Source organism: Amia ocellicauda, chromosome 4 (assembly GCF_036373705.1).
Source record: "Amia ocellicauda isolate fAmiCal2 chromosome 4, fAmiCal2.hap1, whole genome shotgun sequence".
Lineage (NCBI taxonomy): Eukaryota > Metazoa > Chordata > Actinopteri > Amiiformes > Amiidae > Amia > Amia ocellicauda.
In genome coordinates this window covers 5654700-5895160 of record NC_089853.1, presented here as the reverse complement: position 1 = coordinate 5895160, position 240461 = coordinate 5654700, and the positions used below count along the sequence as shown (strand labels likewise).

Genomic DNA, 240461 nt, shown 5'->3' with positions numbered 1-240461 from the left:
TTTGCAGTTTTCCAGGCTGGTATTCAGTGCACGCACCGGAGCACGTCCTCACTTGATGTCGGGTGCTTTTCTTCAGTGGCAGCACTGTTATGTTGGCCACCCCCCTGCCATGAGTTAGAAATGCACTGGGTGACCCGTGGGGGTGTCCACACTCATCCAGGTGTTCAGATTGCCTTTCTATTGATTGCCGGGAAGCCGCTGGGTTATCGTCACAGTTCGTTTGAGTGGAGCAGTCGAGAGGTTTGCGAACGTGAATCACTTCCTCTGGCAGCAGTCGTGTGCCTGCAAACAAACAGCCGCCGCATGACCGCCTGCAGACGCGTCAAGGTGAGTTGGGTGGGTGTTATCTTTTCTTCTCTCACTTCACTATTTAAAGGAGCAACGATAAAGCATCAACACATTAAAATAGCCTCGGTGGCAAACAAACAGTCCTTCAGTGTGTTTGCAGTGCACTTGTTATTGAGAAGTATTGCCTCGGCTCCACAGAGGTATGCTCTGCCACAGTGCTGATGAGAGATGGGCGCCAAAGGCTGGGGATCTCTCGGGAGACTTTGCCAGCTCTGGGCTCCTGATTAGCCTGTGATGCATCAACGTGCTTGAGGGCTGCCGTCTGAATGCAGTGAATGATAAAATGTGAAGCCAATCTCTACCTCACTCTCCAGACAGAGGCTCACTTTATCGCCGCTAATTGGCATTAATGTGTCTCCGGTGGAAAGAGCTGCTGGCTAAATGGCCTCTTTTGCTGGTGCAGATGCAGGGGTCAGAGGTCACAGACTGGGAGGTAGGATTAGACCTGCCTCCCTCTGGTGTCAAGTTGTAGTTCAAGGCAGCTGCGTTCAATCAAAAGCCTTTTTAGATGTCAAATTATTTTTTTGTTCTATCTTTTCAAATATCTATTATTTTTTAAAGCCTCCATAATTATTACAGCAGTCTTTAAATATCAATGGTCTGTATCTTCCTGCATGTGTTTACATACTTACATTAAAAATGAAGTACTATTCTACGCCTTAAAAGTATTTGACCAGTGAGATTTCCCCTGTGATCACATGGCTGCCACCAATCAGTGAACAGGACTGCACTGTCGCTCAAATCGGTGATGTACTGATGTCAGTGTTGGGAACAATGAGATCAACACTTGATCTAAAAAATATACACTCACCTAAATTAGGAACACCTGTTCAATTTCTCATTAATGCAATTATCTAACCAACCAATCACATGGCAGTTGCTTCAATGCATTTAGGGGTGTGGTCCTGGTCAAGACAATCTCCTGAACTCCAAACTGAATGTCTGAATGGGAAAGAAAGGTGATTTAAGCAATTTTGAGCGTGGCATGGTTGTTGGTGCCAGACGGGCCGGTCTGAGTATTTCACAATCTGCTCAGTTACTGGGATTTTCACGCACAACCATTTCTAGGGTTTACAAAGAATGGTGTGAAAAGGGAAAAACATCCAGTATGCGGCAGTCCTGTGGGCGAAAATGCCTTGTTGATGCTAGAGGTCAGAGGAGAATGGGCCGACTGATTCAAGCTGATAGAAGAGCAACTTTGACTGAAATAACCACTCGTTACAACCGAGGTATGCAGCAAAGCATTTGTGAAGCCACAACACGTACAACCTTGAGGCGGATGGGCTACAACAGCAGAAGACCCCACCGGGTACCACTCATCTCCACTACAAATAGGAAAAAGAGGCTACAATTTGCACAAGCTCACCAAAATTGGACAGTTGAAGACTGGAAAAATGTTGCCCTGTCTGATGTGTCTCGATTTCTGTTGAGACATTCAGATGGTAGAGTCAGAATTTGGCATAAACAGAATGAGAACATGGATCCATCATGCCTTGTTACCACTGTGCAGGCTGGTGGTGGTGGTGTAATGGTGTGGGGGATGTTTTCTTGGCACACTTTAGGCCCCTTAGTGCCAATTGGGCATCGTTTAAATGCCACGGCCTACCTGAGCATTGTTTCTGACCATGTCCATCCCTTTATGACCACCATGTACTCATCCTCTGATGGCTACTTCCAGCAGGATAATGCACCATGTCACAAAGGTCGAATCATTTCAAATTGGTTTCTTGAACATGACAATGAGTTCACTGTACTAAACTGGCCCCCACAGTCACCAGATCTCAACCCAATAGAGCATCTTTGGGATGTGGTGGAACGGGAGCTTCGTGCCCTGGATGTGCATCCCACAAATCTCCATCAACTGCAAGATGCTATCCTATCAATATGGGCCAACATTTCTAAAGAATGCTTTCAGCACCTTGTTGAATCAATGCCACGTAGAATTAAGGCAGTTCTGAAGGCGAAAGGGGGTCAAACACAGTATTAGTATGGTGTTCCTAATAATCCTTTAGGTGAGTGTATATATATATGTTTATGTAAGCCACATGTACTTTATGATTTAAAAGTACTTTCTAGCTTTCAACCACCATGCAACACACTACATTCCTCTGTGGTGTTAAAGGGCTGAGCAAACAACAGAGATTGCAATGAGAAGTGTTCAGCACTGTCCAGGAAAATAATAAAACGATCAAAGCGATGAATGAAAACTGGATCTTTAATCTGTTGCACCTTCGGTCACAAAGTACAGTGTTTCTGAGAAGCCATTGAGAGTCCTGCCAATAATACCTCCTACGCATGTGAAGAATTTCAGTAGAGTGAGGAGTGCAGGCCGGCTCCAGAAACCCGAGCAGGCAGCGAGTGAGGGGCCCGAAGTTGCTGACTTTGCCTTAAAGGGGCACACGCGGGGGCTCCTGTTATCTTGCAGCACTGTTTCCTGCATTATTCATGATAAGGGTGAAGTTCTAGCATTCTGAAGTGTGTTCACCCTGGAACAGAGACTAAGTGGGGACTTGATTCAAGTCTTCAAAATCATGAGGGTCATCGACCACATCAAACCAGAGGAGCTTTTCCAGATCAGCAGGGACACACGCACCCGGGGACACAAATGGAAATTGGGCTTCAAGGCATTCAAGACAGAAAACAGGAGACACTTCTTCACACAGAGAGGCGTCACAATCTGAACAAACTCCCCAGCGATGTGGCTGAAGAAACAATTTGGGAACATTCAAAAACAGACTGGATAGGATCCTTGGATCATTTAGTTATTAATGGACACCAAACGAGCAGGATGGGGCAAATGGCCTCCTCTCAATTGTAAGCTCATATGTTCTTCTTATGTTCTTTCTTTTCCATTGATATGTGGAGCGATTGTCTCATTGCTCTCTGGAACTGATGGTGGCATTGGTGGATGGTGGAGCAGGTGAAGAGTCTCCCCCTTTCACGTCCTCGAGGCGTCTTCACACACGTGTGCTGCCAAGCAGAGCGCAGCACAGACAGACCATGTGCTGTTTGGTGTCACAGGGCACTGGTGGCCACAAGGACAACCGGCTCGCTGTGATGATACGACTTGCAGCAGCTGTGGGGCAGATCCAACGAGAGCCCACTTGTTCAGTGATTCTTCAAAACCTGTCGCTCTGCACAGCATGAGAGTTCACTTCCCCTCCCCAATAGTCGGCAAACATTCAGCTTTAAAGCGTTGTCCCTTCACAAGAGAGAGAAATGTGGAAATGAAGGAGAATAAGTAAAAGATGGTTTTGAATCACTGATCCCTGGTGGGTTTGCTGTGGGAGGTGGTGTCTGAGTGGAGCAACTTTTGTACTTATTTTTCTTTCTCTGTAACGCTCTGGAAATCAGCCCTCTTGTTGTTGTTCTCCTTAGGAGGGGTCACTGTGGAAAGATCATCTCAAATATAGATATACATCATCACAAGCCCTGACCTCCTGCTTGCCTTGATACCTTTGAGAGCATTGAACCAAAATGGCCCGTGTTACGTTACAGTGGAAGGATAGTGGGGATGAAGGGAGTGACTGAACCCAGAGTGTGCATTACCAGGCTTTTGTTCGGCCCGTCCATTATCCGCAGAGGTCTCTGTGGTTTCCAGATTAAAGCTGCTTAAAGATGACCCCTGAGAAACACACCTGACGCAACCTAGGGACCGCCAAGAGAAAGCCCACTAATCCAGTCTGCTTGAGGTTTAGGATTCGAAAGATTGAATTCGGAGAGGTTGCAGATTGGAACGTTTCTACAAGAAATATGTTCTTATAAAATGGGTTTTACTCAGTTTGCTTTGTAACTGCGGTATAGATACTGTTTTTATATGCCATAAAGACCCACCAATTGTCTGTCATGGAGAGCTGTTACATTTGATGTGTGCTTCAGTGTAATGTGTGGTTAAATGTAAGGTGGTTTGTGTTAGCTTGAAAATGGTTGGCAGTGTCTAATGCAATCCAAGTAACCAATTATCATCATTATAATTCACAAGAGTAGCAGCCCCCTTGTGGACACTGAGTAAGATTCAACAGTCTTCAATTCACAAAAGTTGAGCTACAGACCTCAAACTCCTTGGGTATTGGGTAGAAAACCCCTAAGATTGACATTGATGGGATCTGCAGATTTTCTAACGCATGGTTCCCTTGTGCATTAAGTTCTGCAGGACAGGTGTATAAACACACAGCGTGGTTTTAATGGCCGCACGTGTCGTCCCGGGAAATACAACCCTTTGTGAATCGAGTTAAAGTGTTTGAATTACACGGCAGCGGTGGTGAGGGCCAGCGTGTCGGAAGTGCTGTTCTCCCAACGTGTGGACCAGCACTGATAAAGCAGATCTAATGCTGAGCTTCCCTCATTAAGAGCCTAATCTTGTACCTCCGCATCGGGGCAGGGAGCGATGACAGACAAGCCAGGAGAACAGCCCCCCGCCCTCAAGATTTATGCTCTAAAAAGTAACCCATCTTGTGAATGACAAGGTGATAAAACAATCTATTTGTGTCTGTGCAACAGGGAGCTGGGGGGGTGGGTCTGTGCTGAAGAGTGAAGGGTCTGATCCCGCAGAGTTGTTTAAGCCACTCTGAACTGTAACTCAAGCTTCACAACATGTAAGCCTTTGTGAACTATTATAAGAAGTTGTTGCTGACGCTGAGGCACATTTGGACGACTTAGACAGCCGCCCACTCGCATGCTGTAAATCTGCACTCCTACACGCCTGGTACCATGTGGTGGGCTGGTGTGAAATCATCCTGACTATCGATTTACAGCTTTCTTTCTTTTTTTTTTTTTCGTCGTTCAAGATTCCACCGGACCGTGCTAGTCCAACACGGGGAATGTAAGTTTCAAAGTAGTCGTGCCAATAGGTTGGGGGGAAGGAGTTGTGGTTTGTGTGTGTGTGTCTGTTCTCAGAGGGGGGGTTATGGGTGTTTCTTATGGGCGTCTCGTTGCGACCTTGGGACTCGCAGAGGGCAGGGCCGCATTCCTGCGCAGACACATGGCCTGGACAGACAGGCACAGCTGCGGGCCGGCACAGGAGGAGTGATCGCGCTGGCCAGGGGGACTGGAGACCGAGCCGCTCTCCGACTGCCATGCCAGACCTTGCGTTCGCTCTCATGTCCGGCTCCCTCGGCTCCTCTGGTCTCTGCCCCGCTCTGGAGGAAGAGGTCTCTCCGTGTCTCGGCCACCAGCAATTGAACCCCGTGGCCTCTTGGGTCTGCCAGCTGGCATTGCCTTTGATTGTTGAGACCCTCAACGCTCACGAATCCCCCTTGGCTTTCTCAACTTGCTCTGCTTTTCTCCGATGCCCCTGATACTCAATTTTTCAGGGCTGAGGATTAAAGAGTGAGAGTTTTTTTATTTTTTATTTCCTCTTCTCCTCTTCTCCTCTCCTGGGTTCCTGGTGAATTTTCCTGAAGCCACATCCAGTCTGAGCCCCTCATCTGTTGTCTTTTCTCCACCCTATGTTGTGGAGTGGATGAGCATTTTTATGAGGCAGTTTGCAGCAGAAATGGGCCAGGACCAAACCAAACAGCAGATCGAGAAGGGCCTGCACCTGTACCAGACCAATCAGACGGACAAAGCCCTGCACGTGTGGCTGAAGGTTCTGGAGAAGACCTCTGACCCGGGAGGGAAGTTCAGGGTGCTGGGTTGTCTCATCACTGCCCATTCGGAGATGGGAAAGTACAAGGAGATGCTCAAGGTAAGAGAGCTGGTTAAAGCACTTGAGATTGTCTTTTGAATCCAGATACTCACCCAAATGCATGCACCATTAAAGCCAGACACCGTGATCTTTGACACACTTAAGCTGACACCGCGCCCGGCATCTGTTCTACACAGCACATTTTATAGTTGTTATTATTGTTGTTTTCCTTCACTGCCAACTGTGAATCCAAGGCCCAGCAGCACTGAACACGTTTTGGAAATCAAACCCACTGAAATAAATTAGCACCCGTATCAACTCTTTGTTTGCTTAACTCGCCCGATGCTGCTGTGTAGATCTTGTGAAACAGAAGCAAGATCCTCCACTGGATCGCTGACCAGGCGCTCTGTGGAGTCCTTGTAATTCATTCACAAGCAGGCCAGGAGTTATCGATCAATCAACACCTCACAATCAAACGGTCAGCTTTGCAACTGACTCACTGTAAAACACGAAAACCCAAAGTATGACCAAAGGTAACCCGCTGTAAGTGGCCCTGCCAGCTATAGATGCTAGATAGACCACCTTCCCTCAGTTGGTGACTTTAGGTAAGAGCTTAGAGTGTCTCCCGGTTCATTCCCATCCTCAAAGGCTTTGGCTCAGCTCGGCTCCCCTCCTTCTGTTCTGCAGACTGGAAGTAAGGGGTGACGCTAACCACAGAGCTACGCCCGAACTCCTTCATCACTTCATTAAAACTGAAACGCAAAGGGACACCGCAAGGATGACGAGAGAGGATGTGTGTGATTCTGCCACTGTAGGTTGGGATGATCTTAGTAAATATGAGGGGGATGGGGGGGATTTTTCAAATGCGAAGAAGGCATCTATTATTTACCCGGTATCGCCACACTGCTGTTGTTTGTCAGCCGCTCAGGGTCTGAGCTCGGCCTCCGGGAAGGGTTGCCTGGCGTTCAGCGCCCAGTGACGCTGGGTGTTTCTGAGTGATTTCATTAGAGATTTTTTTTCAAAAGCTTTTTTTTTTTCTTGCTGGCTGTTCCTTCTGTCAGACCCTCAGAAGGGGGAGATTCTTCCAGTCTCCATGAGAACTGTTCAAGCACTGGGCTGGCACCCTCTCAAAGAACAGACCAGCGAGCCAAGATCTCGCCTGTTCTCTTGTGCTTCTCGTTCATCTTCACAGAAGTCTCCTACACCATGGCAGAGCACGGCAGAGCATTCGACATTTTCAGGAGATGAAATCAGTCTGTTGTCATCTATTCAAATGAAAACACACACGTTGTATGGATAGAGGGTACAGAAGCAGAGAAACATCGCTAAAATGTCATTTTATATGTTTTTAAATAAGATCACCATCACATTAATCCCACATTAATTTGATCTTTGATTTGCAATTTCCAAGAATAACATGAAAACATGATATATTACTTATAATACACACACACACTGAAATATATTATATACATGTCTGAAGGATGAGTTCCTTGACCAGCCCAGAAATCGTTCACACTCAGAGGCATCCGTTGGTCAGTTTGCAGTCCCAGTTCATGTGCATGCAAACCACCTTTGGACTGACGTGGCGATGGACAGAAAGCATCCCTGTCATTCGGGGAAGGGAATGGCTGAATATCTCAATGCGTTGGAAAGCCTGTTGGTACCTGTGAAGGAGTTGTGAGTGCAGACTCAGGCACCGGCCCCTCAACTCCACTGGGACCTCATTTCATTGCCATTCAAAGTGCGGTGAAAGCCTGGCTATGCGATGGGTGATTCTCTCAGGGGCAGTGAGGGGATCGGTGGATTTATGTAGAAAGATTGTTAATTTCCTTTTCCTGCTCTGAAACCCGCCATCTAAACGACTCAGAGGAGATTAATTCTACGGGCAACTGCAGGGGTTAAGAGAGCTATTGTTTCAGCAAGGTTATTGTTATATTTTTATTTTCTATGTCCTGTTTTAATTTAATTATTTGACACATGCCCGCCACCCATGAAAGCGCCACTTCTCCGCCAATGAATTGCCACACTCGGTGCTGCCGCCGGATGAAGGGCCCTCAGCCCCAGCCTCTCGGATCATTTTAAATTGGATTTCTCCGAAACCTCGCTGGAGCAGTCAGCTGTCTTGGCCTCCGTGTCACAGAGAGAAACAATCCCCCCTCCTCTTCTTGTGCTGTCACACACAATCAGCCATGTGACCCCCCCTTCCTCAGCCTCTCTCACTCTGTGTGGAGAAAATGAAACCGTTGTGGGGTAATCTAATAAAGCCCCTCACTTGCTCGTGGTCTTCTGTTTAGACAGGCTGGAGGACAGCCGATTTTTAGCACAAGGCTGCGCTCGATACCCCCACCTGGATTCCACAGCTAATTCAGCTAATCTACCATACGGTGGGGAGCAGAGCTAGTGCCCAGGGGCCTGCTGTTGGATATAAGTTCATAGGTTGTGTGAAGGATGTCTTGTATTGGATAAGAGACGTCATCTCGAGGCGAGAGGAATGCAAAGCAAAGCTGAGCATGAAATAGGATCTCTTATACAATGAGAGACGCCGTTCGCATGACCTATTAATGAATTATAACTCACACATGTAAGGATTAGACACCCTTTCTCTCCATCTGAAAATGTTTTGGCCCAAAATTGGCTGTACCTGACCTACAGTAGCCGATCTGTGTTGTGTTTTTATGCAAGCAAAGGTAACAAAACTAGTGAAAACAAATCATGTGACACTCGCAGTGAGTGACATGTTGTGGGTAAGTGATTAAATACCGATAATACACGTAACCCCCTACCAACCATCTCTTTTCTTCCAGTACGCTCTGGCTCAGATCGACACTGCCAGAGAGATGGAGGACCCGGATTACCTGACGGAGGGCTACCTCAACCTGGCGCGGAGCAACGAGAAGCTCTGCGACTTCCAGAAGGCCATCTCCTACTGCAAGACCTGCCTCAACATGCAGGGCACCACCATCAGCCTGCAGCTTAATGGCCAGGTGTGCCTCAGCATGGGCAATGCCTTCCTGGGGCTGGGTGTCTTCCAGAATGCCCTGGAGAACTACGAGAAGGCCCTCCGCTACGCGCACAACAACGACGACAAGATGCTCGAGTGCCGGGTCTGCTGCAGCCTCGGCAGCTTCTACATCCAGCTCAAGGTATTGTCCTGTGTCTGAACACCCGGCGTCTCTGTTTTCCTCGTTCTTTATTTGAGTTGAGCTCACCACACACGGTCAGCAGTGTCCACATCTGTCCACCACTTCACGGAAATGCTGTTGTTCAGTGCGTGTGTTGGAAAGCTTTTCCTCGGTGTCCGCATTTTTGTATTTACTTCTATTTTTTTATGCTTCCCCACAACAAAGTGGAAGAGCACAGAATGAGTTGTAATGTCTGGCGTGTCCATAAGGACCCAAAAGTTACTGGTTAATACCTGAGGGAAGCTGGGAGAGTTACGCTAAAGAAAAAGGAAAAGAAATGCACTACATTCCCAGTTTCTCACATATGAATCACTGAAGGAACCAGCTATAATGATAATAAGGTATAAGTCAAAGCATGTTTTGAAAAGAAGATGTTTTTTTTAATGCCACACAAAGCTGAAGTTGTATGCGCTTCAGCAAGACTGCTGGGTCAATGCTGAACAAAGCAGAACCACTGCTGACACAGTAACCCGGCGAATCTTGGGTCTCCTGAGACACCATGTCAAATAAAAGGTTCAGTATCGGGGTATCACACATTCACCGTGACGCAGATAGTGAGAAACATCGACCTGCGCTCTCAGCAGACGTCACATGTAGCATGGAAGGTGTTAGCGCTCCCTGGAATACATCCAAAGCACCTAGTTCGTTCATTATTAATTAGCACCTCCTGACAAGTGTTACATCTATAAATAAGTAGAGCAGCAGGAGAGCAGGATTAACAAATAAATAAGTAAACTGAAGCCGTCATCTCTTTCACTAATTGTCCGACGTTATCCTCCCTTTGTACTCGCTGTCCCCGTGCGAGGGATGTCGTTTCAGTGTCTCGAGTGTTCGTTTCTTCCCCCCAAGAAGGGCTCAACTGCCACTTAATCACAGATGAATCCCTTCTCGATTCAGCGAGGCCCTCCATCTCAGAGTACGATCTATCAGCGTCTACAACGATGCTAATCTGGGATTCGCGGCTAATTGATTGGGAGATGGAGTTAAAGGCCCGTTAGGGAGTTTATTCCCAGGTGCTGTTGCTATAGTAACACATATACCTGCTCTTCATTTACCGCAGAGAGCGGCTCTCGAAGGTTTATGTCATTCACTGTAGTAGATTTACAGTTGGACTTCTTACTAGTACTACTACTAATTATTATTATAGCACAGTACTCTTTCTACTGCTGCTATTAATAATAATAGCACAGTATTCTTTACTCAACAGTCAATAATACTCATAATTAATATTGTTAATCTCCCTAATGAAGGATAGTCTCACACATTGTTCCACAAAACTGACAGCAGCTTCTGCCCCCTATAACCACCGGCGCTGACAGCTTCGAATGATGCAACTGCGCCAGAGCGCGATTCAGGCCTGGTCCGTCAGCAGATGGGGCAAAACCAGTCCTTGGCCTTGTTTCTGCATCTCCTCCCAAGGGTCTCTCTCTCTCTCTGTCTCTCTGTCCATGCCAAGGCCCCAATGCTGGGCAATCCTGGCTATCGTATAAAGAGTGTGCAGGGAGGAGAACTGACCCCAGGAAGAGCCTCTGCCAGAGAGAGGAGAAAAAGAAACGCAGAGGAGACCCGAAAAGTTCGTCTAAAGGACAGAGAAAACCTCCATGGGTTTCCGGGAGAAGAAATGGATGGATGGCTCATATATAAAATGATGAATACATGACAGAGGAGCTGTCTTTAAAAGACTGGCAGACTCACACAAGATTCGAAACAGGCGTAAGAAACCAGATATGAGTCATTCCCCTGGTATTTCTTTTTTCTCCTTCAGCGAGAGCACATTCTGTACTAAAACCCATACAATGCCGGGGAAACAAAGAACGGGAGACATGTGGCTCAGTAATGCTGTTTAATTCCACTGCTCTTTGTTTAATTCAAGATTGGCTGTGAAGTCTTTGGCTCTCTCAAGTTATGAGAGACTTATTCCTCATGTTCTCGCGCAGAACCCGGCCTCGGAGCTATGTAGCATCGGCCTGCCTACTCCCTCGCTTCCCATCCCCCTACAAACAGCTACGTTCAGAGAGAGCGAGAGAGAGAGAGAGAGTGTGTGTTGCAGGTCAGCTCTCTCTCTCTCTCTCACACACACACACATGCACACATTTCAATGGCTGCAGGGGAGTGAAAGGAAGTCTATTAACCATTTGGGGTTTTCTAGTTTGGAGACATTTTATAGGGAATTGCTGGAAGATGCAATCCAGGATCACAGTGAAGGAGCCCAGGGCGCCTGCGTAGGCGTGGATATGAAACTCATACGTCTCCATGTGCAGTAAACGGATCAGTAGAATTAAATAAAGAAACCGATCTGTTTCTTGTCCAGTTCAGCCAGAAAGGGAGGTGGTAGGGAGGCGGGGGGCACTTAAGCGACACTATAAATATATCGGTATATTTATCTGTCGAGTCAGTCAGCTGTAAGAGAGAGTGCCAGGCGTCGTGTACATTTATTCTGTGAATGTGAGGATGAGGCGTTAATGAGGCATCTGTCCCCGCTGTCTTTCGCCCCCTCAGGACTACGAGAAGGCCCTGTTCTTCCCGTGTAAAGCGGCCGAACTGGTCAACGACTACGGCAAGGGCTGGAGCCTGAAGTACCGTGCCATGAGCCAGTACCACATGTCCGTGGCCTACAGGAAGATGGGCCGCTTGCCGGACGCTATGGAGTGTTGTGAGGTACGTAGGTGTGTCCGAGCTTTCTGTGAACCCCCCGGCCAGTCACATGACCTTGAAATGATGCGAGGCTGTGTTGGTGGACCCTACTGGTACCGAGGTGTCTAGTTTATTGGGAAAATGTCCCAAACTGCTCCATTCTTGTTCAGGTTGTTTGCATAGATGTAGGCACAACACAATAACACAGATAAGTCCGCTACTGTTGATATAAAGTAAGGTTTTGCCTCAATAAAACGAAATTGATAAATAAATAAATAATGTCGCTTTTCAAATGAAAAACTCTTGTATTTTCTCCAAGCCCATGCATTAAAAAGTCCCCAGACAATCAGTCAGGAAGGCTTTTCGATGTAAACACACGGAGGCGTGATGGGAGAGGAATCTGAAAGCGTTATTTTTTCTGAAACTGATTGTTTTTTTAAAGAAAAGGATTTCTCAATCACATGCCGTGTGCTGTTTCAAGTCGGCCCGGCCTAAGAATAGTATAAAAGTTCTTCTCTTCACAATAAGCTGTGTGTGAAGAATCTTGGGAGAATCCATCATCCTTAATCCCTCTTCACTCCATTTTAATCATATTTATCCACCACCTCCACGCGGCCCTGCGCTGCACCGCCGCCGACTGCACAACAGACTGACGTTGACAGATGCAGCTGGCAGTGTGCTCTGTGGCTGCTCCAGTTATTGGGACTTTGTCCCTGTCTCCTCCATCCCTCTCCCCTTAGACTGAAATTCCTCCGTGTTTTCTTCGAGGGATGTTCTTGTCCGTCTCCTCTTGTCGTGGGTGTTGATTCGGAGGGCATACGCAGTGGTGTCCTGAGCAGAATGCTAAACTCGGCCTTGCCGGGGGGGAGGGAAAGAAAAAAGCAAAGATGATGCAACATTTTCATTGACTTGACAGCGATCACCCCGGCGTCTGCGGAGTGTTTCGTTCCGCACACTTTCTCCCAGCAGGCGTCAGGGGAGCCCAGAGCCCGAAACCTGCTAAAGCTGCTCTGCCACCGAAGCCCGTGTCTCAGCGGCCTGACCCCGCTGCGCTGTAGTAAAAGCGATGGCATCCCGGCTTCTGTTTACGCACTTGTGCACTGATCCAGACCGGGGGTTTAAATAGACTGAGGCACACGCGCTGGGGAGCAGAACAGCTCTGGTTACAAATGGGTTTCAGATCTATCCTGCCAGTTGCCAAAACACATCCTCCTTCAACCCCCCACCCCGGTGCTCTCCAGCGAGGGAAGTGCGTTTGCCTCGGTATTCCTCTGGAGATGTGCGGGGGTCTCCACAATGCAACCCTGACACTTGCACGCAAATGCACGTATTGTGTGTAGCCACGGCTGTTGCTGTTGTTCATATTCATATTATTATTAACATTATTTTGTTGATATTATTAGTTTAATTAAAGAGAAACCAAAGATTTAAAAATTGTCGCTTGCAAAAACGAAATCAAAAATGTTATTGACCCTGTAAAATCCATCCTTTAATCCAACACCTGACACCCAGGACACCTCACCCTGCGTTTGGATGACAGGCATGTGTTTACATAAGACATTCTGTGTTTGTGTGCTTTTAAGATGCAAACAGCATTTGAATCGTGTTGTGATGTGAATGCGCCATGCAAATCAGTTTAGGGAACCTTCAGTGGTGAAATGGCCTGTAATTTCAGCACCATTTAACCGCAATCGTTAACCATTGTAAGCAATGTTGGGTGGTTGGGCGCTGGCCAAAACCAATGATGTATGTATGTTCTCGACCTCCAGCAGAGCTATTGCAGGCTCCCAGAAACAGCTTTTTCAGATTCTGTGTGTTACTGTCTTGCGTCAACATGAGACGACCTTACACTTCCAAATGCGCTGCATTGTTGTTCAGAGCTGTATCGCTTTCAAAGCCCCTGTGCCGATCCCAGAGGGCTCCTGGGAAAGGCATACGTATCCAACTTAATTAAAGTGTGGCGCTGGCCGTGGGTTAGAGTTACAATGAACGCGTCTATTGTCAGATATTGGAACCGAGGCAATCCTTGTCTTACTGGCATTATGCCGCCCTCTGGTGGTGATGGGATATCCCACAATGGAGCAGCTTATTTATCAAGACATTTTTTCAAGTGTGCCAGCACTGCTTAACCGAAACGTTTGGACAGGTGATAAATGACTGAAAGACAGATTCGAGATCATTGATTTCTGTGTCTGTTTCACAGTGTAAATCCTACTCTTCCCAATCTGTGTGGGCATGTTTCACATTATATACACGCTCTTACAGTAGGTTACCCTGAAGTCATGTTACTATTAACTCAGACACTTTTCATTAACGAGGCCGCGGCCACACTGCTGAGGCCTGCTGTGTCAATCCCTGGCTCAAGCAGCTGCTGTTCGTTCTGGAAGATAAACCCTGTGGCTACGGTCCCTCGCCCGTCCTGTCGTCTCCTGTAGCGGCGCAGTCAGATCCTGTTACATTCAGATTGCTTGTCCCCGCTGTGGAAACCAAACGGCAGCCATCAGAGCACCACTTTCAGAATCACGCCGGGTCCTTCATTCGAGGCGTTTGGACTCGGATCCCAATGTTCCCAGCCCTGTTAGAGACGTGATGTCGGAGTGAGCACACCGGGTCGTGTCACGTCAGGTCCTGTTCACACATCACAGCGGAGGAGCGCTTGCCTGGAGCCTGTGTCACGCCACACCATCTCAGCACACGAACACGGGGTCAAAGTCGGTACAGCTCTGCACGTGACTGTTGAGTGCTGAGGAGCTGATGTGTGTCGGGTCCTATAACGTCAAGACAGCGGAGAGAGACGGGGGCCAGTGTCGGCTCGAATCCACGCTGATTGTGATTGACTCCTAACCCAGGGTCTCGGGGTCCTGCATTTATCAAAAAGATTACGGAGCAGAAAACAGAGAAAAATGATTTTGACTTGCTGGGCTCCTGCGTGCTGCGGGAGTCAGATACTAGGTAAACAAAGTGTATTGCACGCTGTTATTGATGCCCCTTTTTCTTCAGTTATTAAGAAATGCTCTTTCACCAGTGAGCAGCATTGTGGGAGGGAAAAAATAAAAGTACAATTTCACATCAGGGCACAGCAAACGGTCAGCCAGGAGAAGCAAGAAGGTGCTTTCAAGTTGTCATGTTTGTTCGAGTTATCAGTTTTCCAGGAAACATCCCATGGAGATTGGAAAGGCAGAAATAGCGAGAGCTTCTGCTTGAGGCCTGCAGCGACAGCGAGGGTGACGCGCGTGTCCTTCTCTTCCAGGAGTCGATGAAGATCGCCCTGCAGCACGGAGACCGGCCCCTGCAGGCCCTGTGTCTGCTGAACTTCGCTGACATTCACCGGAACCGGAGCGACGTGGAGGTACGGCCTGTCCCCCGTGCCCTCGGGCCGCGGTGATGGGCAGCAGCGTCTGTGCTTGGGGACCAGGATCGGGCAGGAGAGTTGTGGGCTGCTGTGATGATGTGCGGGGGGGAAACGTGTGCACACAGAGGGAGACAACATGGGCTCCTCAGCAATGGGCCAGGATAAAAGATCATGAATCCAAAATAATGCACAGATGCTTCCTTGATTTCCCCTCGTGTCGTTTTGTTTGATCTTGGGTTTTCTCCTCCTCAGAAAGCATTCCCTCGATACGAGTCCTCGATGTGTATAATGACGGAGATCGGCAATCGCCTCGGACAGGCACACATCTACCTGGGGGTGGCCAAGAGCTGGCTTATACAGAAGGAGCTGGACAAGGTAACGGAAATCCCGCTGCCAGGTTCACAGAGTGGCACAGCCTTCTTGGCAGGTAAAGGGGGCCCAAGCTGGCAAGGCTGTTCAAAGCTGTACAATGTAAAACTGCACACGAGCCAATAGGAGTGGCTCGTACCGGCGTCTGCGGCTCTCAGTGGTGCCTGGGCTGCTTTGGAGAGCACTTACACACACATGCATTTGGGAGATAAGAGGTCTATTTAAAAGGCTGTATTCAAATTCTGCCCACATTTAACTGCTCTGCTCATTGTGTGTATCTGTTAATAGCCTTTAAAAGCACTGTTTTGTTTCCCTGCGGTCTATTCTGTAGTGAGGTCTTAAATGAAGCCCTTTGTGTGATTTGGATAATCCATAGCCTGAAATAAAGTAACTGGCGACATGAGGCATGAAAGGGTGCTCGTAAAAATGTTGTATGAAATCAACAGAACTCTTCAGATTTGCTGTAGGGGGTTGACATTAGGTGACATTGTTTAAGTTGTGTTTTAATGCACAGTCAGGGGCTGGTGTGTGTGCAGGTGCTGTTGTGCTGGGTTTTGGGTCTGTTAAAGACTCGGCTTTCTTCCCCCAGGCTCTCGAAGCTCTGCAAAGGGCACAGGAGCTGTCTGAGGCCGTGGGGAACAAGGTAAGGGGTCTTCAATATAGCATGAGCTTTCCCATGTCAAGCTAGAGTGAACCAGGTACAGCTAAATACTGTCCCCTTGGAGAAATGAGAATGCCAGTCTTTGCACAAAGTGCAAGAAAAGTGCGTTGCGCAGTGTGTAGGGTGTCTCTGTGTAGTCTGTCTGTGTGCAGGGCTTCTGTGAATCTTAGTCTGATGTGTCTGTGTGTCTCTATTTCTGTGTGTCTATATGCAAGTGTGTCTCTGTCTCAGTGTCAGCATGTCTCTTTCTCTTTTTGCTCTGTGTCAGTATGTCTCTGTTTTTGTCTCTGTGTCTCAGTGTCAGTGTGTCTCTGCGCCTCTTTCTCTTTGTGTCTTAGTGTCAGTGTGTCTCTTTCTCTGTGTGTCTGTGTATCAGTGTGTCAGTGTATCTCTGTGTCTGTGTGTCTGTGTGTCTCTGTGTGCCATGCACTACCGTGGCTCGACACGTCCCCTGCTGTCTCCCCAGCTATGCGTGCTGAAGGTGCACTGCCTGAGCGAGGCTGTGTACCGCAGCCGGGAGCAGCAGGATGACCTGAGGGAGCAGGTGGTGAAGTTCCTGGAGTGCGTGGAAGAGATGGAGCTGTACTGCGGCATGTGCGGCGAGTCAATCGGCGAGAGGAACCAGCAGCTGCAGGCCCTGCCCTGCTCCCACGTCTTCCACTTGAAGTAGGTGACTACGTTCCTGTGTTCCCTGCCGAGGAGTGGTGCACAGCTCAGGGGGAAGGAGAGCGTGAGGTTGGACTGGAGTTAAGACTGCTGTTGAGATGCATTTGTTTGTTAGTAATGATTGATCGCATGGATCGATAGGCTGAAGGCTCTCCAGTCCTGTTATTTCTTTAGGCTGTTTAGCCATTGCTTAACTCAACTCTTAAATACATTAATGATACGCTAATTAGGGCTCTTTCTTTCACTGTGTTCAGCTTGAATCTGTGGGAGGTTTCAGAGTAGCAAAGAAAAGTAATCATCTCTACATATTGTTATTAACAACCACTTCAAACACATTGTTATGCCTGATAGACCTGGTCTACACAATTGTACACTCAGTGACAGAAGGGCTTGTTGTTGTTGTTGTTGTTGTTGTTGTTGTTGTTGTTGTTGTTGTTATTATCATCTTTGTCATCATCATCTGTGTTGGTGCAGGTGTCTGCAATCCAATGGGACGAAGGGCTGTCCGAAGTGCCGTCGGGCGTCCGTGAAGCCAGGCTTCGTGTGAGCTTGCCCCATCCACCCCTGGATCGGGACTCGCCCACGACCCGCAGGATGCCACATGGGATGCCCACTTCCTGTCTGGCCTGAGGGGGTGGTGCTGCTCCCCCGGACTCGCTCTGGGACTTGGAGCGCAGCCGTCTACTTTCAAACGGGCATCAGAGAGACTCTCAGACAAGAAAGGACTGCGCTGCCAAACTAGCTCAGCAGCCTGAGGTCCAGAGTCTGTTTTTTGATGCGTCAAGAAGGGACATTTCTCTGAAAACTAATGACGGTGTGGAATGTAACCCCCAGGTCCCCGTTTGCCAAGTTACAGACATGCAGGTGACCATAGTCTCATCAAACACTGCCTTATTGTACCATGTACCTCCACGTCCAGTGTTTTTGTTTTTCTATCACTGACTGAAGAGCTGTTGGTTATTTGTTGACAATGTGTGATGCGGGGGACCCCACTGAACACTGTGTTTGTACTCGTGTGAAAAGCATGTGTTCAGTGCCACAGCCCCCTGGCAGTGATCTACCCACCACGCGTGTTTAGGTCACCTGTGTGAAACACCTCATGTGGGTTTAGGAAATGCTCATTTACCAGCAACAGTTCTGTTAGAACATTTCTGTTAGAAAAAACATCATACGTGCAGAGAGAGAGAGAAAGAATCCAAATCTGCAGGTTATATGATAGTTAGGTCCATAAATATGTGGACAGTGACACAATTGTCATCATTTTGGCTCTGTACGACACCACAATGGATTTGAAAGGAAACAATCAAGATGTCCTATATTATCTGCTCAGATTCAGCCAGATGCTTCTCAACTGCAGATGGACCCAAAGCATACTGCGACAGCAACCCAAGACCTTTTTAAGGTGAAGAAGTGGAATTTTCTGCAATGGCCAAGTCAGTCACCTGACCTGAATCCAATTGAGCAGCATTTCACTTGCTGAAGGCAAAACTGAAGGCAAAACCCCCAAGAACAAGCAGGACTAAAGGCAGCTGCAGTCCAGGCCTGGCAGAGCATCACTGGAGAAGAAACCCAGCATCTGCTGATGTCTATGAGTTCCAGACTTCAGGCAGTCATTGACTGCAAAGGATTTGCAACCAAGTATTGAAACTCACAATTTAATTAATGATTATGTTGGTTTGTCTAATTAATTCTGAGCCCCTAAAACTGGGGGGACCACATATAAAAATGGGTCTAATTCCTACACAGTTCACCCAATCTGGATGTAACTACCCTCAAGTTAAAGATGAAAGTCTACACTTAAAGCACATCTTGATAGTTTCTTTTCAGATCCATTGTGGTGTACAGAGCCAAAATGATGACAATTGTGTCACATTCCAAATATTTATGGACCTCACTGTATCAGGTACATTCGATTTCACTGGAAATCAAGAAATACATCTAAGATTTCAAATGCTGCTTTTTCAGCTGCTTTTTCATTAGGGCATTCAGATATATATATATATATATATATATATACACTTTTTTATTTGTATTATTTTATGTGGCTGGTGTGTTTATTCAAGGAAACAGTTTTTTTACTTTGCTTACAATTGTTGTTGGTTGTTTTCAGATATAACTCAAAAGCAGGATAATGCAATAAGATTGAATGGAAAATTACAGCACAAACTACAGCATCAACAGCAGCAAAAGAGATGTAGGGTTATAATGTCACAATGCAATGTATTTTAATGACATATTGTGATGTGAGAATCTAGGGTGGAAATAACGATCAGATTTTCTGGCAGCTGATCAATGGACAGCAATCAAGAGTAAACAGCCATCATTCTTTAATTCAATATTTATTCCTTGCTTGCTATTGTGTGTGTTTGTGTTCGGAGACTTCACACTGCTTATGTTTATACAGATTTGAACCTAAGAGAATTATATGCCGGGCTTAACGTAATGTCAAGTTGTATTTGATTTGAGTAGTAACTTGTGTGATGAATCCACTTTTTTCTTTGGACAAAGTTTGATCATTTTGTAAATGGAATATGGTGCTTGTGTATATATTTTTGGTTTGCCCTTAATTCCAAGAACTGCCATTAATGTCTTTGTTTTACATATTATGTAGTATTATTTCTGTCCTGTGTGTCTCTAAAGAGTATTTAATTGTGATTATATGAGTGTGATGAAGGATTTTCAAGTATTTGTATGCATTTATTTAAAAGTTTATACTTTTTATTTTCATTTAAGGGTTGTTTCCCAAAGTTGTAACAAGAATGTTTATCATTTCTCAGTTTCTTTTCAGTACTATTGTTGTCCTTGCCTTGTTCATTGTATACTATTTCTGTCTCATTGTCAGGCTACAATTGTTAAGGCACATATCAGAACAACTGTAACACACAGCCACACCTGAGTAGATCGATATTCACCAACTGCTTCATAGCGGATTATATTTTTAAACCTGGACAGAACATATCCCCTTGTGGTGGAGCGCTGACCGCAGATCTGTGGGCAGGGACAGCTGAGCTCGCCCAAGATTACGCAAACATAAAGCGTCAGGGATTATTGTTTTGTTACAGGAGACAGAAGCGTATGTGTGCTTTAGTGTTGCTGTCTTTTACAAAATACTATTTATCTCTGTGATTAAATATTGTTTAGATATAACATATTTGAGGGACAGATTCCCCCCAATATGGCTTGTCTTCATATAGGAAGATAAACTTTAGCAAAATATTAAACTTTCAGCAATGTTTGTTCTCCTTAATCTTTTAAGCACCCCTGTGAATATGTGGAGTAATAGTTTCATTCATCAGTCCAGTTCCCATTAGCAAAGAGGGTATCCTTAAAACCCACATTACATATTTATATATTTAAAGCGTTGTTATCCCAAGGCTCTGCTTGTTTGGTGTCTTTACGGTCTAGCTGGGGTTTAAGATTGTAAAACATTGTGTTTCCATTTGAAATTGAAGTAACCTTTTTAACAATTCCCTGGAGAATATAACGCACTCGTTCAGACATTGGAAAGTGTAAACATCACTCATTTGCAGTATTTTAGAATGTATCATTTTTTAAGAGGTTTGTGAAAAGATGTGTAGTAGTAGTAGGAGTTAGTAGTAATTATAATAATATTACAAAAGCGATTAATGTTTATACTGAATTGCTTAATAAAGACTTATAGATGAGGTATTTTTCCCTGTGTCTGTGATATCTTTGATAATAACATCACATGATGGTTTTTGTTTGTTTTTTGACGGGAACAAGAGAACATTTTGTGGCTGACCAAGCCACACCTCAGATTAAATTCAGTGCATTGTGACTGAATCAGTGTAATCCTCTGGCCCTCGTGTTTTAAAGGAAACACACCATAAGAACATAAGACAGTGTCCAATCGAGAGGAGCCCATTCGCCCCATCGTGCTCGTTTGGTGTCCATTAATAACTGAGTGATCAAGGATCCTATCCAGTCTGTTTTTGAATGTTCCCAAATTGTCTCTTCAGCCACATCGCTGGGGAGTTTGTTCAGATTGTGACGCCTCTCTGTGTGAAGAAGTGTCTCCTGTTTTCTGTCTTGAATGCCTTGAAGCCCAATTTCCATTTGTGTCCCGGGTGCGTGTGTCCCTGCTGATCTGGAAAAGCTCCTCTGGTTTGATGTGGTCAATGCCTTTCATGATTTTGAAGACTTGAATCAAGTCCCCACGTAGTCTCCTCTGTTCCAGGGTGAGAAGGTTCAGGTCCTCAGTCTCTCAGTAGGACTTTCCCTTCAGACCTGGAATAAGTCTGGTTGCTCTCCTCTGAACTGCCTCTAGAGCAGCGATATCTTTCTTGAAGTGTGGAGCCCAGAACTGTACACAGTATCCAGATGAACTCTAACTAGTGCATTGCCCACTACACACTTCACATGTTGTGAAATGTAAGTATTGCATATGACCTACACTACTCTTTGTACTCAGTAGTCCAGAAATAGAACAGTAGTCTAATAATTTACATTGATAGTGGGGTTTAAACAGATAACATTTGATCACTTGTCCTGGTAATTTGGGTTTATTGATCACATACTTAGAGGGGCCTGAATTAATTAGCATACAAATGTATTGGTATAAAATGCATTTCAATCTCTTAAATCACATACATTTCACTCCCTCTTGCACTTTCAGAGTGCTTTCTAATTGGACCCTTGATTTATAAAACATTCCGTGCGAGGATCTAAATACAACAATGAGGGAAAATTACATCATCGCAGGGCCTGTCTAACAATGACGCAAAACCTGCACAAGAGTCGGCTAATGCCCTTATAGCCTGGGACACAAGTGCCGAGCATGAAGAACAGCAAACTGAGAGGATGGGATGGAAACGGGGCTGCTGCCGACGTGGGTGTTTGTGACAGGTACACCCCCTGTGGTGGGACACACCTTAAATAAACTGCACATAAGTCAAAGTCGAGCTGATTTTACCTACAAAACAACAATGGACTTAATGGTGATGGGTCTGTGTCTCACATCCCTGCTGTGTGTCTCTCACTGCACACCTCTCAGGGTACGTGCGGCTTTGAGCCAGCATTGACCTATACTTCAATTACTGCTAATTTGGTGGTGGATATAATTCAGTTTTAAATCAATTTTATCCTTCTTCTAGGTACAATACAGTGATGAAGGTAAGAGTGTGATTTTTATTGGTTTGTGTGTTCATTTATTTATTTATTATCATTTTTTCTGCTTCATGTACATATTTTTTAGCATTTCTTTTAAACAAGTTATTATTGTTTCATAAAAAACAAACAGTGTATAAATGTGCAAGATTAAAAACCAGCTTTAAGATGGAAATGTGACCTAACAGGTTAATCTGTTTGGGTTTATTCCATATGCTACACTTTTCATGGGTCAATTGATTAATTCATGGATTTTCTGTTCTTAAATAATGATGTAAATAGTATATGCAGATTATTATTAACATTTATTTTTGCAGTGTTATCAAGAAATCCAGATAATCCTGACAATGACATCTTTGGCCATATTTTGTCTCAAAACAAAAGTAAGTATGTTTGCCTTGTTTAATCACGACGCTCTGAGACAAAAATCAAGACAGACTGTCACATCCATGTTGTGTGTGTCGTCAAGAGAGCAAGAAGGTAAGGATGCAGGGCGACATTGCCGTGATGCTGGGGAGGAACGCTATTAAATGTCCCGACAACTTGTGCTTCTGGCCTAAAGACAATGGGAGTGTCCGTGTCCCTTACCTCATCTCCAGTGACTACAGTAAGTAAAGTTGATGTTAAAATTAACCTGTGCATCTATTGTTACTTGGTGCTGTAAACATCTCTGATACACACCTATCCTTTGAACTTTAATTGGATGAATTATTTGTTTTATTATTAACCTTCTAAAGCCATTGTTTATAGTTAACATTGTGTTGAATGCAGGTTTTCTATTATTGTTATTTTTTTAACATATCTGGATGAGTGTTTTGCTGTTGACTGGTAGTCGTTAAAAGCGCAGGTTCAGTGTTCAGGAGTGCAGAAGTATCTTGTTCCCTGTGTTTCTCCCTGTGGCTGCAGCTCCCAGCGAGATGGATGTGATCCTTCAGGCCATGAAGGAGTTCAGCACCCTGACCTGCGTGAAGTTTGTAAACAGGACCCTTCAGACTGACTACCTGTACTTCACTCCAGTGGACGGGTGTGTATGTTTTTTTCACCTTAGGTGGATTCTGAGGTGAAAGCGTTGAAATCCCAAAGAAATTGAGTCTTTGCACTTCTTGTTTGCTGGTGGAAGGCGCTTCTCTCTCGGTCGAAATACATCTGCCACAGAGTGTCATTGAATCTCGATGCCATGAAACGAACGCCCTGCAGGTGCTGGTCGTACCTGGGGAGGACCGGAGGCCAGCAGATCGTTTCCTTGAACAAAGACGGCTGTCTGATAAGCGGCGTCATCCAGCATGAGGTCAATCACGCCCTGGGCTTCCAGCACGAGCAGTGCCGCAGCGACCGTGACCAGTACATCAAGATCCACTGGGAGAATCTGGACTCAGGTGGGGTGGAGCGCCCTGCAACAAGGGAACTGACATTCCCTATGAGGGAATCTTGCTTTATTTATCTTTATTACCCAAGTTTACTTACAGATGCCACAAAATATGCACACTTCACTAAACATTTTACTTATGGACAGTAGTGCTCAGGGCTCTGGACTCTAAGCGGAGGGTCGTGGGTTCAATCCCAGGTGGGGGGACACTGCTGTTGTACCCTTGAGCAAGACACTGTACCCAGAATGCTCCAGTACAGACACAGCTGTATAAATGGGTAATTGTATATCAAAAATAATGATATAATGTAATAAGTGTAAGTCGCCTTTGCTAGACAAGGGCATCTGCTAAGAAATATAATGAAAACATATTTCAATATAAAATTATCCAATATACCACATAGGCCCTAATTCAAGTAACCTAAATACGGTGCAAGATTGTGTAATGGCCGGTTCAAATGAGAAACTGAAGGAATACTTCATTGATGCCCTTGCATGTAACCTTCTATTTGCAGCCAATCAATACAACTTTATGAAAATGGATACTAATAATCTTGGCATTCCCTATGATTACTCCTCGGTTATGCACTACGGGAGGTAAGGCTTCGTGTACTTATGATGTAACGCCTATAGGAACCTGCAGTGCCATAGAAAAGTCACCTGTCTGTTATATTTAAGTTGGATTGGCCTTGTACAACTTTTTTTCCATTATTTATTTCAGGCAGTTCTCATAGGGAGCTATATAGCCTTCATATCCCTGATCCTGAATTAACACTTTTATTGGAGCAATTTGCACATTTTCTATTTGCTTTTGTTTCTATTAATTTCTTATTTAAGACCCACCTCGTTTTGCTTCCTGTGTCTCAAACAGATATGCTTTCACGAACGCTACTGGAAAGGCAACTATTGAGCTGCTAAAGGATACGAATGCATTAATTGGACAGAGATACGGAATCAGTCCAACTGACGTCCTCCGAATTAACAGACTGTACTCATGTGGTAAGTGAGCTTCTGTTAAGGCAGCGTATTCAAGACAGTTTGAAAACTATGGGGCGCCAAATGTAAAATAGCACACACTTTAGGAAATAATTTAAAATTTTCGTGCACACACACATGAAATTGAATTCTCACACACACACATATGAAATGCTCTCGCACACATATGCAACTTTTAAAGTTTTTTAAATTCTCATATAGATGAGAGGTTTTTCATATGTGTGTCTGAGAGACAATTTCACTATAGCCGGAAGTCGTTTCACTATAGCCGGAAGTCGTTTCATGGGTAAATGACAACTCGTCCCGTCAATTCGCCCTGCAAGAATTGGTTCCCGACAATTCACCCACATCTTACGCTCCCACGTGAGCATTTGTAGCAATGAATGCATTTCCTTATTGTACAGTCATAGAACACATCCGGCGTTCTGGGTTCTACTCGTGATGTAGGGATGTTATTTCTTATGTAGCTATAGATCTTTTTTTATTGTACTATTATTTCCCGACGTTAACGGTATTATTGCAGAACGAACAATTATAAGGTGATTAATAAGGCTTTGACACAGCTTCATACTGAGTGTGTCTGTGTGAGAGAGCATTTCATATTATTTGTATTTATTTATTAGCATCCATGGCGACTTACACAATATAAGAGCATTACAAAAGTTCAATAATACAGTACAAATTTACAGATCAAAACAATACAATTACAAGTTCAAGTGCATAGGAACATATACAGTTAATACAAAATACAACGTTGTGACAACATTGTGTGTTAGCAGGGACGTGTGCGAGCGTTTCATATGTATGTGTGAGCATTTCATACGTGTGTATTCGATTTCATATGTGTGTGAGTGTTTCACATGTGTGTGCACAAAAAGTTTGAATTATTTCTAAATAATCTAAATCTAAATTTGTTTTCCCACACATTTTTAAATATTGGACAAAAATGCTAAATCTCCGTTTTGAAAAATAAATAAATTTGTTCTTTGACAAAATATTTCACTCAATCCTAAATATGGGCTTTGCAAACTAAACACATAACTTTGAAATAAATATTTAACCTAAATCTTAAATCTCTGACTCCTAAAATGCAAACCGCACCCACCCGTCTAGTGACGTCACCCCTCCCGTGGTCGGGGGGCGTGGCATGGGAGGCTACAAAACACAATTATGACAGAAGGTGCGATTCAGGCGAAGATTCATTTGAATGCAGCTAATTGAGATATACATTTGTTAAGTTTCAACACGTTTTTACATTTTCCCAAAAGTTTACTTAATAACAGAAAAAAAATAAGTATTGGAAACGCTGTCACTAAACTTCCCACAGCTGTTTAAAAATGTCATACCACACCCCCACCGCACCGAGAAGGCTGACGTCACCAGACTCCAGATTTACATTTAGATTTAACATTTAATATAAGCTCTAGATCTAACATTTAGATAAATATTGATTGTGTGAGTCAGATTTAAGTTAAATATTTATTTCAAAGCCCATATCTAGGATTTATATAAGTATTTAGTCAAACAGAAAATATTTATTTTTCAAAACGGAGATTTAGCATTTTATTAACTATTTATTTTTAATTTTTGAAATATGTATAGATATAGAAAAAAGCCTTAATTGTTCATTAAACGTGAAAAAACACAAAATATTGAAATAAAATCGGTGATGAAGTGTGCGTTGTATTTGGCACCCTTTTGAAAATAGTACGTTTGGCATTCCTGAGCTGTAATGCTGTCATGTGACCAGCAGGTGGCAGAATGCCCACTTCAAACATTATTCCTGAAACGGCTCTGCCGAGCACTGCCTCAGCGCACAGGTTTAACTGTCTTTACAGCCTTTCTCCTGCAGCACCCGTGCTCTTCCCTCTTATAGTGCTCATTGTCTTTCTGTTAGCAGATGTGTGCAGCTCATTGTTCACAGAGGAAGAGGGCACCGTGACATCTGCAAACACATCACAATATAACCACCACTCGAACTGCGTGTTCTTGATCCGTGTTCCTGCTAGAAAGGTGCCTTTTTACAATCGGTGGAATGAATCCCTATTTGCTGCTTGAACACTGAGTGACTGATTGTTCTTTATTAGGTTATTGTAACACAGGTTTTGCAGACCCAGATTAGCACTAGTCCTGGAGAACTCAATGTCATTTTAGGTAGAGTAGTCCAACACTATTGCTCATCAAGGCCCATGAATCCAGTTGCTGCAGTACCAGGACGAAAACTGACTTATCTTACTATATATATATATATATATATATATATATATATATATATAATATTGCGGTTGAACCTTTTCAATGTATTGTGTTTGTTTCTCTTTAGGTTTTGCTCAATTTTGAAACCTTTGATATCCGGAGATCTGCAGGTTGTGGTTCTGACTACATAAAAATTTATGACGGGGACAGCAAAGACTCCCCGGTTTTAGTAAACAAGACCTGCGGGACAGACCACATCCCAGCTCTGTTCTCAAGCAGCAACAAGATGCTCATCGAGTTCGCCAGTGATGGAACAACCTCTACTTTTAGGGCTAAATACAAAACGGGTATGTTGAAAATTTCAAGCGACTTATACTGTGTTCAAATGGCATTCACTGCTTTTCTGTAAAACTACAGCTTGTTCTATGGTCTCAGATTTGTTCTGCAGCGCCAAAACAAAGACTAATGCTCACCATCGTGTGCCGTATTTTGCACGCAATCTCTTAAGAAAGTGTCCAATCGAGAGGAGGCCATTCGCCCCATCGTGCTCGTTTGATGTCCATTAATAACTAAGTGATCAAGGATCCTATCCAGTCTGTTTTTGAATGTTCCCAAATTGTCTCTTCAGCCACATCGCTGGGGAGTTTGTTCAGATTGTGACGCCTCTCTGTGTGAAGAAGTGTCTCCTGTTTTCTGTCTTGAATGCCTTGAAGCCCAATTTCCATTTGTGTCCCCGGGTGCGTGTGTCCCTGCTGATCTGGAAAAGCTCCTCTGGTTTGATGTGGTCGATGCCTTTCATGATTTTGAAGACTTGGATCAAGTCCCCACGTAGTCTCCTCTGTTCCAGGGTGAAAAGGTTCAGGTCCTCAGTCTCTCAGTAGGACGTTCCCTTCAGACCTGGAATAAGTCTGGTTGCTCTCCTCTGAACTGCCTCTAGAGCAGCGATATCTTTCTTGAAGTGTGGAGCCCAGAACTGTCCACAGTATCCAGATGAGCTCTAACTAGTGCATCGTACAGTCTGAACATCACTGCCCTCAATTCTACACTTTTGACAATAATTGCTTCATGTTTTTCTTGCAGTGGCGTGTGGAGTCACTATCACCGCCATGAAGGGAGAATTCACCTCTCTCAATTACCCCGGCATCTACCCCAACAACTATGACTGCACATGGGTCCTCAGCGCTCCAAAGGGATATAAGGTCAGGATGTTCATGTTGCAAACCCTTCAGTGTCAAACACCACTGCTTCCCTTTACAGGACAGTAGGAGTATCGGTGGTGAAATACTCGCTGCTTGTTTGTCCTTTACACAAAAACTGTCTCTGCCTTCAAGACTCCAATTTGTTAACTAGCAATTGATATTACTCTTTTTTTTTCAATATAGCAATCAATATGCCATGTGTTTCTTAAGTTATTCTGATTCTCAAATACCAATGTCCCCTTTAGTAACAATGTTCAAGAATATATTAAACTCACTGCAAGAAGAATATCGGATGTAGTCAATTCTGTCACCAAGTGGAAAAAAGCCTTACCTGATGATCTGAATCTGCTCCGTGTGCAGATCTGTGTTGTAGAGGGCTACAGCTTGCTCTGTTCTTCCCCTCCCTCTCATTTCTGGCTCAGTCTCACTGTCCTGGACCTCAAAGCCCAGGAGGTGTTGTCATTGAGTATCTATGAAGTCCATTTTACTTTGCCGTGGTTTGTCCGACTCACAAGGAGAAAGTGGGAATCGTTTTGGCAAAGCAGGAGTTAAGAATAGCTGCAATATGAACAGTGTAAATAGGAAGATCGTGGTACAAGGAACAGGGATTAGCTTGCTGTGGTCTGCAGCAGAAACACTGATTATTGAAAGACGGCCCAGCCTCGTTCTCAGAGGACACCTTACAGAAACCTTGATAAGAGCTGTACATGAATTAAGAATTGCTTCAGATGCTTCTCCTGGTACCATTGTCTTTGTATGAAATTGCCGAGCTAAGGCCTTTTATATTTTGTGTCCAACTGAGCATGTAGTCATTTCCTGCTGTTTTCACTTCCAGAGGGTTTGTTTTTCTCTACTATTACAAACCTCACCGAATTTATTTTCTTTTCAACCATCCCTTTGGTGCTGTTTGCATGTAATTCTTTGATTAAAGTGAAAGTGTGTGGGTCTGTTTACAGATTTCAGTGATGGTCCCTTCGTTCCACCTCGAAAACTCCCCGGCCTGTGTCTACGACTACATGACCATTCAGGAAGTAACGCAGTCTGATCCCATCGTGACCAGAAAACTCTGCGGCGACGCGCCGGTCCCAGCCTTCGTCTCCTCAGGGAACATGGTCGAGATCTACATTCACACCGATCGCAGCGTACAATCCTCGGGAGTCCGAGTACAATATGAATTTGGTAATGCTTCTACATCCACCTACATGTGTTGGATGTGCAACACCTTGTTGTGCGACTCATGTTGTAGAACAGTTAAACACTAGCAGGGGAAAAGGAGGAGGCTGCTTTTGAGGATTTATTATAGGTCTCTGCTTCTTCCTCTTGCTAAATTAATTGAATCTCCTGTTTTAACTCCACAGTGCCCCTGCAGGCGTGACCAGGACCTACAGCAGTGAATGAAGAGAAAACTCACCGCTGAGTGAAGTAACGGGTCTAGGACAGTTGCAGTCTCATCTCCTGAACCCCCACTTATACAGCAACACCCTTACCCACCCCTTCAAACTTATCATCCTGTTTTTATTTTCTTCTGAATGTTTCTTAAAAAAACCTGGTACTTGATTTGTGTGTGTATTTACTATGCTGTAAGACATAAACTTCCACACATGTAAATGTTTGCAAAGTATAAGAGTTACGTCAGTGAACAATCAGCATATCAATTTCAAATGTGTATCCTATTGTATTTATTCCAATATAAACAGCACACAGGGATAGAGTAAATGTATGATTTTTATTTGGATTAGCGATAATTAACAGTTTAAATTGAGGTCTGCCAATAACCATGTTCCTTAGGGATTTTCCTCCCCATCAAAACAACAGATTCTCAAGCCTTCCAGTTCAACACTGACCTTTGCTCGCGGACCCCCAGCTTCCCAGTTAATAAATAGATTAAAATGCTGTGATGGGAAAATTGCAAATGCCTGGTGTTTTTTTTCACTGGCAGCTTTTGCAATATCTGAGTCTTGTTGTTTTGAGCAGACTGAATGTTATCATAATGGTGAGCTTCATTGAAGGTGTTGACTCAGACTGTAAGAAAGGGAAGAATAAAAGTATCATATACAGTATAAGATGGCATAGGCTACACACAACACTTTGCCTTGGTAACATTGGCATCAATCCCCTCTTGCTCTGACTAGCAAATCTCGAATAAATACTTTCGGTTTTAATGTAAATACTGTAAACAACCTTTATTTGAGAATCGTCACGTCCAGAGTCATGCCTTCCTCTTTACTCTCGGTCCGCTATAGAAATGTGCTTTTTGTTTGGTTACCATTTATATTAGTCTTACAAGAAGTCTAACCATTGTTACCTCTACAAACAAAGAACCACACCTTGTCAGTCAACACACCAACTGCTTCCGGAAAAAAAAACAGATGCTGTTTTCAATCCATTTCAAAGAAGGTTTTTAAAAGCAAAAGTCCATATTTTCTGTCAGGCCATCTCAGCAAGGGTAGGAGACATGCTCAATCCACCCCACGTTTCTGCACAGGGTTAAAATGTACTATATACACACAAACAACAGCCTCCATACTGGAAGCATGAAAGCACATCTTAAAATTAGTATGTAATATTGTTTATGTAATATGTTTATTGTTTATTGTCTAAACTCTACATTAATTTACACCTGAGTTAGACTTCAGATGGACATTTCCCCCCCTCATGATTATTGATAACAGTTAACAGTTACGTATTATTATTTTTGAATTAAAATCCCCTATACTTGGTAAATCTGCCCAAGTAAATTAATATGCAGCTGAATATTCTGGTATAAATATATATATCCAAATGACGCACACTGAGGGCACACATTTCCTGCAGTGAAATATTAGATCTGTCCCATTCTTTAAGGAAGTGCTGTCAAAAGTAAGTACCCGCCTACTACTACAATTCCCTATTGGTTTTGTTGATAGGCAACGTAGTGCAAACTACAGAATACAAAATAATACAAAAAGAATAATACAAAACAGGCAGACTATTAATATCAAGTGCCAAGAAAATGACTCTCGCAATGATAAAGACCCACCCCCCCACCCCATTACTGATCCCTGGGTTTAGTACAAGCTGACAAGTTAGTTCTTGTGTAAGATGCCGTCTGTCAGGCCAAGCAGGGTTTTGCTCATGGCTGTGGACTTCTGTTGCACAGGTTGCTGAAGCAGCACTTGAACGTGAAGCCAGATATTGCTGGAAACATCTGATGGAGTTTGGTATTTACACAGTCGGAAAACCTGATACACTGACGTATGGTTCTTCCATCTAAAAACAAAAAAGAAAAGTAAAGTTTGGGATGAAAAAGCATGTGGTCTGCGGTTGTTCTCAAAATTTTCTAAAACGATGTTGGAGGCGGCTTATGGTAGAGACATGGACATTCAATTCTCTGGCAACAGCTCTGGTGGACATTCCTGCAGTCAGCATGCCAATGCAGCTCCCTCAAAACCTGATACATCTGTGGCATTGTGTTGTGGACATAACTGCACATTTTAGAGTGGCTTCTTATTGACAGGTTAGAATTATTTTAATAAGAAAAACGGGGGAGAAGTAATACTGGGGTTTGGAAACGTTGTGGAATCAGTTATCAGCTGTAAGAGCTTCATCATGAAATTGAAGAAAAATATACCATTTTATATATTTAGATTTTGCATAGAATAAATACAGGCATTAACGACAGTACTTATTGCATTTCAATTGTGTTTTTCAACATTCATTTTGAACTGTGATCATCAATATGTAGAGTACTAGAAGCTAACACATGCATTACATAAAATATGTTGAGGCATCTTTATTGGTAGAACTATAGAAAAAAGTATTTAAAGTTTCTCCGATCTGGCAAAAATTCAGTTAAGGCTTAATAAACAATTCAGGTAGAGATATGGAAGTAATAATAATATATATCAGAGTAAAACAAGACAAAGGCATGATCACAGAAGAAATCACTGAAAAATTGTAAGTAATAATAAAATCACAATAAAATACAGATTTCAAAATAATTTCAAAAAAATTTAGTGCATATATATATATATATAAACCGATTAAGTACAATGTGAATGCTGTGTATGGTATTCCATAAGCTACTCGTTCATAATCTTAAATGTTCCCAAGTTTTCAGCTTCAACCACATCGCTGGGGAGTTTGTGCCAGATTGTAACAACTCTCTGTGTGAAGAAGTGTCTCCTGTTTTCTGTCTTGAATGCCTTGAAGTCCAATTTCCATTTGTGTCCCCGGGTGCGTGTGTCCCTGCTGATCTGGAAAAGCTCCTCTGGTTTGATGTGGTCGATGCCTTTCATGATTTTGAAGACTTGGATCAAGTCCCCACGTAGTCTCCTCTGTTCCAGGGTGAAAAGGTTCAGGTCCTCAGTCTCTCAGTAGGACATTCCCTTCAGACCTGGAATAAGTCTGGTTGCTCTCCTCTGAACTGCCTCTAGAGCAGCGATATCTTTCTTGAAGTGTGGAGCCCAGAACTGTCCACAGTATCCAGATGAGCTCTAACTAGTGCATCGTACAGTCTGAACATCACTGCCCTCAATTCTACACTTTTGACAATAATTGCTTCATGTTTTTCTTGCAGTGGCGTGTGGAGTCACTATCACCGCCATGAAGGGAGAATTCACCTCTCTCAATTACCCCGGCATCTACCCCAACAACTATGACTGCACATGGGTCCTCAGCGCTCCAAAGGGATATAAGGTCAGGATGTTCGTGTTGCAAACCCTTCAGTGTCAAACACCACTGCTTCCCTTTACAGGACAGTAGGAGTATCGGTGGTGAAATACTCGCTGCTTGTTTGTCCTTTACACAAAAACTGTCTCTGCCTTCAAGACTCCAATTTGTTAACTAGCAATTGATATTACTCTTTTTTTTTCAATATAGCAATCAATATGCCATGTGTTTCTTAAGTTATTCTGATTCTCAAATACCAATGTCCCCTTTAGTAACAATGTTCAAGAATATATTAAACTCACTGCAAGAAGAATATCGGATGTAGTCAATTCTGTCACCAAGTGGAAAAAAGCCTTACCTGATGATCTGAATCTGCTCCGTGTGCAGATCTGTGTTGTAGAGGGCTACAGCTTGCTCTGTTCTTCCCCTCCCTCTCATTTCTGGCTCAGTCTCACTGTCCTGGACCTCAAAGCCCAGGAGGTGTTGTCATTGAGTATCTATGAAGTCCATTTTACTTTGCCGTGGTTTGTCCGACTCACAAGGAGAAAGTGGGAATCGTTTTGGCAAAGCAGGAGTTAAGAATAGCTGCAATATGAACAGTGTAAATAGGAAGATCGTGGTACAAGGAACAGGGATTAGCTTGCTGTGGTCTGCAGCAGAAACACTGATTATTGAAAGACGGCCCAGCCTCGTTCTCAGAGGACACCTTACAGAAACCTTGATAAGAGCTGTACATGAATTAAGAATTGCTTCAGATGCTTCTCCTGGTACCATTGTCTTTGTATGAAATTGCCGAGCTAAGGCCTTTTATATTTTGTGTCCAACTGAGCATGTAGTCATTTCCTGCTGTTTTCACTTCCAGAGGGTTTGTTTTTCTCTACTATTACAAACCTCACCGAATTTATTTTCTTTTCAACCATCCCTTTGGTGCTGTTTGCATGTAATTCTTTGATTAAAGTGAAAGTGTGTGGGTCTGTTTACAGATTTCAGTGATGGTCCCTTCGTTCCACCTCGAAAACTCCCCGGCCTGTGTCTACGACTACATGACCATTCAGGAAGTAACGCAGTCTGATCCCATCGTGACCAGAAAACTCTGCGGCGACGCGCCGGTCCCAGCCTTCGTCTCCTCAGGGAACATGGTCGAGATCTACATTCACACCGATCGCAGCGTACAATCCTCGGGAGTCCGAGTACAATATGAATTTGGTAATGCTTCTACATCCACCTACATGTGTTGGATGTGCAACACCTTGTTGTGCGACTCATGTTGTAGAACAGTTAAACACTAGCAGGGGAAAAGGAGGAGGCTGCTTTTGAGGATTTATTATAGGTCTCTGCTTCTTCCTCTTGCTAAATTAATTGAATCTCCTGTTTTAACTCCACAGTGCCCCTGCAGGCGTGACCAGGACCTACAGCAGTGAATGAAGAGAAAACTCACCGCTGAGTGAAGTAACGGGTCTAGGACAGTTGCAGTCTCATCTCCTGAACCCCCACTTATACAGCAACACCCTTACCCACCCCTTCAAACTTATCATCCTGTTTTTATTTTCTTCTGAATGTTTCTTAAAAAAACCTGGTACTTGATTTGTGTGTGTATTTACTATGCTGTAAGACATAAACTTCCACACATGTAAATGTTTGCAAAGTATAAGAGTTACGTCAGTGAACAATCAGCATATCAATTTCAAATGCGTATCCTATTGTATTTATTCCAATATAAACAGCACACAGGGATAGAGTAAATGTATGATTTTTATTTGGATTAGCGATAATTAACAGTTTAAATTGAGGTCTGCCAATAACCATGTTCCTTAGGGATTTTCCTCCCCATCAAAACAACAGATTCTCAAGCCTTCCAGTTCAACACTGACCTTTGCTCGCGGACCCCCAGCTTCCCAGTTAATAAATAGATTAAAATGCTGTGATGGGAAAATTGCAAATGCCTGGTGTTTTTTTTCACTGGCAGCTTTTGCAATATCTGAGTCTTGTTGTTTTGAGCAGACTGAATGTTATCATAATGGTGAGCTTCATTGAAGGTGTTGACTCAGACTGTAAGAAAGGGAAGAATAAAAGTATCATATACAGTATAAGATGGCATAGGCTACACACAACACTTTGCCTTGGTAACATTGGCATCAATCCCCTCTTGCTCTGACTAGCAAATCTCGAATAAATACTTTCGGTTTTAATGTAAATACTGTAAACAACCTTTATTTGAGAATCGTCACGTCCAGAGTCATGCCTTCCTCTTTACTCTTGGTCCGCTATAGAAATGTGCTTTTTGTTTGGTTACCATTTATATTAGTCTTACAAGAAGTCTAACCATTGTTACCTCTACAAACAAAGAACCACACCTTGTCAGTCAACACACCAACTGCTTCCGGAAAAAAAAACAGATGCTGTTTTCAATCCATTTCAAAGAAGGTTTTTAAAAGCAAAAGTCCATATTTTCTGTCAGGCCATCTCAGCAAGGGTAGGAGACATGCTCAATCCACCCCACGTTTCTGCACAGGGTTAAAATGTACTATATACACACAAACAACAGCCTCCATACTGGAAGCATGAAAGCACATCTTAAAATTAGTATGTAATATTGTTTATGTAATATGTTTATTGTTTATTGTCTAAACTCTACATTAATTTACACCTGAGTTAGACTTCAGATGGACATTTCCCCCCCTCATGATTATTGATAACAGTTAACAGTTACGTATTATTATTTTTGAATTAAAATCCCCTATACTTGGTAAATCTGCCCAAGTAAATTAATATGCAGCTGAATATTCTGGTATAAATATATATATCCAAATGACGCACACTGAGGGCACACATTTCCTGCAGTGAAATATTAGATCTGTCCCATTCTTTAAGGAAGTGCTGTCAAAAGTAAGTACCCGCCTACTACTACAATTCCCTATTGGTTTTGTTGATAGGCAACGTAGTGCAAACTACAGAATACAAAATAATACAAAAAGAATAATACAAAACAGGCAGACTATTAATATCAAGTGCCAAGAAAATGACTCTCGCAATGATAAAGACCCACCCCCCCACCCCATTACTGATCCCTGGGTTTAGTACAAGCTGACAAGTTAGTTCTTGTGTAAGATGCCGTCTGTCAGGCCAAGCAGGGTTTTGCTCATGGCTGTGGACTTCTGTTGCACAGGTTGCTGAAGCAGCACTTGAATGTGAAGCCAGATATTGCTGGAAACATCTGATGGAGTTTGGTATTTACACAGTCGGAAAACCTGATACACTGACGTATGGTTCTTCCATCTAAAAACAAAAAAGAAAAGTAAAGTTTGGGATGAAAAAGCATGTGGTCTGCGGTTGTTCTCAAAATTTTCTAAAACGATGTTGGAGGCGGCTTATGGTAGAGACATGGAAATTCAATTCTCTGGCAACAGCTCTGGTGGACATTCCTGCAGTCAGCATGCCAATGCAGCTCCCTCAAAACCTGATACATCTGTGGCATTGTGTTGTGGACATAACTGCACATTTTAGAGTGGCTTCTTATTGACAGGTTAGAATTATTTTAATAAGAAAAACGGGGGAGAAGTAATACTGGGGTTTGGAAACGTTGTGGAATCAGTTATCAGATGTAAGAGCTTCATCATGAAATTGAAGAAAAATATACCATTTTATATATTTAGATTTTGCATAGAATAAATACAGGCATTAACGACAGTACTTATTGCATTTCAATTGTGTTTTTCAACATTCATTTTGAACTGTGATCATCAATATGTAGAGTACTAGAAGCTAACACATGCATTACATAAAATATGTTGAGGCATCTTTATTGGTAGAACTATAGAAAAAAGTATTTAAAGTTTCTCCGATCTGGCAAACATTCAGTTAAGGCTTAATAAACAATTCAGGTAGAGATATGGAAGTAATAATAATATATATCAGAGTAAAACAAGACAAAGGCATGATCACAGAAGAAATCACTGAAAAATTGTAAGTAATAATAAAATCACAATAAAATACAGATTTCAAAATAATTTCAAAAAAATTTAGTGCATATATATATATAAACCGATTAAGTACAATGCGAATGCTGTGTACGGTATTCCATAAGCTACTCGTTCATAATCTTAAATGTTCCCAAGTTTTCAGCTTCAACCACATTGCTTGGGAGTTTGTGCCAGATTGTAACAACTCTCTGTGTGAAGAAGTGTCTCCTGTTTTCTGTCTTGAATGCCTTGAAGTCCATTTTCCATTTGTGTCCCCGGGTGCGTGTGTCCCTGCTGATCTGGAAAAGCTCCTCTGGTTTGATGTGGTCGATGCCTTTCATGATTTTGAAGACTTGAATCAAGTCCCCATGTAGTCTCCTCTGTTCCAGGGTGAAAAGGTTCAGGTCATCAGTCTCTCAGTAGGACATTCCCTTCAGACCTGGAATAAGTCTGGTTGCTCTCCTCTGAACTGCCTCTAGAGCAGCGATATCTTTCTTGAAGTGTGGAGCCCAGAACTGTACACAGTATCCAGATGAGCTCTAACTAGCGCATTGTACAGTCTGAACATCACTGCCCTTGTTCTCAATTCTACACTTTTGACAATATACCCTAACATCCTGTTTGCCTTTTTTATTGCTTCCCCACATTGTCTGGATGGAGAAAGTGAGGAGTCCACATAGACTCCTAGGTCTTTCTCATGCGTTACTTCATCTAGTTCTATTCCTCCCATAGTGTAATTATAGTGGACATTTTTGTTACCTGCATGTAATACCTTGCACTTGTCCACATTGAATTTCATCTGCCAGGTGTCGGCCCACAACTGAATATTATCTAAGTCCCTCTGAATAGCCTGTGCTGCCAAGATTGTATCTGCTGAGCCACCTATTTTAGTATCATCTGCAAATTTGACAAGTTTGCTAACTATCCCAGAGTCCAGATCATTAATATAGATTAGAAAAAGCACAGGCCCTAGTACTGATCCCTGTGGAACTCCACTAACAACCTCTCTCCAGTTAGAAGCAACTCCTCTAATCGACACCCTCTGTTTCCTAGACATCAACCAGTTCATAATCCATCTACTTACATTACCCTGAATGCCTACAGCTTCCAATTTGAGGATCAGTCTTTGGTGTGGAACCTTATCAAAAGCTTTTTGGAAATCTAAGTATATCATATCATATGTTTTCACATGATCTACAGCTGCAGTTGCATGTTCAAAAGACTCAAATAAATTAGTTAGCTTTCCTGATCCCTTTCTTAAGATCTCTATGCAGTTCTATATATTCTTTGTATATTGTTTCGTCTCCATCCATTTTGTTTGTGCTATACAATATTTTATTTCTCTTTATATTTTTTTGCATACTTCTATTAAACCATTTTGGTCAATGTTTTTGGTCCTCAAATTTGCTAAGTTTTGGTACAAATTTCTCCTGAGCCTCCAGTAGTATATTCTTAAAATATACCCATCCATTTTTTACTGAATCTGTATCCAGTCTGCTCCAGTCCACCTCTTCTAAGTGCCGCCTCATAGCTTCAAGGTTTGCTTTTCTAAAATTTTTAGACTTGGTCCTTGTTTTTTGAAAGTATGCCTCAAAGCTAACCATAGCTTTGACCAGTAGCCCGTCTACTAGTTTAGGGAGATCTGCAACCTGAGCACCAGGCAGGCAAGATACCATGCGGGTCTCCTTATCACTAGAACACAGGTGTGATCTACGCCTCTAAGGATCGAGTCTCGTACTATATACCTCCCTGTTCTGGGGTGAGTGGACACCATGGTGCTCTGGTGCTCAACTGCCCTCCCATCACCCTCTGAGCTGTCACTGTCCAACTCGGTGTCCAGCAGTTGGAACCTGTTGGGCAATTCTAGCTCTTGGGATGTCTGTAAGGCTTGTGAGCACCCTTTTCTGCAGTTATGACCTACTGTAACCCAGCAGTTCTGTCCACTTTCCTGCTCTGAGGTCTCAACTCTCCTAGGTTTTGGCTGCACACCATCTCTCTCATGGGCTGATTCTTCCAATTCTTCCATATCACTAATACAGCGCAGATCACCAAGCTGAGCCTCAAGATCACAGACCTTGATCTCTAGGATTTCAACATGTCGACAACGTTCACAAATGAAATCTTCTTGGATGAGTTCATCCAGGAAGGCAATCATTCTGCAAACCTGACACTGTAGTGGCCACATGCTTCTGAATGTTACAGTTTTTCAGTCTCTTGGTTTCTGTTTCCATGTCAACTCCTTAGCTTTCTTTGTCACAGAGAAACAGCGCAGCTCTTTCTCAACAGCTACTTTAAGTAGCTTTTGTGTACCTGCCCCCAATTCACACCTGGTTCCTCCTGGAACAGAATTCCTGCTAGTCCTAGACTAAATCACCTTTCTTCAACCTATTTACTTTCGCCAACTCAGCAGCTGAACTGAATTGACTTCAATTAAAGGCAAAGTGTACTGTCGTGTGTCTGTCTGTGGCAACTTGTAAATACATTGTATGGGGTGAGTGCAGTTTTTCAAAACTGAAGCTGAAAAATAACTCCCTTCACTCAATGATGACTTACAATATCTGTTGAACATGAATTGGCTCAATGTCTGGATTTAACACAGACTGGAGGTGCAATTGCAGGAGAAATGCCAGACGGGTCAATTTTCATTAGTGGTAAGAATATACTGTTGCTTTCTTGCTGCCTGGTGGGTGTTTCAGGGGGACTAAAGTCTGTGCAAATTAGAATGATGTCTATATTCTGTCTATGCAGACAGAATCCAGTTTAAGTTTCACAAAGTAAAATAAGTGATGGTGTAATGTGGTATCCACCTGGGTCGACAAATATTGCTGTCACACAGGGCGCAAAACTGTCCAGAGCTGGGGTTGCCTTTCCATCCCCCTCAAGTGCCCCCTCAGCCCCACCCCCCACAAATGGCATTGTATCGATTGCGCACAATGAATAATAATAATTAAAATAATAATAATAATAATTAAAATAAGGGGAACCTTTTTCACTGAGGGTCAGGCAGGCATCCTCGTACGTGCAGTACTCCGTATTGGCACAGCAGCCTGAGTCATCTGAGCACTTGTAGCACTTTAGAGCTGAACCTGTAAGAAATGGAAAAAAGACACACTGTAGGTTCAGTCAACTTGCAGGTGCAACTACGATTTCAGTTCCCCTAGAAATCAGGTGGATGTGTGCATGCACTGGCAGCAAACCCCACTCACAGGGGCACGGTTTTTTATAGTCGGTGTCGGAAAATTCTAGAAGGGTATAGCTTGGAATGTGGGAGGAGTAACATTTTTATGCAGCCAATCACTTTGCAGGAAATACTTGTCAGTCATTCTTTATACAACCAATCGCCTTCTTCATTTATAAAAGTACGGCAGGAGAAAAAACGAAGAGGGAGGAAACAAATGTGTCTCGGTGGTGTGTTACTGCCGAAGAGATTGGGTTAATGTTAATAAATTGATAGTCATTTTGAGGTTGTTAATCAGGAGATGCAACTGCTTATGAATGTTATTTTTACAATCAGCTGGGTTCGTGGAATTACAATGTTTCACTCCCTATCATTTTAAAAATCAATGGAAGTTAGCAGCTGTAGGCAAGGCTAGTTAGATAGGACAAACAAACCAATTTGACATTTAACATTCATTGTGAAAAAGTATACTGGGTCAAAATCGTACAAAAGTAGAATACTATTTTGATTTATTACAGTACTTTTCAACAATGGATATATTAAACATTCTATTTTGATTTAGCTTTGAAAAGCATATATGATCTAAAACAATTATCAAGCTGAATACATATGATGACACTATTCACTGTAAACATCAATGCGACTTTTGTACGTTACTCACTAGGGGTTGTATACCTTGTTTGGTTGCATTTGACTTCTACATTTTACGCTTCCAGTGTGTATCCTCCTTAATAAACGTTATGTTTTGTTTTTGAAATTTTACAAACAACTGACCCACTGACAGTGTTGTGCAGTAGTAGAAGAGTCTGAAAATGTACATAAATATGTAATAATTTAAAAAATGGTGCCCCCTTGTTTATTAAGAGTAAATGCACACCAGAGTGACAAAAGTGGTTGAGTGTGCAGGTGTGAGAGACGCACACTCGCAGTATAAATGTGGACATTTTTGGATAGCTCCAACTTGATATTCAGAGTTCAATAAATTTTTCGGTCAGTGTAAAAAATGGTGCAGCTTATTTTTCGTTTGCAAAAAACTGTTCTCCTGCAAATTTTTAGTTTCCAAATAGCTTTATACATTTTATACAATATGTTTGTAATGTGTAACCAATGCGAACTAAACATTTTGTAAATGTTCTGCAACAATTTCACATACTGCAGTAGATTAAGCGTGCTTTTGAATTTTTGAAAGATTTTTTATTTTTTAACATTCTTTGAATTTGCCAAGTTCAGTCGGTACGTTCCTGAGTCGCTTTTTCCACTTAGTTTCAGTGTAACCAGTGTGTATCCATATCCACTTTCACTGTAGTCGTTACACTGAAACTAAGCAGCACATCAGTGGGAAAAGCCCATCAGAAACCTACGAACTCGGCAATTTTAACAACCGTCAAAATATAGACTACGGAAAAAAAACTTGAACAAATTCAAAATCACGGGCTGCGTTTCCACAGCGTCTGACGTCAGACGGACGAAAAACACCTTCCACCAACCGCGCAGTAATCGATGGAAGTGATCGACATGATTTTAAAAGTTACATATAGCTATACTAATCGCGCTTTTCAGATTAGTTTATTATTATAATAATAATAATTTGGAATCGCCCATCATTTAGGTTACAGGTCTCTGTATCATAGCAACAGCAGCAGCAGCAGCTCAGTGACGTCACGCAGCAGCCCTGCGCGTCTCCGCAGTTTCGTGCAGAACTGCTCAACTGCGCGCATCTGCGCATCTCTGCGTTTCACTGAGACACCAACAGGTCACTGTTTCCCTGAGAAACTGTCAGATGTCTGCGTTTCACTGACACACGGCAGGTCCGCAGACCCACGGGCAGCACTCACCGAGCCCGAGCAGCGCAGCGCACAGGACCAGCATCAGCACCGGCTTCTTCATCCTCACGGGCTTCTGTCCTGCGTCACCGCGATTCCCCTGCATGCAAATCAATCCATCAATACACTTATTCGTGCTTTATTGAAAATGCAACAACAACGTCCTGTATTTTCTTTGTCGTGCGGTTATTCGCAAACATCACCTAAAGCCTTTATTGCGACAAAGCCGCTGTTCCCGCTCGTGGCCGACCTGCCGTCTCACCTGCGCGCGCTCGGTCTGTCCACTGCGCGCGCCGCGGCGCCCCCACACCGCAGCACAGGCCCCGCCCCCCGGCTCAGCCAATAGCGAGCGCCACGCTCATCACGTGTGCCACGTGTTGATGTTTTGGTTATTTTGGGACTGGTTTTTGGGTCGTATAAATAAAATCTACAATCTAATTATGGCTTTTAATGAAATCTATACACAATCTGTATTTTATAGAGCAGTAATGGGTTAGTCATATATGTATCTACTTGTGTGTGACACACATTTATTTTTCTTGTTGTTCTTAGAAGTGGTTAATTGAAAGGTAACAATGACGTTTAAAGAACACTGGAAAATATACCTGGTTATAGTATAGTGTTCATGCTTATTTCTCCCTGTGAGTTTAGCAGCCTTCAAGGCCATAGCTTAATCATTGATGATATAGTCCTATGTACAGAAGAACACATCCAAACAGACATGATCCACTGCATCCTTGTGCTCACCTTATGACCTTAGGCATGGGCACAGCAGAGGGGCCTATGGCAACATGGTCTCATCACGCATGGAGCTCATGGTATAGAGGTGTTCCAGTACGATTGGTTGAGATTAAATTTATGAAGTTACAACTGAACAAAGGAGTAGAAGAACAAAAAGAAGGAGAAGGACAGGAGGAAGAAGAGAGATGACACACACAGCTGGCGGCTGCAGACCGAGACATTGGGACATTGGGAATGACCTGCTTCTTTTCTGTAACTAAACAGAAGCTTAATATTACATGTTTTATGAATATAATCAAATTATATTAGTTTCACATTAAATCTGTCTCAAATTATTGATTATTGCACACCTGTGACTTGACAAATAATCTCATTGAGGTGATACGACTTTCAGTTAAACTGTTAAACAACTTGTCTGGAAATCAGACATAGAACAATTCCTCTGACAACACGATGGTATTTCAGCCATAATCAGTGCCCTGAAGAGTGTGCTGTCCTGGCATTACTCAGTACATTGTACATATATATTTTATTTATCATTACTAAATAGGGGTCTGGATTGTGATTCACTCAGAGAATAGACCAAAGAAGTAAGGTTGGGTTTCTCAATGTAGCACACACACACACACCTTAGAAATCAATGCAAAGCAGCAGGGAATCTTGTGATCAGGGACTAAGTCTTGAAAATACTCAATTATATTAAAATCTACTACAAATCAATAGTTATTAAATTGTGTAGGCACACGTTTGCATGGAGGGGGAGTAGCCGGGGAGCATGGTACAACAAGCTGATTATGAGGACATCAGTTTTGATTTTGCAGCTGGACGTCTGACAATGGCTCAGTGTGTGTCCGTGCCCACAACTGTCCCGCACTCTGCCGTCTCCTACACGGACAATGAAGAGGGACTGGACTCTGTGGTGCTGTTGTGATGTTATCTTTGTCACCCGTTATTTTGCTTTGTTGCCAGTTTGCTCTCTTACACTTATTGTGCATGAAGTGACATTTTAATTTGTAATGTTTTCTGCAAATGTGGTTTGTTGGTTCTATGGTGTTATTGATGCAGTGACACTGAGTGTCCAGACAGAAGCGCATTATAACCCATGTGCACGTCAGTAACAACATATTTATATTAAACTCACTGCGAGACGCATATCGCATGTGATCAAACTGAATCTGCTCCATGTGCAGATCTATGTTCTACAGCAGTGGTTCCCAACCCTCTCAATTACTTAATTGAACCCTTGATTGAACTAATAATTTCCTAAATCAGAGCCTTTAATTATTTTAAACAGTAGGGGTTTTAATTTAAGTATATAATTGTATAAAGAACTTATTAAAGAATCAACTCTTTTATTTCACAATTTAAAAAGTCAAATCTAAGTAGATTGCTAATTCAATTAGATTCAATTATGTAATTGAGAGCTCAGTTAGGGTAGGGCCTCCTCCAGGACCAGGACTGAGAAACAGTTCTAGAGGGCTACAGTTTGTGCTTGCTCTGTTCTTCCCCTCCCTCTCATTTCTCATTTCAGTCTCACTGTCCTGGACCTCAAAGCCCAGGAGGTGTTGTCATTGAGTATCTATGAAGTCCATTTTACTTTGCCGTGGTTTGTCCGACTCACAAGGAGAAAGTGGGAATCGTTTTGGCAAAGCAGGAGTTAAGAATAGCTGCAATATGAACAGCGTAAATAGGAAGATCGTGGTACAAGGAACAGGGATTAGCTTGCTGTGGTCTGCAGCAGAAACACTGATTATTGAAAGACGGCCCAGCCTCGTTCTCAGAGGACACCTTACAGAAACCTTGATAAGAGCTGTACATGAATTAAGAATTGCTTCAGATGCTTCTCCTGGTACCATTGTCTTTGTATGAAATTGCCGAGCTAAGGCCTTTTATATTTTGTGTCCAACTGAGCATGTAGTCATTTCCTGCTGTTTTCACTTCCAGAGGGTTTGTTTTTCTCTACTATTACAAACCTCACAGAACTCATTTTGCTTTCAAGTGAAAGTGTGTGGGTCTGTTTACAGATTTCAGTGACGGTACCTTCGTTCCGGCTTGAAACTCCCCGGCCTGTGTCTACGACTACATGACCATTCAGGACGGAACCCAATCATATCGGAGTCACACCCTGTTAGTAAAACAATCAGCATATACATTTAAAAAAAAAAGTGTAACCTATTGCATTTATTCCAATATAAACAGCACAGAGACAGAGTTCTTTAAATGTATGATTTTTTATTTACATTAGCGAAAATTAATTACCAGTTTAAACTGAGGTCTGCCAATAACCATGTTCCTTGGAGGTTTTCCTCGCCTTCAGAACAGCTGTTTCACAAGCCTTCCCGTTCAACACTGACCTTTGCTCATTTTAAGAAATATCTTCAAGATATACTTTTGGTTTTATTGCAATTACAGTTACCGACTTTCATTTGGGAATCGGCCCTTCAGTATGCTATAGAAATGTTGTTTTTGTTTGGTTTACCAAAACAAAAACCCAAACCATTTCTGCCACGGTGAACAAAGAACCACACCTTGTCAGTCAACACATTTCACATCACAAAACCATATCACACACCTATCTTTCTTCTGTTTTTCACTCGTATCCCAACTGCTTCTGAAAAAAAACAAGGATGCAGGGATTCAATCCTATTCAAAGAAGGTTTTTAAAAGCCAAAGTCCATCTTTTCTTTGTAATAGGATTGCTGCTGCTCCTCTAAATCTTTTTCCAGCAAGGGTAGAATACAAGCTCAATCCACCCCCAACATTAAAATGTACTATATACACAACCATCAACCTCCATACTGGAAACATGAAAGCGCATCTTAAAATGAGTTTGTAATACTGTTTTATGCCACCCCCTTCAGGACCATGGTATTCTAGACTCGCTCTACATTAATCTACGCCTGAGAGAGACTTCAGATTGACATATTTTCCTCAAGATTATGAATTGATAGTTAACAGTTATGTATTATTCAAATTAAAATCCCTCATACTTGGGGAATCTGCCCAAGTAAATGAATATGCAGCTGAATTTTCTGGTAGAAATATATATCCAAATGATGCACACCGAGGGCAGTGAAATATTAGATCTGTCCCATTCTTTAAGGAAGTGCTTTCAAAAGTAAGCTCACCCGCCTGCTTAGAACAGGGCGACACAATTCCCTCTTGTTCTGCTAAGACAACTTAGTGCAAACTACAGAATACAAAATAATACAAAAATAATAATACAAAATAGGCAGGCTATCAATATCAATTGCCAAGAAAGTGACTCTGGCAATGATAAAGATCCCCCGCCCCGTTACTGATCCCTGGGATTTAGTACAAGCTGACGGGTTAGTTCTTGTGTAAGATGACATCGGATCACTGGCTCACTGAACACACCACCAGAACACGACCAGTGAACCCAGCAGGCCGAGAAGCGGTTTGCTCATCGCCGTGGCTGGGCCGCTGTTGCACAGGTTTTTGGTGCAGCACTTGTATGTGAAGCCAGATACTGCCGGGAACATCTGATTGAGTTTGGTATTTTCGCAGTCGTTATATCTGATACACTGGCGGATGGTTTTTCCACCTAAAAATACAAAAAAAGAAAAAGAAAAGTAATGTTTGAGTTGAAAAAGCAAGAAGCACTGATATGGCCCTTTTTCTTCTTCTCTCTTTCTTCTTTTCTCCATCTTATGACTTTCCCCATGTCTTTCAATGACCACATTTCTGATTTCCAATTAACAAAATCATCAACATTTATGACAGGTAATTAGAGAAATGTGGACCTGTGCAAAAGCAATTGTTATTGATCACCATGAGAGGAGAGAGAATCCTATATTCATCTGTTTTGTCCACATGTCCCTGCCCCCTGGACTTGTTTAATTTGCAGATGAAATGGTATGTAGTTCTCTGCAATATAATTAACTCGAGGCTTCATATGTTTTGGTTTCCACTGTAACCAAGATGGCCATTTGCACTTGCCTACAATCAATGTTCAGCCATGTTCTCCTTCACAGTTTTACAAAAAATGACTGAGCATTGGAAATAATACCACCCTAGAATTATACATACAATCGCAATATAAGTATCAAAAAAGAGAAAATTATGGTTTTTCCTTCCCAATTTCAAAACGTCACAAATATTCATCGAATCACAGCCCCTCCCCTACCTTATTACCCAAGTTGTATTTCAGTCAAACCATCCCATGAAACAAGCTTTATCGATCAAATCCATCCATATTAATAATAACAACAAGGGGAACCTCTTTCGCTGAGGGTCAGGCAGGCATCCTCATACGTGCAGTCCTGTGTGTAGCTGCAGCGGCCCGAGTAATCAGAGCACTTGTAGCATTTTAGAGCGGAACCTGAAACAACAAGACACAACCATAAGATCAAATACAAAATATAAAGATATTACATTCAGAAATTCATCTCTGCTATCCAGGCCACATTTTATGAGCTGAAACTCTTTGGGCTCGCTAGTGGTGGTTGAACGCCTTCCCATCCTTCGTTGGAAAGAGTCCTTCAGCTCAGTGGGTCTCAGAGCTGGAGCAAAAGCACGGTGATTTGGAAATAATGTTTATAACCTTTTGTTTAGGACATGCATTTAAATTTTACTTGCAATAACTCATTTAAAAATGAAGTGAGGTACACCAACCTGACTAAATCACATGTTCAGTTTAATGATTTATGAATGCCATTTAATCTCTGCAGTAAGTGAGCCGATCCCACTCCATTCCTGCACATGTCCTGGTATCAATCATTTTATGTTACTGGGCTTACAAAGTGAAGGGGGTATTAATGAATTAATACAGAAATAAATAAATGACTAAATAAATGCTGACAAATAAACAGATAAATACATGGACATTGATTTCTGTATTTATTTTAACATGTATGTATTCATTTATTTCAACATTTATTTATTCATGTCTTTATTTATTTCCTGTTTGTCGCTTTGCTATTCGCATTTCTCAGTGCGCTTTTACCTGTTGAAGCCCGAAGTGTACTGGATTAGCCAATAAGCGCACTGGATCCCGCCCACTAGCTGTGATTGACAGAAGCGGCTTTGTCACATTGTAAAAGATAAAATGAGAAACTGCGCACCAAGAAATGTAAATAGCAAAGCGGCAATTAATCAATTAATAAATAAATGTTTAAATCTTTACATAAATAAATAAATGCATAAATACATGTTGTGATAAATACAGGAATAAATACATTTTGAAATAAATACACGACTAAATACATGTTGTGATAAATACAGGAATAAATACATTTTGAAATAAATAAACGACTAAATACATGTTGAATAAATTAATAAATGGACATTTATTTCAACATGTATTTATTTAGTCATTTATTAGTGTATTCTTGTGTCTGTGTATGTATTTTTAATGTTGGCCTGGATTGTCCTCCATACATCGTGCCTTAAACTATACAGGGACACAATGTATCAGTCCACCGAAACATCACGGTCTTAGAAGCACCGCAGTAACGGGCCCTGGTCACTCACCCAGCCCGAGCAGCGCCATGCACACCAGCAGACCGGTCAGCACAGGGGTCTTCATCTTCAGTCCTTCGTCACTTCAACCGCTTCTTCACACAAGATACACCGGTACGACACTGATCAATGCTTTATTTCAAATGCAACACAAACTTTGTACATGATGGTTATTGTACGGGACGCAAAAACGAATGAAGGTTGTTTTCATAGCTGTTATTACAATGAATGCGTCTTCCAGGTCACTATCCCATCATTCTTGTTATACACATATTTGCTCTTAAATGAGATTACAGGGCATTCCGTTACACAGCAGCCATGCCACCTGTGCCCATGCAACTGTAACTGCCCCACCGCAGCAGACTAGAGGAACAAGAAATGCACTGCACAGTTAGTTACCTCACACCTTCAACACATTTGACATTTGAACTCATTTATGAGACACCAACATGTCATTAGTATATTATATATAGGTTAGGTGTAAACAAATCCCTGTACCTATTATATTTCTCAGCAGTACCCCCCCACACACACACACTGGATTGGTTATTTGTGGTAAACAATTCGATCTGGCTATACGGTGAGATTTGTATTTTTAAATCCAAGACAGACACCTGTTCCCACACAAAAGCAACATGTCCTTTTCATTCCAGACACAAAGTAACAGAGCTGCCGTTTACAAACAGACCCGATCTTACCAGCCCGTCAATCGCTTAACGAGAGCCCAGTGCGCGTCGCGGCGGGTCCGCCAGGCACTGCCTCAGATAAGCAGCTCCGCCCCGCCGGCGCAGCCAATGGGGACAGCGGCTCTCCTCACGGGGTGTGCAGGGGCTGTTTCTGGCTTCATTTACAGTGCTTTATTAGTGCCGTTACATTATATTAATACAATACATTACCAATCTGATTCCTGCTTTTAATTAAATCTATACACAGCGACTGAAACGCTTGAATTTATACAGCAGTAATGGGTTAATTTTCCGCACAAATGTGTCTATTTGTATGTCATATATATCTACTTGTATGTGACACAAATGTTCCTTAAATTGTTCTCATACGTGTTTAACTGACATTTAAACACTGTCTAAAGCAGTGGTTCCCAAACCGGTCCTGGGGGACCCCCTACCCTGCTGGTTTTTGTTCCAACCGAGCTCTCATGAACTTAATTGAACCCTTAATTGAACTAATAATTTCCTAAATCAGAGACTTTTAATTATTTTAAACAGTAGGGGGTTTAAATTAAGTATAGAATTATATTTAAAAAAAATATTGAAGCGACAACTATTTTCTTACACAATTTAAAAAGTAAAATCTAAGCAGATTGTTAATTCAATTAAGGGTTCAATTAAGTAATTGAGAGCTCGGTTGGAATAAAAACCAGCAGGGTAGGGGGTCCCCCAGGACCGGTTTGGGAACCACTGGTCTAAAGCAGGGGTGTCAGACTCCAGTCCTGGGGGGGCCCCAGTGTCTACTGGTCATAATTTACTCAGGTAGGCTAATCTAAAACTTTCCTATTTTACGTAAACCTATTCATTACCTTACTCAAAACACTGAACCCACAGAACATGTCAGAGTCTGGAGAAAGGTGTTCGATGAATCCAATTAATTGTTTAATTAGACCAATTAAGGAGCCAAGAGCTGGTCTGGAACAAAAGCCAGAAGACACTGCGGCCCCCAGGACTGGAGTAATGCCCTGGCATTACTCAGAATATTGTAGATATGATTTATTAATCATAACCATATAGGGGTCAACATTGTGATTCAGTCAGAGACAAAGACAAGAAGTAAGGTTGTGTTTCTCAATTTAGCTAATCTGTTGTGAAGTTCACACAAACACACATGCACACACACCTTAGAAATCAATGCAAAGCAGCAGGGAATCTTGTGATCTGGAGCCAAGTCTTGAAAATACTCATTATTGTTAAAGTTACAGTGAAATAAATGAAATAGTTATTAAATTGTGTAGGCACACGTTTGCATGGAGGGGGAGTAGCCGGGGAGCATGGTACAACAAGCTGATTATGAGGACATCAGTTTTGATTTTGCAGCTGGACGTCTGACAATGGCTCAGTGTGTGTCCGTGCCCACAACTACACGGACAATGAAGAGGGACTGGACTCTGTGGTGCTGTTGTGATGTTATCTTTGTCACCCGTTATTTTGCTTGGTCGCCATTTTGGTCTCTTACACTTATTGTGCATGAAGTGACATTTTAATTTGTAATGTTTTCTGCAAATGTGGTTGGTTAGTTCTATGGTGTCATTGAGGCAGTGAGTGTCCAGACAGAAGCGCATTAAAGCCAGAAAACTGTCTAGGAATCAAGTGCACATATAAGATGCATACTTTAAGAACCACTTATTGACGAGAATTCAGACAGAATTATATAGGAAACCGTACAGACAACAGGCATCGTTGACAGGCTCTATGAGAGTTATGTGGTCAAGGATGAGGGTAGGAGGGGTGCTCAATAGTTTGGGCTGGTTTGATAAGGATAACAACTCGGTGAAAGCGTTGTTATTTTCGTTACATTAAGATTATTGCAGTGTCCCATTCTGACTTGTTCAGGATGTATTTGGACTACATTTAAGTTTAGGGATCAGACAATTGTTTAAACGCAATTTTTTTTAAATGTTCGTGCTGCAGATGTTATTCAAACAGCATTGAGTTTGTATTTTCACATGTTTCGGTTGCTTATAAAGCCAAAATACCATTCAAAGCGTGCACAGGACGGGCTATGGGAATGAGCCTGGCTCTTCTGGATCGAGTCCACATTGTCCACCCTCGGCCAAGTGGTCAGGGCGCTATGAAGCCTCTGTACAATGGGCCTGTGGAGAGTGGCAAGACAAAGGGCACTTGAATTCTGCAAGCAGATTATTCAACTTGCTCAAGTCTCGCAATTACATGCAAATGCTGAAAAAAAACTCCTGTTGTATTGCCATGGCTGCTTACAAAACAGCATTTGTTGAGAGAAGAAGCTACACATTTGTTCTCACTTTCTACATAGATTTTCTGTAAAAAATAGCTCTCATTGTTGACAGATTTAAGTTGGTGCCCCCGTCCACTTGTTGTAGGATTTGTGAAAATGGATTTACATAAACAACATTTGTACGCATGTGCTCACAGGTGCTTTCGAGGGATAGTTGGAAAAGTTAACTATCATTCAATGATTATTTATATTTATTTTTGTGGCACAAATGCTTTCTTCCTAACATCCTCTGTTTATGAAAATCAGAAAGTTGGACCGCATGGAATATTTGAACACACACTTCTAGGATGTTTATTAAGGAATCTATGCTATATCTTCCAGATCCATCTTGAATAAAAAGGAATACATTAAAGCAGTGGTTCCAAGCTCTCAATTACTTAATTGAACCATAATTTTATTAAATTTACTAAATCAGAGCCTTTAAATTTAATTTTGTTTTAAACAGTGGGGGTTTTACGTTAAGAATAGAATTGTATAAATAACTTATTAAAGAACCAACTAAGCAGAGTGTTACTTCAACTTCAACCAATTAAGAACAAACACCAGCAGGGTAGGGAAGGGAACCCCTGAATTACAGGAAAATAATGATAATAAAAAACTTTTCTTTAAAATGAAAATTTATTGTGTGCCTGAAAGAATGGAGATCAACTTGGTTTAAAGATTTAAACATAGAGCATATTTATTTTTTCCCCAACATAGAAAAACAAAACAGAATCATTTTAGAAAAAACAGTGATACTGAAGAAAATGTCAAATCAAACGAGAATCTTGAAAGGCAATTCCACGGAGTTCAGCCCAGTCCTCCATCGCACTCCTTTTACAAAATTCATTTCCAATCAAATGACTCAATGCGTCAAATTAAAATGTTACCTGCCCCCGTACCAGAGTTCTGATGAGAAGTAGCCAGCAGCAGATTATGTGCAAACAACTGAATCCATCACTGAAACTGTCATTTATGCTTTGAAATAATAAAAAAATACATTTATTTATTCCCACTTGGCTAAACTGCATGAAACGTTTCCCACAGGTTCCACAACAGAAGTGTCCCTCCTACACCTTCGATCTTTACACAGCAGAACTGCTGTCTGTAGGTACATCCATTTCTATTTACAAAGTGAGATGAGCAACGCTTTTTGGAAACTGAAAAAGCACAATATACAGCGATCAGTTCATGCCTGCCTCTTAAACCCCCCCCATGTGCTGAGAATTCACAGATTTAAACACACACATTTTGAAAGGCAAAAAAAAAAAAAAAAAAATAGCAACTTCCATGTTCTCTAATAATATGCATAGCCTTCAGAAAAAACTTAGAACTGAAAGGGCCATTTTAAATCCCAGAACTAAGCAATTAATTGATTAATTAATTAATTGGTTAATTACAAATGCTAATTTGTCAATGTTTTGCTGTATACTTGAGAGAGAAACAATTTTGGCAATGACTTTTTGCTTTAAGGTATCCGAGCTTCCTTTCGTAACGAGGGAACTAGGTGCCGAAGCACAGAAATGGATCATATCAAGTTAGAGGCTTCTGAACCGCTGTTCTGGCTGGAGGCCATGATCCACTGCATTAATACCAACTGGTCTGTTAAAATAAACTCTAAAGGACATTTGTCTTTTAAAGATTCTTATACTACACACACTCTTCTTTCACGGGTTTTGCAACTCTTGACGGCGCCCAACTTTGCGCTCTTACTGGCATCTGTAAAAAAAAAAAAAAAAAAAGACGATACTCCTGTAGGTTTAGCTGCACAACCTTTTCCATTTTGATGTCAAGTTGCTTTTTCTTTGAAAGACAGACCCCTCTGGTTAAAACAGGCAAACGTTTTCAATATCCTTTTCAAAAACACACACACACACACACACACACACACACACACACACACACACACACACACACACACACACACACACACACACACACACACACACACACACACACACACACACACACACACACACACAACCCAATCATGCTCAATGCCTAGCTTGAGCTCAAATAATCTTAAATACAGAAACGCACTTCGTTTTCCCTGAATTCCACAGATCCTCTTTTAGGGACCAACGGCACGGTTTCAATGATTCTTCAACCACTTCACCACCCAGCAGACAGGAAAAACAGAGCGAGATACGACATCGGTGACAAGGGCTTCTAACAGAGCAGAGTGACTTCACTGTAACGGCTCGTATGTGCTCCTCCTGGGTACGTCTCTACTGGGCTGGGTCAGGGCAGTCTCTGGGTCTGGTGTCACATGGTGCCAGGAGCCACAGCTGAGCTACCCCTACACACCGAGAGACTGTTCATTATAATGTTTTGTCTGTTGTGCTTTTTGCTCATTGCCCAGTGCTATGTAAAGAAAGAAATTCACTTCCTTCCTGTCAATCACAGCACCTGTTACCTGAAAAGCTGAACTACTCAAGATAACGTCGCTCTGGACTGTAGACTTTAAAACAAATGCAACAGGGCGAGGGGCTAAAACTGGTTATACAACACTGAGCTGAGATATGCTTAAGGGTTAAACTGGTTCTGCACTATTTGTAAGATGGAAAAAGGGACTCATCTCTTAAATGCACGGTTAAAGTTCTGTGCTGAATTGCTACAATAAACTCCTATATCTATGTATCCAAACAAATGCAGTGCAGGAAGAGTCATCTAACAGCTGTGCTTTAAAGCATAGTTCTTGGAGGCAAATGGTCAACAGCTATAGAGCAGAATCTGTCCCAACTGCATGTGAATATCAACCTCTGGAACAGACTCTGCCAGAGGAATCGCACTGGACTCTGTGAGGCTTTGTGTCCAGTTGGCTCTGTTGTCTATTTACAATGGAAGAGGCCAATTATTATTCCCACAGTGGAAAACATTTGGTTCCAGAGTTCTCTGTCACAGAAAATAAATATAAAAAACCTTCTACAACAGGCCCTGGCTTGTAACACAGAGGACTCTGAGAGAGAGAGGTGAGTCAGAGGCATCTAGAGAAATAAATCAATAAAAACCAAAGGACAGAACAGAGGCAGGCGGGACTCAATTCAAAGGAGGAGAAAAAACACACTTAAAAAAAACAAACAAAAAAAACAAAACAACAGCTGGAAGTTCGAAAGCCCTGTTCCCCGGTTCCCACGGTACAAAAGTGCATCAGATATGGCGAGGGCAGCGTCCGCTGGGCGCCGGGATGTTCAGGCCGCCGCGCTGGCCGTCGTCGTAGTCGTCCGTGTCCGAGGAGCGCTCCTCATCGTTGCATGGCGCGGTGGAGGCGTCGCTCGCCGAGCCCTGCTGGAAACACAAAGCACACGCGGATGGCAACACGGAGGAAAACACACAGCAATGCGTGTACGTAAACACACAAAGACACACCCCGGCACACGCACACAAAGATCCACACAGACAGACAAACCCACTCACGAGCACACGTGTACTCGACCTCACTGGCACAGATATGTTTATTCTAGGCAGTGCCTTTTAGGTTCCAGGAAGTCTGTTGTGTCTTTTACTTTCCTTCCTCAAACCTAGAAGATGTGACAGAACAGCCCGTGAAGTCTTACAACAGAGAACTGGAGGAAGGGAGAAACGGAGGCTGGTTTCCTGGCTTCCGGTTTGCAGAAATTGAATGAACACATCGTTTACAGCAGTGCTTATCTGCACACAGCCCAGCCCATTCACGTACTAAGGACCGGATCCTCCGCCCGAGCTTTACTCAGTCCGAGCCCCTGCCTCTGAACACGAGAGGTTTTGTTACCTCGGCTTCACTCTGCCCACTGCCCACTGACCCCAGGGAGCCTCACCGTTCGCACCACAGACTTGCGGAAGGGGGGGCAGACCATGTGGAAGCGCGGGATGCTGACGTTGAAGACCTCCTCCTTGTTCTTGAGCCGGTGGAAGGTGTAGTGGCCCTCCATGAACTCCGACGTGGTGGAGAAGGTGGTGCAGCTGGCGTACTCGTGCACCTTGCCTGGGGACATGACCGGAAACTCCCCTGCAGGGGACGCAGAGAGCACAGCGGTCTCAGGCGTTTTAGGACACTCTTAAACGACTGAGCCGAAGCAGGAGCGCGTGTGTGAGTGACAAAATAAAACCAAACACAACAGAAAAACATTTTACGACTGAGCGCATCAGTACAGTCAAGAAGTCAGTCGAACCGAGGGCTCTGCGGGTTTGAGGGAAACCTCCGCTCACTTACCCACGACTCCCGGGCCACGCACTTCCTCCACGTTCCCGTTAGCGTTGGTGATCTTCCAGTACCGGCTATCGAGCTGGCAGGCGTTCTCCGGCAGCGCGTCTTTCGCCATCTCGATCCTACAGGGAGCCGGGAGAGACGGAGCTTTCATACGTCCTTGTGCAACGGTGTCCCGAGTACGAGACACTTCATCTCATTAAAAATAATTAACAAAACGATCCTTTATGGATGAGCGAGTGTCCCGTCCCCTCGGTCGGCCGGACGGGGAGTATTCAAGACCTTCCGTACCTGATGCGGTAGGTGAAGAAGAAGTGTGGCGGGTGCACAGAGCTGAGCTCGGGCAGGAACGAGGTAGACACGGCCACTTTGATGTCCCCAGTGGTAGCGACACACTGCTTGTCGTGGACATACCTGAGAAGAGAGAGAGAGAGGGGGTGAAGAGAGCCGAGGTCAGTGCGGCACTATCAACCGTGTTTGACTGGGATCCTTTGTTGGGGGGGGCGGGGGGACAAATCAAAACTGATCTGGTCCTTGAATCATTCAGATGCTGTGAGAAGCACATGGCCACTGGAGACAGTACCGTCTCTGTGCTCTTAACATTTCTTTTGGCAGCACTTGTTATTTTGGAAAAGGTTGAATATTTTGCGAGTCTTTCTGACTGAACGGCCTTCAAAGAGAGGACAGCTGGACGAGACGTCTGGAACGGCTCTTCCACTGTCGCAAGGACATTGTCCAGAGGAGACACTTACAAAGCCCAAGCAGACTGCAAAGGTCATTGCCGAGCTGAACAGGCCCAGCTCTGTTGAGAGACTGAAACAGAGAACTGCAAACAGACAAACGTGTGAATAAGTTCTTCAGATGATGGATTTGTCCTCAATGAACCGTCAGTAAAGACAGATTGATGTAATATGCCTGAAAATACCAACTCCAACAGATCGGATTTAGAACCATTGCGTTCATCGTCAGTTACCCTCGGGTCACGAGCCCTAACCAGATCCACACACTGAAGGAAAACAACAACGAAACAAAAACGCTGTGACAAACGCCCAACGAGTACAAACAAGTTAAATGTGTTCATTACAGGTCAGAATAGGGGAGACGTAGAGGCAGAGCTTGTGCCAATGTTTTATTGCAAATATGATCACGTCATACCTGAAAATCTGGTCTCTGATGATTGGATACTCTCCAGCCACCACATTGTGCACATATGAGGTAAACCACTCAGTGAAGCTGGACCCTGAGGGCGGTGATTCAGAGACAAGGGGGAAGTTATTGAAACAAGTCACTTGAAGAAAACTACAAAAATATAAGCCGGCAGAAAAACAAAACAAAAAATCATGGACATCCTACCTGTAATGAACATGTCAATTGCCGAAGGATCTTGTGCCATTTGATCCTAGGAGGAAGAAAACAACACATTTCAGGGATTGCGAAACACACAACAGACCCTTTCAGATCCTCCCGGAGGAAAGGAGCAGCCTGCCCTCTGCTGACGGGATCTGAATCCAGGACCGAGTTAGAGACTCGCAGGGGAAGAGGAGCACCACTGAGCACCAGGGTGGAGGGGTTGAAATACAGCGGTCTATACTTAAAGAAAGATGTACATAAAATACCCAAGCAGGACTGACTTAATATTGTGCGTCATTTTTGGGGTAAATACATACACCAGTGGTCTCCAACCCCTGGTCCTGGAGAGCCCCTATCCATCTCATAGGTCACCGTAGACCACCAGGTTCTAAACACTGGGAACACCTGGGAGTCATTAATCAATTAAGCAAGAGATTTCTTGAGAGAGGCTTAAGGTATTCAGGTGATGCTCCAATGGTTTCTAAAGGACTTAATTGACCATCTGCTTAATTGTTCCCAATTAAATACTTCCAGGTGTTTATAAATCGGTGATAGAAGGGTGACCACAAAAAATTCTGCTGGATAGGGGTTCTCTGGACCAGGCTTGGAGACCACTGCTGTACACCATTTCTGTCTGTGCTTTCTGGCTATGGAGCTCCAGGTCAATTTCTGAACCTTCTAAACATGGATTGAAAACATGAAGTCTGTGCGATTCCACAGCTCTGTATGTTTGAACACTAGGGCTGACAGCGTTAACGTATGCGATTACTAAAACAAACAACATGTTAATGTTTTTAAACGCAATTAATCAGGACCCTTTTCAGTCAATTTATAATGAAGAAGCAGAAACGATGAGACGATGGCAACTTCTTGCGAGTCAGGGTTTTCTTGACAGTTTTGTCCTGGATTGCAGGGATCGTTATCAAAACAAGATTTTTTTTTAAGGATGTCCATGGGTTGATTTTAGATGTTTTATAGCATTTTAACGTGCAATTAAATATGCGATTAATAGTGGTGTGTCAATCATTTGACATACACACATACTTCATATCACGCTTTTTGGTTCCTACTACTCCTTAATTACTCTTCAATCAATTTTCAGCAGCAGGGTCAAATAAACCACTGATAAAGCAGACTAAGTGCTGACTGCATTTGAGCTCCTGCAACAGAAAGGAAATTAAATCAACTACAATGGACTGGACTGAACCAGAAGGCCAGGTCTCTAAAGGTGAATCAGCGCATGCGGTAGGCTCTGACCGGGCAGTGGTAGAAGATCTCGTTGCAGTTGCGCCCCTCCACGCTCTCCAGCGCCATGTACTGGCTGAGGCCGGTGTGGAAGCAGAAGGTGAGCGGGAGGCACTGTCTCATCCCCTTCCTCTGCTGGAAGCCCCCCGCCGCCGTCTCGATGTCCAGCAGGTCCTCCGAGCGGTAGTGGTTGGACAGGGCCATGCTGCCCATCAGCCTGCCGCGGGAAAACAGCATTGGGGGTACGGCGGGGTGCAGGACAAACAGCGATCATACCACTACTCTCTACTACACCAGTTAATAGGTGAAGATCAAACACTGAGCCCCAAACCCCAAACCCCCTCCAGTTTTTGTAGTTGCCCTACCCAGGCACCACCAGCTTCTGCCCATTGTGTATTCGGAAGGAACAGCGATAATCATTGGCCAGTTTGCAGCCGATCTGGGCCTCCACCGCATCGAGCTCCTCCTCTTTAACGCCTTCTGTGGAGGAATGGACCAAGAGCGCCGTCAACAATGCCGTCCGGCGGCGCAAAAAACCCCAAAAACATACACCCACAGACAATCAGTGGCATGAATGTCTTCTTTTTTTCACTCCAGCTGAGCTCAGTTACTGCAGTGAGTCTGTGACTGAACCATTTCAACAGTTTAAAGTTGACAGAAGTCTAGAAGCACCGATTAAAGTACTTCAGTTCAGTTCAGAGTTCATTCTAGTAAATTCAAGCTCAGCTGGAACTAAAACCAGAAAGAGACACAGCTCCTTTAGGACCAGGGGTGAGGGCTGCGGCCCACACCCACTGCCCGTTAATGTGGTAAGTGTCCAGCTACAAATGGACAAAACTGAGGCTTCGACACACTAACAACAACAAATGATCTGGCTGCCGACACCCAGATAACACTCAAACTTGGCAACGTCCGCCAGTCTCCAGATACCCACAATTACCTACTTGACCGCGGGTAGAATCGGGAAGCCTCTGGCAAACAGACATCTGCCATCAAGTGAAGACTCTAATCTGCTACTGGTGGCATTTTGTTCTTTTAGTTAACAAAATCACTCACAGCACGTAGTCTCATACTAAGACTGACAAAATCAATTGATAAATAAACTGGCTGATCGGGAAAACACATTCCTCAAATGATCAGCGTGAACAAATTAAATCAGATAAGAACCCTTTCACATTTGAGCTAAACATCCCAAACCATACAATACATATACACACAATACAACCATACAATGAGCTCTCTGTGTCAAGGGTCAGTTTAAAGAACAGCGATTTGTGACCCTACACCACGTCAGTTTTGTGTTCCCACCAGATATCAATTTAAAAATATATTAACATAGCTTCGGCCACTGTAGAAAGCTAGTCATTTTGCATTTGAACAGAAGCCACACTGTGAACCCATACCTCACCCCAGCCACGCTTTAAAGAAGGAGAAAAGCTCATCCTCTGGCATCACCTTTCTGCTATACTTGATTTGTATTCAAAAGGCAATCTTTATTTTAGAATCTGATGGTGGACCAGGCTACCTTTCAGAGACACAATCATCCTCGGGCATTTCTGATCAAGGTATTTCTTTAGGTTGTCCCAGGCTTGCTTCAGGGTGGCGTAGTGCTCGATATAGCGCCCTAGATCGGCGTAAACCTCTCGGAACAAGCTCTTCCAGCTCTGATTCCTTTGGGCTTTATCGGACCTGATCAATACAAGCACACAGAGCAGAAGTTCAGAAGAGTGCTCTGCATTGCTGCCTCTCTCTGAAAACGTAACCTACTGCAGGACCTGCTGGGAATTATATCGATTTTATGACTAATTACATAAATAGTTAGTTCAGTTAAGTTAATTGGATCTGATCTGGAACACGAAGGTCCTCAGTAATCTAATTAAATGAACTGTAAGGGACATAAACTAGGTTTGACTGATACAGTGTTGACTGGATTTGAGATATTGTTAAAAACCACGTGTCAACAGCAATGATTAAATATCGACAATGCTATTGCAATTATCTCTGAGAATTCAGGCCTGGAAACCCGGCATCCTGTTATCAAGACCACAAATTCTACCAAATAATCTCAAATGTAATTCACTATAATCTGAGAATCAGATTCTCTGAGAACTTGAGCAATAAAATGTATTCAACTTCAGGTTCAGAGATCCTGCAGTAAGTATGTGGGGATTTAAAAAACTGATCCGTATAACTATTTTTAGTTTTAAGGCATATAAATATCTTATTTTATATTGGAATATGTACATCTGAGAAGTTAAAAGAGAGACCTTAAAATAATTCAGTCATTTCAGAAGCTCATTGGTCATTACAGTCATTACAGTCCTGCCATGTTGCAATTGACAGTTAATGAGCACAAGCTGAGTACCAGTCCAGGGAGATGTGCTGTTGCTCTATACTTAATATAAATATATTGCAAATGTACTTTGTTATCAAAAGTGATATTTCCTATAAATATACACTAATGCAAATAAAAAGGGCAAAAATAACAAAGCAATAAGAACAGAAAAGACAACAATAATAATAATCACGACAAACAAATCTATACTTACTCAGTTAAAAGCCAGTATTTCTGACAGTGGGTTTTCCACAGTGGGTTGTGATTGGAAAGTTCATGAAGTCTACGACTGACATAGCTGCAGCTGAGAACATGTTAATTAGTGGAGATGTTAATGATAAGGCAGTAAGGACATTGAAAACTATAGCAATCTGCAAGCAAACAAGCACAGCGTCTGTTTGACAGTAGATCACGTTGATATACGCATAGCGCACAGTAATATAGATTGCGTCATTAGGACTTAGAATTCAAAACGTATTTCATAGTGAAGAAAAGGATATTCTAAAATGGGAGACCTGATATTCTCTGTGGGCAGTTGTACTAAGCCTAAAGTATCGTTTTAATTAACTTATTAAACCTGTTTTTGGGGGGAGGGTGGGGGTTGTTTTATAAAAACAACAATAAAAACATTGACATTTACAAATCATACAAACCAGCACTGCGCAAAATAATAATACCAAGAAGAAGAAGGAGGAGAAATAAAATGCAAACGTGTATAATAACAGGCATGCGTGTTTCTGTACTTGACACACGTATAAAGGCAAATCATAGTAGAGGTGTCAAAAGTTCAAATGTGTTTATACATTTTGTGCTAAACTAAAGACAGAAGCATTATGTGTGACTGTGAGTTTATTACCCAGTATGCAGGCATGACAAATGACAGAGCCATACAACAATCTGTATATGCACATACCTGGGGTATATTTCCATGACCCACAAATACAGCACAAATAATAATATATACATTAATGTATACAAAGCATGTCAACAAAAACTCGAAAGCCCTGTCGAAACAACGGAAAGGGGGCAGTTCATTTAGACGGTCGTGCCTGTTGTGATAAACCGGAGAGAGAGAGAGAAAAACACGCAAACAAACAAAACCCATCCAAACACAAGCTCTCTCTCCAGCTGAGAAAACAGACACAGCCACCTAACTGGCCGGACCCCGCAGTGGAAACAAAACTATCAGTATTGTTATTCGCTTAATTCCCGTAATTTTTTAATGCACCCGCTCCCGCACAGTCTACCGGTGCCGGACACCTACCTGATGAGATCCCTAAAATCGAGGAAAGATAAAATCAACAGTAAAGGGTCCGAGGGTAAAACCTCCAAGCTGAGCTCCATGGACGCCGCCATCTTGGAACGAGCACAAGCCCCGCCCCCTCCCGTGACGCGCAGGCGGCGCCGCACGCTGCTTTGTTATCAAATAGTCCGCACATGGGCAGCGCCGGGGTGTGCGGGGAGATTGGACGGGTTTTCGCGTTTGCTGCTCGGTAAGATAATATGCACACATTTCTGCATACCCCTGCTGCACACCATAGTCGGTAAATGCAGTGTATACATTTGAAGAAAGGGAAGGGTGCATCTTGAGGTCATGGTGCAAACTAGTGTACAGGTATGATACCCAGGTGTCACTTAGCATGCACTTTGCAAACACTTCACACACACCTGTGGTTAATAGAAAACAACACTACAGACTGAACTGTCCTCCCTGCGTGCACATCTCAGGGGTTATTCGTGATGCGTTTTTGCACTTTTGTTTTTTGAGCACAAGGTGGCAACAGAGATGCAGCTCATGCAGTCTCGCACAGCTGATTGCTGTTTAGTTTTGTTCTGCTGGTTAACACAGGCCACTTTAACGTCTTCTCTCCGTCCTATGCAATGTTATTCCTATTGACATTGTTTCCAGATGTGAAAATATAAAAAGCGTCAGAATGACATAGCAATTTAAATTGGGGTTTGTGAATTTGTGGAGGAAAAAAAGTTATTTTAGCAGAAAGAAGCTTAAAAAATAATCTTCTCAGTGGTTTAGGCATTATGACATGAATAGCCTACACGGATACTGTTAATAAGGTAGCGATTCACACACACTGTTATTCCAGTGTATTGCCAGGGGGGGTAGCTTTAGCAACATCAAACGTCAAATGGATCCATTGCCAAGGCCCTCGTGAAAAGCCTTGAAGATAACAATAGAGCGCGCATGTTATACTTCAGTCACCTTCAATTTGACACAGCATTGAACAGGCCAAGGTGTCTGGAATGTCTCCTTGAAGCCGGTCCAGTCAGCGTGCCAGCCGCAGCTCGCTGCACTCAGTGAAGGGTACTGACTATATTTTGTAAACAAGAAAGCCAGGCCCTGACAGGAAACAAGGAATGCACTTTTGTCAAAGAAATATGTGACTGGGAGGGGAAAAGCGATGCCACATTTTTCTGTTTAAACACGTTGCAATGAGGCGTTTTATCTTCTGACAGAACCAGTCTCATTAATAAGAAGAGCGCCTTCCGTTCCCTCTGTGCCCAGCTGTTAGTGAACGCTGCCAAACAGGACACTGCTGGTATCGATCAAGCGCTTCTGGTATGAATCCATCATCAAAGGCAATAAAGACACAGGGTGAACCGGGAGACCCACAGGGAAACTGAGTTTTACTCTGGTAGGTTATTAAGGTTCCACTTTTAAGGCCTTTATCTCTGACTTGAAACTGTTCAGACCCGAACAAGTCTGTCTAGTTTGTTAGACAATAATGAGGAGGGCGAAACCCCTGGCAAGCCACCCAAATTGCATTGATCTATTGATGAATTCTGCAGAAAGAATTTAATAATAATAATAAAATGTGAGAGAGCACATGCAGGAGTCTGCGATCACCAAGGTGGATATCTCCGAATTTCAGCACTCTGTGTTTCTATCTGTAAGGTAAGGTTAGTATTCATCACAGAATGCACTGATGTCAATCCCTTTGTTTAAAGTGAAAGCTACGTGTTATTTATTAAGTTGTGTTTCTTTGTGTTTTTGTCTGGTGCACACAAACGAAATCTACCCTGAAAGGAGCGCAGCGGAGGTGACAGATGAATTTGCTTTGTCCTTTACGTCACACCGTTCCGGGCTCCTCCGGTCTCTGGCACCTGTGCCGCAGTGGCAGCGAGGTTTTCTCTCTCTCTGTTTTCCTTCGCAGGTTTTGTCTGTGGGGAATTCACAGCTTCGAGTTCCTCTCAGTGAAGGACCTGCAAACAATGCTTCTGCTTGCTCCCCACTTCCACAGCTGAAACAGGTCATTATTATATGAGCATCTTCAATCCTGATGTTCTCTGAGGCACTGTTTTTAGATTTTGGCACGTTTCTATGGAAACTGTGCCAGAAAGCGTCTGTATTTACAGATCTGAAAGCTATTTTGTTATTCCTGTTATCCTCATCAGATGATCCTGCTGAATGCGTATATAAATAGTATATATTACTCTGAATGTGAGAAGGTCCTACAGTCTGCCAGGGAAAAGTACAATTCCAGTTGAGACCTTGTCTGGGTGCCCTGAAGAATTCAGATGATAAAATATTCATCCTTCAATCCAGTCTCTAGTTTGTTTCAGTGCTGCACAATTGTGAGGGTTTGTGTACATGTACTGCCAGCAGGCTGACCTGTACTAACCTCCCAACACCTCCACAAACTTAAATCTGTGACCACTGTAATTCACAAGCCATTTTCAAAATTACATTTACTGTAGTATCCAGGGCTCCATTAATGTGTTGGTGAGAAAGTACAGCCCATAAGAGCTGATGCATCGAGCCAACGACCTTTAGCTGACGCGAGGGACTGCGCTGATTTTTCTCGGAGGTAGTTTCTCCCCATCAGTAACACACGAGTAACGGATAGATTCGAATATAACGGGCCGGGAGTCAAACAGCTGAGATCTGAGGAGTGTCCTCGGTGTCTGAAACATTCATCATGCTGTCTCTGGAGTCGGGGGCCCAGCGTGTCCTGCTGTCAACAGAGGTCAACTGCAGGGGTGGGAAATGAACCAAACCAGAAGGGAGCTTTCTCCATTAACTAGATATCAGCCCTCCTTCAGCTGAGAGGAGGTTCGCCCGGCTTCTACGTTCTCTGCGTCTGTATTGTGTTGAGATAGTGTCATTGTTTTTTAATTGAGATCCTTTGATACTTGATTAAATATTTCAGATATTCAGTTCTCAGAATTCAAAGCAAATGAAGAAAAAACGTAACATTATCTACCTAGAAAGATCTAGACATGTATGTGAAATAAAATGTATGTATTTCATATTTATATATACATGTGTCTATATATACATATACAAACAATGCAGTATATTAATTAATAAAATGTATTGTTTAATTAAGTAGTAGAATCATTGGTTGTAACTGATGACAACAGGAACAGAAATAATATTGATATAAAGGGATTATTTATCTTCCCTACTTATCTGTGTGAGTTGACTGAAGAGTTAAAGATGGTAGGAAGATATGCCCTTATCTCATAACGTCACTGAGATCTTACACATCACTGTCTCTGGGAGGTTGGTGGGGGGAGCGAGAGAGGGAGAGAGAGGAGAGAAAGAGAGAGAGAGAGAGGAGAGAGAGAGAGGGAGAGGGAGGGAGAAAAGCATCAATGAACCAGCGTTCATTCTTCCTGAGCGCCAGGCAGCCTCCAGCTCCTCTCCATCCTCAGTGAATTGATGTCGGGAGAATAGAGGAGCTGTTTTCCGTCCACATCAGTTTGCGAGAGAGAAATCTGTTTGTTTCGGAGGAGCGGAGCACAGACCCACAGGAGTGCCGGAGTAGCTAAACTGATGATCTGCATTTCGTCTGTCTGGAAACTGGAGAGAGCATGAAGAATCTCGCTTTTTAACTCTTTATATTTGGGCAGAAGTTCCAGGACTTGAGATGATGTGGAAGAAGGAATAAGGCATTAGTATTGTTTTCTTTCTTTTCTTTTTTGTTGATCCAGAATGATTTTCTCTGCCCCTGTCATTGCTCTGGGTGCCACTCTGGGCACGGCGTCGGGCATCCTTGCCATCTGTGGACTGTCATTCCTCTGCAAGACTTACAGGAAAGGACTGTCTGATGAGGATGAAGAATCGGATCCCGAAAAGACCAAACCCAGCGTGTTTCATTCCGCCCAGCAGGTAGGACCTTCGGAAAGCACAACTTTTGAGTGCCTGGTTTGTTCTATTGTTGGGTTTGCATTATTCTTTTAATTGTAAGAAAAACAACAGCAACAAACTACCACACAAAAGTCTCTTTACACAAAGGCATGAAGTAAAAGATAACTAGCAATACCTGGTTGTTGGGGGCAAAGTGCAGTAGATATATATCACACACACACGCATATGATATCACATTAGGGAGATGTTGTGGTGCAGCTGGTCATCTCTGTGTATGGCACACAGCCATGCAGCAAAAATGTATACCAGTGTGGAACAGCTGCAGTGTCCCGTGAAATCAGAAGCCGGAGTTGGAGGCAGCTTCTCTGGCTGGCGATCCACTCGAGTCGAGGGCAGTATGTGGATTCCTGATGTCTTGGCATTGCCACTGCATTCACGGACAGACCTGTTTATTGGCTTCGGGAAACGAGCTCCAATAGACCAACATCTAAAAGAAAACGGAAAGAGAGAGAGGCGTGTGATCTAGTTATATAACGTGGTGTGGTATAGCTTAAGTTTGTTTCAACACAGTAGCATACCTTACAGTAACATAAAGGTGTATGGCTAAAAAAGATTGTGATTGTTGTTGTTGCTGTTATTATTATTATTATCGTGTCCTCCAATTAAACTGAACTTTCACCTTCTGATTCAGACGTCTGGTCAGATACTGAACCTGCTCGTTAAAAGATGCTTCTAAAAGGAATTCTCTGCTAGAAGAGTGGACACACTAGTTGAGATATATATATATATATATATATATATATATATATATATATATATATATTTTATATATGACCCCCCTATCTTGTAGTATCTCTTCTAATCGGTGAAAACCAGAATTTAAGAAGCCCGGTAAGACCGAGGGGCTGGTGTGCGGTCAGCCTGTGCCGCCTGGACATCAGGAGAAAATAAAACCCCTGGGAAGAGGAGCAAAGCTTTTTCTATACATTTTTCTGAAACACACAATCATCAGGAATTCAGCTGCACTTGTACCCCTCCCTCAATTTCTTTGAAGGATTCCTGCAATGTTCGGGTGCCATTTTTATAACTAGCTCAAGTTTCCCAGGTGGGCACCAGATTGAAGTCACACCTCACACTAAATGAAAGTGGAGAGCGAAATGTGTTTTCTTGAAAAAAAAAAAAATAGGGGCATATATTTATTTTGGGTGTATTTCATGTTGTTGCCATCACTTAATGGCCATTAAACTTCTCTGTAAATTTGTTTTAATTCCTAGCCTTCAATATGAAAACGCGCTACATTGCACTCAAATACCCAATACTGAAAAAGAAGGGAATGCTGTCATATTACCCTGATTGATAGTGGTCAGACACGGGAAATGGAGTGTGGTTCTCCTCTCAAGACTGCAGCTGCCCTGAAGCCTGCTCTCATTTTCGATATGCTCCCCCCGCATTATTCTCCATTTGCTGTATACCCTTTAGCTCTCAATGCAACTGCAGGACAACACAATGAGCTTCAATTGCAGTAAATTGGGTGCTCTTGACTACATTGTATTCTAATCTATCATCTCCTTTGATGCCAAGGACACGGGAGAGATGTTGCAATTTGGAGACGTTTATTGTTTTATTTTGTGTCTTGTTTGTTTTTGCAAGAACTGTCAATAAAACCCTTTTTCCGATGAATAGAAAATGACCAAAAACATGACCAAGAAGATCTGTATGCCAGTGAAGGGTTAATCAGATAAATGTATAGTGTTTCGTCGTCTTTTTTTTTTTTTTTTTAATCAATGGCTCATCTGTACTGTGATCTGAAAATCAGCACTCTTGTGAAATATGACTGGGGTATATAATGTCTAAATCAATTGGGATTTGTTTTCTCTTAAATATGTGCAGTGGGATTACATCTTTTTCTCTGATATAATTGTCTTGAGTTTTGGTGCTTTGTCCTTAGTTTAGTGTACTGTTAATTCCCCTGCAATTTGTTTACTATTTGACTTCTCCGTTGCCCTGAGTTTGGGGATCTCAGAGCTGGTTGTCCCTTTTTCTTCCACCGGCAAAAAGGTAATATTTGGTTAGTGTCATTTGCAAGCACTTTTGTACAGAAGCTTGTCTACTAAGAAGAAGAAGAAGAAAGCAACTCTTCATATGCTGCAAGCAGGATGTAGACTCTGCTTAATGGCCGTGTCTGACTGCCACATAAAAAATGCTCAATACAGCAGAACTAAAGAGGCAACTGCTCCTTCCTGCCGCTAAAGATCCCCGTATTAATGATGAGAGGACCTGCAAATCAAATGCAAACCTCAGAGGAGGACGCTTGGTATCATTAGCCGCTCTCCCTCTGATGGTGTCGTCTATGATAGAGTTGCAGAGCACGGCGAGGGGGAGAGTCCTATATTTAGCATTCGGGGGAAGGAGCCTTCCCTCTCCCTCCCTCTCCCTCCCTCTCTCTCGCTCTCTCTCTCCGCCCGGCTGTGGAGAGGCTTCATCAATCAGCTCTTCACCCCATTCTCGAGCCTCGAGAGACGGAGACTCCAGGCTCCCCGCTGGGCACGCCTGCTGCATCTCTATCAGAGTCGCACCCCCCCAAGAAGATTTAATTAATTAATTAAAAGGCAGTGTGGAAGACTATCATATCATCCACACTGTGTTAAACACGCATTGCATTTCCTTGAGCATGTAGGCCTCCTCAGTTTTCCGTGTTGCTGTCGTAGGACATGGGTGTCTCTCCTAAACAGGGCATCCTTGGATCACCTGGCTGCTTGTATCTTGTTTCAGCAGTGTTGAACAGTTCATGAGCAATTTAAAAATTAATGTTATCCGCTGTTTAGAACAGAACTTCACTGGAAACATGTAGTGCAATACCAGATCAGATTCGTTCTCCCCCTTGTACGCCTATGCACCTGTAAACAGCTTTTTATTTCTCTCTCTCTCTCTCTGCGTGATTTTGAAGGTGTCTTAACTCAACACGAGTAGCTGTGCACTGCAGACAGCCACGCTGGGGTTTCAGTGTGTATAGGCTATTGATCACATTCATCTGTGGTCATGCAAAAACTTTCACCTCAGAATCCATTCGAAAAAAAACAACTGAACCTTGAGGGAATTCAATGCAGAGGTGGCTACTTTATTTTTAACCCAATCCCAGTGCAGACATATTTACTAACAGATCCCGTTTAGTGTTATTTTAGGCTTTATTACTGTTTTTAATACGTTTTTTGATGGTGGGCGATGTTTTCCTGGTAGGGTGTGAGTGGCAGCTACAGGCACAGATGGTAGAGACTGCAGACTCCCACACTGCCTCACGAAGGCTTTGGTGAGGTAATAACCGACTTGGGCATAAAAGGAAGAAAAAATTAATCTAGAAAGATAGAAGATGTTGAAGTTGAAGAAAAAATAACGATTTTCTTGGCGTTCTGCATGAGCGAGTGCATGTGTGTGCATATGTGCGTGTGCGTGTGCGAGGCTAGGCTAGTTTTCCGGCCTTGTTTCTTAGCCTACCGTTCGAGCAGGATAAACACTTCCATTTTGAAACCCACTCCACCTCTCCGTCTCTCTGCTCTGTTGAGAGGGGGTGGGGGTGAAGCCATTTGGTGTTGTTTAGATTCTCCCGTCAGCTTCAGCCGTGCCCCGTCGAATCGCCGGCCTCAGAAGCGAATTCCTGCAGTGTTTGTACTTCCATCGGTTTTCTTTTAGAATTCAATATATTTTTAGAATGGATTTCACGGTTGACGGACTAAACGGTGTCGCATGTGTGTAGAAATCCATGTGAGTTTGCCTTCATGTGCTCTTTGTTCTTCCTCTGCTGGGGCTCAGTGCTCATCAGCAATGCAAACACTAACCCTGCTGAAGATCTGGAGTGAGAGGCACATGTCTCTCACTGAGGGAGGACGGTGCCTTTTGCTGTGAAGCCCGACTCCACTACCGAGAACTAGAACCCTCCTGCGTTCCAATCATATATCTCTACAGCACCGAATGTACAGATACAGAAGAAAACTAAACCGATGAGCACAGTCAGACAGACAGGTAGCTCACTAATTGCATTTATAGCTTGACCCAGTACACCAGTGTAGCTGTAACAATATGGAAGCACCGACCGGATGCATCACTGTATTATCTTAAAGAAAGGAACATTGCAGGGGGAATCTGCACTTATTTTCCCACTGGGAGATGAAAGGAAGGGAAGAAAATCAATGGCTGAGCTGGGATTCCATTTACAAAAGAGAGATCCCCCTCACTCTCCAGGGCCTCGACTTAGCCATTACAGGCACCGTGAGAGTCAGAGAGGTTTTCTCGAGCTACAGGAAAGTAAAAAGCCTCGCCGGGCCGAGGTGGAAAGGACGGCGACTGCTGCGCCACGCAGGAAAGCACTCCACCGTTGCCTCAGGAGAGCAGAGACGCCGCCTCACCTCCTGCCTGGTAATAGACAGAGACTGCACTGTAAACACATTTTCAGGGCAATCGTGAACCCGAGTCGTAGCGGCTCAGCAGCACGCCGTTTTATTGGGCGAGGGAGCCGTTAGGCATGGAAAGATTAGTGAAGGGCTGCGTTTTCCTGAGAAAATGATGGATGTGATTGCAGGCCGTCTCAGCAAGCAGGAGGTGTCCCTGTGTGATCACAGATCCAATGCCTCAGAGGTATTCTGCTCAATGGCTGTTTTATAGCAGCCATTATTGTAGGATCAGATGTGAATTTGTGAGTCGGGCCTCACAGCAGGAATGGCAGTAATTCCTGTTGCGTAACCGAGATTAGCGTTCATGAGCTGCATGAGGCGTCGGGTCCTTCATGCCTTCTGATCTAATTTGGAGTAGGTTTGCATATGGGCAGATATAGGGTATACATTATAATACTTGCCTCTGCTCTCTCAGCATCATGAGTGCAATTTCAATCTGCAGCCCATGAAATGGATCAGGGTTATTTCCGACACTGCCACACTGAGAGCTGAACACATGCACAACATCCATCACAGGTGTTCCCGTTTGGCTGATTTAGTGATTAGGTTATTATGATTTAGTCTTGCAGATTTATTTCTACACCACGCAGATTTACCACTCTGCAGATCCAAAAATCTGAGTAAAGCCATGTAGATGAACAATGAAAACCATAATAATAATAATAATAATAATAATAATAATAATAAATGTGCCAGACCGAATCAAAACTTTGACCTAAAAGTGAATCATAAGTTGTGCGTCTTTTGAGTTCTGAATAACAGAAAGTGGCTTCTAACAATAACTTAAACCACAACAGGTTTCAGATGTGTATGTCAAAGTTTTCATTTTGGTCTAGCCCTCAGGTCTTCTTTTGGTTGTGCCAGATGCAACCTTTATTCAGACTGATCCTAAAATTGGAAGCTGAAGGCATTCAGGGTAATGTAAGTAGATGGATTATGAATTGGTTGATGTCTAGGAAACAGAGGGTGTCGATTAGAGGAGTCGCTTCTAACTGGAGTGAGGTTGTTAGTGGAGTTCCACAGGGATCAGTACTAGGGCCTGTGCTTTTTCTAATCTATATTCATGATCTGGACTCTGGGATACTTAGCAACCTTGTCAAATTTGCAGATGATACTAAAATAGGTGGCTCAGCAGATACAATCTTGGCAGCACAGGCTATTCAGAGGGACTTAGATAATATTCAGTTGTGGGCGACACCTGGCAGATGAAATTCAATGTGGACGAGTGCAAGGTAATACACACAGGTAACAAAAATGTCCACTATAATTACACTATGGGAGGAATAGAACTAGATGAAGTAACGCATGAGAAAGACCTAGGAGTCTATGTGGACTCCTCACTTTCTCCATCCAAACAATGTGGGGAAGCAATTAAAAAGGAAAACAGGATGTTAGGGTATATTGTCAAAAGTGTAGAATTGAGAACAAGGGCAGTGATGTTCAGACTGTACAATGCACTAGTTAGAGCTCATCTGGATACTGTGGACAGTTCTGGGCTCCACACTTCAAGAAAGATATCGCTGCTCTAGAGGCAGTTCAGAGGAGAGCAACCAGACTTATTCCAGGTCTGAAGGGAATGTCCTACTGAGAGACTGAGGACCTGAACCTTTTCACCCTGGAACAGAGGAGACTACGTGGGGACTTGATCCAAGTCTTCAAAATCATGAAAGGCATGGACCACGTCAAACCAGAGGAGCTTTTCCAGATCAGCAGGGATACACGCACCCGGGGACACAAATGGAAATTGGACTTCAAGGCATTCAAGACAGAAAACAGGAGACACTTCTTCACACAGAGAGGCGTCACAATCTGAACAAACTCCCCTGCGATGTGGCTGAAGAGACAATTTGGGAACATTCAAAAACAGACTGGATAGGATCCTTGATCACTTAGTTATTAATGGACACCAAACGAGCACGATGGGGCAACTGGCCTCCTCTCGATTGGACACTTTCTTATGTTCTTATAATTCAGTCAGGTCAATCCTCAGCTTTCTGAAAGCGCTTGGTGTAAAGGTGTACATTGGGAAGCAGAAGGAGACTGCAGCCATTTCAGATAACCCAGCAGTGATTCCCCCGACTGCGGTGAGCAGATTGTACTCACTCAAGAGAAATTCACTTTGCTCAGTTCACAAGTGATAATGTCAATATACATTTCGAGTCGATGCTAATCCAGTTTCCAGAAAAAGGTATTGCGACGCTTTGACATCACATGAAGCGGCTCCAGTAAGTAATGCATTAGAGGTAATTGCTGCACGGTGTTATCTTTCAGGGATGCCACCCATTATAAGCTAGCATTCCAGTATACTTTCTCTTCCCTTTCCTGCGAATGCAATTGGAGCTGAGAAAATTACACGTTTGCAGGGGAAATCGAAGCTGGGCAATGAACACGGGTCCTGTAATGGGTCTCATTCATAAACACAACCAAGCCCACAGAGAGAGAGTCTTACAACACAAGCAATTGAAACGGGGAGTAGTCTGTAATTAAATCAATTATTCTAATTTGACACAAGCCCATCATTACATTGCCAAACCATGATGCTCCCGACCTTGAGAAGATTCCCAGTGACACTCCAGAAAACCACAATTTAGTAAATCTTCTCCATGTTTCTTCTCACTCTCAGGTTGATGCTTTTTCAACAAGTTGGTCTTTGTTTGGTTTCCCTTCTGTTCATGTTTGTATTTTATTTGTTTTACTCTCCTTAGCAATGCAATACTAACCCCTTACTAAGGAATATCACACTTCAGTTGATCCTGTTTTTTAAAAGCCATCTACATCCCAGCCTTCTTGATGACTGAAAAGCGTGTTTATTGACCAACTTTTCTAAATTGTAACAGTGGGAGAACTCAGACTTAATGTGTAATAAACTGTGTTTTAGAACTTGAATATGAATACAGGTTCAATAAGTGCACAGTTTATGTAAGATTACTAGTCACTCACATTCAGATTGTAACCTGGTTTTGATTAGCACAAGTCTTGGACTACTCCACCTAGAATAACATCGGAGAGAACAAGATTTGTGCTAACCTGGGTCTGTGAAACCAGCCCATAATTTTTACAGCACTAATTCACACTCTCCTGTACAGTAGATCAGACCACACGCTGCTTTTGTTCAATTTTGGTTTATATGACAAGATGTACTGTACTCCTGCAACCCATTTCTATTGTAGCTGTACCTGGTATATAACTTTCTTTAACAGTAGAGTACAGTCAGCTTGTTTCTCATTCTTCCTTGGGGAAGGTTAATCATTTTGGACCAGTGCGTCCTCTGTATAAATCATAATTATTGCTGGACTTTGTGCTTTTCTGTGCCTGCTGACTCGAGCTGTGGCTGCTTTTATCTCCTCAGTTCAGCATTAAAAAATCCACAGAGCCCATCCAGCCCAGGACTCTCCTGAAGTTTCCCAAAATTTACAAGCCCAAGCCGGCGGTCACCTGCCCAGAAGTGATTAATTACACCGATTACACCTTGGAGACGACCAACGAGCCTCCATCTGAGACAGCTGGCGAGCCAGACGATAGTAGCCTAGCAACGGAGGGATGTGAAGAGGTCTTTATCATCCCCAGGCAAGGTAAATCACATCGGTGCCGACGCAGCAGGGGCCCCGACGCTTTATTTATTTATTAGTTTATTTTAAAGTGTGCATCATTTCCACGCTCGCATTGTTTCTTCCAAGTTTTTTCCTTCTCTTTCTTTTTTCTCAGTCGCGCTGTCTCTGCCCCCTCAACGTTGGCAGGTACAATAGTAGCACGATGTGTCAACGCTTTTCCAAACCAAGGCCTCTTGTAATTATCAAAACACGTGCTGTTCAATACCACTCCACTGGCGAGGGAGAGAGGGGGAGAGAGCAAAATAGAGAGAGAGAGAGCGAGCAAGAAAGAGATATATATTACTCACGGCTTTATAATTAATATAGTAATGAAGCACTAATCAGATCATTACAGGGGTGTGACGGCACTGACAATGTCTCTTCTAATCTATTTTCTCATTAATGTCAGCACTGATTGCTCCAATTAGGGAACTCAGAAATAATTTAATTAATGACCAGAAACTGACATTAAATAATACAGGAGCAACAGCACAAAACCCACACCGTAATAAAGAGGTGTAAGTCACGACCATCAAATACTTTACCATAAGAATAACAATGTCTGACTGGTTTTAATTGGTGACGGAGGTATTTTCCGTCTCTTGCCGATATCGGTCCTCGTGTGGCAGCAGAGGGGCCCAGAGTAACCTCATTAATGCAGCACAGTCGTATACAGCGCTTTCCCACTGCAGTGTAGTTAAAACCACTGGTTAGAACCTGAGTTCGCTTCTCACACCCCCAGACTCTGTTGACGGAGGACCCGTGGAGCCGAAGAGCGAGATGAAGACGAGCAGCTCCATCCTCCACCCCAAACTGCACTTCTCCCTCACCTACCACACCCAGAAACTGGAGCTGCACGTCACGGTCATCGAAGGTAACTAATCATAAGAACATAAGAGCATAAGAAAGTGTCCAATCGAGAGGAGCCCATTTGCCCCATCGTGCTCGTTTGGTGTCCATTAATAACTAAGTGATCAAGGATCCTATCCAGTCTGTTTTTGAATGATCCCAAATTGTCACTTCAGCCACATCGCTGGGGAGTTTGTTCAGATTGTGACGCCTCTCTGTGTGAAGAAGTGTCTCCTGTTTTCTGTCTTGAACGCCTTGAAGCCCAGTTTCCTAAGAATCATCTTTTGAACTTCGTGAGGCAGGTTGGGTTCACACCCTTGGCACTCCCGAACAAAGACTTAAGGAAACAGACTCCTATGCCTCATGCTGGGAGACACAACTAAATACACAAACAAGTTTCTTTTTCAACACATTAAACTGCTCCGTGCAGGTGTTCAAATCTCTCACAGCCCCCCTATGGTGAGTGGTTGTATTGTGGCTTCAGTTTGACTTGGGGGCTTGACTGATAAGCTGCAAATAGCTGTGGATACATCCTCATTTCTTCCTGATCGCTTCCAGTCGAGAAGAATACAGCCTTTTAAACCCTGACTGTGATCATGTCTCTGTGCTGCAGGATTCGTTTCCCCATTGTCCTATTGTTTTTCCTTTTCCATTGTTCGCTCCATATCTGATATTAACGGAGACAGATTAGAGATATCTGACATCTCTGTCTCGCTGGATCACTGCACCACACAATCCCGCTGTTGAATAAAATGCGTCTGTGAGATCCGATGTGAGATATTTCTCAGTAGCTCAACCTCAGCCCGCGCAGAACGTGCTTATATGTTCAAATCACAAGGAAATGATCTTTCGCTCAAGCTCAGATTGGTTTTTCTAGTTAAGAGCTGTGTTGATTCGGAAGCCCTTAGTTTCTGGCGCGTTGGCCTTTCTGAATTAAACAGTCATTTGCAGGCCTGGGGTGTCTGTCAAGCCTCGCTATGAAAAGGTCACAGCTCTCCCCCCGGGGCTTCAGCGCTGAAATCTGTCGTCAGCCTACTTCACATCTACAGACCTAATTATGCAAATCCGCTCGATTAGGAACCTGACAGCAAAGGCGCGGTCGGCGGTCTTGTTACGTTGTGTTTGTTTGTTTGTTTTGTTTTGTTGTGTGTGTACGGTTGGTTGATCACCGCTGTTTACTCAGCTAAGCCTCATTAAATCTAAACACAGCAGTTTATAGATTGTTCTTTCGACGGACAATGAAGCATCTGATGAAGATGATCTCAACACCCATCTGTTGTGCATTCCCTGCAGGGAACCCAATTTGCAGTTGTTTAATATCATAAAGGATGCAAACCAAACAATAATACACTAATTGTCCTTGATTTTTCATCAGAGCTTAAAATATCATTATTATGTGTATCTGTACCTTATTATTTATTTAATTACAGATGTTTTTAACCAGAGCAGCTTACAGTTTACACAAAAAGCAATTTACAATGTACACAGCTAGCGTACGTCATTATCTTATTAATATCTGTTCATTATCAGATTGGTATCATATCTGTATTAATAAATCATCCAAAGCAGAGTATTGGAGTACGTGGAAGAGCACCAGAATACAATACAATCATTTTAAATGTTATAAATATCTACGTTTCCCTGGAAAAATGTCCATAAGACTTTTAACAACCCTGACACACACACACACACAAGGACAGACTGTTCCTCGTATTGAATAAACACCACTGCCGACAAATGAAGCTCATTAAGGTTCCACAAAAGCACAATTATCATCTGTGATTTATCATCAGGTATATAATAAGCATAACTTAATATTGTACAGCATTACGAGAACATCTATAGATAGTGCAGGAAGAGTGATTGTTTATAGTGTGTTATTCATACGATCATAAATATTCATGACTTCAGAACCATTCCTCACTTGCTTTTATTAATCCTTAATCTTAATAAGGGGCTTAGAGTGACTAAGAATAAAAAACCCTAAGCCACTCTAATTAGAAACCTCGACAGCGAAAGGAGGAAGGAGAAGTTGCTCGGTATGATCAGACGTCTCCCAGAAGTCTCTGCCTGACCTTCTGCCTCGACCTTTCTAATTTTAATGAAGAAACAAGCGAGCCAAGCGAAAAAACCAAAAAAATAAAGCGCAGATGATTTTAAGTGACCTTGACACAAATGTATGCACAGTGCTGGAGCACAGTCGGCCCCCCGGCCACACCGGGATCCCGTCGGAGGTTCGGGGGGGATTAATATGAGTGCTGAAACGCGCAGCTTCCCAGTGTCTTCCCCCGGTTGAGCTATAACATCTCGGTCTTTCGAGGTGCCTTGCCGTGTAAACCTCTTATCGAGACGGGCAGACGGTATTCTAGACTCCCGGTAGCTGTTGACATCTGCTGCAGTTTCACCAGCTGTACATTTCACAGCAGGTGTCACTTATTTTTCACTGCTGCGTGTCTAACCCGAGGTGTGAGTGTCGAACTCGCCAAGATGGCCGCAGTGGCAGTTGTAAAGATCCACACCTCTGTTGTTTGGCAGTTCATTTTGTGGTTCGTTAAACTGTACTTAATTAACATCGATGTCTGGTCAGATATGTGCCGAACACCAATTCAGCCTAGACAAGCTGCTGCGAATGTATGGAGCAGGTGTAAATGTTTAGTCTGGTTTAATCTGGGCCTTATAAACATTGCATGACCAAACACACAAAATAACCGTATTTCTCAGATGTGAGAGCCTCACCGACTTACTCTTCGGCGATTCTCACGATGTTTCTTTCCCGGGGCACAGCGGAGCACGTGAGCGTGGAAGCGGGCAGCGACGGCTACATCGTGGGCCTGATGACCACGGCGTCGGGCAGGAAGGAGGCCCAGACCACCATGCGTCGCCTGACGCCCCATGTGCTGTGGGAGGAGCCGCTGGTGTTCCCACTGCCCGAGGGCTACGAGGTGGAGGGGGAGATCGCCCTGTCGCTGTACAGCTGCGACCGCTTCTCCCGGCACGCCAACCTGGGCGTCATGCGCTTCAAGCTGGCCGACGTGGGCATGCTCTCGGACGCGGACTGCTGGGTCGACCTCCAGCCCCCCAAGCAGGTGCAATGAGTGTGTGTGTTTGTGTGTGTGTGTCTCCGTCTCCGTCTGTGTGTGTGTGTGTGTGTGTGTCTCTGCCTCTATCTGTGTGTGTGTGTGTGTGTGTGTCTCTGTCTCTATCTGTGTGTGTGTGTGTGTCTCTCTGTCTCTGTCTCTGTGTGTGTGTGTGTGTGTGTGCGTCTGTGTGTGTGTGTGTGTGTGTCTCTGCCTCTATCTGTGTGTGTGTGTGTGTGTGTGTGTGTGTGTCTCTCTGTCTCTGTCTCTGTGTGTGTGTGCGTCTCTGTGTGTGTGTGTGTGTGTGTCTCTGCCTCTATCTGTGTGTGTGTGCGTCTCTGTGTGTGTGTGTGTGTGTCTCTGCCTCTATCTGTGTGTGTGTGTGTGTGTGTGCGTGTCTCTGTGTGTGTGCGTGTCTCTGCCTCTGTATGTGTGCATCTCTGCCTCTGTGTGTTGTGTCTAAGGATGTGAGTGGGTTACTGAGACTCGGAAGAGTGTTTGAGATACATCTCAGGGGAGCCAAGGTATGGGGCTGGTTTGGGGGAGCGTTGTGGATCATTCGCCCGGAGGTCTGATCACACCCGCTATGTGTGTATTTATGTGTGTGGGTGGGTGGAAAAAAGAGTGTTAAGTCGTCTTGGATAACGAAGTGCAGGAGCATCAGACCGTGGCCCTATCGATGGAGCCCTTCTGTCAGCAGAGCAGGGTTATCTTGGCACGACAGTGTGCTTATTGCTTTGTCCTGCATGAAGAGAACAGATTGCACTGTATTTCTGAAGCCAACAAGCACCTGCAGCACCAGGGGAGGCCGGGTTATTCCCGCGGTGGAGGATCCCGTGGCTTAATCCTGATCAGAGGCGAGATCAGGTGTTGGGCTGCCGGGTGTCTGTGTACCGCGGTGTGAACGAGAACACGTCGAGGGTTAAACAGCCGCAGTCAAGGGACGACCGGAATTCCAACCGCTGGTCACGTGACACGTTAAACGGCACTGCGCTTACTGTCCCCAGCCTCCCCGGGTGATTATAAAACCCCAGACGCGGTTAGCGATCGGGGCTCCCGTATCTCCCCAGCGAGGCAATCTGTTTAAAAGAAGAAATCGATTTGAGCATGAATACAAACACGCAAATACATCAAGATTAATAAAAGTGTTTTGGCGCAGGTGGGGGACTCGATGTAGAGTCCCCGGGCGGCCAATAATAAATACATCTTCATTAAACGTGTGGCCAGTGATCTGAAAACACCTGAGCGTGGAGCGGGAGGTTAATGCGAAAAAAAACGAGGTTCGGTTTCAGAGCCTCATTGCTTTGCATGGCGTGGCGCTGCTGTGAGGAGAGCAGTCTGCGTCATCAGGTACCCAGGAGAGTTAAAGGCTGGAAGGGATGGGGAAAAAAAGCACAGAAACTGACAGAGATTGCAGCAGATTGGGGGGGTAGGTGGTGGAGGGAGTGAGATGAACCCAAAAGATGGAAATGATAAGAGAGAGAGCAGGGGTGTGCACTACAGTCAAGTTTTTTTTTTTTTTTTTTTTTTAAGATGTTTTTCATCTTGTTCAGATTGTCAGGCTCAGGGAGGCAAGGCATGAATTATTGAATAAATGAATAATAAGGCCGATAGGGGGAAAAGAATCTGCTTTCTTGTGTATGCAACGTGGCTGCCCACCGAAACACCACGATGTGAGACACGTATCGCGGCGGGCAGGGGAGCAGGGAGGCGGCGCGGACGAGGGCTTTTCTGCCACTCGGGGCTGCTGTGAATTTTACATTACCCTCTGACGATATTTCGGAAGAGGGCTCTGGTTTATTTATGAAAGTGCATCCTCGGAGGGAATCCACTTTACCTCACGACAGGGTTCCGCAAGATTTCCCCGCTCTCGTACGCGGCGGCGCAGAGAGAAAACCGCAGTGGGAGAGACATATGTTTGTCAAATGTCCATCTGTCTGTCTACTGAAGCTGTCAGCTCTGTTCTATATATTACCCTCTCTTTCACAATCTCTTTCTCTCTATCGTTCTGTATTAACTGTCTGGGTATGAGTAGAGTTGGGATTATTCAGTACAAGGTGCATCGATATAACCGTCTTGTCAGTTATAGTATATACCTCTATAACTGCAGAGTGAAGTTGCTAAATATTACCCAAACCCCGCAGAGTCTCATGAGGGGAAGAAAAAATGAAATAATGCCTTTCACAGGACATTTTGCACAATAATCTATTAATATCATCACTGCCGTAGTTGCATGCAGAACTATCTCGCTGCTCTTTGAAAAATGAAGCAATCTTCTTGTGTGTGTGAGTGATGGTTTGTGCTTGAACAAACAAAGGTGTGATGGGCTCTGTGTTCGCAACATCAAAAGAGGAAAAACTTCACGACGACAGATTGCGAGGCGTCGTGAGTTGGAAATGCTGACAATCACGAAAACTGGGTAAACATCTCATCCTCCAGGCAATAAAGAAAAAAAGATCAAAGATGTGCAGATTTCAGGGGATGTTTTTCTGCACCACCCCTCCCCCCACACTACCACCTCCACTATTTCTTTCTCAGTGGGATGTGCAGGAGTCCTCAATTCAATTAATTTCCCTACAGCAATACTGCTCTCTGTCTTGTTTCGTCCTAAGTGTTCCCCGCTCTGGTGTGGCTTCTCTGAGGCCTGAATACAATTTACTGAATACTTTTTACGCAAGACACCAACAGAGCTGCCTCCCCTGCAAGGTCCGCAGATCCAAAGATTTAAGAAAAACGGAAAGAAAGAAAGACAATTAAAACGTGAATCAATCTACTCCCCCCCGCCCCCACCCCCACCTCCCCACCTAAACCAATGTCAAGGAGGATATCGATGTAGTCCGTAATCCTGCTGTGATTCCCCCCCCATCGTTGTCTTACAGCATCGATCAGCTGCTCTTGTGTTGAAGTACCGATCGATCGCGATCAAAGCCCAGCAGGGTGAGACTCTGAGCTATTTATAGGCTGGCTCTCAGGAGCTGCAGTTAATAAAAGTTGGCCAAAGCCAGTTCCTCTTGTTGCACGTGCTAATTCGCCTATAAAATCAGAGAGGGAATTGATCGTGTCTGGGGACGTAATTAGCAGGGTTTATGTCTTTCCTGTTTAGTGCGTCATTAGGATGGGCTTTTCTGTCATCCGGGGCAGTGGCGAGTTCCCGCCCAGGGATTCAGGGCTGTGTGCGGGGTTTGCGAGACCTTGGAGAGTGGCAGGAGGCCGATGTTGTGTGATCACATATTAGGGGAGACAGTTGAGAATCATCTTGGATTCGAATTGTTGTTATCAGTTAGTAGGACCCCTGAGGTGATGTTTAGGGCAGTGGCTCTCAATCCTGGTCTTGGGGACACCCTGACCTGCTGTTTTTTCATTCCATCTGAGCTCTCAATTACTTCATTGCTAGTAGGGTACTTAACTGAACCCTAATTGAACTAATAATTTGCCAAATCTGAGATCTTAAATTATTTTAAACAGTCGTAGATTTCATGTTAAGTATGAAATTGTAGATGGAACTTGAAATCTCCCACTTTTTATTAGCTACAAATTTTAAAAAGTCACGTGAAGCAAACTAGTTCAATTAAGGTTTCAATTAAGTAATGAAGAGCTCGGCTGGAATAGGGTCGTGGGTATGAGTCCCAACGTGCAATATCCTGCTCAGTACTTTAGCAAGATACACAGATAATGATTATTTCTGTATTTAAATTGTAATTAAAAGTCATTAGGTTCCTTGGCTGCTTTGGGCAGAGGGAGAAATAGAGAGAGGAACAAAAGCCAGGCTGCCAATAGGAGAGAAATGGCATTTAGATATCCATCAAATTAAAGTAATTATCGGTGAGTCATCATTTAATGGTGGGTGTCGCAGTCAAGGTTACGAACAGGCATGTTAAAAACACTTCCGTGGGCCTTGAGACAATATCCGAAGGCTGAGGTGAGAGGTATACGTGTAATTTAATCACGATGTTCAAGGATCAAGGCACATTATGGGAAAGTACAGGCTGTATGAAGTCTCAATTGGATAAATATGAACTGTGAGTGAATAATACTGCAGCATCTGTCTGTGTGGAGAAGACAAAAGCCTCTAGCTTCATTTACCGTTGACAACGGAGCACTGCATGAGTTCAGAAAAAAAAAAAGTGATTCATACAAGAGTCTCGCTGGAAATCGGGCCAAAATGAGGAGGTTTTGCTGAATTAATAAGATCCATAGCGGGGTCCACACCTCCGTCGATCCCCTTTTAACAGTCGGTATCCTCTGCTTAAAAATAAATGCTATTTTAGAAGCTGTTGTTTACGCTGTGACGCCTGTGGAGGATTTGAAAACGCAGGACTAGTAAACACTCGTCTTTACATCAGCCAGAGACAGCGTGCGTTGAGCAGGGCGCTCTTCTTTTGGCAACAACCAGAATCGCCGAGCATCCCTGACCACTTTCACTTTTTGTCTCCGACTCCACTCAGAAACTCTGTGCACCGGTAATCATATTCCTTCCACAACCAAACTAATCCTACTGTAGAGATGTATTAAGCTGTGACTAATTAAGCCGTGTCAAAACCAGAACTTTCTGTAAAATGTAAATTCTGCCGAAATAAGGAAAAGACAACCCGGGTGTTGACAAATGGTCAAATGGCACACGGCCCGTATGAGATCGAGAAGAACATTTAAAACGTAGTTAACTGATGATGTATTTCATAATTACTGTTGCCACTGTCTCTGTTTTGCTCTGACCTTGAAATAAAAATAACTAAAAATTCAAATCAGACATTTCTGGCTTCAGTGGAGACTGCAGAGTGAAAACTTAGACGTGATTATGTCGAACAAAACATCCACTCCAATTATATTTATTTAATGACTATTTAGCAGCTCGTATGTGCTGTTTTGCATTCAGAGAACAGCATTCAGATGCCTTCATGTCACTTCGTTAAGCCAAGGTTTACTGCTCCTCTTCTGAATCACGACCTACAGAATAAAACACCCCTTCTGTCGAGGAGCTGAACTCACACACCATTGGGGTCACTTTGGGAACCCGGCATTCCTCTCCCAAGATAATCGAGCGCGTTATCGGGAAACGTACCAGTGGTGACCCTGTGCTCTTGTGTTTCAGGACGTGAGCGTGTCGGTGGGCGAGCTCCTCCTCTCTATCAGCTACCTGCCGGCTGCCAACCGCCTGGGGGTGGTGGTGATGAAGGCGCGGGGGCTGCAGTCAGACAAGCTTAAAGACGTGATCGGTACGTATCGCTAGGCCCGCCTTGGACACCGGGCCCATCCTTGGCACGAGAACTATGTCCTGTTAGACCCCAAACTGTTCGACACAGCGGACGGTTTGGGGTCTAACAGGACATGGTGCAAACAATCGATGCATAAAGGAAGCATAGACACAACGATTATTAAACCCTGACCGATTTGTTCTCCCAGACATCTCGGTGAAGCTGGCCCTGAAGCACCAGGCCACCAAGCTCAAGAAGAAGCAGACGCGCAGGGTGAAGCACAAGATGAACCCGGTGTGGAACGAGATGATGATGTTGGAGGTGCCCCACGAGCTGCTGTCCAAGTCCAGCCTGGAGCTGGAGGTGCTCAACCAGGCGGGGACGGGCGCCGGCGGCCTGCAGTCTCTGGGCCGCTGCTCCCTGGGGCTGCAGACCAGCGGCACGGGGCTCCAGCACTGGCAGCAGATGCTGAACAACCCCAGGAAACAGATCGCCATGTGGCACCCCCTGTACGGGTAAAATGAGAGAGAGAGAGAGAGAGAGAGAGGGAGTGGAGGGGGGGGGAGGAGAGGAGACGGGAGAGCCTAGACGTTCCACACTGATGACCGAGATTAAATAAAAAACTAAACTAAATCAGAGAAATCAAACATTGGCATTAGGTTACTGGTAGTTTTTTAATTTTTACATCACATTTCCTCAACCTGTAACCATTTCCCTTGACCTTTCCCACCAGAATCTCTACTCTTGGCTGTAAGCTCGATGTGTCGACGCATGTCCGTCATAGGTTGTACAGTTCGTTAGACTTGCCCTGGCTGAAGCACATTTCAGGGATCGAGGGACAAGGAGACGTATGGGACACTGCAGACCTCCTAAGGACAATACAACATCAGACACAAAGATTTAGCACAAAGACATTCCTCTTCTGCACATGTCTAGCCTGAGTCCGAAGCTCATTTCGGTAGTTAACCTGATAGAAACCGTATCAGATTGTGTTTGCCGAGATACTGCATCCTGTTTGAAATGGCGGCACAGTAATCGCTTTGATTTCATTAAATTTTTGTTATCCACGTATCCCATTCACAGCTGAGTATAACGCCAATTCCCTGCTAAAGCCGTTTTCCTGACAGGCAGTCCATAAACTCACGACTCCTCCGAATCACAGATCTGAGGACACTCCGTACATCTGAAAGCAGGCAGGTGTCTTTTCTGTTTGTGAAAAGACAGAGAAAGACTCTCTCATCTGATTCATCACGGGCCCGACACTATAATAGCATCTCATTATAATGTATTCCCCTTTTTAATCGCTCCGGTTTCCCCCCAAAGATCTCTTGGTTGCAGACCCGGCTTCCCTCCCAAAATCAAAGTAAATATAAACCTGCTGATGTTTCTCACGTGGCCCGGACTTATTTCAGTCTCTCAGTCACTCAGGCAATAGGTCAAAGTAAAAAGAGCATCACTACATCAACCCACAGGGACAATACTGCTACCAAAGTGTGTTAAATATTAAAGGTGGTGGTATCTCTCTACAGGGCCCTGGTTAGGAAGCGAGCGTTTCACAAATGAGGTCGGCACTGCGCACGTCGGACTGCTGCAGTGTTACTGTTCCCAGGTGTGTGTATAAAGGTCATACTGTGGTGCTTAAAAAACAAACACGAAAAAAAGGAACTCCGTGACTGATTTGGCATTTCTCGGCTGAATCCGAATAACTGCGATGCCGTGACCTGGGTTTGAATCTCGGACACAATGCGATCCGAACCTGTGACACCAAGAGACCAGCCCTCAGATACAGGTGTCTTCTGTGGACCTTTCTCTTGTGAATCCAGGGCAGTGGGGTGGCTTTAACAGGATGATATGCACCAGAATTTGTCCGTTTTCAACGTATAACCCCTTACTTTAAAAGCAGAAAGATCTTTGAGAAAACATCCTTCTACTCTGTAAGTGTCAGTTTCTCACTGCACAGTAGATATTAACGTTCTTCTGATTGTAAGTATCATGAGGAATCTCTTCAAATACATAATAATATTCAAATAAATGTGTCTCTGCGCTGGTCCTAGCTGCACACTTTCGCAATATGACACACACACACAAATCAGCAAACAGGAATTGCTAACAAAAGCAACATTTAAATGTAATTCCCAGCATAGATAGGAATTATTCCAAATGAATCTGAGACTCGAATAGTAGCTTAAAATCCAACAGAAGGGTGGGTGAAAAGTGTGATCTTTTATTCATGCAAGAAAAGCAAAGGTTTGCAACCGAAAGCCAAGTGCGACTCATCTCAGCTGGGAAAAGCTTAAGTAGTGTCCTACTTCAGATGTGTTAGACTTACGTTGGGAGGAGGAGAAAAAAAAAGTATTTTAAAGCTGCGAAGTGATCTGTAGCTCATCAGCCTCTGAAATGAGTTTCTCAGTGTCAAAGTCTTAAGGAATGAATTGCTAGGGCCTCATTAGGATGCACAGACACATCACTCCATCCTAAACCTCTCTCCTTTCACGAGCCATCGTATTGAAGGAAGCATTATTCATTTTTTAAGGGGAAACAATTTCAAGGCTTGATCTTTACAACTGGGAACCCATCGAGCACTTACTGGCCTTCTCGAGTGTCTGCTGTCCGTGATGTCATACAGAGGTGATCCACGCAGTGCTGCAGAGACACCGCGCTGGAGAAGAAACAGACCAACGTAACAAAGAAAGAAAAACGATGTTCTTTAAAAAAAAAAAAAACTGCATCTTAAAAAGAAAAAAAGCTACCACTTCGACAGTATGTTCTACAGATACATAAAATATGTATTAGCATTTGCATTCCAATAAATGTTGTTTTGTTTTCTAAGAAACTGTGTGCAATTTATTTTAGTTGGAATGTACACATAAACTTCTATAACAAGACTATATTTCATTCACACAGTCGCTATTGAGAAACACCAATATTTGTCACCGTCATACACTTGAAATGATGGGACATTCGTAACAATGTGACCCTGAACTGGCACTGTTTACGGGTGTAGGTTGAACCAGGAGTGAATCAGCTGTTCTGTAACGTTCCTTTAGTGGGTTTCCTTTAAATTTGGGTGACGAAAAATATGCACAATTAAATAGTTTCAAGGGCAGAGCAGATATAGGGACACTCTGAGGAGGGACAGGTAAAGTGGCGCCGAGGGAGGTAGTTTTTTCCACCCAAGATGAGCCTTCAAGCATTTATGAACTCTGCAACTGAAGACGCGAAAGAAAGAAAATGAGTAAAAAAGTTGAGGCCCGTAACACCGAGCTCGCATTCAGCTGCTGAGCCGAGGTGTGATTACATGGCTCTGATTTAAAGACAAGCCCAATGCGTCTCCGCAGGGCAGTGTGAGAGTTGTGTGCAGAAGATATCTCGACAGGCGTGGGGAGAGAGTACATCTAGAAATAAGACAACCAGGTAGACATCCAGATTAATACCTGCATACAACAGACATTCAGACACAAGGTCTATGTAACTTCTCCCTGGTGTCAGAGCAACAAAGACAGATTCAATTAATAATGCTGTTGTTTTTTAAAGCAGTCGGTTATATAACTCGATCTATATAAAACCCTCATTGGCTGCAGTCCCTGAACTGTGATAGATATCAAGTCCTGCTACATGCCAGGGTAAGTAAACCTGCAGGACAGTGACAAAAATAACAGACGCCAGCAGGAGAGAGTAAAAGTGTCTCCTTCTACTATGAGGCGCATCAGGAAAATGTACTTAAAATATATCACTTTATTATAATAAGATACAGCAAGTTATTGTTGAGAAGTTTCCTCTGAAGTTTATACTGAGAACCGACTCTTGACGTCGTCGTTTCACTGCGGACAACTGTGAAGATTAATCATTCAGACCCTGATGCTCCTTCTGGTGCACAGGTCCAAGTCTATCCATTAGTTCTGTCTTGGGCTGTTCTTTCTGCCCGTTTGTCAACACATTTGGCGCAGGAAGTGGGGTGGGAGAAGATTAACCCTAAGGAAGGCGTTCCTCCAGCATCACCCGTCGGGTCCTGACACGGAACAACCCCAGGAGACCAAACAGTACCTGGGCAAGATGGTAAGGGAGTGGGGGTGTGGATGGAGAGGTAGAGAAGGGCAGCCCAGCGGCGCACTGGCAGAAGAAGAGGTGGCCTGTGCTCCACGGGGGTTGGACAGGATTTATGAAGTTCCAAGTGTTATTCTGCCTCCGATCCCCAACACCTGCTGCGTCTCATAATCAGCAGGTGTGGAGCCGCCGGTGTCATTGTGCTGGAGGAGCTCAACAACATCTCCAGACAGCAGCCGTGGTTTGAAAATGTCAATGGGAGGGGGGTGTGTGTTACAGGGCTGCTTCCGAGACGCTCTGCTGTCTGACTCACGTCCCACGGGAGGCCAGGAGCGTTTCCTGGGAAACGACGAAGAACACGGCTCATGTTTGCGCTCACCAAGGACGGCACATGCAGCCGCGGAGGAGGAGGAGGAGCCGGTCTGTGAAGGCAGCCGTCTCTGAGCTCCGAGTAAACAATGATGCCCAAGTCGCCTGGAATTCAATCTTGATTACCTCATCATACGTGGCTCTGCTCATCTTTCTTTTTTTGAAGACGGCGTAGATGAAGGAGAATTCATTGAGAGACTAACTTTTCTGGCCTGCCAAAGAAAAATACAGAAACACAGCGCCAATGTGTAAAGTGTGATTCCACTGAATTCAGTGAAGCTACAGGATAGGGGATTGTGTGGGGGGCTCACAACTAAGTAGAGAAAACCATGATATTGTCCGTGTGAGGAAGGTACCACTCCTCCATCTTACCTGAATTGTGATGTTGGGTCTGTAAACATCAGCAAGATCAGCTTCCATTGGCTAAGAGAGGCCATTGACCTGCCTCCAGAAGAATTACATCGCAGTGCTAATTGGCTGTGATGCTGATGCGTTCGATGAAACTCCACCCACTCCCTGCCGGAACCATCTTCGCCTTGGAGTGTGGAAAAGCCCCCTGGGACGCCATGAGGTTTCCACAGCCCAGCTGAGAAAAGCAGAGTCGCTTAAGCCTCAAACTAGGAGTAGGGTTAGATTTCAACTACTTAATCCCATAGGTAAAATACAAAAGGACAGGTGATAGTCTGGGTGTAGTTTTCACTTTTTGGAGTTGGCCCCGGCTGGGTTTGTGGCCAAGGAAAAATGAGCCTGCCCACTGTTCTGCCCCTGCCACCCCACAGGCAGGCCCCATTTCAGTGGCGCTTAGTCAGTGAAGTGATAAATGTTAACTGGGAAATAAATCACAGGAAAACAGACGAGCCGTGCAGGTTTATAATAACAACAGCTGTCAGGCGGGGGGGAAGAAAATCATATTAGGCAGGCTGAGTGTGTGCATTTTCCATCCATGGGGTGGTCAGCAATGATCTCAGTTTCGCAGGGAACAGATGGAGGTTTTGGAGAGTGTGATGTATGTACTGCTTTTGCAATTTAAATCTAATTGTGGCGTCTCGCGGCTCTCAGAGCACCCACACTGCTTCGACACACACAGCTCAGAGACAGCCATGAGGCTCGGAAGACGAGGCAAGATTACCAAGCGACGGCAAAATCGCCAGCCCGAAAAAGAACCGGCCACCAGATCAACATCGGAGGAAGTCGGGTTTGGGGTTTTAATGAACCTCCTCCCTTCATTATTAATTTAAAAGACAAGCGCATCTACTGGAAGGAAAAGTCAATTATGAAACACTCTCGCCCTCTGAAACCAGGCACAGGAGTTATCAGTAGGACCAAAGTAGCGATAGTAAAAGTGCTATTAATAGATAAATACACCGGAGAATGTAACAGCCAAATAGAAGTAGAAAAAAATAAATAATATTTATATCACACAAACCAACAAATAAATTAAACACGTATCAATAAAATGTGCAGGAAATCAAGATAGCAAAGTGTTTTCCAGGCGATGGATGGCAATTTGATAAAGCTCCCATTTTGAGAGGTAAACACAAAACACATCTAGTTCTTCACTAAACAGAATGACCCTCTCCTCGTTTTCTATTGAAGTGCATCTCGGGAGGCGGCCTAAAAATAGCTCAAGATATCTGCTTAAATGAGCTTCAGCGGCGTCTCTCTTGGCATTAACGCTGTCCTGTACCGCTTAATTATGCAGTGACTCTGCTTTTACTTCCTGAGAGATCACTGGTAATGATGCACTACCAAATGGACCAAGAACAGAGACTCGTATAAAAGATGAAATCACAGACGCATTAAAGGCGAGACGTGGCAGGAGCCTGGCAGGGGCAGCATTCCTGCGCTGTCTTTTGAACGCCGTGCATCAGCGCCGCAGATTGTGGTGCATCTGCTTCACCAGGGGAGCTCCGGCTGGGCACCTCGAGCCCCGGAGTGGCGGCACACACACCGAGCAGCCAGAGCTGGGGCTTAATCAATGCCAGCTCTCACGTCAGACGCGGCTTGCTCTCCAGCAGGGGCCGATATCACAGCCTCTTCAAATCTTTCTGTCTTTTTTTGTAACAGAAATGCAGCCTCTTCACTCAGGGCTGGGATTGTGTCTTGCCAATAGCGTTACCACCAGACAAAGTGCAGTCTCCCATTAAGCCACAGTATCAGCACTGTGTTCAGCTGACACGTTTGTATTGTTAGTAAGGTTGTGTGTTTCCCATACAGTGGTTGACGGTAGTAGTGGTAATGCTAAGACATACTTTTAATACAGGGTCAATCAAAAGGACCACACATACATTTCCGGGCAGTTAATGGCCTACACATCGAGGGCGCCACCTTGCTTGCCATATCATCTCGTCACACTGATGTCAAATGAAAACTATGAGCGCCCAACTCACCTAAAAATGGTGCCACTGGATTGCCAGCAAACCAGACCCCTGAGCCTCTTTTGTGTCCTCCTAACAGAGCTCCCAGACACCTATTGTGTCAGGAAAGAAAATCTGCTTGTAACTAAATCGGGAACGGAGGTATAACAGCACAGAAGCAACCAGGAGTTACTAAACCTGCTCTTGAAAAAAGCCATCGATCTCCCTCCAGGGAATTCTGGGTCGCCGTTCTGTCTTCCTTGTCTAAGATTTCAACCAGGCTTCTGCGTTTCTGGATCACTTCCATGCCGGCATGTTAAACACCTGGTGCTCAAACCAAATCTGCAGCCATTAAATTAAGATCTTTCATACAAATATTGGCAAGAAGTTAATCGCGATCATATTCCAGATCCCAGGAACCGCTTTGAAACGGGAAGGATAAGCTCTGCCCTCCTGCACAACTGACACTGGATACATCCAAGAGCTCAGATCGGCATCGTTGACTGGCCACCCCTGACATCAGTAATCCCTACCACCCTCACCTTGAAATTACTAACAACCGCGCTCTGCTTGGGTTTTGTTTTTTTTGTTCGCCCATAATGTCGCCCCTGAATCGCTGACAGCAGACGAGTCGAAGCTCTGGATCAGAACATCTCGATACCAAGGTGAGGGGAGTTATCATTTTCAAAGAGGCCTTCGACAACACGGACCCAGAGACACACATGAGCAAAAAACAACTTCTGAAAATCACATTTAAGCAATAGAACTTATATAATCAGACAGACTCCAACTATGAACAGATCACAGAAGATTTATAGATCATGGTACGATGTATATCATAATTAAACAATTCTGAGTCACAGCTGTATTTTAAAGTTATCCATGTACTTTGTCCAAAAATGAGAAATCCTCATTTTCACCTGTCATAGTGACAAATTGTGTTCATAAAGACCAAAGAGCTGGAAAAAAAGGCAAAGACACAAAAATTGAATACAAAATGTATCAATTTTTATTACACAATCATTGCTTTAATAGGGATAATATAACAATGTAATTCTGAGTGGGTTTATATTTATATATATAGTTTTATATAGATCTCCAGTGTTAAATGCTTTTTTAACTTTCACACAGGTACTATGATGTATTGCCTGCATCCATATACATATTAATGTGTTCATACAAATAATAGAATAATATTCCTCTTGCCATAGATATAATCAGAGCAAATACTAAGAGTTAGAAATGAAGCTTTAAACATTCACACCAAGCAGTCCGAGAGTCTGAAAAGTGATTGGTTTGCAACGAGCTTAAGAGAGTGTGCTTTCTGTACGTACCCCCCCAAAAAACTGATTACTTCAGTTTGTCTTATTATAATTATCATCATTATTAATATTGATATTATCTAGAGATAATCCTCAATTTGGATCTAGCATTTTGGTGCAACAACAACAAAAGACTTCTGCAATTTCAATTAATCCCCTAAAAAATAAGAAAACAATTAACAAAAATGAAACATTTGAAGGCAGTTTAGAGGAGATCACGGAGATTAAGACTCTTAAGGGACTCGATTGATCACTTTTCCAGCCGAGGCTCGGATTTTGCTCAAGTAATCCGTTTTTTTTATTTATTCATTTTTCTTGCATTATTCAGTTCTTTCACAACAGTCAAGCACACTGGAACGGAAATAAACATCCTAAGTAAGTGCAGCTATAATACAGCGATCGAGAGTGTGCAGGTTGTGTGTCCGACTGGACATGCGGCTTCATAATAAAACGCATAACTATAACAAAGCATTCGTTTAACAATAAGAATACATGTGAGACCGATTCCCCATAAAGATACAACACAAAGGATGCTTTAGATATCTGGATAAGAGCTTATACTGTCACTACATGTCAATACTCAGAACTGTTAGGTTAGTGTAGCTTATAATGCGGACAGTGAGCAGCTGGGGCCACAAGTCGCATTCACAGACCATTTATGAAATTGCACAGAACGCACATCACCCTGAGCAGCACAGCGAAACTCCCGGCCATCGAGGAGTGACTGCCGAATGCTCTGGTGATAGGCTTACATTTAGTTTATTGATCATTAAGAAAACAAAGTGATATCTAAGACAAGCTTTAAATGGTGATACAGCCAATTGTATCAAAAAATGAGCTTATTCAACCCTAAAGCATACCTCACTGTGAGGTAATAGTCCGCCTAGCTATCCATAAGCACACCTGTTTGAGCATGTGAGCGTCACACAACAGAGAAGGTAGTTTCAGGCGTGAGGGTGAAATAATCATGGAAAAATGGTCATATTCAATGCAATTCAGCTGCAATGGTTTTCTTGTGGTTGTTTTCCCATTTTCAGATTGTTTTTATATATGCAGATTTAAGTAATTGAATTTATTCACATGGACAAACAACATGTTTCTGCCAAAAGTATCACAATTACAGTGAATTTTGAGCTTTAAAACTGGGGTTGGCGGTAGGATCAAGCCATAAACAATAGCACAGCCATCCAGCGGTGAAGGGGACTTCCACGCAGGATCAAATAACAGCCAAATAAAGCCCATCTGGACTAACTCTAGGACACTGGCACAGGTATGCTTCTGGATAGACTCTAGGCTCTGCTTCAACATATAGCTTTATTTGTTGGTATTAAAGGCTTCACACTCACACAGATTCTCCCAGTTTCCCACAATTTCAACATAATTTCACCCCAGGCAGACATCGCCACCAGTCTTTAAGAAAACAAACTGGTATTACAATCTTCAAAGGCAATTTAGAAAACAACAAACATTAAAAATGAAACAAATAGCATAACTGTATATATAATATTTATAAATATTTATGCTGTGTATATATTTGTGTATATGTCTCAATTGTTATATCTGAAATTATGCTAGTCATATTTAGATAGGTGATTTAATTTCCTTACACACACTCGCTCATTCTCCATCCAGGAGCTTACTGCATTGGTACTCGAGTTTAAGTGCTTCTAAGATTATGATAACTGCGTACTTAATCAGTTACCTCATAAAGTGATTACAGATTACAAAAATAGCAATTTAAAAAACACTAAGTCCCTCCCCACCCTTAGCTATTCTGGCCTGTTTCCAGTAAACTTTGAAAGTGTGATTTGGCAAGCAAGTCTGGGCTCTGGTAGCAGCCAAGCCAGCAATGCAAAGAGCAGTCAGGTCTATCATTTAATGTCTGTGACCAAGAAGACAGTAGAAAACACACCGAGAGAAAACACGGGCGACAGAATTCACTGTTGGATTTTGCAGGACTGACGTTTCACCTCAGCATAGCGTTACGGGACATCGCACCGCCCCGGTCTTTACTGTGTGCATATCCTGAGGCTCTCAGTCGCACGGCTGTAATTGCCTTCCCTGTGCAAGCATTTCCCTCACTGCTGCAGGTAGCAGTGTTGTTGCTGTGCATGCATTTCAATGTGGCACAGTGACATCTGCTGAAAATGCCCATTAGTGCAGGAGGGGGAGACCAGCAAACAGCTGCTCTCCATGAAATGAAGTAACCGTTTACACATTCAATATAATGGTGAAGAGAATTCCTTTTATTTTCCCCAAACCGTCTCAGTACAAGTGTAGTAATGGGTTACCAAATGTAGCTTATGTAATAATGTCATAAGGGCTAAAGGAAAGGGGTGCACAAGGAAAAGAAGTGTGTATGCTGTATATATGTATATAATTGTATTAGCAGCAAAAATACTGCTAACCACTCAATAAGGCATAAACATTTTTTTAAGCATAAGTGCGAGTTGCTGCTTCTGTATATATTCCCAGTTCAGCCGTGTTAACTCTAAAGTCCTAACCCCTGCAGGTCAAACAGCATAAGTTTGCAAAACAATCTAAAACCTTTTACCAAGATCTGTAGCTGACACCTTGGAAAAGCTTACGAACTGAAACACACCACATATAGACAACAGAGAGTGAATCATAATCGCACGCCCCACGTGGGTAATAGCACCGTACTTTTTCCTTACGTTTGAAGGATTTGGGAACTGGTTGACTGTTAATTGTGTGGCACAACTAAATATGGCTTTTAGAAAATAAAATAAAATGAAAGATGTACCTAGATTTACCCAGCCTTCGAGCTTTCACTGCATGTACAGTCTCGTTTTACAGCTGACATACAGAAGCCACAAACACTGCCGGCACAACAGAGAAACAATCGTGGACGACTAGAAAGAAACGCTTCACCACATGTTCCGAGTCAGTTTTTCTTCATCAGCTCGAGAGTCCATTGCAATCCTATTACAGGAACCACAAGACGTCTGAGCCATTGAACAGGGATGGGGGAAAAAAACGTCCCTGAAAAATTCCACAGAGTAAAGAACACTTTCAATTCAAACCGCCATACATCTTGTGCGCCTGCGTTAACCTGTACTGGTCTCCTTTAGTTCCACACAATTGTCCATGTCCGATTGTGAGTTGCTGAGTTTGATTATGTCTCTCTGAATTAAGCGTTTCAATTTCCAAGGCTTTTAGGCAAAACAAGGAACCATTCAAGAGACACACAAAAGGAAAATTGTATTTGTTTAGCTAGCCTTCTGACCAGGACAGGAAAATGGTTTAATTCATAGACTAAAGTAGTCCTTAACTGTGTGGATTTCCTCCTCCCTAAAAAGTCTCTTTTCTTCTCCCAATAAGTCTGTAATATGGACATGGGGTTCCTTTTGAGCAATTCAACTAAATAAATCCATTTGAGGTGTCTACTAATGTAACGTAGTGCAATTTCTGTTAACCCACAACCAGCAATGGCTATAATGCCTACCCAGTTGAGGTGCTTTGAAGACAGCATCTGCTGAGCCCTGAGGCCGCTGATATTAAACTCCACTGATAAGACTCAACTATTAATGACCAGAGAAGAGCCTTAAACAGACAACGATACCAAAGACACATTCTGTAACCATTAATACCTACTGCTTTAAGAAAACGAGTATAAAATAGCCCACTTAAAATTTGCTCTGGTTCTGCTACAGCTAACCCCTTAGAAAGGCATGACAAAAACCCACACCAGTTTAGAATACATCACATTTTGTTGCTGGATGTATTGAAGGTACGATAAATTGGCTTCTTTTATAATATATACTCTATTAAATTCAGTATATAATTCAAGCTATTATACATTTTAAGTTTCATACATGAAAATAGCACACCTGTCCAGTCCAGCTTAGCAGCAACGCGACTGTCAATTGGTTTCACAATCGCTTGACAATCCTGGCGACTCCTCTCCAGGACTCGGATTTCATGGCTTTTGGAATCGTTCCGCTTGAGCGTGAGCATATGAGAGATCAGATGTCAGGGTAAAACTCGTTGTTTATGTCCATTCCGTGCAGCACTGACTTTTGATCGGTGGTCGACATCCGACTCAACATCTCAGCTGATAGAGTGTAGCTGTTCCCTGATTTTTCCTCAAACCAGCTGTCCAACGGTCTCTTGCCATCAAAGTTCGCTATGGGAGGTCCGTTGACAGCCAGCGTCAACAGGTCGTTCATCTGTTCCAGAGTGAGGCGCGATCGGTTGTTTTTCCGTACTTTTTGCAGGGCAATGCGGCCCTTGTCGCAGCAAGCCGTGGAGGTTGGCAACACTTTGATGATCTGGATAATTCTGTTCAGGAGTGGGAACCTCTGTTTGTATTTACATATATGGCCGATGACCTCTTTCAATCCATTTAGGCTGTAGTAGTCGGCCTTGAGGTCTCTCCATTCGACCACCAAGCTTCCTCGAACATCAACGCCTTCTCGAGACACCTCCCTGGCCACGGATGGAATGGCTTCCAAGTGATCGAAGATGAGCAGTATTTCCTCCTCCCCGTAGGTCATGAGATCATCCGTGTTCCTTGGCCAGGTAGCCAGGTCCAGAACTTGGCAGGCTTTGACGATGGGCTGGCTCCGAGGGTCAAAGCGCTGAGACAGGATCACCTGGGTCTTCTGACAGATCTTTTCCCTGATAGACTGAAACTTTGACTCTGCAACTCGGAGGTTCTTCAGATCCACCCCATTAAAGCTTTCCCTGAAGTTTTCTTCAAACTCCTGCAGGTACTCCCCGGGAGAGTCGGCCAGTCTGCCGATCTCCTGGATGGCGTCTTCAATCTTGCCGTCCACTTGGGAGACTAGGAGGTAATCTCCCTGGAAGACGAAGGCCAAGCGGGAGAGGACCGCGATGATGTCGAGCAAGAAGTAGATGAGCTTGACAGACTGGTAGTCCATAAGGAACTGCAGCAGAGCCAACGCGATGGCAGCGGCATCTGCTCTTTGGGTCTGACTACTGATCTCCTTGAGATGGGCCACCACCTCCAGGTAATCCTTTATCAAAGCATTTAAAACATTTGGTTCCCCAATTATCCACCGGACGGCTCTGATATCGCCAAGGAACTCGGTTTCCTCTGAGAGTGTGGGTGCGGTGGCTCTCAGCTCTGCCATCATACGAGGGGAATAGCGATAAAAGCTGAGCAGCTGTTTCAAGTTGTTCTCCAGGTCCTCCAGGCAGGAGAGCTCCTTTCCACTGATGGCATCCAGGACTTCCAAGTGGGGTCGGTGGATCATGAAAGGAAGACAGAGCACCCAGGGAAGGGTCTTCCTCACAGTGATATAGAGGTTGGCCCTCAATCCGGAGGAGATGTTGGATCCATCGATGCCCAAGCCCACGATCAACACGTCTTGCAGCCTCAACCCCAACACGCCGAAGGCCCTTTCGATGGCTTGCAGGTACCCATCTGTGTTGGCGCAGCTCAGCTCCTGCAGGGAGAGGAACTCGGTGGCGGGGGGGCCGTCGCTGGTGGTGAACTGCACGTACACGGCCACCATGTCGGCCAGCGGGTCGTCGTTCTGACCATCCATGATGATGCTGAGGAAGGGGGACTGCCGGATCCTCTCGATGAGGTCCTCCTTCAGAGCCCGAGCGATGTGGTGGATGAGAATCTGGCAGTCTCCCTCGTTCATGTACTGGTCCACCACCTTCAGCTCGCACTTCTTCAGCAGCTCTGCCAATGGCCGGAAGTCCGAGAAGGGCCTGCCTTCAAGGGCCAGGTGGTAGGCGGCATTGAAGAGCAAGGTCATGTTCCTGCACATCTCCTCAGTCTTCTCCGGGTGCATACGCAGCTTGTACAGCTGCAGGCACTTCTTGTGCAGGTTGCTCTGGCTGTGCAGCTTGATGGTGTGGATCTTGAACTGCTTGGAGCCGATGATGAAGGCCGACGTCCGGGAAGACTGGACGGTGTACTGGCGGCACACGTGACACCACATCTCGTTGAGCGTTGGCGAGTACCGCAGGAACCAGAACTTCTTCAGCCACTCCTGTTTGAACCGGCGGATCCGGCGCCCCGGGCCGCTGGACAGCTTGGAGGACTCGTCCGCAGCCACCATCATATCCGTCGCGATGGACTCATCGGCAGAGTCCACATCCTGGTCATCCTCGTCCATGATGACGGGAATTGGGGTCGTCGCCTCGGAGGCTGCAGCAGGAAAGAAAACAAGCAGACTGTTAGTATTTTTCCCCCCCATAATGCACACTGCTTAGGCCCTAGGTATTTAGGAAAACATCTTGTTGAATAAGATTGCATTTCTAATGGTATTTCTCACACTTTCTTATTCACATTTTGGTCCTCAAAGAAAGTTGTATCACCAAAACCTTAACCGTAACTGAGAAAAGCTGCTATATCCATAAATAAAAGCTCAGGTGGAATAAATGCATGAAGACAGAGACCCTCCAGGATGAAGACAGTGCTCCCCTGTTTTAAAGGAACAAGTATCATTAAATCAAAACCAAATTAAAGGGAAAAGAATGTTATTTTCGAGGTCACACTGTAGCCGACATCAAAATGACGTTACCTCTCATGAAAAACTCACACTAACAAAGTCTAGACCAAGAGATGATGAAACAATGAATAAAAAACAACAACTCCATGCGTGCAGTGTTTTAATGTGACAACATTGCATGATTTATTTGAATATAAAATAGAGACACCAAAATGAGAATGCATTGTGTTACATCTCTTCTTACAACCTTCATCAAAAGGAGATTTCCTTTCTTTCCCTTGAATGAAAATCACAGGTGCACTTTTCAAGATGCATTTCTCAGAAAAGTAAAGACAAAAGATAAAAAGGGAGGTAAGAAAAGCAGAAAGGTCGAGTGAGTTTGCACATCTTCAGGGTCTACAATGCAGTCAGTCCTCAATCCCTTATAACACACAGAGTGAAGTGTCATGACAGCTGAGGAGGAGTCCGCAAATACTCTGTACGCAGAGGAAGGAATAGCTGTCTTTGAGTGTTGTTTTCGGTTGCCCAGTTTATTTGTTTTTCTAAACTTCCACCTCATAGTGAAACCCTAAGACCCGTACAGAGCCTTTTTCAAAAGCTGACAATTGATTTCAAATTAAAATCTATTACTATCATATCACCTTCAATCACCAGGCCAAGGCTCTGGTGTTGGGTCCAGCTGTGATCTGGGTGGGCATAAAACCAAGAACAATCTTAGAATTAACATTGTTGAGTACAGGGATGTAAGGGCCTGTTTATGTTGGCAAGGATTCACCTATGATAAGAGGAGGAACATCTGAAATCGATGATGAATACACATTCTCCAAGCAATGTGGCTAAGACAGCTGCCTTTGGAGCAATTAAACAGAAGAGTCTTAATCTCAAAACTCGATACCCTTGGGTTCCTATCCCACCGGGACCCCTTCCCACACGCCCTACCGATCGTGGACCTACCTCGTAGCTCGTCAAGCGGAGATGGCTCGGGGAGCGAAGGCTGACCCAGAGGTTCGGGCTGCTGTCCAGACCTCAGCCTGTCCAGCTCGGCCTCCAGCTCTCGGATTTTCTTTTTGAGCTTCACACAGTTGGGACAAAAGGAGGTGGAGGGGCTCTCGTTCTCCTGTCCGTCGCAAGACAATCCGGGACTGTGATCTGCTTCCTCTGTCTTCACACAGCGGACGTCCACTTTGTTTTCGGGCTCGTCGCAGCACCCGGCGGAGAACGACTCGGACGTCGCGGCGGGCGGTTTGCGCTCCAGGGTCTGGTAGGCACCGCTCTGGCCGGTGGAGGTCTTGGGCCGGTCGAATAGCTCTGCCGTGCGGTGGGCCCTGGTGGTCCTCATGGGGAAAGTGCTGTTCAGTTGCAGAGGGTTGTCCGAGTTCTTCGATGCTTCCAAAGACGCTTCGAGGACGTCTTTGAAGATGAGGTCGATCCTCTTCTTCTTGGTGTGCGGCTGACAATCGCTGTCCTCGTTCGCTCTCTTGCTGGAGCCTCTGCCCCCCCTGAGCGCTGAGCGGAGAAAAGACCCCTTTGTCTCCTCTTGACTCCCTGGGAGCTCTTCCAATTTTTCTACACTCAACATTCCTGCAACAGAAACAGGCAAAGACTTAACAAACGGGGCACGGTGACCATCACGTTGTATCAGTACTCATAACAAAGAGAGGAATAAAACACTAAATTCAGTCTGGAAACGGCCACGGTATAAAACAAGGTAAACCAGAAAGGGGGGGAAATGGAACACAAGGACTCCCCAGAGCTTTCTCAACATATATAAGATCCTCACGTTGCGCTGTCATAATAGCAATTCTCAAACTGGAGCTGAACACGGGTTTTCTAGAGCACTTAATGACCTTGTAAAAGGCAATCTAAAAATCTGCCTTAAAAGGAAACGGGCTGATGCTACAATTTCAGCTCTTCGCAGCTTTGTGAAAACAACAATTAGGTTTCTAAATAGGTGCAAGGCAAGCATTTTCTGTCCTTTCCAACTAATTAGTGATGCATTCAAAAGTAAATTGACGTTTTAAAGTCAGAAAGGAAATATTATTATATGGGGTAGGTTTGCAGATTTTCGTATATATATAAATGTCATTGAAGAGATGCTACAGTCAGATATACAAAATAGTTCTGTAAAACATCCAAATGGCTTTGTCGTTTTCATTTTATTTTATTGATTGTGTCACCAAATCAGTCTGTTTCATATCTGGGAGACATTTAGCTGAAACTGAAAGCACCCTGCAGGAACAATGTGTATGTGAGCATAAAACAAAAAGTGTTTTTGCTTTTCACACACAGATATTGATAATCAAACAGCATCTTCCAATATTAAACAAAAAGGTTTATCAATCTAGGAATGTGAAAACCTACTTTACTTACCTGAACACACAACCGCAGAGCAGAAAAAAAGATCATTATTGTCAGGAGTTTGTCTTCTTGGGCAGATTTGGCTCATGCCGCTACAAATACAGAATTGTGAACTAACACAGTCCGACAGTCTTCCCTTATGGGCTTGAAATGAAAATGTTCAAAAATATCGATGAAAAATGTGAAGGAAAGACCTCCATAAAATCTGTTCCTTTCACCTCCGAAACAAAAATAAAGTGAACAAATTGGAGTTGTTTAAAAATATCTTTCTTGCTGTGGGAATACGGACAGTAGAAATGCTTTTCCACACACACACACACACACACACACACACACATTTGTTTTTTATTTCCTTTTAATGTAATCCAATTGAAATGGATTCTAAACAGTTCTAAAGAATAAGAACAGAACATTCTTGCGAGAACATTGAAAATCTTTTTAATAAACAAATATGCATAAAACTGCATGTTCTACCCGACTCAAGTTTTCACGTCTGCTATTTGCTGGATTTCTGTTTATTTCTTGTATTTTCACAAGTTTATGTTTTTTCATGTTGTATTTAAGCACACATGGACCACAGCTAAAAGGCTCGGTGATCTGAAACAATGGCACCTCCCACCAACTCACACGCAGCCCATTGAACACAATCATTGATGGTGTCAAACCCCTTTAAATAGAGCAGCATTTATTATTTAACCGTTTCACACCTTATCATCTTGAATCGGTCCTTTTCCAGTTTTCACAGTAATTTTACTGCAGTACGAGCTGAACAACATTCATCCCGTCCCCATGGATAAAGAAAAAAATTATGTGTTCATTTATCTATGTTGGTCAGAGAAAGGCTGCAATTTGGATTTATTTTAATTTGCTTTATGTTCCTTTATTTCTTTGAAGACATATTTCGTGATGGTACAGCGAGGCATTGTGAGAGACATAAAACTCACATTACCCAAATGGGCTGCTCTGTTTTTTTGTTTTTCATCCTTCTCGTTCATGTTTATGTTATAATTCAGAACATCAATAACCCCGAGGCAGCGGAAAGTGTTGTTTCTCCCAAATGCCAGTGGTTGTTTCACAATTTTATTGGAAAGACCGGCCATGCAAAGGAAAAAGAAAGAACGCAGAGAGCAGTTCATTTGGGGGTGGGGGGGAATTCAGCGTTGACTCATTTTTTAATCGTTAGTAAAACCAAACCAAACCTTTTGGTGTGTGAAACACAAAGCATGACGCAGCACATGCGCACGATTCTTCTTTTATTGTCATTAAGGGAATCTGCTGTAAGAGGGGCACGGTTTGGCAGGACACTGCCGGTCTCCTCTGCGTCTGCTCCAGCCTGACATAATTATATTGAAACCATAACAACCACAAAAAAGTTTTAATGTCAATAAGACCAAAACATCTAAACCCACTGGCACATGTCAAGGTACACACCTGCAGGCTAACCACACAGTTTCTTACTGCCAGAGGCCACTTTCTACTACTTATGACTATAACATGACATCTGTGATTCCCAGGTAGGTGAAAGTCTAGATTTAATCCATGCCGATGAACATTAACGATTTACAACAGTTTAACACGGCACAGCACCTGACAAACATCTCCGCTCTCTGCGCTGAGCTTCATGCCCAGAGCTCATGACACAGGGCTGCTAAGATCACTGCTCAAGAGTTCAGGGCTGACCGCCTTCCCGGCCCTTCGCCCACAATCTCAACTGCAGGCTTCTCTGACGTCCGGCCAACTGACATCTCTGGAGGGGAATAATGTACAAAAGTATATTGATATAATACATTATAAAAAATAAAATAAATGATTTTATAGTATTGGAACAGATCATGCAAATGTTTCTTCAATTGAAATGATTCGATTATAAAATCGGTTCATGCATTATGTTTCCATATTAGTGTGCCCTTTATAACAGTACCAGTATTCAGTATGTATGAGGAAAAAATAAAATCCTGACTCTCAGCATCACTTTAACTAAATCTTTAAGCAGTGTTTCCCAGCCAGTGTGCCATCAGGGGCGACGGGATTATTGAAAAGTCACACGAGAGAAAAATAATCAATCAGTCTAAAAATGCTTGTGTAAATAAACATGATCACAGGAAAATTAAACTCTTCACTCCACGCCAGGATAATAATCAGATCACAAAAATTGATTTTAGCGACTAAATTTAGTTAATTAAATTCACCAAAATAATGCTCTCCACATAAATGTAACAGGCCATGTCTACTGTCCTCTGCTTCCCAAAATAAAACTCAGTTTGGTCAAATTGTCTAATTTCATATCGCCCACACTTTTCATATGGCCAAGTCTTCAGTTAATGAAGATATGGAAATGTATTTCCCCGACACACGATTCCTGTTCTCGTATCTTTTTGCTGCCCTGGGATATTGCACTGCAGTGCAGAGAGGAGAAAATCTGAACTGTATTACATTATCCGACACAAGCCCGGAAAATTTAATTAAATAAAGACAAATATCTCTACCAGGACAACATCATTCTGAACAGCAGGACAGGCTTTTCTCACACTGAAGTGAGTTTATAACGAGGGGTGCACAGGAAGGCGTCAGGGCACAATCTAATACTCAGGAGGTAGAAAAGGTTGAGAAACACTGTCTTAAAGGCCGTCAGGAAGTCAACACAAACACCAAACACACACATTTCTGTCTCAGTGGAACTGCGGGTTGATGCAGACCTGGGGAGGCTGTGACCTAGAAGCCTCTATTTATTTGGAGTGGGGTTTTATGGTTTTGTTAATGACTGAATAGAATAATTAAGCTGAATTGGACTGGATCTTACCTGAAGGATTTTGTAAATGACGAAATTCACACTGGTTAAATCAGTTCCTAGTGATCATCTTCCCAGTGTAGCATCGCTGACAAACATCTCCGGCAGATAAAATAACATAACAAAACAAAACAAAAAAACACACGACGGCTTGGCACAATATAGTTCAAACGCTTCGTGTGGGAGAGATCCCACTCCATACCGCGTGGGAGACTTGAGGGACCAATACATGATGTTAATATTCAGTTAGAGGCAAAGGAATCAAGGACAGAACGGAAAACCGATGCAGTCATCCTTCCTGCATTGTTTCTTTTGTTCACATTCACAGCTGCTCCCATGGCCTCGACGCAGATTTTCAACAGCCAGTTTCACTCGGCCGTCTTCAGGTCAAGGAAACAAGCCGAACGCTTCTCCATCACAACGTTCAGGTCTGACAGTCTGTCACTTTTCTTTGCAGTCAGCAGCGAGAGCAAGTCTAATGCTTATCCACTAGAACAGATCCCATCAGCAGCCTGCTTTGTGTTCAGCTGGTCCTGCTGTGGTTCAAGGGAAGGGTTGGTTGCAGGGTCTTTTCACTCTGTTGCGACGCTTGATCACGACAGGAACCCATCGTGCCAAGTGAAGAGAAACCAGAAGGCAGGCTGGATTGAGTGCATCCGATTGGCCCTTTGGCCAAGAGAACGGTCAGTCCATCCTGTGTGTGTGTTTCCACCACAAAGACCTTCCAAAAACAGTCGTTGTTTCAATCAAATAAATAAGGAAATGCAAATCTCTCACCGGACAAAACAAAAGGAAGAAAGTGAGTCCATTTCTTCTTATTTGTCTGTTCTGAGGCGAAGCTGCAGGGAAAGCTTTACACTGTGTTTATGTGAGCCCCCCCACTTCGCATATCACTCGGGCTGAAGAGAAACTATTGACAAACACTCCTTCACATTTAATGGGGCATAAAGCTTCGGTTTGGCAACAAACACAGCCACTTAATGCACCTCCTCGCTGCTGTTGACACCTGTGACACAGCGGGGGGGGCTAGGCATAAATCACTGCCGCCCTGGACAGAGATGGCCTGGGGGGCCTGCGGAGTTGATACAGCACTCTCCGAGAGAGATGCTTCAATACAGGGAAAACAACACGAGAAGAGCACTGGCAAAAAAATAAATACGGCACTGAATATAAATGATCATAATTGGAAAAAAAATTAAATATGGTAAGATTGACACTATAATATATTATTTGAATTAATAGTCCAGTGTATATATAATTTATACCCATTACACATGATACATATGTAGTACAAAGCAAGCGGCTTTTCTGCACAACACTCATTTTGCTGGCTGCCAATTCCCTTTTGTTACTCTGCAGCCTGCGAATACCAAGAACAAATGGGTTTTAGGAAAGAAAAACACTTGACGTTGACACTTGATGAAGACAAATGATGATGCAAACCATCTGAGCAACGCTTTCTTTTGAGATACCAACTGTCCCCTGCTTGTGTTAGTTTACATCATGCCAAAATACTTTTAACAACACAATATAGTTGAACAGGAAGTATCTCTGGCTGTTGCATGGACTCCCATCAACGTATTTATAATACATGAATGCAGACATACATAAAAGGAAGGAATCGCATTAGACACAGGTGAGCTGGTGACTTCTAGCACAGACACAACACTGCTGTGGATCAGAAAAATAATAATGATGATCATAATAATAATTAAAGAGAATGTACATTTTTAAGGGCTAAACGGCTGTGTCTGTTCTAGAGGTCCCCAGGTCACTTCCTACGATGCCTTCACTACTTTCAGGAAGAGCACATTTCAATTGCCTCCAGAACGACAGGTAGCATGTTCACATTTACAAATTGTTTAAAAACAAACAAAAAACAAATCCGAATCAAATCCAAACACTCTGGAATCCTGACATCTGGAAGTCATCAAAAGTTGATCATCTTATATCGATATATTTATATGAACCCTGGAGGATTAAATAAGGCTGTTGCAAGTACAGGACAGGAAAGCACCACCTGTGAATTTGCAGGATGCAAGAACAACATATAGGATCTTTGAGGAGAAGAAGAAGGAAAAGAAAAGAATCAGAAGGGACAGAGAGGTAATGAAGTGAGAGAAGGAGCAACCAACGATGCCAACCCAAACGAAGAGCTCACCTGAGGCCAGGTTCCGGTCGATGCTCTCCTGGGACATGCTGTGCAGCCTCCTCATGTACTCAGCGCTGTACCACACGCGGAGGCGCTCCCCGGTGGCGATGTCCCGGCAGGCACGGAAATAGATCTTCTCGCTGTGTTGGAAGGCCATCAGGTTCTGTTCGTTCTCCTCCCGGGAAATCAGCACGTACCTTGCAGCGGCGGGGAGAGAGAGAGGGAAAGAGCTCTGTGAACAAAAGGTGTCATTTTAATTCAGTTCCTGCCCTCCTGTGATGAAGACTACCCATCTGAGCCCCATGGATGGTTTAGCACATTGACCCCCTCGGATGGCACCTGGTTAACTGCGGGGCCAATGAGGACGCTGGCTGGTTTGTTTTATAACCTGCCACTGAGATGATCAACTCTCACTCTATGAATTTGCTTAATGGTTAATAAATGTGCGTCATGCAGCGCCCCTCGTTAAACGCCGCTGAGGAGTTTTCTCGACTTACTCAGCAGGTAACTTCATGTGAAACCATTTTAATTCTGTCATAGTTTCAGGAATATTTTGTGCAATTTTCATTTAATGCTCATGTCTATTCTGTAAATTATTCACGAGCAGTTCCTGGGGAAGGCATTAAAAATGTAACGGCTCCACTGCATTCATTTTCACCATACTCAAATACTGGAGCTGGAATGATGCAGTAGTGTAAGTTTAATGCATCCTATTGCATCCCATCTGCATCTTATTCCTCGCTGTAAAAAAAAACCAAAATGATGCAGCATTTCACTCTCCATCTACAATCCACAAACTGTACATGACAAATACCTCATCCAGTTTGCTTTTGTTTCATCGGTGCCGTCGATGGACTTGTATTGGTTGTTCTTGTCAACAATCTGCAGAAAAACAAGACACAAATGTAGAAACCTGAGCAAAAGGTGCAAGATAAAATCCACAAACAAACCACATCTGCGTATCATGGATAAGATATGAAAAAGGTACAAAACGGAAATCCGTCTGCAGATAAAAACCCAGTACAGAATCACAGCTTCAGCAGAAACATTAAGACTACATAGACAGAGCTATCAAACTTCTCTTACCATCCAGGAGAAAAAGCCAGACGACTTGTCCTGCGAGACGACCTCGCCCTCATACGGGCCGAACAGCACCCCTCTCCGGATGACTCTGTCCACGCAGCACACGTCCGTCTCCCCCCCCGGCTCCTGCACAATCTTGATCCCCAGGGGTAGGGTGAGAGACGCTCGATTGGGGACGCCCACAGCCACGGGGGTGTCGGGCGCGAAGACAGGAGGGCCGTGGGCCGGGCACTCCTCCACAAAGTACTCCTTACACTCTTCACAGACTGCAAGATAAAGCAAAACACAAAGGGTGCATGTCCGGTCACTCTGGTCGCTGATTATTATCATAATCGTAATGAGAGGGTTTGGGACATGATGCCACGATATTAATAGTCATGGGATGCAGTTGGGAGATCGGAATTGATTGGAGGTGAAAATGCCCTTATTTAAACGCAGTGAAAGAGACACTTACACCAGAAATCGACTTGCTGGTAGGTTTTCGCCAGGCAGCGCTCGTGTTTCACTTTCAGCTTCTTTTTTGGTTCTTCTGATGGATGGTGGTCCTCTTCTTTTATTCTGCTGTGATCAAGCACAGGAACGAGGCTTTTGAGTCTAGATTTATTTATTTTTTGGGGGGGAGTACAATGAAATGAAAAAACGATTTAAATTATATCTGAGATGAACGGAAGACGCTGTATTGACGTTGTAGTAATTGATTGTTATACACACATCAACTGGACAAAATAGCTCCAGAAAAAGAAATAATTTGCTAAAAATAATTGAAAATGACAGACAAAACACAAGTCTCCAATTATGTCACCATCCTAAATGGGTTTCTGACACAGCTTAGAATCTCAGGATTGGATTATGAAATGCAAAAAGAACAACTAACAAAAAATAAACAAGAATGACAAAACTGAAATTAAGAAAGCATACAACAATTTGAGAATGAACAAACACAGCCCCCCGGCCTTTGGTACTTTACCTCTTGCTGCAGTTGGGCTCATCTATAGGGGCCGACTCTTTGTGGGAAGCAGTGGCCTCTGCCATCGCTGGGCTCTCGGAGCAGGGCGACCTGTGACTCCCAGCAAAGTCTGATTATGCCAGGGCTGGAGACGGAGACAGACACGGGACAAGCTGACTCACATACTAAGAAAAATCTCCTCTGCAAAGGTTTAGCAAATAAAGCCAAACCGAGATGTTAACATCAACCTCCATAATCAAGAAATGTAATGTAATGAAACCGAATAGCGATTCCTGAAATATTTAAACCACACAACGGACAACTTGGGCATTGTGCAGCCCTGGAAAACAGCGGATTGTAAATGTGGAAAAGGATTTAGGGATGCTCAACAATGCTGACACACTTGTAGAGGAACATTAAAATGCCTCAATGACAAACACTAAAATCAATGCAATTATTACAACAATATTATTATTATTAATAATAATAATAATAATAATAATAATAATAATAATAATAATAATAATAATAATAATAATAATAATAATAATAAAACTATTTCTCAGTACAGTAAAAACTACCCCTGCAGACTGCACCTGCAAACACGCAATCCATCACCTTTGCAACCTTCACATTTTTATTACCAGTAATACTTCAGTAATAGAGAGCGCGGGAATGTGTTTACCTAGTTCTAGAACATGTTCATTATTCATGGGTACAATCTTTCACATCATTGACTGCGGTTAGCTGGAGTGTAGAGGAATTGCGACAGAATTCAGGATTCTGCCAAAAAGAACGAGCGTGGAATCGGTTGGTACACGTGATTGCCCAGGAATAATAAAGTCAAAACCAGCAGCACAATTGATTTGCGAACATCTGTGATCATTTAATAAAGTCACTGAAATGGGTGCTGCCACGATGTGAACAACACAACACCCTTGAAGGCGGCGCTGTGAATGGACAGTGCCCTCGACTTGTGCGGGAACAGAAACAGCCATAGGGTTTTAAACTGATGCGTTATTGGACTGGAGACATTAGAAGCGGTTCTTCTAGGTACTGAATTATGCTAGTTGTAATAAAACAAGTTCACTTTTTTGTTTATTATTATTATTATTATTGTTTGATAGTATTATTAATAATAGCAACCCCCTGCTCAAGCTGTTCAGCATCATTCCCTCAGTCAAAGATGTCTGTACACACACTGAACAGCTGCTGGAGCCTCGTATGGCATCAATTAAAATCGCCACAATAAAGCTGTTGAGCAGTCGCACGTCAGGGGTAAAATCACCAAAATGGCATGCCGTTGTGTGCTGGGGTTACTTTTTGTTATTTGCGTGGATGTTGTTCGTAAGTGGGAAAGAGTGAAATACATCAGAAATGTCCCTGTCTGGAGATGGGAAAAACATATTGTAATGTCTATGGATATCTTCCAGATTATCTATCGACTAACAGGATCTGGCACAGCGACCAGGAGATAAATTAAAATAAAAACATAGTCACTTAAAGGTGTGTTTACCTACAACAACACAAATGCATTGTTTCATGTCGCAGTTTTAATGTAATTGATGGTACATTTTGTTATCAGCCGAGGCGCTGGCAATGAAGAAAAGTACGGTATTCGTCTGCGTTTTTCTCTCGGAAAAGGTCGGTGGAAACAGATCAAAAATGACAACGTACAAAAAGAGAGATTATCTTAGCAGAGAAACGAGACCCTACACAACTTCGTCGCTGTGTCGTTCCTGGAAGAAGTCTGGGGGGGTCGGACCTGGCCGGGGCGCAGAAACCTGCCCAGTCGCGCAAAACTGCGCATCTGCCAAACCAAGAGCAGGCACTGCCAGGTAACATTATAAAACAAGACCGTGTCGTGTATAGCGCACAGCTGGTAGAGAAATTAGCGATTTCGTGCTTTTCCACAGTAACAACGGTCAATGGGGGGCTTTTGTACAGCACACCTCCACCTTTCCAAGCAGCTGCTCCACATCCAGACTCCGCCCGGCGCCGTCACTGCGCCCCCTCTCCAAAATGTCTCTCTCGCCAAACCGCGGTGCTGATTGGCTACCGGTGACGTCGATCAAAAGGAAAAAAAAGGGCTACAGTGTAACCAAAAAAAAAAAAAAACTGCAACAACAACAGGGGCGATCAGGTCCCTTTAAATAAACTCACCTACCTGCAAAGTTTGTGTTGCAATAATACCAGACACACGTACCAAAGACCGCAGCGACCCCCCGACTGCCTGCGAGTCTCCCGGCTGTGCGAGATCCAGATCTGTCCCCGATCCCCGTCTGCAGGCACTTGGCAATGTGCCTGGTTCTTTCAGAAGCCATTTTCATTGGCCACATTGGCTACTAAAGAGCGACTCACCTTCCCCACGATCCGCAGCCCTCCGCGGGTCCCGTCTGCGCCCCCTTTGCGCCCCGATCCCGAGTGTCCCCGCCGCGCCGCCCCCCAGGACGCGCCGGCTGCGCTCTGATTCACTAGTCCCAGGCGAGGTAAAGTTTCGATCTGAAATAATTTCAGCGAGTCAGCTGCTTCTCTTAGCTTGGACCACCATCTTTTTATTACAGGAAATGACATGGAAAACGGAAGAAAGCAACTTGAGGCCAGACAGGGACCCCCCAAATCAAAGACGCGAACAAAACTATGTGTTTTTAAGAAAGTTTGGCTGCAGGAGAACTTACCTGTGATCCGCCCGCTGCCTACAGATCTGCAGCGTGAGATTGGAGAGCAAGATCTTTGGAAATCAGCTCTGGCTTCTCGCAGACTAGAGGTTGTCAGGAAACATACACTGTTCTTGAAACTTTGTAAAATCCAATCTGTAGGTTTTTATCTGACTTTATTGCATGCAGTTGCACTGGAGTTAACTGCATTGCTGGGTATTTTGCTTGGTTGCAGTTAAAGGCAGGTGTAACAACTGACTCCTCTGGTCTTTGCAAATAATGTACCTTATTATTATTATACCTGTTCAAATAATGATGAGGTCATTCATTGACGTCCAACGTTATAATACCCTACTATAATCTCACAATGGTCATGTTTGAATGTATTTTTGGCACCATAGAGAATTTTAGATATCTTAAAGAGGATTTTGTCCGTTCAAATTGTAATTAACTATTGATTTACATTAATTCGCGTTGCAAGCCGTCTCTCATATACAAATGATCAATGTCGACATGAGACATCAAAAACACTCCTTAAGTGTGACCTTGCTGTACAGTGACTGCAGCTACACCTACACCGAATCCCCTGACATTCATTTTTTTTTCAAGGATGCGGTTCACATTAGAGTCAATATTTCTTTATACTTTACCATGCCTGAACAAACCAGATTTGTGCAGGCTAACAATCCGGTATTTAGAAAAATATATAGTTGTGCACATTGCAGGGGGGCGTCATATCCAGTGAATCCCCCAACTATGTACCTAAAACTAAACTGTATACTTTTTCTTCATATTTACTATATACTTGTATAATCCGCTACACTCTGGTGATTGATTATGGATTTATATTTCTGTTGCATGTGGCATAACATTATATGATGAGTAATGGGTGGAGATACATTTCCCCTTCAGCTCGTCACCCCACTGCGGTATTTCACACCAACCGCGCAAATCATCAGGATTCATTTTCAATGGTCAGTTCAATGGTAATCCAGTAGCAGAACGATTGTAGCCACGACATCCAATGACATTTAAAGCGTGCGTTTTTTTAATCTTTAATGAACTCAGGTGATACAAAGAGAGTGGTATGTGTGTAAAAATCAAAAGAGGGTGGGGAAATGGTAGTGCAATCTGTATTAGTTAATACAGGGATCATCAAACACACGTTTCACTGTTAAACGCAATCCTTTGCATTGTGCTGTCTCCTGAAAATAAAATGCAATGCTAGTGAGCTGGCTAGCAATCAAAATGATTATTATAATTATGATTATCGACCACAAAACCTATTTTAAGCAGTGTTGTTCTCTCTACACCCTACTGAATATAAAGAGTATAGGATGAGAAGTACTGTTTTCATGCTCTTCTTAAAACCGCACTGATTGATAGTTATTTTATTGTAAAGAAACATTACTACCATGCGGTATTATATAGGTTTTCTTTATTAATAAAAAGGTCATTACTTTTCACTGGTTGCGAGATTCGTAAATACGATATTTAAACCACTTCCGCTTGAATGTTACGATTGAGTAATGTATCAAGTTATTCTGCAACTAATGTCTATCGGTGCATGTGATATAGCGTCCGTGTAGTAACTACAGTATATCTTCTCAGTTCCAACGTTTTATTATGCATCTAAGACATACTCCAGAGCAGTTGTGATAATAATACAAACGCGTGTGCTTTCTTTCTGTGTCTTTGCTGGGTTTACATGTGATTTGTTTTGTAGTCCGCGATTGCAGCCCGGCTGCGGCGAGCCTCCCGCTGGTGCACCAGACCGGAAGTGTTTCCCCGGGGCCTTTGAATCGGCAGCTACAGTTTCCGGTTGGTGTCCATGTTGGCTGGAGAGTGAAGATTTTCCCGGAGTTTAAGGTTGAAAACGGATAAGACGAGCAAGAAAAAGCTGTGGCCAAGACCTGGGCGAAATCTAACCCTGGGTTACGTCAGCATTTACACGAGCTGTGATTATTATTGTAGCCTGATATGTAGTAACACGGAAAACAATTAATGTTCAGATTGTTTCCTGTTCTGTAGGGCCGTATTTTGGCATCTGTTTTGTTATTAGTATCTGAGCGGTTTATTATTTAACAGGGGGAGCTTATATTGTGATTTCCCAATGTCTAAATGTCAGACTGAACCCGTGACAAGCGATGCTTCAGTAATTAAACATGTTACGACAGAAAGAAACTCCGTGCACTTTTAAATTGGACACTCTGAACACGGCGAGTAAGTACTGTTTTATTTCCGAGATTGATTGATTGATTGATTGAATGAAATCATTGCTGCAGTTTTGTGCATTGTCGTCCTTTCACAGAAAACTGCTGCCTGAATATACAGTGACAGTGTGTGATTGTTGTCTTTTTCCTGGTAGTTCATGTAGGAGCTGCCACACACTGTTATAAAACTGCACATGTCTTTGAAAGCATAATGAAACCTCCAACTGACAGTTAATGTTGACTCACTGAAATACAATTCGTCCCAAATAAGCCTCTTGCACTCGATACGCATGCGTAGAGTCGAGGTAGCCCACATTTTCAGGACAAAGTTTATTTAATTAGTCGAGCACTATACCAGTGGTTCCCAAACCGGTCCTGGGGAACCCCCTACCCTGCTGGTTTTTGTTCCAGCCGAGCTCTCAATTACTTAATTGAACCCTTAATTAAACTAATAATTTCCTAAATCGGAGCCTTTTCATTATTTTAAACAGTAGGGGTTTTAACTTAAGTATAGAATTATATTGAAAAACATATTAAAGAAACAACTATTTTCTTACACAATTTAAAAAGTAAAATCTAAGCAGATTGCAGACCAGTCAGGGTGCCCACGCTGACCCCTGTCCACTGCCGAAAGCACCTACAATGGGCACGTGAACATCAGAACTGGACCACGGAGCAATGGAAGAAGGTGGCCTGGTCTGATGAATCACGAGTTCAAGGTGTTGACTTGGCCTCCAAATTCCCCAGATCTCAATCCAATCGAGCATCTGTGGGATGTGCTGGACAAACAAGTCCGATCCATGGAGGCCCCACCTCGCAACTTACAGCACTTAAAGGATCTGCTGCTAACGTCTTGGTGCCAGATACCACAGCACACCTTCAGAGGTCTAGTGGAGTCCATGCCTCAACGGGTCAGGGCTGTTTTGGCGGCAAAAGGGGGACCTACACAATATTAGGCAGGTGGTCATAATGTTATGGCTGATCGGTGTATATATTAGATAGATGCACAATATGTGGTAATATCTAACAATAAAACACATTATTTTGTTACAGACCCCAAACACCTGTACATATCTGTGAAAACATTTAAGTTGTATGTCCGCTTAATGCCCAGGCTGACCCTAGAAGAGGACAAGATGAATGTATGTCCATCGGAGTTGAGTTGCAGCTCTACTCATGTAACCTGTTCAGTTGTAGATGATGCAGGCTGTGGAGAGGAGGCTGTGGGGAAAAGCACGGCTCACAGCTGCCTGCAGCCCATCAGCGATTCGGACCCTGGACCCCAGTCCCCCTGCAGGCTCCTGCACAGCCTGCCCCTTGGCCTGGCGGTGGGACCATCCCTGGTGCAAGACAGGCACATGGGGATCTGGTGTGTGGGTCAGGCCTTGCAAAAGGGAACCATCTTCAGACCCCTGGAGAAGCAGGCCAGGAGCAACGACGACCAAGTGAGCAAAGAGGTAGGCCAGGTCCACATCAAGAGTATGATCGTTTTGTTTTGTTTTTAAACCAGTTTATGTAATCTATTTCATAGGTCTTGGCTGGCCAGACAGTAACTAATGCTTTATGTTAAAACCCTACTACTTTATCTTCCATGTAAAACTCAAATGTGTCCTAAAATAGTTGTATACATTACAAAATGCATAGGTTTTAAATAGTGTAAAGCAGCATAGGTTTAAAAAAAAAAAAGATTTAGTTGCCTGCTGGATCAATAATCAACCTTTGGACAAGAGTTTGAGACTCTGATCTATTGATCTATTTTTCACTTTTGTAATCTGGTTGAACTCCAGGTGTAACAGGCAGAATGTCCAGCAGGTGGGGGTAGAGCGATCGTCCTCAGATAATACTGTGAAGATGTCCACTCACCCCTGTGGACAGGGCTTGATGTGATCAGGTTGGATACAAGGTTCATAGTCCCCTTTGCTGTTTGTTTGCAGGGAGTTGGGCAGAAGGCCGAGGGGGCTGTGGCCAGCGTGCCTCTAGAGGAGGCGGGTCACTGGATGAGGTAAGGCTGAATCGGGGGAATCGAAGGCACCAGAATACGAATTGACCTTTGACGCTGTAGCTTAGTTAACCATTTAACTGCCTCTGAAGACGAGTCATTTGGCATGGCAGGTTTGTTGCTCTGTGTCAATCAGGTGCCAAGAGGGGACCTAGAGACGGATTATTATTATACTCTGCTATACAGAAGGTAATCTCCCGTCACACACATCCTTGTCCTCTTGTCCTCCAAGGTTCACCTGTGAAGCCAGAAATGCAGAGGAGCAGAACGTGCGTGTGGTCCGGGCCCGGGGGGGGGAGCTGTGCCTCAATGTGCTCAAGGACATCAGGCCGGGAATGGAGCTCCTCCTTCACCGGGAAGAGCAGCGAGAGGAGGCAGCCGAGGGAGACGACAGACAGCGCGGCATGCAGGCGGTGGCCGTGCCAGGGCAGGACATGTGCCGTGAAGAGGGCCCAGCTGGTAGCAACAACACGACCCCAACACAGGGGGAAACGGTCCGACCCGAGGAGGTGAAGGCGCAGCCCCGCCCAGGTGACTACATGGCTAGAGAGACTGTGCCCACTGTGCACAGGGCCCTGCCTTTTCTGTCACCTGCCTTCCAAGGCTGCACTTCATTCCTCCCCACGCAAGGTGGTCACGAAGTCAAACCACTTATCTCCTGATAATACGGCATAATATTAAAGTGGAAATGTTGAAAATATGATGTGCCATCTCCCAAGTTGCTGGAGAACCTCTCGCTATATTGCATCTTTAATTCTTGGCCTACTCTTTTCTCTTCTTGCACAGCTCTAGAAGGAAATGGCAAAGAGGGTTTTTCAGAAGCACAAGAATCGAATGCAGGTCCCCCAGAGACCCTTGCAGCCCCCGACCCATTCAAGCAGGAGTCTCGGGTGGCAGCAGCAGACATAAAACGGCCCCAGCGACTTCAGCGCAAAAGAAGGAAATCTCAAATCCCTACAGACAGCAGGAGAGACCTGAGCGATGGGGTGCGTGGCGGTGCCAGAGAAACAGACTACCGGGAGGACGTTGACAACAACTCTCCACAAACAAACAGCAACGCAAAGGGTTCGTCTGATGGACCTTCGATAGGGACAGGGGACGAGAGTCAGGATTCCCACGTGAAGAGCAGAGAGGAGTGTGGCCGCAAGGAAGACGATGGCAAAGGGGAGCTTGGGGCCGGCAGCTCCAGAGTCAGCCTACGCCTGGCTGCCAAACCTCGGAAAGTGCACGCCCTTGTCAGCAGGATTCAGAAGCGTCTGCACGAGCGCAAGATGAGGGTGCTGGAGCAGCAGGGGAGGGAGAAGACCCCGTCCGGGCGGGAGAGGGAGGACGCCCCGGTGAGCGATGCCAGGAATGAGCCAGAAAAACCAGAGCAGGGCCGAGCAGGTGAGCGGGAGCCCCGTGACCCCACTGAGGAAGAAGATGCTGACCTTGCGGAGAGCTCTGCCACTCCCGAGGACGAGAAGAGTGATTTGAGACACAGTGAGAGTCCATACGCCAGCTATATCGCCGACAGGAAGAGGAAGTACCGCTGTGATGAGTGTGACAAAAGCTTCTTTCAGCTGTGCCACCTGAAGAAGCACAAGTTCACACATCGGGACTACAAGCCCTATCTGTGCACCGAGTGCGGCAAGAGCTACAGCTCCCAGGAGAGCTTCCGGGCCCACATCCTGCAGCACCGAGGAGAGCGGCCCTTCAAGTGCCAGCACTGCGACAAGAGTTACGGCCTGAAGCGGGACCTGAAGGAGCACGAGATCCTGCACACGGGGGAGCGCCCGTACGTGTGCGACATCTGCGGCAAGACCTTTGCCCGCCGGCCCTCCCTGCGCATCCACAAGGACATCCACCGCATGAAAGAGCTCAACGTCAAGGCCTCCAAGGCCTGCAGGTGCACTGTGTGCAACAAGGAGCTGGCCAACTCCGGCTCGCTGAAGAACCACATGCGGCTGCATACTGGCGAGAGGCCCTTCCCCTGCCCCCACTGCGGCAAGACCTTCCGGCAGAGAGGCAACCTGCTGGGCCACCTCCGCATCCACACGGGCGAGAAGCCCTACAAGTGTGACTACTGTGAGCAGTACTTCTCGCAGATCCCAGAGCTCAGGAGGCACCTCATCTCCCACACGGGGGAGGGCTACCTGTGCCCCATCTGCGGCAAGGCCCTGCGCGACCCCCACACCCTGCGGGCCCATGAGCGCCTGCATTCAGGGGAGAGGCCGTACAAGTGCGACCAGTGCGGCAAGGCCTACACCCTGGCCACCAAGCTGCGGCGCCACCAGAAGAGCCACCTGGAAGAAAAGCCCTACAAGTGCCAGACGTGCGGGGCGGGCTACACCCTGATGCAGAGCCTGGTCCGCCACCAGCTGTCCCACAAAAGGAAAGAGGACAAGATTGCCGGGGAGCTGGCGGAGGCTCTAGCGGCGCTGGAGTCCGATCACTCGGCCCCTCTGAAGGGCAGGCCCAAGAAGGGCACCAAGAGGCCCAACAGGGGGCCAGACGCTGACCATAAGGACAGCGCCGCCCCACCCGAGGAGCAGTCCGTAGTGTACGTGCACGCCATCGAGGCTGTGGCGATGGGGACCGGCGCTGACGAGAGACAGGTGGTGATCAGTGCCGCTGCCCCGTTCCAGAACAGCGTGGCGTTCGGAGCCGAGCACGTCCTCCACGGGGCGGTGGGCTCCTCGGACGAGCTGGCCCGGACCGCGCACGGCCAGCCCGGGGGCCACATCCAGCTGAACGAGGAGATCATCGAGATCATCATCCAAGACACGCACGACTCCAAGTGCATCATCGTGGCGGAGGAGAAGTCGCACGGCAGCGTGGTGATCCTTCAGGAGGACGAGGGGCTGAGCTCGGTGGCAGAGACTGTGGAGATCGAGACGGGAACGTGAGCGGGGTCTAGGATGTCGGCATTTGTATTAAAAGTCTATTTTCTTCCACTGGTGTCTTTTATTTTTAGTGTGTATATTTTGATTACACGCAGACCTGTGTTCTTCTGTGTGTTTTGATGGTTTATGGCTCGATTTCAAATCAGAACTATATTTAATTTAAAAATGTTTGACTGTCTGGAAAGGTATGTTTCTTAATAAACCTATTTCAACACCAGTTTGTGTAAATCGACGCTTGCTCCTCCGATTTATTTTTCTTTCATCGGACTAATTGTTTGTTCTTAAAATGATGCAATCTGATCGTAGTGATAGCTAATAAAATGTAGTCCATTTTCAGAGCAGAACCCCAATTTCACTGATCTGTTGTTTTTAGTGGAGTGACAGTATCAACAGAACTGAGGATTTCTACAAATATTTACACACCTGCGAAGTGAACCTTGTCTCTGGTGATAATCGGTGCACTAAATGTTCTTTCTGAGTGCTGTTAAATTTCATTGGGTAAAAAAAGGCTGGCAATTCAAAGAACCAAATCAATATTATCTAGTTCTTTTATCATTGTCTTGGGGTTTTTGTTCACTTAACATATTTCACAGATAATGTTTTCTCTCCCTTGATGTTGTTTTTGCACAAACAAGCAGTAGCTTCACCAAGAAACATACTTGTAACGTTCAATTTCAAGAAACTGTCGACGGTTTTGTTCTCCCTGACAGAAAACGCATAAATAGGTTGGGTTTCAAAAACGAACAGCTGTTTCTATAAACTAAACAACAAGTTAATGTTAATGAAGAGTAATTGATTGTTGAGTTGTTTTTTTCTTCTCCAAATGTTTACGGTCATGAAAAGAATTAAGAAGCTACAGTATTAAAAAAAGTCTTACACACATCCCATCATCGAACACCACCCACCTCAGCGTGATTTGCCCACAGATATCTCTGCTTTATAATGCTTATCGTTTAATATATTAAACCAATTTGTAGACCTGCAGCACTACATTTATTGTACAAAGCAAACTTCACCATACCTATAAGTGAGCTTTTTACTGAACTCTAAATAGTACATTATCTGAACTTGAAGTCGATTCTTAACGCTGAGCAGAGATTTCAGGGGCTATGTTTTCTCTATTTTTGTGTCCCTAAGTCTTTTGCTGAAACAGTTATAAAACGTTGGGTCCTCCCCCTCAACAGAGTCTCGCAATATTTGCACACAAATATTTAGTCAGGCAGGAGCTGCAGGAGAATAAATAAGCATACCTGTTTGGAGCTGCAGTTCTCCGCAAACATTGACTTTAACCTGTGATGTTCTTCTTTTCTTTTTCTTCATTTAATAAATTTGTTTTTATTAAAAATAACATAATTCTGTCATAAGGTATTGTCTCCTACCCCTAAGCAGCTGTGCCAAACTTCAAGCCTCAGGATCCATGGGAATGTCTGCTTTTTAATTAAAACCTCTCAATTTATTTTGTTTTAATTACATTTACAGTAATTTAAAGTAATCAGCCTGGGATGCAATAATTATATTTCTAAAGTTATATCAAAGGTTTCCAGCAATTCCTTCATACATGTGGTGCTTCAGCATTTATAGTATATAATAGTGAATATCAACTGCATACGGCTTTAGATAACTGATCAAAGTGCTGTGGTACAGTATGGACATGAGGACCTTTCCGGCAGACAAGAAGGGAGCAGTGGCCCTGACGAGTTGTGACACAGTCTCCTCTCCACTCTGGGTTCAATATTAACCAGGAGATCTTTGATTTGTGTGTGTGTTTTTTTTTTTTTGGAGGGGGAGAGATTAGTTTTCTCCTGACTTGTCCTCCAGGCATCAGCAGCAATGGGTGGAATCACAGCGGCTGTATTTCTCAGCTTTCTCTTTTCATCTTTAATCCAGATATCTGTCTGTAAAAATGGTAAGAAAAATATTTTCCTCTTTCATATATATATATATATATATATATATATATATATATACACATTTGGACATTTGTTTAAAAGTCTTAAAGGAGAAAGGGAGACAGTTTACATAACCAAGTTACATTTTCATCTGCGAGATTACTTTTGTTCGAAGTTTATCGTTCAATTCAGCACACGCAAAACATTGTCTCCGTCTTGCTGATTAAAGTAGGATTTTGCCTTTTTTTGAAGGGCAAAAAAAAAAGCAGCTTCAACCATGACAGCCAGCAGTCCTGGGTTCTGGATAGACACTTTGGATTCTGAGATTTTTAGGTCTTATGATCAGATTCATCTGGTCAATCCATATTCACATTAGTCTTTCATTCCGTGTTCACCAATGACACTGTGGCATTCGAAAACTCAGCTTGCACGGCTGTTGGCTGCCAGAGGTTAAGGAACCCCAGATAGCCTTGAATCTAACACCACAAAACATTCCTTAGCAAGAACTAAATAAATACATTTGTTGATGTTTGAACAATCTGTTTTTTCTGTGTGAATTGATCTAATTAATTGGGTTGCTCTTAGTATTTCTTGACAGCAAAACAGCCTCAACGGTTTTGAACCGTGTGCGCCGCGCAAATTCATTTTTGGAGGAGATGAAGCCAGGGAATCTGGAACGGGAATGTCTGGAGGAGATCTGTGACCACGAGGAAGCCCGGGAGGTCTTTGAGGACGTGGGGAAGACCGTGAGTAGTAGCAGACCATCATCTACAGTATTTCATGGACAGTCAGACTACACCTTCAAACTCTGTCCATTTCCCTCGGGAGAGTGGTACATAGTGGATCAAACAATATTTTGTGAATACTTACCTTTCCATAACCATTCTAGATTTTGCACACAAAACAAAAATCTCTACCAGGGCCACTCTGTAATCTGTACAAACCAGAGCACTCCTGCAAAGATAGAGATACTATGTCATTTGGACAGACTCTCTGAAGGGATCATTTAGTTTCTTTTATGCTCGACTGTTGATTCACACCTAGATTTATGTCCAAATGCCATTTTAATCTTTCCCAGCTCTTGTACTGAAATATGTGAAATGTTCCCAGTGCTGGACCATTGCCAGCGTTGGCCACATTCATTCGTTCATTAGCATTTACTTGTCTCTTCTTCTCTTTTCTTATTCAGGAAGACTTTTGGAAGAGATACTTGGGTAAGTAAAAATGTATGTCATTCATTAATGAACTCTAAAGACCTGCTATTGAACCTGCTGCAAAGTGGCAAGCAGTTCTTGTGTTTCTCTTCCTGATATCGCCAATGAATGCCATGTGTAATACTGACTGCTGAGTGTCAGAGTTTTCTAACAATGGACAATGAAATCATCAATCAATACAATGTGATATCTCCAGCCTTGAGAGAAAAACTGGAAAACCAGAACTGGATGCTGGGAGCTACCACTTGTTTGCTTGACACTTAATTTGTTAAGAAAAATCATTTCAGTTAATATTAATCATTACATTGATTTCTTCAGTGTATAAGATGATAGGTTGTGTTAAATGTGTCTCTTATTCCATAAGAGATGTCATATCAAGCAGTTGGAGTGAGAGGAGAGATCTGGCTGCACAAACTGTGCAAATAAAATCTCTTATACAATTAGATGCAGCCCTTAACATGACTATTAACTTAGTATAAATAAAAAACATGTCTGTATTAGACACACAAATATCAGTGAAAAATCATATTTTCGTTACATTAAACAATAATCAACCTTTCTCTCCGTGTCAAGATTCGCTGGTTCTGACATACAGTAGTCAATGTGAATGTTTTCATGTTGGTTAAATGTAACAAAACTATTAAAAGCAAATGTACATCCTGTGAAACTATCACCACTAACATTAAGTGCCCTGAAGGCAACTGAACATTTTATAAATCCTGATGATTCTCTGCACGGGATGACATTGATACACAAGGTAGGAGGTTCAGGAATGTTTGGGAATGCTGCTGTATGATTGGCTGGTTTCTCACATGTGATTTATAATTAACGTTTGAAGGAGTGACCTCTCTCAAAGACCGGACCTTCAGCAGGAGCCATCCTGTGCAGAATGTATTGTGTGTTAACTCATTTCCATTTCCATTTATTTTCCTTTTTTCCAGCCTGTTACGGAAAACGAACCAAGACGAATATACAGCCACTGAGGACTTGTTTGGACGGTATTTGTGTTTGTTTTTATTATTGCCACTGTAATCAAGAGATTGCACTGCAACTAAATACTCAGATAAAACATTATTGTATTTGATCCCATAAAACCATGGTAATGTGTAGGAAGGCACAATTAAATTGTGATAAAGCATAAAGAGGTATAATAAACCATAATGCAAAGAATTACATGTATGCTATCCATATACACATTTTATATGTTCAAAATATATGTCCGGGTTCATTTCTACCTTATATTTACAATATATTTGTTCCACAAGGGATGCTAATGAAAAATGACCCTGTTTGTGTTTTTGTTTTGTTTTTCTCCAGGTCACTGTGCATCAGGAAAAGGTGAAAACTACAATGGCAATGTCTCTGTCACTGTGAGCCACAGAGAGTGTCAGTACTGGTCCAGTAACTTCCCACACAGAATCACGTAAGTGGGTGGGGGGGGGAGGGGTTAAGATTAGTCTGTGTTCAGCATCGTATAATTTTATGGAATGTGTTACATATTGGAATACACACTTCCCAGAGTGACTGCGCAACACAATGGCTCTGGCCTGACACTGATCATGCTTTCTAATGGGCTGTCTTCCAGAGATGTGAACGTGTCCTGGTCAGATAACTACCTGACAGAGAACCACTGCCGGAACCCAGACAGCAGCCCGAAAGGTCCCTGGTGCTACACTAGAGACCCTGCAGTGAGGAGAGAGGAGTGTCTGGTCCAGAAATGCGGTAAGAAATTGCCTCCAGCGTCGGCTGTCTCTCACAGAAGTCACATTGCAGATTGCCATAGTCAGGGCTGAGGCACTATAAACCCAGCCCCTGCAGGCTATGGGACGATTGCACCAGCACTTGTGCACTGTCCCCAGGTTGTTTACTGTGCCGGGAAGCACGCACATGTTGTGATGTTTTGGACAGCAGTGCACTCCCCACACTGACTGCATTCTGTGGTGGGCCTGTAGATCTAGCAAAACAACAACACCCTGTCTCAAAGCCAAGCATGTTTAACATCACAGAGAGTAACCCCCGATAACATTTCGTAGCCTACTCAGAGTCCCGAGCTCAAACTCATGTGTCCCACCACAGTTCTTGGGCTGATAGTATTATCCATAGGAAATAAACCAAAGCATGCAGCAGCTCCTTAATTATTTTCTGATTCCCATCCTAAATATGTAGTAACCAAGACCAATTTCACTCTCATGAATGCATTTTCTTAAGCGAATTCCCCATATGATTTGTTCATGCTTCCCCAGGTGCGCCCCCTCTTCCAGAGTCTACCCCTCCCAAAGTCAGGACTGTGTATGTTAAGAGTAACTGCCTGACTGGCGCAGGCTTGGAGTACGCTGGGAACCTCTCTGTCACCGTCACCAACAAGACGTGTCTGCCCTGGAAGTCACCCCGCGCTCAAGCTCTCAGCAAAGGCAAGGAGTTCCTGCCAGAAATTAAGCTTGTAGAAAACTACTGCCGCAACCCTGATGGTGACATGGAAGGCCCTTGGTGCTTCGTTGACCATCCCAACATCACATTTGAGTACTGTGGCATCCAGCTGTGTGGTAAGTTAGACGCCTTTATAAATGCATGCAGGCCAAGCTCCTGTGCTGTGTGGCATTTCACATGTCCCTTCAAAGTACTGCCAAGATGGCAAGATTAATTCCAAGACCTTTGTTTCGATGTGATCAGACTCACCTACGTGGGGTCTTTTCCACCACGTCAAAACTGTCAATGGCAGAGCAACACACAATGCGGAGGGTTTGGACAGAGCTGAATTGGTAAAAAGTGCGATTATAAATGTCTCACCTTGATGAATAGGGGGGATGAATGCAGCCTTTCAGGTATTTGCAAATGTATCTGTGCTCTAATTTGGACGGGTGTGTCCCACAGAAACCTGGAAAGAGAAAAGCTGTACTATGCAACACTCAAACTCTTCCCATCATGTCTTCTTACAGATGAACCACTTGACAAATACGATGTTGAACAGGAGACCCTTTCTGGCAGGACGGTCTCCTCCGGACCACGAAAAACCTTCTTTAGCCCCAGGAGTTTCGGGAATGGAGAGGCAGGTATGGATCTGATGGTTCAGGAGCCATAAGTATGTTTAAAACACGAGGAAGGCAGGTGGTGATGGACAAGCTTACAGGATCAGGCATGTTGTCACTGCTCAGGTAACTCAAGCGGATCTCATAGTGTCCGTTACATGACCTAGACGTCTTTCCCGCCAGAGGACGTGGCTCCTGATTACAGGGCAACACTTCTCAATATTGGGAGCGATTTCCAGTACATGAATGCGAGAGTAACACTGCAGTTACCGCTGAACTCCTCATGCACTGTATCTGGGTTCACCCTGTAACCCTCTTCCCTAATTAACATCACGACTCAGAAGAAGTGGGTGTTATTCCGGTGGAACTCATTACATTAATTTGTTAGGAATTTGAGCCCATTATTGTAAAATGTAACCAATTAGACTTTTAATGTTTTGGGGTCATTGCATCCCCCTCTCCTCTCTTTCAGAGTGTGGACTCAGGCCCTTGTTCGAGAAAGTCAAAAAAGAAGATGAAAAGGAGAAGGAGCTGCTGGAGTCTTACCTTGGGAGTCGAGTTGTGAAGGGTGTGGATGCGGAATTGGGCAGTGCACCATGGTACACATTTCAGAGATTTTGTTTTCATTACCGTACATCCGTAAAGTGTCGGGAGCTGTCGCGAAAGCAGTACCTGTCTCATTTCAAGCATTTATTTATTTACTTCCATTTAGTTTCATTGGCTCCACCACGACTAGTTCTCATTTCATTTGCAGAATATAAAGGCTTCATTTAATCTAAATGAAGTTTTGCAGAAGTCAAAAACAACAAACAGCCTTATTTGCTTGCTATGAATTGGACTGGTTTTGCAAATATACTGATATGGCAGTAGAATACATTTCTGTAGCATGAGTCCGATTCATCGAAAGGTGGGTCCAGTATTTTGAGGTTAATTGCTGCTGCAACATACGGCTCAATGAAGACTCTTTGAGCAGCCGGTGAACACAAGGGATTGCCCACTGGCAGTCTGTACAAGGCCTTTCCAAAGAAGAGGGTGTTTGTCTGGACTCTATTTCAAGTGGTCCTGTTTGGTTTGCAGGCAGGTGATGTTATACAAGAAGAGCCCACAGGAGCTGCTTTGCGGGGCCAGTCTCCTCAGTGACCAGTGGATTCTAACGGCTGCTCACTGCATTTTATACCCCCCTTGGGACAAGAACTTCACTGCGGATGACATGCTTGTGAGACTAGGAAAGCACTTTCGTACCAAGTAAGTAGGTGGAGTCGGTGGGATGAAATTCATTCAGATACTCCTGCTGTATTTCTGGAAGTCAACATCAGTTAAGTGGATAATAAGAGTAAGCAGTAGGGCACTGTAATTCCTTCCTCACTTGCTACAGAATAAGTTTAATATGCAATAATAAAAAACACCTGAAAGGAAATGTGCCTTTTGGGGGGAGAAACACTGTGTTGTAGGAGCTTTGTTTCTTTAGTTATTCATATGATAATTTATACCCTTATGAGCAGGTTACATTTGCAGCAGAATGAACAAAGGCAAGTAACAGTCATAATCATAACAATGGGGAAGATTACAATCAAGTGATGCATTCTTCACAGCTTTTACGCGATATGTTCATGTAAACGATTTCTTAGATGGAATCTTGTCAAAAAACAACTTTATCTTTATTCTTATTCCTGTGTGGATTCAACACGTTTCCCCACTCATTAAGAGTCGTTAAAGACCCAGCTGCAACGCTCGTTTTCTGCCTGGAAATAAGATAAGCTTCTTCTTTCTTTTTGATAATGCCCAGGTTTGAAAAAAACCAAGAGAAAATTGTGGCACTGGACAGGATCATCATCCATCCGAACTACAACTGGAAGGAAAATCTGAATCGTGACATTGCCCTGCTGCATATGAGGAAGCCAGTTACCTTCACTGATCATATTTCTCCAGTCTGCCTGCCCACACAGAAAGTGGCAAAGACGTAAGACAACAGCTTTACAATAACAACCGGGAAACTGGAATTCAGATTCACTTTTAGTATATAGAATTTATATCATGTTTTTGTTTTGGGGGGGGGGTGTTGTTGCTCTTTTCAAAATAACTAAAGCCCTTTGGGGAAAAATGCCAGCATTAATGCAATATATGTATTTGACCAGAGCACATTTGAACAGCTCATGTCACCCATCTTGCAGTAGAGCAAATTAGAACATTATCCTGTTTGCAAGTCCAAGTATTGGTGGCAATTCATTTCTTCTTGGAAATGTTGAATTCCTCCCTCTTTCTCTGCAGTGCTCAGTTGTCATTTAACCTCAAATCCTGTCAGCAAGACAGAACTGCTGATGTTTGTTACTAATGACTAATGACCATTAGCACAAAACAAAAGAAACCAAAACATCCAAACCAAACACATAGCACCTTTTAACCCTGTCTCCTGTGGTCTCTCTAGCCTGATGTTTGCTGGTTACAAGGGGCGTGTAACTGGATGGGGGAACCTGTTCGAGACCTGGACCTCAACCCCCAACTCCCTCCCCAACGTCCTGCAGCAAATTCACCTGCCCATTGTGGAGCAGGACACCTGTCGTGCCTCAACCTCCATTAAAGTGACCGACAACATGTTTTGTGCAGGTGCAGTATACTTTGCTCAAGGGTACTACAACAGTGTCCCCCACCTGGGACCGAACCCATGACGCTCTGCTCAGGAGTCCAGAGCCCTGACCACCACTCCACACTGCTGTCATTTATTTAGTTTTCATGCAATATCTTTTTCTTTAAATTGATTTAAAACAATAAGACAAGACAAGATGATTGGCTACTGCTGCAGAAAGGTTTTGCCAATATGGATAAATAATCATTTGAAACAATACAAATCCTGGAGCAGGTAATGCTCCTCCTGGTGGCTTGTAGGGGTGTTGACACTGCCGATTGGTCTCATGAAGTGGAATGTCTAGAAAACAAGAAGGCTACGATCCTGTGAGGCAGAATTAAAAAGCTTTAAACATCCTAACAAAGTACTCTAAATGAGTTCCATTGTACCCTTAAGACGACTCTGTAAATGAATGTCCTCTTTGCTGCACATTGCCAGGGTTCGGTCCTGACGACACCACCAGAGGGGATGCTTGTGAAGGGGACAGTGGAGGTCCGTTTGTCATGAAGGTAAGTGAAGCAGTGGCAGTAACTCTTACTCATCTGTTGTTGTCCTACAAATGCATTCTAAAAAACAACTGCTTCCCTAGGATATGGTAGACACAGGCATTACATATGTGTGCTACCATGGCAAGGGTTGAAAAGTCAATGAGTCAGGTGTTGCCTGTCACATAGTTTTTTCACTTCTGTTTGACACTGCACTGAATTTCTTAACTGGTAGGTTAACTATAGGTGCAAATATGAATTAGATAATCAAACACTGTCCATAATGAAGAAACAGTAATAACCCTGTTTCACCTTGGATGCTGTGCACACATGGGGACATCTATAAACATCCTGTGGTACTAGTATCAGCTGCTTTATCTTTCAGAATCCAGAGGATAACCGTTGGTATCAGATTGGGATCGTGTCGTGGGGAGAAGGCTGCGACCGAATCGGAAAATACGGGTTCTACACACACTTGTTTCGCATGAGAAAGTGGATGTTGAAAGTCATCGAGGGTTCGGGTACTGATTGAGCTGGACCGTTCATAAAAGGCCTTTCCTTCTGCAAGTGAAAAATAAAAATTTGAACACACAAATTAGACCTATTATTGTCATGATCATTAGTAGTAGTATAATGAACATTTATACATTGTTGGTATCAAGGGTATGACATTCTTTTGAAAATTGGTGGGCCGATCCAGCTAACCGTCCTCTTGGGGGAAGATGCGTCTGGAATAGTATTACTAGTATTACAGAGTTATGTAATAAATAAATTAGTATTATAGAATATAATTAATATTACGTAATGAAAAAGGTTAAAATATATACAGATCCCAGTGTTGTGACTTATGAGTAAAACCCATACACAAACTCTACTAACAAAATATAGTCAAGCAAACATAAAGTCATACTTCTGCTATACTATTTAAAGCACACGTTTCAAAACCCCATTTCAAATGTTCTAAAACCCCAAAAGTGAGGTGTCAAAAGTGATAAATGGATGCGTTTCAAAACACTACTTTTGTCCAAGTAAATGATATATGAAACACCAAATCAGGAGTATGTAACGATCTGGTGTCTGCCACTATAAATGCATATAACTTTAAAATATGCATGTGTCCCAGTATGCATTGCAATAGAATAACTGAAATGTCTAATATTAATGTTTTGTGGGGTTTAAGTTGGTACAGGTCAAGTAATGTTGTATTTGTATCAGTGTAAAAATACATAGACAAATTGAATTGTCAGGAGTTTGCAATATTCAAATCTAAGTGCATGATTGTAAAGTGGTTGGTAACTCATGTAAAATGACATAATTCATCCTTCAATTGAAATTGAACAATAAACAAATGCATAAAGGACTATCAGATGCTATGTAGAATGTAATGTCATTACATTACATGTACTCAATGAACAGACTAACCTGGAGGATTAGAAAAAGTGCCAAAAAATTATAAACCTCACTAATATTATGACTGTGATCTATAACTCATTCCCATCTCTCCCTACAGTCTAAATTTCCTCCCACTGTCCCCTAAAAGCAGCTCCTCAGCTTGCTCTTTTACCTCAATAATGCTGAAATAGATTTGATTCTGTTTACCAACATATTTACATAACAGTATTATGTAATATGGCTCTCACAAAAGCAACAACTACAATAAAACATTAAAATGTAACGTTAAAATGTACAGATTAAGGGCTCTGCAGTTAAACCATATACAAATTATGAAAACTGCTTTCACACTAGATAGTTCAATCTGGCACCGCTCTGGATCCACTCAAGGTGTGAACACAGCTCTAGGTAATGACGTCGCCTGACTGCACGCACTTTTCTCATCACAGCATGAAAGAAACTCCTTATATCTGACTTTTTACACTTGGCAGATGTGGACATTGCAAGGACTGAAGAAACGCTGATTATGATTAGAGCACGAATTATACAGGTTTTTGGAGTCCGATACCGTTAATTGGGGAGCAAAATATTCCTATTCCGATATATATGCCAATATTGTGACAGGATTTTTACATTTGAATAATAAACTTTAAGTTAATATTAATTTTTTGTCATAAATAACAATCGCTAATCAAACATTGCAAAAATAAATTAGAATGAGGGAGAATAAAGGAAAAATATAAAAATATGCATGTTCTACAAATTACAACAAATAAGATAGTGTGTTAGTGCTAATATTAGCTTTTTACGCTTCTCTCAGTCCTCCTCAGTCTTCAATACTGCGACTCCAACAGTGGCAGGTGCATTTTCTCTGTTTTTTTATTTATTTAAAAATGCCCTCAAAAGTGTGATTTATTGACTGCATATGTTAAACAAATTGCAATACGTATCACAGCCAAAACCCGATGTAGGATTTGAAATAGTTTGATAAACACGTGTATAGTTTCATTTTTATCCAACATTGTCTGAGGTGTATTTTTTCACTCTAATTGTGCTTGCTTTTAATTTGGAGACAGTTTTTGCTTGCTGATATCCAGTCGACATCTTCAGCGAACATTTACTGTTTTTCCCTATTTGCATTGTTATTGCTAATTTTGAAAAGCGATTTAATTAACTTTTCAGTAAAAATGCACCTCTATGCCATAGTATACGGTAATCTTCAGTCATAACGAGATTAAACACTAACCACAACCATGGACACTCTAATGCAACACAGCTTTCAAAAACACTTTCTATTGGTTCAGAGGGTTTTAATAAAACACGTTTTCATTGGTTTATGAGCCCCGTGTTTATCAGTGGGGGGTGTTTGTTTCACTGCGGCCCTCACTGTGGAGTCAGACGCTCTCTTAACACGTATATTAGCCAGTTAAAATACTTGCGTAACGTTAACAATAGCGATTTAAAAACACATAATTTGATCATGATACCGTATCCGTGCCTAGAAGGCGGATGTAACAGTTTCATGTCAACTCGTGCTTCCGCCAGTTCGGGAGATTGAACAAGGGTGTGTACAGGGAATATAAATAAAAAGTCAATGTATGCCTACCTGTGTCGGCCATATTAGAAGTCACACAACTCTGTCGTGTCTCCTCTGGACGCTCACCTCAGACTCTCTTCCCGCCAAGTGCTCAGCCCCGCCTCCCCACACTGTCTTCGTTCTGATTGGCTGCGCACCAACACTCTGATCGCGTTCTAGAACGCAACCTTTTTTCTCCTCCGCCCCTTAATTTAAAGTAACCGTCACACACGCAAAATCTGATCATTTATGATTATGATAAAAAACTAAAAAGATCATGGGTGCACTGAGAGTTGGGTAATAGTTTATTTTGTATTATTAAAGAAAGACTAAATGTACAGATATGTGGACAGTATTATGTTAACATCCATTATTTCATTTGTATGTAGGCTAATAAGTGGAGCTCAAAACTGCATATGATCAATATTACATTACATTATTTGTCATTTAGCAGACGCTCTTATCCAGGGCGACTTACATTTGTGCCCATTTATACAGCTGGGCATTTTACTGTCCAGAGCCCTAACCACTACTCCACAAGTGTTGCCTGTAATAAATAATAATAATAATAATAATAATAATAATAATAATAATAATAATAATAAACATTATTAAAACTTATTATTATTATTTGTATATGTAGTAAGTAAGCAGCCCTATACTATCTATCACATATAATAATAATAATAATAATAATAATAATATAACCACCATATAAACACTACACATGCAGTCACACATGACGCTAAACGCAGCTCCACATGCGGGAGCCTCTTCGCACATGCGCACTGCGAGCGGCGAGGCGACGCGCTAGCGGAAGTCAGTGGGGAGCGGTTGCCAAGGAGAGCGCCGTATCCGGTCTGTACCCGGATGTGGAGGCAGACGCGGCGACGGAGCGGAGAGACGGGGCTGCGGCAGGGAGGCGCCGAGACACAGGTACAGAGCACGGGTCCCTCAGCGCCACGGCCCGGCAGCGGCTGCGCTGGCATTGTCGCTTGTAAGGCAGAGCTCGGTTTGCATGTCGCGGTTGTAGGTTTGTTTTAAAACAAAGAAAAGAGGTGACGATGTGGATGAGAAGGGTTGCAGACGAGAGGAAACGAGCGCGGTGTTTGTGTTCGTGCCTGGAGGAGGACACGGTAAACGAGCGAGTGTCCCCGTCTCTCAGGTGTCGTTATGGCTCGGTGTGAGCGGACCGGTGCGCTCAGCTGCCGAGCCTGTCTGTGTGTGTTCATCATGGAGGCTGTGCTGTGAGGACGGGCAGTGCGTTATTGCAGGCGCAGCTCCGTGTCCGGGTCGTGCTGTGTGTTTAAGTCCAGGGACGAGTCCAGACCGACAGTGGCTGCGTTTCATGTGTGAGAAAATAACGATGACATCAATGTCCAGTTCAAGAAGGTACATCTGTGTCCCCATCACTGACCTCGGTGACGTCATCGGGCTTGCTGCAAAGGGACAGGTCTGTCAATGCTTCTGGCTGCTTTGCGGATCTGCTTGTATTATTATTATTATGATTAGTAGTAGTAGTTGTATTAATAGTAGTATATCTCTGGTGTGCGCAGCTCTGAATACATAAGATAAAACCGCCAAATCACTTGGCATTATTACCCACATAACTTAATAAAACAATTTAATTAATCCTACGTCATTTTGCACTCCGCAGTATCATTTTTATTTTGTGGAAAGTGTGTTTGTGTGTGTAGGGGGGCGTAGGGACCACTTTCACAGAGACAGATACCGACCTGTCATGCTTTCATCTGCAGGTTGTGTCGCAGCCAGAAAAAGTAAAGCGCATCTGACTTAAAACTGTATCTGTGTGTCATTGTACTGATAAAAGCATCAGATGTGTGTGTGTGTTTGACATATGATGAAAAAGGCAGCGCTTTTGCTAAATCACGTTTTTCTTGGCTGACTCACGAACGATGACGCCCATATACGACTAAAATCGTCAAAGCAGCGCCAGCATGTCAGCAGTTAATCCCTGAAATACCGCACAACTTTCTGGTCGTTTAATTGGTCAAGCTGTTGCACGACTAAACTGATATTTCGTGTGCATGCTATTAGTGATGACTGGCATACAATTTAATGTAACAATTCAGGAAAAACATTTTGCGACGGGATTAAGAATTATACTAATGCGTAAAAAAATGCTGATGCGTCTTTATCTGTATTTGCCATCTCTCGCTTTGCATGCAGAACAGCATCTTCTTCAATTGCGCTGTGCACCGTTGTGTAGAGGAAGTGCAGTGGCACAGTTACTCCGGGGGTTTCCCTCCCATCCGCACACCCTTTGAGGAATTTAAAGAACCGTTCTGTCTTTTTGCAACCTCAGCGCCTGGTTTAGCTGGGTAGTATTTTAATGTTTAACACCTCGTGTCTGTGGTCGCTGTTATATATAATTGTATTGCGCTCTCCCTCGCGTCTCCCTGTTTATCCTGTTCTCTACGCTTCGCCCGTCGAAGGATAAATAATACTCGGAGGCAGGTATTAATTTAACTTAAGGGTATAATTATATTCAAAATGAAACAGGTACGAGCTGCGTGCGATCTCGCGATGGCCAACCGTCACCACATTCCACTTGTAGAATTTGAATATTAAACATTCTACTGAGTGACGTAACCAAGAATAACAGCGACCAAGCCCAGTATTAACACAAGATTAATCTTACACTAAGAAGGTTTGCATGCACACACGTCATATCGTCGGAAATACGTATTATCTGGACTGCCACGGTAAGACTGTAAGTACCCGACCTTGTACCCCCCCACCCCCAAACACACACACACACACACACACACACACACACACAAACAACACGTTTCTTGTTGGGACGTATAATCAAAAGTGCAAGACTTATTGTGTTATCACAAGAAGGGATGTAGGGGCTTTTACAGTAAACTTTGCCCACTTTCCACAATAAAAAGCATATCTGGGAAGCCTTATGGCTAACTGTTAAAAATTGTATTGTGCCTGAGGTGAACAGAGAAGTACTCTGTCAGTAACTTTATCTGGTGATAGTACATAATGGGATTTTAAGTAAACCTAGGCCCAACACAAATCAATCCAGAATATCTACATACAGTATCTAAATGACTAAAGGAGCTGATGGCTTGATGGGTGATGGTGAATATGTACTCTTAATTTACCACATTGCTTTGTCTCTTTTCACTCAGCTCTCCTCTGCTTCCCCAAAGCAATTAGGCGCAGGTTTTGGCTTGCCTTGATATCATGCGATGCATTTGTGTACGCATTCTTCGTGTGGGCCGCAGCATTAGCCTAACCCTGTTCGGTTTCTTCCCAAGCTGACTGGTTCAATGCGCTGTTTCAGCTGATTTCTCTGGGAAATCCAGAGTTGTTTGAACCCAAGTGCCAAGTCAGGCTGGTAGCAGGGAAATGTACAGCCACACGGCCACTAGTAATTGGTGATCTGTTACAGCTCAAGTTAAACATTATCAGAATTCAGAATGCCAAGCCCCGCCACCCTTTTCTGACTTTTACCGAGACGGTTGCCTTTTGAAGTCGATGAATGAACACCATTGTAAAGTATTGCCACAGGGGAATATGAACACGTATTGAGTAAAACAGTTGGTACATAGGGCAACTCGGCTAAATCATGATGTCAAATGAAGTAGTGAGAGAAGACCTTATTTGTCGTGTAGATTGAATGGCCAAAGGTGGTCAAACTAATGTGGCCTTTCACAGATCTCTTCATTCCTCTGTACTCGAGCTTCCACTGCCATTCCAACGAGACGTTAAAAATACTCAGAGATGTTTTTTCCCTCTCGTTCAGACTCCTTTAATCGCTGAGCCACATAAAGGTCAAGACTGTCGTCCACACTGAACAAACACTTGAAAATTAGGGAAATTAACAAGTTAAAAAGTAAATCTGTGCTTCTATTGAATCGGATTTAAAAAGGCATTTTGTTTGATGTAAATGCTGGCCTATATTTTGCATGCAGTTACCTAATTCCATTCTGCTTTACCTGCTACGAATGCATCAGACGCCCAGCTGGAACATTTTAGCCAAACAAAATGACAGTGTCGATCGCGTTAGGGCCACACTAAGCGCTTCTGCCACGCAGCGTGTTCCCGAATGCCTCGGCTCGTCTGCTCCTCAGACCTGTGATGATACATGGCAGATTGGGAACGGTCTGTGTTAACTCACTCAGAGCAGGGAGATCTCATGTGTAGGAATCCATACGGGATAAAGTAAAACAATAACCACAATAGAGAGGTTTTGTTGATGCACTTTTGTAGATGCTATTGAATAATTGTCCCAGTGCTTAGGGAATTCTTATTTGGTAATATACTGTTGGCTATATAAGTGAAAGGGAAATGCGTTTGCACCATTCTAAACGTCCACAAGACATTTTGGTATATTTTTATTTTTTTCTTGCCTCGTTGACATTTCCTGTTCTTGGTCACCAGCAGTGTTTTGCTATGAAAATACTCAAATAAGGAGGAACTTGGCGAGAGTCTCGCATACTTTTTGGCACAGGAGCCAAGTTTGCGTTTCTCTGAAGATATCCTACCTGGCTCTGCACACCTCCCTCATCTTTAAAAAAGAGTTTCACCACATGCCCTGGTTGACGATTCAGTTTTACAAGCGCTGTTTTCATTCTTTGAACCGAAACGGAGAAGTGGCCTACTGATCTCCAATAAAACAGATTAGCCCACACAGACTGTATTGTACAGAGGGGAATGATACTCTCACTGCATACGTGATTTGTTTTATTACACCTTTCACTACAGTTATGGTACTGATCAAGCAAAAAATAAAGCTCGGAAGATGCCAAAGTGCTGGGCTGGTTTGAGTCGGTTCCATCCTCTAATAATGTGTTTTCAGCCGATGTGTTGCACAGCGTTGGCTGGATCTGTCTCTCATGGTGCAGCCCTGCAGTCCTGCTATCGGTCTCAATCAGTGTCACTAAAGAAAGGGAAGCATGTGACTGTGTGTCGTGAATCTGTGAACGTGTGTCTGAGTGCGTTTGTCTGCTCTAGAGTTGCAGAGGAAGCCTCAGCCATGGCCTCCGACCCCATCACAGACCTGCAGGACGACCTGGGAGAGGAGCCCGCCAATGCCTTGGACCAGCTCAAACTCTCCCCCCTGGAGGACAAGAACTGGCCCTCTGACGACGTGCAGGAGATGAGCAAGTCCGGTACGGTGACCTTTGTGGGATGTCGATGAATGAAAAGCTTGAATGTACTCTGACAGTAGCTGTGGGAGCTCGGGTTTGTGGTCGTGTCAGCACTGTGAAATGCAGCTGGGGACGTTTATTGTGTAAACGGGTTATTTAGTGGACAATTCCGGTCCAACACGCCTTGCAGATACAGATGCGCTGGAGCTCCCCCCCCCTCTCCCCGCTCTGCTGCTGTGGAGGCGTTTGCTCACAAGCAGACCTGTTTTTTACAGATCTTGATATTGCTAGAGTGCAGGCAGGTGCGCCCAGCCTCACACCCACTGAGTCAGGTACAGGGCAGGGGCTCCAGCTGACAGCTTCCTGGTCACAGGCGTGTCAGCAGAAACAGTGGAGCACCGACACCCCCCTGTTGTTGTACTGCACAATAAACAGCAGATTTCTTTCACCTGCCAGCTGCTCTAATGAGGCTGAGCAGTGTGATTGTGTAGCCTCCGGTCACAGCTGCCTGTGAAAGTGCTGTGTTATGGAAGATGGGATAGAGGACCCACTTACATAATTCTTGCTTCAGTCTTGTAGCTTGTGTGGAAAGCCATGCAGGTACACAAGGATATTGCAGCGTGCTTTCCAGATGTGTACGCAATGGCTTTGTTTCTCTTAGTTTATTGATAAAACATGATGTAATTAATTACTCGGCTAAGAATTCAACCCGCTGATTGCCCTTCTCTCGTTCCTGACCTGTTTTAGGCTGTTATGCTGTAATAACCGCCTCCTGTTGCCTGTTGTTGTGGTCATAGCAAAGCGTTTTGTCAGCCACATGAACACCGATCACATGATCAGCTGTCAGATAAGGTCTGTCCGGCACTAGTGGTTGCCTGGAGCCGTTTCTGTAAAATTAATTTTCTTCACTGCTGATACACAGAGCAAAAATATTACAAGTATCACTGCGTCTTATTCCTCATCACTAGCCGGTGCACTTTGACAGGATGAATAAAAATTAATTATGTATTCCAGATTGAATAGTCTGCAGCACAGTAAACATCCGGTTCAGTGCCCCTCCGTGGTCGATTTGAGATCAGGCCTGTGGCATTTAGCGCAGCAATACATCATCGGCAGCCAATGCCATAAAATGTAATAAGCGAGGTTTAGACTGCAATTAGACGTGGTGAATTAACCTTTCTGTGTCGCAGCCGCAGAGAAAGAAAACAAGCCCGTATAATGGGCTCCCTCATTAAACCGCGAAGGACCGATTAATTGCATCTGAAACTAAAACAAATGAAGTGCAAAATAATGTGGCGATGACCCAGAGGACGGGTTTCAGATTGGAAGTGACTGACAGAGCGAGAGACAACCTGTGTCCGCACCATTATCTGTGCCATTTCCAGACAGCTGCCGGAGACCAGAGGCCAGGGCGGAGGCGTCTGGGGTGTGAATTCATCCCGTGCCCAGATTGCCAATCTTCTGCGCTGCCTTTCTAAGAGCCTGTCACGATTAACTCTTCCAACTCTGGTCTCTACAGAAACGGACGACTCCAAAAGGTTGGACACGTCTCTCCACTTGAAGTGGGACGATCCCTTTTATGACATCGCCAGGCATCAGATCGTGGAGGTGGCAGGTAAGATCAGCAGCAGAGCTGACGAAACCCCTTTGAACTCGTGATGCGGGGGCGGTGGTGCTTTGATCCACAAAACTCATTTATTTAAAGGGTGGAAATGCACAGAATGTGGTTTTATTATTGGTACCTGCTGTTCACTACTTTGTGTTCCAAGAAAGCCATTTAAATGGTAGAATAGCATTTGTTCATAATTGGTTTTCTCTGTAGATGTAGGAAATGATGAAAGCCATAAAATATAATCTCTCTCAGGAATGAGTTCATAGCTCAGTGTTCCCCTGCTCATCGTCATGCAAAGCTGTAGGGCTTTGAGGACGCATTACAGATGAGAGGAAGGAGTCGTATGAATGACACTTCCACAATCAGCGTCATTCTTTTACAACTGGGGCGAGGAAGGTTCACTCTGGCCTTCGTGGGGACTTAGTCACTTCAAGCTCTAGTCCGATCCATGGGAAGTGCATTGTGTTACCAAAGCGGTCACACGGCGCTGCGGTCTCTTCAGATATGTCAGGCTCCCACCCCTGCAGAACTTAAGTCTGTTATATAAAGCAGGGGTTGGAGATGTGGTTTAAAAGGACAGATTTGGGGAATCCTGTGACAGTGTCTCACATGGAGAAACACTGGAGGCAACTACATTCCCAGAAAACAGAGGGTGACCGAGTCCCCATGACTGAACACGAGGCCCCACCGGAACCCGCTCACATGATTGTATCAGAAGATACAGAAGACCTCCACAGACAGGTTTAATAATAATGAATTTGTCGTGTAGGCATCTAATAACCCTGCAGTTCACTCCCTTTGGATCTGATTGCAGTTTGGAACAGCGCTCTCTTCAAAAACAATAATAAATCCATTCTGGCTTCAGAGCCGATGCTGTTGAGTCGCTGCCAAGAAACGGCACCAAAATAGCACTCGCACTCAGCGGTGGACAGAAATGTAACTTTCATAATTCAGTGTAAGAAAGCAGTTCCTTTCTGAAGAATGGTTGGGGGGGCGCTTCTCTGTATGGAATAGGAGTGTAAAAAAGTCAGTGTCTGTGGGGGATCTTTGAAATATCTCCGTACAGCTGGGGAGTGACCGCGAACTATAGGCGCGACTGAGAACAACACTCAATAACGATCACGTGTCTTAAAAGCAAAAAACGTTCCATGAGGCTCTGGAGACCTGCTGACCTTTAATGGCAACAAAATTAGTAACACCATTTAAGGAACGATCACAGAGCTGGGAAGAAATAAACAAAAGAATTGCCTTTTATAGAAAAGTTGAGCTTGTAGAGAAGGTTTGAAGATACTAAAGTTCTTGCAGTTGGGTAATGTACAGTGCCAGCATTGATAAGGAGTCATGTTTCGTGCTTGATTGATCCATTGATCGTGGCTTTAATATAATTTTCTCCTTGGCTTTGCATGTGTGATAAACATGGTCATTTGTGATCTGACGCACAGTTTCCTAGCTGGTTGTGCCCTGGTTGTAACTGTCGTTTTCCTCTGGGGGCAAGGTGATGACCACTACGGCAGGAAGGTGATCGTGTTCAGTGCCTGCCGAATGCCCGATCATCATGTGCTCGACCATCACAAGCTGTTGGGGTTAGTGTCTGTTTCCTGATGATTACAGTTCCCGGTTCCTCTTGTGATGCTAGGCCTATCTTTCTGCTTGTTTGTGCTTTTTGTGTGTGTTTGGGGTGGGGGCAGGGGGGGTAATTTGTTCTAGTGAGTCAGAGAAATTCTTGTTAAGCTGTGAAAATCCCATACTGCAGCAATTTTATTTTCATGATCTGTCTGTGATTGGAGGAGGGGGAGAAAAACAAAAACAGGACAGCATTTTCCAGGCTGATGTGTGTTTTTTTTTCACCTGACAAAAGCCTGGTTTGTTTTAAAATATGCATGTGCTGCATTTGTTATTTAACAGCACTGTATTTCAATTACACTATTTCCTCATAAAACTTCTTTCTTTGTTCATTTTTTCCTTAAGGTGGCTCTTTCATGATATGTTTACATCAACTGCTGCTTTGTTGTTGTTCAGCAGTGCTGGGTTTCATTGCGTTTTCATTTCCTGCTCAGGTACTTGAAGCACACACTGGACAAGTATGTTGAAAGCGATTACACCCTCATATACTTCCACCACGGACTCACCAGTGACAACAAACCGTCCCTCACATGGCTCAGAGATGCGTACCGGGAGTTCGACAGGAAGTAAGTGGAGAGAGGGATGAGATATCCACGTTTTAAATTAACATGATTCCATTAGGTGAGCATCGAATAATCCTGCTATTTTTAACCCAGAAGGGAGCTTTTTTTTCTTGTTTGATGGGAGCAGATAAAACCTTCCGGAAGCAATTAGGAATAAATGCAATCCTCCAGGATGATAACGTTTGACTCGTTGAATGATTACCTTCCTGCAGGGAGGGTCGGTCAGAGAAAGACAGCCCGGCCCAGTTTGACACTGACTGTGATGTGATTTGTTGTTTTCAGGTACAAGAAGAACATCAAGGCTCTGTACATTGTGCATCCCACCATGTTCGTCAAAACGCTGCTCATTCTGTTCAAGCCATTGATCAGGTACAGATGAGTTTGTCACTGGTATGATAAGACAATTACAAATCTTTTTAAACCTGCATCTCTACAGTGCTAGTAAAGGTGCTGTGCATTTTATTTGTGTCCGAGTGAAAGTTGATTTGTACTAAAATACTATATACACTCACCTAAAGGATTATTAGGAACACCTGTTCAATTTCTCATTAATGCAATTATCTAACCAACCAATCACATGGCAGTTGCTTCAATGCATTTAGGGGTGTGGTCCTGGTCAAGACAATCTCCTGAACTCCAAACTGAATGTCTGAATGGGAAAGAAAGGTGATTTAAGCAATTTTGAGCGTGGCATGGTTGTTGGTGCCAGACGGGCCGGTCTGAGTATTTCACAATCTGCTCAGTTACTGGGATTTTCACGCACAACCATTTCTAGGGTTTACAAAGAATGGTGTGAAAAGGGAAAAACATCCAGTATGCGGCAGTCCTGTGGGCGAAAATGCCTTGTTGATGCTAGAGGTCAGAGGAGAATGGGCCGACTGATTCAAGCTGATAGAAGAGCAACTTTGACTGAAATAACCACTCGTTACAACCGAGGTATGCAGCAAAGCATTTGTGAAGCCACAACACGTACAACCTTGAGGTGGATGGGCTACAACAGCAGAAGACCCCACCGGGTACCACTCATCTCCACTACAAATAGGAAAAAGAGGCTACAATTTGCACAAGCTCACCAAAATTGGACAGTTGAAGACTGGAAAAATGTTGCCTGGTCTGATGAGTCTCGATTTCTGTTGAGACATTCAGATGGTAGAGTCAGAATTTGGCGTAAACAGAATGAGAACATGGATCCATCATGCCTTGTTACCACTGTGCAGGCTGGTGGTGGTGGTGTAATGGTGTGGGGAATGTTTTCTTGGCACACTTTAGGCCCCTTAGTGCCAATTGGGCATCGTTTAAATGCCACGGCCTACCTGAGCATTGTTTCTGACCATGTCCATCCTTTTATGACCACCATGTACCCATCCTCTGATGGCTACTTCCAGCAGGATAATGCACCATGTCACAAAGGTCGAATCATTTCAAATTGGTTTCTTGAACATGACAATGAGTTCACTGTACTAAACTGGCCCCCACAGTCACCAGATCTCAACCCAATAGAGCATCTTTGGGATGTGGTGGAACGGGAGCTTCGTGCCCTGGATGTGCATCCCACAAATCTCCATCAACTGCAAGATGCTATCCTATCAATATGGGCCAACATTTCTAAAGAATGCTTTCAGCACCTTGTTGAATCAATGCCACGTAGAATTAAGGCAGTTCTGAAGGCGAAAGGGGGTCAAACACAGTATTAGTATGGTGTTCCTAATAATCCTTTAGGTGAGTGTAGATGGATAGACAGATGGTACAATCCTGTAGGTAATAAATCTATAACGGTCTGAGCCCCAACCCCAGCCAACTCTGCAACTGGCAGCTCAACTCACAATCCGGACCTCCAGGGAAGTCTAGCTTTACTGGGGTCTCTCACCCAGGCCAAAGGGCAACCATGTCATCACCGAGCATCAGTTTAGTGCAATAATGAGCTAAATTACTAAAACAACACTCCTAAAGCAACCTGAATGTAACCCTGCATCTCTAATTAAATCGTAACCCCCGTCACCATCTAGACAAAAGTGTAACTAGCCAATTAGTTAATCAGTGTCAAACTTTAATCTCAAATTGTTGTCAATTCCAGCTGGAAGTTTGGAAGGAAAATATTCTACATGAACTATCTGAGCGAGCTGGAGGAGTATGTGAAGTGTGAACAGCTGATCATACCCACGCGTGTCAAAGAGTGAGTGTCCTCCAGTACTGGCCAGTGAAAGTGTATTGACATGGTGTTTAATGCTCTGTAGCTCTTATCCACTCTGTGCTTCATACATGTCAAAGTTGCTCATTTGCTGGTGTTTTCATTAGTCTGAAGTGCTGCTGGCAGTGACGGGTTTAATATCGTATTTGTAATGTTTTTATCCGTCTCTCTGCAGATATGATGCAAAGATCAAGGCGGCACTGAAACCCTCGGCCCAGGGACAGAAACCCGCCCCGCCAAGACCCCCCCTGCCGAACCAGCAGTTTGGGCTCTCCCTCGTGCAGTACGTTCAACTCTTTTCATTCGGCTTTCGTTTCACGACTCTTAAACTTAATCCTAACGTGCCTCTGCAGTTCGTGGGTCGCGACTTCAAGCAATCAATCTTTCTGAGTTGAGCTAGGAGCGAGTTTCTGAGGATTGCCAACATATTACATTTTCTCCTACTGAACTGTAGTACAAAGCATTGGCTTTAAATGACCCGTGCTCTCTGCTGTGTAAGACACAAACCTGCAAACAGGAAGAACACTTCCTCCAACTCTTTCAGTTTGTTTGTTTCTGTTTTTTAAATCTAAAACCACCTGCTCGCACGGCCTCTGATTGTATTGCTCTCGTGTTTGCGGGGGAGCAGGTTAAAGGAGAAGAGTCCGGACAAAGACAAAATCCCCCTTGTGATGCGAGAGACGATCGGCTACCTAAAGGAGCACGGTGAGTAGCCCGTGCCGCCTCGCGTTGGAGACGGGTCACCGTGCCTGTCGGGTGCTGGGTGCGGTTCCTACATAGGGAGGGGTTTGGCTTTAGTGTGGGAGGGATAAGTCAGTCCTGTGCTTTGTCTTTGTATCGATGCTGGCTAAACGACTTGTGCGTGTGTGAGAATCCTCTTTGTGTCCAGACCTTCGCTGTGTGATCCAGGGCAGTGTTTCAACCTACAATAAGGAAACGGGATATATGAAGAAACAAATGATGTCATGCCCTGTGAAAGTGCAGAAGAGTGTGAAGAGAAAATAAAGTGCACAGAGCAAGGGCACTTTTCTACAACACAAATAGACAATATTGCGGCTTTGTTTGTTTACATCCTGCCTGTCTCTGCATATCACAGGAGTCATCCGAAGGGCACATACAGCCGCCAGCTCATCTGGCATATAAGACTGAACTTTACCCTGAACTAGAAATCTTCTGTTCTTCCTTCGTGCCCGACAGACGGCACCGGCTCGGAGGGTTGAAACGCATGCCTGGCGTGTGCGGCTGGCCACGCCCGTGCCTTCTCTTCCTCCGTCAGTAGCGTTCTGCCGCTTGTGTTCCCACAGGTCTGAAGACGGAAGGGATTTTCCGAAGGTCCGCCAATGTGTCCCTGGTCAAGGAAGTCCAGAACAAGTACAATACAGGTGAGGGATTCCAGCCAAGGAAATAAAGTCGGCACTGTTCGACTGAGAGAGTTTTGTTTTCATACCCGGGTCTTTGAAAATGGAGTGAACTGAATGTGCTTCGGCCTGTCGAGGGTTTGACATGCGACACCACATGATCAGAAGCATTGATTTGAAGATAACCAGTAACGTGCAGTGTTGGGTTGAATGTCCATGTGAGCTGCGTCTAAACCGCAGATGCTCACTGGGCTAAAACTGTGGGGTGGCCGTCGATTTCTCTTGAAGAAAGTCACGTACAACTGTATGCTTTCTGACAGGGTCACTTCAGTACAAAAGCATTTCCTCAACTCGGCTGATTCACTAATCTCTCCTTTTTGGACTCCTCCAGGAGTGCCAGTAAATTTCCAAGAGCAGGATGACGTCCACCTCGTGGCCGTCATCCTCAAGACGTTCCTCCGGGAGTTACCCGAGCCCCTCCTCACCTACCAGCTGTACAATGACATCGCCAACTTCCAGAGTAAGCTGCCACCGAACCGACAGCGCCGTTTGCAACACGTGTTTGGGACAGACATCCAGTCTTTCTCAATGGCCAATAACAAAATAAACCAAAGTGCTTTGCTTTTGTGGAACGGGCCACACTGGAAAGAGGACTTTGTTTCTCTTTATAATGGTGTCTGTTGGTTTGTGTGTTGGTTCTTGTGCCTGAACGCCGTGTCGTAATAACCGCGTCTCGTTCCCAGATGTGGAGAGCAGCTCCCAGGTGGCCGTGATCCTCACCATGCTGCAGACTCTGCCCGATGAGAACTACGCGGCGCTCAAGTACCTCATGCAGTTCCTCGTGCAGGTAACGGGCTCCGCGGGCCGCCGACGGGCTTCGCCTGAGGACTGGTGTTTAACCGGGGACTGTAAAGATAAAAACGTCAATGGTTGTGTGTGTGTGACGCCCCTTGTGTCCCGCCGCAGGTGACCGAGCACAGCGCCCAGAACCGGATGGACTCCGCCAACCTGGCCGTGGTGTTCGGACCCAACCTGCTCTGGGGGCAAGACGCCGCCATGAGCCTGAGCGCCATCGGCCCCATCAACAACTTCACCCGCATCCTCCTGGACCACTACGGCCAGGTGTTCGAGGGCAGCAGCCCGTAACCGCGCGGCCCCCCAGCCCAGCCCCGCCCCCACACTCCCCGGGAGCGCACAGTATTGTCCGGTGCCAAGTACGCTCCGTGTTAAGAGTCGTATACAGGAATCACGAGAACACAAGATGGAAACGGGAATCGCTCCGACTGCAGGAAGCCGGCTTTCTGTTCTTAAAAGCTCTTAACTGCCGGCCTGGGAAAGCATACCGCTTAGTTTCGGCAAATCTCTCTCAACTCAAATAAGAAGCCAATGTTTTTTTTCTAGCTCTTCTATTACAATCCCAGTTCTGACACTCCCAGACCGGCCTTTTACTATTATTATGGTACATTAAACACTACACTGATGTAGGTACCACGAGGACTGATCTCACTCTGGAGGCATTAAGCTCACGTACTGCTTCTCCACTCCTTTAGTGATTTGTCTGAGAGCACACAGGCGACACAGAGATGGTTTATAATGGTGCATCTCTGCATGTAAACAGCTTTTTTTTTTTTTGCTGGGGGTTCGGGTTGATTCACACGCTCGGCTAATAAGATTTAAGCTGAAGTTCCAGCAAACATGCAACACATGATTTCCTGATTGATAGTTTATTTTACGAGATGGAAAAATACATTCCTGTTAGAGGAACGGACATGGTTTCTAAGTCTGAGCATTTTTAATGGCTATACAACTGTGTCATTTATTAGAAAATATTGTTTTTATGTTACAATATTGTTGAAATATATATATTATTGATTTATTTCCTTCAGTATTCTCTTTGGAACTTAGAGACATTCTGGACCTCAAAGTGAAGGTGGACAGTTTTCTTTGACGTTTTGCTGTTGATATTTTTCTATCGTTGCCTCTCAAGACTCTTATCTTCTTGTCCAGTTTAATATCTTCCCGTTTCTACAGCTTAGACTCTGCTCTGTCTGGTTTACAATATATATTTACAATATACTCTCTTTAAATCGTATACTTTTGAGTTATAGAATGTTATTTTGTCCTTCCGAACTAGTTTTTGTATGCACTATTGTGATTAGTTTGATCAAAACGTGTCTTTGGGAATTTTTGAAAGATTTTTTAAAATTTGATTGTCACGTCAAAAAACGGAACGGATTATTGCAAAACACTAACGATCCAGACAGCTCATTTAACAGAGCCAGTGTGATTGTGGCCAGCCCTTGTCTTGGGCCTCCAAATCCAAAACATGCGGCAGTTTCCACCGATAGAACCCCCCCATGTCCTTCCTGAAGCTGTTCCTCTGGATCCCCCAGCTTTCAAGCACTTCCGCTATCATGCGTCTCTCACTTGTGATTATTCTCTCCTGGCAGCTGCAGCCGGGACAGGAAACGATGCGGCTTTTTGCTTTCGTTGACAGCAGCTTTAGATCTGGAATACAGTTAGATGTGATGTGGGTCTGCCGTGACTCATTCAGACTGAACTGCGCTGGTCAAGTAGAAGCCACACATGGGTTTGATTTGGAGATTGATTGATTGATAGGTGTGGTCACTTTTTCCCCCTCATTGTTTTTTAAAGGTACTTCTTTGGTATGCTTATTTGTTTAACTGGTGTTCAACTGCTCTATCTAAAGATACTTGACATCTTTTTACTTCTTTAAAGAGTTTGAAGATTCAAGCATAAAAAAGCCCAAACTATGTTATTTACCTGACACTGAACATTTTGTATTGGGGTCTCGAAGAAAAACCAGGGGGACGTATATTCAAAGATGATCCTGTTTGATAAAGGCTTTTTTTTTGGTTTAGAGTAATACATCTATTTACTCGAGTGAATTCAGTTGACCTCCAGTAGCCGTGATGTTTTACTAGCGATTAATTAAGACTGAGAGCCATGCAGTGCGATCAGCTGTGTGCCTTATTTCAGTGCAGGCAAGAAGACAGAGAAACCGATGCTGTTCGAATGCCATCGGTCAGATACCATGCGGTTGTGTTGCCATGTGAATCTGTCACCCGTTTTATGTACTGTGTCGCTGCGTCTTGTGAACTTTGTAAAGACAGATAATTTTATTTTTCTGCGGCCGTTGCGGCGAAAATAAAATGCGGTTCTGCATTTGTCCTGCTTTAAGAAGCCAAATTCCTCCTCTTTGTTCTTCAAGGTTGACCTTTTTTTATCTGTTGTGAATTATACAGCGATTGTATTGAAGTATATAATAAATATTGAAGCTGTTGCTGTTTTGATTTGTTATTGTGTTGTCAAAGACTGACTGTGCAGAAAAGGAATTCAAAAACAAACACCCAGTGAAGTTCATCGCTTTTTTATTGTTCCAGAGGTAGATTGTGAAAGTATACATAATACAAAATGTAAATAGTTAATACAAATCCTTTGTTAAATGTACATTGATCACATGCACACACACATATAACATAAATATAGCCTTTAGATTTCTTATTTTCCCCACGGCAGAAATGATTCTTTCATGGAAGATCTAGACTTTCAATTTGTGTTTTTTTAATCAAGATCTCTGTTCCAGTAACATGATTATGTGATTGTGTTAGATTTACAAATGCTGTGAAATCTTATGACCACCTAGGTTTTTTATTTTGTAAATGATGTTCTTTCAAATTTGATCAGCTGATGATGCTGGAACACCTGCAGCTACCAATGCTGGGAGGTAGAAATGAAGGTTATTGGGGTTTGTATGCTGGGTTTGGGGATTTAACTCTTCTCTCTCAGGGGAAGGAGATTTTCTTTGAGCAGACGGGGCCCCAGGGTCCTATAGCCAGCCAGCCAGCTACCAACGTTGTTCGCCAGGCTAGCTGATCTCCTAACAGATACTGGCCTGGTTCCAACAGGTGCTGCATTCCTCTGTGTTGGACCCGGGGCAACAACCATTCAATAAAATGAAAACACCGAGTACTTTAAATACTTAAAAAACGTAAGAACGGAATCTAAAACCGGTGTCCCGCTCACAGCGAAACCACAGAGCCCGAACCCGAGATGAGCCGGCGTTTCTCCCGGGCCTTCTTGGCCACGTGTCCCGTCTCCGCTGCATAGGAGCGCAGCTGCTCTCTCAGGGAAGGGGGCAGGCTGTCGGGGGGCTCCCTCTGTCCCAGCGAGAGGGCGAGGGTCCACAGGCAGCGCTCCTGCAGGGAGGTGAAGCGGAAGGTGCGCAGCCCCAGGAGCAGCTCGGTCTCTGCGGCCGTGGAGCTGGCCAGGGGGTAGAGAGGGACGCCCGCCTGCTCCACACACACCGGGCGATGGGAGGGAGGGAGAGGTAGAGGGTGAGGGAAGATGGAAAGGTAGGCTGGAGGGATATAACTTCATTCTAATGCAATTTAACTTAAAAATTTTGACTAAATATTTTCCTAGACAGAACCTAAATGCAAATACCATTCCACCTGTCACCTGAATCTTTACTAAAACCCTCCCATGTCTAAATCTATTTAATCATTTTCCTCAAACACACAGATGAGGCCCATATCTGTTCTCTTGCTACCAGGTGTTCTTTATCTAAGGTCATGGTACCTCGTGCAGCCCCTGGAAGGCCACTCCCAGGCCAAGTCCGTCCCTGTAGAACTGCAGCGTCCCCGTGTGCAGGTTGAGGAGGACGCCGATCACAGTCATCCTGTCATAGAAGGGCTCTGTGTACTTCTGGCTCTTCCCATCGTGCCAGATGTACCCTTTGTAGGACAAGCCCCAGCTCTCACCGTCCTTCCCTTCAAAGACAGAGGGACACATCCGTCAAACTTGTACCCAACTTCCAAACTGACGCCTGCTCTTGCCAATGAGAAGAACAAGAAAGTGAACAACACACAGAGGAGTGGGGAGATGTCCCACCAACCCACACTGAGAGAGCCAGTGTGAGTTCACAGGAGCAACTGAAAGGCTTTGTTTGGTTTATTTTGTACCATTGGAGGTTCTTGCTTTTCATCTTAAAAGTCAAGGTACACTTAACACGAAGTTGACGTTATATGCAAATGCGATGATGTGTTTGAACTGTGTGAATAAGCCATCGTTTAACACATTGCTTAATAGCTGGAAACACCGTTTCAACAAGAAGGTGGACGTCTCACAGACCTAATGATTTTGTGACGCACTAATCAATACTCCAGTCTTGTCCACCACCAACACAACACAACAGCACTCTCACCCAACAGGGCGGCAGGGAAGCCACACGGTTAATTAAATCAATAGGTTTGTTTATTCTGCAGCCCTTAGACAGAATAATGAGATCAATTGTATGATAAACTTTAAATTACAGTTCCTTTAGTTTTCCTTGAGACTTGCTGCACTGAGCTGCTCAACACATCGAATACTTTTGATAATTATTATAATTACTATCATTAAGAATTATTATGTAGTGGGAAAAAGAAAATAAAAGTAAATTATCTTATTAATTTTCATGTTGTTAATTCAGTTTCATCTATAAAGGAAATAATCAGTTTGTAGTTACTCCTGTCTGGGGGGGCTACTTTAATTGTTAGTTTCCTGGAGTTGTAAGCAGCTATTGGCTTTCGGTTATTCAATCAGCTGAAACAGTTAACCCATCACACTCAGCCCCATTGTTTTAAACCCGCCGGCAGCTTGAGACATATCCATTAATAACTCGGGCACTATTATAGCCAGATCGGACGTTGCTGTGAGGAGATGCTGACTTGCAAAGTAGAGGGAAAAATGTACTCGGGTTCAAGAATTGCCATTTTAAATACATTAATATTATTATTATTAATTTATTAGCTGCCGCCCTTGTCCAGGGGAACTTACAAAATATCAGAGCAATACATACAAAATAAATGTGCTTGTGGCCCTTATAATGGAGAAATGGCCCTTTATAGAAAATGTGTACCACAAAATACTTACCAAACTTTTCCACATAGGCTAGTTTTTTTCAAATGCACATTATTCCATCATTTCTTATGGCATTTTCACCCAACAACCTCTGAAAATTTCAATCTGAGTGGTATTTCAACATAACATTTTCATATCAAGGTTTTCCATAGTCTTTAATGGAGGAAAAAGGTCAAAAAGGTCAAAATTGAAAAAAACAACAACACATTTTTGTTTTTGTGAAAAAACTTGATGGAACTGTAATATAGTTTGTCTAATCACGCTCCACTATCAATTATAGTACAGGTGGTCTAGTTTCGTTTGATAGATGTCACATACCTGTACTCCTTACAATGTCCATATTAAACACTGGCACGTCTAAGAAGTTCCAACCGGGTGAAAATGGGGGGAGTGTAAAGTGTTAAACAGTATCAAAGTTTTGTTTTGGGTTGAGGACTTAAAACAATGTCTCTGATAAACATCTGCTGCCTGCAGAACGCTGACCAGCACCAATCAACACAACAAACACAACGACAACAGTAACGAGCTCAGGTCTGTGTGAATGACAGTGGTAAACTATCTCGTCCAGCTGTGTTTTAACGAGATGTAATCACTTCCGATGGATAAGACTGGAACCTACTATCCGTCGGAAGAGATAAAAAGGCTTCTCCAACTCACATCCTCAGCGCCTCACTGCGAGAGCCGGGCTCCGGGTTCACCTGCACTCGTGTTTTGTAATAAACTGTCTGTTTGAACAGTGATCTCATGCACTGGTTAAGGGCTTTTATTGAACCCGCCGCTGGACTTTAACCAGCCCCCCCACGCTGCCTCACCCAGCAGGTCGATGTACTGGTGGTCCCCGGCGTGCAGCGGCGCTCTCTTGGTCCCGACGCCCACCATGACGGACGTGCCGAACGGCGGCTCCAGGAACTCGATCTCCCAGTAGTGCTCGCCGTGGCTGAAGCCTGCGGACACAGTGTCGGTCAGAGCTACTCTCCCACCGGCCTGCCGCGGTCGAGCAGCTCCCATAGGTCTCTGTTAATCATCGACGGGGTGCCGATTCACAGGAAGTGGACAGCTGGCAGAGGGGAGGGGGTCTCTGGTATCAACAGCATATCAAAAGCTTTATTGTTTTATTGTTATGGGTGACATCTGTCTGTTTTTTGTAAAGTCCACAATTATGGACTATTTAGCTACACATTAATAAGTCCAGTAAAACTTTCCACCTCAAACCAGACAGGTGAAGAGACTGAACTGCCACCACCATAAAACTGGCATCTAAAGAAAACAACGTCCCGCCCCAAACCCGCGCCGGGTGCCTGACCTTTGGTGCCCCTGACGCCGGCCGTGCCCTGGCTTTCCAGGACGGGGTCCACGTGGAAATACACGGCCTTCTGGGAGGACGACAGGACGGCGGCCGGAGACTTGGCCTCCGAGTCCCACGTCCAGGAGTCCTCCTCCACGTGCCTGCCGTGTCGGGGTGGTGCCGGAACAGGCATCACCGGGCCAACTCACTACCAGGCACGGGAGAGTGAAAAGCACACTAAAAAGTTAGTTATAGATATATATATATATACCATTACCATTGTTAATAGAGAGCTGGGGCAGCACTCCCACACAGCAGCAGGATGATTCATTTCCAGGGATTAGCAGCTGCCGGAGCTCCCAGACAACTTACTGGGCGAAGCACAGAGGAAAAACTGCTATTTTCAGATTTTAAAAAGTCACCTGCAGCCATTTAGACTGACCAGAAAATAACAAACCACATATAATGGTTTGAAAACCCCATTACAGATCACAAGAGGATCTCTCCAGCTTCAGAGACAGCACAGAGACGTTACACAGTTTCTGTTTCGGTTTTGTTTGTATGTATTGATATCACAGCAGGCCTGTATACAGCGCATATTGTCAGTAGTATCTTGAACTATATTTACCTGCTCTGTGTAAAGCATGTATTCGTGTTCATGCCCACATAAGTCAAGGACAGGATTATGTAACTTATTTAACTGAGCTTGGCAGATCCTGGAAAGGCTGCTGTGAAAACAGTGCAATACCCAGGTCCGCCAGCAGGGCGAGCAACCGCAACTACAACTACAACGCCTTACTGAGACGTTTAAAACCAACACATTCCCCATTAGTGTGAATATACCTGTCGTCCGAGCCCCTGTCGACTGGCCTCACACTCCCGTCCCTGGCGATGTGCAGTGGTGTTTCCCTCTCCTGTTGAACTGGTCTTGTGATTGTGAAGCTCTTAAAACAAACACACAGTATCATCCCCAGTGTGCAAACAGCTCTGATCGCACAGGCGAGGAGCAGCTGCGGCTCCGCAAAGCTCGGACATCACTACAGTACTTACAGTAAGCAGGTTAGGCGCTGTGCGGGGCTGCTCTGCGCAGTTCTGTGCGCAGTTCTGTGCGGGTCAGACGCGCCGCTGTCTTCAGCAGCTCCGCCACCTTGCCGTGAATAGCAAGGTAAATAAACACGCAGAGCTCATCCAATCACAGGCCACGACTCGCCACACCCCTCCATGCGCTCCCCACACATGAAAACAGTGCAGTGTGTGCGTGTAGTGTCGTGTGTAGTGTTGTGTGTGTGTGTGTAGTGTGTGCATGCGTGCAGTATGTGTGTGGAGGGTGTGTGTGCAGTGCATGCGTGCGTGTGCAGTGTTGTGTGTATATGTGTGTAGTGCACGTGTGTGCAGTGTGTGAGCAGTGTGTAGTGTGTGTAGTGTGTGCGTGTGTAGTGCGCGTGTGTGCAGTGTGTGAGCAGTGTGTGGTGTGTGCAGTGTGTGCGTGTGTAGTGCGCGTGTGTGCAGTGTGTGTGCAGTGTGTGTGCGTGTGTAGTGAACGTGTGTGCAGTGTGTGTGCAGTGTGTGAGCAGTGTGTAGTGTGTGCAGTGTGTGCGTGTGTAGTGCGCGTGTGTGCAGTGTGTGTGCGTATACACCCAGAGCAGGGCCTCCGGTTTACCGGCCCAGTAAAGCAGTGGGTGATGGGCTACTTTTCACTTTTCTTCCCTTCCATGTTGAGCCTGATATATACATATAGATATAGCTATACAGATATTTCCCTGTAATTCTACGCTCTTGACACCCCTTGGCTCAGACTGACCTTTAGCTCAGATGTGTCAAGGCAGTGAGGAGAGCTGCCTCTTTCGACCCCAGGTCCTAAAAACTGCACTTTGGCACATTTAGCACATCGTGTACTTCTTAAAAGGTACTTTTCAAAATCTGAACAAAACTAAACTTAAAAAAAAGAAAAAAAAAAGACATACTTGCCACAGGGTCCACGGCCCACTTTGGGAACTAGTAACCCACCATGTCCATCTGAACTGTGATATAAAAGGTTAAATGCTAAACCCCACTCCTACCCCCGAGGCAATGTGCGTTTTCTCTCCCTGCTCTTGGAGACGTAAGACACAAGTCACAGACAGCCGCGTCTTGGTAAGAACCTTTTTTAATAAGGGTCAGTTATGATACACATAGCAGAGCTCAGCGGCACCGGGGACGTCTCTACACAAAGCCCCCGGGTGCCGAGGTACAACTGATGACACAAGGGATTCGAAAATAAAGCTCTTCATGGCTATTGGGAAACTTCCACGACAACAGCGAGAGATTCTTGGATTTTATTGTCTTTTTTTTTTTTTCTTTTTCTTCTGATGGTTGAAGAGCACTGGTTACAACGCACTTTAGACCGCACGGTGAAACAGAAAAGCAACCCTGGGCAGACTAGCTGGCAACCGCTTTATCTACAACATGTTTAGAGATACATGCAACACCTGGGAGAGCCACGGAGATCTAAGGAAGCTTGTACATCATCTTTGTGAAACCCTGAGGATGCTGGGATGCAGACAGACACGGCTTTAGTCCTTTGCTTCTTTTGAAAATGCATTAAAAACAGCTTAAATGTGAGCAAGACTTACTCGTATATACAGTTAGGAAGGGGGAGTATTATTTAAAGGTGACACAAACTTGTTCGGAACTCCAAATAAAGTATTTTTCTGTCAGTATAATAAAGTGAGAAATGTAGACACACCTGAAACCCTTGAATGTCAGATGCAATGTGCTACGTACGTAGTTTTACAGCCAGAATAATAAATAAAAACACAAATGCATACGTTTTTGTGTTATGAATGTATGCCCCCTGGAAGCTTGTAACACCCGTGCCAGTGGCGGCTGTAGGTCATGTGATCTTTGTGGAAGGAGCAGCTCAGAAATACAGTTGCCTGCTACTCCGTCACAAGGGTTTATTCACTTGCCAGGTTTTTCCCTGTTTAGTTCATTTGCGATGCTGAGCCCCCTTTCCAGAAACAGGAAACAAACAATAAAATAAATCTGAAAAGACTCTCATCCAGCTGACCTAAAGGAAAAGATCAGAGAAGCCTAATCGAGAGACCCAAAAGCCCAATAACAGGACCGCGTCCCCTGCTCCCACTACAGCCTGCTGGCCTGTGCGCGCCGAGAAGCAGAAAAGCAAGTTAGCATGCAGATCACGTGACCAGGAACCCCAGATCACAGCAGAGGGGAGGAGATGTGCTTTTCCAGCTCTCCATCTCCCCGGGGCAGCGGAGCAGGCTGCTAAACACACCATCCTGACATGCAGCTAATTTTTAGCAATAAAGTTTCAACGTTAAATTCCCTTTTTAGGCTAAGACGTAAAGCTAGGTTCGACCCACATTAATTACGAGCTCCTACGATGGCAACTGCTGTAAAAGAAGTTAATAAGAATTAAAAAAATCTTACTACATATAAAGAATCAAAGAAAGAGCGTCTTAAAACAAGGCTATATCTTGTTCTGCAGACTCATGGTCTCTGCTGCGACACTGGTAGTGCATTGGGATACCGGTCACTCACTAACAAGTCATCATGAATTAGATCTGCAGCGGAGCAACGACTCACTGATTGAGCAGCTGCACCCAGAACTCAATCAGACGCCATTATTGCCATTCAAAAGTAACTCACTCTTTTACAGGTAGAGTCCACAAATAAAATAAAGAGTAATAAAGTATCTTTAAACACACAGACCCTTCGTTCACAGCGCCGCTTGTGTGCGTGTGTTTTTTGCTCTGTGCTTAAAAGTGCTTTGCGGTTTACAGTGATATAGAAACACAGTCTGTACAGGCATCGGGAGGAAAGTCAACCTTGTGAAGGAACTGGGCGTGTTTCCATTCTTAATCCTGACACAAAATCTCTTCCAAAGTCTCAGCCACCCTTTCCTCCTGTCAACTCAAAAGGCTTTTCCAAAGCCAGTTTCCACAAGGATATCGATTCATATTTGTTAGAGAAATATACAATGACAGCACAGCTATAAATACAATATATAAAAGAAGGATTTCATAACAAAAGAAAAGAAATGTAACTTACATTCTCTCTCTCTCTTTCATGAAAAGGTTTTTGTATGAATTTGTTGCAACAACAGATCTAAACCAAACTCAATTTACAGATTAGAGGCCTGTGATGCAATCCGGCTAGCACACATTATTCTTTAAATTAGGGATTAAATCACACAGCGCTCAAAATAAACCGCCTGTTACCCGGAGGACCTGCTGGTGAAGTGGAATATCCTGATTGTGTAGCTGCCCCAGGTAAAGCAACAGGGCAGCTCATATTTCACGTGGTTCGTAAAACAACACAACAGGGTGCGTCGCTGCTCCACAGCCGCTACATTTTGGGATCAATTGCACTACATGTATAAATTCACGTGTATCCATTGTACACTGCGTACACATTGACTTTTGGGAGCTTTGGGTTGAAGTGGGAGCTAATGGAAATTCCCAGTTTGTACACCCGGTCATCTACAGGTCTGTCAGAAAAACCGTTGCCTAACAAACATACATATATATTCGGCCTCATCTGGAGTCATGGTTATCCGGCAGATGTCTGGGCTTTTGCTTGGTGCCAAACAGTAACTAATAGTGTAATTCATATTGTCAAGCAAATGCCCATGATTCCCATGTTTAAGGTTGACTTTCCTTTACAACAAAGAGCTGGAAGATCAAACGCAGAAAGAAGAAGCTATAAAAGTATAGTTTCACATTTCCCAACAGAGTATTTCTCCATCTACACATGTACACACTACATGGAATGGGCGAAGCAAAGGCAAGACAGCTTTCCAGAAGATTATCCTTCACTTGGTGGGGACAGGGACAAAAGCTTGCACCGGCCCTCGCCACACAATCAAACGGCAGCGTCACATTATGCTCCACCACGAGGACTCACAGCGATGTAGTGCATTTAGTCACGCTGTGACTCTGCCCACCGGCGCACGACTCCGGGCGAGAATCAAGTCAACTCAAGGGTCGGCTCTCTGTCCTTATAAAGCACGGCTCTACAGAGACCGAATCGTTCTGGACACGAGCCCAAGACCTCTCTTCACACCTTAAAGCGTTCCTACACAGGGGTTTCAACAATAAAACTGCCTTTTCTTTTCCTTCAACCCGATTACAAGTCATAGATAATTTGTTTTGTTACGCAGGAAGGAACAGCCCTGACACATTGTGAAAGTCTATACAGTGTCAGTCTGTAACTCCTGTGTAACTCTAATATTTACATTTAAAAGTACCACTTGACGAGCTGCTGCACAGTGTTCAGAGGGACCCACTTCCATTCTCTTCCCAGATCGTATTTTGCATGAATTGAATGTATTTACTCTTTACAGCTGTGCTTTTAGCTGAACTACTAGTTCACGACTCAAACTGAACACAGTATCGATGGACAAAGCTATGAAGGATCGGATGACATTCGCGCTGATAAATACGAACTGAAATAATTGATCAAGCGGTAATTCATAATAGTCTGTTGTGCTGGAGAGTCTTACAAAATAAATAAGTTAGTTTCTGATGACTGAGAGAAAAAAAAAGGACCCAGCCACCACTTCCCCACAGCAGCAAACAAACAGACGGATACATAAACAAGCCAACCGAGAGTCACACTCCAGTACGGGTCTTGAATCAAGTTTTTTGGCATAAGGTGAGGCGATGGGTCTGGGCGGGTGGAAACGTGCTGCTCTCTTCTTACTGCAGGGTCTCTACGAAAGCGTCGAACTCGTCAATGTTCTTCTCGTACATGGCCAGCTTCTCAGGCAGAGAGTCCTGCGGAGACAGGAAACAGGCCGTGACTCAGTGCCCACTGGCAGCCACTCAAGATCTGGCTTCAATTACCCGAGTGAAAGCAAAACACAGAGGTTCTCGGGCCCCACGGACTCTCCACAGTAATGACCATCATTTCGCGAGCTGCTTGCTCTTGCATCGGGCCAAACGGGAGACATTGTGAACACACTGAGGCAGACACGTCTCCTCCATCTATCTGGGATGGACCCCCAGCGTAATAATATTCATAGGAAACAGAGGAAAGCGGTCTCACCAAGTCCTCGGCCATGGACTGCGCGCTGACGTCGATGGACAGGCTGCTGAGCTGGGGTGGGTTCTGGAACTCGCGGTAGAACGTGCCCAGGTCCATCGGGAGCAGATCGTCCTTGGAGAACGCAGGCTTCTGCAACGGCACGTGTGCCCGACAAGGTCAGCGTGAGTCTGAGGCGTGTGTGTGTGTATGGGTACAATGGGCAGACTTCAGGGGGCTTTCACAGATAGTCCCCTTTAAAGAAGCAAACTTGGTCCTCTTTAAGTTGAAGAAAAAGAGGATCAAGAGAAAAAGGAGCCAGATCTCTTTGCATTCACACTGTCCCAAGCCCTGAAACAGGACCCAGATCTCATCCTGGTCCACTCCGGCTATAAACATATTTATACACTGCTGGTCTGGGTTCCCAAAGAACAAGAGTGTGAATGATAAGTGGACTGAGAGCACATCACAGCTGAAGTGGACCAGAAATAGATCTGGGTCCTCTTTACTGCCTGGAGACCGAACATACAAACAAAGATATTAAGATACAAACAAAAATAACAACTTTCTGGGTGTGTCTGAGAAGACCGATTCATCAGAAGCGAATAAACACGTGCAATAGAAATGCTAGTGACCGACAGGAGTAACGAATACAGGAATTAGCAGGCCTTACAAAGTCCACCATGACGAAGTCGTCCTGCGTCGGGCCGCTGCTGGCGCTGGAGTCCTGGGAGTGCAGGCTGCCCTGCAGGAGGGAGGCCGACTGCGGGGACTCGGGGGGGTTCACCTGGGGAAGAGAGGAACCGAGACCTCAGATCAGCCCTGAGGACTCCTGGGGCTTCGGCACGGTGGTCAGAGAGAAGATGTGATGAACTGGTCAGGCGAGGGGCAGCGATTGTGGATCACGCAGAGGGGCTGTCACTCACCATGAGGTCGTTCTCCTCCAGGTCAAAGGTCTTGGGGGCAAAAGCAGCGAACGGTAAATCCAGACTGGCCGTGGTCACCTGCAGGAAGGACCTTGTCAGACTGGTGACAGGGGTGAGCAGGAACTCAAGGCCAACAGAGCCCCGCAAACTGCTTTAATCACACCCTCCACCTGCGGCAGGTCTTACTGTTCGAACCCTCAGATTCATATGGGATATCATCTCCTGGGATTTACCACAGGGTTATCCCAGCATAATCAACAGAGCTCTGCAAATACTGCAGGTTTATTCAGACGTCTATTTGTATCGGTTACAACGTGAATGAAGAGCCGGTTCACCTGAAATGCTTCAGTGGCCGAACTCACTGGGTCACTGGTAGTTAAAGCACCCACCGGCCCGGTTTCGCTCGCTCACCTGGGTGGCAGGCTTGTTGACAAAGGCCCCCACTTTCCGAGTGAAGGTGGTCTCGAGGAACTCCGGGGGGAAGGCGCTCTTGGGCTCGCTGCTTCGGGACAGAGTCTCCGCCTCCTCTCCACTGCGCAGGGTAACCGTGCCAGACACAACGAGACACCACAGCAGGATTGTTAGTTTTCTACAACCCTTCTCTTCCTGCTCCAAACAAACAGACTTACTACATAACTTCCTTCATTAAAAAAACAACAGCTGTGGCATCTGTGCGAGAGAGAGAGAGTGTGTCTGGAGAGGTGAGCGCACCTGCTGGAGGGCGTGGCGGGGACGTGGTGTTGGGCGTCTTGGGGGGGGCAGGCGGACACTCTGTGCTCAGCCTGGGTCCCATGACAGGGCTGCAGGGGGGTCTGTGGGACGCCGCCCTCCTTCCCCGGGATCATCATCTGGGGACAGAAGAGCACAGACCATCAGCCTCACTCTGTCCTCATCAGCGCCAAGACATTGGAAGCAGTTAACCTGTAATTAAATGTAACACTGACAATCTGATATCATAAAGTTGCAAATGGAGCGGACAAAAAAACAGGAGAAAGAGGGTTGGTGGAGGATTGGAGAAAAAATAAAAAGCAAACCACGCAAATTAAAACACTGGAAGTCCCCCTTTTAAACTGAAACAGCAGACGTCAGCTCTGTGTATAGAGACTCAAAACAGAACAGTTTTTAAAAGGTTTAAACACAACACTAATGCGAGACAGAGTGTCCACTATCTCAGCTCATGGAAAAGAGCCAGAAACACAGTATTACTGCTCCCAGACACGTCAGAACAAGCTCGGCTCCTGGGGAGACGCACGCTCGCCTCGCTAGGACTAGGAGTGGACTGGCACCGACTCGGGTTAGGACTGAACTGTGGTGCTGATTACCTGGTGGGGGTGGGCAGCGTTAAACACGGCGGGGTAGCCAAGTTCGGCGGCTCCGAGCGCGGGAGGTTGATAGGAAAGACGAGAGCTGTAGAGCTAAGAGAGACAGCGAGAGACAGGAAACACAAAGGCTAAAAACATAATTGGGAAAAGGAGGCGGGCAAATGAGTTCAGAGGACAGCACTGGGGGGGAACCGGGGAACGGGAGAGTGGAGTCCCAGTGAAAACCTCGGGGTCACCCTCATCTGTCCAACACACTGCAGCTGTGGGGGGTAGTTTTCTGGGGTGGCTCTTGGATGAGGAAGAGGAAGGTGGCGACATTGTATTGGCCGGGGGGATAAAGTGGCGACTCACTTAGTGTCCTGAAGGACCTGGTTTTGTCCGAGTTGAGTTGCAAGCAGCCAAATCACTCGATCTTAACCAGGGATAATGTTGTTAGGGTTTCTCTTTGTGCAGCAGAGGGGGTTATTGGCAGGTTTAGTGTGCTGTGGGAGTGGACCACACATGGGTTCTTATTATTATTATTATTACCCGAGTTCTTAGCAGACACCCTTATCCATAACATATCACATTATTTTTACATGTGTACATGTGTAGCTGGGTATTTCCTGGAGCAATCTAGGTAAAGTACCTTGCTCAAGGGTACAACAGCAGTGCCTCCCACCTGGGACTGAGCCCACAACCCTCCACTCCAGAGTCCAGAGCCCTAACCACTACTCCACACTGCCACCCTCGTGGGTCTCATGGGTTCTTCCACACAATCCACTCACTTGCTGTGTAAAGGCCAACCCCAGAGTGGGGACCTTCAGAGTGTCCATCGCGGTGGGTTTAGGGGTCTGAGAGTGGGTTTTACTCACAGTGCACACACACTACACACACACACACACACACACACAGAGAGAGAGAGAGAGAGAGAGAGAGGGGAAGACAGAGAGAGAGGGAGGGAGGTGAAAAAGAAAGGAAAACTTATAAAAAGGAAAAGTGAAGAAAAGGACAAGTGCAATCTGGTGGCCTGATCGTCAAAACCTGGACGTGTTGTGTTGAGTATTAAGAGAGATCAGGACATCAGATTGCAGACTATGCAACATTTCTTGTGTGTTTATTTTACTAATGCTGTTGTACTTTTGCATACGCATGCTGTGCTTTACTCAAGTCTTCCTTTAAAGGAATCTGAATTCTGTGGGAAACGATAAACAGAGCGAATTACAACCACTAAGTGCAGCTGTGTGAAATAACATCAAAATCACAAACACACACAACAGGGACGGTGCAGCCGAATTGAACTCGTGAGACAGTCTGACTTGTGTTAATCTGGAGGAGTTTCAAGACGGAAGAAAAGAGAAATTTAAAAACAGATGATGAAACACAAGAAGAGCATCGAACTATCAGTCTACAGCAGTCCAGTGATTGACAGCAGGATAGATAGAAGTCTTTACATCAATTCAATACATTTATCATAATCTGTGGAGACATGCGATTGACCCCTCGCAGTTATGCATTCAAATAGCATCATCTGACGGCTGAAACTCGCCAATAAAAATACAATAACTGACATAACACATTCAGTAATTAATCTGCAGAGACAAATACACTAAATTGCTTATTTCTCTGGTATGATTGCAAGGAGGTACTCTCATATATCCAGAGTAAATACATTCAAAGTAATGAAATGTTTTACAGCGATCTTTGTCACAATAAGGAGGACAGGAGTTGAAACTTCTTACCACAAAGTCTTTTTACTTCCATAATAACAAACAGGTTAATTCCCCTTTTCAATTCCTTGAACCCTGAAAGGACGACTGTGATATTAACTGCCCTGGACTACTAAACCCCTGAAGATGTTGCTCTGGCACCAGTGGGATACCGTATAGAGCGACAGGCATCCATTTTAAATACTCCACGTTGTAACACGCTGCAAAGGGAGCGGCTGGTTACCTGAGAGGGGGGGGAGGTGGAGAAGGACGTCGTGCACACCTCCTGTGAATCCTCCACCCCGCAGTATACGCCATCCTCATCACCGGATGTCCTGGGGTCAAAGACAACAAACCTAATTCACATCACCTGCAGAGGGTCCAACTTGGGGGTCCTCAGCCCCTCTCTCTGCCACCGGCCGCACAGATCGCAGCACAGGGCGATGCCGCAGTCCAGTCACACCCCCGACGCACTCACCTGTAGTTGCACGGGTGCATGGGTCCCATATTGGGGAAGGGCCGGTCCACAAAATGATCGATGATGATGCCCATGATGGCACCAGTCCTCTCGAACTCTCTGGAAACACAAGAGGAGCAACACGGCTTTATTGGGACGGCTGGAGCCGACATGACTGAGCTCGGTCTAAACCTGAGCTATGAAGTGCCTCTTATCCTGGAGCAGGTGAAGTCAACTTGTCCAGAAATGTCTGTCTCTCATGCAAAAATGAATTATTTGGTGCATTTCTTCATTTCATACCAGGAAGTAACTTTCAATTACAAAAACAAAGCAGGCATTCAAACATCCCAACGTCAAGGAAAGTCCCAAACCATCCTATTACTTTAGATTCAGTGATACATTATTTCAAAGGAAAACCCCGTCAAACATGTTTGGAAGCACCTGGAAAAATATATATTAAATAACAAAAACAAACACACAAAAAAAGTCACAAATGTAATCTGCCAGTGAGAGAGAGATAACAGTTTAATGTGGACATCCTGTAAACGCAGCCCTAATTAAGAGTCTTTCATTGTCTTTATCCTCTAATCCACTTTAATAGAATACCCTGTTCCTGACAAACCAAAGGAGGGGAATTAAAATCAGCACCACACTCTCATTAATCCTTGAGAGAGAGGTAATCCTGCCCACAGGTGACCCCTGGAGGTCCAGGAGGAGAGAACAGTCTGAGTGCTTCACCACGGACTCTCTCGGAGGTCAGTCTCTCTAATGGATCACTAAAGGCTTTCAGAACTGACCACTCTGGAGATATACTAGATATACACTGAAGGACCCTTCCCAAAACATGGTCTCATTTTCCATTGCTATACCCCGATACATGTGCTTGGCTGCTGTGACAATATTTATCCTGCGTGCGTTTTCCCAAAAGTCCTCCCTACATCCAGTGAAGTGAGTTTTTGACTAAAACACATTTCAATAATCCCATTACAGTAAACACAGGTACAGTATATAGAGTTCTAATAAGAGCAGATTCCTTTGTTTTAGAGGGGAACCCAGATCCGTATTTATTCATTCATTCATTTCACTTGTAATTGGCCACACGTTCACTAAATCATGTTCGCCTTCACACTGATGGTCTCTGCAGAGATGCTGTACCATCATTCACAGGACAGCAGCCTGAAACACCGTCCAGCTGTTCATAGAATGTTAATTAAACTGTCTGCTACCGCTCCGATTACTGTCCTTTATTTTTTGTACTCTGCCAGAAGTTTGTTTTAACTTGTCAAAGCACTGCACCGGGGTCCGGTTCAATCAGTGTTCGACAAGAACTCTGGCAAGCTTTTAATACACTCGGATATTAACTGTAAGCCATAATGTTTTCTGTATGTGGACTTCACTTCATGCTGCTAATAAAACTGTAATTTCTTAGAACCTCAAGTGCCGTGTGGGATCACTATCTCACACTGTAGCTGATGCGTTTCTCTTCCCTGTCTGTCTGCAAGTAAAGCACACATCTCCCCTTCTGAAGTATTTCCTTAGTGGGCGGGACAGACCCTTGGGGACACGTCTGGCAGCAGATAGTTAAGCATCCAAAAAACTAGGACACGTCCAGACGCTTAAGCCAGTGGAAAGAAACACCTATTTAAGTGTCCGGATGCATCCGCCAGAGGAAAGGGGGCAAAACACTGAGACGACCAAACACAAGTCACACCGGCACAGAATCGATTCACTTTGAAAAACAGTTCCTGTCATGAGGTTAGTGCGTTACACAACACAGGCGTTAGGGAAGGGGGATTAAAGATAAAAAGAAGGTTTTCACTAACGTGGACTGTGCTGGTTTGCAATACCTGGATGACATGAAAGCCAGGTTCGTTCGGTAAGCGCAGGACAGGGTGATGGTTCCTATAGGGGTCCCGACGATGCCAACGCGCACAGTCTGGAAACCTGACAACGCAACACAAGCAGAAGGGGACTTAAGCTTCACAACAGAGGTGACCACCTGTCACTCACAAACGCCTTAGCAATACATTCATGTAGTCTGATCATTTCATCACAGTTCAGTCATTCAGAGTATAAACAAGATGAACGTACCGTCTCCCAGTCCTGCAAGTTGTACCTCACCGAAGTATATCCTGAAAAAAAAAAAAAATTATGAAAAGGACTTCCAGCTTAGAACAATACAGAACTGGGATATATAATAATTATACTCAATATGTTTTGTGAAGATCCCTCACATTGAGATCTGGCCCATAACATTAGCCATCAGCTGCACTGACTTTTTAACACAGGTATTTTTAAATCAGACATATTCGTACATGTGATTAAATAAAACCCTTTCCAAAGGTGTATTGCATTCTATTTTTACCTGTACAGTATGACATAGTCGTGGCCTTGTTTCCGGGACAGCTTGTAGGCCGGAGTCACCCTCGTGATAGCAAGCAATGATTTGAGCAGTAAGGACAGTCTGTTGTAAACCGTATAGGATACTTTAATGTCCTTATCACACCTGCAGAACAATACAAACAGGTCAGCAACTTCGTACATTCTCTGAATTTCTAAGCAGCAGGAAAACTCAAAACAATCCAGACTTACTTCTCATTCATTTCCAAACACCATGTTTCCAGCTCCATAGAATCTCCCTGTGTGAGGAAGTAAGGCTGGTCAGTACGATTAAAAAAATACTTTCTGAATTGCACGTGTACAGTAGTGCCTCATCTTTATGTAACGGCCAAGTCTGGGAGATTACTGCTTTAGCATGTTGTGAACCGTAACGAAAGGCATTACAAAATGACCGTCTACAATTGAAATAGATTACACATTAAATACTGCAAAAGAAAGTACAGATTACATTTCTGCAACTCTGTATGCTGCCTACACACACTGGAAGACACGCATCATCCATTAAAGCAGCATAATGGCTTGACTGCAGGATGGAAGCACTATAGAGGATGTGAGAACCTCTTTTGTGCCGAGTCATTGGAGATCTTCTCACCTCTGAGGTTTTGAGAGAGATTTCCACACACATGGACCTGCCAATTCCCGGAAGCTGTCCGGCCAGCGCCCTCTTAGCCTCATGGGTAACTTCTGGGATATCCTTTATTGCTAGATTGAACTGAAAGATCATAGACATGAAGACACAGGTTTTCTCCTCCTCTTGGAAAAGTAGTCACCCCAATACAAAGTGTTTTCACACTCTCGAGTAAACACATTATATAAATAGTCTGTATAATATATTAAATCGAACACTTAATTGAAGGAGTGGGGATGTTACATAGGATAAGTTGAGATTTGATTTAAAAATAAATGTGTATGGAATGAAATAGTGTTTCATCAATTCATCACCAAGAGGCCTTCATTGACCATATGAGGGGGAGAGAGAGAGATGGAAATGTATACGAACACACATTCACTTTGCACAGTCAACAAGTTTTTAAAGATACCTCATACTAGCATAGCTGCTGCATTACGTTTGTCCTCAGGTCAATATCAACACAGATAACACAGAAGTTAGGGTGACTATTAGACTCCACAATCGCAGGTTTACAGTGACCCGGCTGAGTGGCAGCCTGTACTCACCCAGTCAGAGCCGGTGGGCGAGGACGAAGATCTCGTGCAGATTTTCTCCCCAAGACGAGCTTGAACAATCACCTGCACAGTCTGGGAAAACAAAAACAAAACACTAATTAAGAACAGTGCAACAGTATATGCAGGCACAAATGTCTGAGCACTGCGAAACATGAACTACTGTATTTGGGGCAAAGTACTGTTAGAACAATGCTGCATTTTAGATGATATTTCAATGCATCTTCACTATGGTTACATTAAATTGTGTAAAATCGATAAAATGAATAACTGAATTGGCTTCAGGACTGTTAAAACTTTTGAGTGTAGAGTATGTGCTTAAAAAATGAGTCTCATCCAGCTCCCACCCCCCAAGTCTTCTCCAGCAGGATGGTACCTTTAAGGCAAAGAATTTGATGAACTTGTCCAGATCTTTCTTGTCCTGTGGGCTCAGATCTCCGTCCATTATGAAGGGCAACTTTAAAAATAAGCAAATACACTGGGATCAATGCATGCTGTTAAAATACACAACAGCAGCTGATCGGTACCTAGAGATACGGAGTCCCCGCCCCCCCATCCACAGAATCAACGAGGTGACGTAATATCTCATTTCAATTCATGTTCAGCTGTAGTTCTTCCTCTGAATATTTGTGTTTATCATCATTATAATCACAAAATCTCATTAATACGTGAACGAAAAAAATAATCGATTAATGTAAATCCTAACATATATACAGGACATCCACAAATAATACTACGTAGCAACTAGTTTATTGTGCAAAAATAATCTTTCAATGTAAAGGACCAAACGTAAACAAACAGACTGATGTATTAATTAAACATTCATGTTCCCGTCATTCTGCTGTTGCATCTAAGGGCTATAATAACACGCCGAGAAAGACATATAACTCTAGTTTATCACTAATACAGGGCAAATGAGAAGATTAAAGTTACACCATCAAAACAAGCAGATCGTTATTTATTTACAAGGATGCCTGGACGTTGAAACAACAGGGTACTTACATGTCATTACAAAAAACACGCCTGACAATAATCTATGCTTTCTCTTTTTATTTGAGTGTGTTTGAATTGAAATCCGTCGATAAGGTTTTATGTTGTTTACGCGTGTCGTGCGTTCAAGAAACCAGCAAACCCGCGTCCGCCAGGCGCCCCATTTTCTCTGTTTGTTTTCATCAGGTCGGTGCAAGTAAATGCAGCACAGGGGTAAAGCAAACGCGACTTTCGACATTTTTGTAAGGCGAGCGATCGTTAGCGACTAGGGTCGAATAATTTGACGTCATATCCGTGGTCTATTTGGGTTGTTTTCTTTATTTTTGTATTAATCTGCCGTTAGATTGAAATACTTTCTCCGGCGTTTGTCGAAACTGCGGCGGCGGAACGTACGATATTCACGTTGACGTGCTGACGTCAAGTGGGCGGTGTTACCGATTGCGTCACGCCGTGTAAACAAAACGGCATTAGTTCAGGTGAGGGGGTTTGAGCTCGGTGCGGCGGAACTGTGACGCTGCTGTGTGAGTGTGTGTTTTGCTCAGGCTGGATGGGATCACTGAGCCACATGTCTTAAAATAAACCACATAGATGTATAATAGACGGAGCCACGATGCGTGAGCAGAACTAGCGTGCAGTAAGTGTGTAAATGAACGGTGTTACACTTCTGTTGTGGAGTTACGGCAGGCAGATGGGGATGTGATGCAATGTCGTACGCGTGGTTTTAAAAGACCCAAGTCCGGGTATCCCAACTCGGTTTGTTATATAGCGCCTTTCATTAGGTTGACTTGATCGTATTGAAAACATAAGTCAGCCTGGTGCTTTTTGTGCAGTGCTGTGTTTTGTTTCGTTTTTGAAAGGAAATCGCTTCATTTGTGGTCTAAAGAGGAACAGTAACAGTGTTTATCTATTTGTGTCACTTTTTGTGTTTGCTTTGTCACAGCTCTTGACAGACGGATCATACTTGAGCTCTTCTGCATTTGACATGGCGATCCCCATAGCTGTGCTGGATTGTGACCTTCTACTGTACGGCCGTGGACAGAGGACACTGGACAGGTTTGACATAGAGACTGTCTCTGACGATTTTTTATTGACTACCTTTGGCTTCCCTCGGGAATTCATCTATTATCTGGTGGAAATGCTGGGCGAAACACTGTCCCGCCCCACCCAGAGATCCAGAGCCATCAGCCCTGACGTGCAGATCCTCGCTGCACTGGGATTTTACACCTCGGGGTCCTTCCAGACCCGCATGGGCGACGCCATCGGTATCAGCCAGGCCTCCATGAGCCGTTGCGTCACGAACGTTACCAAGGCGCTGGTGGAAAAGGCTTCGGAGTATATCGGGTTCACCCGGGACGAGGCCACCCAGCAGCATTCCAAAGAGGAGTTCTACCGGGTGGCGGGCATGCCCAACGTCCTCGGGGTGGTGGACTGCGTTCACATCGCCATCAAAGCCCCCAACGCCGAGGACTTGTCCTACGTCAACAGGAGAGGTTTCCACTCCATCAACTGCCAGCTTGTCTGTGACTCCAGGGGCCTTCTGCTCAGTGCCGAGACCCACTGGCCCGGAGGCGTGCAAGACACCGCCATATTCCAGCAGTCCACGGTGAACCGTTACTTTGAGGAGCAGGAGCAGGACGGCTGGTTGCTGGGTGAGCATTGAGTCACACTTTTCTTAATTTGCTAGACTTGGTGTCTGGTCGGGTACTGTAGAGAGACATCTTGCTGTTTCCTCAGACGTTTCTCAATCCTAAACTCTCCATGCACTTCCATTATGCTGCTGCAGGACCTGGCAAGGTTAAGGAACAGAAAATAAGTGATTGTGTGTATTTTTGTGCAACCAACAGCAGTTCAATCTTGTGTCATTTGATGCAATATGTTTATATATCTTGGCACTAAAAGCACCAAAAGTATTTTCTCAGGCCCTCTGCTCTGTGAAGTGCAGCCCAGGTCTTTAACACGCACATATTTAATGCAAGTCTCGTCTCTGTGCATTTAGAACATAAGAACATAAGAAAGTGTACAATCCAGAGGAGGCCATTCGCCCCATCGTGCTCGTTTGGTGTTCATTAATAACTAAGTGATCCAAGGATCCTATCCAGTCTATTTTTGAATGTTCCCAAATTGTCTCTTCAGCCACATCGCTGGGGAGTTTTTTCAGATTGTGACGCCTCTCTGTGTGAAGAAGTGTCTCCTGTTTTCTGTCTTGAATGCCTTGAAGCCCAATTTCCATTTGTGTCCCCGGGTGCGTGTGTCCCTGCTGATCTGGAAAAGCTCCTCTGGTTTGATGTGGTCGATGCCTTTCATGATTTTGAAGACTTGGATCAAGTCCCCACGTAGTCTCCTCTGTTCCAGGGTGAAAAGGTTCAGGTCCTCAGTCTCTCAGTAGGACATTCCCTTCAGACCTGGAATAAGTCTGGTTGCTCTCCTCTGAACTGCCTCTAGAGCAGCGATATCTTTCTTGAAGTGTGGAGCCCAGAACTGTCCACAGTATCCAGATGAGCTCTAACTAGCGCATTGTACAGTCTGAACATCACTGCCCTTGTTCTCAATTCTACACTTTTGACAATATACCCTAACACTCTGTTTGCCTTTTTATTTGTGGATGTCTTGAAGGAGACAACAAGTACCCTCTGAAGAAGTGGCTGATGACGCCGCTGCAGTACCCCGAGACCCAGGCGGAATACCGCTACAATGTGGCGCACACGGCCACGCACGAGATCGTTGACCGCACCTTCCGAGCCATACAGACGCGCTTCCGCTGCCTGGACGGCTCCAAGGGCTACCTGCAGTACTCCCCAGTCAAGTGCGCGCACATCATCCTGGCCTGCTGCGTGCTGCACAACGTGTCCCTGCACACGGGCCTTGACGCCTGGACCTTCGAGCGCACCGAGACGCCGGACCAGTCGGAGGAGGGCTGTGAGCTCATGGACTCCGTCGACTCCGAGGCCTTCCGCATTCGCCAGGAGCTCATACTCAGTCACTTTGGATAGAGCCTCGCCGCCTAACGCTTGACCCCCGAGGAGCCCAGCGCGGCACAGCTGTTGTGAACGCAGGCCTGGGAAAATGGCCTACTTTTTGACCAGACGTGTGACATGTTTGTGACACGTATGTCGCTCTGGGTTGCTCGGGATTTACCTGGTACAGAATTGGAGTGCTTTGTTAATCTTGGTTCATTTCTGAAAACTCAAATGTTTCTCATGGACGGCATCGGTACCTTCCCAATAATTGATTTAATGACGTCCTTCCATTAGAAAGTGTTCAGTGTGGAAGGTGGCTTGTTTTATCCGTTTTTTAATTCTCAGGGCAGTTACTCACCTCTTCATAGGTACGTTTCTGTTAATGCTGCTCTGGTGTAGACACATTCAGACCTCGTTTCCTCACAGGGGGCTGTTCGTAGCTGCTGGAGGGGCAGGGCGGGCTTTCGTGCGGTGCTTGTATCACTGTAATAAAGTTGCTTACCTTTGTTAAAACATGGTGGGAAACAAAGACTCTTTATTTCAATATTCTGGTACACGCAACCCTAACCCTCAGGCGTTCTTTCATCCAGTTGCACAATTTCCACCAGGATACACATGCTAACTGACCTTCCCTGCTACTAACGTGACACCATTATGTACTAACTCTGTTGCAAACTACTCCTAACTAACCTAAGTACTATTACTGAGACTAATCAACAGACTATCACTGACACTCGCCTGCATGCCACCATCATCACATTAAATATCCAATAATATGTTATGAAAAGCGTACAGCCCGGATGCTAGAGGTCCTAGGATAAGCGGTCACCCTCAATGCCCTGTGAGACCAGATCCTTCAGATACACAACATCAAACTCTCTGATGTCGTGTGTCTGTAGGATCTGGTCTCACAGGGCATTGAGGGTCCCAAATTGAGGCCACAACTACAGGCATTTAGGATAATTGGATATTTAGAATTAAAATTGCATTTCCGCACAAAAACGTAATACAGGATACATTATTATTCTTACAAATGTGATCAAGATAAGTTGCTGTTATGAAGAACATGGCTGCCGTCTGCCAATCAAATTTGAGTTTCTGAATTTGTATGGTATTGAAACTGCTCGGTTTACAAATTGCTGTATTTTTATGCACGACTTAGAGGCTTGCCATTATTAATTGTTATTCTTTAATGAACACGTTGCATTGTGATGGTGATCATGCTGTCATTGAAACTACTGGCGCTGCCTCTTCTGTTGTGAGGGAGACATTAATATGAAGGCGCTAGGGCCCGGCGAGCAGGCGCCTCCCAGCGGTGTAATGAGCTCTGGAAACGGGTTTTCAAGTTCAAAGAGAAGTAGACGTGACGGACAGAGAGAGAGAGAGAGAGAGAGAGAGAGAGAGAGAGAGAGAGAGAGAGAGAGAGAGAGAGATGGGAGGAGGAGCAGGAGGGAGACGCACAGACCCGGCTGGTCCCGGAGCCGCTCAGTCCAGACCCAGGACTGGCTGGTAATTACAGGGGGTGACGTCACGTCTCTTGTAGCACCGAACTGCAACATTGAGCTCCTGGGTGCCGGGATGCCGCTGTGACTGCAGTATGAGAGATCAGCCCTAACCCTCAGACAGGGTAAGTAATTTATTTATGCAGGATCTATTGGTTGCTAGGTTTTCATTTATAAAGTTAAACGAACAAGGATTTTCTGAAAACGTTCATGCTGTGACATGCTGGGGTCGAATGAAAGTTTACTCTGTAAAAAGCTCAGTTATAAGCTGATGCTTCAGTTTAGTATATGATGCATACATATTACATTTTTCACGGCTAAAAGTATTACTGAACATAAAACCGCTCTTTTGTTACTGTGCATCCAGTCCCACTAATTGTTTTTGTAATTAACCCTGATAGAAAGTTTGCACAACTTAATTAGGAAGAGTCTCACCCTAATATCATTATTATGTTACTGTTAATGATATCAAAACTGCCTTTACACTTTCATCATTTTAAGCAGGAGCTATTTGAGATGCAGCAAACCTGTCGGTGGAGCAGGACAATAATTGCACTGATTTCCTATCTAGTATCGATCCTTTGCCCACCATGAGCGACAGTGGACAGGCCAGGAGACTGAGCCGGGCCAAGCTGGTGGTCCTGGGCCGAGACAACTGTGGCAAAACTGGTGAGAGACCCTGTCCTTGAACACACAGCAGAGTAGGTGTAAGTATGGTTCAGCACAGACGCATTCTGCAAGTGGCACCAAACAACACAAAACAATAAGAGTATTGTGAGCTTTCCCTGGCAGAGGCATAGTTCAGCCTGTGTTGTGCGATCTGTGTACAGAGTAAAGAACAGGGAGGAGAAGAAGAGGCCTTTGTGTGCGAACCGGCGCTGGAACAGGAATAAAAGCAGAAACCCGCATGTTTATTATCCAGGAATGAAAGAGAGTGCATTTCTATTTTTAGGTTTAAGAGAGGGGTGGTGGGCACTACTGTCTTTACAACAATGACTGCAAAATACTTTTTCAGTTTTCGGTCGGTTCTGGAAGCTTTACAGAACCTCCTGTTGTGCTCTGTTTCAGCGCTGTGCGTCAGATTCGTCACCAAGCGCTTTATTGGGGAGTACGATCACAAAAAAGGTAAAGGAGCAAGGCTACATGTTCCAGCTGTTTTATACTGGGGAGAGCATTGCCATATAAGGTTAAAACCCAGCCTCTGGGTCTTTTCTTCCTCTTCTCTTTAACAGAAGTAACTTACAGGTGCAGAAAAGTCGTGGACAAAGAAGCAGTCGATCTGGAGATACTAGACACAGCCAACAAGAAGGTACAGAGGCAGTTATTTACATATATCTTTTAAATGTGAATAGAACAATCTCTCTCCTATTGTTTATTTCCTGGCTTGTTGAGCGGCTCCATGCAGTGTCAGGGGCATCTGTGTCTGCACCGTGCCTGTCCATTTCCAGACACATCAGATGGGAAGCAGAACAGCCACAGTGAAGACAGCAGCCGACGCGGTGGCTCTGGCTCAGAGAAATCACCTGCGGACAAATGTGACGTCCACAAGCCTGGCTTATTCCCGGCCTGTTTCTGGACTCGCATTATCCCAGCAGCAGCAGCCTTTCCTGTGACGATAATCACCTCAGTCTCTCAGGACCGCTCCCTAAAGATGAAACCTAACTGGAAAAGAAAGAATAAAGGAAAATTGTTCTTTATGTCAGTCTCCCTGTTCTGTTCTTCTCCATGAGCTTTTTAGTTTCTCGCCACACAAATCCCACAGGCCTGATCTCTTTACTGTGATGTATTTATTTGTAGAAGTTATTCTTCTGCTCTCTCACCTTGTCCGTCCGTCTGTCCCTCAGTGTGTCGGAGTAGCCGCCAACTCTCTGGAGACGTCCATCAAATGGGGCGATGGCTTCCTGATCATGTACTCTGTCACCGACCGAGGCAGCTTCGAGGCCGTGTCCCGACTCAAGAGGCTGATCGACCATGTCAAACAGACTCTGGGTGAGTGAGTCTTCATGCCGAACCGCGAATTCAAAACAGCCCTTTGTAGTCGGTTTGGGCAGCAAGCAAAGAAGAAAGACCGTCCTAGCGGGTGTCTCGGCTCTGAGGTGTGTGTTGTGTTTGCAGGTATTCCCACTGTCATTGTTGCCAATAAATGTGACATGGAGAACGGACGAGTGGTGCGGACAGAGGAGGGACAGTCCCTGGCCAGCGATCTCAGGTAATTGACTGTAGGTCGGCCCTTTCACCCGTCACCCCTTTTCAGTACAACACACAAGGGCGATGGCTGAAGTCAGGAAGAGTTAAGAACATAAGAAAGTGTCCAATCGAGAGGAGGCCATTCGCCCCATCCTGCTCGTTTGGTGTCCATTAATAACTAAGTGATCAAGGATCCTATCCAGTCTGTTTTTGAATGATCCCAAACTGTCTCTTCAGCCACATCGCTGGGGAGTTTGTTCAGATTGTGACGCCTCTCTGTGTGAAGAAGTGTCTCCTGTTTTCTGTCTTGAATGCCTTGAAGCCCAATTTCCATTTGTGTCCCGGGTGCGTGTGTCCCTGCTGATCTGGAAAAGCTCCTCTGGTTTGACGTGGTCCATGCCTTTCATGATTTTGAAGACTTGGATCAAGTCCCCACGTAGTCTCCTCTGTTCCAGGGTGAAAAGGTTCAGGTCCTCAGTCTCTCAGTAGGACTTTCCCTTCAGACCTGGAATAAGTCTGGTTGCTCTCCTCTGAACCGCCTCTAGAGCAGCGATATCTTTCTTGAAGTGTGGAGCCCAGAACTGTCCACAGTATCCAGATGAGCTCTAACTAGTGCATTGTACAGTCTGAACATCACTGCCCTTGTTCTCAATTCTATTGGTTTTCTGTTGCCCTCCCCACCTCTGTGATGCCCCCCCGGCACTTGCAGGTGTCACTTCTATGAGCTGTCGGTGGCTGAGAGCTCCCCGGCGGTGGAGACGGCGCTGGGGCAGCTGGTGCGTGAAGTCAGGCTGGAGTTCCACAAGCACCTCCTGGCCATGGACAAGCGCTCCCGGGTCCTGCAGATGAGGCACGCACTGAAGAACAAGCTCACGCGCAGCAAGACCATGCAGTGGTGACCCCCTCCCCGGCCAGGAGGGCGGCGACACAGAGGGTGGGAATCCAGCGTGGGGGGCCAGCCGCTTTTAAACCAGTCTCCCCCATCTTATCATGCTGAAAACAGGGACGTCAACCAGTGCGACTCACTACGAACTTCCAAACATTCCTGTAATGAACTCTGAAACTCAAAGGTGCGTCCGGCTCACACCCAACAATCCTCCAACACTCATGGCATCTGTGATCGATATCCTTGATTCGGAGTCTTAGGACCAGTAGGACACAAGGACATGTTGGCGTTTCTTTGGATGTTTAGCCTTATAATTGACATTTTTTTAAACGGGACCGAATGGGTAGTCTCAATTTCATTTTCTATACTAGAGTTAGGACACATCTGGAAAAATCTCTTCAGACAGAAAGGACGACTCTGGCTTGTGGTTTCAGACCAAGACGTGTCCTGCTCTGCACCAGCTGGACGATGTGTGAATTAAAGATCTGATAACGGGTTTAGACCCTTAGATGAATAAACAGAACAATTCATTCACAGCTTGGCTTACAGAAAGGAATAGCCATTTGCAGTTCAGAAAGCTTTTTAATAAATAAAAGGAAATATAGATGTTATTAATGTATGTGAAATGATCTCTAAGGTGTAGCGACTTTACAGACAGAAAATAAATAACTTGTTTCCACAGTCTGGTTCAGCTGCCGTGAGAAGCGTGTAGTGAAGGATGATTCATGATCTGTCTAGTGCTCTTAAAACATACACACAAAATTAATTCATTGAATAAATCACAAGACGCTGCAGGAGAGGAAACTCAAAACAGAAGAGAAAGAGGTGCATTGAGGTGAAATTCCCCCCATAAAGACCTTGTTCTGTAGTCAGGCAAGGAAAGGTAGAATTCAGACATTTCATTTTTGTTATTTTATTTAGCAAAATGGTAAAATAAATAAATACAAATTGATCAAACGCTCCTAGAATCCACTTCTTTCAATGTTCTCTAAAGTATTTGCTAAACACTGCATACAAATAACTTAATATCACATGAGGCTCAAATACAGGAGAGAGAGAGGTAAGGAAACTCTGCAGTTCACTAACAATGTCAGGCAAAAAAAAAAAAATAGGATCTGTAACAAAAGAGAAATTGAAAATTAAAAAAAAAAAATACACTCCGTTCTTTAAAATCAATATGAAAAAATCATACAATTAAAAACAATTCTCAGCAAGAAAATATGCAGTCTGTGTAATAAACAATTTACACATATTTCAGCACAGCGAGTACGTACTCCTGCTTCGTTAAGTTCAACTAAAATGCATCTTTGTTTCGTGTTTAACAAAGTGGAAGATGTTTTTTTTTTTTTTTTTGCACGCTTTTACTGAAAGTCTTCCAATTGAAATTACTGTGCATGAGGTAAAAAGTGGTAAGGTGTAAGAAAACAGGGAGGTCACAATCTAGTGTGATAATCAGACATAATTACAATACTCGAAGGCCACAGTCGTACTGATATATCATGAAGAAAAGAAAACTGTAAAACTGTAACCGGAATATACTAAGATATACCACTGATTGAATCTCGTGTATAATGCACTAGTGACAATGTGAGCATGGCTCTGCGGAGACGCACTGTGGAAAGCACCAGTAAATACGTCTTAGTACTTTATTTCCACCTGGTACATTTGAACTGCTTTCTTTCCCTTCTCTGTAATCGTTTTTCCACCTGCACTGGCTGATCGTTAACGTATTTGGCCATGAATGGAAAAAGAAACAAACACACAAGAAGGCTACCACAAGCATAGTTCTGTACGTTTTCCTGGGAAAACCTCGGAAGTACTTTGGTCGGTAGGAATCTCAGTCGGGTGACGGTTGCTGTATTTTGAAGCCTGTGGGCGACGGAGGCCAGACGGAAACATCTTGTGGTGTTGATGGTGAAGCGGTGAATGTCATGGCTAGGCTGAAGTGTTTATTGATAGTGTCTCTCTTAAAAATAATTGAACCAGTGTGTATTACAAATGCATATAAAAAGGCTCTGAAGCCGCAGAATGCACATTGAGTCTTTGGGTATATCGGTTTTTAAACACGAGTGCTTAAAAAAGGTACACTGCATGAATTTCATGTCTTGCGAATAACAAGTGGCGCTCAAAACGTGTGATTTAGCCCCTTTTACTGCCCCACCCCCTCCCCAGTACCCCCCCAACAAAAGCAGAGACATTCAACATTTTGCTTCAGAAAAGGCAGGATTGAATTTGAGTAATTATACCTGAAGAATGAGCTGGAAATAAAAAAGCTATCACAACTCTTCCTTGAGCTTGCTTTTTTCTTTCTTTTTTTTGCAAATGGAAAATCAATGCAGTTCATGGCATTTCAACATCTCGTCGTCTAATAACAAACATAGTTTCTCTTCTACGTATTTCCAGCATTAAAGGTTCTGAAAGTGCCAGTAAAAAGTCTTAAAATGGGTTCGTTTCACAATGTACAATTATGAATGTTGTTTGAGTTTTGGCAGCAGACAGTTTTGCCTGATTAAAAAAAAAAAAAAAAGAATGAACTGCAATTAAATTGTTTGTGTAGATAAAAAAAAACAACTAAACTTTCAGGAAACAGGTTTGAAACGCAAATGCATATTAAAAAGTATTAAAAAAAATTGCATAACACCTATTTTGTTAATCCCATCTTCTGCGACTAGGGTTTCGAATTGGGCTGCGATATTATGTAATACTTCCACATGACATGCCGATATTGTTACAGAATTCATTTGCCTTTTCTTTTTCCTTCAATGGGACTGGTTTTCCTTTTCTTAATTGGAAGCAAAACAACCTAAACAAAACAAACTCAAAGGGATGTCACCCAGGACAGTGAATCTCTGAGCGCAGGTGTAACATGAGTGGAAACCGGACAAAGACCCTCATTGTCACTGGCATCATACTGTGCTCTGCTCCGGATGATCAAATTCTTTCAAATAAAGAAAGCTGCATAAATCGGGGAAACTAGGATAAAAAAAAGGATGTAAAATGTTTTCTCTCTTTACAGATTTCATTAAAAATAAGATTTTTGCAGACAACCAAAATAATACTAGGATGGCGTCTTAACACAGAAAACAAAAGTGCATCGGAATATCTGCAAAGGTTGCGTACTTCTTACGCGCGTTGTTACGTATGCCTCAGTTGCATTCGGAAGATATTGTGTATGGCCCACGAAAGCGTCTTTAGACAGATCTGTGGTCCACAACTTCTTGGGATACAGAAGGCCTTTACCTTTAAACTCAAATAACTACAGACGGCACACTCCTACAAACAATCCCATACAAACAGTTCTCTCTCTCTATCTAATTGTTAGAAAATGGCAATGGTAGGTTTCAATGTCTTTCATGAAACTGAATTCATTCCAACTTTGTGCAACAGTATAGTTTACGATCAATCTCTTATTGTTTACGATCACCCAAATCTCAAAAACACGTGGTTCCTCGGGATTTTGCTGCTCCTCACACAGACTTGAGAGCTCACAACACCTGGAACGCACAACTTTTTGTTCAGGACAAGGATACAATTTCTTAAGGCAACTGCTAAACAATTACTTCTTTAATTATTTTACAAAGCCAGGAGCTTGATACACGGGCAGCCACTCGTGTCTGATAGCGGGGGTTACTTTCACATGTCTGACACACAACAGCTACACAACTTCACACAGCATCAGCGTTTGTCCGAGACTCGTGTCTGTATTTTAGTTCTTTGTATCCGATCATTCAAATTGTGCTTTGCTTGTTTTCTTGTATTGTAAATCATAGTTTTGTGGTGTTTTGCACATAAAGGCTGGGGGGGATTAAGTGAGAAGCACAGATCAGGTTAGAAGTTGGGGAGCTGAATTGTTTAAATCGACTGCAGGTACGTCACAGCATCAGAAGTACACTTGGACACTCTTACAAAAATAATAATCATACTGGTGAAAAGGCACTCGACACGTACCTTAGAGAATGCGTTTATCTGTAATAAAGGCCAGATCTGATGAAAACCATGGGAATAAGTCCCGTCCTACAATAAGGGGACTGCGGCCACGAAGCTCGAGACGTGCTCTGCGAACTCATCCTCAGCGTTCGAACCTCCGACCCGGAATGTCGTGATCGAGCACGAGGTGACGGGGAACTGAGGTAGTGCTGCTCTCTCGGTGTAAACGGCAAGGCCTGAATCTGAAGAGGTTTTGTTTTCAGAACACCAACGCGTGGAATCAATAAAAGCACGTTTTCTACGTAAAGAAAAGTTTCAGAATTGACAGTCTTCAGTACAGTGTACGCTGGGGGTAAACGGCACCGAAAAACTAAAAGCAACTCCTGAAAAAAGCCTGTGAGGAGTTCGATGAGCCCTTCATATTGTTCGCCTAGAGATTTCCTTTTTATATCCGGGCGCCATTAAAGAACATAAAATTATTGTGAAACCCAGACTTCAATCCACTCTTAACGACTGACTCGAGGACTTGACATCAGAGGGTTGTGTGTGTTTTTGCTCAGCATTTGGAGAGATTCCCTCAACACTTTTTTGTGTTTCTTTTTAGAAAAGAATACAGATCCAGTAATACTACCCCAATCCCCACCTTCCCCTCAGTGAGCGCACGGCTGCCATGCAGAGCCGTGTATAAAACTCAAAATGAGAAGCAGGCCGGCCCTCCGTCGCCTCCATCTCCCGGTGCCGAGCTGGCAGCGCCGACAGGCAGGGAGATGGCGGCGGCGGCACAAACTCAGACGTGGCCACGTTCTTTCATTGTTTTTGGTTCGTAATTCAGAACTTTTGGGAAACCGGAAATTGTCAGAAAACGTACTGCAAGTAAAAAAAAACACATATATATATATATATATACACATACTTTCACTGTAAAAGGAAAACAATGATTTTCAGTCTGTATTAAAGTGTAGAGGTGTACAGCATCACACTGTACACACCACAGACCCGGAGACCGCTCTCGGCTTGTTTATAGCAGAATTGAATTGACCTCTTTGTGAAGCACTTCCTCTATGAAGGCCATAAAAGGTACTTCTGCTTGTAAGTTGGCTGTGAAACAAAAACTAATTTCCGTAGATATTTCCAGTTTAAATTAAGTCTCCCTAGTTCAGTAGCAGATGGAGGCTCCTACTGGCCAAGGCAATGCAGTGTTTCTACACGTCCCAGGCGGGCCAGGCCACCACATACCAAGCTTCCACAAACAGAATCCAAAGCTTCTCGGCCTACGAGACCATCAGAGAAAAGAGACGCGCGAGGGGGACACAGATATGCATGGGTTTCAGATATGAACAGGATATGTAAAGTCTCACGAATGCAGAATCTGGACTAACTGGACTCAAGAGTTCTACAGCTAAAGGAAATGAAATATTTATATATATATATATATATATATATATATAAAATATATAAAATGTACACCACACAGCTTTATGCATCACAAGTTCGGCTGTCGAGCTCAACGCTGGGTAGGTAGGAGACCAAAGTCTTATGGTGTTGTGATAACCCCAGCTGGGCGATGCTCTACGGAAGCAGAGGGAAGACGAGATGGTGCTGCATGGAAATCGGTCTCCTTCACAGGCAGAGTGGCAGGTACTGGTTAATCTAATGACCGTAAAGACCAGGCCACTGTGCCCTGGGCCAAACCTGCCTGGTGTTTTTGCATGGATGGCAACACCCTGAACCCTTTCTAAGTCTTTACACCGTCTTAAATGAAGCCTGGCTTTGGACAGGGTTGGATTTCTTAAGTGGGTTGCAGTTATTGTTAGTATGTCCTGGGAAGGGTGATCTTTGCTGATGTGCCCCAAAAAAATCTGCAAATTAGTGTGTGTGTGTGTGTGTGTGTGTGGAGGGAACCATCAGTGGCTGGATGCATTTACTGGACAGTGTTACCTGGAAAACAAGGGTAAGAATGTGATACAAACCAGGGATATTCAAGAGTTGTTTACCAAAAAAAACATTACAAATGAACATATGAAAAATAACAGTAGGTAAGCAGGAGATTGAGAATAAGGCTTATTAATGTTATAGACAAGCCTCACTCTTATACATCAGTATGACTTCCAGTAAAGAAAAGAAAAGAAAAGACTGAGGGACGCGAATAGGAAGCTTTTTTTGCACGCAGTAAGTAATCAAACACTGAAAAGGAGAATGACTCTCCAAACGTTGACAGAGTGACTCCCAGTCTCTCACAGGGCGACGAGCGGGGGCACGACGGCCACACAGCTACACACCGGCACAGTCCAATCACAGAGCACAACAATGCGCCAGGTCCCCGAGCCCTGCGGACACACTCCCGACATCCCCGACAGCCCGTGGAAAATGTGGTTTAAAATAAATAACAGGAAGTAAAACTGGAAACAAATGGGACCACGTTGAGGCCACACTGCATTCCCCTCTTCTGTCTGAACCGTTTATAAATGCATATAATATAAAAAAAGGAAGGGAAAAATAAAGAAAGCTCTCCCAATGAAATCAGATGTTGGTTGGATGACAAGCTTGTGCTTTAAGTTCAAGGTTTTGTCGAGGAACCTTCTGGCTCAGTTATTTACATTGTGGTGACAATTTTCAAAAGAACGATATAATATATTTTAGTCTCTTCTACTCTGTAAACCTGTTGCAAAATGTTTGTTTGCTCTCAGGGGCTGCTAATTTCCTTATTCCTTTTAATGGTACAAATCTCCTACACGTCCTTCTTCCTTAATTGATTTTAAATGATACAAGACGACACTTCCCTGCTGGATTTGGATATAATAGCATTTGGCAGTTCAGAATTTAACAGACAGTAAGTATATTTTATATACAAAGAACATTTCTTAAAAAAAAAGAAAATTATTTACAGAAACTATTCCAGTTCTAACACCTTTTATTAGAAACGACTGTTTTAGGAAAACAGAAAAAGCACTTTTTTTTTTTTCTTTTTCTTTCTTTTTTTTTTTTTTTTTTAAAGATTTTCTTGATCTTTTTTATTATTATTATTATTTTTAATAACACTAGGAAGACCTGAATATTTTTTCCTATTAAAAAAAATACTCCCCAGAAATAAATAAATTTTGAGATTGCGTCCTTGCAATTTCGCTATTCGTGCCGGGAACGTTGAAACACGGACAACAACAACTCACTACATTGGACTGACACTAGATCCTATAAAATTACCATGCATGGTCTGGTGCTACCTGGTCACACTGTCAGTTTCAAGATCGATCCCGTCGGCCTCCTGATCGCGTAGGTTTGGCGGTTACAGTGCTGCCGGTGTTGACGTCCGTCACTCGCTCGCCGGTGCGACCTCTGTCATGTGACGGGGTGGAGCGCTCCCTCGCAGGCTCGTCCTGCTGTACCATGTGACTCACGGAGGGAGTTTGCTGGCCATGTCGTTTTGCGTTTTACCGAGAGCCGATGTCCGTTCAAGGAAAACCGTGACGCCGGTACGATCCTTGCACTGCTGAGAAATACTGCGTTTCAGCGCCGCTCCTCCGCGGCGTCCCGTCTGCTGCTCGCTTGGTTTAACATCGATATCGATCCACGTTTGAGACACAAGCACAACTCCACGGCAATTAACAGTCTTTGGACATTTTGTGACCGCACTCCTCCCAGAAATGAAGACTAAGACAACCTAAGGACAATCCCCAAACACGGCTCATGGCGACTGTTGCAGGCACACACTGGTGTGATGTTTTAAAATTATTATTATTATTATTTATTATTATTATTATTATTATTTCATTAATAATTGGCATGACGCTGGTACAAAAGTCACCCTTGCTTCCCCTCCGTTTCCCATTCCCGAAGCTGGCACTCTGGATGCAAATCTACTGTTGACACAGTCCAACAATACACAACAACAACAAAAAAATATATATATATATATGTATATATATTGATTGGCAACTTGGGCACCTTCCGGGTGCGAGTGGGTTCTCTCTTGAGCGTCGAGTTTTCTCCGTCCAGCAAGGACCCGGGTCCTTGGTGCAAGGGAGGGATGGGGGGCTATTTCGTGTCATCCGAGCTGCTGAGGGGGACGGCGCAGGGCGGGGAGGGGTCTGAGGTTTTGTTGTTGCTGCTCTTGTCCTCCGCGTCCTCACTGCGGCCGTTGGTGCTGCTGTTGTTGTCGTTGTCGTCGTTGTTGTTGCTGCTGCTGACACAGTCCGTTCCGTTCGCGATCCCCTCTGAGTTGGCGCTCTCCAGGGACTTGATGAGGTCGATGCCCTGGATCAGACGCACCAGCCGCTTCACCTTCTCTAACGAGGCCTGCATCTCCTTCTGTCTCGCCAGTATCGTGTTCTTGGTCTCCATGCATTTCTTGAGGTAAAATAAATAAAACCATTACAGTTTGCTCATTACACAAGGAGCACCACAAACAACGCTTACATGGCCACTCTGGGTGTGTGTGTGTGTGTGTGTGTGTGTGTGTGTGTGTGTGTGTGTGGGGGCTGCGGACTCACCGTGATCGAGCTGCTCAGCTGTTTAACTCTCTGCTCCAGCTGCTCGCGCTCCTGTTTCAGCTCCACGCTCCACTTCACGAGTTTCTGCTTCTCCTCCTCTTTCGCTGAGAGAGAAGGGGGTAAAAAAGTATTAAAAAAACCCAATAGACATGGGACCTTAAACACCAGTTGCCCCCGGGCTAATACAATAGTTTTTCACTTATCGTTCAGGTTTATTTATACATTTTTCCAAACCAACCTCCACGTTTTACCTGTTGTGACAGAGGATACAAATGCATCCCACATGTGTTTGCACAGCACTCTCACCCACACAAGGAACTGTGACACAAATGACAACAACCCTCGGCCCACGGGCGGTTAGTCGTGTACCTGCTTTATAGGCGATGTAGGAGTGGACGATGGCCAGCGTCCCAGGCCACGGGATTGCCTCCTCTTTCTTCAATATCTGAACCAGGAAGACAGAAGGACAAGCGATACATTTTAATTTTGTAGGTCTGCAGACACGTCGCATAGGGGGACAACGGCGGCTATTCGAGGGATAGGATCTCCTCTGTGTCGTCTGCCACGTGGGCGAGGCCGGGGGCCGTGGCGGTGGATCAAGAAATAAAACAAAAGGACGATCGATGGGAGTGAAATGCTTCCTGTCGTTCTGACACAGATGATAGTCCAGACCAGACACGCACACACGGTCACTGGATCACTCTGAAACTTACAAAGCATGGGACAGTCTTATCTTGGGGTCACTACTGCCTCTGACACAACTTCCCAAGAGAGCTGGGACCTGAACACTTGCACTGATCTGACCGGTACCTCAACGCTGCCGCTCCTACAGGCAGCACTAACATGAGATTCACACTTGAAGGGTGACGGGACACTGGTGGGGAGCTGAGCAGCCCCGTGCACAATACCGACTGCATGAGCCTCGCAGTTCGGACCGGCTCCATGCCGAGCTACGGGCTACGGGTGGCACCAGAGGTTCAGAGCGGGAGCAGAGGGGGGTCTGTCCCGTGCCGTGCCATTAGGACATGAAACGCTACTGCTGTATTTACCTGGTCTTGACATTTGGGACAGATCCACATGCCTTTGGGAATGGTTTTCAGGGGCGGCTCCAGGCAGTCCAGGTGATAGACACGTGAGCACGTGTCACACATGAGTAACTGGCCACTGCGTCTGCACACAGTGCAGAAGTCCTCGTGGATGTCTCCCTGTCGGGAAGAATTGCACTCAGTCAGTATCGCTGCTGCTGAAGGCCAGACCCATCAGACACAGTATTGTTGGGTGGTGGGGGCGGGGGTCTGACGTCTGCTAACTTAAAGCTCATCCAACCGCATTGTACCTGCCAGGGCGAACATATCGGGGCCTTACACAGAATCTCACAGCAGACTCTAGTCTTCAGCCACACTTAGGGGTTTGATCTCTCCTCCTGATCTCTCACTCTCTGAGGTTCCCCCTCCCATCCCAGGGACTCAAACAGGTTTCTACACAACCTTCACAGACAACGCTGGTGAGGGGTCCCGGGTGAACCTGCGGCTCCGAGAGCCTCCAGACCCTGCGGTCTCTGTGGGGACACAACGTCACCACACCACCGAAACATGACCTCATAGCTGAGCCCTGTCGGAGGAGAACAGACTGTCCACTGTTTGTAAGGCCGTTGACTGAACACACAATAATGAGTGATGGGTGCATGACATTCAGTTCATGAGGAAATTAAAATAAATAGAGAGAGATGCGTCTGCAGAAGTCCTCTGTCAGGAGTACAAATGGACATTAGTGACACATATGGCTCCACAGCAGCTGGGCATCCTAAAGGACCAGCCGGGTGCCGGGGGTCCAGGGGGCCACTGTTGCGCTCGCTGGTCAACTCTCCAGCAGCTACTTACATCCCCGGAGCTGGGACTGGGCAGAGGGAGGGTCTGGGGGTGCACAGGGAAGTGAAACCCCCCCATCTCTGTCTTTTCATGGGCTGGGGAGGCAGGCTGGCTGGACGGGGGGGAGGTCGGGGCGAGGGGGCCCAGCTCCGGAGCGGTGTTGAATTTAGGAGGACGACCTGAGCAACAAAAGAGAACAAACAAAACAAAAAAAAAAGGGGGAAAAAATATATTTTCTGACATACCTTCGACAAGGGATCCTCATTGGCTAGCGTGGAAATAAAGAGGAGGAGCACAGACAGGACAGTTAGTGCACAAGCAGAGGTGTAGGTGGAAAGCATCAGCATCAGCACAGGCATCAATCAGGAGAAGACGAGCCGAAATTAACACAGCCACCCCTGGTCTGTAAACCCGGACGCCCTTCTGACGCCATTCTGTCTTCTCTTACACACCCAGTCACTCTAACACTCGCCAGTCAGGGGCAGATCTGCAGCGGGAAGATCACTGCAGGGATCTGCCACATGCCTGGATGTTACTCACATTGTTCTCCAGATCATTCCCCCTGATGCTGCCCACACGGGGGATAAATTATGTCCAGCGCTAGTTGTTTACTTTAATTAAAACCAGTAACCCAAACGAGCGGGGTCTATCTGCTCACGGTGCTATATAAAGCCGTGGCATTTAAGATTTATGATTCTCGCTATGTACGCCTGCCTCCTCTGACAGCACGACCCCGCTCTAACCCGTGTGGATGCACATCCTCATTCTCAGCTGTAGATTATTAAATTTATGACTTTTTTTTTTTTACTGCCAATTTCAATAACTTCAATGACAGGAACCCTGCGTTTCTATATTTAACATCTAAGCAGGATCCCCCCCCCACCCCCACACACACACATTCTTCAGAAGAATTACAGCAGCGCTTCACACAGACATGCACAGAGCGGAAAGTTATCTCTTTGAAAAGCCAAGGAGGGAAGCAGCTCGGAGCATTTGCATCGTATGAGTATCTGCACCACACTGGTAAACTTAATTTCACACATTTTACATCAGAACCGCGCGGCTGTAATTCACAGCCACCCCAGGAGCGCGCCGCGGTGATCGTTAGACACGGCCGCGGGCATCACTTCCTAAGCGCGGTCCCTGCGAGGCTCGGGGGAGCGCTTACTCGTGAACGGCCATAACAATGTGGTCACTTTAGCCGTGAAGTGTTTACAGTGACAGTAAAGCATCCTGGGCCGTGTTAACCCTTCTTAGAGGCCCCTGGGGCAGGACGTGCGGCTCACTCACCTCTCTTCCGCGTCCCCTGGTGAATGGGGCTGTTCAGGTATGTCACAGCGCTCTTCTTGCGCTGCAGACAGAGATCATTGATGTAATTTCAGTGAGAAGCAAAACTAACACCAAGCACTACCAAATCTCCTGTGTTTAAAATTTGAGGCAAATCTACTCATCATACAGTGAGGTCCATAAATATTTGGAATGTGACACAATTGTCATCATTTTGGCTCTGTACACCACAATGGATCTGAAAGGAAACAATCAAGATGTGCTTTAAGTGTAGACTTTCATCTTTAACTTGAGGGTAGTTACATCCAAATTGGGTGAACGGTGTAGGAATTAGACCCATTTTTAGATGTGTTCCCCCCCAATTTTAGGGGCTCAAAAGTATTTGGACAAACTAACATAATCATTAATTAAATTGTGAGTTTCAGTACTTGGTTGAAAATCCTTTGCAGTCAATGACTGCCTGAAGTCTGGAACTCATAGACATCAGCAGATGCTGGGTTTCTTCTCCAGTGATGCTCTGCCAGACCTGTACTGCAGCTGCCTTTAGTCCTGCTTGTTCTTGGGGCGTCTTGTTTCCTTTCAGATCCATTGTGGTGGCGTACAGAGCCAAAATTATGACAATTCTGTCACTGTCCAAATATTAATGTACCTCACTGTATGTATGTATGTATGTATATATACATTATATACACACACACACACACACACACACACATTTAAGTTTTCTACATTTAGTTTGTCCTGACTGGCTTCATTAGTCCAGTATGCATGAGGAATATTATTGTGCTACAAATCAAATCTCGGTCTCTCTTGTGCGTTTGTAACTCGGCCAGTGGTCTCTGGGAAACGGTGGACCTCCATACCTCAGGTTCGAACACAGCTCCACTGTACACCGGGTTGGCGGTCGTCCGCCGTTTACGTTCTTGTCTCCGACTCTGAATCTCTAAAATAAAATAAAGGAAAAAGAAGGTTAAGCCCCACTTGTTTGCCGTAATTGCGCTGGACCATAAATCAAGCCACTGCAGTGGGTTCATAGTGGGTCCCACTATGACACACAAATGCTACAGGTAGCTTCACTTCATTTACCTTCCAGGTGGTCATGCGTCACCAGTCCCAGGGACACCATGAAGGCAAGCTTCTAGAGGAGGGGAAAAAAATCTGAAATTAATATACTTCTTAAACATCCTTTAAAATAAATGAATACATAAAACTGTAAAAACGGCAACATAGTTAACACCGCCCAGCCGCTACCTGTGGGTTCTCCTCTCGCTTCGGCTTGGGAAGAGGGGCCGGGGGTGCCGGGGGGGATGACGGGGCGCTCACGGGGGGCTTCTCCTCCATCCCGCCGATGGTTTTAACAGTCTGAAGGAAGAAGACGAACAACAACAACAACAACATCAACCTCAATACAGACTCTCAAATGAACACTCTCTCACATCCTGCTATTGAATTAAGTCGACTGCAGACAAGCCACAGGCCGGGGGAGCGCTCACCTTGGGGTCCGTGCCGGCGCTGGTGATCTGCAGGGTCTGGGGGCCTGCTATCCGGGTGCCGGGGGTGGCGATCACGATGCCAGTGACGGGCAGTGTCTTGGCGATGGTGGCGCAGGGCTGCCCGTTCATGATGCGCACCTGGTGGATGGAGCCGGTGGCCGATGGCAGCGTGGCGGTCGTCAGTTTGGTGGTCAGCATCACTGGCCGCTGGATCAGCTGGGGGGCCGCCAGCATGGGGGGCGGCGCGGGGGCAATGGGCACGTTGTTATTGGGCGTGATGGGCTTCGGTCGTACCTGGGGAGGAGGCGGGGGCGCGGAGGTTACCTTCACGGTGCAGTGCGGACGTGACCAAGGCTAAAGCAATGCGACTCGACGCTCGGCTGACCCCCTCATGCCCTCCCCGTTATTCAGCCCCCCCAGGGTGTTGCCGGACTCGTTCGTTACTCCGTCACCCAGGTTGGTTACATCGTTTGCACCTGGGGCCGGAGTGTCACATTAGTGAAGGACTGGTACGTGACGAGCGGGAAGGCCGCCCTGCATCCCGAGAGCCCAGCGGCACGGTTTCACTCGACTGCCTGAACACTAAACTGTCCTGCGGTCTTTAAATCTCCACATTAAAAGGGAAACAAAAAAAAAACTTAATAAAATAATTAAAGCCCACACCTCTGATTAAGATTTGAAATTAAAAATATATAAACTAATGCTTTTGTTGATAAACTTTACAATTCTCTAGAAACTATCACTAGTTAATTTATCAGCTAACAATTCCCATTAACAGCTGCTGCACAGCGGCAAAGTTGTCCCTGATAGATATTCCAGTTAAAGATTCAGAATTAAAGTGGTAGAGAAGGGAAACTGTTTATCATGTAGTGTATTCTTGGTCGCATCAAAATCCGTCTTCCCGTGTTCTTCCCCCTTTCCCCCGGCCTGGCTGTGTGTGTAAAATACATTCAGACATCTCTCTCAAGCTGAACGTCACACAAAGCTGGAAGAGGAACTTCCTTAAGTACCAACACGTTTTTCTGATGAACAAACTAAAAGCTCTTCTCCAATTTCTTAAGTATGTCCTTCAAATAAACTCACAGGGCCACACGACAGTAAACAATAATAATACAGGACACAACGTGGTACAGATAACGTGCTACTTTCGACTGGAACAAGTATGAGAGTTAACAGCAAGTCAGACTCGGGCAAACGCACAAATGAAAAAAAATATTAAATTGATTAATTAAAAATTAAAACACAAAAGACTGGAGAGACGACTAAGATAATTTTCATTTGATTTAAAAAATGTATCATATGAGGAAAGCCATTAAAAAAGGGTCTCGAACCATGTGGCACATGTGAATGGGAACAGAGGGATGAAAAAACTAAATGACAAACAAAATGGCTGCAGCTAAAAGTGGGTGAAGCCAAGTGAAGCTGTAAATCGGCAGAATTCTCCGTTCTCGCTCTTCCGACGGTTAATGTTTAGGACTTTTGCATCTATATGTATGAGTATGTATATTATTACTTTCAGGAGCGGAATCTGTGAGGTTCTCTGTGTTCTGTACTGCAGAGAACCGCCCCTCTTTTGCCCGAGAGTGGCCGACACGACACGCAGGTGGAATATAGACCCGGCAGAGACGCACCTGTGGCAGGAAGTTCGGCCGCGGCGTCAGTCTTGGCGGAGGAATAAACTGAGGAACTTTGATAGGCTGGGGGGCGGACGCCTGCACCTGCGGCGAGACGAGACGAGATGAGACCACCCGTTTATCCAGCACATTCACAGGGTCAGACACTGAGGACAGGTTTCGGCAGCAGGAATGCGTTTTTTTTTTTTTTTTTTTAATGTAAAATTTTTTGTTTTCATTTTCTTCTACATTCTCTCTTTGGGACTATGTTCTTACGGTTGTTCACAAATTATACTAAACTGCCGGTTCCAGTACCGAGCGCAGCACACAAGTACACAAATACATCGTCCCCCTCGAGGAACATGTTTGAATGCAAAAGGCAGCAATAAATGAAAAAAAGTCTAGCAGGAAACCATTAATCGCTGTTAAACTTTTCATGTTACCACTTTACCTGCATTTTAAAAACAAAAACAAAATAAAAAACACAAGGATGTATTTTTAAAAGTTGCATTACCAACAATGAAATAATTTTGAACCACTTACTAATGTTACAGCATTTTTGGGTACTATCCTAAGTGGATCTGCTCCCTGATTGGTCAGCTTGCTGGATGTCTGAAGGTTGATTGGCGTGTTCTGCGTGTCAGAGTTCACGCTGGTTTTCTGGCTGTTGGTCATGGCGGTCACCATTGTGACAGTCGGCCTCTGCGCCATGACGGAAGCGGGCATCGCTGGGGTGGCAGCTTTTAGTACAAGAGGTAGAGTCTTTGTGGTGATGACTGGGGTTACAGTCACGGTCTTCTACAGGGGGACGACAAAAACAACACACGTTACACATGGGTGGGGACTTTTAATGCTCTTCAAATGCTCCCCCCGCCAAAGAAAGCACAATAAAACAACATTACAGCATCACCCCATCAACACTTTTTATGACACCGCAAATGCCTCCCTTGCGACTTTCTTACGGTTGTGACCCTCGCTACACAAGAGGGGTTCGATGCACGACAACCTTGGAGTGCGCAACGGACGCAGCAAGACACTGACAGTCAGACGGACAAAGCGCATAACCACTTGGACACACTGCAGCTGCTTTTGGTTGGCCAGCTTCTCACCTACAGTATTGAAAGCAATGCATTTGTTTTTAACAGCTAATTACAAAACAAAGTACATCGGCAGCAGAGGGCGCCACAGCTCAGGAGCCGGACCTGCAGCAGAAAATAGTTTTGGGTGCACTGGGCCTCCAGCTGAGAGCAGAGACGGGAAATGGGAAATGGTTACAATGATGGCCAGCTAAGTTTTCATTAAAAAAAAAAAAAATCAAGAATCAGGGTGTGTTTATCATCCTCGGTCTGAAGCCATCTTCACCCGCTCAACCCCTCCACAGGCTCGACGAGATGCAGTCATGTGATTACAATTTAAACAGGTGGAGGAGTTATTAAATGATGCCAGTCTTGCCTTTTGATGAGAGAAGAGAAGGAGAGAGATGCAACAGCAAAGACGTGAACAAAATAAAAACAAAGAACGACTGAATGTCAACTAGGGACCTGAAGGAAAGTCTAAATCTCGGAGAATAGACTCTCTGGCATATTGTTTGTTTCCTGACCACGTGCACCTGCTGGAGTTTGGGTTTCATTTTCAGTGCAAACATTGTCCTGAAACAGCCCCCCCAATTATAACCCCCAGAAAAACACCATTCGATCCTTTTACATAGGTAACAGAAACAAATATACAAATTAAAAAATATTCAGGGTTTATCTCCCCAATACCAGGCGGCTCTTAATAGGTTTTGACTCTAGGAATCCATTAACTATTTATAAGGCCGTAGCTGGAAAATTAATAAAGAAAAACATCACCTTTGACTCCCTCAAAGTCCTCCTTCAAAGCTTCCCAGTAACAGGAATAACCTTTTAACCTTTTAAACCCTGGTTTTAACAGCACAGGTCAAACATTTGCAATTCAATTTGTCAACAAAAGCCACCAAAACACCCCAAGGAGGCATCTGAACCAGTGAGCCTCGAGGAGATCAGATATCTACTCCTCTTGACTCGCTACACCAGCCTGAAATGTTACATTCTCGGCAGAAAGAACGAGAAGAAAAAAGCACAGAAATGAAAAATCAGCAACAAGGAACGACAACAAAACTATTAAAATCTGGGGAGGAATGGGGGAGAGAACTGAAACACAAACACTAAGCGGTTCAAAATCAGAGCAGGACAAGAAAAAGGAAAACAGAAAACCGAAAGCACCCGAACCCGTCCCACTTGACTTGCTTGAACTTGATGCTACTAATGCTGATGGCATTACTTCTGCGTTGCTGAGCAGCCTGAAGAAACGGGCCTGATGAAGCATTTCTGAAAGCATGTTTGATCAGCGTCTGGAATAATGAAGCATCTGCTCTGCTGGCACGGAGCGGGCTCTGGTGCTGCCGCCGCTCCACTCCCCGCCTCTTTGTTTCTGCACGTTCAGGGGGGCACAGAACACCTCTGGACCGGGTGGGCTGCACACACACCCTCCTCTGTGTCCCTGACAGCCTACTGTTGCCATCCATAAGAAAATATAATTACAGCAGCAGAACAATACCACTGATCACAGCCATCGAAGTGGTCGGCGTCCTCCTCACAGGAAAGCCATGGCACAGGAGGTGTGATTGAGAATGGGCTCTGAAGGTCTCTTTCTACGTCTGAGCACCACGGCCTGTGAGAGGGGGAACAGCAGCCAAGTAGTGACACGTGCCCACGTCTGCTCTTCCCCCACCGAGCTCCCACCTGTCTGTTGCCATGTTCAATCTGGCCGACCGGGCCGGGGCGGCGGCCTTAGGATGCAGCAGCACCGCCTCTGGGCCACAAGGACGGGTTCCTGCCGGGGGGCGGGGCGGCACCGATCTCTCAGACAACCCCACACACTTAAAAAGCTCGACAAAAACAAATATATACATAATGTTGTTGCGGCTGTCGAAGATCCTCAGGCACTTACTAATTGCTGACCGAAACCAAAAGTAGGTCAAAAGGACAAGGCCTTCATCAGGAATGCTGCTCACATCGCCGGTGTGGCGCTGCCGTTTACAGCGCTGAACTTTTGCCAGCCCGGGCACTTTTTCCATCTCCTTCTTCTTCAATTCTTTTATATACTTTTCCCGTTACTTCAAGTGCCATGGGAATGTGCCAACAAACCATTTAATTTGAACAAAAAGCAGACATTAAATCTAGTCACTGAACATCACAATGAAGTCACCCACACCCCAGTCAGGCAGTGGGATTTCTCTCGTCTCTATGGAGTCGCCCAGGAACGGACGCTCTCGTGGTTTTGTTACCGAGCTACGATCGTACAGGCGAAGGGAGAAATGGACCGGTCAGAGTGTGACCAGAGAGCAAGATCTTACATCTCTGACGTTCAGTGCGTCACGGCTGCAATTTGAGTTATTTTGCACGGTTGTATTAATGGCTGCAGTCGACAAGAGTTTTGAAACGTGCTACTGGAGAAGGAAAAAACTCTCACAATTGGCATCTTCAAGCTGAATTAGAAAAACAATGTGAAATGCACTGTGGAGAGAAGTTTGTGGGGATTTCTCTCCCCACTTCACATTATGGCTTTAAAGTTTCAGAAGGACTTTTATTCTTTTCTGTTTTTCTGATTTTGATATCCACAATGCGTTTCAATACCAGATTAAAGCATCCTTAGAGGGAAGTGTCCCAAGACTGTTTTGGCGGAGAAGAAACAGAAAGCAAATAACTTTATCCCTTATGCTCCTGAAGAGCTTGTTTAGAGCGAGGCATCAAATGGTTCAGTGAACACTGGATTCACAGCTCCTACCCTCGCAGGAGTTCAGAAACAAAGGAGGGGGGGAAGGATGGAGATTTACAAGAATCGTTTCCCTCGAAGTTAGTGGGGACTGACAAACGAGCGAGGCAAGAGAAAAAGCACAGTCTCAGGCCCAGGGGACCCAACCTGCACTTGAAAGCCGCGCAGCTGTGGCTCGATCTCAGGGAAGCAAGGGAGGATTTTTGTGAAATTGTGTGACATTTAAACACCTCTCAGGTCTCTGGTAACGATTCAACATTTGTCATCAGTGAGGCTTTATCAGTAGCTGGTCCGACTCTGATGCCGCACTGAACACGCGCTTCACGGGACGACGTTTGAACCCCGCGCTTCCCGAGAGCGTGTCACCGTGACTGCATGTGGTAGTGGCCTGGCATCGTGACCCACGTCCCCAGAGAGGATCCTGGCACGGCTCTGACGTTTCCATTCTCACAGAGTGGAATATCAGTAAAAATTTTCACCTCAACTCTTAGGATTTTGTTACAAATACTGCATTTTCCTGTGCTTGAAACAAAAACAAAATCGTACATTACGCAAAAAAAAATTACGGTTGCTTTGAGCTGCAAACAATTTGAAATCATCTAAACAAAAGTCCTTTTATTTTTCAGGACGTTGGCCTGCGTTCATCAGGTAAAAAATGACGACTGCAGACCAGACGGAAAACCATTCTGATAACATGACAATTCCTCCGCGACAGTTAAAGATATAAATTACTCAACGCAAAGCAGATCCGATGACTACCGGCTGCTAAAAGAGAACACACTGACTTGGATAACTCGAGCATAAAATGATACAGGATTGCCGGATCATAAGCATGCACCACTTTAAGAAATTAAAAAGTGCGCGAAAGCTCCTCTCTTGTTCCAGCGGAGTCTTTCACAGAGAACACGTATGACTGGGGGCCCTTCTGATGCTGCAGAAAGAGCATCTCCTATGATATCCTCTCTGGGGTTTAATAGCGCTGTTCTTCGATTGTGGCCGGCTCCTGCACTCGTCCCCGCCGAGCTGCCGCTCGCTGAACTCTGGAGACCACCGAGGTCACGACACGACCGGCTCCCAACTTTCACCAGAGAAATCACAGTCTCAAGGAGTGTGCACAGAAACATCAGCATCATAAAATACTAATAAATCAAAAGGCAGAAAGAATATCCTTTCCCCGCCCCCCTCTCACCACAGTATGTGAAAGCCACTAACATTAGCACCACACTTCAGGACTGACAGGGAACAGACCAACGAACGCGAGTTTAAAGACATGCATTGATGGACCGTCCATTAAAAATCCCTCAGCTTCTCAATTACAACAGCATGGGACTCTGCACTGGATTAACCGGACGACTACAGCACAGGGAAAACCAAAACACACAGACTCTCGTCACAAACCAGTCGTTTTAATTCCTCCCGGGGACGGATGCTCCCTGAGGTGTAGCTGAATACTCCTCGGGGGCGGCTCGATCCCCGGGGGTGAGAGCGGCGGGGGTCCTACCTGCTGGGAGCTCAGGTTCTGTGGCGGCAGGGACAGCGGGGGCTGGACTGTCGGCAGACCGCCAATCTTACTGTCCAGCGACGGCTGCACCGGGTTCGAGAGTTTGCCGTCCACCGGCGGCTGCGGTGTCGCGAGTTTGATATCTGGCTGCTCCTTGCTCACCAGCAGATCCTTTCGCAGCTGCTCCACCACTTTTTTCTGTATGAAATGAATAAATATAAACAAACATTTTTATAACTTAATTTTTAAAGCAGCACTATTACATAACACACAAAAATACACAATTTAGTGCCACTATTCACCTGCACTGGATTGCATCAGAGACCATTTGCTCAGCAAACGTTTGTGTGTATTCTAATGTGTGCCAGTAGGATATGTGTACAACCAATCCTAAAGGACTCTTATGGTGAGGGCCCAAACGTCTACCAACACATTTAAACACCATTTCACCAATGGGGAAAAACATTATCTTCTTCGCAAGAACATAATTCAGTGAGGTATTGTGGTACCGGTGAGGATTGTCTGTGTGTGTGGGAAAAAAATAAAATCAAGAGAAAAGAAAAAAAGAAGCACATTCCACAACAAGTCTGCAAATCCCCCCCAAACTTAAAATCTGAATTGAACCCGAGCCCTGTGGTTATTGTATGTACCTGTAGGTTGGAGAGGAGATTCGAAGTCTCAGAGGAATCAAACAACTCGTATGGAGTGTAGCCTAGCAACCTGACTAAATGTCACCTTCAAATACCGCTACTTCACCTATAGTGGCTACAATTCACATTCCACATTGCAATCACACACACAACCTCAGCCCCGACAGTCAGAGCTCTCACACACACACACACACACACAACCTCAGCCCCGACAGTCAGAGCTCTCACACACACACACACACACAACCTCAGCCCCGACAGTCAGAGCTCTCACACACACACACACACACACACACAACCTCAGCCCCGACAGTCAGAGCTCTCACACACACACACACACACACACACACACACACACACACACAACCTCAGCCCCGACAGTCAGAGCTCTCTCACACACACACACACACACACACACACACACACACACACACACACAACCTCAGCCCCGACAGTCAGAGCTCTCACACACACACACACACACACACGTCGTCCCGTGAACTTTCACTCCACTCTGCTCCGGTTTCTGTGATCACACACCTAGGTGTCCCCCTCACACTGGCAAACAAGTGCAAATCAAAAGCAAAGTTTATAAAAATAAATAAAAGACTAAACCATGACTTTATCACACGTTTGCTATGCTAATGCACACTATTCTTCAGCGGACATGAAAAGGAATGAAAGGTTCCTCTGAAGGGAACTTCCAGCCATGACATTTTTCACAATGCAATGCTGAACACTGGTACACATTTACGGATGTCACCGCAATACTCTGTGGGGATAAAAAAAAAAAAAATGGAGGCAGTAACTGGATTCTTGGCATTTAGCACAAAAACCTCCGTCCAACCTGCTGAAGTGATGTGACGGGAATAAAGTGCACAGGACCCCCCCACCCATGAATCCCTGCCTCTCTGCAGCCCCGAGCAAGGTCGAGCTGCAACAATGTGTCCAGCGCACACCACGTCTCAGCAGGGGAAGTAAAAAATACAATGACCCAATAAACTTGTTTTATATAAAATATCTATATAAATGTCTTCAATTAAGTAATCATAAGCCAACATGCAATAGGTCGTGTAAAATAAAAGACTCAGGTCATGTAAAAGTGTAGTTTAGTGAAGCTGATAACTGTTTTTTTGGCTACACTGTTACTGTGTGTAACGCAACTCCATTCAATCGGCCATAAAGGAATTACAGTCAGTGAAATCTCCGCATGGTGCCCAGGAGTTGGGGTGGGGGAGGGTGTAGCGGAGAGAGAAACTGCACCTGCCTCGGATTTACCCTGAACAGAAACTACAATATCTGAGATGATCAGCAATTACCGAGCACAAAAGCGGCGCCGGAGCCCCTGTCCATCCCCACAGTCCAGCCGAAACACAATCCACGCAGCAATCATCCGGCGCAAGAAAATAATACAAGGAGGAGTAATTTTGTTGAACAAAAAATTATAATATATATATATATATATAAAAAACCTCCTGTGGTCTGTTTCTTTCTGTGTGTAGTAAAACGGGAGCTGTGGGGGGAGGAGAGGTGGGACTGAATGGGCCACTGCCATCTGGCTACACAGGAGGATCCGCCAATCACAAGTGGCGCTGTGAGAGCGGAGGATAATGAGCAACTATACATCACTGCCCCAAGAGGCAGAAGCAACACAACCGCGGCTCTCTCAGATAGGCAGAGGACACACAACACACTACAACCCCTACACACACACAGCATAGGCACAGGACACACAACACACGCATCTTAGGGAAAGAAGAGAAACAAACGCAACCCCCCCCACACCCCGCCTGCACGTCAATCGCGGTCTTGTGTGAACAAACTATTTTGCTCTGATATATATATATATATTTTTTTTTAAGCTTCGTCTTTAAGACCCATAGTTGGAGCTCATAACAGGTTTTAAACACAGTGGAGATAAAGCCTCTGGACTCAGGTGACAGTTGTGACAAAGCCGGTGTGTTTTAATGACAGCGGTGCACAGTTTAACACCCAAACGACCCCACTGCAGCGCAACACCGCCTCCCCCCGGCTCTCAGTCTCTCTTTATAGAAGTAAAATAAAATATATGAGGAAGCATAATATGTAACCACGGCGTGTTAGATTCATGCCTAATGATTTATGGTTTATTTTGCTGACTGTTTATCAATCAGTCAAGTTATCTGGCTACCCTACGAAGGGCGCTATACAACATTTAAATTCGTTGATTGATTAATATGCACATTGAAATGCATTTTACGCTCTCTGCCCATTATGTTACGAGTGAGTATCTTTCGTTTGTAATTGTATTTGCTGGTTTCTTTCCATACACACATGAAAGCCCCTCCCCCCGCTATAAAGTAGCGCTTTCCCAGGACGTTACTTAAAGAGCCCCGTCCCTTTAAAGAGATGTCGGCTCATAAAAATACATTTAAATCCTGGCGCAGCATCAGTCGCTTTTAGAGCCGCAGACAACACAAGCTTTCAACGTCTTTGGTCGCTTTTGATAAGAGGAAATTAATTAAATGACCAAACTGCCGCACTTATGCAAGTTAGCAAGTTATGAGTTTGTTTTTTACATGTATTTTATGGAAACAAAACAAAAACATTCTGTGTTGTTGTACCAAGGGAAAAGGGTGAAAGTAACATATCACAACTGTTCTTCAAGCAGTACCAGTTTATAGAAGGTCCTTGTCCTAATATTGTAAGACCTCCTTCTCCAGGTTTTAAAGTTTAAAACAAACGAATGGTTCCCTGCACACGTGGTGTCTAACCCTGCACCGGGCACTGGTTTAACGGGTTAGGCACAGTTTCCACCTAGGCCATGACCGTGAAAGACCAACACATGGCACTATCTTGCCTTACTGCCTACAGCCTGCTCAAAACACAATTTAAAGTTAGAGAGAGTGAGAGCTGAAAACAGTGCAGTACACTGGAATAAAACACGCTCTCTCTCTCTCCATCCTTTCTGTCAAGCTAGGAAATGTGCAGCCGCAGAGTGAAAACATCACAGGCCAAAAAAAGTGTCCCAAATCAGACGGAATGATGATTTACGTTGCCCTTTCAAATTTTTGCTGCTATTTGCGATTTGCCTTTGAAATAATCTCTTCCAATTTTAAGGGCTCTTTGGCTGCCCTGCACTGGGCTTAATGATTAAGATTGTGCTGAGTTGTCCTCCCATAAAACCTGAATTACTGGAAGAAAAATATCTGCAGAACAAAAAGCAGAAAACAGGATCAAACCCCCATCCGTAGAAGACAGAAAACAACTCTCTAATAAAAGAGAAAGACAACGTCTTCTAGAGGATCGCCCTGCACAGAGCTCTGCCCGTCTGGTTCTATATCTGTGCGCTTTTAAAGCACCGGATCTGGGTCAGGACCAGAGACCGGATGAGCAAATCCACAACTAGGGGTCCCTGCCCTCCCACCGAGTCATGTTTTTCAGTCTTTATAGACCTGCAAGGGACAACCTCCTGGCTGTCACACAATGATCAACAACAACAAAAAACTCAAATCAAAGAGCCCGTGCCATGCCACTCCTCCTCAGGCAGTGAAACACCTGTCCTTTCAGAGAGCCACCTGCCCACCCCACAGTCCCTGGGCCCTGGCAGAGTGCGCCCACAGGAGTGCCCCTCCTCTCGGTGCAGTGCAGGTAATAAAAAAAACATATACTGTATAAAACCATTTGCTTTTCTCCTGTGTTTAGGGTGGGGCAGAGATGTGCTCTTGGCTTTACAATCCTAAAGTAGATGGATAAAACTCCAGACTCAATTATTTACACTTTGCTGGCCTGTTATAACCCTAAAGCACAAACTCAGGAAATACCATTAGTCTATTTAAATTCTCGCCTTTTTCCTCTTTCTTTCTCTTGGTAAAATCAATGCTGCTGCCGCTTAATTTCATGCAAGCAGTAGGGACATTTCTGCTTTCCTCAAAACAAAAGAGCTTTTTAAAATTATACAGTGAGATAATCCTCTTACAGGGTCAGAGATTGGATAGAACAGCAGAGAGGGGAGAAAAAAAAAAAAGATTCACATAAAAAACAAAGCAAACTGCCTCCTCAAACGGCCGTCTGTAGCTCAGCTCACAGACGTGTCAAATTACGACTAGAAAATGACCGCACACCTATGTCGGCTAATGACTGTCATACTGTTGTACCAGGCAGAGTCACCTGATCGTCCCTCGGATGTTCGTCTGCTCCGGGAAAGCACTCGACAGCCAAAGTTAACTTCCGCAGGGAACAATCATATTCACTAGAATACCGACTGAAAATAAGGCGGTTATTTGCAGCCGTTCAACACGTTATTTTATTCCACTATAAAAACATCAGTCAGTAAACAGAGCCAGTGGAATGGATCCTTTTAAATTACACTGCAGTCTGTCTTTGCTTGGTTTTTGCATTTCCCTGCAGGGCCGGTGCCTCCCGCATCCAGCACAGGTTTTGCATGGGGAATAAAGGTCGTCTGTACTGTGCTGCACGGCCTGCGTTTTTGCATCGCACATTTCGTGGCGGTTGCGTTGCGCTGCCACCAGCCTCGTCTGTAGTCCCAACTGTTGAAGCCACAGAAAGTTGGAACAGAAGCCTGCCGCATACCGCTCCACAGCCCTGAGCTATACGGGCCTCTGAAGGGCCGTGACAGGAGAAAATACACGCCGGAGGGCTAACCTTGAAATAAAATCCTCACAGCTGTTCTCTTACCGCAGTCTACAAAGGCTGTGGATGGTTTCTAATCCCTTTGTGTTGCTATACTTCTGCACTGGTTAAAAGGAAAAGGGAATTCATTGTCGAGTGACTATTTTATCTGCATTTAGTTTTTAGCTTTAATGATGAGATCTCTTCACTTTAGTGACATTTTGTTTCACACACAATGCACACACCCCCCCTCCAAAAACAAACACAAATAAAACCTTTTGTTTCTAAAGCTCTTTAGAATAACAGCACAGGCCAAACACTTTGAAAAGGATTTCACCGAAAACTTTAGAAACAGGGAAGAAACTTCACCACCTGAATCCTGCAGTCTAGGATTCACATTCCTGGAGGGCTTTTCCGTTTCTGAAATTTAAATGGCAACCCACGTCCACAGGCATGGTGCCAATCTGATGGTACAGGGTGTGGCCGACTCCTCTTACTTTTGGGCTGCTTTCTGGACCCCCTACACGCTGCAGCAGGAAGTATGAATTGCAATGTTTTATTTAACCTTTTGTTACTCATTTCCCTTTGTTAGCGCCTCCCTCCCAAGGGTCCCGGTAAATTGTCTCTTAGCTCAGCTGTCAACTGACAGCTGGTGTGGAATTTATGCAGATGACTGGAAAGACGAGCTGCTGTCTCCACAATGCAGCGAGTTGCCATCGCCTTGTTTCAGCACGTTAAGACAGAATAAAGAAATAGTCTTAAAACCATTATCAGTGTGTGAAGGCTTGTTCGAGAGTTATTCATCATTGACTTCTAGTATATATATTATAAAATCTAAGTCTGACTACAGGACAAAAGGATACTAGGAGTTTTACCACAAACAAAGTACATAAACCGGAGTGAAATGAAGCCACAACCCAAACCCTTTTTTGACCCCAGGCCTGCCTCCTCTCTAACCTCCTCTAAATGCCAGCAGGCGCAGCGTGTCACCGTTATCCCTGTGACAGACAGCTTCCCCGATCCAAGCAAGGGCTGCCAGCACAGAGCAGAGATTACCTCTTTGATCTGCTGACCCCCCTGCACGCTCCCGCTCTATGACTCGGATTGCGGCCCCCGGGGGACCCTCCTGCCGCCACATCACAGCCTCGCCTGCGGCTCTCGGCCAGGTACGAGGCATGGGCGGGGCCACCTTCTCCAGACACATCTGTTGTGTGCGCTGTGGTGCCAAGCGGAGAAACTTCACACTGTACTACATTGTTCGACTTCAACAGATCACCTTCACGTGTTAGAGACCTACAACAGTCTGAAACTGGAAGCTAGGCCTATACATCTACACCCACAGCCTTCAACTCGGAGGAAACGCAATCAATGGAGGTCAGCAAGTCCATTTTACTGGGGTCTCAAACTCTATCCCGGGCCAACAAAATGTGATCCTAATTTCATCACTAAGCATAATTTTAGTACCAGTTTGCTAAATTACTCAAAACAAGAGTCTTAACAGTCTTTAAATTGATAGTGCCTTTTATCCTTCACATCCAAATCTTCAGTCCATGCAGGGATGCCCATTAATAAGCCTCACACCAACACATCACAGCAGGTCTGCTATTGAATTTAACTCATCATTTTAATTAGGCTTTATTCATTTTCTAAACTGTTACAGATCTGAAGTTTGCTCGGGACTTCTTACATGGACTTCTCAAAACGTCCAGCAGTCTGAGCTGAAAACAAAGGGGTCTAATTAGCAAATTACTAGTCCAATGCACAGTGAAGTAACGCGAGAGCAAAACAGCGCCGTGTTTCTGGTACCGGTACCTCAATGAGGACAACATGTAAAATCGGCCAGCCTGCTTCAGACGGCAACACGTTCAATGCTTTGGGTCTTGAATCCTTTCAGAGCGGTTGAGAACAACCAGGGTTGGCAGGTTGGTATTTTGTGTATTTTTCCTCACTTGTTTCTGCTCCCCCCACCCCAATCCCTCTGTAAATTATCTCTGCTTTTACCAGCACGCTATTGTAACCCAGCTCTGTGTAATGGGCTTTTAGACAGCACTCGCCATGAAAAGGATTTCTGTAATAGAAAACCTGAATTGCAAAAAAAATAAAAATAAGACTGACTGGAGCACACGTTCAGAATGGGGATTGTGGAGTGTAACCCGTTCAGCCCGCCGTTGTGCTTCTCAGTGCTGGCATCGGGAAGAGAGGGCCGCGGCTCATACAGGCCCGCTTCCCCCAGACATCTGACTGAGCGGGCTGTTAAACGTGTGAATACACTTCACCGTCGCCGGAGCACACGCCGGCACAATAAGAGAACAGTTTATTTTTCTCTTTAATTCAGTCCATTAACCTTTCACTGAGAGAAATCCTCTGTGCTTTCACACCAGCAGCTCCAACTGCCTACGTTTGATAAGAGACTATTGAGTCTAGAGAACAACTGCAATATTTAATGTACCTTCCTATTCAAACTGCTGAACCAGCTTAACGCTATCGAGTGCCAGATATTTATATACATACACAGCAGCGCCGAGCTCGCTGCCAAGCGCATCCTGATAGGAATTATCCACATTGTACTGCCACTGCACAACCACAAGGCCTTTCTGGGAGGCTGGCAGGACGTCAACTGCATCTATCGAAGGCGGCTTCGTGCAGGAATCGGGGACGACCCTTCAACTTTGGACTTTATATGAGAAAGCAACCGAGAGAGGAGTTACAGCCGACACAAAAATCACAGTTCCTCATCTTTACGACTGCCTGGACGAATGCGCACATCTGCAATCAGAGTGACATATTGACCGGTGACAGTGAGTAACATTTGTCTACCTTTTCTGCCAACGTTAGTAATGTGCAATTTACTGTCATTTCCATCCTTTAAATTAATAAAATAATATATATGAAGACTGCTATTAAAGTAACTGCCAAATATGCCTTATTTTGGAATTCGCAGTTATGTAAAGAAACAAATACTACACGAAGCAATGGCAACAGATATAATCACTAACCTAACGATCCACTAGACAAAGGAAGATTGATCTCGGACATTTCAGAGAGGTAATAATATCATCACATTAGAGATCTCTCCTTCAAAACGAGGGTCAAACTGTTAAAGGATGTCAAAAGTGACCATTGAACAGCTGCACACCACAGTTTTCCTGCTCTCTCACAACCTGCCGCTGTTAATGTTTCTCACAGATACGGCATCTCCGTTAAAAATAACCCCCTTTCTACAGTCCAGTTCCAAGACTGCTCTGGGAGGCGGACCCGGGCAGGGGGCCGCGGCTGTGGGGCAGCACCGGTCAGCGGAGTCGGACATTGCCCCCTGAGCCGTCTCAGCCATAGACGCATTTGAATTGTTAATGCCGGCCCTCCACTCCCAAACCAGAGCTCCGGGGCGCTTTGAAGTGAGGGGAGCTCTCAAAGCAGAGTCGGTCAAGAGGCAGGAAAAAGAAAAGGAAAAAAACAAACGGGTGTGCATTCTCCTTTTTATTTCCTCAACATCAATGTTAAGATTTATTTGTATTTATTGCCCTCCCCCTCCCACTCCCACGTGTTTTCACTTAAGCGGGTCTTTAATCTCTTTGTGAACTGAGTTTGAACCCTTCACTCCGGCGCAGGTTCGTTCCGCAGGGGACCGAGATCATAAACACCGTTTGGCGCAGGTGAATCCCCCACGCCGATGATCCTGGCCGGCATCGACTCAAGTCTCGGTCCAGCAGAAGCCACGGTAAAGGTTTCTCATGGCAGACACGACTCCAACCAGTACAGGAGAATTAGTGGAGATTATTAAAATTAAAGCACTCCACTGTGTCACATGTTTGTGTAATTTCTGCTCCAGCATTTTAGTCAATAAAATGATACGACTCAAACCTGCCTTTGTAAAAGTCAGATCAATGGGGATGTAACTTTTAAATTTTAATACCATAGATGCAAATCCCCAACCACATCGTTTTGAAGTGCTTATTTTTATTTGAACAGCCGATTGGAATTAGATTTTATTTCAAGGATAAGACAAAAACAAACAAAAAAAGTTAATTGGAGTCACATCCTACAGTTTAAATTCCCTCATTACTCCAGTCAAAGTAAAAGGACGACCGGGACGGGGGGAATGGTCTCTCTTGTTTCTGGCCGAGTCTAAGGGCACTCCAGCCAGCTGTGCAAATGACAGTTGACGTTCCACTGTCATAGCCTGGTATTGTGGACGGACCTCCATGCGAGAGACCCCTAGGGAGCTGGGTGTGCGCTTGTGTCCTCTCAGACACGCACCAACACAGCTTTCAGAGGAGAAGGACACAATCAAACGGACAAAGACAACAGCCACCCGACTGTGCGTCTTTCCCACGATTAGTGCTATGCTGTAGTATAATGTAGTATAATTGAGAAAGGAATGTCTGAACCTCTGTTTCGTTCATTCACCCGTCTGGTGGGTTCTCCAGATGACAAACAGGACTCGCTTGCACTATTTCTCTGGGAATCGCTTGCATTGTATTCCTTTCCTTAATAATATATCTCACCATCACCATCAGCCCATATCGATCCCCTGCTGGATGAAGGCTCAGATGTTTCCACTCGCTTCGATCTACAACTTCTCTTTTCCACGTCATGCCTGCAAAGTGTATGATTCCCATTTTACATGTGGTTGTCTTCTAGGGCTTTTTTCATCCCTTTGTCCGTCTTTGATCTGTTCTTCTCGTGACACGTCAGGTCCATTGCCATGTTCATATTTTCACTCAATGATGCCACATTTTAATTTCTTCTCAGATTAATTTATTTTTCTATTAATTTGCTATTCCAAGTATGTGGATTGTTAAATCCAATCCTGCTTGTTATCTTGAAGGCGATGTGTTATCTTTGTAACCACTTTTCTAGTTCTTCAGATCTCCTTTCTTTCATGTCTTGTGAAGGAGAATGACAGTTGTGATGTTCAGCATTGGTTTATTTCTGAGACACAGGAAAGGTTTTGCCAGAATCTTCTCAATTTCTTCTCCAGCTTCTTCTATGATCTCCACATCATCTCCAGGTGCTTTTCCATTTATCATCTTCTTTATGGCACAGCCTACTTCTGGAGTCACATCTGGTATCACTTGTGTTCATTGGGACCACTTCTTCCTCTTCTCTACTGCGGTCTTCACTACTCTATAGGTTTCTGTAGAATTATTCCACTCTTCTGATAATCACATCTCTGTCCTTGATGGTTGTGCCGTCATCATCATTCAGGGCAATGATTTCATTCTTTCCTATTCGGAGGCGTTGTTTTGCATTTTTGATGTTCCCACTATTTTCAATGTTTTCTTTAATTTGGTTGTTGTCAAACTTACATCTTCTGTAATGCGTTTTCTTCTGGTTTTGCACAGCCCCATGTGATTAACGTTTGATTTGCGGTCTTGACAATTTCATTTCTCTTCTTACCTTCATATATACAGTGAGGCACAGCAGAGCAGAGCAGAGATGCAGAACTGGCGGTGCTCTTGTACTCCCAGGCTCAGCACTCGGCTCGGAGGATGTGCGAGCGTCGATGACAGAGTGAGCGAGTCTGTCTGAGAACGTGTGTGAGTTTACAGTAAATCATACGGTGGCAGCTGGCCATTTCCACGCTAGCCTCACCTTGGGACTGTGATCCATCTTGTGTCAGGACCTTAACCAATTATTTAATTAAGCAGGCATCTGGACACTGCGGCCGCGATTCATCAAAACTTTCTACTACTTTTACTTACATACTTCTTTTATTTTCCATTCTAGGATGAATGAGTTGAAAGCACAGATAATTAATGACATCTAATTAATGACAATTAAAATCGTTAAATCTTTAATCTCAAATTTGTGAGATTGAACCTTAATCTTAATTTTATTTGTATTGACAAATCTATATTTAGAGTACACACACACACACACACACAGGCTTAACGCTTTGTTACTGAAAGACAGGTGGTATTCAAGAGCCCCGGCTGCAATTTGCCCACAGTGTTGCATTGCAGCTGGCAGAGTGGAGAGCTGAATGGAAACCCCTCTAAAGTTTAATTACAGCTTACTCTGGCCCTCCACACAACCAGACAGCCACCAGGGGCCCCACGCACTCGCCAGATAATTACCGCACAGGGGCCAAGTGGTCACTCTGCCGCGCACCAGGCACAGGGTGGGGGGGTGGGGGCAGGCTGTAAAAATTAAATAAAGCTAAAGGACTCTAATTGCTGTCTGCCATATCGCCAAGGTGAAAAACTAAACTCTGGGGAATTTTCAGTTCCCCGTCGGATCGATGGATCACGCCAACGTAGAAGGTTTCAAGACGCCACACCCGAAAGGCAGACCGCGACATTGTGACCAGATAATGTGTTGCTTTTCGTCTGTTAGAGACGTTCAATAAAACTTCTGCCACAGGGACCACTTAACTAACCAACCAACTAAATAAACTAAATAAATACAAAACTCTGAGAGACTCAGGGACCTGAACCTTCTCACCCTGGAACAGAGGAGACTACGTGGGGACTTGATTCAAGTCTTCAAAATCATGAAAGGCATCGACCACATCAAACCAGAGGAGCTTTTCCAGATCAGCAGGGACACACGCACCCGGGGACACAAATGGAAATTGGGCTTCAAGGCATTCAAAACAGAAAACAGGAGACACTTCTTCACACAGAGAGGCGTCACAATCTGAACAAACTCCCCAGCGATGTGGCTGAAGAGACAATTTGGGAACATTCAAAAACAGACTGGATAGGATCCTTGATCACTTAGTTATTAATGGACACCAAACGAGCACGATGGGGCGAATGGCCTCCTCTCGATTGGACACTTTCTTATGTTCTTAAAAATGAATCGAGGGTCTGAAAAAAAAAAAAAAAAAAAAAAAAATCAAGGAATCCCACTTTTGCTGCTGAAAACACTGGGCGACTGAAAATGTAGGCAAACAACTCAACCAAAAATCAAAGCCACACAAATAAAGGAAGAAACCCCCCCATAAAATGTGGCCCCCAGTCCCCTCATTTGTTACTGTCTTTTATTTTGATGATTAAACTTATGAGCTATTAAAATGATCGAGCAAATTATAGGGAGGGGGGAGAACACCGGCGCAACTTCAACAATGCCCCCCCCCCACATCTCCTGCCTCGTCCTCTACAGAAAGCTCCTCTGATAACCCTGTAATGAAGAGATGCTGTTTAGAGCACTCTCTCTTTTATCTTCCTTTTGTCTGCTCCGGGCTCGTGAAAGACGGAGACTCTGAGAGAGGAAGGATCCTGGCAACCGACGAGCACTTAAAGAGTTGCTTCTCCAGATGGCATCATTAAAAAATGGGCTCTTATTGTCTGAAATGCATCCACACTGACGCAGAGGGGGCTAATTATTATGATTTTTTTAAAACTTTAAAACAGGGCAATCTATATAAAATCGCCAGCGCTTCTTATTTTCGGCAGCGCTGCCATTTTGGGTTTTGTTGTGCATTTTGAACTGTTGCCACTGTCATGTTTGTTTTTCTCCAGTGGAAGAGACTAACATTTATTTTCTGTACAGCTTACACACCCGATAAAACATCTACGGGACAACAGAGCAAGTTCACACACACACATATATACATGCACACAAGCAGGAACGGACACAATGCTATGCCCGTGTTTTAGAACAAATATAAACGTGTGACCAAAGGCAAGAAAAAACTTTGCTCGGGTCAAAGATGTAGCTCTGACAAGGGAAGGTTGACTCAAGCATCCTTCACTGGAATTGACCTGAACCCGAAACTGTTCCATGAAGAACAATCTACAGAAGTCTTTTAATTGGGAGAACACCAACCAGGAAAACAACTGGTTCACAGGGAAGGGCCGGGTTCTCGGCCAGGCTGCTCCGGGTCGGGGTTGTGCTTTGTTTCGTTTGCCCCCTGATGTTTTGGAAGATGGAAACGATTGAAGTGTTGAGGAGAATTCTTTCAAACTGTTTTCCACGCATGCCGTAAATAATTTAGAAATCCAGTGCAGAATTGTGATTATTAATTGTTAACTTAAACGAGCGAAGAAATGCAGCATGTGGTTTAATCCTGATCTCTGCAGAACTCTTGTAATATCTTGGATTGTTGTGTGTCAGGAAATGTCTAAAATGTATTTACTATAGATACAGTACATTTAATAAAAGGTAATAGAAGTACAGATATAGGTCTGTCAAATATAGGTATGGAATTCAAAACTTGAATATTAGCCACCTTTTCAAATTAATTTTGAATTTTTATTTTATTTTAAATATCACTTGAGAACATTTTCTCTTTACTATGTAATGCTTTCAGTGTAACATTTGTGTGATAGTCATGGTGTTAATTAAATTTCATTAATTCCATTTTAACACATTGCTTTGATGTGATAAAAGCCAGCTGCTTAAGTTATATTCCAATTGCACAAGTTGTCTTTATTTCTTTCGAAAAAATGAATTAAAAGAAATAATAACAGCTAGGATACACAGCTAGTGATATTGGGTACTTTCAACAGGCCTGATTATCTGCATCTTTGATCAGTGACCCTTGGATATACTAAAAGCTATTTCACTGCACTGACGGGGAATTAAACAGCCTTCTGGAGGCGAGACCACAGCCGTGAAAAGTGGAGTGGAGGTTCGGTTTAAAATTAGGGAGTCCTGGAGATTTTACTCTCAGGTTTACTGACGGAAGAAGCAGCAGCGGAAGGAAAAAAAACAACAACTTTAGTTTCTTAGTTTTGCTCTTGAGGAGGAGGCTTGTGGTGAATTCCTTACACAGCACCTTCAATCGGGAATGGGATGGATTACAGGCCCCGTTACAGAGAGGGGGGGAGAGAGAGAGGCTTTTTCCTTTCCAAATCATTCCCACTTACACACCTTTAAAGAAGTTACACCTTCATGTTTTTACGAGGAGGATATAATAAGCTCTCCTAATCGAACGCATTTCTCCTCAAAGGGCCCCGCCGCCTGCATGCCAAAGTCCCTCTCGCACACATCACTGCCGTGGTGACAACAGGAGATCAGCAATGGCATCTGACAGGTGAACAGTCACGTGATTGGCACGCTGATGTCCACGGCCCTCTGACCCATAGAGGGCGCACGTTCCCTTCCTTCACTGCTCAGCTCAATGTCATTTTCACCGGTTCAGTGTCAGCCTGTGTTCCCTGCCTGGAAGGATCTGTGTAATGCAGGGAAACCCCCTCTGTCCCCCTGCAGCCTTGCGCTAGTCCCCCTCTGAGTCACAGAGGAAGATTACGGTCATACATTCTTACATATCTACATATACATATATATACACATATATACATATATATATATATATATATATATACACACATACATATATATACACACATACATATATATATATATACACATACATATATATATATACACACACACACACACTATATATATATATATATATATATATACACACATATATATATATACACACATATACATACATACTTACATACCTACCTATATATATACACACACACAAAACTATGAACACACACAAACACGCATACATATATTATATATACATATAACATAACTATACATAAGGATCGTGGATGTTAAAATAGCCTAATATATTTTATGGGGAGGATTTTGTTTCCTGGAGCTCAGTTTTTCACAACAGTATAAAAAATAAACAGCCAAAAACCACACAGTCCTGCACTGACATTCATGCACTGCGGCTCGAACCTGGATACCGAGGAGCAACACGCGTCACATCCTGTGAACGAATGATGGCGCTCAGAAGTTCACATTTCCACAGGCAGCCTGTGCACCTCCTTTAACACTTTCCTTTCTTCCATCCGTCAAGCACTGCTGGGTGGAGGATCAATAACAGATACAGCCTCCGACAAAAGGGTTTCTGCTGCAGGCTTTGATAACACTGTCAATTACTGCAGCGGTGCGAACACAAGACGACAAAAACACACACGTTCAACACCGAGTCGGAACAAACAGCGAAACCACAACGGCTTTGTTCTACCTAAAGCAACGTCTTTCAAGTTTATTTCCAAGCACTACAACACCTGCCTGAAGTTGTGCTTTTTCCTAGATCTCACAGGTACCAGCTACCAGCAGAAAACAGGGCCCAGGACACACAGTCTACACAAACAGGCCCGGTGACACGAACAGAACTTCAGAGCTCTCTATCACCATAAAAACCTCTAACCCAGTTTCCCACCAAGACTGGAAAGATTCAATCCACACTGTTCTCATTCAAACACACAGAATTCAATATGGTCGCTGCAGATCAATTTTTACTGCTCTTTATCTGTTCAAAGATTTATGCACTAGTATATTTTATGTAAGAGCAGGGGCCGGGGGCGGGGGGGTGCAGCCACTTCAAAACACGGTTGTATATTTTTAATAAACTGAACAGTTTATTAAAGCTGACTAACACACAATCCCTCGAGTGACTGAATTAACATTTTTTCTATTCTTTCCTTGGATGAATGAAAGGCTGTCCCAATTCCCAACCTGTTTTTTCTCTGCCTGTAGTATCCCTCACATCGCAGCAATCCCCGTTTCTTTCCCTTCAGAGAGATGCTTTAAAATCTAGACACCTGGCTTTGAATGCACAACGTTACAACTCTTTTGCTGGGAAAATAAAGAAAGAATGGATTCTTTCAGGATTAAAGAGAGCGGTATTAAAAATGTCACTTAAAACGTACTCCACCGTTACTGAATGTTTAAAACACGATGGATAATTCAGTAGGGAGACGTTAAGACTAGTTCAAATAACAAAACAAAAAAAAAAAAAAAAAAAAAAACAGGCCTCAAGTTTAACACACAGCACAGTGTTAAAAGTTACAAAATCAAATCTGAGCCACATTCTGCTAATATAACATGCGTATTTAGTGGTTCAGCCACAGGGACATTAACAGTCCTAAATTTCAACTGGGACTGACTCGGTAGGATATATTGTGTGTGTGTGTGTGTGTGTGTGTGTGTGTAGTGTGTGTGTTTGGGAGTGGGGAGGGACTCGCATTAATGCAAACGTCTGGCACCGAACAAACTGAAACCAAAAACGTTCAACTCTAAAATTCATAATTAAAATCAGAAGTTCACAGAAAGGAATGAATCAGTATTTCCCTCGCCCTGTTTCCTAATTGCTTCCCTCCCTCTCTCTCTCCGTCTCTGGATTGTGTATTATCTGTTGCAGGGTGTGTCAATGCTTAGTGCAAGCGTGAGGATAGAAGTGTTTCATGCCACCACTGGATTTTATGCAAACACGACCACCTTTAAGTGGAAGTGGCAGCTTTCTTTCCGTTTCAAGGCTGTTCTCTCCTTTCTTCCTCCTTCTTCTTCTGCCGAACAGCATGCAGATGAAAATGCCTCTTAATAACTGAGAATCCCGAACCGCACTTGAGCTGGCTTTCATTCCCCCTCCTCTCTGCCTCCGACAGGCCTCTGGGGAAAGTCACTATATTTATATCAGACGGTTGTAATACACCTTACATGCCATTTAAAAGGGGAAGGCGAGGGGGAGAAAAAGAAAAGAAAAGAGGTCTCTTACAAATACAGCAGCTTTTAAATCTGCAGACACCCATCTCAGAGTCTCTGGGGATATTTACAACAGATGGCAAGAGAGAGAGACGCCGTACAGACGAGGATATTTAACCAGAGGAACCTAAATGTTAAATGTCATGTTACACCTGATGGATACGCTTAATAACTTCTTCATAGAGTAAGGCATGTTTCTGTGCTTTGCAAACATGTTGCAGTGAGAAGAGAGGGATTTAAATCCACCAAAATAGTCTGTTCTCACAGATGATTTTGAAAAACACAACTAATACGGTTTCTGAGGGGAATCAAATAAATGAACAGATAAATAAGTGATGCAGCATTTAGAATATAAATCTGTCCCAACTGGAATATTATCCCCCATCTGGAAAAGGATGCAGATGCACCGATTTCCCTCACAACTTCGGTCCCCTTGCTGAGCTGCAGATGCCCACTCGGCTCCTCTACTCTGGGTTAAAAAGGGAAACATCCCTTAAAACGCTGACGCATGCAAAGTCGTCACCTTTATTGATTTACCAGCAACTCATAAACGAACTCTCTCCAAGACTGTAAGAGATTATTTTATTTATAAAAAAAAAGGAATGAAACATGACGCTGCTGCTGCTGCCCCGCTTTATAATTCTATTCTTTAAAAACACAAACAAAACGCAGAAGAGAAACACTGTGTACGTCTGATCGCTCGTCGGCTCTCATCAGAGGAAGCACAGTGGCTTTAATTTCTCAGGTGCATGTATTTCTCTCCTTGATGTCTCCCCCTCCGCTCTGATGGTATTTAAACAGCGCACGGAGCCGTTGATTGAAATTCCTCTCACATTGCAGCCTGCCTCACAGCCCTCTCAACACTGGAACTAAACCCATCACAGACACACATTAACGCATTACTGCTATTCACTCCAACCCTAAGCACTTCCTCCTCCCAGCACAGGCACAGAAAAACCCTACCACTATACTATTATATATACATACACAGTACACACTCATACATACATACATACATACATACATACACACACATTTTAGGTTTTGTTTTTTTTGCATCCTTTCTGCTGCTAGTGGGTTAGCAGATGCACACTAACACGTAGTATTATCTCGCAATTCCTGGGATGCTCCGCAGTCTCTTGTTGTTTGACTAGAAGGCAACCTACACAATTCATTAGCACGGGGGGAGTGTGCCGAGGCTCGGACTGAACTCCTTCTGCAGCGGCACCAGCGTTTTATTTCATCCGCTGCCAGAAAACATCTTAAATATCACGGCGCTGTGCTGGGCTTCCATTAGAGAGACCTGCCTCTGTGGATCAGTGGGGGAAGCATTGTGTGTGTGCCATCCGGTCCAGCAGAGAGACGGATCATTTATGAACTGTTGCACACCAGAAGGCTGCCATCGGCGGGCTTCTCAAACGCATTCACATGCAGGAGAATGGGGGAAAAAAGGAAAAGGACATGCCAGACGGCTCCGATGGAATTCGAAACTTCACCGGCGTTCACTTCACACGACCACACGGCACAGAGACACGTCGACACACAGAGAAACAACACAGGGTGCTTCTTTACACACACCCCCCCGGTATTAATGAAACATAATGAATTTAAAAGGTACACACTTCTGAGAGGCTGCCTGTGCTTTGAATGCATTAGTCAGTGTCGGCTCACTAGATTTCAGAGCACATCCTGAATTTGTGCACTGGAACAGAGCAACACCGTCTCCACACAGCGTCTCACAAATGAGAGCTGAGAGTAAATACACCAGATAAAATAAATACAGACTCAAACAAAATGCAGGGAAACCATAAATAATGCCTCATTCCACAGAGACGCATTGCTGCAGTGTCAACAGTAATATACAGAAGCCCCTTATTATCTGCTCTGTTTGTCATAAATGGACCGGTGAAAAATCAGGTCAATGAAAATCAGTTGAGTATCTCTAGGTGCAGTATGTCAGACTGTGGCATTTAGAACTACACCTCCCAGCATGCTCTGGGAGAGGTCCATACTTTCTGAATATATACTACAGTCCTAAATAACTTCCTTTATCTTCAATGTACTACTCTGTATTGGCTGCCCATGAATGATAACCGAAGGCTGACATGTGACACGCCTAAAGATGTGTGCTGAGCTTAACAGAAGTTAAGAATTCACTTTGCATCAACAAGAATCAAACCTGCCTTTTAAAGCAGCCCATACACAACACCAAATACTTCAAACCCTGGGCATCATTAGTGCCGGTTTAACAACATCAGACCCTGTTGGGTACAGAAGCACAGTTTACACAGAGACAGAGAGATCTAGAGAGAGAGAGAGACGCGCAGAGAGTAACTGAAAGAGAGGTAGGGAGGGAGAGGGAGAGAGAGAGTGCTGTGTGGCAGAAAGGGAGAGGGGAGCTGTAAGCTCATTTATTATGTAATCTGTTAGCATATTCATCCGTGTCACATCGTTTACGCCGATTTGGCAATCTTTTCCAGCGCCTGGCTGTTTTCAGTTTACTCGCACGTTTCAGTGGCGCTCAGTGCTTTTTCTCGAAGCGCACCGCTGCGTTCTGATTTGCTGGCGAACCCATCTGAGAGATCAGCGTCCTGATAAGAGCCCAATAAACACAGACGCCTCACCTTTTAATGCATCAAATCAGCGCCGGAGCTCCATCAACATTTATTTATTTCTCAACATGCAGGCCCTTCGGGTTCACCTTCGGCCCTCGCTCTTGGGCCATATTTAGCGTCGGATACAGATGCCAGTTACTCTTCATCACACTGACGAAACATTTGCTCAAAGTAATGAAATTTAACTTGCCCATCCTTTCTTCCATCCATTCATCCATCCACCCACCCACCCATCTCATTCACTGTATTGTGCGGATTCATTTTGTTTAGAGATGCAGTTATGTGTGTGCAGAACATTGTGTGTTAGTCTTTGTGAACAAATAATAATAATAACAATAATAATAATCGTAGTAAAAATAAATAATTCATCCATCTGTTCCCTCTCTTTCCCTTTGTTTCTTGTTTGGTTTTGTAAATCAGCAATTCAATTGAATTAAATGGGTCAGGGATTGGGCCTAAACACCAAATACAAATGATGCAAAACTACAAATTCTCTCCTTTCAATCCGAAGGTACAAATTGGCTTTCGGCCCTCAGGGCGAATATGAAATGGACACTCGCTTTAATGAGAAAGGACTAATACTAAAAATAATACATTACAAATTAAACCTACATACAAACAATGTGTTTCTCAATAGTGTCCCAGAATCCTCTAGGAACGGTTATTGAAGCAGGGAAACGATTCTCCGTTTATCTTTCAGAAGTGGGGTCTAAATAGGCGCATCTGATTAAAATGCGATTAAAATGAGCCAGAAGTCAAATATTTAGGATTAATATGCTGTATAATTTTGTTCGTACATCATTAATTGCTTGCGTCTGCTGGTTCTATCTTCAAACACGGCATTTAGTGGATTATAATGATCAGGTAGCTAATGTTTTAAATTCTGTATTCGTAACCTTTCAGAAGCAAATAACATAGTTCACCACAAAATACACAAATACACAATACACAAAATATTGCTAATAATCATTACCCTAAACTATTTACAGAGTGAATTAGACACTTTAGTTTTTTCTCCATTTAAATAAGAGGCCATTTAAATTTGTGCCGTGGAAAAGGTTTGTGCAATGAAGCCCACAGTCCTCAAGATAATGGCTAATCTGAGAATTGCACTGAGCTACCGTTTACTACGACCATGAAGAATGGGGAAATTTAGGGGAAACCTTGGAGAGCCAATACGCACCAAGTTTAAGTTAAAATAATTAACATAAATGAAGTGAAAAACATATGGTTCAAAAACTGAGCCGTTTCAAATTGTTTTGCCATCTTTATGAAAATGACTAAAAGGATCAGGATTTGTAAGTGAGCGAAGCGTGAGAGACGACATTATTTTAACAAGCATATCTGTGCATGAAAATAAGGAAATATAAAACACTACTCTAAATAAATACACACAAAAACACATAAATAAATAAATAAATAAATAAATAAATAAATAAATAAATAAAGGTTTTTAATTAGGAAACACAGCCAAAGGCAGTTCTTTCTATTTTGTTCACAGCAAATTTTACGTTGACCCCATTATTATTAGACAATTTTAACATTGTAAACACCCACATACACACATTATTAGTCCCCCCACGCCTAACTATATTGTTGTTATATGTATGTATATATGGAACCGAGACGCAATGAGTTGAATGCCTCAACATCTGTGTTTATTAATATAGATACACACTCACACACTCACCTGGCAGTTTGGAAAGGAGAGATCTACGGACAGGTGCTTTGGAAAAGGTCCAAAACAAACCCGTGAGAAACACCTGCATCTCGCTGTGGTCTCACACATGACAACCTGACACAAACAGCAGTGTGTGTGAAAATACATACATAGAATATTACCCCCAAAAAAGTATGTATTACTTTTTTTTATTAAGAGATCTAAGGACCAATAAAATCTGCTTAACAAAATCTTTCACACTGAAGGTGATCACAACGTCTGCTGTGTGGCAACAAAAAGGAATCGCCTCACACAATACCTTCCCTGATCCCTCTGCCCATGTTAAATGTGCACGCTTTGATCGACGCGTTTCAGAGGAACACGCCAGGCCTTCTGTTCACTCTTTTCCGTTTTATATCAAGGACCCCAATGAGACAGACGCAGCATTCTGTCCGGCTCCAATATCTCGGCAACCAGGATTCAGGAAACTACAACTCTGCCATCAATAATAAATAACTCCCAAAATATATTTCCTGAAACTGAAGCCCTGAGCTCGACCCAAACCCCAGTGACTACACTTCTCCCACCGAGTGCAGGGAGACGTCTCTCAGCTAGAAGCGTGTCAATGTTAACGCTCAAGCGCACCAGAAACGCAGGTGTTGGGACAGATTCCCTCCCTCTGTACACCAGCTCCTGCAGCGGCCTTTTCTGGATCGACAGGTTTGACTCCATAGACGTTTAAGTCTCGAAAAATAAAAAGGTTAAACCTTAATTAGCTGGTGCCTTAAGAAAATCAATGAACCTCAAAACTGGTTTGTTTCAGACAGTAACAGGCTTGTCAGTGGGTTGGGGGAGGCTTTCTAACAGCACAGACGACTCAGTAAGCAGCACTAACGGATATCAGAAATAAAAAGGCAGTGATAAGGGCAACTTTATTCCTGCACTGGATTATAATAATACCTCTTACAACAGATGATTATAAATCACTTAACGAGAAAAGAAGTGGGGGAATTGGTCTTTTATCTGGACCAACAACAACACGGGACCACTGGACCAATGACAACACAGGACCACTCCAGCTGAAGGACACATTGAGCGACATTTTGAAAGCAGGACTGCATTCATTTTCATAACGTCTGTCTTCTCCCAAGGCCAGGAACCTCACAGGCAAGTACGTCCCCCCCCCCCCCCCCGTCTCTGTGATGGCTGGCACTCACTGTCCACGTCCTCCTGCTGCCGCGTACAAGTGAGAGTAACTCGCTATATCATGAAGAGGCAGAACAGCCAGCAGCCTGTATAGTCAGCTCCTCGAGTACCGAGTAGGCCTGGGGACTCGCGTGGAAATGTGCCTCTCTTCTGGCCGCCACACAGCCGCACTGATGAGCTTGTTTCCAGTATAAAAGGCCCTTTAATTCACAGGCTGAATAGGGCATCTTTTCAGCAAATCATTATCTTGGCAAATCAAAACCTGACTAATGGACAAGCTGGAGGCTCATGTCTTTGCGTTTTGATTGGCTCTCCTTCTGACACCTGCCTTTGTATTCGCATTTCACAGAGTCTAACCAGGTAGGTTGTAAAGATAACCAACTAGTGGATTTTAATTATGCTATTCCTTTATCCTTTTTCTCGGTACTGTTAATTCCAATTTGGTTCGTTGCGAGGGCCTCTTCCTCAAGGGCCTGTAATGCACCTCGTCATCCCTGGAAATGTTAGAGGAGAAAAAACACCTTCCACACAAACCGCTGTTACGCCGGGAGCCACCCAAAAGATCACAAACTGTACATCAGCGCACATACCCGCCAGCACAATGGGCCACAGGGCCAAGTTTAAGCTTCTTTAATTAAAGGAGTCAAAAATGAAATGCCTTCTTTGATGCACACCAACACAGTTACACGAAGGCCGTGGAGAGCAAACAAAGCAGGTGACGGAACGTGTTTTATACAGCAGTATTAGGAGTCCACACATCGGCTTCACAGGTTTTACCACAGAGATACCACACAAATAAAAAACTAAATTGTGAAATCGAAGACAGACACTTAATATGAAATGGCACAGGATGGATACACAAACTGTTAGTTTCCTTTGCCAGTAATGCGCTGTAGATGAGCTACATTTTACACAGAACAGCAGTATCGCAAAGAAACAAGTGTTTGAGTACATGTGGTTTCTGTTTTGTATTTTTGTGCTATTGGGGGACAACCTACAACCTAAACGACGACAGATCTGGATGGAACACAAATTGTGCAGCGACTCGCCCCTGCAACACAACTGTTTAAAGTGACTCAGCGTAAATCACAAGTCTCTGATGGAAGGCCAGATCGGACACGGCGTCTGCTAAACAAACACGCTCTACGTGGCCGGGGCTGCCGTAGTTTTATAATCCCCACTCTGCACAAAAACACACACTTCATGCTTATTAATTACTTCCAGCACGACGAGTTTACAACAATAGTGGCAAATAGGGGAGCTCGAAATGGGAGTTAAAACAGCACATTATACATCATCAATTATTCTCCACACCTGCCGGCTTTGACACTGCCGAGCTTGTGAAAACGATTCTTGCGTTTCTGTCGGTCTGTGCATTACATCTGGGGTCGTTACATCCAGGCAATAGATTTTTATTTACATTTGTTCGTTTTTAGTTTTTCTCAGGTTGATATACTGCTCAAGTTAATTCGGTATTTCTCATCATTTTCTCTCTGGTATGTCAACAAGCAGGAATGATTTCACTCAGAGAGCAGAGGACTGTCAGATTGTCAGACAGAGGAGACAGTTTTCTTTCTGAACTGTTACAGAAGAAACACTCAGCATTTGTTCCATATCCGGTTTACCCAGTAGGAAATAAATAAATAACCCCCAAATATGACTGTATCTTGAACTTTAATTAAGATGCTTCTATTTCCACTTCTTTTTAACTTTTATGACAAATTGTTCACTTATCATTATTGTAAGATGTCATTTTATATAAAGTTCAAAATCATATTCATATTCATGTATACTAATATAGTAGTTACACATTAGTTATATAGATGTTATATACTCAAGGTCTGGGGGGAAAGGTTTGTATCAGACACACCAGCAGACTAAAGTTCTCTCTAACGATTCACCAAAATAATCTCTCTCAAAAGGACGTTTTTTCAATCTCTAGAAAAAGAGAATCACTGCGCAAACAAGACAAAGTGCAACTAATCCCTCAATCCTGAAATGATCCAGATAAAGAGCAGCAGAATCGCTCAGATTATGATTGTGTGAAAAGTTGGCCTCGTCAGCTGTCTTGGTCGGAAGCGATTTTGCTCCCCGAGTTGAAGGAACTCATCTCTCATGCTTTTCACATCTCGTTTGAAGACAGACGCATCCTGCAAAGCAACTGTGGAGAATTAAAATCACTAATCCAAGCATCGCAACATGCAGATGCACTTAAAAATAAACACATAAATATATAAATAAACACAAACAAAAACCCATCTGGTCTCCAACCTGCAAAGTAACAGGTTATCACTCGTTTGTACAGAAGCAGACTATTTTAGATATACTGTACTTCTGGATCGAGATTTCCTTTTTTTCTTGTCGCTATCATTAGTGTAAGAGACAGTTTGGGCCAACAAACTGTCAGGATTGCAAGCGAACTGGGCTCGGATAGCAGCCGGGGGGCAAATGTTAAAAGTATTTGCCTAATTTCAGATGTGACCGTATGAAGCACGCGGATGTTAACATAATTAAATGCGACTCCTTGAATGCAGCGATCTGTAATGGGGGTCCCGGGAGACAGCCCAGTGGGCAGCGGTCTTATCGGCCGCCACACCATGACTCGCTGGAAAAGAGCCATCGGGGCCCGGGCCCCCAGTGACATCACAGGGACGTCTCGAGCAGGAAGATAAGTCTGACAACCACACTTTCACTCACTCGCCTCCCCCCCTTCTTTCTTCTCTTTGTCTCTCTCTCACTCTCACTTTCCCCTTCCTAATCCCTGTCTCCCAGATGTCCGTGTGTTCAGGGTCTTGTTTGGGGTACGCTGGGACAGAGGGTCAGTCCTGACAGCAGCTCCAACAACAAAAAGGCGACACACTCGACCAAATTAAATCACTTTTCAACCAACCGACCACACGGATAAAACACACAAAATAAAAATTCCTAAACTGAACTGAAATTCCTTCATTCGAACAATTGCTGCTGTCTTCACCCTGTTCATACTTGCCCTCGGTGTGTCGTAAGGGAACTTCTGTATGAAGTAGGATTTGAGATGCACCCCCCGATATAACGCTAATTCAGATATAATGTGGTAAAGCAAAAAGGGTTTGGAATGTCGAAACACAAAGCTGAGCGTATTTACAGCATTTTTAAACTTTCACTCCGAACTTCACTGCATAAAACAGTCTTGTATGTAAAGTCTTAATTAATATCATTGGCAGCTTAAACACTTGATTGATTACCTTTTTTTTTTTTTAGCTAAAATAAAAAGTAATTTCTTACAACAATTTTAAGGATGTGTAATTAAAATGTCTCCGATATTTTATGTGAATTTTGCATTTTCCTCAGCATTACACAGACTGATCGATGTGTGATGAAACCGAGCCACGTGGTCGCATTAGCACGGTTTAGTACCCGTGTTGTTAATACACGATATGTTTTAAGAACGCTTATAAAATGTGTCGTAATTAAAGAAAGGAGATACAATTTAACCACTTTAGAGCAGACATATTTCATGCACACACTGTGTCAGTTCTAACACAAATGATTACGGAAAAATTGCGGAAATGCTCGAGGCCAAAGCAAGTTCGACACAATGCTGTTTCACCTGCAACGGTACGAGTTTTTGGCTCCAGAGGACCGCGTTACACACACATAAATTTAGAAGTGGGACTCCCCCCCTGAGGAGTGTAAACGCAGGGGAACTGGGAGCCTCTGGGTGTGATTTTCACACAACACTCGGTCTCGGAGCACACAACGGCAGCAGCTCCTACGGCATGACTTCCCGTCAGAGTGTAATTAATCTTAATTTCTGATTTAATTGATTTCCCATCAGGAGAACCCATGGGGGAACAAACAGACCTCATATACATATTTTTAAATTAACCTTACATGGGACAACCTCATGCACACACGCACACAAACACACACTTTATCCAGGTGTTCAGGTAACAAGTCTGTGTTGCAGCCCAAGGACAGTAAACAGGCGCAGAAGACCCCCGGACCCCTGCCCTTCACACCAGACACAAAGACCAGGACTGGGTTCCAAAAACGTGCGGAGTTTATTACTATGCAACAGTCGTGAGCGGAGCGGTGTGTGAGTCCAGGATATGGGAGTGCGTTTCTGAGTGTCAGGGTACAAGATGTGGCCTGCGTGATTTTGCCCCCGTTAAACTGAACAACATTGCTGGCTACAGGAAGAGGCAGAGACTTTCTACAAGATTTCATTCACTTTCAGAAAGATTTCATTCAATTCCCCCCCCACCACCTGCCACACTCCCACGGCTTCTCACTCTCCTGTAAAATTGTCCCTGTCTTAAGAAAGTAACTGCAAAACAAGCAAACAAACAATAGTAAAATTAATAAAGTGAAGATTTTGCACGACGCATAAACAGCCACAAACGTCTCAACTTTACAATCCAACCGGGAAAAACTGAACAAAAGCAAAATAAAACGTAGGAGCAAAATATCTTCTCCAGGGAAGGAACGGGAGCGCTGGTGAATTCAGCCCCTGAGGGACAGCGCAGGGGCTCGAGCAACTCCAACACAAGTGCGGATTTCATTCAACTAGAGGCACATCCAGTCACAATCAGGTTAAACAAAAATCAGATCTGTAGCATTTCAGAGAAAACGGAAGATATCCACCTACATGTGTGTGTCTCTGTGTGTGTGTGCACACATGCGTGCGGCAGGTTTATTTATAAATGAATTGCTGGAAGCAGGTGAGCTCTGTTTTTAAAGCCACATCCTACGAGCTCACTTATAAAATTACTCTCCGAATCTGAAACGGCACCGAGTACTTCTATCAAAATGCGTCAGTCAAACCCTGGCTGAGAGACAGGAAGTTAAAAGTCTGCAAAACCACGTCAACAGAAGGGGGATGGGGTGGATAAATAAATATTTTTTAAAATATATATTCATCTATGTATCCTCTATAATACATGGTCATTAATCAAGTAATTAAAATCCAACAGACGTGCTTCACTGTAAGGATGCACTATCAACATATAACCATGCATCCAGCTCAGGTTATTAATAATAAAAAGCCAAGTAAAACAGATCTGTCCGGTCACTGCATAAAACATGCTCATCTAATTATTAAAAAAAAAACAGTTACATGTCTGATCTTCTTCTCATTATCATTTGCCTGTCCTTGTTACAGGAGGTCACAATTTATATTCGCTCCTGGTTTTAATACTATACTTTAATGTTACTAATGTAGTGTTACATGTGAGGTCCTGGGGCAAAATGTATGTAAACAAATAAAATCATAAAATAATTGGCTTGAATGTGGTTTCACTTTACTTACAGAGCAAGGAAATACACACTTTTGCGAGTGATAAAAAAAAAAAAAAAGCTCTTCTCATTTGATGTAGATTTCTGTAGATTTGCTAATTCCTTGTTTTATGATTCAGAACAAAAAACATCTTTAGAAATGATGCGTGCTTGTGCAGTCCAGACACAATAACACATTGTGCTGTGTGAGCTGTGCCAGACAAACTCAACTGCCCATTCCTATCTGCCCCGGACAGCGGGGGGGGGACGCCACACCGTGGCGATCAACCCTTACAAAACGAATACAACGGACGCCATTTACCACAGGGCGCCTCTAGATTACGTTTCCCCGCACGGATCAAAACACGGTTCCTCTCAGCCTCGTTTTCCCCCTCGGAGTCTCTTCCCTTCTTCCCCCTCTTCCTTGAATCCTTGTGCCCCCCGTCTCACACGATTTCGACGCGCATCGCTGAGCAGCAGTGATAACTCGGGCGCACAGCAGGGCGTCTCATTAGTCGTCGAAGAGCGAGGCCCGTGTGCGAGGCGCCGTGCGCACCCCTCGCAGCGTCGGTGCCACCCGGTTACCGGCTCTGCCTTCAACAAAAACGGGGCTTCATTACCATGAACATATTTACCTACAAGTTAGTTTAAACACGGGACCGTCAGAGCCTCTTCTGAGGGGCTTTCTAACACAACACATCTCCCCCGCTTGAGTTCAAACGGCCTCTCGCACAAAGCCCACTCAGCCGCTGCGCCGCACAAATCACTGGTATCATTAGGAGTTAGGGAAACAGCGGGGAGAGAGAGGTAAAAAAAGACTCCCAGAGAAAGGGGACATAACAGAGACCCCCCAGCTGGCCTTGCTCAGTTAACAGTGAAGCGACACAATCACTGCTTGATTAAATAGAAAAAAAAAAAAAAGACGACTCGGGGGAGGGGATTTTTCCAGCGTGCAGATAACCCCCGTCAGCCTCTCTCCTGCCCAGTCTCTTAAATTACAGTCCAGCACCAAACTAAATCAGGTCTTACTCGCAAACCTAACACCACAGGGCACACTTTTCTGTTTGGTATCCTCGGAGAGAGACCCACAAACACACTTAACTCGTCCAAGTTCAGTCCCTGGTGCGTACATACATACACACAGACATACATTGTTTTGTTCTTAACGGTTTGGTTCAAGAAAAATCATTTCTAAAAGCTTCGGGCCTCATGAGTGAATCTGCAAAATTTCAACCTAAATATGTATATGAATTATTGATCCAGCACTTAAACTTCTCTATGGTCGGGCTGCAGTGGTGAAGGCAGAATCCCCATTAAAAAATGATTTAAACTTCTATTCTTGATCAACAGGAGACTCGGCCATCCTGAATAAAGTAACGACCTGAACTGAACTCCGGGCCGGGCTTTTCTAAACAACACTCGGAAATCCATGGTGTTTAAATAGTTCAGCCGACCATCCGGGTACATTAATACGTTTCTCCGTCTGCTCACTAGGAAGAACACTGCCTTACGTGACAGGACAGCGTGTGGTTTAGATAAGGCATCTCTCTCCTCTCCTGCTAATTCAAAACGCTGTCATAAACGAGGCGCTATAAATTCAGAAGTCCAGGCCTGATGGTGGCGGAGGAGTCAAGGTCAAACCTGCTGTGCTCACCTCCCCGGACTTACCCCGAGACATATCCGGACTAGTATACATATACAGCAGGCAGCTTATTTAGCTTTAATAACAAATAAATCAAAGGCTTAAATGTAAAATCTGTGTGTATATATATATATAGGGAATTCGGCATCATAAAGCTCCGATATCACACTGAAAAGTCAAAGCGTGAATCTGTGGAGCAGCGAGCGGTCTACATATTTCTTCATGTATGACCTATAGATGTGAATCTTCCACAAAACACCCCTCAGCCTTAAACCAGTGGTTCCCTTGTGTTCCTGGCCATTACGGCACCGTGGAGCCGGGCTGAATGACGGCAGGACCTTCTCCGGCGCCGAGCTCTCAGCCACGGGACTCCTTTACAAACCAGAGCCTCTCAATAAGGACCCCCAATCGAGATTCAACCAGACAAAACAAGTTCAATTGATCCTTCCGTAATGCATTTAAAAGTCAGATTTGTTTCCGATTCCTTTTGAGAATGTGTTAATTTAGCATCGGTGTGTTGAAACCATGGACAGGAAGTCCTAAAAGACCATTTCAACATTCACATCGCTTCCAGAGGTAGTCCTGGATAACGTGAGCAATGAAACTGGCTTTAAGGTTCACACATTCTTACCTGCAGTTAAAAAAATAATAATTACAAGATTTTTTTCCCAAGATTGACCTTTTCCACACAATTACAATCTGGTAGGTGAAGGACATCACTTGTGAAGACATTGAAAGAAATTATAAATAACCCATGAAGATTAGGTGACACTAAACCTTATGTACCAGTTAGGGGGAAAAATAAAATAATTAAACTCAGAGGTTAGGTCAAATCTTGCGGGTTTTCATTCAAACTACAATCTAAAAAGAAATGTACATGTATGTATAAAAAACACGCAGTTCACTTCGTCTGTGTCTGGAAAGCAGAGCAGCGTCTGTCAGAATCCAGATCACCAGTGTGCGTTATTTCTTGAAGGAATTTCAGAATCACACAACCCACACACATTAAATCCCGAGATTTAGTTTGGAAATAAGATACTTTGTGTGATCATTAACTCGGACGCTGTTTCCTGGCTCTCGTGGCGTCACTGCGGACCGTGTGTGGAGATGTTGCACAGGTAGTGACACACATTTCTCCGGGGATCAACCGACTGGCCCATCTACTTTGAACTACAGCCCCCCGTTCAGTGCGGAGCCACCGGACACCGTGCGCTACAGAGCACAGCTCACAGCTCACACCGAGCAGCAGATTTCTCACCCGTAACGCCCCACTGACCAGACACACACAGCACTCACTGAAGGATAACAGAACTATTGGAAGCCCCCCAAAATCCCCCCTTCCGAGCCCCCTGTGAGCAGGCACACAGGCTGGGTAAACAGAGATAAATCTGTACACAGACACACACAGTTCTCTGCTGTCTCACACACACACACACACAATGTACGGCAACTTTGCTCTGAGATGCACTGTAATTATGACCTTATAAATAAAATTATTTACTAACAAACGACCAGGCAGTCAGTATAAAACAATGAGAGAGGAATGAGGGGGAAAAGCAGCGATAACTAAAGTTAGTAAGTTCCTCGACTACAAAGGGATTTAAAATGTGTTTCCAAAGCGATGAGTTTTAACATTACAAAATAAAAGTGTTGTTGTTTTTTTCATGCAGAGAAAACTGAAGATATTTTTCATTAAAAATGAACAACGGAGTGGTAAAGCGACTCATTACACACTGGAACGAACTCCTTCCCACCTTCAGGGAAGGAAGAATGAATAGAAGACTGAAAATTGTTCAGAAGCAAAAGTGCAAAACTGTGTTCAGTCATTAACTTAGTTCAACTTGAAAAAATAAAAAGAGAGAAGAATGATTTGATATCAATCCTATGGTCCTACTATAGCGGCACGATTTATTTAATTAAATCCACTGTAGTTGACGAATTCCTAAAGGGATTTTGTGAAAGGAGTCAAACAAATAAAAGCAGCCTATGGTTTAATATTGCTCTGCATCTATGTAGAAACTGCTCTCACCACCCCAGCCTCAGTCACACGTGTTCCACAAAAAAGAAAAAACAGAAATTACTGAACTTGTTTTTACTTTTTCCTCTCTACCCCTCTATTCTACATTATTAAGCATTCTGGGATAAATAAACATTCAAAGGAAAGCCTAATTTAGTTGAATTAATCATGAAACGAGGTCAATTGAGAAGACGCGGGCAGACAATATGACTCCGAACGTAGACGTTAGACAGTCTGGTCAAACTTGTCACCCTGTCTGTGAAAACCCAAATCTGGTCACAATCCAGCATCGAATAACTCAATCCAGAGCGACGCTGTTTCTCAATATATAAAATATAAAAAAACAGAACGTCAGTCTCAAGTCATTTCCATTTCAGATGTCAGCAGCTCTACGATCCCCAACATACCATGATTTTATTTTTTATTTCCGGGCCTTCTGCACGCGATGCTAATTCAGCTGCAGTCGCCACAGCCGAGCGCCGCGATTAAAACACACGCGACTCATTAACTTCCCAGCCGGACTATCAAAGGTGAGCAGCAGATATTCCCCGTGACCTTGGACTCTCGTTTGTCTTTAATCTCGGCTTCCCTGCATCACAATCCAACAAAACAACCTGCTAGTGCAACAGCCTGACTTTTAGTAATTATAAAACGCTCTGGATGACTCAGTCCACACACAATCCAAAACCTCAGATTAAACCTCTCTCTTTTTTTGTTTAAATGCAGACCACACGGTGCTAGTAGAGGTGAACTCGGGTGATGTCGAATTTACATGTTCCCCCCTATTTAGGCCACATTGTTTTATATTATAAAAAGGCTACAGATCATCTTGTGAATAATGCTGCAAGTCAAATCCAGAATGCCATTACCCACAATGCACTGCCACCAACAGAAGCTTCAAACGGCAAAAATAAACTATTTAATTCTATCGTGAGGTCATCGCTCTTGTATTTTTCTTTCCGAGTCAATAGATTCGTCTTGGAAAAGGAAACCGGACGCCGTCCTGTAAGTTAGGATTAAATTAGTCAGCACTCTCACTGTCACTGAGAAACGTTTAAATTATACTAGATAAACCATGTGACAACATTAAAAGGGAGTACAGAAAATAAAAGCCACTGCACAGGAATTATTCAGCACAATCCAGTGTGTTGAAGTTTTTGTTTGAATTTTAAAAAAAAACGGAAACGGACGAGGAAATGGCACTGATCTGACCCCGGCTTCACAAAGACAACTGTGCCAACACCTGCATGTACAGACAGACATGACCGCCCCCTCATTCTCCACTCATTCCCACCCTCCACTGCTCTGTTAACAACTAAACCGTTGGCAAATCGTACATAAGTAGATACACTGCGGCCAAGAGGGACACACTTCGACAGGCTACGCTCGTTCGGCAATAAGAAAACCCAGGCGAGACTGCAGGTGCCGGCTTACACAGAAAATAAAACAGACGCGGGGTGTGAAGCCTGATTATACTGAAGAGACGCACACATGCACACGTCTGCACAGCGTTCTGCTCAGGAAGGCCTGCCTCGACATGTGAAATTACCAACTACTTGTCTGCTTCTCTCTCTCTCTCTGTCCCACCCCTTGACAGAGGCTCATTTTTACTCGCTCTCTGCTAATAAAGCTCCTTCCCACAATACCGTGCCAAAACAATCAACTCGGAAGAGCCTAACAGTGAAGCTGAGCAAATCAATACAGCCGAGGAAAAGAAAAAGAGAGAGAGAGCGAGCGAGAGAGAGTGAAATGAAAGAATTTGTAAGCTCTGGATTTTCCCATTTAAATGTGTGTGACGTTTTTTTCTTTCCGTTTTTTCAGCTCTACAGGTTCTCAGCGCCTGTCGGAGACGTGGTCCTGTATTGGTCTTCACTGCAGAGACGTTTTAAGGGAAGAGATCCAATGCAACACTATGTAATTCTCCCCAGAACAGGCCTGGGTCTACGTAGGCATTACCCTGTAAACGGTTTCCGATTTCCCGCAAAGGGGATATTACATAAAAGTAAAAACGTTAAGAGGAGGGAAAAAAAAAAAGTGAAATTACTTTAAATCTCACTTAATGGATTTTTATTTTTTCTCCTAATGTTTTATAGGAAATTTACAACGATTTAAAGAGTGTGTCTGTGCTGTTCCAGACATAGTGTATTTAAGTAAAAGAAACATTCACATTTCAGTTTCTTATAAGATCCAGAATAAATCAAACTGGCAGTGTACAGATTACACCCACAATTATAACTAATTCAATGTACAGGACTCTCCTATAGAAGATATAATGTAAACAATAACACACCATCTATGAAAGCTACATTTTGGGACTTAACAATAAGGTTTGAAAAGGCATACCTGCACTCGGAGGAAAAATGTCCATGATAAAACATAAAAACGTCTCCTTTATTCCAGTTGAAAAAGTAATTGTGAAGTCTCTGTGGATGTAGGGGGCAGGTGGCAAGGGGGGCAGAAACCAGAGGAGAAATTGTTTCTTTCACCCCTTCATTATTTCATAAACAGATTTTGTTTTATTGTATTACCGATGGAGGCCCCCCGAACACAACACCCCGTCATCCTGAAAATGTCTTTATTGTTCACCTCACAGCCCGGCTCAGCGACAAGCTCAACCAAGTTGGAACAAATGTGAACAAGTGTTCGACACGGGGGGCTAATTGACATGTGATCGGAGATCAATGTGAGCTGGTCTTGGCTCATTTTTGTCGTCCGTATGCGATTATAAACACTAACTATTCCAATCGTAATGGTCTCACACACACATTTCACTAACATACCCCTAGTAATAAATCTCTGTTTAACATGACTTGTCTGTTCGTACGATTATGAAATAGTTTGGCTAAATGTTTAAGGACATATCCATCTGCTTTTCATTCATATTAAATATATATTTCAACCTCCCCAAGTTCACAAGATATTCTGTTAGGACCGCTTACACAATCCGAGCTGACTAAAAAGTACACAGAGTAAATATGTGACCAGCTGTATCCTGCAATTTTCCGTTCACTGGTTTCTGAAAATGCTTGCAAACGTCAATAAAAAATAAAGAGTAGGGGGGATAAAAGCACAAAAACCTTTCATTAAGAGATGACAAAAGCACAGGCCTTAAGACAAGCAACCTGTTAAGCATTTTCCTTTCAAAACCAAATGAAATTCTTTGTTAAGTTGCAATAAACCTGACATTTAAAGCACTGCGCCTGTCAAGTCAACAAAACGCGAGGAACTACACACAGTCAGTCAATCAATACTGGGTGGATGTCAAAATAGCAAATCTGACACGAGGGAATGGGAAGGAAATACAGGTATTAACAATAGACACCAATCAGAATAACACACACTCTCCCCCTGCTCAACCGGTCTCTAAGAGGGGGCAACTTACCTTTATCCACGTCAAAACAAATAAACAACAATGCATATGTGGGTTTTTTACCATTAAGCAGAAACAAAACAGATTTCGGTGGCAATGTGTCACAAAGCTACTTGTAAAATCACACACTTCTCCATAAATCCCTGTGAGGCAATTTGCTCTTGAGCCGCGATGCAGTTTCAGCTCTTGAAACCGTAGCGAGACGCAGGACAAGTGTGTGATGGTGGTTCGTAAATACAAACACACAAGCAAACTAGCCTCGCGGAGCAACACAGCGCATTCGTTCTCCTCTACAATGAGCTATAGTAAGAGAAGCCACGTTGGTTCTGCACTCGGTCAACGTCCCGGGTCTCTTCCCCCACAACACTGTCTTTCATTATTTATTTTACCACCATCTGTACAAGGTGTTGTGGAGGAAAAATATAGAAATCCCATCCCGCCTTTGTCCTTGGTGTGCTGTTACTCCTAACTTGGCTATCAGCAGCTCACATTGCTTTCTGGCAACATATTATCTGCAAAGTACCTTCCAATGCAACTGGCAATGTAGAGGTTAATGATTATTATTCATGAGTATTGATTAATAATATTGATGAGATGGGAAGGCTTAGTTTAGAATGCCAATGAAATCACTGCTGGTTATTAGAAATGACCATTCAGACACTGTTTGTAAAATGTTAAGGCCCCTTGGGTGTATGTCCCAGACGGGGTATAAAAGCTTTGTTCTGTCTTAAAAGTTTTGGGGAAGAGTGTCATGCTGGCCTAAAATCCTTTGAGTTCTGTGTTGCGCTGTTCCTCCCGTGCACGTAATACATTCTGACTACAACTCCCGACTCCAAAACTTTTTTCCACCACAGTGTCTCTTTCTTTTTTGTAAGAGTAAGTTTGTTTAAAGCCCCCGTCCCTCCCACCACAATCAAGTGGTTGTAGAAACCAAACAATGGTGCTCTGATGTCTAACCTCAGCACAGTGACACTGTGGTGTTTTCTACAGAGAAGTGATTATTAACATATACTTATATTGAGTTTTATTCCCCTTTTGTTTTACACATCAAGTAAAACCTTAAGTGGTAAACAGATGACGCTGATGAAGTACCAACACTAACCCCCAGGGGCAGACCAGTGCAAGAACAGTTGCCTTTTTTTCCCCCAAGATTTGTTTTTAAAGAAAAAAGACAAAAGCAAAATCAGTTCTGTGTGTGTGTGGTGTGTAACTACGTAACAACTCAGAGAAGCCCGTTTGCGTTTCCTACCTGCTTCTCACTCAGCGCTGTGATCTTCGCTTGAAGTTCATGAAGCTGCTTTTTCAAATCTGCATTCTGCAAACACAGAGACAGTGCGTTAAAACAGACACCCACCCTACCCTCAACATCGCCAGAGACATTGGAAAAAAATTACGGAAAACGCTATGAGTTCAGGTCTTGTAGGACATTAAGATGCATGTTTCTATTGTTAATGTATTACTATTATTGATGTTTTTATTTTAAAAGTTTCCTACTCGTGTCTACCTCGAAAGAGAGCGATAACAGAATAATAACAGCGAGGTCGCCTGGCGTCGTCTGAAGGAACGTTGGCGCCGTAAGCTTGAATGACAGCGTTTCACTTAATCCCCTTGTCCTTCCTTTCAGAGCGTCGCACCCGCACGTCGGGAACACAGGGCTCTTATCGGGAACGCGCCCTGTGATCTGGGGCCGCACCATGCAGGAGAAACGCGCCGCGACTCCCAATGCAATCGCCACGCCAGATGTATCTAATTGATCTTGCATTTTCCATTTTATGCTTCTCAGAGGCCGACACATATTTAGGTCCTCCATGCATTGAAATACATAAATTTATAAATAACATAAATGAGCAGAAGCACAAAAGTTCGGCCACATTAGTTTGAAAGCGGTTATATATGATTATCTTATAAACACACCATCACCAGGAGTCTGTTTTCCAGTGTTCATGACCCCTATGTACAATTTCATATTTAATAAAATGAAAAAGTGCCCTTTCTTCTTTGCTATAAACTAAAATGCTGCTCAAACAGCTGACCACATGGCAACATATTTTGGGGGAAATGTGAGGAGTCAAATTTATCTGGAGCAGAGGGCAGAATTTAGGCCCCGGCAGGTTCTGTAGGAGATTTTTAGGAGATTTTTGTTCTCATGGTATTTTAATGTTTATTTTAGTTTATTTTAAATCGGTGTAAACCTGCTCCGGGTGCCCGAGTCTTCGGCAGGAACACACCTGTGCTCTACCCGTCTCTCGCGGCAATTCATGTGCGCTGTCACCAACGCGCCGACTCGGGAGTTAAATGTGGCACTAACGTACACCGACACGCGTTCGTCACAGGAGCAGGCTGAGCACACGCAACAATCCCGCTATTAATTTTCAGACTCAACTTTCTAAAAATAATAACCGGAAGAGCCGAACCCCCTCACTGCCAGGTGGGATCGACTGTTTAGTAAATACTGCGGCTTAAAACGTGAGCTCTTAGCAGCTTGAGTGCAAAACTGCGGAGCTGCTGTTGGGAGGAATCCGCTCCCCCCCCAGCGCCAGGTTTTCGAGGTGATAGTTTTGTCGCGTCTATTTCAGGCTCTTTCACCCTCAGAACTGGAGTCTTCACAATATCCATTCAAATCTTCAGAGGATCCCCGGCTTCAGGAAACTGGTTTTGGGGTTGAGGGCTTATTCTCCGAACCCACAGGTAGTGCTTTGAATGAAGGGGTGCCACGCAACACACTGCTATACTTGCCCCCCACCCCGATAAAAACCCAGGACTATCTGAGTGAAAGTCCGCAGAGGATCCAGGTTAAGCCAACACAAAAATAAACAAACCCATATGGACGAGGTTTCCGAACACGTTTAATTCTGTCAATCTGTTTGTCTTGACCAGGAGGGCTGGACTCCAGTCCTGGGGGCCGCAGTGTCTCCTGGGTTTTGTTCCAGCCCAGCTCTGGGCTCCTTAATTGGTCTAATTAAATCAATTAACTGGATGACTTGAACACCTCTCTCCATACTCTGAAATGTTCTGTGGGTTCAATGCTTTGAGATAGACAAATTGTCAGGCATCAGTATAAAAATTAAAAATGAAGGTTTTAGATAAGCCTACCTGAGTAAATAATGACATAAGTAATTGGGATCTCCTGTTGGGACAAAACCAGCGGACACTGCAGCCCCCCAGGATTAGTGTCTGACACCCCCGGGTCATGCCCTGTACAGATGACACCCTAGCATTTCAAATCTGATTTTCTTCAATTTTGCATTTTTAATTTACATTTTAAAATAGTTTATTTTCTGTCTTTCTTTGTATAACTTGTTTCTCTCTAAAGTAATCCATCATTTGCATGGTTTTATCACTTTCTCTCACGGGTGGGATGCAACCTCTCTGTGGTCTGAGAGCGCACGTATTTAAAAACAGTATTTAACACTCACGCTAATTAAGTAGAAAACTCTTCATGACCGTACCCTGTCCTTGAAGGGTTAAACTGTATTCCCTCTCGCGAGAGAAATCGTGGGCTTCAGCCCCCCCGCGGGTTCACTCTGAATTAAACGGCCGCGGTCAGACGGTCTGGAGGAGCTCTGACACAAGCTGCTGACACAGACGGGTCAGAGCAGTGTGAGGACATTGCGCTTAGCACGGACAGTCTGAACCGAGAATACCACATTCAATATCCATTGTGCCCCCCCACCCTCCACCTTCAATAAACACATTTAAAAAAAAAAAAGACAAACACAAACTAAAGGTCAGTAGGTTTGGATCCCACTGTGGTGGACGCTGTCGTACTGGGAGCCTCATGGATAGTTGTGTGAAAACTATTAATTGTACCTTTTAGAAACACACACAAGGCAGGGATCCTGTGGTTGGACACAGTATAAACCTCTCCGCTGTGAGATCCCGAGGGATAGCACAGCCCCCTTTGTAAAGAAGTTTGCTTTACAGAAAGAATAGACAATAAAAAAGCTCACCTGAGGATCCTGCTTCATCTGAGCAACAAGTTTCTGTAAGGAGAAAGGGATAGAAAAACAAACACAAACACTACCGATTAGTTGGGAGTGTAAAACACAAATCTCTGCCGTCGAACAGTTAAAAGGAAAGCACAGATAGTAAGAATGTTACTAGTGACTCCGAACCGCAGGCAACGGATGAAAAAAAACAACAAAAAAACATACAACTAGTTCCTGGAAAATACGGAGCTGCATCTGCAAAGCAATGCGTGATTAATCTTTTATAGCCTGCCTCGCTGTGTTCGGGCTGGCAGGCTAATCCGAGACAGCGCAGCCTGAATATACAGTGACCCCTATAGGGAGAGGCGCGGATGCCACACAACAACACACAGGATTTTCCACAGACAGCAAGGTGTGTAACAGGTACCAGACCAGACCCGACTGAATCCAACTCTCTCTATCGGTGCATTAGTCCGATAAAAGGAAAAGCAGTGCTGGCAAATCTATTAGGCATTTCAATCCGATTTCCATTTATTTTCATGAATTTATTTTTAAATACGAAGACAGAACAAAAACATAATAACTATCAGACTTTCAATATACGATTTCCCGACCTTTTCTGTATTTTTTTATGCCGTTTGATGTGTCTGCTGATCCTAATGTCAGTCTTTACTATATCACTCTCGCTCTCTCCATCTTACTCTCACTCTGCTTTTCAGTTACATTTCTTAAAATATTTAAAATAAACAAGGAACAGGAAGTCAAATCAGGGGTTCTGAGAGGGTACGAGTTACAAACTTGGTCTTTAAAGACTCACATCATAACAAAAACTCCCAATAACAGACAGCCTTAATTCCTGGATTGTCTGATCTTTTCGGATTAGGACTTCTTTATTTCTTCACTACCTTAAATATCTATCTCTCCGCGTTACACCACACGGGACGTCCACTGTCAATATATATTACAAGGCCGATGACGGCCCCGGTGCGGCGCTCAGTGCATTACTCAGCGGTGCTGTCAATAAGGCGCTGATGAGAGGGGTTTGCGGTCGGCCCTGCGCTCGGAGACGCCGGGAAGATCTGCTGAGGCCGGCGAATCGACTGTGAAGCAGAGTTGACTTGAAGCGGCTCTGTTGAGCTCCTTGTGGGCAGCAGAGACGAGCAAAGTGCCAGAACGCCGGCACCAAAATAATAAATACACCGGCAATCGCACAAACTGGAGGATTCACTCAGGAGGAGAAAGCAGGGGAAGAAAAGGAAAAAAAGAACAGCAGAGGAGCACAAAGAAAAGTTAAAAACCGCTGGTAATGTTTAATAACGAGTGAGAGAACAAGCGATTATTAATCCTCGATATGCAAAGGATAAGAGGAGAGAAGAGAAGACAGAAGGGTTTTACCTGATGGACTTGAATTTCCACTTTTAGCGCCTCCTGTAATGTTTGTAATTCCATTATTAATCTCTTCTCTGCGTAATTCAGTCCTGGGGAGCTTTCAGCCTTTTTCGATGAAAGAAAACAAATACAAATATAGCAATCAATATATTGTTCTTAAATAAACAAACACTTTCCTCATCTATGTTTCCCCATCTATGTTTCCCCATGTGTGTTCGGGGTGACTATCTGAACCCATATGGATTCGGAAAGACTTCTCAAACGGGACTGTGATTTTTGTGTTTAATAAAGACTCCCTTTATAGTTTTAGCTTGTTTTTTTAGAAGGGACTACTTTGTTGGAGCCATCAGATAATATGATAAAAAAAATATATATATCAATGCAGAAAACAAAAACATATGTCAAAAAGCAATACATCACATATTATAGTTACAAAGTTAATACTCAATACTTTCTCTTTTATTAGACACAGTGGATTCCACAAACAAGCAATACAAGTTGATATTAATTGTATTAATTACACTTGGGTATAAAACACAAAGGTTTTTAAAAACATAATTCAGAAGACAGGGCAAAAGAACACATCTGGGATCCAGATGTGTCAGACTGGAACTCAAGGAGGACCCACGGTGCCCTAGACCACCAGTAAGGATGGAAACTTTACTTAAAACTCTTTTGGCGCCAATAAACTCCGGGATTAAACCATCAATTTCAACGGCGATTGATTTAGAGACAACTGACCAATGAGCTGCTTTGTCCGGGAAATGCACAGTGGAATAAATAAGCTCGACTTCCACACGTACTTCAAACTCTCCTGCTTTAGAGGTGGTGGTGAGGCGAAACAAGGAAATAATATATATAAATATGTACGAATGTATAAAGGCAAGAAAGAAAACTGATAATCCTTTTTCTTTCTTTCAATTAATAAATTAACAAACAATGGAAACAGATTTTGAACAGCTGTAATTGAACACGGGGAGTTACTGCGAACACTGCAGTGATGGGAACCAGGCAAAATGGACGCAAGCATGCAGTGTGTCCTCAAAACTCGGAGAGAACGCTCAACACAGTTTATTGTGTATTCAAGCAGAGTCTATGGAACTAGAGTCGAAGATGTACTCATTGAAACGGATGTAACACAAACACAACAAAACATTTTATTAAAATAATAAATCTGCAACTCTCCAATAAATCCCACCCAGAAAAGGAAACTTAAAATGAAGAGCTTTCCAAAATTCCCATTAATGGTTATTAGCACCATCTCTCCAAAGGCCTCACAGTGTGTGAATCTGGCCTTGGAGTTTAATTCTCTGCATTTTTCCAAAACAAGCCTCACACAGGGAGACTGCCACAACCCTAATAGCGATTCCTTGCTCTTTCTGAAATGTACGAGATATTTCACGGGGAGAGGCATCTGCTAAGTCCGGGGAAAACATAAAGAAAAGGAAAACTAAAGGAAATGATTTGAAGAAATAAATATTCCCATATAAGATGCTGAAGAACTAGAAGTACAACACTTTTCTTTCCACTCCAGTCATTCATACAGTGAGAAGTTTCAGTGACGAGTGACCGGCTCATCAGCCTGTTGAAGATGCATCTTTTTAAACGTATACAAGCGTGGAGACGAGTACGATCACTCCCGTTTGAAAACACTTTAAACTTGTGCTGCACGTGTTTCAATCAATATTGCAAGATGCATTTACTGTGTCTTACTTACACACAATCTCCAGTTTTGAACTGCGTCCAATTGGGGCTCTAGAGTACAGCTATACTACAGATAATCAAGTCAAGCATATTGCAGGTTAAGTCGAATAGCCTTGTAAGGAAATATCCTGTAAGCAATTCAGAAAGAAACAGTCCCTTCAATATGCAAGCACTATGCATGGGCATTGCCAACGTCCAGGGCAGCCTGGGCTGGGATTTGCATTACAGTTATTGTTATCATTGTGTAACAGGAAGTTTGAATTGTATCAGACGCACAGAACAGCAAACAGAATGTGTGAGTGGGTGGGGGGACGTGGAGGTATAAAAATAAACAGATTGACCTAGGAGAAGAAGATAACTCAAGTGTAACCTCCCCCCCCACCCCATGTGTGAGTGAGGCAATAAATAAATTCAAAAATAAAAATAAAGTACAACACATCACTAAGTCAGGCTGGAATTATGACAACTCTCCAGACATGATCATCAAAAATTAATTAATTAATAACAACAATAATAATAACAATACCAGTGATTACTGAACTCACCAGCTGGCTGTGCAACTCTTCTCTTCTCTCCAGCTCCCTGAAAGACAGGAAACATCACACGGATTAAACAGGAACAATCAAACGTGACTACAGAACATTAAACCACGGGCTGCCTGCGCACAGCTGAGGCTCAGAGAGAGACGGGCACAGGGGGCGCCACGGCAGCCCAGCCCCCCAGCCAGGGGAGAAGGTGGCCTCCGGCACGCAGCCCTCGCCGGCCGGGCACCGCGGCTCGGACCCACAGAGGGGCTGGAGACTCGACCGCCGTATTGACAGGCCACCACAAGAGCCGGGAGCTGAAATAAGTTCCCTGCCTTGCATTTATTTATTTATTGTTTAGGTTTAATAAATCCAAGCCTCACACTACCACACAAACTACAGTATGAATGGGGCGGGGAAACAACAACTTTTTGACACAGTCTAACTGAATATACTGCTGTTTTCAAGTTTCTGAAATGTTTCCAAGTGATCGTATTAATGCTGACTAATCAATACTGCGCCATGAGACACTTTTCCTTTTCCCTTGACTTGTTGCCACTCCGGTTCACAAAGCGCCGCCTAAATTATGATTTATGGCCTAAGAATGTGAGAAGTGTGCGTCCGCCATCACACAGGTGTATTAATATTAACAATGTGCATTATTTACATACCAAAGAATTATTGTGGTATAAATAAATTATACATAAGCCAAGCATTGAATAACGCCTGTATCTGAGATACTGGAGAATTATGACTAAATTAGAATAATCTATGTCTAATATATAGAAATACATATACATATAAACACATTATATACACACACATTATTTTATACATATACACACACAGATATAAATACATGTACATATATACAAATACACTCTCACTCTCTCTCGTGTATATATATATATATATATATATATATATATATAAATAATGTCTCTCAGTATGGCATGCCTTTTAGTTTAGGCCACATTCTTTGGATGGTTTTGATGATTTTACACAGACACAGACACACACACATATATATATCTCCAATAACTAAAAAGTAAACAGGATATACATTCCGATTTTCCTTGCGGTTTTGTTTTGTTTTAACTTTTATTTAACGTTTATTTTTTAACGTAAGCATATAGGCCTAGACTACAGCAACCACATCTTACACAAGTCTGCTCAGCACTCGGCACTGCTGCACCACAATATGTCAATATTCCTGAACAGATCATCATTCTACTTGTGTTCAAGAAACTGTGTTGTCTTGTCCTCATGAACATCCCGCACAACATGTGGTCTTTGCTTCATCCCATTACATTTCTGCAGACAGTCACCTGTCAGAGTTGGGCCTGTTATATTACACAGCACCACCTCCGAGATTTCAGCCCAGGTGTGGAGTAAAACACAGCGCCCCACCCCAGCACTCAGACGCCAGCTGATTTGTTCATTGTTGTTGTTATACTATTACAAGAGTTAATAAGTCACTAAGTTCTTTAAACAGGAACAGTCATCAATAAACTGATTAATTATAGAATGAAGACCTATACTTAAAGAAAACTATCTGCTAGACTACTATCTACTGTCCAATAACCCAGTGTTTTTAAAAAGGAGTCAATCTACTCAAGACTCAAGATTACGACGATAGCTGCGGAGAAAAAAGTAGGTGGTGGGGGGGTTACGTAATCTCAGAATCCCCAGTCACAATCCAGTGTCTTGAAAAAACTTGTTTCTTCATTGACTTGTTGCAGTTCTAAACAAACGCACAAAAGAGCCCTGGACTGAACCGTAGCATTACCTTTAAACTTATTTTGCGGTTGTTGATTTAGTTTTTTTGGAGCAAAAGTGGAAATCTAACACTTTCAAAAGTGCTTAAGACAGAAAAGTGAATTTAAAATATCGTTAAAAGTGCAAAAATTGTCTCCAAACCAGAGATAGTCTAACATTTCACTATTCGTTAATGATGGCGCCTATCGACAGGTGAATCCAACATTCGAAAGTAAAAAATAAAAAAAATAAAAAAGTATATATTTATTTTATTTGAAAACCTGTACTGTTCATTGGCTCTCTATGTAATGGTAATGAAGACTGACAGGAAAGTGGGATTTTTTTTTTATACAAACAAAAATTTAATATGCAAACTGTAGGAGGGCTCTTGTGAAAGAACTCCCAAGTAACAGATTAATATTCATATTCACATACATTTCTCTAGGACGTCTCAGAGACCCCCTGACACAGCAGTGCATGCGATTGCACAGCAGTACTGGTGCTGCACCTTTCCCCAGTGTGATCACTGAAGCATGCTGCCAGTAAGGTGCACATTCTGAATCATACATTACTCACAAAAGGTGAGGTAATTCCCAGGACAAAAACATTACAGCATTGTTTTGCATGTCAAAATAAAGACATAAATCCCAGCTTAGAGTTGACTATCTTGTTGCGACTTTTCAGTGGTCCTGATCACTTGATGATAAAGATAAAAAAACATAAGACAAGCGAGAGGAGGCCATTCGCCCCATCGTGCTCGTTTGGTGTCCATTAATAACTAATTGATCCAAGGATCCTATCTAATAGTTTCAAAATAATAGGCCATATTTGCATTTGACTGAAATTACAGGTACAAATTTGATTATTTCACACAAAGCTTCTACACTTTTTACTTTGACTTGATCTATCAATTTCACAGTGGAATCGCTTTTCAACTACTCTGGTTCATTTACTCAGCAAAACGTCAACAAACTTCAAACACACTGCAGTAAAAGGTGCAAACTGGGTCGTTTTCAGTGCACAGGGTCACTTCTCATTGAATCCACAAACATTATGTCTTGTTACCATCAGTCAAAATCAGTTACAAGCCAATCTCAACCATCTTGGAAAATGACTTACAATGTATCAGTGACAAACTACCCTAAAACTGGAGTTTAAATAAACTAAAAGAAGAAGAGGAAACGGTTAATGGACAAGACTGAACATCCCAGAATAAGCTACTGGACACATTCAGAGTTCTACTCTGGTTTAGGTTTCTACTAGAAAGAAACAGAGAAGTCTGCCAAAAAATAAAGCAAGAAAACAGATCATTAAACAAAGAGAACAACGTATCTTTCCAACAGCCATGCAGCCTGAGAGACCAAACTCCAGAGTCCTGTTTGCATCCGCACAGTGCAGTAACTCTGCGGGGCTGGTAAAAATAATACCCAACACATTTAAAATACAAAAGAAACGTCACTGCACGTCTGCACAGCCCGCAGCGACTGAGTAACTGTCAGAGTTTCTCCGGCCGCCGTGTTACACTGTTACACTCGCCTCCACACAGCACGACAGCAGTGGGAAATACATACATACATACATACATACATATAAAAGCACAGTTAAAATGGCACTCCCCACAACTGCTTACACATGTTACCGCTAACGTCCCAAAGCGGCACTGTTGCCTTTATTGTTATTGTTGTTATTATCGTTAAAATGTAACGAATTGTGTTACGCATACACGTACACATCGGAAACAATTCAATCTTTGCCACAAAGTAGCTTCAACCGGCCACAAAACGCAGTTACACAAAGTACTCTCCTCTCTCTCTCTCTCTCTCTCTGGATCAGCAGTGATAGGCCTAATGTGGACATGTGAACGGGGGAGGGATGTGTAGTATTGATAAAAGCAGCCAAAACGAAAGCATGGTCTGAGCCAGGTGTCCCTGTCCTGTCCCCCCTCCCGGGAAGAAGCACACAGTCATGACAAAGTGAGGGATGATGAAGTTGCACTAGTAGGACCATGGAGTCCGGCTCCCCCTCTCCCAGCCTCCTCCAATAGGGATGCACTTCCACACAACTATACTCGCACCACAAGAATACATTAACTTCGGCAACCCAAACGCATTTTCTGTCTGGCTGCTGGAAAAGCACAGAAAAAAGCCAGACAAGTTCCGATGTCAAATAAAAAAATAAATACAAAATAAAAATAAAAACACCCCACACACATACCTCTCTAAGTGTGGCTTAGGTGTAGGATTGTTTCTATTGTCACGATAGTATTTACATGGCCAACATCATCATACAGATAAATTAGCTCCCGTTACAGTTGCAGGAACATTTAAGGTTTCATTTTCTTTTGTGTGTGTCTGTGCGTTTTATTTTTAATGGTATAACCCAGCAGCCTAAAAGCTGGCAGCAAGTTGGCATCTGCCCCCTTCTTTCTCCACCACGTTTGCTGCCCTCCAATCGCGATGCACTTAGAAAAATAGCACCCAACTCCTAGAATAAGGAGAAAATGGACAAAACCAGCAGCCCCCGGTCCGCCAGGGCTTGCGAGCAATTAGCGCGTCATGTGCGAAAGCCCCCAATTAGTGCAGAAAGCAGGGAAGTTGCCCTGCGCAGGGAAATAAAAGTTCTCCTAATAATAATAAAAAAGCTCCCGAGGTGCACTTACCCTCCTCTTTCACTCACTTGAGCAGCAGTCAGCCCACCTCTCCTCTCACAATTATTTAAATAAATATTTACAAACACCCCAGCCTCTGTGTGCCGTCTCCTTTCCCGGATCCGATTTCTACCACATCCAGGTCCCAATCCCCGCCATGGAGTCGGAGCGGGGGGTTTTCTCTTGTTCTTAGATTTTTATTTCTTTTTTTTAAACGGGTCTAAAAAAAAAAAAGAGAGAAACTGAGATACAAAACAAGAACTCTTCTTCAATCTCATTCACCCCCGGCCTGCGCACACTCGCTATCCCTCCGCGCAGGAAGAGGGAGCGAGGAGGGGGGCAGGAGAAGGCCGGCGTGGGGGGGGCCGCCGAGGTCGGGTCCGGGTCCGGTCGGGGCGGCGGGGTCGGGAGGCCCGGGAGAGTCCGGGGGGGGGTCGCCGGTTCCGTCCCGGCGCCGAGAGAAAGGGTGTTTGAAAGAGCGGACTACTTTGTGTGACGGTGCGGCGAATTTATTTCACTTTGCCTAAGGAACGGGGGTGCTGCGGCTCCCATTGCCTAGGGAAAAAACCCGGATGTAAACTGAGTGAAACTCATCTGGAGTGAAGTAACTCAGTGCAACTCAGTGTGGTGCACAGAAGTGCGCGGCGCAATGCATGGCTGTGACTGCGAGCTACTGCGCTTTCTCTCCCAGCGCCACAGCACAAAGAAGGGCAACTTACCCCTCTGCCACAACAGCACAACCCGCCTGCATGGGCGCCGGCGACAATACGTGCAAATGAGCTCTGAGTCAGGTTTCTTACATAAGAATACAAGTGATGCATTTGGAGAAATAAAGCGAGTTGGGAGAGAACAAGTATATTTATCAAATAGACCCATAGAGAGAGAGAGAGAGGGCAGATAACACATCACAGTCATGATTTTACAGATGCATGCGTGCGCATATATATATATATATATATATATATATATATATATATATATAATGTTTGTGTGTGATTGAAGTGTTATAATGAAACTTACAATAAACCACATGAAGTTCCTTGGTTTAGCATATATTCGTCTACCAATATTGTGAATGTATGGCTAACATAGGAAGTGTATGGGCTTAAAAGTGTATTTGTTTATTTTTGAAACATAGAATTTAAGTTTAAAAGCTCACTGAAACGTTTTGTTATTATGGCCACTTTGAACCTGTTTAGTAAAGGTAATGTAGAGGAAAATTAGTCTCCTTTTTTTTGTTGATGTTGTGGGGGGGTCATAAAATTATCCTTCCATCCTGTACGTATGAAGATTAAGACCAAAGAATATTCTCTCCTCAAATGCAATGGTCTTTCACACCAAGCTATGTATTTGTTGGGGGCTGAACTCAATATGAGACAATAAATACACTAATATTGTGGATACAACGTATACATTTGCCTTACAGTTGTTATTATGAATATATTTCAATGTCCATTCATTTTACAGAAGACAATATTCTAATCATGTGGATCTGCATGCCTCTGACCCAGGGGAAAACATGAACTTGAGCTCTGGCCGCATGTTAGGTGTTTAATTACAAGTTAAGTGTTATCAAGATTAGTGATACATTTGGAGCACCCATTGAACGAGTGAGATTTTACTTCAGTTTATACCTTTTTTATGTTATGGAATCATATCAACAGTAAAACAATATCTACCTAAGACAATTATGCTCCATGACAAATATGCTCTCCCTCTCGCCACCTCTCTCTCTTTTCTATGTAATGGGAGAAAGCTCATAAAAGTTTACCAGCAAAATGTCTAAATATTTAATTGAATTCATCACAATATTGAATGTATTGAAATCAGACACAGCTCCAAAGGTATACTTCCAGGAAATAGTTTTACATATGAACACAGATACACAACAGATTATATCATCGAGGTTTGACTAAAGATGCCATGACAGCCTGTTTAAGATGCAGTTATACTGTTTGGTCTTCTTTACAATTGCACAGACACTGCAGCCAATATAGATCAAGCCATAAACAGAGAACGAAGACAGTTTGTTTCCTTAGGCCTTTCAAACTGGAGCCTAACAAGGAATTCAAAATATAAATGTGATAAAAGTGCAATTATTTTTCTGGGTATTAGATTGCTCTGAGATTCTCACAGGCCAACTGTTTTCTGGAAATGCAAGGTGCAAATGTTTAGTTTTGAAAGGTGGCAGACTAATGGGAATAAAGAATATGTCCAATTCAAAGTAACAGCGTCGTTGTTTTAAATGAAAAGTAATCGCTGTGTGTGGCGACCATTAGGGGCAAGAATAGTGTAATTGTATTCCTTCCACACCACACAGCTGGAAGTTGCCGTACCACTCCAACTCGCTGCCTTTGTGAGAGATACAGTCTCTTAAACGTCTCATGGACTTCATTGGATGAATGCGTGAAAGAAGTCAGTCTTGGCAAGAATATTTATACTGAATCGATTGGTAAATATTCCACCAGCCATGACAGGGAACATGTCAGCATCGCTGGGTAGAAAAACAAACCCACAAACAAAACACAAACACGGTGCTTCAGCGACTTCAGCAATAATTGGCCATTTTGGTGATATCAAAGTCAAGTGAACCAGCTAAAGCCACAGACGAGCTGAGTTCGCATTCCTGTTACCAGCGGCTTTATTTTCGTTTTCTAAAATAGAAATAGACTTTCACTATGACACAACTAAATATAAAGAGCTTAATAACCTACAAGAGTACTTGACTACAGTCCTGACAGGGTGCTTGATTAGGATCCTCCACACGCTGTCTGCACACGCCATTCATCTGCACATATGTAGAGTAATCTGGTCACATGGTGCTTCGGGTGACCTCTTAATGCCCGGCAAGGTGGGCACACGCAGCACAATCACGTCATTGTCTACCAGCCAGAGCATTCGGCAGTGATTTGCTCTCTTTAAACCCAAATGTACCCCTTTAAAACAAAAACAAAAACAAAACAAACATATTTACAGGTTTAGTCATGTTTGACAAGCAACATTTGTGTTTGATGGCAAGACTTAATGCACACAGAAATGGTATATATATGCGAAACACTGGAATATATTCATATATATTATTGTATTTTGTCATTTTTATATAACGACTTGCTGCTGCCTATCTTGGCCAGGACACTTTTGGAAAATACATTTTTAATCTCAATGAGCCTTTCCTGGTTAAATAAAGGTTTAATAATAATAATACATTCAAACTGAAGGATTAGTTCATCTTGAGAAAATTAGCAAACACAGAATAAAAGAGCTCCAACCCAATGTAGGGTAGCAATTCTAATAAAATGTCCAGACTGTGTGTGTCTGCCAGTCTTGAAGCCAGGACGGTGAAAGTCATTTAGGTGGAGTACCCTGGCCTTTACCTACATGGGGACTTGATTCAAGTCTTCAAAATCATGAAAGGCATCGACCACCTCAATCCAGAGCAGCTTTTCCAGATCAGCAGGGACACACGCACCCGGGGACACAAATGGAAACTGGGCTTCAAGGCATTCAAGACAGAAAACAGGAGACACTTCTTCACACAGAGAGGCGTCACAATCTGAACAAACTCCCCAGCGATGTGGCTGAAGAGACGATTTGGGAACATTCAAAAACAGACTGGATAGGATCCTCGATCACTGAGTTATTAATGGACACCAAACGAGCACAATGGCCTCCTCTCGATTGGACACTTTCTTTTGTTCTTATGTTCTTAAATCTGACGGAGCAAGAATAGGTGTTAAATCACATGGGAAAAAGGGTTAAATGGCGAAAGAAATAATAATACTCCTAAATGTTTCTTGAAAAAAAAATCAGTTGTCTTTTCACCCTGCATGCGACACTAATGTAACTCCTGCAGTCAAGTGCATTCACTACAAGTTACCTAATAAATATGCATCAGCAATTATAAAAGATTTAAAACAGTTAAAATATTGATCAATTGACCAATTATCCCATGTTTCTTACGTGTTTACCACACTCTGACTTTGATTGAGTAAAATGTGTGCCTTCACGGCCTGTGATTGGTCTCCTTACTTAATTCTTCAAGAAACTTGGGTGCCTTAATATATATGATCTGTTCTCTGTTATCTGTTATCTGTTACTTGTACAAT

At 43.9% G+C, this 240461-nt stretch overlaps 16 protein-coding genes across 34 annotated transcripts; 9 read left to right on the top strand and 7 right to left on the bottom strand.

Moving 5' to 3' along the window:
• The first annotated feature begins 5263 nt into the window (after positions 1-5263).
• Positions 5264-20510, top strand: rapsn (receptor-associated protein of the synapse, 43kD). Its single transcript, XM_066700663.1, has 8 exons — positions 5264-6034; positions 8782-9120; positions 11659-11817; positions 15044-15142; positions 15398-15520; positions 16104-16157; positions 16642-16841; positions 17316-20510. The coding sequence occupies exons 1-8, from the start codon at positions 5810-5812 to the stop codon at positions 17386-17388; spliced, it is 1272 nt and encodes a 423-aa protein (XP_066556760.1). The 5' UTR covers positions 5264-5809; the 3' UTR covers positions 17389-20510.
• A 1293-nt stretch (positions 20511-21803) lies between these two features.
• Positions 21804-29853, top strand: LOC136747654 (embryonic protein UVS.2-like). The gene is made up of 13 exons (XM_066700665.1): positions 21804-21856; positions 21956-21974; positions 22286-22351; positions 22438-22575; positions 22875-22992; positions 23166-23344; positions 23850-23931; positions 24206-24333; positions 26228-26343; positions 26654-26873; positions 27607-27725; positions 28682-28904; positions 29084-29853. Exons 4-13 carry the CDS (start codon positions 22455-22457, stop codon positions 29098-29100), a joined length of 1323 nt encoding a protein of 440 aa, XP_066556762.1. The 5' UTR covers positions 21804-21856; positions 21956-21974; positions 22286-22351; positions 22438-22454; the 3' UTR covers positions 29101-29853.
• A 1766-nt stretch (positions 29854-31619) lies between these two features.
• LOC136747653 (CUB domain-containing protein 2-like) lies at positions 31620-34530 on the top strand. The gene is made up of 3 exons (XM_066700664.1): positions 31620-32402; positions 33359-33581; positions 33761-34530. Exons 1-3 carry the CDS (start codon positions 32310-32312, stop codon positions 33775-33777), a joined length of 333 nt encoding a protein of 110 aa, XP_066556761.1. The 5' UTR covers positions 31620-32309; the 3' UTR covers positions 33778-34530.
• An 897-nt stretch (positions 34531-35427) lies between these two features.
• Positions 35428-41635, bottom strand: LOC136747655 (CD59 glycoprotein). The gene is made up of 4 exons (XM_066700666.1): positions 41539-41635; positions 41348-41435; positions 39319-39420; positions 35428-35651 (listed from the first exon to the last, which is right to left on the bottom strand). The coding sequence occupies exons 2-4, from the start codon at positions 41397-41399 to the stop codon at positions 35515-35517; spliced, it is 291 nt and encodes a 96-aa protein (XP_066556763.1). The 5' UTR covers positions 41400-41435; positions 41539-41635; the 3' UTR covers positions 35428-35514.
• A 2653-nt stretch (positions 41636-44288) lies between these two features.
• Positions 44289-48347, bottom strand: LOC136747651 (CD59 glycoprotein). Of its 2 annotated transcripts, none has more exons than XM_066700660.1 (4): positions 48256-48347; positions 47570-47652; positions 46317-46418; positions 44289-45641 (listed from the first exon to the last, which is right to left on the bottom strand). In XM_066700660.1, the coding sequence occupies exons 2-4, from the start codon at positions 47622-47624 to the stop codon at positions 45442-45444; spliced, it is 357 nt and encodes a 118-aa protein (XP_066556757.1). In that variant the 5' UTR covers positions 47625-47652; positions 48256-48347; the 3' UTR covers positions 44289-45441. The 2 variants fall into 2 exon arrangements, with proteins under 2 accessions (XP_066556757.1, XP_066556758.1); XM_066700661.1 differs by having other exon boundaries at positions 47570-47649; positions 48256-48339.
• Positions 48348-51192: 2845 nt separating this feature from the next.
• On the bottom strand, positions 51193-61006 carry fbxo3 (F-box protein 3). 3 transcript variants are annotated; one of them, XM_066700657.1, is made up of 11 exons: positions 60899-61006; positions 59849-59938; positions 58825-58988; positions 57665-57779; positions 57312-57516; positions 56058-56103; positions 55860-55944; positions 54996-55118; positions 54711-54826; positions 54316-54506; positions 51193-53806 (listed from the first exon to the last, which is right to left on the bottom strand). In XM_066700657.1, exons 1-11 carry the CDS (start codon positions 60988-60990, stop codon positions 53669-53671), a joined length of 1365 nt encoding a protein of 454 aa, XP_066556754.1. In that variant the 5' UTR covers positions 60991-61006; the 3' UTR covers positions 51193-53668. The 3 variants fall into 3 exon arrangements, with proteins under 3 accessions (XP_066556754.1, XP_066556755.1, XP_066556756.1); XM_066700658.1 differs by having other exon boundaries at positions 51193-53803; XM_066700659.1 differs by having other exon boundaries at positions 54316-54482.
• A 1047-nt stretch (positions 61007-62053) lies between these two features.
• On the top strand, positions 62054-84734 carry syt13 (synaptotagmin XIII). 4 transcript variants are annotated; one of them, XM_066700654.1, is made up of 8 exons: positions 62054-62285; positions 62805-62900; positions 64588-64765; positions 72539-72761; positions 73522-73653; positions 76413-76714; positions 81795-81918; positions 82106-84734. In XM_066700654.1, the coding sequence occupies exons 3-8, from the start codon at positions 64589-64591 to the stop codon at positions 82414-82416; spliced, it is 1269 nt and encodes a 422-aa protein (XP_066556751.1). In that variant the 5' UTR covers positions 62054-62285; positions 62805-62900; position 64588; the 3' UTR covers positions 82417-84734. The 4 variants fall into 4 exon arrangements, with proteins under 4 accessions (XP_066556751.1, XP_066556753.1, XP_066556752.1 ...); XM_066700656.1 differs by lacking the exon at positions 62805-62900; XM_066700655.1 differs by lacking the exon at positions 62054-62285 and having other exon boundaries at positions 62326-62900.
• A 4919-nt stretch (positions 84735-89653) lies between these two features.
• LOC136747646 (zinc finger protein 862) lies at positions 89654-108257 on the bottom strand. Of its 4 annotated transcripts, none has more exons than XM_066700645.1 (8): positions 108130-108257; positions 105790-105913; positions 105277-105416; positions 104826-105088; positions 104554-104621; positions 103749-103936; positions 97396-98022; positions 89654-96137 (listed from the first exon to the last, which is right to left on the bottom strand). In XM_066700645.1, exons 2-8 carry the CDS (start codon positions 105852-105854, stop codon positions 93976-93978), a joined length of 3513 nt encoding a protein of 1170 aa, XP_066556742.1. In that variant the 5' UTR covers positions 105855-105913; positions 108130-108257; the 3' UTR covers positions 89654-93975. The 4 variants fall into 4 exon arrangements, with proteins under 4 accessions (XP_066556742.1, XP_066556743.1, XP_066556745.1 ...); XM_066700646.1 differs by having other exon boundaries at positions 105277-105383; XM_066700648.1 differs by having other exon boundaries at positions 105277-105380.
• znf408 (zinc finger protein 408) lies at positions 108168-115739 on the top strand. Its single transcript, XM_066700650.1, has 6 exons — positions 108168-108257; positions 110152-110648; positions 111830-112095; positions 112573-112640; positions 112870-113168; positions 113424-115739. Exons 2-6 carry the CDS (start codon positions 110591-110593, stop codon positions 115523-115525), a joined length of 2793 nt encoding a protein of 930 aa, XP_066556747.1. The 5' UTR covers positions 108168-108257; positions 110152-110590; the 3' UTR covers positions 115526-115739.
• A 1416-nt stretch (positions 115740-117155) lies between these two features.
• f2 (coagulation factor II (thrombin)) lies at positions 117156-125354 on the top strand. The gene is made up of 14 exons (XM_066700651.1): positions 117156-117428; positions 117997-118157; positions 118601-118625; positions 119567-119623; positions 119943-120048; positions 120211-120347; positions 120869-121168; positions 121562-121675; positions 122124-122250; positions 122729-122896; positions 123438-123611; positions 124077-124255; positions 124713-124783; positions 125145-125354. The coding sequence occupies exons 1-14, from the start codon at positions 117353-117355 to the stop codon at positions 125289-125291; spliced, it is 1842 nt and encodes a 613-aa protein (XP_066556748.1). The 5' UTR covers positions 117156-117352; the 3' UTR covers positions 125292-125354.
• A 3234-nt stretch (positions 125355-128588) lies between these two features.
• On the top strand, positions 128589-143507 carry arhgap1 (Rho GTPase activating protein 1). 3 transcript variants are annotated; one of them, XM_066700634.1, is made up of 13 exons: positions 128589-128663; positions 132723-132880; positions 134379-134474; positions 135967-136054; positions 136529-136660; positions 136940-137026; positions 138732-138830; positions 139021-139128; positions 139474-139550; positions 140150-140227; positions 140595-140723; positions 140947-141050; positions 141170-143507. In XM_066700634.1, exons 2-13 carry the CDS (start codon positions 132745-132747, stop codon positions 141347-141349), a joined length of 1314 nt encoding a protein of 437 aa, XP_066556731.1. In that variant the 5' UTR covers positions 128589-128663; positions 132723-132744; the 3' UTR covers positions 141350-143507. The 3 variants fall into 3 exon arrangements, with proteins under 3 accessions (XP_066556731.1, XP_066556732.1, XP_066556733.1); XM_066700635.1 differs by lacking the exon at positions 128589-128663 and adding an exon at positions 128670-128724; XM_066700636.1 differs by lacking the exon at positions 128589-128663 and adding an exon at positions 128841-128863.
• Positions 143508-143578: 71 nt separating this feature from the next.
• Positions 143579-151601, bottom strand: LOC136747641 (SPRY domain-containing SOCS box protein 3). The gene is made up of 7 exons (XM_066700637.1): positions 151467-151601; positions 148464-148560; positions 148257-148357; positions 147432-147621; positions 146941-147072; positions 144806-144996; positions 143579-144516 (listed from the first exon to the last, which is right to left on the bottom strand). The coding sequence occupies exons 4-7, from the start codon at positions 147604-147606 to the stop codon at positions 144247-144249; spliced, it is 768 nt and encodes a 255-aa protein (XP_066556734.1). The 5' UTR covers positions 147607-147621; positions 148257-148357; positions 148464-148560; positions 151467-151601; the 3' UTR covers positions 143579-144246.
• On the bottom strand, positions 149544-162605 carry atg13 (ATG13 autophagy related 13 homolog (S. cerevisiae)). Of its 6 annotated transcripts, none has more exons than XM_066700627.1 (18): positions 162418-162605; positions 161792-161872; positions 161410-161490; positions 160826-160945; positions 160426-160472; positions 160199-160339; positions 159925-159965; positions 159657-159777; positions 157855-157953; positions 157621-157711; positions 156456-156554; positions 155689-155781; positions 155078-155214; positions 154778-154898; positions 154367-154444; positions 154114-154227; positions 153465-153593; positions 149544-153193 (listed from the first exon to the last, which is right to left on the bottom strand). In XM_066700627.1, exons 2-18 carry the CDS (start codon positions 161858-161860, stop codon positions 153116-153118), a joined length of 1659 nt encoding a protein of 552 aa, XP_066556724.1. In that variant the 5' UTR covers positions 161861-161872; positions 162418-162605; the 3' UTR covers positions 149544-153115. The 6 variants fall into 6 exon arrangements, with proteins under 6 accessions (XP_066556724.1, XP_066556726.1, XP_066556727.1 ...); XM_066700629.1 differs by having other exon boundaries at positions 159681-159777; XM_066700630.1 differs by lacking the exon at positions 156456-156554.
• A 253-nt stretch (positions 162606-162858) lies between these two features.
• Positions 162859-165875, top strand: harbi1 (harbinger transposase derived 1). Of its 2 annotated transcripts, none has more exons than XM_066700624.1 (3): positions 162859-163039; positions 163346-164054; positions 165019-165875. In XM_066700624.1, exons 2-3 carry the CDS (start codon positions 163388-163390, stop codon positions 165393-165395), a joined length of 1044 nt encoding a protein of 347 aa, XP_066556721.1. In that variant the 5' UTR covers positions 162859-163039; positions 163346-163387; the 3' UTR covers positions 165396-165875. The 2 variants fall into 2 exon arrangements, with proteins under 2 accessions (XP_066556721.1, XP_066556722.1); XM_066700625.1 differs by having other exon boundaries at positions 162868-162926.
• An 888-nt stretch (positions 165876-166763) lies between these two features.
• On the top strand, positions 166764-172091 carry LOC136747638 (ras-related and estrogen-regulated growth inhibitor). Its single transcript, XM_066700626.1, has 7 exons — positions 166764-166989; positions 167436-167533; positions 167933-167989; positions 168097-168173; positions 168709-168853; positions 168980-169073; positions 169761-172091. Exons 2-7 carry the CDS (start codon positions 167455-167457, stop codon positions 169948-169950), a joined length of 642 nt encoding a protein of 213 aa, XP_066556723.1. The 5' UTR covers positions 166764-166989; positions 167436-167454; the 3' UTR covers positions 169951-172091.
• Positions 172092-175840: 3749 nt separating this feature from the next.
• On the bottom strand, positions 175841-236656 carry phf21aa (PHD finger protein 21Aa). 2 transcript variants are annotated; one of them, XM_066700622.1, is made up of 18 exons: positions 236368-236656; positions 231972-232008; positions 229729-229827; positions 228355-228387; positions 225654-225719; positions 189909-190106; positions 185156-185410; positions 184631-184717; positions 183000-183293; positions 182758-182868; positions 182593-182644; positions 182370-182449; positions 181510-181570; positions 180232-180398; positions 179401-179556; positions 178721-178796; positions 178352-178455; positions 175841-178208 (listed from the first exon to the last, which is right to left on the bottom strand). In XM_066700622.1, exons 3-18 carry the CDS (start codon positions 229780-229782, stop codon positions 177897-177899), a joined length of 2106 nt encoding a protein of 701 aa, XP_066556719.1. In that variant the 5' UTR covers positions 229783-229827; positions 231972-232008; positions 236368-236656; the 3' UTR covers positions 175841-177896. The 2 variants fall into 2 exon arrangements, with proteins under 2 accessions (XP_066556719.1, XP_066556720.1); XM_066700623.1 differs by lacking the exon at positions 184631-184717.
• Positions 236657-240461: the final 3805 nt, after the last annotated feature.

What these genes read in the sequence shown, in the direction of transcription:
- harbi1 (XM_066700624.1), top strand. Translation starts at nt 163,388, where the DNA reads ATGGCGATCCCCATAGCTGTGCTGGATTGTGACCTTCTACTGTACGGC. An exon ending in GCAGGACGGCTGGTTGCTGG is followed by an intron (nt 164,055 to 165,018) that starts GTGAGCATTGAG and finishes GATGTCTTGAAG; the next exon opens with GAGACAACAAGTACCCTCTG.
- fbxo3 (XM_066700657.1), bottom strand. Translation starts at nt 60,990, where the DNA reads ATGGCGGCGTCCATGGAGCTCAGCTTGGAGGTTTTACCCTCGGACCCT. An exon ending in CAGAAGCTGGTGGTGCCTGG is followed by an intron (nt 57,517 to 57,664) that starts GTAGGGCAACTA and finishes TTCCCGCGGCAG; the next exon opens with GCTGATGGGCAGCATGGCCC. An exon ending in TTCTTCACCTACCGCATCAG is followed by an intron (nt 54,827 to 54,995) that starts GTACGGAAGGTC and finishes GGCTCCCTGTAG; the next exon opens with GATCGAGATGGCGAAAGACG.
- LOC136747646 (XM_066700645.1), bottom strand. Translation starts at nt 105,854, where the DNA reads ATGGCAGAGGCCACTGCTTCCCACAAAGAGTCGGCCCCTATAGATGAG. An exon ending in CCAGCAAGTCGATTTCTGGT is followed by an intron (nt 105,089 to 105,276) that starts GTAAGTGTCTCT and finishes TTTATCTTGCAG; the next exon opens with TCTGTGAAGAGTGTAAGGAG. An exon ending in TCCGCTTGACGAGCTACGAG is followed by an intron (nt 96,138 to 97,395) that starts GTAGGTCCACGA and finishes TTCCTGCTGCAG; the next exon opens with CCTCCGAGGCGACGACCCCA.
- LOC136747654 (XM_066700665.1), top strand. Translation starts at nt 22,455, where the DNA reads ATGCAGGGCGACATTGCCGTGATGCTGGGGAGGAACGCTATTAAATGT. An exon ending in CCTCATCTCCAGTGACTACA is followed by an intron (nt 22,576 to 22,874) that starts GTAAGTAAAGTT and finishes CTGTGGCTGCAG; the next exon opens with CTCCCAGCGAGATGGATGTG. An exon ending in TAACAGACTGTACTCATGTG is followed by an intron (nt 24,334 to 26,227) that starts GTAAGTGAGCTT and finishes TCTTTCTGTTAG; the next exon opens with CAGATGTGTGCAGCTCATTG.
- atg13 (XM_066700627.1), bottom strand. Translation starts at nt 161,860, where the DNA reads ATGGACGGAGATCTGAGCCCACAGGACAAGAAAGATCTGGACAAGTTC. An exon ending in TCAAATTCTTTGCCTTAAAG is followed by an intron (nt 161,491 to 161,791) that starts GTACCATCCTGC and finishes TTGTTTTCCCAG; the next exon opens with ACTGTGCAGGTGATTGTTCA. An exon ending in TCAACAAGCCTGCCACCCAG is followed by an intron (nt 154,445 to 154,777) that starts GTGAGCGAGCGA and finishes TCCTTCCTGCAG; the next exon opens with GTGACCACGGCCAGTCTGGA.
- LOC136747653 (XM_066700664.1), top strand. Translation starts at nt 32,310, where the DNA reads ATGAAGGGAGAATTCACCTCTCTCAATTACCCCGGCATCTACCCCAAC. An exon ending in GCGCTCCAAAGGGATATAAG is followed by an intron (nt 32,403 to 33,358) that starts GTCAGGATGTTC and finishes GTCTGTTTACAG; the next exon opens with ATTTCAGTGATGGTCCCTTC.
- f2 (XM_066700651.1), top strand. Translation starts at nt 117,353, where the DNA reads ATGGGTGGAATCACAGCGGCTGTATTTCTCAGCTTTCTCTTTTCATCT. An exon ending in CTTTTGGAAGAGATACTTGG is followed by an intron (nt 118,626 to 119,566) that starts GTAAGTAAAAAT and finishes CCTTTTTTCCAG; the next exon opens with CCTGTTACGGAAAACGAACC. An exon ending in GAGGTCCGTTTGTCATGAAG is followed by an intron (nt 124,784 to 125,144) that starts GTAAGTGAAGCA and finishes TTTATCTTTCAG; the next exon opens with AATCCAGAGGATAACCGTTG.
- arhgap1 (XM_066700634.1), top strand. Translation starts at nt 132,745, where the DNA reads ATGGCCTCCGACCCCATCACAGACCTGCAGGACGACCTGGGAGAGGAG. An exon ending in TCAGATCGTGGAGGTGGCAG is followed by an intron (nt 134,475 to 135,966) that starts GTAAGATCAGCA and finishes TCTGGGGGCAAG; the next exon opens with GTGATGACCACTACGGCAGG. An exon ending in TGACATCGCCAACTTCCAGA is followed by an intron (nt 140,724 to 140,946) that starts GTAAGCTGCCAC and finishes TCTCGTTCCCAG; the next exon opens with ATGTGGAGAGCAGCTCCCAG.
- syt13 (XM_066700656.1), top strand. Translation starts at nt 64,589, where the DNA reads ATGATTTTCTCTGCCCCTGTCATTGCTCTGGGTGCCACTCTGGGCACG. An exon ending in TGTTTCATTCCGCCCAGCAG is followed by an intron (nt 64,766 to 72,538) that starts GTAGGACCTTCG and finishes TTATCTCCTCAG; the next exon opens with TTCAGCATTAAAAAATCCAC. An exon ending in ACCTCCAGCCCCCCAAGCAG is followed by an intron (nt 76,715 to 81,794) that starts GTGCAATGAGTG and finishes CTTGTGTTTCAG; the next exon opens with GACGTGAGCGTGTCGGTGGG.
- LOC136747651 (XM_066700660.1), bottom strand. Translation starts at nt 47,624, where the DNA reads ATGAAGACCCCTGTGCTGACCGGTCTGCTGGTGTGCATGGCGCTGCTC. An exon ending in CATGGCGCTGCTCGGGCTGG is followed by an intron (nt 46,419 to 47,569) that starts GTGAGTGACCAG and finishes TTGTTGTTTCAG; the next exon opens with GTTCCGCTCTAAAATGCTAC. An exon ending in CCTGACCCTCAGCGAAAGAG is followed by an intron (nt 45,642 to 46,316) that starts GTTCCCCTTGTT and finishes TTGTATTTTTAG; the next exon opens with GTGGAAAAACCATCCGCCAG.
- rapsn (XM_066700663.1), top strand. Translation starts at nt 5,810, where the DNA reads ATGAGCATTTTTATGAGGCAGTTTGCAGCAGAAATGGGCCAGGACCAA. An exon ending in TACAGAAGGAGCTGGACAAG is followed by an intron (nt 15,521 to 16,103) that starts GTAACGGAAATC and finishes TTCTTCCCCCAG; the next exon opens with GCTCTCGAAGCTCTGCAAAG. An exon ending in TCCCACGTCTTCCACTTGAA is followed by an intron (nt 16,842 to 17,315) that starts GTAGGTGACTAC and finishes GTGTTGGTGCAG; the next exon opens with GTGTCTGCAATCCAATGGGA.
- LOC136747641 (XM_066700637.1), bottom strand. Translation starts at nt 147,606, where the DNA reads ATGCCTGTTCCGGCACCACCCCGACACGGCAGGCACGTGGAGGAGGAC. An exon ending in CCAGTACATCGACCTGCTGG is followed by an intron (nt 144,997 to 146,940) that starts GTGAGGCAGCGT and finishes CTGTCTTTGAAG; the next exon opens with GGAAGGACGGTGAGAGCTGG. An exon ending in CCTTCCAGGGGCTGCACGAG is followed by an intron (nt 144,517 to 144,805) that starts GTACCATGACCT and finishes TGTGTGGAGCAG; the next exon opens with GCGGGCGTCCCTCTCTACCC.
- znf408 (XM_066700650.1), top strand. Translation starts at nt 110,591, where the DNA reads ATGTTACGACAGAAAGAAACTCCGTGCACTTTTAAATTGGACACTCTG. An exon ending in GAGGCGGGTCACTGGATGAG is followed by an intron (nt 112,641 to 112,869) that starts GTAAGGCTGAAT and finishes TTGTCCTCCAAG; the next exon opens with GTTCACCTGTGAAGCCAGAA. An exon ending in GAAGGCGCAGCCCCGCCCAG is followed by an intron (nt 113,169 to 113,423) that starts GTGACTACATGG and finishes CTTCTTGCACAG; the next exon opens with CTCTAGAAGGAAATGGCAAA.
- LOC136747638 (XM_066700626.1), top strand. Translation starts at nt 167,455, where the DNA reads ATGAGCGACAGTGGACAGGCCAGGAGACTGAGCCGGGCCAAGCTGGTG. An exon ending in CCATGTCAAACAGACTCTGG is followed by an intron (nt 168,854 to 168,979) that starts GTGAGTGAGTCT and finishes TTGTGTTTGCAG; the next exon opens with GTATTCCCACTGTCATTGTT. An exon ending in TCCCTGGCCAGCGATCTCAG is followed by an intron (nt 169,074 to 169,760) that starts GTAATTGACTGT and finishes CGGCACTTGCAG; the next exon opens with GTGTCACTTCTATGAGCTGT.
- LOC136747655 (XM_066700666.1), bottom strand. Translation starts at nt 41,399, where the DNA reads ATGAAGAAGCCGGTGCTGATGCTGGTCCTGTGCGCTGCGCTGCTCGGG. An exon ending in CGCTGCGCTGCTCGGGCTCG is followed by an intron (nt 39,421 to 41,347) that starts GTGAGTGCTGCC and finishes CATTTCTTACAG; the next exon opens with GTTCAGCTCTAAAGTGCTAC. An exon ending in CCTGACCCTCAGTGAAAAAG is followed by an intron (nt 35,652 to 39,318) that starts GTTCCCCTTATT and finishes TTTTGTTTTTAG; the next exon opens with ATGGAAGAACCATACGTCAG.
- phf21aa (XM_066700622.1), bottom strand. Translation starts at nt 229,782, where the DNA reads ATGGAATTACAAACATTACAGGAGGCGCTAAAAGTGGAAATTCAAGTC. An exon ending in AGCGAGAGGAGAACCCACAG is followed by an intron (nt 182,645 to 182,757) that starts GTAGCGGCTGGG and finishes CCCCTCCTCTAG; the next exon opens with AAGCTTGCCTTCATGGTGTC. An exon ending in GACGCATGACCACCTGGAAG is followed by an intron (nt 182,450 to 182,592) that starts GTAAATGAAGTG and finishes ATTTTATTTTAG; the next exon opens with AGATTCAGAGTCGGAGACAA.